This window comes from Scleropages formosus, chromosome 5 (genome assembly GCF_900964775.1).
Source record: "Scleropages formosus chromosome 5, fSclFor1.1, whole genome shotgun sequence".
Lineage (NCBI taxonomy): Eukaryota > Metazoa > Chordata > Actinopteri > Osteoglossiformes > Osteoglossidae > Scleropages > Scleropages formosus.
This window is the reverse complement of record NC_041810.1, coordinates 5,067,875-5,299,265: the sequence shown is the minus strand read 5'-3', so window position 1 is coordinate 5,299,265 and position 231,391 is coordinate 5,067,875. Positions and strand designations below refer to the sequence as shown.

The 231,391-nt window shown below is 46.5% G+C and overlaps 5 protein-coding genes and 1 long non-coding RNA gene across 21 annotated transcripts; 3 read left to right on the top strand and 3 right to left on the bottom strand.

Moving 5' to 3' along the window:
* Positions 1–966: 966 nt before the first annotated feature.
* Positions 967–6,277, bottom strand: LOC108930794 (ubiquitin carboxyl-terminal hydrolase isozyme L1-like). Of its 2 annotated transcripts, XM_018746202.1 has the most exons (9): positions 5,890–6,199; positions 5,783–5,794; positions 4,317–4,445; positions 3,243–3,396; positions 2,904–2,989; positions 2,481–2,528; positions 1,714–1,783; positions 1,392–1,450; positions 967–1,252 (listed from the first exon to the last, which is right to left on the bottom strand). In XM_018746202.1, exons 1-9 carry the CDS (start codon positions 5,920–5,922, stop codon positions 1,169–1,171), a joined length of 675 nt encoding a protein of 224 aa, XP_018601718.1. In that variant the 5' UTR covers positions 5,923–6,199; the 3' UTR covers positions 967–1,168. The 2 variants fall into 2 exon arrangements, with proteins under 2 accessions (XP_018601718.1, XP_018601720.1); XM_018746204.1 differs by lacking the exons at positions 5,783–5,794; positions 5,890–6,199 and adding an exon at positions 6,206–6,277.
* Positions 6,278–9,563: 3,286 nt separating this feature from the next.
* On the top strand, positions 9,564–117,348 carry LOC108930835 (amyloid-beta A4 precursor protein-binding family B member 2-like). 11 transcript variants are annotated; one of them, XM_029251804.1, is made up of 19 exons: positions 9,564–9,997; positions 40,352–40,478; positions 44,865–44,935; positions 45,749–46,588; positions 61,204–61,430; positions 64,061–64,204; positions 66,848–66,922; positions 68,320–68,382; positions 68,824–68,909; positions 69,283–69,343; positions 82,214–82,360; positions 86,006–86,133; positions 106,762–106,767; positions 111,506–111,620; positions 112,688–112,763; positions 113,354–113,437; positions 113,566–113,681; positions 114,456–114,638; positions 115,549–117,348. In XM_029251804.1, exons 4-19 carry the CDS (start codon positions 45,766–45,768, stop codon positions 115,717–115,719), a joined length of 2,505 nt encoding a protein of 834 aa, XP_029107637.1. In that variant the 5' UTR covers positions 9,564–9,997; positions 40,352–40,478; positions 44,865–44,935; positions 45,749–45,765; the 3' UTR covers positions 115,720–117,348. The 11 variants fall into 11 exon arrangements, with proteins under 11 accessions (XP_029107637.1, XP_029107641.1, XP_029107640.1 ...); XM_029251808.1 differs by having other exon boundaries at positions 9,564–10,001; positions 64,064–64,204; XM_029251807.1 differs by having other exon boundaries at positions 9,564–10,001; positions 113,357–113,437.
* Positions 117,349–119,713: 2,365 nt separating this feature from the next.
* LOC108930753 (putative methyltransferase NSUN7) lies at positions 119,714–166,921 on the bottom strand. 2 transcript variants are annotated; one of them, XM_018746158.2, is made up of 12 exons: positions 166,731–166,921; positions 165,316–165,676; positions 159,731–159,789; positions 153,268–153,404; positions 151,326–151,478; positions 147,335–147,518; positions 144,920–145,133; positions 141,646–141,789; positions 141,339–141,440; positions 130,764–130,881; positions 129,976–130,093; positions 119,714–120,768 (listed from the first exon to the last, which is right to left on the bottom strand). In XM_018746158.2, exons 2-12 carry the CDS (start codon positions 165,608–165,610, stop codon positions 120,133–120,135), a joined length of 2,160 nt encoding a protein of 719 aa, XP_018601674.2. In that variant the 5' UTR covers positions 165,611–165,676; positions 166,731–166,921; the 3' UTR covers positions 119,714–120,132. The 2 variants fall into 2 exon arrangements, with proteins under 2 accessions (XP_018601674.2, XP_018601675.2); XM_018746159.2 differs by lacking the exon at positions 166,731–166,921 and adding an exon at positions 166,652–166,679.
* Positions 166,922–176,042: 9,121 nt separating this feature from the next.
* Positions 176,043–183,627, top strand: LOC108930759 (uncharacterized). Its single transcript, XR_001965865.2, has 4 exons — positions 176,043–176,187; positions 176,405–176,520; positions 182,387–182,536; positions 182,678–183,627. It is a non-coding gene; the product is annotated as an uncharacterized LOC108930759 (long non-coding RNA).
* A 53-nt stretch (positions 183,628–183,680) lies between these two features.
* LOC108930846 (RNA-binding protein 47-like) lies at positions 183,681–217,962 on the top strand. Of its 4 annotated transcripts, none has more exons than XM_029252101.1 (5): positions 183,681–183,938; positions 211,196–212,379; positions 213,176–213,379; positions 214,578–214,765; positions 215,438–217,962. In XM_029252101.1, exons 1-5 carry the CDS (start codon positions 183,730–183,732, stop codon positions 215,693–215,695), a joined length of 2,043 nt encoding a protein of 680 aa, XP_029107934.1. In that variant the 5' UTR covers positions 183,681–183,729; the 3' UTR covers positions 215,696–217,962. The 4 variants fall into 4 exon arrangements, with proteins under 4 accessions (XP_029107934.1, XP_018601833.2, XP_029107935.1 ...); XM_018746317.2 differs by having other exon boundaries at positions 213,173–213,379; XM_029252103.1 differs by lacking the exon at positions 183,681–183,938 and adding an exon at positions 205,667–205,883 and having other exon boundaries at positions 213,173–213,379.
* Positions 217,963–220,988: 3,026 nt separating this feature from the next.
* Positions 220,989–225,297, bottom strand: LOC108930810 (neuronal acetylcholine receptor subunit alpha-9-II). The gene is made up of 6 exons (XM_018746225.2): positions 225,249–225,297; positions 224,712–224,857; positions 222,486–222,640; positions 221,717–222,249; positions 221,327–221,578; positions 220,989–221,245 (listed from the first exon to the last, which is right to left on the bottom strand). Exons 1-6 carry the CDS (start codon positions 225,295–225,297, stop codon positions 220,989–220,991), a joined length of 1,392 nt encoding a protein of 463 aa, XP_018601741.2.
* Between the last annotated feature and the right edge of the window lie 6,094 nt (positions 225,298–231,391).

Below are 231,391 nucleotides of genomic sequence, written 5' to 3'. Positions count from 1 at the left end.
TGAGTTTCCCGCTACGCTGTATTATTATTACATTCACTGTCTGTGCGCAGTAATGGAGGAGCGCTGTTAGTGTAGATGTGCGCACATCAAGGCTTTTAAAATAAATAGGTAGAAGGTTGTGAGAAAAAAAGTCATATGTGTATTTTCTGAAAAAGAGTCATAGATTATTATATGTCAATAATAACACCCATAGCTCCTTGGCACTCAACTCATTTATTAACATAAACTACAGAATCATGCAGTTTCTTTTTTTAATCTAGTTGACTATTTCGACGTTACAGAAGAATGCAGCTATGTATGGATTTTTACTGAACAAGTCGGGTACTTCCATTATGGTTTTTCCCGCGACCATAAGATTGCAGTCAAGTACCCCCAAGTGCTGTGGTTCTCAGCTGACCCCATAAAGTTTAGAACTGATTCTCTCCTACATTAACTTTTCAATAATTCACAACTCTGACATGCAACTTGATCTTTTACTAAAACTTCAGACAGTGGTGAATTTCACAGAACATTTGAAGAAACCTTACAAATATGTGGCAAAACAATTTGAGACATTTTTACAAAAATCTTGCTAAGAAATTCATTCTTTCATTTATTATGAAAAAAGACAAAAAAATAGCATTTTTGTGATATTCGCTGCACTTAAGCAGAACTCTGGGCAAAATGCCTCTCAGTGGTTTGATCTTGGGGGGTGCGGTGGCCCGGTGGCGCAGTGGGTTGGACCGGGTCCTGCTCTTCAGTGGGTCTGTGGTTCGAGTCCTGCTTGGGTTGCCTTGCAACGGACTGGCGTCCCGTCCTGGGTGTGTCCCCTTACGCCCTGTGTTGCCGGGTAGGCTCTGGTTCCCCGTGACCCCGTCTGGGACAAGCGGTTCTGAAAGTGTGTGTGTGTGTGTGTGTGTGTGTGTGGTTTGATCTTTATGTTCATTTTCAGGTAAATCAAGTGGATGGATTCAGCAGTTACAACTGTTGTGAATAAATATTTTTCATGAAAAAGGCAAAAAACGTTTGGCGTTTGAAAAAAACTTTAGAAAACGGAGGGATGTGTTTAGCTGGTACCTCAAGGTCTACCACAATGACAGAATTTTTTTCTAATCATCGTTATTCAAGCAGTCGTGGGTCCTACAGATCGGTTTCTTTGAAGAGTTCATCTTCCTTCACAGTGACCTGATTATGGTTTGCACAGCGCCACCACTGAAAAGCGCACCTCCTCTTTGTCACGCTCCATGAACTGACGGCAGACCTTCGATGCATCCTGAGAAGACAATCCATATATGAGTTGTGACGATCTGGTACTAAAGCCGACACAACAGCCTCCTCACACTCAGGGACATTCCCATATGTGCACAGGTAACGGGGTGATTTGAAAGATGGCATCCATTCTGATTCCATACCTTTAAGAAGTGTTCGTCATCGGTAGCGCCATGGTTCACGGGGAAGTTCATGGTTCCATCTGAAGATAGAACGTGCTTGAATATATACCTTTCAGATTAAAGTTTTGATAACTGGCATTATGTGATGCCTTAAAAGTTGTCATGTTAGGCTTTTACAGGGTTGCCTATTCAGAAGCAGCTCACAAAACCACTTAATCTGAATAAAACAATGGAAGAATGTGAAATGAAAAGTCTCCAGAGAAAGCTGCTGAATTTGCAGGTAGTGTCCCAGTAGCGGCCGAACTCAAACAATGATCCACTCATATGGGCTCGAATGCCTTACCTAGTTCCCACAGATGTCCGTCCACTTTGACGAAGGTGATGAAGTGAAAACTTACTTTACCTTCTTCCACCTTGGATGAGATTTGATTAGTTAGAAACATAAATTCCATACAGACAATACATCAAGTGCAGGTAACATGAACTCGTTAACTGCACAGATATAAAGTGACATGAAGCCTCAAGACTCCCCACTTAGTTGAGAGTATGCAGGTAAAATCAGATTCTTTAGTGTGAAAAGTATTTTTACAATTGCACATGGGGAGTTCAGTGTTTCTGCAACTTTGTTTAAAGATCCACTACTTCTGCATTATGTCCTTGCTTGATCAGAATCTTTCAGATCAACATGAGTAAACTATTTTTCACATATTTATATGTATCTCAAAAAAAATACTAGGAAGGTGATCAGGAATCGGCGATATTCTGGTAAAGTTTTATGCAGCTACTTGTGTGATGAAGGTTGGTGCATATGTTGAAGGAAACAAACAAACTGTACTTAAGAATCACACATCTGCAGCTATGTCTCTTTCTCCTAATGCGATGCACAAATTGTATTTTCTATGAGATTTACGTCACTGTGAAGAAAAGTGTCTGCTAATTGAATAAATGTAAATATATTTCATTTCACTTTTACATAAAGCCAGCATAAACAAAAAAACGTAGACTGTAATCTAACGTAGAATGAACAAGTACAGATCATCCCAGTACTACAAGACTCAACACACACAAAAAAAATTTAAACTGAATACTGCAAATGATGAAAAACAGTACCGTGCAACGTCCTTCAGCCGCAATCTCGTTATGGGCTTTATGTATTTCCTTACAAAAAAAGACATTTGGTTGCAAAAGTTTCATAGGTTTAAACAATAAAACTCAGTTCAACTGGATATGATTTGCCCTGTAAATACATTACATGCAACACTAACAATGTGAGTTTTACTCTATTTTACATGCATGACTCAGTAACTTTTCGACATCTATTTATAGACTTCTGTCGACATCTGGTGGCACAACTTAACATTGACACAAACACAATGTTTGCGCATCGTCAGGTTTGGCCCAAAGCAAATTGTACCATTTTCTTTCAACAATCTGTGTTTAATCCACCTTTAAGAACTTTGTTAATACAAATTATCGGTAACTTTGCATAAAAATACTAACAATGCTTTGATACATGTTTGGATCAGTAAATACCTCACTCTTCTCCAAATGTTTGGCTCTGTCTTCTGCAGACATACCCAGAGTGTCATCTAGGAATCGCTTCAGAACAGAACCACTCTCTTCAGGGCACATCGGAAAGGACAGAGAAGCTCCTGTTAGCAAACCATCCACCATAAAGACACACAAAAACCTCTAGCCATCCTAAGTCACATGCAAACACAGGTAAAGATCTACTGAGAGGCAAATTTGCCTTGTTTTCAAATTCCACAATATTTCCACATCAGCTCATGCTCTTCTAAAGACAGAGAGAAACATGCTTTAAGATGCTCTGGAGTGTGTGACTGAGCGGAGCTCCTGCTCCGCTCCATTTACCAAACTCCAGCTTGTCCCTGTTGTTGGCCACAGAGTGCAAGAGGCCGACGGTTCCGCACGAGTTGGCTACGGTCTGCCTGAGGAAGTAGACCCCGAGGTCCTCGTGGTGGTCTCCACTCAGGCGTCTTGTCTGCTCCTCTCTGAAAGATTTGTGCTGAGAGACATAACATTTCCCCTCGTGATTATTTACACATTGCTTATTCGTAAATCTTTTACAGTACTGTGCAAAAGTCTCAGGCACTTAGATGTTTCACAAAAATATTTGTCGTAGACGGTTATTTAATGTCTTCTGCATTAGTGTCAATGGGAAAGAGCATATTTTAGATTTCCAAGCATTCCGTTTGCAAAAAGTTACAGTATTACAGTAAAGGTTTTGTATGACGTTAAAGAAAGAAAGTAAAAGGTAATAAACCACTATCCACATGAAAAACCTGAGGTCTTTGTATGGCAAACCGATTAAGTGAAACAGAAACAGCGGTACAGAGGCAATAAAACCGGGTGAGGGACAACCATACTGAAAATGTGAGGTTTTGTCAGATGTGCCAGTTTAACTCTCAGATCCTACACCATGGCAAGAGTGAGTATAGCAACAAGACACAAGGTGGTCGTCCTCGGGACAAGCGCTTGTTGACGATGGATGGTTACTGAGCTTTGTAGGAAGTTTATTCATTAAGAGCATTATTTTTGTAATCATTCTCACTTTACAGCTTTTTTCCCCAAGTGCCTAAAACTTTTGCGCAGTACTGTATATCACAGTAAAACAGATTCATGAATCCCAGGAGCTCAGGTACATACAAAAGTAAATCCTAAAAAGCCAATGAAAATTCAGAATACTGAAATATTTCAATTACTAGTCAAGAACCGCCACACTATATTGCAACACTATATGACATTATTTATAAGAAAAAGGAACTTAGAGGAATAATAAGTGAATGATTTGGAGAGGCATCCATGCCAACCCACAAAAGCATCGTAACACTACTAATAATGCATACAGATGTATGTTACACTCATGTTTGTATGAATAAGTACACGTATATTCTTGTAGCAGCGGAGGTCGGTTGTCCAGCTCACCTGCTGGCTGAGCGGGAAGAGCAGCAGGACGGCGCAGGCCGGGCTGGGAACCTCGCAGAGCAGCTCGTCCTCCAGCCCCAGGACGTCGACGAAAGCGCAGCTTCCGCAGACTCCCAGTTTGCCTAAGGCCTGGGAGCAGAAGAAGCATCACTGGCGATATCTCTCAGAACATACTCACAGACAGGCCGGGTACAGGTGTCCTCCACTTACCACATATGTGACTTAGGACGAGCTGGACTCGCAACGGCCGTCTCGTCAACCTTATTCTACCGCTCGTACAGTCTAATGATACCAGGCCCAACTGCTGTACCATGACACTGGTTGGCCGCACTGTCGCAAGGCACCGTATTCCTAACTGCCTCAGTCAGTCAGTGTGTTTTCTTCAGAAAACACAGATTTACAGAGCTTTCCTTTCCGATTCCCTTCACTACTTTATCTACGACTCGTAGCGAGAGAAAACGTAAGTGTACTGGTGGTGCATAAAAGAAAAAGCGAAACAAAATCAGATTTGGAAATTAAATTGAAAAACTGAAAATATACAGTATTCATAAGACTGTACTGCATTTATATCCCATATCAGCGTTATTTTAACACAGTGAATAGTGTGAAGTAGTGAAATATACAACAAAGCCTTCTTATGTAAGGAGTGTAGGACAAAACCCCTCGGACAATAACCCTTTTGGACAAAACCCCCTCGGGACAAATAACTAATGAAATTTTTATTCTTCTGATTATTTGTAGTTTATGAACACTTCCCGGAGTTGTGAAATACTACATTTATTATATAATGAAACTGCAATAAGGAAGGCATTATAAGTATTGCAATGTAGCATACATTAATCCTTGCATTATAAATTTACAGCTCACTGTTTTACAACAAGAAATTATTTGGACAATTATAAAAATGCATAATTAAAAGAACATCATATCATATCTTTGAAAAATAAAAAAGCAACGTTAAAAACATCATTGAGTGTTAAGGTTTATTCAAATTTCATTTACTATCATCCGATGCCGTGTCCTATGCCATTCAGAAATCAACTAAAACAGAGAAAAATAATACTTTCTAGGATGACTTCAGTATTAAATTACTTTTATTTTTTTATTCCAATAATAATGGTATTAAACAAACAAAACAAAAAAGGGGCTTTTTGTCATTTTTTATTTAATTAAGAAGATTTGTCCTACTTTGTGTTTCAAAACAGGGGGTTTTATCTGGACCCCTATTACACAGCGTAGCGTTCACATAATATGTTCACTGTTGATACGTTTTTATGGTTTATATCCTAGTTTAAGAGAGTGCGCGAGTTACGACACACTCGTCGTAGGGGAACGTAAGTCGAGGGCAACCTGCGTTGTAATGGCGAAATGAACAGCCGTGTTGTAACATAAAAATGTCAGAAAACAAGCGGGTTCCGGGAGTCAGGACACATGAGAGAACGTAGCGGGACATCCAGGACACGTACTTTGTTCAGCATCTGCAAAGACAAACCGCACACATCGCTTTTTTATTCCGTCATGAAATTACCTCAGAATCACAAAACAAAACGAGAACGGAGATTAAAAAAGTCACCTCGGGGTTTATTTCCATTGGTTTCCACTCCATCACCTTTATTTTTTTTAATTTTATTGTCTCGTGCTTTAAGTTAGCCAGCAGCAGTATAGCAATATGAATATCGAGTCAAATTTTTGAAAAATTTATTTTCCTTCTTTCCGACTCGCCCACGCCGAGCTCGAGCGCCGCCACGCGCCGCACGTAGCGCACGCGGTCACGTTCCATTCGTGCGGAAACGGCAGGAGAGACTATAAAACTCAACGATTCATCACACAGGTTTAACACAGAGCTACTTGTATGTGTTTTTTGAGAATTAAAGTACTGTTTATCGTACCATGTTCGTCTTAGCTTTAAATGTTGCAAACCCGCGTCGTTGTATAAACTGTGACTATAGTACGACCCGGTGTCGCGCGACGTTCGCACGCAAAGTGGGCGTGGTTTCGGTGACGCGGAAAGCGCGAGCCGCCAAATTCAAAATCATTCGCAATTCTCCGCCGACGTAAAAGCTGTAAGGGCGTCCCAAATTATTACATTAATTCTGGAAAAAATCGTTTCCTCTTTCTTCATTTATTTATACATTTTTACTTGTTTTCTTTGCATACACCCTATTAAATACCATGCCCTTCCTTCCCTACACCTTCCATCTTCTGTTTTTTGCTTCTCCTTTCGCCTTTTGTTATGATCTCTATTTCTGTATAAACTATAGTATCTGCACATTTGTGTGTGGAAAATACAGTAAATACGTAGAATACATCAATTAAACCCGTTCAACTTAATTGTTTCAATAGTTACCAGCAGGAGGCGCAACAAACTCTCTAACATTTTTCAATTCGTCAGTCCAGAACCAGATTCTATGACTAACACAAAAGAAAATTACTAGTTACTGCTTGCATTTTGTTCATAGCTAAAATTTGCTTTCATTCCATCTTAATCTTAGTGCAAGCTTGATGCAACTAAATCCCATTAGTCACAGGGGTGAAGGGCCTGTATTAATTCACAGATTTTATCTGCTCTGACATTTTGCAGGTTCGAGTCCATCCTAATCTGGATTGTTTCCTAAATTAATGCTGTATTATAATAAATGAGCATGATGTTACACATTCCAGTCAAATGGGCATCTGAATATCCGGCTGAGTCCAGGATCTGTACGACCATTCATCTCACAAACTATGCAGAAAATGTAATTCAGGATTTGTCACGTATGAAGTCTTGAGGATATGGTGTTGAAAATTGTAAACTGAGGTCCATTATGTAAATCAAGAGCTACTAGTGTAAAGAGCTCAAGGATGGGAAAGATTTTTTTTGGGAGGGGGTTATACTTCCATTGTGCAGAAGAGAATGGAAGATGGTCATCCATCCATCCATCTGTGATGAATAACAGCTGGTGCAGTGCAGGGTCCCAGTGGGCCAGTCTCACACACTCATCCACGGTCATTCACACACACACACACACACACACACACACACACACACTAAGGGTAGTCTGGAGTCACCAGCTCACCTGAAACTCGTCTCTTCGGAGTGCAGGAGGAAACCCGAAACAAACACGAATACAATGACTTCCACAGAGAGTGCGACGGATGTGAACCCATGTCCGAAACACCGAACTCGTGGAAGTTGAGGAGCCAACAATCCCACTAAATTGCCCTAAAATGGAAAATATTTTACAGTCAGCTGATGCTTTTTTTCCAAAATGACTTACAGTGATATGTTACTTTCTCATTTACACAGCTGGGCAATTTTACTACAGTAATTTAGGGAAAGAACCTTACTCAAGGGTACTACAGCCAGAGGTGGGAATTAAACCAGTAACCTTTAGGTCCAAAGGATCGAACCACTACTCCACCAGCTGTCCCTGACCTTATTAAAAAAAAAAAATCATTAAATCTCAGTATTTACATTATTTATTTTGCATTTACATTTACTTACATTATTACATTTATAAATATTTTAGTATTGGCATGGGGATTTATTTATTTGTTGAATAAAGATTTTAAAGGGCGGAAATGATGAATGGAGCAATTTTACCTGTGGAGCTGGACAGTCTGTGGTCCCACACACCCACTTTAAGTGAATCCATTCTGATCCGTGTGAAGATTTTTAAAAATCTCAGCACTTACTGTTTCTGCATTTGCTTGTTTGTGTTTAACAATGTGAAATAACCCAGTTTAGTGAAACAAAGGTAAATAAATGTTATTTGCTTTTTCAGCTCCGGAAAGGGTTCGCAGAGCAGGATCCCCCGTATCTGTGCGCCCAAGGATCTCCATGCTGGGTGCTCAACAAGGACAATGAGAGCCTGACCATCGGGACCCCCACCGCCCCCCGCAGTGTCCTGCATTATGCATCTGCTCCGATCGTTACATATTCAGACAGTGTATCCTTTGCAGACACTTCGCAATCGATAAGCAATTAAACACCTGCGGGAAACCAGCGCAGCGCGGGACCGGACCGGTTCCGCCCCCGCCCTCATTGTATCACCGGGGCCGATCGCAATGCACCTTTGGGTTCAAGAGTCAGTTTATTCACAGCAATCGATTGCGCTTATAATTTCAATCGGCTCGCATTTCCAGCAATGAAATTAAGGTGAAATGAAGGTACGACCTACGGGCGCCTTCCAGGACTTGAACCCGCAGCCGCTGCTGGACTCCTGGAGTACCTGCGAAGGCACTTGTCCAAGTCCTTCCTTTTCACTTTCCCTCTTCCAGTTCCTCACTGTCATCCACCGACCTCCTTCATCTGATTTATCATATAATCATATTTATTACTTTTTAGATACAATAACGCGTAATTGGTTCAATGCCAGTAGAACCCAGAATGTAGCATGAATGTAGCAGAAGATGTACATTTAGATTATTGGGTCATTCATTATAAAACGTATAATACCGTTCAAAACATTAAATATACAACGAGTTTTGCTCTACCAAATAACTTTGTTCATTTTTTTTAAATTTTGTTCCTGCCGTTAAATTGTATGTATGTATCTATACACTGTGTATTTACATTTATTCCCTTAGCAGACGCTTTTCTCCAAAGCGATTTCCAATGGATACTATGTAGTGTTATCAACCCACACACCTATTCACCGCGGTGATTTACACTGCTAGATACACTGCTTACAATCGGTCACTCATCCATACATCAGTGAAACACACACACTCTCACTCACACACTACCGGGTGATCCTCAACAGCATGTCTTTGGACGGTGGGAGGAAACCGGAGCACCCGAAGAAAACCCACCCAGACACGGGGAGAACATGCAAACTCCGACAAACTGTGTGTATATACTGTATTTATGTATGTATGTAATATGTTACTGCGACCCTGTGCACTTCCCTTCGGGATCAATGAAGTTTTCATTTCCCAATCGCTAGTATCTTTTTTATTTAAAAACCACGTAACCACACGGAACACGCTCGGCCGGTGCCAATATTAATAACGGAGGTGTAAATATCAATCTTTCCGCGTGTTCGTGAGAAAACTCCTAAATTCTGACCGATTCCAAGGGCACGTGCACACCACGCGCTGTCAACAGCGTACGTATCTGAGAGACTGTCTTTTACTCTGTGTGTGTGTGTGTGTGTGTGTGTGTGTGTGTGTGTGTGTGTGTGTGTGTGTGTGTGGTGTGGTGGGGGGGGGTCGTGTTCTGGAGACGTGTTTCCTGTGCCCGCGGCCGCGCTCGGATCGTTCAGTTCCGGAGCGACGGAGTCCCGCAGCGCCGGATCCACGGACACCCGGCCGGAGCGATCGGGACGAACGTGACGACCGATCGCGGGGCATCGCGCCGTGTGCGATCCACGCCTGAGCGCGCGACGCCTCCGAGGGCCGCGGGCGCGCGCCCACGCGCGCGCGGGTGGCCCTGGTCCGTGCCGCAGTGAGCGCGCGCTCCGCCCGGAGAGGGGGTGTGGACGGGGGAGGGTCTTCGCACACATTGTGTGTGTGTGTGTGTGTGTGTGTGTGTGTCGCTCGTGTTGCAACACTGTATCCCTCAGTGCGTCCCTGCGCGCGATGAGCGGGCGCGACTGCGCGAAATACAGTAAAAATACAGTTAAACACGGTGAAACAGAGCGAGTCCCTGCAGATCTGTGCAGTGAGGGTCCCGAATCCCCCGATCGGATCCTGCGTCGGTAGGTAAGTCCTGTGTGTACGCGCCGGGCTCTTCGCAATAAACTAAAGTCTAAATACGTAGAGCAGAGGAAACAATGTAGTGTGTGAATGTAGCGCCTTGACTTGAGCGCACTCTGCATTTCGACCGCTATTTTATATTCCATATTATATATATTCATATTGAAACGAAGGCGTTGATGATCATGTCGGGTTTCCAAAAAAAAAAAAAGAAAAAAAGATGCCTTGTTTTGCTTCATGATCTGCTTTGCTTCCTCTAACAATTATTCTCAGTGCTGGATTTCCAAGTTATGCATAATAATTATATAACATTATAAATAAAAATACAGTATGAAGAACGAAGACACACACGGTACGTGTGCACATGACAGTCTGCAGTGGTGGGAATATGAACTGTACTGTCACTGTGCGCCCAGTTTATAATATGAGCAGTCGTCCACAGACTACCTTTCATATACAGAGATGTTAGTATTTACACTGGATTTTCTACATTTTTATATAACCCAGTGAGTAAGGAGGAATGAAATTTCCAGGTCAGACTGGTTTTATTGGTGAAGTTATTGTGTTGTCTGTTGAGGTTTATGACTGTATGATGTACAATAATTTCTAACGGTTCTTCACAGTTCCAAGTAATTCTGCTTGTCTGGGAGCTCTTCCATTTATTGTAGTGTGTGTGTGTGTGTGTGTGTGTGTGTGGGGGGGGGGGGGGGGTTTGTTGGATGTGGAAATTGCACTGTAGTCGTTTTATTTCTTTAGAAAGGCGTGTGTGTGTTTTAACGTGCAACTCAAACTTCTTCTTGGATCCACTCCATCTGCTTTTCAGAAGAAAAGTTCATGCTGCCTTGTCTTTCAAACTTGCAGGCGAATCGTGTTCGTGATAGTTTCCAGAAACTCTTCGCTTTAAACAAGTGAACGCCGAATCGACTTTAAACACCAACTGTAAAGAATAGTCCAGTTATGATGAATGATTGCAGAAATTACCAGCTACAAGAAGTGACCCTAAACCCAACGTTATTATAACCAGATTTGACTTTGCAAAATTTACTAACAAGTTATTGCCAGAAATTACTTTCAAAAAGTCTCTACGGTCCATAACGTGACCTGAACAAATAAATACAATTCATGTTCAGATGATATGTTTTAACATGTAAGCGGATGAGAAGATGCAAGTTGCCCTCAGCAGCATTTTTGGATTCCGTGTGGCTGGAAATTGTGATTCGGAGGTGAAGGTGACCTCCTCCATCCTCCGCTGGACCCAGGAGTCTTTATGTAGATGGTGAAACGCATTCTGTGAGTTGCGCTTTAGTAGTGTTTCAAAGTTCACTTTCTGGAGAGCGTCGACAATCTCTTACTGCTGCTGCGGAGTTAAACATCATCTCAAGTTTCAGGAGGTCTCCCAAGGAGACTTTAATGCTGGTGATGTCACTGGCAAAAGCAATAACATGTGGTTGTTGACGTACGGCTGTGATGTTTTCTCGCCGCCTGGTTTTGGTTACAGTGCTTGGCTGATGCGAGACTTTAGAAATCCGGGGAGTCGAAGTACGGAAGAAGACTCAATCGTGGATTGAGTGGAAGTTCTGTGGATGTTGTGGATGTGAACTCAGCATTTTGCTCCATTGGATCCACATGCCAGTGGGCACAGCGCATCGGTCATGACTGTGAGGAGTTCGCTCTGGTGGGGGGAATGAGGAGGTCGACATGATTGGTCTTGATTTTGAGTTAAGTTGTGTTATTTGCACACCTAGGTTCTTTCTCCAGTGGTCCAACAGCATCAAGGGCATCTCCTCTGGCTGGAGAGGACAATCTTCAGCTCTCAAGTCTGCATTCTTAACACCTGCGCCACCTGCTGTCTGAAATCTCGGAGCCGCGCTAAAGGCGAAACGGCCCAACGTGCAGAACGGTGGGGCCTCGAAACAGTGACGAGGCTCAAAACGTCGACCTCCAAACACACCCTGCTGTTTAAACCACCTGTTCTTCTGCTCCCCGTGGTTCTCCGCGCCTTGTAGCTTTCGGGAAAAGGGAGATGCACGCAGGGCTGGTGTGCGAGTCATTCTCACAGGGGAGTAATGCTCACTGGGTGGGACTCAGCAGGTCCATGCGGGCTCTTAGTCATGCATGGGAGTGCTGACTGGCCTCTTGGGTTTGGGGAAGGGGGGGTAGAGGTGGGAAGGTATTTATCCCAGCACAAGGAGAGGCAGCAGATCTCTCAGAGGAGAAGGAAAGTCTCATGATCTGGGCATCTTGTGGTAGGTTCTGAAGGGCTGAAGATCTTCAGCTCAGCTCCTTCAGAAGATGGGAAAGGTGGCAGGGCTGAATGAGCACATCGGTGAAGGAGCGTGTGGAAAGGAAACAAGGATATGGAGATCCATTGATGCCAGGGGTCTGAAACGGTGAAGCGTCGTTACATCTTAGTGGGCAACAGTAACGCTAACAAGCAAAGGTTCCCATCTAAAAATGTTCTAAGACGTTGACAAGGAGATTGACTGCTGTCTAAGATGATTCAGTGATGAGTGGCAGCCTGCGAGAACACGAGGGAAGCATCAACTGCTTCTATTCCTAAATCTGCAGATTCGGTCTTCTGAAAGGTGTTGTTTTTCATAAAGGGGATCAAAAGACCTTTTTCTTTCCTCCATAGCCAGTCGTCTTACTTATAGCTGTAATAATTGCATAGTTACTGCAGTAATTTAATGTGTCGCCAACCTTTTATTTGTACTGTCGCCGATCCTTTGTTCATCGAGCTGTGGCACTGTGGGAGAAAATAAACTGAATTGAAGGAAAGTGAGATCAGGGGTTGGGGGGGGCGGTGCGGTCTTCGCCGGGTCCTGTTCTCCGGTGGGTCTGGCATTCGAGTCCCGCTCGGGGCGCCTTGCGACGGACTGGCGTCCCGTCCTGGGTGTGTCACTTTGCGCCCTGTGTTGCCGGGTTGGGCTTCAGCTTGCCGTGACCCCGCTTGGGACAAGCAGCTGCAGCGAATGTGTGGCTGGTGGTGTTGTGGTTGGAACGACTGCCTTTTGCTCTGAAGGTTGCTGGTTCGATCCCCGCTTCTGTCTGTAGGGCCCTTGAGTATGGTGCTTGCTCTGCATTCACACTGGTACCTTTGGCCATATGTAGCTATGGCCCTGCAATGGACTGGCATCCCCTCCGGGCTGTGCCTTGCTCCCAACGTCTCTGGGATAGGCTCCAGCCCTCCCTGACCCTGCTCGGGACAAGCGGGAACTGAATTGAATTGCAATGGAACCTTTTGCCGCTGAAGAGCATCCATTGTTCATGCTGAGTTGGACGCAGCACCAAGACACACCATTGCAAGCCTTGCGTTAGCGAGTCTTTTTCTGTATGGGCTCTTTGAAAAATGAGAAGAAAGAGAAGATGGAAGAGAAGAAAAAAACCCTGAGTCCAGTTTGTTTGAGGATATACAGACTTCATTTGGGTGTGCGAGGCTGGGCTTTGTGAGAAGGACATGGGTTTGTGTTTGCTTCAGGGCTCCACTGTTTGCAGTAATAGGCATCTAGGCATCTGTGCATCTCGCCAAGTCTCTCATTTTCCTCGCGTGTCCCTTGCGAGTCCCCTCGGTCGCTTTCATATTCTCGTCTGCTTCGGGGTTCTGTATTCCGCCCCCTTCCCTTCCTGCTTTTGCTGATCTTGTGTTTTCTTTACCCTTCTGCGTTTTTTTTTTTTTTTTTTTTCCCTTGTTTTGTGTCTGTGATCAGTCAGGCTTCGCAAGGTCAGAAAACCGACAGCGTTTGTGTGTCAGCAGTCAAGTTTGGACGGCAAGTACCTTTGACGTGATTATGAAGCTTCCCCTGAAGATGCCGAAATCCTGGGTTCTGGGGAAGCTGGGAGGGGCAGCTGGTAGCGTAGTGGTTAGAGCTGCTGCCTTTGGACCTGAAAGTCACAGGTTTGATTCTCCCCTCTGGCTGTATTACCCTGGAGCAAGGTACTTACCCTAGAATTACACAGCTGTATAAATGGAAAAGTAGTTATAATAGGTATAACTTTAACATTATAAGTTGCTTTGGAGAAAAGTGTGAGTTATACAAATGAATGTGAGCTTGCGTTCAGGGTGCTGACTTGTCATCTTTCTCCCACTTCGAAGAAGAAAACACACTCAGAGTGACGCAATCTTTCCTCCGCTTCCGCACTCTGGTTTATCGGTTCATCTGACAGCCTTTCTGTGGATCCGTGTCCTTGTCACCCTCTGCTATCCAGATGCGTCCTTCTGAGCTCTGTGCTGTCAGCGGTGGACCCACATTCTGAAGGTCAAAATGAACTGATCTCCTGCACGGTGTCCTTTAGAAGGCGCTGCCATTGGACCAGGTGACGGGGTGTCACTAATATGACTTTAGGGTAAAACGGAACTTTCACTGGTCGGTGAACTACAAGCTGTCCCTCGGGGGACCCCGAGTTTACAGACAGCTGTTCTATATAACACCACATGCCATCCTTTACCGCGGTCTGTGCAGTGCCTGATGTAGTTTATATTGGAAATATTCCTAAATGCTTTGCTGCAGGGCAGGGCCGTCAGACTCAGCCCATGTAGAGAAGTTGTGTGTTTCACTGGTATATGGATGAATGACTATCTTGGGTGTATTGTTGGGGGAATCAGGCGTGGGGAGATAACACTACATAGAGTTCATTGGAAGTCCAAAGACATGCTGTTCAGGTTCACCCATAGTGTGTGTGAGTGACAAAGAGAGAGAGTGTGTGTTCCACTGATGTATGGATGAGTGACCCATTGTAAGTAGTGTATCTAGCAGTGGAAGTCTTTGGGTGCTCTGGTTTCCTCCCACACTCCAAAGACATGCTGTTCAGGTTCACCCAGAGTGTGTGAGTGACAGAGAGAGAGTGTGTGTGTGTGTTCCACTGATGTATGGATGAGTGACCCAGTGTAAGTAGTGTATCTAGCAGTGTAACTCACCACGGTAAATAAGGTGTGTGGGCTGATAACGCTACATAGAGTTCATTAGAAGTCACTTTGGAGAAAAGCGTCTGCTAAATAAATAAATGTAAATGTGGCAAACTGCTCCTTACTGCAGCCGGGTTACTTGCCTTTATTTGTCACACGAATCTGTTATAAGCCACTTTTGCACATTTTCAGTAGGACTTTCCATGATTTACTGCCATGTTTGCAAGTCCTTTGTTAAAATCTGATTCGGAAACACCAGAAATGGTGCCAGTGTAGCAGATGATGGGGGGGGGGGGGAAGCATACAGAGATCCGAGTGTGGACTGAGTCCGTGAACACACACCCCTGCTCTAGACTGTTGACAAAGGCTGTTCGCCGTGTCTTCGCAAAAGCAGGAAAACAACGCCGATGCCAGCTCTTCTCCACATAATTGCTGCCGCTCTCCATCCCTTCAACCTCCCTTCTTGGACAAGTGTATTCCGTTGTTCTTGTTGGCTCCTTTGGAAAACTATGTTGTAATTTGCATCGCATTCCTCTGTACGATGTGTTGTGGAATGGTGTAAAAGACACTGGTTTGAATATGTCAGACAACATAAATGTATTATGGGTGACAACCTTGTGTATCACAGTCGCTCTTTGTAAGGTCACATAAGGTCATCATCCCCTATGGAAACATATGTCACATGCTGATATTGTTTGGTGTTTTCAAGATCTTCTTTTCTGCTGCTGTTGCATTTTCCGCTGGACAACGGAGACCTTGCTTGTTGCTCCGCTCCTGCTTTCAGGTTTGACATGTTGTTTGTTAGTATGCAGTACCCCTGACGTTGGGCTGAAATGTGCTGAGGCATCAGAATGTGTTGTTTTCTAAGATTTTGTTTTGAAACCCTCCGTCAGCATTGAGTGTGAGCCTTGAACTGGACCTTGCTGCACCCCTAACTCTATTGACCAGGAGAGCCGGTCGAGACAAGGAGAGCATCTGGACTAGATGGCAACCCGATACCTGTCTTCCCATGGTGGACTATCATTGTATAAGGCAATTTTGATGGCAGCTTTCTTCTCTTTTTCCTCATTTCCAGGTTTCATTTGATTTTCTCAATTGATTTTCGTTTCTTCTGCTTGAATTACCCCATGTTATTTGGCATTGACCTGCCAATTTCTTCTGACATGTTGTTCAAACATGTAGACATTTAATTAATGTTTTAAACAACACCGATGACTTGAAAAAGGACCAATACAATTTTTTTCTTGTTAAGCATTCTTTTGAAGTCAGCATGTGGCCCACACTGCCTTCAGATTAATGACACGGCTACTGAAGCTCCGGTTCTGTGACAACGGACTGACGTGCCACATAAGAGGGATCTCGGTGACACCCTGGTTGCCAGAATTCCTTGTTATTACTGATGGGAGAAGTTTTCTGTCACCACAGTCTTGATTAGGAAGGATCACAGAAATTTGATTGTTTTGACTGGGGAGGTTCACTCCAGTACACATGGACCCACTGTAGGGGGCGGCACGGTGGCACAGCGAGTAGCATTGCTGTCTCACAGTGCCTGGGTGGTGCGAGAGGGCATGGATTAGATCCCGGCTCAGCCTGTGTGGAGTTTGCATGTTCTCTCCATGTCTGCGTGGGTTTCCTCCGGATGCTCTGGTTTCCTCCCACACTCCAAAGACATACTGTTCAGGTTCCCCTGTAGTGTGTGAGTGACAGAGAGAGAGTGTGTGTGTGTGTGTTCCTCTGATGTATGGATGAGTGACCCAGTGTAAGTAGTGTATCTAGCAGTGTAAGTCACTGCGGTGAATAAGGTGTGCGGGCTGATAGTAACACTACATAGAGTTCACTGGAAGTCGCTTTGGAGAAAAGCATCTGCTAAATAACTAAATGTCGTGTAAGAGTTTAGAGAGGTTCACAGTCATAGTCTGCCGCAGTGTGCTAGTGGTGCACACTCTTGGGGTGTAAAATGAGGGTTTCATTAAGGACTACAGCATTCCGTTGTGCTCTCCATTCATTAGCAAGCACTGGGTAGTGTACTGGTTAACACTGTTACCTTGTAATTGGAAGGTTCCTGGTTCAGTCCCCATTGAAATAAATTTCAAGGTATTTACCCTGCATTTCTCCAGTAAAAACACTTTGCAATAAAAATGCTTAAGTCACTGCAGTTTGCTTGTAGTACACAACACAATAGTGTAAATATTCCCCAAAGGCATTAGGTAAATGAAAACTAATTGCAGGCTTAGGCCTTGGCAGCATCTGTAACATTTGGGTAGGGAACTAATAGGGAGGTCTGGACTTCTTGTTTTCTGCTGCTAATACTGCCACTGAGAATTTGTATATGTTCATACTGTCACGCGGAACCGAGGACGCGGGGGTGGTTGGACCCAAGTGCGGGATCGGTTGTCAGGAACCAAGGGATCAGGCAAGTTCTCGTTGTCGGGAGAAGAGTCGGTCGATCGGCGGTCAGAGTGAGAGCGAGGACCCAAGGACGCGGTCAGGGGACGAAGTGAAGGGTCGAAAGCCAGGAAATAGAGACAAAAAGCAAGGGCCGAGGAAGAACTAGACGTGGCGCAGGAGGGACGGTTGTCTCAGCGAGATTCCGCAAGTGTACGGGAGCTGAGGAGGGTCTTTTAAAGGCGAGCGCTCAGTCAGGTGCTTGATTGGCGTCAGGTGCCGTTGATTGTGGTGCGGGCGTGGACGTGACACACGCATGGGGGCAGCTTGTACCGTGATGGGTAGAGCTGCTGCGCTTGGACCCGCAGGTTCAGTCCCCACCTCCAGCCGTAGCACCGTTGAGCACGGTACTTCCCCTTAATTGCTCCAGTAAAATTACCCAGCTGTATAAATGGGTGAGTAAGTGTAACCTTAACAGTGTAAGTTGCTTTGGAGAAAAGTGTCAGATAAATGTAAATGTTTATTATGCACTTGCCAGTGGGGCTGTCCATCTCGTCAAGGACACGTGTCTTATCACCCGTGTCATTTTTATTGTCTTGGAAGGCAAAAGGAGTGAAATGTACCTAGTCTAGTAAGCCTGTGCTCTGTTCCTGTCCATTGTTCTTGTTCTTATTCATACTGTGTCCAAGAACGCAGATTGAGATCCGTGCTCCAAACCCCTCGGTATGCTAGGATGGGTTCTCTCTAATAACTTCGCTGCAAGGACGTGCTCCCGTAGGGTTGAATGCGACACGTTTAATGTGGGTTCTGAACTGCCGGAGCCACCCTAGCAACCGGATCAGAGCGGACTGGAGACTGATTTTGAGCGGTCGGTGCCGTTGTGACGGTTAGGATGGTAAGGTGTGAAGGAAAAGCGTGTGCAGTCACCGCGGGACGGCACGACCGAGAGGACCGCACGCGGCGTGAATGTGTGAACTCGAGCGCCTTGCTTGTTTCCCGGCCAGCGGGGCGGAATAAATCGAAGGTCTGAACTGGCCAACGGTTCCAGCTCACATTGACCCAGGTGGAACTGGGAAGCCCCGGATGGCCTCTGTAATTCGGCTCGAAGCTCATCTGAAACACTTGGCCAGACTGGTAGAGGCCTGCAGGCGACGAGTTGCTTCTCCTCGCATTGTCTGCAAAAACCCGGTGCCAATGGATGTTTTGTTTTAATCCGCTCCTTCGCGCCGAGGCCGTGCCGCTACATTAATCAACCTGCTTCGTCGTCCTCGTCCCGCTTTCCCAGACCGACCTCTGTGTCACGGCACCATCGCCAGGCTGCGGTGGATTTCTGTGGAGTCGGGGCCCAGTTTCCTGCATTTTAAAGCCCGTGACATGTATGAGAAATGTCTGCGGTGTCGTTCGTATCCCCATTCCAAGATGCGGCATGTAGACGCGTTCCAGGGACCCGACCCGCTGCCGCTCCTTGCTGCCCACTTGACCGTCCCAAAAAGAGGGCAGGAAAGTGTCGCCCCGCCGCTGGGGGTGTTTCGCTGTGCTTCGTCCCGCAATATCACGCCTTCGCGTGGCTGGTGCTGCGGAAAGATGACCTCATCAGAGCGGTCTCCCCGCCGGATCATCGCGAACCACGGCTGCCTGTACGCTGGAATTTCTGGATCAACGCTCTGGTTTCCGCAGCCTGTTTCCAATTTTCTATGGTCATCCAATTCTTCGTGAACCGATTCATCTGCTGCCAGTTGGAAAGGGGGTTGAATCCCTCCTCATGCATCGGTAGCCACTGATATTTCGTTGTTATCATTTAACTGGTTGCTATGCTGAGTTTGACCAAACTCCTAACCACATCAGACTATACTCCATATGGGCAAGACCAACACACTTACACAGCTTCAGTCTTTTCGCTTCCCCTTCTACACTCACCATGTCTTACCACCACATGGGGAGTGTAGAAGTTAAGGGTTTCGCTGGCTGTTTCAAGTCAACTAAGGGTTGTAAGAGCTCTGCTGTTGACTCAAGGACACACACACTTGGTGAGCATGAACAGCTTTTCTGCTATCTTCTGGGAGTGGAGCTAGAAGTTCTTATTTTAAGGAAGGAGGCTTTTGATACTGAAAGCTACACTAGAATATATTGCAGTTGGGGGCAGAATAAAGAACCTAGGAGAGGATTCGTCTTTGCTGTTTGTTTGTCTGAAGCAAAACAAAAGCAGCCTTGTTCTCTGCATTTGGTTTTGTGACTAGTGATCTGTGCCTTGAAGGGAAATTGGTGGCCTTGCTTCAGATGGAGGGGCCATGTTGGTCTTAGCACTTTCTCTCTCTGTGATCCAGATGAGCAGCCATGCAGAGCCAAGGAGCTCTTGGCTTTCTGGGGGTGCTGGCACCCCGGAGCAGGATTGGCGCGGCACAGGCGCTCGGGAGGAGTTGCGGGAGGGCCCTGTTCAGGAGATGCGGTTGTGGGTTCGGGCCAGTGTCCAGCAAGCTGCTCTCCGGTCTTATTGTGCAGATGTGCTGGCGGAGGGCCCCTTCTGGATGGGCTCTTTCTCGCCTCACAAACCCAGCCTGCAGGGCCTGGAAGTCTCCCTTGCTTTGACAAAATAAACACTCCTTAAGAAATCTGGCACACAACTGGTCTTTTTTAACTTTCTGAGGCTCGGTAAATGTTTGGCCGCTATTGCCAGCAGCCCCTCTCTAATGAATCCCCCTCCACGACCCAGCGTCTCTCCCCTCCTCTCTTCCTGTTTATATCTCTCCCAAGTCTTGGTGTCTGTGCGAATCGTCGGATTGGAGAGGGACGACGGAGGGCTGGAGCTATGCTGTAACGCCTCCCGGGTAATTTGCAGGTCCACTGAGAGTAGCGTGCAAGCAGATAGATGCATTGGAGCCCTAAGCTGCAGCAATGGGGTACAAGTGGCAGAGTGAGTAGCGCTGATGTCTCACAGCACCTGCGTGGTGCGGGGGGGCGTGGGTTTGAATCCCACTCAATCTATGTGGAGTTTGCATGTTCTCCCTGTGTCTGTGTGTGGGTGCTCTGGTTTCCTCCCACTGTCCAAAGACATGCTGTTCAGGTTCACCGCTGGTGTGAGAGTGACAGAGAGTGTGTGTGTTCCACTGATGTATTGTTGAGTGACCCATTCTAAGTACTGTATCTAGCAGTGTAAGTCACCGCGGTGAATAAGGTGTGTGGGCACGTAACACTATATAGAGTTCAGAGAAAAGCATCTGCTAAATAAATAAATGTAAGTGTTCCTCACCTGTGAAACCAAGTCAGCTATGTGAGAGTCTGCTGAAAGGCTCTCCTCAACAGCCCCAAGTACTCAATGATAGGGTATGTAATACAGCAAAACCCAAATTTACTGCAAATTCGTATATATTGCGATGGGTCATTGGACCCTTTTTTGCTCTTTATGGAATGTGAAAACTACATTGAAAAGTTCAAAAGCTGGCAAAGTTTACAAACTCAGCAAACCGTCTTGCAGCATGAGTGGGTTAGAAATGCTCAAATGCCTGTAACAACAACCATTAATTTGCGGAATTCTTTAACTCAAAGGTAATATACTTGCCAGAAAGTAAATGTACAAGAAACGGGTCAAGTAGGGGTGATTTAGGATGTTCGCTCGACATTTGGTCAGTCTGGACGCTGATTTTCTTGAACCCCGATTCAGCACGACCCCGCTTTTTTCTCGATGACGTTTTATGAACCCTAATGATCGCGTTATAACAAGGTTTCGCTGTAATAATTTACAAATATCAATAACATTGTATACAAACATATCACCCTAAGTCACCGTCAACCAACCAACATCAACAAATGCTTGTTCCAAGCGGGTTCGCGGCGAACCGGAGCCTAACCCGGCAACGCAGGCCGCGGGGCCGGACGGAGAGGGAACGCACCCAGGACAGGATCCGGGCCATCGCGAGGCACCCCAAGCGGGACTCGAACCCCGGACTCGCCACGCAGAAGACGCCGGCCAAATCTGCCACACCCCCAAGTCACTGTTGTAATAATAATTATTATTATAATAAAGCTTAAACAATGCTATAGTTAACAGATGAACATGGTTAAAGAGCCCAAGGAGTCAGTGGTGGATATGGGAGACTCTTACGGAATACGAAATTAAGTGCAGGTACCAGGTGGTATTGAGGCTGTGCCTTGAGCAATCCATACGCTCTTTTTTTTCTCAGGGTACTTGTGAACTGAGAAGGTGTTGCAGTTCCTTCCGGGTCAGCCTCTCCCCTCTGCCTGCACTCGGCCTCTACCAGCCCAGCACAGGCGCCATCGCGGTGGGGCTCCTCAGGGTTCTGCCTCTGTTTTGTTTTTGGAAAATCTGAGCTGGGTTTTTGCCGTCGCCTCCGCCTTCTCCACCCTACCACTCTCCCACCCTCCCTCTTGGCATCCTCCCCTTGACCCGCCGTCTTTGTCGCGGTCACCGACTCCTCGGGCAGCAGCCCGCAGCAGCCATTCGCACGCTGTGAGGGATTGCCGGAGCCGGCGCCTCTCCCTTCGCTCTCTCTGTCATGCTCCCGCTGCCGGTGTCAGCATCACTCATCTGCAGCCGCTCGTGGTCCAAACCTTCATCGTCATCTGCTCTCCTGCTGAAGATGGCTTCTGTCTTTGTTGCCCTGCCCTTCACTACCTCTTCCTGGCTAAAGGCATGTTTTTGTTGAGATAACTAGAGATAATGAGAAATAGGTTGACTTTGTACCGGTGAAAATAAAACCATTAATTCTACATTTCCATGCTAATGTCCTATATTTCTTATTTTTTCTGGATTCTTCCAAAGCCGGTGGTTTTATACAAAATGCCCTGCAATTTCGATCTTTCGTGGTGCCGCAGGTTTACAGTATGCCTTGAGGCACTCCAGGGTACGGCAGCAGGACTCTTACTGAGCCTTGAACCAACCTGAAGGCTTTCGGCTTGGGTTGGGCTGTGTGAAATATCAACCAATATCAACCAGCCAACCAATTTCGATAACCGCTTGTCCCGAGTGGGGTCGCAGCAAGCCGGAGCCTATCCCGGAGACACTGGGTGCAAAGCTGAAGGGGTGGCGCACCCTGGACGGGACGCCAGTCCATCGCAGGGCCGCAACTAGGTACTGGAGCACTTGCAGGGCAAGTATTTTGCTCAAGGGCACTAGAGCCAGGGGCAGGGTTCTAACCGGCAACCTCCGGAGCCAAGGGCAGCCGCGCCGACCACGACGTCACCAGCCTCCCCGTGAAATATCAACTGAAGTATTTTTATTGCGCCTGCAGATGTTAGTCTTAAATCAATGCAGAATTTCCATTAGAAGCACATCTATGTGCTCAGTGGTCTTTGCTTCTCAAGGAAATGCCTTAATGCATGAATTAAAAGTAATCCTCGCGCAGTGGGTGAGTCGCGGCCGGACGTACCGGACGTCTTAATGTCGAGCCCCTAAAATTGGACGCAGAGTGTGGGATGTTTTATTGTCCCACTGTCCACATGTGCTTCATGTTTTCCTGCAGTTCCGCTAGCGATCGATTACCTTCCTATCAGCAGACCTGAGACTGGAAAGGCTTTTGTGTGTGACTCACATCTCCGACCGTGAAGCTCTAACATCAGAGCTCCCCCGGGGGTGGAAACCCTTGTCTGCAAATAAGTTGACACATCCAACGAATTGGCCCGGAGACGTCGGGGCATGGCTGCCGAGGGTCCCTTGTGCAGCCTGCACAAGTAGAAGCAAGACTGCCTGAGATTAATGAGTCCATTTCAGTGCATACATCCCTCCATGTATCCCAGCAAAATGAGGTCAGTTTGAACCTAGAAACCCAATAACTTTGTGTTTTTATGATCCAAGATAGCTCATAGAAGAGCTGCTGGCCTTGATAGATCTTAAATCAAGACAGAACTCTCATTAAAAGCACAAATTATGGGGCTGAGGTTATCATACTTTGGATAAATCATGAGAAAATTAGATTCTCTCATAAAGGCTGTCGTACTTGGAAAGGTTGGGAAAAAGAGGAGAGGATGACCAGCAACTAGATGTATGGATTCAAATCACAGTGGCAGTGGACATACTGCTTTCGGACCCTGAAGACATAAGTGGAGGGCAGAAGGTTCTGGAGGTAGAATTTATGCAGTCGCCAGGAGTCGACACTGATTCGAAGGCACGTGACAAAATGTTGGCCTGTATCCTTCTAGAAGTAGGGTAGCTCACCTCCAAGGAAAGTAAGATGGCTTTCCTGCTCTCTGGTGGAGCTGCAAACATGTTCTCAAAATCCATCTTCATGGTGATGGCGGTTCTGGTGCCGAGAAACGAAAGGCTTTCCTTTGAGCAGTGCAGTGATAACGGGGGTGTTTATTATAGAGCACCAATTTCTGTGTTAATCTTCTGCATGGTCAGGAGAACACGTGCCTAAGAGATACGTGTTGTTCTGTAGACAAGGAGCTGAAAATTCACCTCTTCGGTCATCTGCTTGAAAGATGCAAGTGTGTGGCGGGCGGCACGGTGGCACAGCAAGCAGCGCTCCTGTCTCACAGCGCCTGGGTGGTCCGAGAGGACGTGGGTCCGATCCCCGCTCAGTCTGTGTGCAGTTTGCGTGTTCTCCCCATATCTGTGTGGGTTTCCTCCCACAGTCCAAAGACATGCTGTTCAGGTTCACCCATAGCGTGAGAGTGACAGAGAGTGTGTGTGTTCTACTGATATATGGATGAGTGACCCAGTGTAAGTAGTCTACCTATGAGTGTAAGTCTTTGGGTGCTCTGGTTTCCTCCCACAGTCCAAAGACATGCTGTTCAGGTTCACCCATAGTGTGTGAGTGACAGAGAGATTGTGTTCCACTGATGCATGGATGAGTGACCCAGTGTAAGTAGTGTATCTAGCAGTGTAAGTCACCGCGGTGAATAAGATGTGTGGACTGATAACACTACCTAGAGCTCATTGGAAGTCACTTTGGACAAAAGCATCTGCTAAATAAATGTGTAAGCTGTTTACAAATGCTGCTTTCTTCTTAAAAACTTATTTACTTACTTACTTACTTATAGAGGGGGATGCCGTACACTTTAGAGAAACCTCAAAAGACCGATAAATGTATTTAACCCAGTAGTTGTTGGTTTGCTGTGAGGAATCCACTTAATTAAGTGCTCTGCATGTTGACTCCGTTCCTCTCTTACTCTATATTGTCTGAGCGAGACCTTCTTCCAGTCGCTACCGAGATCTGGAAGCGGGGAAAGGCTCGACTGTGCTCCCGGCGGACCGCACTCACCTCATCTGCTACTCGTCATTCATGGCTCGTCTTTGTGATGGGGGGGCTGAGGCAACTAATGGAAAACTTTAATTAACCGGTGCTGGTGCCGCAGCCATTGAGACGATAAATGATATAGAGATGAGGAACCATAACGACGAGCGGTGTCTTATCTGGCCCTGTGACAAAGACAATTATCCATCTTGGCCTGAGATGATGTCTGCGCTTTTCCTCGCCGCAGGCCATGTGATCTCAGTGGAGAAATTTGGCCCCCATGGTGTATTGCAGGGCTGGGTAATTAAGTTGTAATGGGTTTGCTGTCCCACAATCCCAGACCAGCTGAAAGTAAGCAGAGGAACAGAGATGAAGATGCTGTCGTTGCTGTACACCTCTGTTGACACCGTGAACCTCAAAGTGAGGTTGACATGGCTTGGAAAGGCTCAGGATGATATATAAGCGGGTTGATTGTTTGAGATCTGCAGCATCCACACTAAATGAACTCCACATTCCAAAAGAAACTGAAATCTAAAGAGTGTTGCAGCATCTCTGTTGAATCGTAATTGAAAGTGTGCATATATATATTTACAGATTATTTAATAACGTAAGGAGCTCTGCATAGTCTCTGACTCACTTTTTTCCCCTATTTCAGATTACTTTTATTAGGTTTTAGTTGTTTAATGTGAGATGCTGTCTCTAGGTTAACATCCTTTTCTAAAATGACACATTGATTTAGCTGACTCTTTTCTCCAAAGCAACTTACAATGTAGTATTTACCATTTACCCATTTTATACACACACACATTGTCTGAAACCACTTGTCCCATGTGGGGTTGCAGGGAACCAAAGCCCAACCTGGCAACACAGGGTGCAGGGCTGGGGACGCATCCAGAACAGGATTCCAGTCTGTTGCAAGGCACCCCAAGCAGAACTCGAACCCCAGACCCACCAGAAAGCAGGACCTGATCAAACCCCCTGCACCACCACACCCCCCTCCATGTTATACAAGCAGGTAATTTTACTGGAGTGATTTTTTTCGGGGTTAGTATCTTGCTCGAGGGTACAACAGCTGGAGATGAGATTCAAACCTACAACCTTTGGGTCCAAAGGCAGCAGTAATAACCACTTCACTACCACCTCTTACATCTATTGGACACTTTTCTCTAAAGCAACTTACAATGTTAAGGTTATGATTATTAGAAGCTTACAATTATTTACCCATTTTTACAGGTGAGTAATTTTACTGGCACAATTTAGGGTAAGTACCTTGCTCAAGAGGTGGAGATCAAACCTGTAACCTTTGGATCCAAAGGCAGTAGCGCTACCCACTTTTCTACCAACTGTCCCCTACTTGTGCTTTTACCGATGGTTGTTTATCTTCAGGAGAAGAGAGTGTTTTGCGCTGTATTTTTGCATCTGCAAATGGGTTTCCATATCACAGCGATACACATTATCATATCAATATCATTTTGTGAACAAGTATACTACTCTGAGTGATTAAACGTGTCCAGCGGTCCTACTGTGCGGTTCTGGCACGCCTGCAGATTCCTTTCACGTTTCCTCCTCGCATTTCTTTTCGAGGCTGTCCGGGAGGCAGATGATGCCATTCTGTGCACGTGTCAATGGGACGGCGCTGGCACCGCAGTCCGCAAAAATCCGCTCCAGAAATATTTGTCCCACGCACAGGCTGGAAATCCATATGCGATTTCTGGATGCCTGCGGATTTGTGGACGGAGGAGGGCATTATTGATGTGTCATTCTGAATTGGTATGAAATGCATTGTGTCTCTGTAACGGTCAATTCTTGGCCAGTCCCTGTGCCCAGCCGAGGTAGAAAAGGACGTCGTCGCTTTATTTCTTCCCGCCGTGACATGAATAGCAACAGAGACTTACTTCTGGGTGTCCGTCGGACCCAAACCCTCGAGCTCCGCGTTATTATCTCACGTGTTCTGAAATGGTAACGGCTCGTCCTCCTGGTCCCGTTCCGTGTCCTTTCTGCATCTTCTATCCCGCTTTGACTGTTTTTTCCAGAGCAAGGATGGTTAGATTGATATTCCAGACTCTGCTGAAGTGGCTTTCTGCATTTTTATGTGTACGTTCCCATCCTGCCGACTCTGGCGTTCTCGTTGAGCTGCACCGCAGGCCGCATAACCGGCGCTTAACCGTATGAGACGCGATTCGAAAGGATACAGGGTGTTCTCGTTTTAGAGGTGTTCCTCCGAGTGCAGAATGTTTGTGTTTCGCCTTATGTTCTGGGAGTGTTACGGTGACACGGCGAGTAGCGCTGGTGTCTCACAGTGCCTGGGTGGTGCGAGAGGATGTGGGTTCGATCCCTGCTCGGTCTGCGTGGAGTTTGCATGTTTTCCCCGTGTCTGTGTGGGTTTCCTTGGAATGCTCTGGTTTCCTCCCACAGTCCAAAGACATGCTGTTCTGGTTCCCCCATTGTGTGTGTGTGTGTGTGTGTGTGTGTGTGTGTGTGTGTGTGTATACCACTGATGTATGGATGAGTGACCCACTGTAAGTAGTGTATCTAGCAGTGGAAGCCTTTGGGTGCTCTGGTTTCCTCCCACAGTCCAAAGACATACTGTTCAGGTTCCCCTGTAGTGTGTGAGTGACAGAGAGAGTGTGTGTGTTCTACTGATGTATGGATGAGTGATCCAGTATAAGTAGTATATCTAGCAGTGTAAGTCACCATGGTAAGTAAAGTGTGTGGGCTGATGACACTACATAGAGGTCACTGGAAGTCACTTTGGAGAAAAGCGTCTGCTAAATAAATAAATGTAAATATCATAGTGGTTAGAGCCGCTGCCTGTGGATTTAAAGGTTGCAGGTTTGATCTCCACCTCCTACTGTAGTATCCTTGAGTAAGGTACTTATCCTGAATTGCTCCAGTAAAACTACCGAGCTGTATAAATGGGTAAATAAGTGCAAGTTGCTTTGCAGAATAGCGTCAGATAAATATGTAAATGTATTCTGGAGTGTTGCCTGCTGGAGGTCTTTGGACTGTTGGGAATCAGCCGGCATGATGGGGAAACTCCCCCAGGATCAACATCTGAGATGAGTGTGTGGGGCAGAGCGTGCGCGAGTGTGTGTATGTTGTAACTGAACAGAGCGAAATGGTAAATGACATTAGCAGATGAGGCTCTTTGCTGTGTAGAAACAATATTCGTTGTCCAACTCATTCCTGGACAACGTTCAATGTTCATTCCTGCTGTAACTGATCATTATACACTTTGTCTTTTGGCACATTGAATTTCCAGTGAACATTGAGTTTTGTGCTCCAGGTGGGACCTCTGTGCGTAGCTTAGATTGAGGAATCGTGCTTGTTAACTTGTTTCCTTCACTAGGTCCACTCTTCCTGCAGGCCGTGTTCAAGGAAATCAACATGTACATATGCACTGGACGGAGCTGCACAGATTGCAGTGAGTCATTTGAGACGGCCAAATCGATCTTTGGAGGATATTAAATATTAAATATCGAACGGCATTTACCACAGGAGCTATGCCTGTGTTATCCGACATTGTGAAAAAATGTTCTATCTTAACTGCAGATGACTGGTTATCAACTACAGACACCCCTCTACTTACGTAAATTCGATTTACGTAAAATCCAGATTTACGTAAAAAATTCCCGACATACACATTATTTATGGATAGCGCTTTTATTTTATGCAAAACATCTGAAATACAGACACCCCTCTACTTTCGTAAATTTGACTTGTGTAAATCCGGTTTTCCGTAAAAAATTCCCGGCATACGCATTATTTACAGATATCACTTTTATTTTACGCAAAACATCTGAAATACAGACACCTCTTTACTTACATAAATTCGACTTACGTAAAATCCAGATTTCCGTAAAAAATTCCCAACATGCACATTATTTATGGATAGCGCTTTTATTTTACCCAAAACATCTGAAATACAGACACCGCTCTACTTTCATAAATTTGACTTGTGTAAATCCGGTTTTCCGTAAAAAATTCCCGGCATATGCATTATTTACGGATAGCGCTTTTATTTTATGCAAAACATCTGAAATACAGACACCGCTCTACTTTCATAAATTTGACTTGTGTAAATCCAGTTTTACGTAAAAAATTCCCGGCATATGCATTATTTATGGATAGCGCTTTTATTTTACGCAAAACATCTGAAATACAGACACCTCTTTACTTACGTAGATTCGACTTATGTAAAATCCAGATTTCCGTAAAAAATTCCCAACATGCACATTATTTATGGATAGCATTTTTATTTTACCCAAAACATCTGAAATACAGACACCCTCTACTTACGTAAATTCGATTTACGTAAAATCCAGATTTACGTAAAAAATTCCCGACATACACATTATTTATGGATAGCGCTTTTATTTTATGCAAAACATCTGAAATACAGACACCCCTCTACTTTCGTAAATTTGACTTGTGTAAATCCGGTTTTCCGTAAAAAATTCCCGGCATACGCATTATTTACAGATATCACTTTTATTTTACGCAAAACATCTGAAATACAGACACCTCTTTACTTACATAAATTCGACTTACGTAAAATCCAGATTTCCGTAAAAAATTCCCAACATGCACATTATTTATGGATAGCGCTTTTATTTTACCCAAAACATCTGAAATACAGACACCGCTCTACTTTCATAAATTTGACTTGTGTAAATCCGGTTTTCCGTAAAAAATTCCCGGCATATGCATTATTTACGGATAGCGCTTTTATTTTATGCAAAACATCTGAAATACAGACACCGCTCTACTTTCATAAATTTGACTTGTGTAAATCCAGTTTTACGTAAAAAATTCCCGGCATATGCATTATTTATGGATAGCGCTTTTATTTTACGCAAAACATCTGAAATACAGACACCTCTTTACTTACGTAGATTCGACTTATGTAAAATCCAGATTTCCGTAAAAAATTCCCAACATGCACATTATTTATGGATAGCATTTTTATTTTACCCAAAACATCTGAAATACAGACACCCTCTACTTACGTAAATTCGATTTACGTAAAATCCAGATTTCCGTAAAAAATTCCCGACATACACATTATTTATGGATAGCGCTTTTATTTTATGCAAAACATCTGAAATACAGACACCCCTCTACTTTCGTAAATTTGACTTGTGTAAATCCGGTTTTCCGTAAAAAATTCCCGGCATACGCATTATTTACAGATATCACTTTTATTTTACGCAAAACATCTGAAATACAGACACCTCTTTACTTACATAAATTCGACTTACGTAAAATCCAGATTTCCGTAAAAAATTCCCAACATGCACATTATTTATGGATAGCGCTTTTATTTTACCCAAAACATCTGAAATACAGACACCGCTCTACTTTCATAAATTTGACTTGTGTAAATCCGGTTTTCCGTAAAAAATTCCCGGCATATGCATTATTTACGGATAGCGCTTTTATTTTATGCAAAACATCTGAAATACAGACACCGCTCTACTTTCATAAATTTGACTTGTGTAAATCCAGTTTTACGTAAAAAATTCCCGGCATATGCATTATTTATGGATAGCGCTTTTATTTTACGCAAAACATCTGAAATACAGACACCTCTTTACTTACGTAGATTCGACTTATGTAAAATCCAGATTTCCGTAAAAAATTCCCAACATGCACATTATTTATGGATAGCATTTTTATTTTACCCAAAACATCTGAAATACAGACATCCCTCTACTTGCGGAAATTTGACGTGCGTAAATCCGGTTTTACATAAAAAATTCCCGGCATACGCATTATTTACAGATATCACTTTTATTTTACGCAAAACATCTGAAATACAGATACCGCTCTACTTTCGTAAATTTGACTTGTGTAAATCCGGTTTTCCGTAAAAAATTCCCGGCATACGCATTATTTACAGATATCACTTTTATTTTACGCAAAACATCTGAAATACAGACACCTCTTTACTTACATAAATTCGACTTACGTAAAATCCAGATTTCCGTAAAAAATTCCCAACATGCACATTATTTATGGATAGCGCTTTTATTTTACCCAAAACATCTGAAATACAGACACCGCTCTACTTTCATAAATTTGACTTGTGTAAATCCGGTTTTCCGTAAAAAATTCCCGGCATATGCATTATTTACGGATAGCGCTTTTATTTTACGCAAAACATCTGAAATACAGACACCTCTTTACTTACGTAAATTCGACTTATGTAAAATCCAGATTTCCGTAAAAAATTCCCAACATGCACATTATTTATGGATAGCATTTTTATTTTACCCAAAACATCTGAAATACAGACATCCCTCTACTTGTGGAAATTTGACGTGCGTAAATCCGGTTTTACATAAAAAATTCCCGGCATACGCATTATTTACGGATAGCGCTTTTATTTTACGCAAAACATCTGAAATACAGACACCTCTTTACTTACGTAAATTCGACTTACGTAAAATCCAGATTTCCGTAAAAAATTCCCAACATGCACATTATTTATGGATAGCGCTTTTATTTTACCCAAAACATCTGAAATACAGATACCGCTCTACTTTCGTAAATTTGACTTGTGTAAATCCGGTTTTCCGTAAAAAATTCCCGGCATACGCATTATTTACAGATATCACTTTTATTTTACGCAAAACATCTGAAATACAGACACCTCTTTACTTACATAAATTCGACTTACGTAAAATCCAGATTTCCGTAAAAAATTCCCAACATGCACATTATTTATGGATAGCGCTTTTATTTTATGCAAAACATCTGAAATACAGACACCTCTTTACTTACATAAATTCGACTTAGGTAAAATCCAGATTTCCGTAAAAAATTCCCAACATGCACATTATTTATGGATAGCGCTTTTATTTTACCCAAAACATCTGAAATACAGACACCCCTCTACTTGCGGAAATTTGACGTGTGTAAATCCGGTTTTACATAAAAAATTCCCGGCATACGCATTATTTACAGATATCACTTTTATTTTACGCAAAACATCTGAAATACAGACATCCCCTCTTTACTTACATAAATTCGACTTACGTAAAATCCAGATTTCCGTAAAAATTTCCCAACATGCACATTATTTATGGATAGCATTTTTATTTTACCCAAAACATCTGAAATACAGACACCCCCCTACTTACGTAAATTCGATTTACATAAAATCCGGTTTTACGTAAAAAATTCCCGGCATATGCATTATTTACGGATAGCGCTTTTATTTTACGCAGAACATCTGAAATACAGACACCCCCTACTTGCGGAAATTCGACTTACGTAAAATCCAGATTTACGTAAAAAATTCCCGACATACACATTATTTATGGATAGCGCTTTTATTTTATGCAAAACATCTGAAATACAGACACCGCTCTACTTTCATAAATTTGACTTGTGTAAATCCGGTTTTAGGTGAAAAATTCCCGGCATATGCATTATTTACGGATAGCGCTTTTATTTTCCGCAAAACATCTGAAATACAGACACCCCCTACTTACGTAAATTCGACTTACGTAAAATCCAGATTTACGTAAAAAATTCCCGACATACACATTATTTACGGATAGCACTTTTATTTTACGCAAAACATCTGAAATACGGTAAGTGCAAGTCGGCATAGCCAGACAAGGCAGGAAGCTGCATCTCCCCAATTCTCGCGTGTTTTGAACCGTGAACCCATCTCCTTTCCTTAGTGTAGTGCTTTTTCCCTTATTTTCTACCCATTTCATTATTCCCAATGCCTGGTGGTAAACGTGCACTTGAAGGAAAACGAGAACCGTCTCACAAGCGTCCAGCAATCGATTGGAGATGACATTGAAAATAATAAGGAGGTATGAAGGTGGACAAAGATTACGGTCTATAGCCCGGGAACCAGGTTTAGCCGTATCGACTATAAATACGATAGCGAAGGATGCTGCACGTTTAAAGGAGCAGTGAAAGGAACAGCTAGCATGAAAACAGCAATAATAACGAAGAAACGTCAAGGTGCAGTAACCGAGATGGAAAAGTTATCAATGTTATTATGCTGAATGGTGGGGGAGGAGGGGGAATCCGTCATACGTAACTCATGTCTTACGTAAAGGGTTGAATAACGGTCTATTTGCATAAGTCGAGGGGTGTCTGTATGTGTTCCTTAGTTCATCAGTGCAGGGTTGCCAAGAAGCTGTCAAGATTTTTTTTTAATGTCACAGACAGTTGTGTGTGCTCTTTCTCTGTGTCCTCCTATGGTGTGTGATCCTCCTCTGAGTACTTCCGAGGAAGGAAGAGGTTGGTGGAGGAGGTTGTCCTCCTAATTATGGTCGATGCCACAAACCAGAGCAGAAACCACAGGCTCCTTTTAGTGGGCATCTGGCGCTGCTGCTGGTCAAGTTGCTCATTTAGTGTTTCTGCGTGTAGAAGGAGCTCCGTTTTGGTTATATAGGAGATCTATATACTGGGCATCCAGGTTCAGATCCCACCTCCTGCTGTTGTACCCTTGATCAAGGCACGACCCAGCTGTACAAATGGGTAAACCACACATATAAAGTTTAATTGCTTTGATTTGTTGAAACTGCACATCTGTAAATTGTAATAAAAAGAGCTGACCAAAGGGGGGCGTGGTGGCGCAATGGCGCAGTGGGTTGGACCGGGTCCTGCTCTCCGGTGGGTCTGGGGTTCGAATCCCGCTTGGGGTGCCTTGCGATGGACTGGCGTCCCGTCCTGGGTGTGTCCCCTCCCACTCCGGTTTTACGCCCTGTGTTGCCGGGTAGGCTCCGGTTCCCCGCGACCCCGTATGAGACTAGCGGTTCAGAAAATGTGTGTGTGTGTGTGTGTGTGTGTGAGATGACCATGTTTAGGTTTGGGGTTTATGTCTGCATCGTCCACATATATCTGTGGTGATTGCCGGTAGATTGCGCGTTAGTGGTGTTACATTGTGGTACAGCAGATAAAACCACTGAGTTGTTGCTCACAGATGGCTGGGTGGGTGAGTGGGGGGATCAGGTCCAGCTCTGGGTGTGGGAGTCTGTATACTCCTCCTTGTCTTTGCACCCCCTTCAAACATTCATGCAAGAAGATGCTTGGAAACCATGCAAGAGCTCACTAGGAGTTGGACTCTGGTACTTCCTGCTGTCTGTAACATTATTATCATATAGCAATGTTTTTATGCATTTAATGTGAAACCCGTGTGATCACACCCCAGTGATATTTTACTTCAGCCGTGCATCTTAGTGGGGGTACGGTGGTGCGGTAGGTTTGGCCGGTACCCACTGTGTGGTGGGTCTGGGCTGCGATCCGTGCCTGGGGTGCCTTGCGACAGACTGGTGTCCCGTCCTGGGTGTGTCCTTCGGCCTTGCGCCTGGTCAGGAGAAGCGGTTGTAGACATCGGTTCGTTGTTCATCTTAGTTACCTTACCTTAGGCTATGGTAGCACAGCTCACACTGGGACTTGAACTAACAACCTCCAGGCTGCCCGATCACATCAGAACAGACCTGAACTGGTGGCCTTCCATGTTGGTACCCTTAATCACTGTTTGGTAGCCTTATAAATATTCTTCGGTTTTAAGACCCGATTTCACAGTATGTGGCGGCTTAGAAGCTATGAGAAGTGAGACGTGCGCCATTGAGCCCCAGGGGTTGCTGGGAACTCTGCGGCTGCGAACCTCCGGAAAGCCAGCTATGCTGCACCGCGTGTGCCCGGCGAGGTGGTGGGGAGCAGCAGCTCGCAGCAGCTCGGCCTCAGATGTGTCAAATTGGGCAGCGGTTTGCGGAGCAGCATTTATTCACGTGCCTTCATCCTGGCTTCTCACGATGATGTTTGGTGGTTTCATTTAAAAAATGAATCTAAACCCAGAGCACATATATAAATCCCCAGAGACTAACGTGCATATTGTTCTGTTCTTGATAATTGAAACTGCAAAGCAGGAGAGAAGGAAAACACCCATGCTGTGTGTGTTCATATACGGTGCACTGCTTTGCTTTGTGCAGATAAATCAGAGCATCTTTAAAATATGCCACCCGTCAGTTAGGATGGGTTTCGGCAACGTTCCCGAAGCCGAGCCTTTCTGACCGACAGCTGACAAACGGCACATGACATTTGCGCGGACGGAGAGTCGGTGGATTGGCGTCAAGAGCTGCGGCGGGAGTGCCGGAGTTCCCGGGTGCTTCGCGGGTGGCTCGCGGGTTACCTGCCGCCACCAGCCTCCCCCGTCTCATCCTGATGATCCCTCCGCATCTCGCCCCCCCTACTCCCCGTACCCCCAGGGGGTCCAGTTAACGCGCCGTGAGTCGGGACAGAACTCGGATTTTTAAAATAGTATTTTATTCCTTATTATTATAGCGTTATTCATCTCTAATGTTAGATGAAATGGGATAGAAAGTATCAATATGAATATTGGCTTATCTGGCTTAGTGTCTGGATGACTTCTTTAAATTCTATTTTGCTTAGTTAATTATCTCAGCACAGTGTTATTATTATAATTATTGTTACTATTATTAACATCATTCACTAGAAATGGTATTATTGTTATTTTTATTGTTACTCTTACTGTTATTAATATTATTATTATTATTTTTTTGGATCACACTATTCTCTAAAGCTTCCAGTGTTAGGTTTGTTTATTACGTTGATTTTTACCGCATTAATTCAGCTAAGTACCGTTCTCAAGGCTACAACAGCAGCAGGTGGGATTTGAACCCAGTTCGTTTGCCCCTGTTATTATTACGAATTATTATTTTTCACTCGGACGATGCCGTTGTCCGTGACAACGGAGAGTGTCGGGTTGGTGCGCGATATGTTTCGCTAAGTGCTCTCGGAGACACGCTCTGACGTGATTTGTGCGATGGTCACCGGTACGTCCCGTTGAAGACCGCGAGAGGTTAGGTTTGTGGTCTCGCTGCGGTCATGTCGATATAGCCTGGAACACTCGTGTGCAGGTTGAACCCCGGGGGTCCGCGTCTCCTGTGGGCGTTAAGGCCGTGTCCCCGCTGGGACGGAATGGGGACAGAGAGGGGAAGTAAAGGGAGGGCCTGCCTGTTCTGCCTTTGCGTCTCCCCTCCCCACCTTCTCCGAGCTCCATGGGCGGGCTGTTATGACGCAAGTCCCTCAGCCGCACGCTCCCTTCTCACCCCCCAGAAATGCTTAGTTTGCCTTGGACTGCAGCAACAGCATCCTGGGAGGAAGGAGGTGAGTGGGAGCTGCCTGTCTTCTCTCTTTATGTCCCTCCTCCTGTCCCTGTCCCACTCCCCCCCCCCCATAGCCATCCCCTGCCATGCCTGTCACGCTGTGGCTGTCCGTCTCCTTCGGCTCGCTCTGTCCGCACGCAGGGCTGCACTCAGCTCCATCCTGGACTTCCACGCTCCTTCTCGCAGCAGGTCCCGTTCAGGGGGCTCATCGCGTTCGGTCCGCTTGCCGGAGCTGGTGGTCCGGTGTGTCCGGGTCCCTCGAGGGGAGGGGCCGAGGAGCCCCGTGGTCTGGAGGCCTGGTTTGGAACATCAGCTTGTTTTTTTTTTTTTTGACCTTCTTCAGATACCGGTATGAAAGAGGCAGCGAGACCAAGTTCGGGCTCCCGTTTGCCGAGTGTGGCTGCGGTCAGTTGTTCTCTGTGGTCCCTGTTACTTTCAGTGTCGTTGACTGTGTGCTCTAGTCAGTCCAGCGCTGATCTCTGCGAATGTCGTTGAAGTTCAGCCTTTTGGATCGCGCTCTGTGCGGGGAGCGGCGGTTCGTCAGCATCGAACCGTTGCTCGCCTCTGTCCTTTTGCGTGCGGTCCGAGATCCTGTGACCGCTCAGAGCGTCCTTCGCTGACCAGGGACGGGGTCTGCAGGACGTCCTGCGGTCACAGCCAGCGCATCCTCAGTAAGTGTGCGCGTCTGGCCCCGTGTGGGGTGATGGAGCACGGCAAGCCGCAACCGCCGCCCAGGCTATTCTTAGCCCTTTCTAATAAAAAGAAGCTAAAGCGACAGAGAGGAGGCAAGGGAGACCGAAGGTGTTTCAAATCACGATGAGGAAGGTTACTGTAGGCGGTTTCAGTAAATCGTCCCCTCGCAAAGGCGCCGGTGCTCCCGGTGGGACGAGCTGGGACAGGCGGGCAGCTTCGGAGCCTTGGAATTATGACTCATTGTGGGACCACTGAGCTACAGCGTGTGAGCTGGAGGACCGTTTCGGGCCCAGACAGGAGTGACGTCAGGGAATGAAGGTCAGCTGCTGGACCCGCGCACTTAGACAAGGGTTCGCGGTAATGAAGGGGGCAGGGGGACAAGGGCCAGAGACGCGGGCCTGGGTCAGCCATATCGTGAGCCAGCGGGGGCACCTCTTCTCTCCGACACCCTTCCCTTGCTCCGTCATCGGCATTCGCTGCATTGATTTTCCCTGCCATTCGCAGGAGCTTTAATTGCATCTCGCATGTGACCCTTGACCCTCCCGTTGTCATTGACCGTCTCCCTCGTGGCTTTTAAGCATGTCACGTACAGGTGGGAAGTCTGACGCGCTTCAGCGGCTTCCTGCAAGCCATCCCATCAACAGCCCTTTGGGACGCGCTGGTAGAACATGATGTTGCTCTACAGAAAGCTCTTTTGTATTATTAGATCCCGACAGCATGCAAATGAGCAGGCAGTGATTGCTCTTCGCCGAGAGAGAGGAGGACAAGGCCAGTTGACTGGCTACCATGTTATCATTTTTATTTGTTTTGTTTTAACGTTTACATGTATTCATTTAGCGGACGATTTTCTCCAAAGCGACAAACATTTTATAGAAAATACAATGTGTTCATTACATTAGCAGAAAGAGACACTTAGATGTAGACGTGTGATTCTTAAGTGCAGTTAGTTCCTTTCCACCATGTGAACCAATTTCATCACGTGAGTAGCTGCATAAAACTTTATCCGAGCATAGACCATGCCTGATCACCTTCCTAGTAAATATTTTTTTTCTGGAGATACATATAAACATTTATGTTACATTACAGGAGTAGCTGCGTAAAGGTTTATCCGGGCATCATCTTAAAGTTATGATGGACGAACATTAATACCTTACATGAACTTAAGAGATGATGAGCGAAGTGACTCTGGAAGAGGTGAGTTTTAAGACCTTTTTTAAATGTGGACAGAGATTCAGCAGTTCTGAGGGAGAGAGGGAGGTCATTCCACCAGAATCCAGAACCTTCGTCTTTTACCTTTAGTGCGTGCGTACCTTTTTTTTCATGTAGTGCTGGTTTCACATGTTCAGAATTTACTCAAGACTCTCAGCTACGTGGGTCATTTTGGATGGAGGCAGAGCGACTTTTAACACTGTTTCAACAGCCTTAAACAAATCAACGCATGTCTTTAAACAGCTCATTGCTAATGCGGAGGTGCTGTGTCAGCAGGTGGCGCAGTGTTTAGAGCAGCTATCGAAGGACCCGATTCAAATCCAGACTTTTGCTACTGTACCCTTGATCAAAGTATTTTCTCTTAATTTATAAGGATGAAATGTACCTAGCTGAATAAACTGGTAAATCACTCTAAGTAAATTGCATGTCTTTGGAGGAAGGAATCAGCTAAATGTTGGTTATTCTGAATTTTTGTTTCCCTGCATATATAATACCTCCTTAAATCCATCATTTATCCATATCTTTTCTGTGATGCCGTGACACTGTACCAGTCCTGCAGTATGTCAGTCCTCTAATGCTGTACTGCTGCTGCCGTTACAAGTAATAATATTTACTATTAAGATTAAACAACAACAGCAACCAGTGGAACTCTGTGATTTCCCGTTATGTCCATTACTGTAATAGTGTGAGGGGAGTTCTTCCTCGTCTATATTGCCGCCAACGTGGTATAACCTATAGCAGAGAAGCTTTAAATGCATGGAATTGATGTTCCCTTGGGCAGTCATAGACTGGTTCCCTCCAGTCCACACACTCATCGTGTGTCAGACATACGGGACTTGTTTTCACCAGCTGTTCTCACAGAGGACAGTGTTTCACGTCTTCGTCTCAGCTGCAGTGTCAGGGACCGCTAGTGGTCGGGGTGTTCCGCATGCGACCCTTCGGAGGGAGGCGCTCTGGATGGTCGTGCTGGGATGAGCTGATCAGGTGGTACGACTTCGCCTTTAGATGTGTCAGTGTTTTCTATGTCTCAAAGAGATTTTTAAAAAATTTGGTTTTAATTAGATTATAGATGGAATGATCTCCCTCTCTCACTCAGAGCTGCTGAATCCACCTTAACTTTAAAGAAGGCTCTCGAAACACATCTCTTTCAGACTCACTTTTTTTCACATCTCCTGTCTATTCCATAAATCTGCATTATTTCGTTTATTGATTTTGCTGATGCTTTCCTCCAAAGAGACTGACAATTATTTGTACAGCTAGGTATTTTTTTTGTTACTGGAGCAATTTAGGGTTAGTACCTTGCTTAAGGTAGGGGGTGTGGTGGCGCAGTGGGTTGGTCCTGGTCCTGTTCTTCGGTGGGTCTGGGGTTCGAATCCCGCTTGGGGTGCCTTGCGACGCACTGGTGTCCCGTCCTGGGTGTGTCCCCTCCTCCTCCGGCCTTACGCCCTGTGTTCCGGGTTAGGTTCCGGTTCCCCGTGTCCCGTATGGAGCGAGTGGTTCGGAGGGACGGACCTTGCTTAAGGGTACTACACTTGGAGGTGGGATTCAGACCTGCGACTTTTGGGTCCAAAGGCAGCAGCTCGAACCACTACGCTACCAGCTGTCCAATTTGTCACTAACACCTTTGTATTTCCTATTAAATTTATACACAGCTACTCATGTAATTTTCATGTTACCTGCTTTAAAATTTGTAGAATGCCCATTCTATATGCAGCTACCCATCCAATGTTATTGTTACTGTTGTCTTTTTTCAAAAAGCCCTATTCTTTATCAATTCTACACACAGCTACTCATACAGTATAATGCGTGCTGGTTTACATGGTGACATCTGACAAACTGACCGTACTTCAAGGATCACGTGTGTCTGTGTCTCTCTGTCTCTTAATGAAATGCATTTTTCTGTGAGCGATATGTCACTTTGGAGAAAAGCTAAATTAATAAATTGTATGAATTAATAAATTGTATGTCCAAATGAGTGAGTTGGGCAGCACAGTATCACAACTAGTAGTGTTGCTGTCTCACAGCGCCTGGGTGGTGTGGGAGGACATGGGTTTGATTCCTGCTCAGTCTGTATAGAGTATACATGTTCTGCCTGTGTCTGTGTGGGTTTCCTCCGGGTGCTCTGGTTTCCTCCCACAGTACAAAGATATGCTGTTCAGGTTCACCCCTAGTGTGTGAGTGACAGAGAGAGTGAATGTGTGTGTTCCCCTGATGTATGGATGAGTGACCCAGTGTAAGTAGTGTGTCTAGCAGTGTAAGTTACTACGGTGAATAAGGTGTGTGGGCTGATAACACTACATAGAGTTCATTAGCAGTTGCTTTGGAGAAAAGTGTCTACTAAATGTAAGTGCTGTGGAGCCTTTTCAGAGTCCTCCTTGCTGTGCCCCAGGCAGCTCTCTGTGGCTTATTAGACCGGAGCAGTGACCTGTGACCATTTTTTGGGGGGAATGGCAGTGTCTCCAGCCTGTCCTGCAAAGAGCACTTTCCATACAGCACTGGGCAGTGTTGCCCATGTCGGAGGGGGGAGGGGCTGTGTTTGTATGATGAGGTTAAATTGCAGTGAAATTTTAAAAATATGCATGCTCGGGGACACAGACGCTTGTCCAGAGTTTTATGTTTTCTTCCCGAGCACCTTAAGTGTCGGCACTGAGTTCACACCTCATGCAGTCGTAATGAAAGAGCTGAGTCACCGATGGCTCATTATTCATCCCCGGCGCTCGCCGCCTTCATTTTAATGAGTGAACCGGTGTTGCTGATTCAACGGGACTGATGGCAGGACTGACATGCGCGCATGTGTGTGTTCTTTTCTCGCAGGAAGAAGCTGTGCGCCTTGCTTTAAGGACCCCAGCGTGCGCTGACCGGTCAAACACGCAGACACACTGTTGTTCCGCAATGGGCAGGTATCTCTCTGGGGACCACCACCTCCCTTCTAGCAGCTGTAGTGGGTACAAAAGCCTATTTTTATTTATTTGTTTATTTATTTTATTTATTTATTTGTGTAATTAGGGGGGTGCGGTGGCGCAGTGGGTTGGACCACAGTCCTGCTCTCCAGTGGGTCTGGGGTTCAAGTCCCGCTTGGGGTGCCTTGCGGCGGACTGGCGTCCCGTCCTGGGTGTGTCCCCTTCCCTCTCCGGCCTTACGCCCTGTGTTGCCGGGTAGGCTCCGGTTCCCCGTGACCCCGTAAGGGACAAGCGGTTCTGAAAATGTGTGTGTGTGTGTGTATTTGTGTAATTAATTTTTTGGGTCATCATCGTATTTTTTTGAGTTGATTGATTGATTGATTGATTAATTGAAAAATAAGAAGTTAATTATTATTGCGTTTCTGCTGACGTCTTAACCCAAAGAAACCCAATATATTATCCATGTGTAGAGGTGGATCATTAAGTGAAGCATTTCTACAACAAGGCTGTGTGTGTGTGTGTGTGTGTGTGTGTGTGTGTGTGTGTGTGTGTGTGTGTGTGTGTGTGTGTGTGTGTCTTGCCCTCCCTGCCCTCCCATGCTCTTGCCTTCGGCAGGGCTGTGGGCTCAGTTTCGTTGCTCTCAGTCTCCTGTTTACATCACTGCAGGAGAACGCGTCCCTGTTCGTTGCAGGATTGTCGGCCCTCGGATGAGGCGGCTGCTTCTTTTATAGTTCATTCCGACACAGTCTGACAGCGAGAGGGAAAAAATAGCCACGAACGGGACATGAGCCACGCAGAGTCGCTCCTGCTGTCCCGTCGGCTCAGGCGAACGCCCTCCGTCGTGGTGCACTTTCGTTTGCGGAGGTCAGTAAGCGGAAATAATGTTGCCGGGGATGGAGCTGAAGGATGCTGAGCTGAGGGCTGGGCTGTGTTCGGTGAAGCCTGAGATGGCCTCTGGGCGAGCTTGTCCCGTCCGGGCGACGTGTCCACCAGCAATGTGTTCCACTTCCACGTCCGCTTCTCCGCTCCATGGTTTCATGGATGTGCTTACTAAGAAATGTTTAAAGAAGCTATAAGTGTTGGGGGTGGTTGGTAGTATAGTGGTTAGAGCTGCTGTCTTTGGCCCCCACGCTTAGAGGTTTGATCCCCACCTCCTACTGCAGTCCCCTTAAGCAAGGTACTTACCCTAAATTGCTCCAGTAAAATTACCCACATGGGTAAATAATTGTAAGTTGCTTTGGTGAAAAGCATCAGCTAAATGAATGAATGTAACCTTTAATCTACTGTCCTGTTCTTCCAGTATCTGTTCACATAATGTGAGGGTGAATTGTACTCAGCTCCGCGAAGTTGGCCTCCCTACAAACATTAGAAATGAAGAAAACCTTATGATTTGTTAGTTCTACATTTGTGCCTTTGCAGTTTTTGAGATATTAACATTTTTTTTTTTCGGACGTGACGTCACTCCAGCCCCCTTACAACGCTGCAGAATCTCGAATTCGGGTTCATTCGTTTGTGCCATTCGAACCACGGTCCTATTTCTTTTCCTTTTTCAAACACACACACACACACACGCAGAAACCGCTTGTCCCAAGCAGGGTCGCAGTGAACCGGAGCCTAACCAAGCAACATAGGGCACAGGGCTGGAGGGGGAGGGGACACACCCAGGATGGGGCACCAGTCCATCACAAGGCACCCCAAGTGGGGCTCAAACCCCAGACCCACTAGAGAGCAGCCACAGGCCAAACCTGCCGCACCACTGCACCACCATGCCCCGTCTTGTTTGAAACATACCTTAAATATTTAAAGTGGGCCTTCAATTAAAAATTACCTGCCTTATTAACTGATCAGCCAACCACTTTTTTTCATTTTTTTTGTTTGAAAATTCTGAAAAATATATAGAATTATTGTTAAAATCTATTCTAAAAGTATTGCAATACACCAGCCGGTCCGGCCACTCCAAAAGCCGGTCACCAGAGATCCAATTACGCGTGGATGAACTATATATCAAGGCCCCAACCACGACTCTAACCCATCAGCAATCGCGTAAAAACATAACATGATGGCACGGTATCAATGAAATAGTTCATCAGCTGGGGGCTCCACTGTCTTTTAGCCCCGAAGCCACACGTAACACTTCTGAACCCCTTTTTGAACAAGTTGAGAGAATTCTGAGAGAACTCGCCGGATCCCCGGGGGTGTTGTAGGGTAGGCTGGTACGGTACAAAGCGGGGTTCCTGCTTCTTCACACGCTGCCGTGATCTCGTGTGTCGTAGACACACAGGGGAACGTGAGCCGCTCTGTGCTCACCTGCAGAGGTGTCTGACTTGACAGAGCACGCAGCGGGAGTAGAAAGCGCTCTCTTTCTCCGTGTCGTCTCACAGGTACTGCATCTCCTGCACTGAGGTGTGACTGTTTAGTTGGATGAAGGGGCCTTTTGATCGTCAAATTCCCCATCCGACACCTTCGAGCACGGCGCACCGGTGGCAACGGAGCGTCTCGTGCCTTTGTTCTGGAATTTTCCGGAACGGATCATCGTTGGTGGGTTCGGAACTTGCGCCGTCAGTCTTTTTGTGATTCAGATCCACCGGGCCGTAGTTCGGTTCTCCTTACCAGGAAGGAGATGAACGTCTTTCCGAACTCTTGGCTGTAGGCCGCCTTGGTTCCCGGTCTATTGCAAAGAAGAAAATTTGGAGAGGAGCTGCGACCGGCATCACCTCTATGAGGAGTTTAGTTCCTTTTTTCTGTTAATTTAACAGTTGTGTCCGGTGCTGTGGAGTCAGAGTCGGAAGCAATTATTGGGTTACTCGAGTCGGAGTCGGTTAAAATGTACCGACTCCGACTAAATGTACCGTATATACCGGTGTATAAGTCGACCCGGCATATAAGTCGACCCCCAACAATTAGAGATGTAATATAGGTTTAGGCCTATATTTGCCAGACAAGTCGACCCCCAAAATAGCGTGCGACTTTTGGGAAGTGCTGTGGAGTCGCAATCGGATGCAACTATTGGGTCACTGGAGTCGGAGTCGAAGGCCTTGTGTACCGACTCCACAGCCCTGGTTGCATCAGAACTTGTCAGATATGGGGGAGAGGGCAAAAAACATTAGCAGTATTAGCAGTCATAATTACGTTTATTAATTTTTCTCCAAAGTCACAATATTAAAATACTTAGAACTATTTACCCGTTTATACAGCTGGGTAATTTTACTGGATCAATTTAGGGTAAGTACCTTGCTGAAGGGTACTACAGGTGTAGGTGAGATTTGAAGTAGCACCCTTTGGATCCAAAGTTGTATCCACTACATGCGTTGGCCCTTTGTCCACACTTATTGTGAGGGTTAGGGTTTGAATGTGTGGTAGGTGTCAGCTTGGCAACGGAATCCCGACTTTCCCCTAACCGTGAGATGCTACCCTGGGAGAACAGAATGAAACTCAATCTGGCAGTAGCTACGAGTATTGCGGTTCTGCTCCTTCACCAGAACTTGACTGAAGATTAATTCTGCAGTATCAAGTGGCATTCTAAATTAGGTGGCAGACTGTCATTATAAAATGCAAATCTGTTTTAGCATATCTGTGCAAAGGAAAAAAATCGAAATTCCCGTCTCAGTCTGCAATAATTCATTATTATTGTTGGACCATTTCTCGATGGAGATGGGCTTGAGCAGGGTGTTTTTTTTTCCCTTCTCTTTTCTGCCATGTGGTGAACAGTCTGACAGCGTGTTTTTGGACCGAAGGGTCTGTGCCACACCGAGGGAAAGAGCGGAGAGTTTCGGGAACAAGGCGAAGGGGAATGATGACCCTCCATCTCAGAAGAGACCTACAGCATGACACGCCAGGGTGTTCCTGCGAGACCTGGAGTAGAAAGTGCAACTTGGCGGTTTCACGTCCAAGTGAAGTGTCTGGACCAGAAGCAGATGCAACACGCCCCCTGCCGCAGAGAACCTGATTAATGTCCCATCCAGAGTCTGCCGCCTCTGATAAATCACTCGCAAATTCCCCCTGTTTTTTTTCCAGTGAAACTTTCCCCTCTTCTGACTGTGTACTTTGAGAACAGGAATCAATTTTCATCGCCTCTGGATGAGTGGAAGCCATTAGGCAAGGCAGTTAATCATGATTATGAATCTCCGTCATTGGAGTAATCACCCTTCACTTTTATTCCCTATGCAAGGCTCGGGTTGCTTAAGGGACAATTTATTGAAGCGCTTGCTTATTTAAATCGATGTCAGAGCAACTAAATAAAAAATTGGTCCGTTTTCTGACCTTATGTGTTTTTTTGCTAGTTTTTAAACTTTTTTTCTGTTTCTACCTTGTTCTGTGTGGCTCAGTTTTCAGTCTGCATTTCTTCCGCAAAGTAGGCTTCAAAAAGTGATCGGTTGAAATAAATCCAACCATTTACAGTTTGATTTTTATTTGTTCCCTTCTTGCAGATTTTAAAGTTTAGATACCTACAGCCAGCTTTGTGACCCATCGGAATCCCCTCCTGACATTCACATCTAAGGTGCGTCTGGGTGAGATGAAGCCTTTTAATACGATTCCCTCCCTTTCTGATCTGCTCCATGTCATTGGTCTCTGTTGCGTTGCTCCGCCCCTGCCCCTCATCCATTGGCTGCTGAATGTGTCACTTATCTTTTGCAGTCAAATCAAAATTGTTGTTGCGGTACAAGTTATATTGTTGATTGGATTTAAAAGGCACTTGAACTGGAAAAAACCACACATTCTTCCAGTTGCCCTACCCATGTGCTATTTCAAAATTGCACATGAAAGGCATCATTTTGCCGTCTTAATAAACCGAGAACTTCAAAAGCTTTTTTTCTGTTTTACCGTAAAACTTCTCAGCTGCTCAAATTGAACTCTTTCAAGTTTAATTTGATTAACCGAATCGCCAAATTCCGGTGTTAATTTCTTTTCTCCATCCACGTGGTTCCCTCTCTCCGTTCCCCAGGAGGCCACATGAAAGCGAAGGAAGGAGATAGAGAGCGCTTTGAAAATCCCTTCCTCACTGAGCCCCGAGCCACGGGCTGGAGAGATCATGTCTCAGCTTTCTCTCTGCTCTGCATAACCAAAAGCATTGCAGCGAGATCCAGCTCTTAGCAGACTTTCCCTGGGTCAACTAAAAGGCTTTAACTTGGATTAGAAGAATTTCCTAACCTTGATTCTGTGGGGTCTTTGAAATATTGTTATAACAGATCCATCCTAGGCGTCAGGCTGAGATTTGAGCATTCTTGTTTATGGCGTGGTGAACGAAGAAGCCGAGGAAATACCATTGACCGGTGTTTTTTTTTTTCTTTCTTAATCTTTGTCTTGTCTCCAGTTCGCTCCTCCTTGGCGATGATGTCAGTTTGCATACCGTCTCCTCACAGCAGCTCTAGTACCGTGGATGTGACCAATCGCAACCTCCCTTTGCCAACCCCGCCCACCTCCCTCAGCCTGCGCTCCTCCCACAACCAGCTACTCAACTGTGATGTCATCAAGCAGGGCGTGGCTGAGGGGCGGGGTTCGGCCACACCCCCCAAGTGTCGCAAGAAGTATGCCCTGACCAGCATCCAGAGTGCCATGGGGCTCGGCGAGGTTCCCTGTATCGACTCTGCCCCCCAATGTATGAACCCGGGGTCCGCCCCCTCTTCCGCCAATCTCAAGATGGCCAAGAACGGGGCCAACCAGCTACGCAAGGCTGCGGAGCAGCAGGACTGCAACAAGAACAGCACCGGCAGCAGCCTCAGCGCAGGAGCGGAATGCGGGGACAGGAGCAATGTCACATGCACCAAGTTGGAGGACAAGGAGAGCCAGGCCGTCCCAAGGAGGAGCAAGAGCTTCCTGGAGCACAGCTCCGAGGCTCCGGGGGACAAGGCGCGGCGCGCTAGCCAGTCCAAGGCGGACGACCCGACCCTAGTGCTGCTGGAGGGGGAAGAGGCGCGCCGCCCTCCCCCCACGCCCCCCAAGCTCCCCAGTCCGGAGTACGCGCCCTTGCTCTCGGCCGCCTCCTCGTCCTCCTCCTCCTCCAGCCCAGAGACCAAGAAGGACCGGCCCAGGACGGGGGCCAAGACGGACCGCGCCCTTAACCGCATCCAGAGCCTGGCACCTAGTGACGAGGACTCGAGCTGGACCACGTTATCCCAGGACAGCGCATCGCCAGGATCCCCAGAGGAAGCAGGTACCCAGTGAGCACCTCTCTCACCGCTGCCATGTGCTCTTTACCTGTAACACCAGCCTGCTTTACATAATACCTACAAGTGAGCTGCTCTTCTACACTTCCGCCTTCGCCTCCCTTTGTATTCAGTGTGAATATTTCGCAAGATGCACACTTATCATCTTGTAACCGGTCCATGTTCGTTCCTGAGCGCTGACTGAATATCGACAAACTGGATAACGAAATTACTTTTTTACGTTAGTTTCATGGGGAAAAATTCCCCATCCCAAGTTCACCGTAAGACATCCTGAAACGATGCCTAATGTCGTAAGCAAAAATTCCGTAACGCATTTAAAATTTCATGCGGTTTTACTTTTTTTTTCCATTTAGTTCCCAGAAGGTTATTAAAAATTATTGTCCCAGCAAAACGTCTTTGAATCGTTCATATGGCAAAGCTTTCTTTCGAGCGTGTGGCTGTAATGGCAAACATTTACCTAAAAACTTCCTCACCATTCTGCCTTTGAGGGTTTTTTTAAGTCTGAATTTGGAATACAAGTAATAACAGTGAATTCTTTTTTAATTTTTATATTTTACTTTTAGCTTTTTCTACTTTAAACTACAAATAAATAGAGAACTTGTGAAAGATTTGTGTTTTTATCCTTGCTATCAAATTGTTCTTCTTGGTGCCCCCGCTGCTGCTGATGATGGTTCGAGGACCCCCACACCCCCCATAAAGCACACATTCTAGGTTTGTAGGGTAACGTTGAGCTGTTTGCAGGGTCTGGTGCTCTTAGCCTTGATATTCCCATAAAATAAAATTTAAAAAAAAAAATCTTTGACTTTACGAAGTCAACCTGTCATGATAGTGCGTGTAGACCGGCTAGAAGAAGACGAAGGCTATATGTCACATTTAAATAAATGAATAATAAGAGAATTGAAGAACAGTGCCTCTCACAGTCTCTCTCACACAGCCGCTTGTCAGAGTTTTCAACGGCGCTCTCAGTTTATCGCACCGGCTGGACGTGGCAGACAAAACAAATGACAATCTGTATCGATTAATGATAAGCGGTATTAATAATCTCGAATGACCAGATATGTGGAAACAAAAAACTGAAATCGGGATTGCAAATGATGGGAGATGAGTGTAAATCCATGGTCTTATTTTTAGTGTATTTACCACTTATTGTGTTATTCCTGGATGGGGGTAAAAGTAATTTTTTCTGTTTAACGTGAAGGTCTGTTTCGTATTGGACACCTGTCTTTGTGGCGGTCCTTCTCTTCATCATCGCTGCCGTTTAATGCCGTGGAGCTGCTTCGCGTGACTTTCTGCAGGGGTTCTTTTCTCTTTGTCCCGATCCCTCCTTTCATCCAAATACCAAGAGCGATACTTTTGTTCGAAATTGATATGTGATAATTCAGGCAGTCAAATATTATTAACACAAACAGTTGCTGTGGTTGGTCATTCAAACTCCTCCTGCATCATTAAGGAAAGCTGTGGGCTCACTTGGGCTTGCTGGAGATGTTCAGTGCTTTCTCAATGCCCGCGGCTGCTTCTGGATTGAAAGTTGGCCGACTTTGTACGCAGATTCACGCGTCACCTGCCCCCGTTCTGAAGAAAAGAAATCTGTGTGTTCCATCAGCAATTTTTTGAGATAAAAGAGGTGGTTGGTGTTGCGGGAGGATGAGTTCGGTCAGATCAGATCAGAATCACTTCATTAGCCAAGGACAGTAGAAGCATCAGGATTTTACCGTGGTGACTGTACATGCATTCACTGTGTACACACACTACGAAATGTGTATTTCTATACAGTGAATACATGGAAAATGATCATTAAATAAATCCTCAGCTTGGCATAGAAAGTGAAAGGTGGGTAAGTGGAAGGAGTGTATTTATATATCGTCAAGGGACCTTGGTTGACGGATGGTAGTGATTGAGTCGACGGTGCCATTGACATTTTTGGGATTCTGGATCTGTAGAACCCATCTAGCATCTAGCTGGCTGAGGCTCCGCTGTGCGAGCTCCTAACTTCTCATCAGCTTGTAGACTGCATGCAAATCCATGAGTCCGATGCGGAGAATCGGGTTTCTGTGGACTCCCTGCCATGTCTGCAGCTGGATTGGGTCAGAGCCCTCATGTTGTACCAAACAAAGGCGAAAAGTGTTATGTATGGCACGGTCCAGTCTAGAAGAGAGTCGGAGCCCCACATCCTCTTCTCGGAGCTATAACCACCAGTCAGGGTGCCGAAGGTCTCAAGGATCTGCTTGAGACCTCGGAGTGGATCTTGTAATTAAACCCAGAAGCTTATGGATCGATGCTCCTGCCCGGCTGCACGGTGCTGTCAGACAAGGCTGGGAGAACGGGGGTGGCAAATTAATACTTAAGCACAGATTGCCAGATGAGATCTATGTCAGCTTCATTGTGCCGGAGAGCCGTTCGCCAGATCTGGTGGGCAAACCTCTCGTTGATTCCTCTCTGGACAGAGAGCTTCACTCTTTCTCCTTTTTTCCAGAGAAGATGCCAGCAAGAATACTGGAAACCTTTTTTTCAGAATAGGGGTGCGGGGTTAGATCTTTTCCCTTTGAGTCGTTCTGTTTCCCCACCACCGGAACCTGTTGTAAAAGCCTGAAACCTGTGGAACAAATTCACTGCTATAGCACATCACTTCATTTATTTTTTATTTGGCTGAAGGCTTTTCTACAAAGTGACTTACATCGTGAAGCTACTTGTAATGATTTACCCATTTGCAAAGCAGGGTAATTTTTCGTGGAGCACTTAAGGATAAGTACCTTGCTCAAGGGTACTGCAGCAGGAGGTGGGAATCGAACCCGGTTCCTTCAAGCGCAGCTCTAACACTACACTACCTGCTGGATCTGTTAGCATCACGCCTTAGGTGGAATCGGTTTATTACACACTTTTTTTTTTTTCCGTCTCACACACTCGCACGCAAACACCCACACGCACTCCCACACAGACACATCGATCAGTCAACGCAGTACTTGCACTGGGTTAATTGTAAATTGCATCACATGCTGTCAGCGCACGTTGTCGGGCAGAGCACCCTCCTCGGAAATCTTCTTTCGCTTTTCCTGGATGGCTGTCTCTTGTGATTTTTATCGTTTTATCTATATTGCACAATGCACTTGAGGAAACACCGAGCGGGAGCTCCGAGACTCGGCTTTCATATTTACATTCGGTGAACGGCACATCCTCAGTGACTTGGCTCGCTGCAGAGGTGTGCACGTCGGCAGAGGTAAACAGCCTCATAAACATCGTAGTGGCACATTTACGTGACCCATGGGAGCTTGTGGGATCAAACAACCCATCTCAGAGTTGATGTAACAGTGGCAGTTTTACTAACAGAATTAGCAGAATGTGCTTCGGCATCAGACCTGTACTGGCCAATGGGATCGCTTTAGTTATAAGCTGCATGAAATAAGCACAATAAGTTTTTCATGCCACTAGTTCACCTTTAAACATACTGCACCATGGTATAGTGCAGTACAGAAAGTATAAAAGTGTCAATTAGACTGAGGGTGGGGGCGCAGTGGGCTTGGCCCGGTCCTGCTCTCTGGCAGGTCTGGGGTTCGCGTCCCGCTTAGGGTGCCTTGTGACGGACTGGCGTCCCGTCCTGGGTGCGTCCCCTCCCTCTCCAGCCTTGCACCCTGTGTTGCCGGGTTAGGCTCCGGTTCGCCGCAACCCCACTTGGGACAAGCGGTTTCTGACTGTGTGTGTGTGTCTGTGTGTAGATTCAGGGCTGTGGGGTCGGTACAGAAAACCTTCAACTCCAGTAACCCGATAATTGCTTCTGACTCTGAGTCCACAGCGCTGCCCAAATGTTAGAGCTGAGCTCAAGGGCAGAAAGATTCTGGTGTTTTCGTCAGCAGTGAACAGCGGAGACGAGCTGCCCTTTGTGTGGCTGTATCTACTTAAGGGGGCAGCAGGTGGTGTAGCGGTTCGCGCTGCCACGTTGCACTCGAAGGACCAAGATTCAGGTCCCGCTCCTCCTCCAATACCACCGATCGAGGTATTTAACCCTGAATAGCTCCATTAATTGGTGCACTTAGATTCATTCATGTGATGCTTTTTTCCAAAGCCACTTACAGCCTTGTGTATCTTACAGTTATTTACCCATTTATACAGCTGGGTAATTTTACTGGAGCAATTTAGGGTAAGTACCTGCTCTAGGGTACTACAGCTGGAAGTTGAAATCAGACGTGAACCTTTAGGTCCAAAGATAGTAGCTCTATCCACTACACTACTGGCTGACCCATTAATACTATCCACCTGTATAAAGGGGTAAATAAGTAAGTAAGAAGCTTAAAAAATCATGAGCATCAGTTAAATACGCACATAATCTGAAATGGCTCGTTCTAAGCAGGTGAACCGGAGCCTAACCCGGCAACACAGGGCACAAGGCTGGAGGGGGAGGGGACACACCCAGGACAGGACGCCAGTCCACTGCAAGGCACCCCAAGCAGGATTCGAACCCCAGCCCCGCCAGAGAGTGCCACCACGCCCCCCTCAGTTAAATACATGTAATGTAAATATACATATAGCTTCTTTACCGCATTACGACACACAGTGTGCTGTTTTTTATTTTATTATTTTTATTGATTTTAAAACCAATGAAACCATTGCGTGCGAACCTTTGGAGGTTTAAATATTTATATAAGCATTTAACACTGAGAAGAATGGCCTTGAAACTAGAGGTCCAATTATATATTTTTTTCCTGTTTCTCATCAAATTTGTGTGAGTGAAATAAAATAAGTTTTTAATGAATGCAGTGAAACATGTCTGGGATTGATTTTCTTTTTTTTTAGTTTTTTTTCCCCCCTATGTGTGTTACGTAGATGGAGGTAACAGCTGTATAAACTTAAATGCAGTTGACATTTTGGAGCAAAAAGAAAGGCTGGTTTTGTATAAGTGTCCCTCAAAAATGGACAGGTTTTTCCTACCAAAAAGAGCATCAATTTTATACTGATGTATATTGATATATATCATATAAGATATCACATGAGATACTGTATATATATACTGGTATATATATATATACTGATATATATTTTTACTAGTAAATGATGTACAGATTTTTTTTTTTTCAATTATGGAATGTCATTTTAAAAAAGGCAACATATTCTCATGAAAGATTTAAATCCACAGTACAGCTCTGTATGTGTTCTATTCATTTCTGCAGATCCTGTACCAGGTAGTTGAGATCCTCTGGGTTTTAATTACTCTATTGAATTGGCGGCAACAGAGTTCTGTTTTCACCGCCTGTTCTGCTCTCCTGGTATTTGACCTCAATGTACTGACGTGGCATGTATGGAATATTAATAAACCACATTTCTGTCCAGGGATGTGGAAGCAAAGGTACAGAATAATGTAGAAAATGGTCTTGGTGTCTCTCTATGGATGCACAGCTCATTATTATACTGATGCCTTTATGTTATTAAGACTGAAGAAAAGGTTTATGATTGTTGAGAATGTAAGATATTAATATCTGTCTCTTGGCTAACCGATAATTGCGTACAAAACTGCAAGCTTGGAGATGAGAATCTGTTTGTGAAAGCAAACGCGCACATTGTCGGTACCGTGCTGCCAAAATGTAGGCTACTCTAAATTACCCCGTTCAGTCCAGACTCCAGGCTTTGACTCAGTGCAGTGATTTAGCTGCCTGCGCTTTGAATCTTAACCATGAATCACAAACAGATTGTCTTTGTGGGCTGTGGAGAATATTGAGTGCAGGAGGAAATTACCGGCAAAAGGAGAGCGTTTCTTTTCGCGGGGGTCATGTAATTCACGGAAAATCAGGACCCTGCTGCACACCTGAAACAGTCGGTGAGAACACGTGAAGGACGGAGAGGTGGACTGTAGATCAGTTTGGAATGCAAAGGGTGGCACAGCGCCTGGGTGGTGTGGGAGGACATGGGTTCGATGGTGTGGAGTTTGCATGTTCTCCCCCTGTCGGTGTGGGTTTCCTCTGGGTGCTCTGGTTTCCTCCCACATTCGAAAGACATGCTGTTCAGGTTCACCCATTGAGTGTGTGTGTTCCACTGATGTATGGATGAGTGACCCATTGTAAGTAGTGTATCTAGCAGTGTAAGTCACCACGGTGAATAAGGTGTGTGGGCTGATAACACTACATAGAGTTCATTGGAAGTCGCTTTGGAGAAAAGCGTCTGCTAAATAAATAATGTAAATGTAAGCATGGCCTGCCGACCTTAGCGATGAGCACAGGCAAGCCACTGAGCGTGCGTGGAGAAGCAATGAAAAGGCCACACTGTTTACGAGTGCAATTAAGAGACTTTTTTTTAACCACAAAAATAACGATCAAACCTACACAACACAAAAGAAGCTAATGGGTGGCTAAGCTAAGCTAAGGTGGCTAAGCTAAGCTAGCTAAATGTAGCGGTGCATGGTGTCTTTCTGTGTGTGTGTGCGTGTCAAGAATTCAGAGGATGGCGGCTATCTGTCTGACATAAATCGACACCACGTGTTTATTTATTTATTTTTGACTGACAGCCGAACACAACTGGGTCACGGCAACGTAGCGGCGGCAGCATGAAAATGTAAATTAATACATACAGATTGAAGTAAACGGAGTACAAGGGCAAAAGTTTGCAGTACTTAGCACGCGTCTGGCACTACAGCTCTCTGATAAGTTCCAGAAACTTTGAGAAAGGTGACCAGATATTCCAAAATTCATGAGAATTTCGAAGCAGGTGAATCACGGACAGGTGTTAACTTTTGCAAGGACGCTCGACGCTTGGCTCAAATACATATTTGCAGAGGGAGCTTCTGATGTGAACCTCAGAAATAAAATGCATTTTGTTACTAAGCATTTAATAATAGTTAACCTCGTTTCCGTAAATTCCTATTAGGAACATAACGTAGTCGTACCCGGTCGCATTCCCAGAATAAGGGCATCGGAGTGCCGGGAGCAGGGTTATATTTAAAACCCTGCTGAGATGTCTCCAGGAATATGGTACGAAGATGTGCAGGAGTACGGCAAACCCGGTGAACGAGCGAAAACTTTGTCCCCGGATGCTGCGAGAAGTGCGGTCTGGGGACGTCGGTGCCGCGCACGGCGCGGGGCGTGCTCTGAATTGAGGCGCAGCATATTTACCGCATTTTGGCTCCGTCTCCTCCTGGCACTCGGGAGAGCCGCCGGAACAAAGGACGGGACCTTGAGATGGAGGAGATGGAGCACTGCGGTAAAAAAATATGGTGAACGCCTTCACGGGACTGGCCCTTTGAGTAGCGGGAAGGCGAGGGGGCGCCTGGGAGTGGGAATTTACCGGAAAGGATGCGGGAAAACATGGCGGATTATGGGCCCATCCTTCTGGCCCGACATCGGCGTGACGCGAGCTTGAGAACCGGCCTCCCACGTCTCACGCCCTGTTCCCACCACAGTCCCGCACACCTCGAAAAGTTCGTAGGATGTCTTCCAACTAGTCCACACGCACGGAGCTGCGCGCTTCCGTTTTCTCATGTTTTTTTCCTTGCGCTCTGCATAAGATTTTGTTCTGCCAAGTTAATAAGCACACGGGGTGTTATAAATGTAGGACGTGGGCCAAACGTGCAGCCGTACGCACGGCGCGTCGCGCCCTCCGCTCGCCATGTGTGGGTGATTTTTTGGTCTCCGAGCTCCTGCGACCCGGCTCTTTCGACGACGCTCACTCTAAAAGCACGTTTGCGTTTCTTTTCTACCCCCACCCCCCATGTCAGAGCGGAACGGACTTCCCGCGTAGAGGCCCCTGCCAGCCGGCACAGCTATGATGGAGAGATAATGCCCAGATGATGCCTTCATCTCCTGCTCCCCGGAGACTCTGCTAATCCAGTCCTTCTGGGCTCGGAGCGTAACTGGGATACGCGGCCCGAGCGTCGTATGGCCGGATCGCGGGGTCGGACGCCCTGTGGCGGTTGTTCTGCCGACCACTTTACCCTGCAGTTTTGGCCTTAATCGCGCTGACCGAGTGTGCTCCCGGTGCTGCTTTTCAGCAAAAGTGCGGTTGTGGACTCTGATTTGGCCCTGTGAAAGCCAGGATGGACACGGGCCCCGCGCTGAGTGTCCGCTGCAGTGGACGGGAGAACGTCTAGCGAACGGCGATGCGGGAACTGCGAGGCTGTCGGGCGAGGGTGGCGTTCTGCGGTCGAGGCGCTCGCGTGCCGGTGCTCGCGGGAAGCCGCGCGCCGCGTATAGTACGTATAGGGCGTATTCAGAGGCCAGGGTGCGAGGCGAGGTTCTGAGGGTCGCAGATGGGTGCTGAAGCCGCAAGTTCCGTTTGACAGGCTGTCCGCAGAAGTTGTGTGTGTGTGTGTGTGTGTGTGTGTGTGTGTGTGTGTGTGTGTGTGTGTGTGTGTGTGTGTGTGGGGGGGGGGGTGCTCAGCAGGGTAGCGGGACAGCAGCTTGGCCCTCGCTGCCTTAATCCCTCAAAAAATTCATCGAATAGAGCATTCTCCTCCCGTCTGCCTCCTAGCTTCGCGTACAAGCAAAGAGGCCTTTTGGAGGATTATAGAGGCTGTTCCTGTGTGTGTGTGTGTGTAAATATAGTGTCAGTGTGTGCAATATGCACGTGTCCATGTGCATGTTTGTGAGCATGTGGTCATGCAAAGTGAGCGTGCACGTCTGTGAGTGTAAATACGTTGTGTGTGTGATTGTGAGTGTGTGACCATGCACCTGTCTGATTGTGCACATGCGCATATTTGTGTGAGTGCGAATAGGTACGTGCGTGCAGTATGAGTATGCTCGTCTGCGAGTGTGCGTTGGCACGTATGAGTGTACAGTTTCTGTACACGTGCGTCGTTTGCGGCGGGTGTGTGTGTGTGTGTGTGTGTGTGTGTGTGTGTGTGTGTGTGTGTTGTTAAATGTTATTCCAGCGCGACCGAATCTGTGTTTCCCCTGTGCGAGTGAGCTGCAGGGACTGCCCCTCCTCCCTCCATCCCTCTCTCTCCCTCGCTCGCCCCTCTCCCCCCCTCCCACCCTCTCGCCTGCTGACGGAGGTCACATGACTCGGCGCTGGGTGATACTGCAGGAAAGATGATCTTCAGGTTGCTACGACAACAGAATGTGCTTAGAGGAAGGACCGGTTCCAGGTGACCGGTTCCTCGCGTCGCGCGGCACTTCCCGGTGACCCGCGCAGGAAGTCTGGCCTGCCGTCATTTTTCCCTTCCAGCGTGCCGGCAGTTTCCAGGGGATCCGGAGGGGGATTGCGCGTACCTGACGGGGATATATCTTTTTTAAATTTCCCGTGCGCTCACCTCGGTGTTTTCGTCAATGCTAGTAAAACGTTACGGTCCTTGTCATGATGCTGGGAAAGGACTACATGCTGGCAATTGTCATTGTCAATTACGAGGGTAGGTACGGCGCTGCTACAGCCTCCTTGCAGAATGCATGCGTAGCAGTGAGACCGGGGGTCCGGGGGGTGGTGGTGGTGGTGGTGGTGGTGGTGGGGGTGGCATGTAGGGGTGGGGAGGGAAAGTTTTACCGTGCAGTCGCAACGGGGTACTGAGGCAGGGAGCCGACAGGTTTTCTGGATTCCTACCCGTGAGCGGTTCTTTACTGCCCCCCTCAATGAACCCTCATCCCCACTCCCCTCCCCCGACCTCATGCCTTTCCATTTCTTTGGTGGTGGGGGGGGGGGGGGGTGAAGGTTCACGCTCGGCAGAATTCGGTTACACGGTTATGAGAGTCTCTCGTCCCTGATCTGAACGGACGTGCAGCCGTTTAATCCTGATGCACCGCGCTACAAGTCCCCAGGATCCCAGGGTGCAGCTGGTGCCATGGGCTCCGTGTGCGTCCCTGTGTGTGTGTGTGTGTGTCACGGTGTAGATATCAGTGCATGGTTGTACTGTGCATTGCACACCCCACCTTAAGTGTTTGTGTCACTGCCTCTATGCCAGTCTGTGTGTTACAGTTGATCCCCTCGTGTGTGTCACTTTTGCAGTGTGAGTATTAGGGCAGCAGGGGGCGTAGTGGTTGGTGCTGCTATCTTGCAGTCAAATGACACAGGCTCACATCCCCATTCCTGCTGTAGTGCTCTTGAGCAAGGTACTTACTATGAATGGAATCAGAAAAAATTACCCCGTTGTATAAATAGGTAAAACAGAGTAAGCGGCTTAACATTGTAAGTCGCTTTGGTGGAAAGTGTCAGCTAAATAAATAAATGTAAATTGTGCTGATCCTGGTTTTTCAAATGAATATTACTTTGCTCCCGAATGGCCTACGGCGCTCGGCGGGGTCAGCCCTTGCCGGAGGGGGTGCGAGGGATGGTTGGGTTTTTGCATTTCAGCAGCGCTCGCGAAACGCTTGCGGACAGGGGGCGGCTGGCGGCGCGACCCATTTCTGCCACGGCTCACACGAATCGCGGCCTCCCAGCATCCTTTTCTGCCTGTCAGCCGTGTACGTGGATGGCCGACTGAGATCACTTAGAGGGGAATGTGTGCGCTCCTCGCTCCCTTCGCTTCCGGCTCGACTCCTTGCTCCTCCTGCGGAGATTTCAGACATCGAGGGAGTGCAGATGTCCAGCTCAGGCGAGGGTCCTGGCTCAGCAAGAAGACCCCCCCCCCACCTACCCCACCCCTACTACAGCCAGCATTGGATGTATAAAGAAGTTTTCTCCGGTGATGTGATGCATGACATACGTTGTCAGGGCAGGTTCTTGCGACTCCGTGGTGGTTCTGCTGGATCGAACATCTCTGGACCTCTGAGAGGAGCTCAAAGAAGCTTAGCGTGAGCTTCTCGGTCACAGCCCATTTGGACTCAACTCCAGCATCTCGCTGCGCTGGGACACGACGCAGGCTTTGAGAATCGCCGTGACCGTGACCTGCGATTTGATTTTTTTCTTAATCACGAAATCTGACATTCATTGTTGAACGTCGGCGTCACGGTCAGTATCCTACATATGACTGTTTCTGAATTGTTTTGTTTAAATAAAAAGCTTAATGATGCTGATACTTCAGTCAGTGTGTTCGACGTGTGTTCGGCAGTACGGTGGCGCAGCGAGTAGTACGACTGTCTCACAGTGCCTGGGTGGTGCGAGAGGACATGGGTTCGATCCCTGCCAAGTCTGTGTGGAGTTTGTAGGTTCTGTCTGTGTGGGTTTCTTCTGGGTGCTCTGGTTTCCTCCCACAGTCAAAAGACATGCTGTTCATTTTGGTCCTTCTTACAGCTTTTCAAGCCCAGTTTATCCCTGTGTGATCACGAGGGAGGTGTTCGTATCAGAACAACATGGGCCCTGTTGGTCACTCCCTACGTGCCCCTCCTCTTGTTATCCAATGTCCTGCTCCTCAGCCACCCCCCACAACCAGCAGGCAGGCACGTGGGTGTCTGATTGTTTACGGGCGGTCCTCACATCCCTCCGGTCCTTGGACACAGAACCTTCTTTCATCGTCTCCTGGCCCCCGTTGCCACATTGAGCTACATGGACACATGCATTCCACCGCCGCGTGACACCCCGTTCCGAGAGCTGCTTCACATCTTTCCTTGACAGCCTTGTATGATGTGTTTTCATAATACCTCTGCGATGAAGGACTTGGCAGATCCAGCTGATTCCTCAGCTCATACGTTTTAGGTTTCTTTCCCGGTAATAAGGTTTCCAGCTGTGTGTGGATCGCAGGAAAACCCCCAGTGGGTCTCCAGGATAAGCGATTACATTTCCATTTCCATTTCCATTTATTCGTTTACCACATTCTTTTCTACAAAGCAATGTACAACGCGCTAAACAAAAGTGCATGTCACCAGTAGATAGAGTTTTAGATTTGTACACGCGACTCTTGATGCAGTCAGTTTGTCCAATACGACCGTTTTTGCCTGCGCTCCTCATACGAGTAGCTGCCTGTTGAATTGATAGGAAACACAAAGAGGATCATGACAAACACTGTGATGCAAGTTTATGAAGTTATTAGGAGATCAGCAGAGAAGTGGGACCGAAACAGTTGAGACTTCTGGAATGTTAAATGGGATTCAGCAGCTCTGAGAGAGAGAGGGGGAGTTCATTCCATCACATCAGGGACAAATCCAAGAACCTACAGACATTCAGCTTTGGACCTCTTGTCCTCTTGTCCTTGATGCCACCAAGCAGCCAAGAGGTGGTGGAGCGCACCAATCTTGCTGGGGCATCAGGAGGGATCTGGCTGTGAAGATAATGAGGTGCAAACCCTTTGGCAGTGTTGTAGGTCACCAATGGAGAGACATGAGGAGGCAAGATACACGGGAACATTTGGCAGGTCAGGTACAAGCTCTGTGGTTTCATTCTGGATCAGCTGGAGAGGCTTGATTGAAGGAGGCTGGAAACCAAACAGGAAGGAGTTGCAGTAGTCCAGGGTTTGGAACCCAACTCTACACCTTCATCTGGACATGCTATACATGATTGGGGTTCTTCCTTTATGTAACATCCATTGGGCAAAGCTGTTGAGATATTTTTTCCCCATAAGCTGGTCCTCCAGAATGTCCTGAGGTTCCTTGCACCACTAACTGGCTGCCTTGTCTCTCCCAGAGGCTGGGGGGGGGGTTCCCTCGGTCATCCAATGACCGCAGTTTGCGATTTGCAACCGGATCACATGGAGTTACCTTGGGCTAGAAAAGCAGAGTGGGTTCCCATCGGCGTCCAACGAGCACCCTGTTCTACGATGGGGGTGTGAGCTGGGTGTGACTCACACCCTGACAAGGGCTGTTAACTCCCAAGAGAGACTTCCCCCCCCAGGAAGATCACAGCGGGGAGCCGCCTATTTCCGTCTCCTTATCTCACATTCCTCCTCCTTCCGTAATCCCCGGTTTTGCAGTCACTCTCGTACTTGGGGAGTTCTGGCGCCAGGCTCATGCACCACCTTCAGAGGCCGGGACACACTTCCATAATTGCTGCTTCTCAGACGTAATGCGCTGTAGGTGTTTCGGGTGGTGACTCACTCTTTATGGATTTGCAGGAAAGCCAGACACATTTGCATGTATAGAAGGTACTTTGTAATTCTGGACAGATCAATTAGTTTGAAGAATTATCAGCAGCTCCCCGGAGCCAAGGACATATAAACGGAAATCCAAGTGTTTCTGTGTGGTTGTGTACGTGGGCGCGGGGCTCTATGACACTGTGTGTGTGTGTTGCGTAAACGTACATAACATTGTAATCTTCTCTGTAGTGCTAAGCAGTCAAAAAGTGTCCCCACTTCCTCTGACTAATGAGCTCCACTGTATGGAAGATCTCACTTTGCTCCTGCATCGAAACTCTTGTACCTTCAGAAGCTCTTTATACTCTATATTCCTTTTATTATTCTTTTTGTCTAATTGTAAGGGGGGTGCGGTGGCGCAGTGGCGCAGTGGGTTGGACCGGGTCCTGCTCTCCTGTAGGTCCAGGGTTCGAGTCCCGCTTGGGGTGCCTTGCAATGGACTGCCGTCCCCATCCTGGGTGCATCCCCTCTCCCTACAGCCCTTCGCCCTCTGTTGCCGGGTTAGGCTCCGACCCTGTATGGGACGAGCGGTTCAGGCTACTTCTAATGTATACTTTCCATTTATTTATTTTTAGTTATGGATTTTCAAACGTAAAAAAATTCTAGTTTTTTTTTTTTTTTTTTTACTTTTAATTTATTTTAATAGCGTTTTCTTAATATTTTAAAACATTTTGTTAGTAGCAGCGCAAACATGATCCACCTTGCCAATCAAGAGCAAAGAAAAGCTCCCAACAAGAATATCAATGTGTGACTGCTTTAATTCAACTCGCTTCCCCCGTGTTTACAGCCCTTGTCTGGTGTTCTGAGTGTTGCTGATCATGATTGATTGACTGATAATCAATTAAAGTGATTAATTAGCATTCAGGCAAGAATTTCACAGTACTTTGCACACGGTACTTGTACTTATGACAATAAACCTTGAACCTTGGACCTTAATTAATTAAAGCTGAGAAATATTGCACACATTAATAGGAAGAGTGAGTCCACAATCAGTGCTGAATCCAAGTCTGGAGACGACGCATTTTTATTTTCATTAATTTTAGATTATTTTAATGTAGCTAGAACCCAAAAATATTGAAATTAAAAAGTCTTACAAATTAAACATTATGGCTTTATTCAACACTTCTAGACCTCTGCTGATCCTGATTCGTAAATGTAGTGAAGAACGTCCATATTAAAATAAGATTTTATTGACTGTCACTTAGTAGGAATTTGGATTTACAAACAAATTAAGTTATGAACAGACTTCTGGTCTTTTTTATGGTCAATTGGGTGTCTGCTGTATTTTTGTATTTCATTACAGCATTTAGGTAGTTCAGTACGCAGAATGTTCTTCTTTATAATAATAATACACACATACACACACATTTTCTGAACCGCTTGTCCCATACGGGGTCGCGGGGAACCGGAGCCTACCCGGTAACACAGGGCATAAGGCCGGAGGGGGAGGGGACACACCCAGAACGGGACGCCAGTCCGTCGCAAGGCACCCCAAGCGAGACTCAAACCCCAGACCCACCGGAGAGCAGGACCCGGTCCAACCCACTGCGCCTCCGCGTCCCCAATAATAATAATAATAATAATAATAATAATAATAATAGTAAATCATCCCTTTTAAGTATGTGAATATTTCATCCTTTTTATTGACGCCTGTTTTCACCAGTTAAAGGACTGTGTCTCTGTCCATGTGAGCAGACATCTGGAGCGAGCAGTCCTTCCAGACGGACCCAGATCTGCCCCCAGGATGGAAGAAGATCACAGATATGGCTGGTATCTACTACTGGCACATCCCCACAGGTACCACCCAGTGGGAGCGGCCCAGCACCCGGGCAGGTGCCCCGTCCTCCCCACCTGGCTGCCTGCAGGAGGCTCACAAGGCTTCGCTGAGCTCCCCCACCCCGTCGCCTATCCCCGAGAAGGAGGTGAGAGGAGCCTGCTTGCTGCTGGAATGCTGAGCTGTGCACGTCCCAGTTTACCTTGTTATTTTAACTGTGTTATGTTTGCCAAAGCAGCTGTGCTGGTTCTGCTCATTTCCCACATGGGTTAAACCATAGACCTGCTCTGTAAGGCATTGCTCATCTGGGGCTGTCAGGATACATTCACATTTATTTATTTAGCAGATGCTTTTCTCCAAAGCAACTTCCAACAAACTCTATGCAGTGTTATCAGCCCACATACCTTATTCACCGTGGTGACTTACACTGCTAGATACACTATTTACACTGGATCACTCTTCCATACATCAGTGGAACACACACACTCTCTCTGTCACTCACACACTAGGGATGAACCTGAACAGCATGTCTTTGGAGTGTGGGAGGAAACCAGAGCACCCAGAGGAAACCCACACAGACACAGGGAGAACATGCAAACTCCACACAGATTGAGCAGGGGTTGAACCCCTGTCCTCTCACACCGCCCAGGCGCTGTGAGACGGCAGCGCTACTCGCTGTGCCACCATACTACCCACATTGTTATACTGCGCTGGTATACATTGGGTCCCTGGCTTTCGAACTTTTGACTAACAACCTGTTCGCTGTTACGACATTTTTGAGAGGTGATCAGTATTTCTTTTTTTTTTAATAAAGACAGTTGGTATATGAATTAATATGACCCACCAAAGCGACATGCTCAAGCTCTGGCCGCACTTCTTTATTACGTGTTGTGCTTTCTTGTTTACGACACATCATAAACACTCAGCCAGGGGCCCCAGATCAGGGAATGCAGGAGGTCGTCCGCCATCCTAGTACCGACGAGCTGCTCAGCTGGAAAGAGAGACAGTCCGAATAACCTGGCTGCTGCCTCCCTCCCTCCCTCCCTGGGGGGCTGTCTGAGCTCCGCACATTTACATTTATTCAGTTACCAGATGCTTTTCCTCCAAAGCAAAGAAGAATGTGTGTGTGTCTGTGTTATTTTAAGCAACTTACATTGTCAAGGTATCTACAGTTATTTATCAGCTTATACAGCTGGGTACTTTTACTGGAGTAATTTCAAGGTAAGTACCTTGCTAAATGGTACTACAGCAGTAGGTGGGATTAAAAGTCGTGGGTCCAAGAGTTGCAGCTCTAACCGCAACCGTACGCACACATTTATGTTTAGTAGACTCTTTTTCCAAAGCAGCGTACAATGACTGTTAAAACCCCCTGCAGTCGTTCACTCATTTATACGATGGAGCAGTGTGTCACACACACTAAGGGCAACGTACACTTATCAGCCAGCCTAAAACACACGTCCTTGGACTGTGGGAGGAAATTTATGTGAACATGGGCAGAACATACAGAACGAGCTGGATTCGAACCCCAATCTGACACCCTCACACAGCTCCGGGAACATGACATGATGAGCGTTTCTGCGGTCAGCGCACATGCATGAGCAGCATCACACACCCTTGACTCCTTCACAGCTACGCTGCCCTGCAGCTGGTGTCCTGGTTCGGTTCCCCTTGTTGTCTTAAAATCTCTGTCCTTCACTGTGGGACTGCGGTGATGTCCCTTCCTGGGCCGCACCTTCCTCCGTGGCACTGGAATTAATTTTTAAACCATACAGAAGGTAGTATTATGGGAAAATCAGGTCGTTGTCTTTTTGTTGGATTCCTGATAATAAAACTTGGAGTTCGTTGTGTACCATTGTACTATAGTCAGGGTGTGTGGGGCTTCGCTAGGCCACGTATAGACACTGTGCTGGAAGTGGGTGGGGGGTGAAGGAGATTGACCGCTGTGCTTTTTACCATGAGGAGCTTTAACCACACATCATCAGTCATCTAACGGGTATTTCTGGGTCCTGTTCTCTGGTGGGTCTGGGGTTCGAGTCCTGCTTGGGGTGCCCTGTGATCCTGGATGTGCCCCCACCCCCTCCAGCCCTCCGCCCTCTGTTGCCGGGATAGGTTCCGGTTCACCACGATCCTGCTTGGGACAAGTGGTTTCAGTCTGTGTGTACGGGCTCCAATTTTTTTGGTTTAATTAAGACAAAATGTTTTACAATCCCGTTTGCATCATCATCACAATAGGATAACATGAGATTTTTGAATATTTCTTCCCCACCAGAGATTCTTACTCCTTTCTAGGACCCCTGTGCTATTCCAATGAATGCTTACCACCCCCCCCCCAGAGAGATGTCTGCGACGAAATTCGGGGAATTGTTATGCAAAAAATTGCTTCACGTGGCATGTTATGGATAGTAATAGTTTAGTAATATTTTCAACTTTTGTTTAGGCTTTGTGCACCCCAAGTTAAGAACCCCTGCTTTAGATGCAGAACAATCTCAGTGTCAACAGCAAAGCTGAGGTGGAAACCAGAGATTTTGACCTGAAGCCCTTTGGTTTTTGGGTGCAGCAGCTGTCCTCAGTAACACAGAGGTCCTTTCTCTCCATACTGTACCCTTCGCAAGGACAGCTGGTAGGGGAGTGGGTGGAGCTGCTGCCTTTTGACCCAAAGGTTGCGGGGTCGAGCCTCACCTTCAGCTGTAGTACCCTTCAGCAGGGTTCTTACACTTTGGAGAAAGGCATCGGCTAAACGTGTACGTGTCCTGCGTACCCCCTCCTCTTCCATCCCAGCAGGCCTCCTCTCACCCGGGTGCGTTCTTCGCGGCCCCCCCGCGCTCCGGCAGTCCCGCCTCGGACAGCTCCGTGGAGCCCGTTCCCCTCTCCTCGTCCGAAACCTCGGTGCCCTCGTGCGGCTTTGTCAACAGCTGTTACTTCGTAAGTGTGCACCGTGGCCCCGGTGCCTTCGCCGCCGCCTTACCGCCGTAGTGCTGCTCCTCGTATTAGCATCTCCGTGTCTTACGGGAAGCTGGGCACTGGTATCAGCAGGTGGTTATGTACTTCATAATTCCAGCAGGTGCATACAAATGCGGTGTTTGCTGTAGCCCTGGACTGTGAAACATCTGTCCTCCAGTAGGGTTTTTTCTCCGGCTGGGGGGTGATCAGTCCACCCGATTGCTTCTTACTGTCTTCGCCGAACCCGTTCAAACTCTCATTTCACAGCTGGAGAATGTACTGACACCAGCCTGCAGAGTCAAACAGTCCCAAATCAGTCATAATGGCACCAGCAGCACTGCATGTATGTGGTGCAGGGTTTAATAACTGTCATATTTATGTGGGTGTAAATGGTGTATGTTGCTCTTCTGTGCTGTGCAGACCTAAGAGCGAAAGCACCTGGCTCATCATCCATACACAGCTGGATGTCACATGAATGGATGCTGGAAGAACAGGACAGCCCTGTGGATTTTAACTTACTTTTATTTATTTGGCACTTTTCTCCAAAGCAAAGGAACATCCAATGTTAAGGTTACAATTATTTATTCCTTTATGCAGTTGAGTAATTTTACTGGAGCAATTTAGGGTAAGTACCTTACTCAAGGGTATTACAGCTGGAAGTGAGATTCAAACCTGGATCCTTTGGGTTCAAAGGCAGCAGCTCTAACCACTACACTACCAGCTGTCCCTCAGTAATTGTTATTTTTAAATATGTTTTCCATAATTTTCAAAAAGAGGAGAAAAAGTGGCTGGTTAAATTTGCAAAATGAATCCCAAACTGTTAAAAATCACTTAATTTAGACACTGAAAGTGATACTTAAGCGTTCATTTCTCAATACATAATATGAAAATGTTTTTTTTTTTTTTTTTTTTTGGAAATGCATATTCTGGAAGGATTTGTATTCCTTGCAGCAGCCTCCTCCCTCTAAGATCGTGACTGAATTTTCTCGATACTGGGTGAAACGCAATTTGTTAAACAAGGTTTCGGTATTTCCAGTGGCTTGTGAACAAACAGCTGTAAATGCACATCAAACTATGTATATATTGCATAAAAATTAGTTTATAATGTATCCAGACATATCTTTTGCAGTACATTTACAGTATTGTCTTTTCAGGGTGATTATCACCACCACGTTACTGTCATGTCACAATGAATTCAGGACCAGATTTTGCTGTTTGTAGCCCTGGGCACTTTCAGTCTGAAGTGTGCAGTAAGTGGGGTAAACACCAGTTACGCTGGTTGACATGATGCTCTTTACACTGATTTTATTGCTAAACCACACAAGTGACGGAGGAGCTGGAAAAGGAAACTTTCTTCAGAAATGCGTAAGAATTCTGGAGTTCCTGTAATTAAATTTTCAAGTTTTAGCAACATTAAATTTTCCTTACAATATTTTTCCCTTATTCTTCCATATTTTTTCCCCACACACACACATTTTCAGAACCGCTTGTCCCATACGGGGTCGCGGGGAACCGGAGCCTACCCGGTAACACAGGGCGTAAGGCCGGAGGGGGCACACCCAGGATGGGACGTCAGTCCGTCGCAAGGTACCCCAAGCAGGACTCAAACCCCAGAACCACCGGAGAACAGGACTGCGGTCTAACCCACTGCACCACTGCACCCCCTTGTCACACACACGATAAATTGAAATATCCAGATGTTTGCATAACTGGAAACACCCCCCCATTGCAGTCATGAAAGGTTGAACTGTACCGTGCTTGTTCCATAAAGAGGGCCCCAAAAAATTCAGCTCGCTTGAAGCTTCTTGGAGATGTTGGTCCCTGAACCAATGTGGTGGAGCTCTGGAGAACTTGATGTTCAAAGGGAGAGCAGTTAACTGACACCATAGTGGAAACAAAGTGCTCCCTGGAAGATGGGTAGGAGCGCTACGTTTTGGGTCTTTTTGACCATTAGTTCTCACCGAAGAGATTTCCAGATGTCGCGAGATGATTGGTCCGTTGGGACGTTTGCTCAGAACAAGGCCGAGCTGCGGGTATCTGCTGTGCAGCTCATTTTTAAGCTTTCAAATTCAGCTGGAAACGTTGCTTTTCTTACTGGTCCGTCTTTTTTTTTCCGCTTTATTAATACCTAACTGAATGTCCTCGAACCCGGGAAATCGCGTACTCTGCCTGGGCGTTCTCGGGATTGATTAACCTTGAGGAGACGGTGCTCTGCGAGAAGGTGGGCGCCCTGTTTCAGAGCCACGCGTGAAACAGGAGATCCACTGGCTGTGCAGCGAAGATGTTCCTCAGCATTTCGAGGGTTTGCTTCTGGGTTCTGGAGACACAGAGGTGCGCGGTGAAGAGTGACAAGCATGTAGTAAACCAGTCGCAGCACTGCTGCTAGTTAATCCAGGGGCACCACAGCAGAGCTCCATGTCAAGGTGCGGTAGCTCCCATGCGGAGATGACATGTGGGCCAGGCTTTTCCCAGCTACTCTGACCCGTGCCAAGCCACGCCAATCTATGTTGAGTTGTTTCCAAGCCCTTCCAAGCCATTTCAAGCTGATCCAAGCTGTGCCCAGCACTCCTGTGCCATGTTGACCTGTTGGTTGCCCATCACACTAAGCTCTTCGCATCTCTGTAGCCCCGATCGACATCATCACACATCACCGTGGAGCAGGATCGTCACCCGGATGTCCCTCTGGAGCACGAAGAAAAGGTAGGTGTCTCTGCTGGCTCCGCCTCCCCCCTCAAGTGTCTTCCTATTCCTTATTTCCATTCTCCACCCAGATTTTACCATGCGGCCTTGGCAAATACAAGGGTAGAAGGGTGAACTTCTCCAACTGGCAGCCCATCTTCTACCCCCTACCCTTAGTTTCCCTTCTCTGTCAAGTACTTTATCTTGAGGATTACATAGAGACACTCTTCGACTTGCACAAATAGACTGTTCCGCAACCCTTTACGTAAGTCGAAATGTACGTATGTCGGATTCCCCCTCCGTTACAGAGCCAAGGCCTCTCATTTCCTACACATTTGTTGCAAACACGTGTATAAATTACACAATATAATTCTCTAGTAAATGTCAGACATATTAAATACTGTAATAAGACATGGGCCTAGTGAATTAAATAATTGTTTACATTTCTATAAAGCATAAATTTAATTAAAACAATAGAACACTGCATACAGTATGCGTGCGGTATTGTACTGTGTGCTTACCTTATTATCTAGTAGTATGCTGGCACACAAGAGGGTGCTGTTGTTGCGTAATTTTTTAATTTTTCCATCTCAGTTATTGCACCTTGACGTTTCTTCGTTATTGTTGTTTTCATGCTAGCTGTTCCTTTCACTGCTCCCTTATACGTGCAGCATCCTTCACTATCGTATTTATAGTCGATACGGCTAAACCTGCTTCCCGGGCTATAGACCGTAATCTTTGTCCACCTTCATACCTTCTTCTTATTTTCAGTTTCATCTTCAAATCGATTGCTGGACGCTTGCGAGATGGTTCTCGTTTTCCTTCAAGTGCACGTTTACCACCAGGCATTGTGACTACTGAAAAGGGTAAAAAATATGGGAAAAAAGCACTACACTGAGGAGAGGAGATGTGTTCACGGCTCAAAACACGTGGGAACTGGGAAGCTTGTCTGTTTACGCCGACTTGCACTTACCGTATTTCAGATGTTTTGCGTAAAATAAAAGTGCTTTCCATAAATAATGTGTATGTCGGGAATTTTTTACGGAAATCTGGATTTTACGCACGTCAAATTTCCGAAAGTAGAGGGGTGTCTGTATTTCAAATGTTTTGCTTAAAATAAAAGCGTTATCCGTAAAGTGTATGCCGGGAATTTTTTACGTAAACCTGGATTTTACGTAAGTCGAATGTACGTAAGTAGAGGGGTATCTGTACTCCCTTTATTTTGGTGCCCCCCCCCAACCAAATAAAGTTCAGGGTACTACCAAGGATGAACAACTTCGCCTTCCCGCCGACCGCCCATTCCCCGCACCCCCCGCCGCTGTTCATGACTGTCGAGGAGGAGACGTGCTAACAGCCTTGTCTTTGTCTTTCTTCCCTCTCTTTCCCCCAACATGCGTGTGCATAAACGGTGCGTGTAGAAACAGCCGTGGACTGAGTTTGCGGTGCTCAGTGGGGGAAAGATTGATAGTGAGATTTGGAAGGCAAGTATATATACCAGTGTCTATATATACTCACACCGGCCAATCCGCAGCCAGAGCACGAGCATGCTCAGTGACCACCCCTGGCGCCACGCTCACCTCTGTCCCCATCCGCTCGTCATTTTAAACTCTTTTTTTTTCCCCATCCAGGCTTTTTCATTCGTGTTCTTAACCCCATATGTTCTAGGTTTTACCGTACTGGTTAGTATTAATTATTTTTACTTCCCTTTTGCTGGGCATGCCTTCACCTTCCCACACCTTGCTATATGTCCTTCGTACACACGTACACGTGATGGGCTCTCTGGCCTAAGCATGTGGGTTTAGGGATGTCATCGCGGTGCTGAGATGTTGGATCCGAACCGATCAGTTTTGCATTACGATGTGGGGTGATCTAGAGCTCCGGTCACGGAGGGGGCGCTGAACCGATCACCCTCATCTCCGCAGGACCTGCAGGCAGCCACAGTGAACCCTGACCCCAGTCTGAAGGAGTTTGAAGGAGCTACTTTGCGATACGCCTCACTGAAGCTACGGTGAGCCCCCTGCACACACGACTTAAAATTTTGTCTACTTACGATTAGTTATTCATTTACACAGCTGGGTAATTTTACTGGAGGAATTTCTGGTAAGTATCTTTCTCAAGGGGATTACAGCTGGAGGTGGGAATCAAACCTGCAACCTTTGGGTCTAGAAGCAGCAGGCCAAACTACTGTGCTGCCAGCTGTGATTTGTTGCGGCTCTGCTGTGTTTCTCTCACGGATGCGTTCTGTTTGAAACCCGTTACTCAGAGCTGCCACCTCCTTTAGCCTGTCACCTCACCCAGCACATGGCCCCCTCATGGGCCCCCCTCCCCCACAGGGATCGTCCTGGTTTTGGTTCTAATCCGAGCTTGTTTTCCCTGTGCAGACACCCTCCTCAGGCTGACGAAGAGGACACACGCAGCATCGACAGTGATCCGGAAGCCAAGGTAAGATGAAATATTTAATCCTTGTCCCCGCGTACCAACCCGCGTCACTTTTTTCCTCAATCGTTCACCAAGAAATAAATTTAAGAATAAACTTTAAAAATAAAAAGTTAATTAATTTTGAATCAGTTTTCTTTTAAGTTAGTTAAATTTAGTTTCAGCTCCTTAAATTTAAAAGGACTTAAAGGACTTAAATTTTCTGCCTGATATTTTTTTGTCCTCCCATCTGGGTTTATTTACTGTTTTGCTTCCCGTGACTGAGGAAGCTGTGATTTGATTGTGTAAGTGGAGTAACTGGGGGGAAAACCTGCCTGCTGGTGTTTAGACTGCAAACACCAGGTTCCTGCAGCACCTTTAATACACTGCCGTTTGAAAGTATGTGAACCCTCTGTGATTGGTCATTATTTTCGTATGAAATATTAAAATAAATTGATAAAATCGAAATGTTAAAATAGACTTACAAATGAATAAATAATGATGATTTACACACCTGAATGTACTTCCCTGCTTTTTTTAACCAGTTCAACTTATTTTTACACCTGCACTACTTCTGTGTTGGGGGATGCAGTGGTACAGTGGGTTTGGCTGTGTTTGGCTGTGTTCTGGTCTCCAGTAGGTCTGGGGTTCAAGTCCTGCTTGGGGTACCTTGTGAGGGACTGGCATCCTGTCCTGGGTGTGTCCCTTCCCCCTCCAACCCTTTGTCCTGGGTTAGACTCTGGCTTGCTGCAATCCCACCTGGGACAAGTGGTTTCAGTCAACATGTGATTCTACTTACCTGCCTTTTTTAACCAGTTCAACTTGTTTTTACACCTGCACTACTTCTGTGTCGGGGGATGCAGTGATACAGCGGGTTTGGCTGTGTTCTGGTCTCCAGTAGGTCTGGGGTTCAAGTCCTGCTTGGGGTACCTTGTGAGGGACTGGCATCCTGTCCTGGGTGTGTCCCTTCCCCCTCCAACCCTTTGTCCTGTGTTGCTGGGTTAGACTCTGGCTTGCTGTAATCCCACCTGGGACAAGTGGTTTCAGTCAACATGTGATTCTACTTACCTGCCTTTTTTAACCAGTTCAACTTGTTTTTACACCTGCACTACTTCTATGTTGGGGGTTGCAGTGACATGGCAGGTTTGGTTGGGTCCTTCACTCCAGCAGGCCTGGGGTTCAAGTCCTGCTTGGCGTGCCTTGTGATGGACTGGTGTCCCATCCTGGCTGTGCCCCCTCCCCCTCCAGCCCTACACCCTCCGTTGTGGGGTTAGGCTCCAATTCACCGCAGTCCCACTCGGGACAAGCGGTTTCAGCCAGTGTGTGTACTTCTATGTTTCCCCTACACACATGATTTCCTCTCAAACCACATATGGAATTGATCATTACACACCTAGAAAGATTCGCATTTAGCTGAGGGTTTTCTCCAAAGTGACTGACAATTTTAAGGTTAAAATTTAATTCCTATCTAAAATATTAAAATGAACATTTTTGTAAATTCAAATTGAACTTGCAAATGAATAAATAATGTTTTTACCTTTAGTTATTATTATTATTGGAATAATTATTGCCTTTAGATCAAAGGGTCTTAGGTTCGATCCCCACCTCCAACTGTAGTGCCCTTGAGCAAGGTACTTACCCTAAATTGTTCCAGTACAATTACCCAGCTGTATAAATGAGTAAATCAATGTAAACTTGTAACTGTAACAACTTTAACCTTAATTTTGTAAGTCGCATTGGAGAAAAGTGTGAAATAAATGTGAATGTTCTGACATCGCTTGTCTGTCGTTATCAAGACTCGCTGAAGTATTTTGGCATTTCGAGGAAGCGCTTAACAGCTTGTGTGTTTTTTTCCTCCTTCGTCCTCCCTGTTTACATTTTTGTTAATTACCGCCAGATGGAGGTTTGATGTGGGAGCTCGGAAGAGGATGCATCAAAACAGGAGCAAATTAATTGCTTCTTTTCGCTTTTCACGTGGGTGCCTCCGGTTTTTAATTACGGTTAACAGGTTGCACATGGAGTTTGACTTTCCAATCACCTGCACGGGGGATGGAGTTATTTGAAGGAGCTCCTTGATCTCTGGTAGGCCTCCGGGTCGGTCCTTCGATTGAGACCCTCAGACATGGAGGCCTGTAGAACCTGCCCCTATATACTGATCTGTTACAGTAGCGGTGTGCGTTACACTGTCTGGTGCAGCAGGTGGCGTAATAGTTAAAGTGCTGCCTTTCAGCTGAAAGATCTCAGTTTAAACCCAACCTCATGTTGCAGTGCGCTTCATCATGGTACTTGACCCTGAATTGACTGTGGGAGGTGGGGCAGCTGGTTGCATAGTGGTTGGAGCCCCCTCCTTTCGATCCAAAGGTTGTGGGTTCAAATCCTGCCTCTTGCTTTAATACCCTTAAGCAAGGTACTTTAAGATCTCCCAGCTCCTTAAATGGGTAATAGTTGCAGGTGGCTTAACACTAAGTTGCTTTGGTGGAAAATTGCCCCCTCGATGAGTGAAGTTTACCCAGCCGTAGGGTAAAATAACTGTAAGGAGCTCGGTGTACAAACCCAGTGTTCTATGTTGCTTTGGAGCTGTTCATAAATAATAAAAAGGACTGTGATCTGGATATTCAGTTTATGCTGAGTCTTTAGATGAGGGCCCACGCAAAAACATGGAACTGTTGCACTTTAAACAGCTGCATTTCTCCCGTTGCTTTAATTCGCTGCTGCTCAAATAGCAGCGTATTTCCGTTATATATACGAGGCAGGATGTTACATTCTTCTTTGCAGAGATCATGTAAACAGCACTTTGTAGCACTCCAAGTAGTTAGGAGCCCTGGGTGCCAGTGGAGGGAACGGCCATGCTGCAATACTGCCCCCTGTAGGCTGTCTGCTGCAGGTGCCCCTGAGTTTCCATTCGGCAGCTGAACAACCAGTTGTCCCACATCACATTGCATGTTACATTTACTGTACATGAAATACAATATGTTCCTTACATTAGCAGAAAGAGAGATATAGATGCAGATGTGTGATTCTTAAGTACAGTTAATCCACAATTCCTAATAGAATATTATAGAATAGAATATACTTTATTGTCCCATTTCTGGGAAATTTGTCTTGGACAACCGTGACACGGCCAGTGCGCAACATTGGACTCACATAAAACAATACACACCATAACATACAATAAAATAAGAAATAAAGCAACAATCAAAATATATTAAAACCCTACTGTATACCAATCTCAATCTAATAACATTCCTAGTAATCATTTTTTTGGTGATACATAGAAAAATTTACGTTACATTGCAGGAGTAGCTGTGTAAAGGTTTATCCGGGCATCATCTTAAAAGTTATGATGGACGAACATTAATACCTTACATGAACTTAAGAGATGATGGGCGAAGTGATTCTGGAAGAGGTCAGTTTTAAGACCCTTTTTAAATGTGGGCAGAGATTCAGCAGTTCTGAGTGGGAGGGGGAGGTTCTTCCACCACAACGGAGCCAGAACCGAGAACCTCCGTGCTTTTGATTTTGGACCTTTAATGTGTGGGACCACCAAGCAGGCAGATGTGGAAGAGCGTAGCACTCTGATTGGGGTGTAGCGGATGATGAAGTCTTCTAGATACCTGGGAGCAGTTCTATTTATGCATTTGTAGGCAATAACCAGGGTCTAAAATTTGATCCATACACCTATAGGAAGCCAGTGCAGAGAAGCAAGTAGAGGAGATACATGAGAACACTTTAACAGGTCAAACACCACTCTGCTAGCAGTGTTCCGTATCAGCTGAACATTTATTCATTTAGTTGATGCTTTTTTCCAAAGCCACTTATAACATTACGGTTATAGTTGTTACAAGCTTACAATCCATTTACCCATTTATACAGCTGGGTAATTTTAGTGGAGCAATTTAGGGTAAGTACCTTACTCAAAGGTACTATAGCCAGAGGTGGGGCTCCGACCTGCAACCTTCGGGTCTAAAGGCATCAGCTCAAACCACTGCGGTTCCATATAAAATTCCACCGCTAGACCCTGAAAGACCCCCCAGGCTCTGCTCGCTCTGGACCTCTTTAGGGGGTTTTGTTCTTTGATTTGTTTGCTTGTGTCTATCTGCAGATCGCCGGTGTAAAGACCGTGCTCCCGTTTAGAGGGACTGAATCTGCTGTAGGTCGAAACCGTCCGCTGTCTTACATCTCTGTTTCTCCGCGACTGCAGTAATTGCATTTTTCAGCGTAGCGCTGGCTGCTCCGGTGTCATTATGCCATTAAGGCAGACCGTAGTCATTATTTAAGTTCGCAGTCATTCATTGTCACAGCAGGACACAATCACTGCGCCATTTACTGAAGGTTGCAGTCATTAAGATGTGTGACTGTGCCCGTCTGTGGCTATTTTTTTATCCTAATTATGGAAATTGGTATCAGTGCATCTGTATTCAGGGTCCTGTCCGTGTAAATGACTGTAGACCACAGTGTATTTACATTTATTCGTTTAGCTGATGTTTTTTTTTTTTCTCCTAAATGACTTACAATAAAACGGTTATTACAAGCTTACTGTTTTTTCCCGTTTTATATATATTTGGGTAATTTTTACTGGAACAATTAAGGGCGAGTACCTTGCTCAACGGCACTACGTCCGGAGGTGGCGATCGAACCTGCGACCTTTGGATCCAGAGTGTGTCGAAAACCTGCTATCGTGGTAGGTTGTGAGGTCTAATCCTGGGTCGGACCGTAGCAGTCTCTATGTGAGACCCACCACTATAGTGTATGTTTACCAGCATACAGTGTACAACAGAAGTGAGTAATATCGCTTAAATGTGAAATGAGTCAAAATTACATCACCTTACAGTAATTGCAGTACTTCAAAGTTGAACAGGAGGGTATTTGCTCTTATGTAAAAGTGAAAAGTAACAGTTTAGATTTGCTATATTAAAAATACAGACCCCACAGTAGGAACTCAATGCAACAAAAGTCAGTGCACCTTTCATTAGTGAGATTCAGATCTTTTATTTTTTCAATACTTCATATGTCTACCTTTATTTTTGATGACAGGCTCAGTCCTCCTCTCCTGTGAACGGCAGAACTTTCTCAGTTTTCGACCCGTGGGTCGTGTCTATCCGCATGTCTGCGTGATGGCTCCAGTGCCGTTATTGAGAGGTGATGCAATTTTGAACCATTTGACATTTAAGTGGCTTTGCACACAGGTTTACTCACTTCTGTTGTATACTGTACATCACTAATATGCCTTTGCTGATGAAAATCGGAGTTCATGCGTGTGTTGCTATAGCCGTCTGCAGTCATTTAATGTGTAAGTGCAGCATTCTGCACGTCGTGGGTATTTACATTTACATATTCATTTATCAGATGCTTTTCTCCAAAGCGACGAACATCTCGTAGAAAATACAATGTGTTCATTAGCAGAAAGAGGCACTTTTAATGCAGTCGTGTAATTCTTAAGTGCAGTTAGTTTTGTTTCTTTCCACCATATTGTGGCGCACAGCGCCGTGGGTTTGGATGGGGCGAGGAAGGACGCGGAGGCAGCGTTCATAACGAACGGTTTATTTGAACACCAACACAAAGGGAATAATGCTCTCCGTCCGAGGACCCCTTTTCCTCCAAGACCTGCACTTACAGCCAGCCTGCCTTAGCGCCCCTAAACTCTCCTTAACACAGTGGCAGCCAGTCAACCCACCATTTCCCCCCGACGTAACCCCAGCGGTTACGGACATTATTTACAGATTTCCCATAATGCAACTATCTACATTTAAACAGTAACGCGGGTCGTTACAATATGAACCGATGTTCATCACACGAGTAGCGGCATGAAACTCGGAATATCGACGATTCCCGATCACCTTCCTTGTAATTTTTTTTTTTTTGAGATACACAAACATTACATAGTATTGGATCACAGTATAGTGTGGCGTATCATTTATTTAGCTGATACATTTTTACGGCGTGACTTAGCGTCATGTTTGCATACTTGTTGTTTACACTGTTTTACTCATTTTTCGCAGCCTGCTGGTTTGTACCGGAGCAAATCAGGGTAAAGTACCTTGCCCAAGGGCGCTACACTGGGAATGATCATTTGAAACTGGGACTTTCGGGTTCCAAGGCTCTGCTGTTATTGGATATGTAAATGTGGCAGCGCGCAGTCGCTGACTGCGGTGCAGGAGCGTCACGCCGTCGACGCCTGTGACCGGCGGCTGCGGTGGAATTCATAAGCAGCCCGGCAGTTCGCACCGGTGCTCGTCCAGCAGGCCATAACTCACCCGGCGTGATTGATGTGCGCTGGCTGGCGGCCTCGCGCATGCAGATTACAGCGGGAGACACATTTCTGCGGAGACTCGTGAACGATAAAGGCGGTTGCCGCTGCAGCTCGACGCCTGGGGCACAGCAGCTGGGGTGGACTGGAAGCAGCTGCGTGGGACTGACCGCGGTCGAGGTGCCATCCCGTTAATGCGGAAGGCCGAACGGCAGAGCATTTGCTCGGAGAAAAATTGCCTCTATTTTTTCTTTTTTTTTTAATTGGCTCATTCTAACCGTTATTCGCTTAGCAGAGGCTTTCCTCCAGACGGACTTGCTGATGTGATGGTACAGATGAGCGAGTACATTAAATTGAAATGATGTTTCATTCTCACAAACACATGTAGTAAGAACAGATAATAAGTTCAGCTCCACTCCACATTGCACCGAAAAGGAGCTCTATTACAGTTTATTCTAGGGTCCATATCCTGTATTGGCATTTCATCCATTCTAACATCAACTGGGTTCCCGGCTTATGAATTCAGAGAGGTCCGGATGATTATTTGTCACTCAGTTTATCGTAAGGCCAACAACTGTGTCATATTCAGTAAAAATGTAGTAATGCAGATATCCCTCGATCTATTCAGTCTAGGGTCTTTAAAGACTATGGTCTTTAAAGATATTGTATGGACAGGGACTGCGGATTGCGTAGTGGTTACAGATTTGGTCTGCTCCTCTGGCTCTAGTAACCCTGAGTAAAGTATTTACCCTAAAAAAATTTCTCCAGTAATGATACCCAGCTGTATAAAGAGGTAAATAATTGTAGCGATATTAACATTGCAAGTCACTTTGGAGAAAAGCATCAGCTAAATGTAATGTACACCCTTGCTCCAAGACTTTTACTTATTAATTCCATTCTCATCAAATGCTTGTCTCACGTAGACTCAGTCCAGAGTTCTAAACATGGGTGTGAGGCAGGGAACGCGAGGGTCGGGACAGAAGTGGATTGCGGGATTTGTATTTTTAAAACCTTTTATTAACTCGAAACAACATTTGCAGCATTCGTCAGCACCTGGCCGCTCTCAGTTTGCGTTGTCGTCTATGCAGTCAATAACAGTGTAATAAGAGACATACAATACCTCTGTTTTTACTCACTGGGTAGGTTCTGTAAAAGTCTCAGATGTAGCTATAATAAATAGAAATTCCACTGCTGGATTGTCATTTTATTTAACTTCGATCTTCATTAAAATGAAAACTTATTTCAAATCCCTGTAAATAAAACATGTTCTCTCCACAAATTCCTGGAATCAAGAATAAATGAGAATCCAGGATAAATAAACAACAACATTTTTGTATCATGGAAAATGCGTAACTGGAACGTGTCCAACGTGAGGACCCAATGTAGGTTCTTTTGTACGCTTTGAGCATTTTCCAGAACACTTTTGGGCAGATGGGAAAATGAGCAAACAGTTTTTTATTATTATTTTTTTTTTTACAATGGTATTTAAGTTAGACAAATATAAAGTTATGCTACAGCTGAGATTTGGCCTTGCCAATACTTTGATAAATTGAGCTATGAAACTTTCCATGTATGCAGTCAGGTTTGGGTTCGCCGCCCTGTGCGCTAGTGTAGGCCGACGGTCTCGGAACATCTCCAGGGTCAGTTTAGTTTTCCGAAGAAGACAAATGATGCTGCAGCGTCCCATTCCGAATCCCATTTATCCGACACTGTGCCCAAAAGGAGCATCTCATGGTGGCTAATGAGTAAAAGGGGGGGATTCAATCACAACAGAACTGGGCTGTGGGGAAGGGGTTGAATTGGGGGGGGGGGGGGGGGCAGGGAGTGTGGTTTTGCACCATAATCACCAGGATTGCCTAAATGGCAGCCTTCAGACATGCGGACGCATCAGGGCACCCTTCGTGACGTGTCTTACCGTATCTCTGACTGTGCTCGCCCTCTGTGCCGGAGCGCGCCCTTATTTCCGGATCTTTCCGCTCCATCCCGGACCCGGTGATGAACGCAGCCGACGTTCCTGCCCGCGAGGACCCTCTGAACAGAAGCGGCGATAACGGGGGAGAGGGACGGAAGGGAGAGCGGCGGGACGAACGAGAGGACGAAGCGTGATCCGGGGCCGTTGCGAGGAAAGCCGCGAGCGTGAACATCGGCCGTGGAATCGGCGGGAACATTCTGTCCGGAGACCTTTCCTTTCTCCAAAACTGGAACATCCAGGCACTTCGCTAGGAGGGCGCGCTGGAGGCGTGTGTGTTTGGTGTTCGTGCACGCGGTTCCTTCTGAGACCTTGGTGGAGCAGACACTTGACCAGCCTCGCCCGTGGAGGTGAACCCAGTCCCTGCCGGGAGTGCGGCGGCTGGACCGGCACTAGGTTGTGACTATAATTGGGTTATTGATCACCGAGCGCCCCTAGAGTGGGCTTTCTGTCGTCGGAAGTGACCTGGGGTCAAAGGTTAACCGCTAAACGGGAGACGTGCTGTTCTCCATCGCTCAGTTCCTCTGTCCTTTGGGGGGTTCCGTTCCCAAAGCCGGGAGGGGCGTAGGGTCCGCTGATCTAATCCCCCCTGCGAGTCCTCGTTGCCCTCCTGTCAGGCTCCATTCCCCTCCGCGCTTGAAGGGCACAGGCCTTTTTACCACGTTGTTCAGAGTTAAGTGCCGGCATTCCTCTTCCAAAGTGGGCTTATATAAGTCAATAAAAAATAGATGTGTTTTCACGCACAGACAGAGGACCTGACCGGAGGGATCTATTTTTGGAGGCCAAACTGGGCCGTTAAGGTAGCGGATAACAAAAATAAGGATGAAGAAATATGGAGTTATGACGCATTACGTAGGGCTTAGCGGCTTCCTTTAGCTCACCGGACTCCGACGTCAAATTTGAGGAGTCAATCTGAGCTCGGTGGGGTATTTTTCAACACGGCCGAAGCATCCTTCACGGTCATGTAAACGTTTGAGTTCTGCGGCGTTTTGACCTTGGGGTTCGGGTGATGGCGTCATCGAGAGTGTTGGGCTGCGCGGAGCGCGTGGACATTCCCCGTGACGGTGCACTTTGGGCGGGGGGCGTGCAGACATCCCTTTGTCAACTACTGTGTGTCACCGTAGTATTTCATTTTGGGAGTTCGGGCCATATCGCCATGCATGCCATCCTTTTAGCCAACACTTTTGTACAAAGCGAATTATATTGTGAGGCTGTTCACAGTTTTTTCCCCATTTATACAGCAGGGTAATTTTTACTGCCGCAATTTGTAGGACCTGGTTAAGCAATGGTTCTAACCACTGCGCCACCTGCTGTCCCCCATGTTTTGTAAAGACGTGGAAGAAAAACGTGTTTACGGTTTTGAAAACAGTCCCCAGAAATTTGTAATATAAGTTATTATACTATGGAATATTCTGTAATGTATGCAGTATTCCACATGGGAACATTTACATACTGTATGTCTCCCAATAGCATTACAGCGGTCCCCCCCCCCCCCTTATTCGTGGGTTTGCTTTCCACGGCTTCATTTACCGCGGTCCAAAAATATTAAATGGAAAATTCCAGAAATAAACAATTGATAAGTGTTCAGTTGCACGCCTTTCTGAGTAGCGTGAGGAAATCTCGAACCATCCCTTTGTCCAGCGTATCCACGCTGTATACGCTACCCTCCCGTTAGTCACTGTTATTACAGTATATTGTTGTAATTGTTCTATTTTATTATTAGTTATTGGTGTTAATCTCTTATTGTGCCTAATTTATAAACTAAACTTTATCACAGGTATGTATGTATGTATAGGAAAAAACATGTATATAGTACATATAGGGTTCGGTACTGTCCGCGGTTTCAGGCTCCGCTGGGGGTCTTGGGACATATCCCCCCGCGGATAAGGGGGACGACCGTAATACGCCACGCAGACGGAAGCACATTTGCACCTACGTTCGAGCAGCTTGGGTGCCGTCATGTGGCGGCACTACCTGCTGCGCCACTGTGCCACCCTAGTAGGGAGGTGATTAGCGTTATAAGGGGCTGAATGTTTTGGATGGGCTTTGACTCGAGATTCATTTTTTTTGCGCCGTTAAATATGCACTCCAAGTCGGGCTGAGCGACGCACTTGGCCTAAATTTCAGCACGATGAGGCTGCCGGTGTCACAAACTGTATGGTAAACAGTTTTAAAAAAAAAAAAAAAAAAGAAAAGCGCAGTGACTTGGGGATACCCGCTCGCTCGGCTCCGGCGACGTGAGCCGTTTACAGTTTAAGCAATTTTTCGGCGGAGGAGTTGGAGTAGGCGGGAGCTCTGGGCCGCACCTCGGTCATTCGCCCCCCCCACCCGACAGAAGGGGGCCACCGAAGGCCTGGGAGCTCAGGGACGCTCAGTGTATTGAATCAGGCTGCGAAGGCGAGTCGCACCTGTGCCTCTAACGCCACCTGGGCCCCCGGCAGTGGAGCCACCGCAATGGGGGGTGCGGCTACCCGACTGTTGTTTGTGTGCCCACAGTAAACGCGAGCCTTTAGTGTTTCTTTTTTACTCAACGTGAGTTGATGCAGACCGGCTTCATTTTGTCATCGTGATCGTTTATCGACATTTATTTACGTTTATTTTTTGTAGCAGACGCTTTTTCTCCAAAATGACGCACAATGATTATGAACTGGTTTTTACCCGACGTCTTTGTTCAGTGTCACATAGTGTAAAATACACGGCAGTAAACTTACTGGTATCATTCACCCATCTGCTCAGTAGAGACAAGTAGGGCCCCCAGATAACTACTTGCATATTACTTAGAGTTAGTGTCTTTGCACCCAAAGGTTGTAGGTTCAAATCCCACCTCTGGCTGTAGTACCTTTGAGCAAGGTACTTACCCTAAAATTGCTCTAGTAAAATTACCCAGCTGTGCAAATGGATAAATACCTTAATGCTGTAAGTAACTGTGGAGAGAAGAGTCAGGTAAACATAGTTTGTGCTCCTTCTCCTGTGTGCAGTGTGGGTTCTGTCTGCCACTTGATGGCAGGGTTTGCTCACAGCAAACCCATCCTCTCCATTCCTTCTGCTCCCACACTGGGTTTTTGGCCCCAGTTTGGCAGCACAGCGAGCTTCCCTTTCACATCCCTGGAGGGGACACTTAAAGTAATTATGTTTTTCCAAATGGCTCCGTCGCCAAGACGACGGCCTAAACTTGGACATTTCCGTACCATTAATGAGAAGCTGCGAGCAACATGCGACGTGCCGGAGATGCATAAGGTCCCAGAAATGGGGTTCCGTGCACTTTGGAAATGTCTGCACCGCACACACCTGTGGGAGTCCCCACCCCCATTTGCGTATAGCTCCACTGAGTGCCATTGATAATATTTTTGATCCCCCAGTCTGATGGGATGTTGGGATGACCAGACAGACGGTCCAGTCCATTTCAATATTATTTTTTACTATATTCCTTAAAAAAAAAAAGAAAAATCCACAGACACAAATAGTTAAAAATCATTTTATTTCACCGTTTTAACTGATTTGTTTGCCTGAAAATGTAAGCATTCCACACACACAGTCTGAAACCGCTTGTCCCATACAGGGTTGTGGCAAGTCGGAGCCTAACCCGGCAACACAGGGCCTAAGGGGACACACCCAGGACGGGACGCCAGTCCATCACAAGGCACCCCAAGCGGGGCTCGAACCCCAGGCCCAATGGAGAGCAGGACCCGGTCAAACTCGCTGCGTCACCGCACCCCCTTTAGGCATCACACATATTGCATTATTGAAATATTACATTGTTTCATTATTATTAGAAATGCATATCTGGTGAAGAAGTGCCATAAATGCTCAGCCAACTTCCATGGCATCATGATCATTAGTAATTTTTCTCCTGTGTGGTAGGTTAAGCAGCAAAATCACTGTAAAAATGACTTAATTTTGATATTTAAAGGAATTCCAAGCTACTGTTAAATAAAATATTTTGTTTACTTTTATTCATTTAGCTGATGCTTTTTTCCAGAGAAACTTACCATGTTAAACTATTTACAGTTATTTACCTATTTATACAGTTGGCTTGGGGTTATTGGAGCAATTGAGGGTAAGTCCCTTGTTCAAGGGTACTACAACCAGAGGTGGGGATCTCACACACACACACACACACACACACATTACGATGATGTGAGTAATTTAAAAAAAGTCTGTGACACACTGCAATGACAGTGGCTACTAGTCTGACCCTGTAGGTCTCACCTGAAGAAGGTTTGCAAGCTGCTCCTTAGGCTTGGAGTCACACATCACGCTGCCAGATGCCGGAAAACTCCTGTGGCGAAAACGTGGAGCCCAAGGAACTGATTTAATCCAGCAGAGATCATTCATTTTCACTGCACTCTGATTTTTATCGCATTGTGCTCATAAACACGAGTTTGGCACCTGGATCCTCTGATGGAGGCGGACGGCTTTGTTCTCCGTAAATCTCCAGGGCTGTCGTGTGTGTGTGTGTGTGTGTGTGTGTGTGTGTGTGTGTGTGTGTGTGTGTGTGTGTGTCCTCTGATGGCTGGTGCCACTCTGTTCTCTAATACACAAGGTGACGGTGATGTAATACCGACGTGGTAAAGGTTACATGCCCACGCCGGCTGATAGTTACTGGTGCAAATTCCCAGAAATACCCTACTGTTGTACCCTAGAGGAGGGAATTTAACTTCAACTTCTGTTTCCTTAACAGTGCTTCGCCGTGCGCTCCCTGGGCTGGGTGGAGATGGCCGAGGAGGACCTGGCGCCGGGGAAGAGCAGCGTGGCTGTCAACAACTGCATCCGCCAGCTGTCCTACTGCAAGAACGACATCCGGGACACTGTGGGAATCTGGGGAGAGGTGAGGACCTGGGGACCTGTAGGAGCACCTTCTTCTTCTGCTCTTCCGCCTGGTCTTTACGTCCCAACATTCATACCGTGTGTCTCTGACCTATACACACCGGTCAGCGTGTGTCTTCGAACATCACCCGCGTCAGTCGGGGAAGTCTCTCCTCTCCTGAAGCAGTACGGGTGCTTTCGACACGCAGCACCGGTGTAAAATTTGAGCAACAGCTCGGTGGAAATTGCTGACGTCCGCTGAACAAGTTCGATTTGGAAATGAGCCGACGTGTCGTCCCGGCACTTCCGCGGCAACACAGTAAGATGCTTTGCTTTTACTGTTCTGACCAGTTCAGGTACTGACCAGATTGCCCAGGCTGTACAAACACACACACACAGAGTTATGTATGTATATGTATAAACTGTATATTTCATATATATAGTATATGTTTAGGGGGGGACGTGGTGGCGCAGTGGGTTTGGCCAGGTCCTGCTCTCTGGAGGGTCTGGGGTTTGAGTGCCGCTTGGGGTGCCTTGCGATGGACTGGCATCCCGTACTGGGTGTCTCCCCTCCCCCTCCAGCCTTGCGCCCTGTGCTGCCGGGTTAAGCTCCGGTTTGCCGCGACCCTGATTGGGACAAGCTGTTTCTGACAGTGTGTGTGTGTGAGACAGTGAGAGAGTATATGTTAATGTCATGTTGCACTCGGGGATCCAGCTGACAAACTCAACTGTGTGTGTGAGCTCAGTGGGACAGGCGAGGGTTGATTGATTGTGCTACGTTGTTCTGAGGAGTAGACAACAGCCAGAGTCGAGGTCGCAGAGCAGAGAATCAAGGAAGCGGGAAACCAAAACCGAGGGAGTATAGGAGAAGGGAGCAATATGGGAAACTGGGAAAGAGGCTGTCAGGTGATTGCTACGAGTTGCGTCTTCTCGAAAGGAGGTTCCGCACCCAGGAGCATCCAAGCTGCCCTTTTGTCCCCTTCCTCCTCGAATGGTCGCAGGAACGGTTGTTAGGCACGCGGTCATGGGCATGACAGTTAACATTTCTCACATACAGATCTCTATTTAGATAAAAACAACATGCACAGAAACACCCACACACTGTTTGGCTGTTTATAATATTCATGTGTTGGAAGCAGGAAAAATGGGGAAGCGTAAGGATCTGAGCGACTTTGACGAGGGCCAGATTGTGATGACCAGGCGACTGGGTCAGAGCGTCTCCGAAACGGCAGGTCTTGCGGGGTGTTCCCGGTATGCGGTGGTTACTACCTACCAAAAGAGGTCCAAGGAAGGACAACAGGTGAACCGGCAACAGGGTCCTGGGTGCCCAAGACTGTAGACGGTCAAGGAGGTGGTGGGGAGCAGTTTTACTCCCCCTCCTGTGGAACTGCTCCTCTGTTGCTATGACCCCACAGCTTTGTCCTCCACCGCTGCCTCTTGCATCCTGGGAAAATTAGCAGAGAGGGTGGGGTGGGTGCGAGAGCACAGGTTCGAACCTGGGGAGGGAACGGGGCCGTAAATAACGGCAGCCACGCACCCGCCCCCGCTTCTTCTAACACGCCGGCTCCCCTGCGTAAATCTGAAGGAGAGGCGCTGTGGTGCGGTAGCAGTAAATCAGAGTGAGAGAGAGTAAGAGCGACCGAGAGGGGTGAGCGAGAGAGAGTGAGAGGTCGTGTGAGGACAAGGGAGGTAGAGAAGTATCGAGGTCTGGCTCCATACGGCTCACATTTGCATTGGATTTTAATAATCTAATAATAACGATTCAGCCACTTAAAATTAAACATCTGAAAGAGGCTCAAGCTGATAAAAAATTTTTGCTGAGTCTTTGTCATTCTTTCCTTTCACAAGCACCAAAACCAAACAGAAAGTGATTTACCCTTTCATAGAGCTGGCTAATTTTTACTCTATCAATTCAGGGTAAGTACCTTGTCAAGGCTACTAGAGCAGGTGAGATTCACACCCAGGTGCACGGAGTGCAAGGCCACAGCTCTACAGGATAAACAGGATATCCGTGTCACGACCCTTCTCATTATTAATACCGTCGTGTACAGCAACTTACAGCATTGGGTTTGTATACTGAGCTCCTTATTTATCCGTTTACACAGCTGGGTAATTTTTGCTGTATTAAATTAAGGTGGTAAGTACTTTGATCAAAGGTACTACAGCAGGTGGGATTCAAACCTGGGTGGCTGGAGTGCAAGGCCGTCCTAATAAAGACCAACCGACGGATGCGTAGAGGAAATTCACGCTGACATAAGACCCTGAGAAGTTATTCTTATTATTATTATTACACCTCATCACCTGTTTTTACACCATTTTACCTTTCTGGTCAATGGGTAATGTCATCAGTGGTTATAGCTGTTCACTTTAGAACTGGAGGACTTGCCCCCCCCCCCGTGCAAGGTGCTTCCCTTGAATTGAAATAGTAAAAGTTAACCCTGCTGTGCAGTATAAATGGGTAAAGCAGTGTCAGTAGCTCGGTACCCAAACCCCACATTCTAAGTCGTTTTGGGGGAAAGTAGCAGCTGTTAGTACTAATACTCACTTCCTGAATTTTAGATCTTTACAAAACTTACTAAAATTTAATGCATATTTATTTGAAAATTTATTAGGAGTCCGTTTATAAGGAGGTGTCCGTTTAAATATGATGCGATATCAATTAATATTTTTCTTTCAGTGTTGTGTCCTAGAGAGGTCGCCACCCTGCCGACAGTTTTTTTCTTCCACTTAAATTGTCAAGCTATTGAAATAAAACCTTGCTGCAAAACTGCCCTTTCCTGCTATAGAGTCTCTTAGTGAGCTCTTTTACGTGCATGCTCTGGAAATTTGGAACGGACTCGGTTGGGTTCCCGTCCCAAGAGCGGTACGCTGGGTTTTCCGAGCAGGGTGTGAAAGACTTGAGTCTATGGGTAGAGCTCCATGACACCTGACCCACCCGTCCATCATATTCATGTAGCTGATGCTTTTCCGCAAGGCGACTGAAAGTGTTAAGATGCTGAAAACTATTTTCCCCCTTTAGACAGCTGGGTAATTTTACTGGGGCAATTTAGGGTAAGTATTTTGCTCAAGGGTACTAAAGCTGGAGGTGGGATTCAAACCTGGAACCCTTTGGATCCAAAGGCAGCAGTTCTAACCTCTACCCTACTAGCTGTCTCATGCTTTTCCCAGCTGTGTGATATGCCTCAATGGATGGTGGGGGGGGGCGGGGGGTATGGACGTATGTAAAGACAGGAGCCCCTTGGGGTATCCAGGCTGGCCGTCATGAAGATCCTTTAGGAGGAGTTATGGTTTGTTAACAAATCCTTGTGAGTAATTTGGCCATTTTAAGACCCCAGAAATAGAGACTTCTACTACCCCCACCCCAACCCCCCCACCCGAAAGCCCGGATTATGCTAAAACTCTCCCTCTTAAGTGCCACTTTCAGCATTTGAATATTTATGAGTTTATGTGCGGCTCTAGAGGATGCAGTTTGATGGTTTTCAGTAAACTTGCTTCTCCATTAATAAAGAACTCGCCAGTGAAGGGGGGTGATTTGCAGTGACTTCATTTCATGCAGTCAAAGTGGAGGGTAATTTGATGGGCTGTTCCCTTTGAGCCCGCAGCTTGCTGGCCTGCTCGGACGGGGGCCGAGGAGGATTTCACATGCATGTCTGTGTTCCTCTCGCAGGGCAAGGACATGTACCTGATCCTGGAGAACAACATGCTGAACCTGGTGGACCCCCGAAACCGCAGCGTCCTCCACTCCCAGCCCATCGCCAGCATCCGCGTGTGGGGCGTGGGCCGCGACAACGGCAGGTTTGTCGGGTGGGGGGTGGGGGCCTCTTGAGGAGGGCACGTGACCAAGGGATCACAACCGAACCTGTGCGAAAAACGTGCTCGTTGCTCTTTTCCCTCCAACTGCTCACATGAACCCCGTTGTTCCATTTTGACGTCTCCGCAATTTAATTTCAAGCCTCTTCTTTTCCTAAACCCCCGACGCCACGGAGGCTTCCTAAGAAAACCCTTTAAAAGGTTTTTGCAGTCGAACCCCAGGCGCCGCACGATGTGCCCCGCTGAACCCTCGCATTGCGCTGGTATCTGGAGAGGGCTGGAAGCCTGTTTGTCTTTCCTCTAAATCCCACTCGCGCGTCCAGCATCGATCCGGCATTTAACAAATTGCCTCCTGCTGTTCCTGTAGTGTTAGAGAGGGCTCTGCTAATAAGGGCACCGTGGGGCCCTGTTTTACAGCGCTGCGGGGCCCCTGGGTAGTGGCGGGGGTGGGGGGGTAACAGCATGCATACAAGGAAAGACGGCTGTTCCGCATGAATCTGCCTACTCATCCGGGTTTGATCGAAAAGGAAAGAGCAAAGTTAGTTGCTAGTTTTAGAATAAACTTTTCTCGCTATAATATTTATACTTCATCTGCGCGTTACATGTGATGGGTACCTTTGCGCTGTAAGACGTTCTGATGCATCGTATTTATCCTGACCTGGGTAAAGGCGTCACTCAAATAAATAATACGCTGGCTCCTCATCTGACAAACATAACTAGGAGCGGAATTCTGTTCGTAACTCAGTTTGTTTATAACTCCAAAGTCACTTTTTACCACTAAGTCGCAGTCAATTAAAGGTTAATGATATAGGTGTCCCTTGATTTATGTTCTGGAAAAACTTCAGATATAGGTATAATAAAAAATACTTCACACCTTTTATGTGAATGTTTTTATTGTCTTCAGGAGCAGTAAAACTGGAACGAAACTGACTGAAAATAGAAATGTTTTCTCCAAGCACTCCTTCTCAGTGCCAGTTGTTGACTGACTTATCCCATAAATCTGCAGCATTCGCCTTCTCACTATCGAACACTCAGACATAATTATGAGACGCAGGCAAGTTTGTGTCTGATAATTTGTTACTCAACTGTTCATAAAACGAGGAGTCGGTGCGATGATGTCTACGCCTCGATAAAGGGTGTCGCTGAAATGACAGTGTTGCCACGCTTATTGTTCTGTTTTTTTAAGTTGATGGTGTATAGCTTGGGTGTTCTACATGACTTTTTGCTGATGTTACATGGTCGCCAGCCTCATATGATCCCAAGTGCTCACCTGTTCCATGGGTCTGTCCCCATTGGGTTGCCATTTGATGTTGTTCAGGGGCGGTGGGAAGGGCAGGTGGCTTAATGCGATGGCAGCGAAGCTGGTTTTATAAGCCTCTGTTTGGACCTTTATGGCCCGTTCTTGGCTTTATTCTTTCTTATCACCTTGTTACAGCTGCTTTTTCTGGTAGGTGTGTTTGCATCAGACAGTTGACGTGGGTATCAGAGCAGGGTTTGGGTTTGGTTGAGCCGCGCTAGTGCTCGACATTCATTCGTGGTGTGTGCGTTTGCATCATTAAGAGAAGAAACTTTCGCTGTTTGGTTCATCGCGAGCAGCAGGTGCCATAACGGTTAGAGTCGTCGCCATGCAGTCGGAGGCTCCAAGATTCAAACCCACCTCCTGCTGGGGTACTCTTGATCAAGTTTCTTACTTTGAGTGGATACTGTAAAAGTTACTCAGCTATATAAATGGGTAAATCACTGTAAGCAGCTTAAAACTGCAAGTTTCTTTGAAGAAAAGCTTGAGCTAAATGAATTAGTATTAAGCCTGCTGTATAAAAAGGGTATGCAGTCATGCACTGCTTAACGACGTTTCGCTTAATGACTGACCGCATATATGACGGCGGTCCTATAAGATTATAATGGAGCTGAAAAATTCTTATCGACTAGCGAAATCGTAGCCGTCGTAAAGTCGTAGCACAACGTATTACTCAAGTGTTCATGGTGGTGGTGCTGGTGTGAACAAACCTACTGCGCTGCCAGTCATATAAAAGTGTAGCACATACAATTATGTACAAAACATAACACTTGATAATAAACATCTATGTTACTGTCTGAAACCACTTGACCCGACCGGGGTCACGGCAAAATGGAGGCTAACCCGACAACACGGGGCACAACCAGGATGAGACGCCAGTCCACCACAAGGCACCCCCAGCAGGACTCGAACCGTAGACCCGCCAGAGAGCGTGACCCGGCCAAGCCCGTTGCGCCACCATGCTCCTCACCTATGTTACTCGTTTATGTATTTACTGTACTGTACTTTTGATCCTTAGTTTACAGTGTATTCTTTCTACTTATGAAAAAAGTTTACTGTAAAACAGTATGCTGTGTTACACCAGCAGCAGCATTATAAATCTCTTGTTTACTGTGTCTCTTGACTGCATCAAGGCTATACCATCTAGGTGTGTATAAGTACACTCTATGATCGAGGCTATACCATCTAGGTTTGTATAAATACACTCCATGATCGAGACTATACTGTCTAGGTTTGTATAAGTACAATCTATGATTGAGGCTATACCATGTAGGTTTGTATAAGTATACTCTATGATCAAGGCTATACTATGTCGGTTTGTATAAATACACTCTATGATCGAGGCTATACCATCTAGGTGTGTATAAGTACACTCATTGATCGAGGCTACACCATCTGGGTTTGTATAAGTACACTCTATGATCGAAGCTACACCATCTGGGTTTGTATAAGTACACTCTATGATCGAGGCTATACCATCTAGGTTTGTATAAGTACACTCAGTGATCGAGGCTACGCCATCTGGGTTTGTACAAGTACACTCTATGATCGAGGCTATACCATCTAGGTTTGTGTAAGTACACTCAGTGATCAAGGCTATACCATCTAGGTGTGTATAAGTACACTCTATGATGTTCGCACAACTACGAAACCTCCCAACAATGCATTTCTCAGAATCTGTTCCCATCGTCTATATCTTTATAAGATCTTGTAGCTAATTTTTGGTGTATGGAACCCTGCTGTTAAAACCCTGTGGGTTCTCATCTCTCCAATAAAGGAATGCAGGAGCATGATATAAATATAGTGTAGATGTAAATACTGAACATGGCTACTGTCTCCCCTGTTGTCTGCTGCTGTGCCCAAAGAGGACCTGGCAGGTAATTATTTAAATCAGCATTATTTTACCGTGAAGAGTTTTGACCGGTGTGACAGGGAATTCTTAGGCTGTAAAACCTGCTCTGTTCAGTGCAAGAACACATGTAAGTAGGTTCATGAGTTTGCTATTATATTATAGTCTATACTGGGTCCTTCTTACAAACATCACACACACACACACACACACACAGAGTAGCTGAAGCCACTTGTCCTAAGTGGGGGTCACTGCGAACCAGAGCCTAACCCGACAACACAGGGCATAGGGCTGGAGGGGAAGGGGACACACCCAGGATGGGATACCAGTCCATCACAAGGCACCCCAAGCAGGACGCGAACCCCAGACCCGCCAGAGAGCAAGACTCAGCCAAACCCGCTGCGCCACCGCACCCCCCCTTTACAAACATTTGAGTTCCAAATTTTTGATGAGTTAGGTATTATGTTTTAGTTTATAAGTGGTCCTTGTCTTACAAAAATTTGAGTTCCAAATTTTCAAGTATTTGAACATGTTACTGTTTATTAGACCTGTAGCTTCTTCACTGACATATTTTCAAAATTAATTTTGTTTTGCAGTGCGAACGTTACCTGTGTTTCCGTGTCCAACTGTTAGTTAGCAGTGAAGAGCAGTCAAACAATAGGAACGTGGTGCTGGACTCACTTCCACTGTTAATTTCACTTTTACTTGTAATTTACAGTAATTTGAGCATAATAAAATTGTCTTACATGGATTTTAACTATATCCAAGACTTTTACAGAACCCGTTAAGGAAATAAATCGAGTTTTATAAATACATGAAATAAATCTGTCTCAGTTTTCTGATTGTGTAGATAATGAAACAAACTGAAAGTGGCTTCTGATGCTGACAAACGTCGCACGTAATCATGGGATGAATCGGTCAGCATTGGAAAGGAGGCTGGGGAGATGACGTCCTCCATCATTTTCAATCATTTTAAAGTGGACAATATTGTTTCATGTTGAGAAAAGTCCTTCAACGGACTGGTCTCCTGTCAAAAGTACAGACTGAGTAAATAAAGTTTTAGAGCAAATTTTTTATTCATTGTAGCTTTGTCTGAGGTTTTTTAGCGAATGAAGCCCATGAATAAATCAAGGGATGTCTATTTCGTTACGTTTTTAATGATTTTCACCCAGATCTACCAAGGAACTGAGTTACGAATAGACTTCCGGCTCCAGTTTGTGATCGTAAGTTGAGGCCCAGCGTATATCGTAATGTCATGCTAAATTTACCGAAATCATTTGTGACAATAAAACGTTTGATTTAACTATACTGAAGAGCTCCTCACAGCTGTGAAGGAAAAAGTAGATTTACGTCATATTTTGTTCTTTTAACTTGACCTGCAAGCGGGTCGCTTTTTCGCCGCTGCTCCGATCCTGTCAGAGGCAACTTTTTTCACGCAGGCTCACCGTAGACTGCCGAACCGCCTCTTTGCCGCCGGGGATCGAGAGGTGAAATGAAGCGAAAGAGCATCACGTTGTGGTTGGAAGGGGAGGCTCTGGAGGGGTGCAGATATTTCGAGTATCCCGTTTTAAGACTGTCTGTTTACAGCCGTCATTCTTTGCATTTTTAGAATCAGAATCCGATTTATTCGACCAAGGATGCGCACACACATTGGTGGAATTCTGCTTTGGTTCCCAGTGGCTCATATTGTAAAGCAGACAAAATAAAACCATACATAGACACATATAAACATACATACTGTACATACTTACAGGGATTCATTCTGGGGGGGATGGAATAAATAATGAGAGATCAAATTTGAAAGGCCATTAACCAATGAGCTGCTCTTAGATGGGCACATGAAGAGCTCGGGGGTGGGGGACATAGTCGCTAGGGTCGCAGGGCTGTGGACTCGCCAGACAGTCTGATTGATGCACACAATATTCCCGGGGTCGGGACCTGCCTTTGTCCTTTGCGTGTCTCTCTGCTTGTTCTCATGTAGCTCCTGTGTTAATGGGAAAAGCTTGTAAAGCGCTCCTGGTCCAACTAGCGACGCACTGACTGCAAACTCCTTCTCCTGTTTGTCCCTTTGCTGCGTGCTTTTTTTTTAAGACACTAATTTATGCCGACATTGACGGGTGCGTACAGGCCGAGCATTAAGATGAAGCCCTCATCCAGACAATAAGGGGACACAATAATGATTTGTGACTTCAATTTTCGTTTCTTTCTGGAGGAGGGCACGATGAATGATTGATGATGTAAAACTATGCGCCGATGAAAGTTTAATCTTGTAGTGTGGCGGCGTGCGGTCAGCGGGCAGGGCAGGGGGAGGGGTTTGCCTCCTAACACACAGGCGCACACACACGTGCATGCGTACCAGTGTGTTTGACTTCTGCCACCTTGAAGGTAGATTTTTACTCTGAATGCGGTAAAAAGAGCTGCTCTTTCACATGATCCGAAATACAAGTGTACCCTGGTGCAGTGTTGTGAGTCTTAGTTTCAGCTCATCTGCTCAACTGAGGGCTGATCATCCCCATGGTGCCTGGATCCGCTGCAGTACAGTATTATTTTTAAAATGTGTTTTCTAGGATAGAGGGGGGTGTGATGGTGCAGCGGGCTCGGATGGGTCCTGCTCACTGGCGGCTCTGGGGTTCGAATCCCACTTGGGGTGCCTTGAAACAGCCTGGCGTCTCATCCTGGGTGTGTCCCCCCCACCTCCAACCCCATGCACTGTGTTGCCGGCTTAGGCTCCGGCTTGCCGCGACCTCGCTCGGGACTGGTGGCTTCAGCCAGCGTGTGCGTGTGCGTGCGTGTGCGTGTGTGTGTGTGTGTGTGTGGTTTTTCCAGAATATTAAAAATGCAGAATGGTATGTGGTGAACTGGCAATATGAAGCCCAAATTTTTATGGTCATTTAAAGTTTTTTTTTTTAACTTGATGATTTTCAAACACAGCTCTCAATAAATTTCTTTTTTTTTTTTTTTTTTTTTGGAAATGCAGAATTGGGAATTGGAAGGACCCTCACTTGGGACAGGCGGTTAAAGGTAGTGAGAGAACAGACAGGAATTGTATTCTTTGCACCAACCCCCTCGCTCTCATTGAGCTCATTGATAATTTTTCCACGTACTGATAGGATAGTGGAGTGTTTTTAAAAAAAAAAATCCCATATTTCAAGTCATTTGTAAGTCCACGACTCTGAAGTACACAAAAAACTTTTAAAATTTGTTTTAAATAAACTATTTATGTACTAGCTTACTAGTGTAATTGCAAATAATGTGATACACTGGAATATATATGATGCACTGGAATGACGAGTCAAGGACCGGACCCCGACGCAGTCTGGTCATGTAACAATGAACTCTCAGCCTGACACTAGAGGGCGCAGTTCAGGTCTTGGGTTCGACTACAGGACAGTTTTGCATTCGTCGGTGGATAATAAAGCTTTAGCACTTTTAAGCAGCAGTGTTTTTGCTGGCCTTCCCCTGGCGACAGTGGCTGAAGGTGAAGGTATGTGTTTCACCCGTCCTGCTGCTGCAGCCGCACAGCTCTGCCGAGAACCACCGTACCTTCATGGTGACGGCACAGCTAAAATATTCATAGCAAGTGTGCATCCCCACACACAGACACCCACGACCCTCCGTGGGCGCACACACACACACACACACTCAAAAAGCAGTCCAGAGGCTTGAGAGGCAGCCTTAATATAAGTGATTTTATTCCTGAAGATGACATCCTTATCTGGGACGCTGCGTTAATCGTAGATCCAGAGGATGCCGGAGCTCTGCGGTGCATCGTGTGTGTGTGCGATCAGTGGGGATGAAGGTCACCTCAGAAGGGCATGTGGGAGAGCGAGGCCAGCGGCAGGCAGAATCTTTCCCTTCCCTTGTGACACAGGATTACGCTGCTGTCCCATCGGAACCCGTCCCGGGTTCCCAAACCAAAGCCAAGAATGGGCTGGAGAGTTTTGAAGGTTGGTTTTCCAAGGCTGTCATCGCAAAGGACGCCAACCCCTACACACACACACACGCACGCACACACAGCACCCAAAACCTCCCTCTGGTCATCTTTATGGAAGGACATCATTACAGCGCACTTGGTGTGTAGCAGTGGACTGTCTCACCATGTTATACCTCAGTGCCGTCACGGAGGTGTCAGGGCAGGCGAAGGGGTAACTAAATTAGTGCCGATTTGCTGCGCTCATCACTTTGCGCCTTCGTCTCCTCTTGTGTTTTGCCCTCGAAAAACCCTTCGTTGCTTTCTCTAATTGTGGTTTCTGTCGCGGGAACGAAGCCGAGCGCAAGCGCCTCCCCGCGCCGCTGACCTCCTTTGAAAAAGGCGCTGCGGAAACTGCGGCCGATGGCCCCGCGATGGAGGCGGGGATCGGACGGGTGGGATTTCCTGGGCGATACAGAAGGGATTGTCTTAGGAGGGCCTTCGCCCGGGCTGGTTAATCTCGAGAAATGAAGACATATCGAGGACATCACGGTCCGAGGGAGACCAGGGGTGACGCACCTGCTTAGAAAGGCTCGCGTTGCCTTGGGGTCCGAACGCGGCCTCGGGTCCCTGTGCTCACGTGTGTCGAGGGAAGGAGAAGGGTTGAAGGTGAAAGGTCGCAGTCTTGACCCTTGTCATTTTAGGCTGATGGCATTTTGATTGGCGGTTCAGGCTCCAGAGGGAGGGTTAGGGTTAGCGTTGTACGTTGGTCCTCGTGTTCCAGCTGTGCTTCCGGGGTGGCGGCGCAGGTCTGACGTGCTGCTGGTGAAGCTTTACAGCCTTTGGCCTTTGATTCACCCCATCTTTCAGGTACCTCAAACTGATCGTATCAGCTGCATCAATACAAGCAGGAGCGCCGCTGGTGGCGCAGTGGTTAAAAGCTCTGCCTTGCGCTTGAAGATCCTAGGTTCGAATCCAACCTCCTGTTTTTGTTGTGCTTTCGTCAAGGTACGTTCCATAGATTGATACCCTAAAAATCACCCAGCTGTAAAAATGGGTATATCGGCGTGGCAGGTTTGGCCAGGTCCTGCTCTCTGGTGGGTCTGGGGTACGAGTCCCGCTTGGGGTGCCCTGTGATGGACTGGTGTCCCGTCCTGGGTGTGTCCCTTCCTCCTCCAGCGTGGTGCCTTGCGTTGCCAGGTTAGGCTCCGGCTTGCCGCAACCCCGCTTTGGACAATGTGCGACAATGCGTAAGCAGCTGAACGCCGAGTTGCTTCGGTAAAGAGTGTCAGCCGAGTGGATCAATAACTCACCTGTTTCTGCTCTGATTGGTGTTATGATAATAAGATATTATAATAGAGATGGGGGCAAATGCGAGAGGGGCAGCAGGGGTGTTCCAAGGCTCCATCTCTGGGGGGCTTTACCACAGATCACTTAACTTACAGCTCTGCGTTGGGAGTACGATCCTGTGCCAAAATGTGTGTGACACACAGTCCGATTCTCCATCTTGCTCGGTTTGTGTAACAGGAGTGTGTACTGGGTGTCTGGAAGCGCAGCTAGATAATACCTCCTCTCTCTTTATCCTTCACTGTATTGGCTGCTTTTTCCTTTAGTTCTCTCTCTCTCTCTCTCTCTCTCTCTCTCTCTCTCTCTCTCGCTCTGCCTCTCAGTGTCTCCCACGCTCTCTCTCTCCCACTCGCTGCGGTGTGCAATACCAGGGACGCAAGGAATAGAAGAGGGGCTTCACTGGAGGGAGACTTCAAGAGCACCACCAGGAAAAGAGAGGAGAGAAGAGGAGGGGCAGTGGTAGAGGAGGAGGAGGAGGAGGAGGAGTGAAGGGGGGTTGAGAAAGAGGCAGACGGAAGAGGGACGGGAGCGCGGCGAGACGTGGTGTGAGGAAGACAGGCGTGAAGGGTCCTCCGGCGGAGCGGCTAACTATCCGGCGATCGGCAGGCGCGACACTAGCATAGCAAATGACTCTGTGTGTTCCGTGCGGTGAGTACGCTCCAGCACTCCCTGTCTGCGTGTGTGCGTGTGTGTGTGTGTGTGTGTGTGTGTGTGTGTGTGTGTGTGTGTGTGTGTGTGTGCGTGCGTGCGCGCGCGTTTGTGTGTCTCGCTGTTCGCTTACATGCCTGTGCACCAAAACAGGAGGGAACTCCTATCAAACCCCCAACACACACACACACACACACGCACAGACAGATACCAACCAATGTCCATTGGGAAACATGTTTCCTTTGTCCCAGTGGGCTGGATGTGTGTGTGTGTGTGTGTGTGTGTGGAGGGCCAGGTTCCCACTTGGGGCGGTTGAGTTGAGGGTTTCCCTTGGAGTTTGGAGTGTGTCGTCCCGTCGGGACCCGAGTGACCCTCCCTTATCCAGAGCGACCCCGGTCCTCCTGAGTCCAGGGATCCGCCCATCCACGCCTTCGCGTGACGTCCGCACCCGTCGATGGCCTTGGAGTCGCCGTGCCGATTTCCAGGCGACCTCAGATGCGATGCCTTGCCGTTCTTTCTCGCTATCCGTGCGCGCTTCTCAATTTAACTCTGCGGCATTTTTCCTCGACGTGCCTTGCCCCTTGCGTTGCTCGGCCTTTCGCGCCGCCCCATTTCCGTTCCGGAGGCTCCGAAGGGCCCCGGTAGCTTTTAAACGTATTGCGAGGAGGCGCCCGAAATGATTCTCCCAATATCATGCGGCAGCACATACGTGTAGAACGCGTTTGTTAGCACAGAGCTGCTCGGGCAGCTTCTCCCCTCAGCCGTGCGTAATCCGGGTTCTCCGGTGGCCAGTGTGTTGCTGTATATTGTAATGACCGCCTCTGGTTCCTGCAGCTGCGGTGATTTGCTGCCTTGGCATTTGCCTGTCCCTGGTAGACCTGCGCCCGTCACCCCCAGGAGTCCCCCTTTATATCCGTCTTCATTCACACCATTACAACCTTGACATTTTGGGCCAGCAGCCTGGGAAAGCACGGATGGACGGGCATGCCTGGACGTGTCAGCTGCCCGCATTGTTAACCTTTATTATTTAACGGGCTCCATGTTTCCTCTTGTTTCCACTTCCTGCTTCCTTCCAAAGCCCATATTCTCTCGGGTACCAGAGGTCCTTTCTGCATCGAACGTGCTTTGAGTCTTCGGCGTGTCTACTTCACCTTTTCTCATCATTATCTGGTTTGCTTCTTGACCTTCTCTCTCGGTTTACATTTATTGGATTACCTGACGTTTTCCTCGAAAGCGACTTAAAATGTTAAGCTACTTACAATGATTCACCCATTCATCGAGGTGGGTCATTTTTCTGGAGCAATTCAGGGTAAGTCCCTTGCTCAACGGTACAACAGCCAGAGGTGGGGGATCAGCCTTGCTCCACCATTAACTACCATTAACTTCATCTGCTCCACCATTAACTAGTCTACTCTTGACCTTCTCCACCATTTAACTGGTCAACACCTCTACCTTCTCTCTTCCATTAGCTGGTCTGCTTTTACTCCTTGACCTTCTCTCCTTCGTGACCCGGTCTACTCCCTTGCCTTCTCTCTTTCTTTGGGTTTTTCTTCCTCACTATTTTTTTATTCTCTATCATTCCATTCCTTAAGTTTTCCGTGTCCTCTACCTTCTTTAACTCCTCTCACCTCATATGGCTTCTCTCCTGCTGAGCTTCTTGTCTCCCTCTGCCTCTTCTCACTTCCTTCGGCCTATTTCACTTCAAGCTTTCCTCCACCTCAGTTAACGTTTTCCCATTGCTTCTCTTCTGCTCAGTTTCACTCCACACTTTCTCTCCTCCTTCAGCCTTTTCTCAGCTCCTATAGCTATTCTCCTGCAGTTTTTTTTCATCTCCTGCATTTCTTTCCTTCTTCATCCTTATCTGGCCTCCTCGAGCTTCTCCCCCGCTGAGTTATTCTCCTCCTCGGTTCCCACCTCCCGTTCTTTAGCACGGTTCCCCCAGTTTTGGGGGAAGGGCTGTCCGCTGCTACCGCAGTGTCCATGGGACCCTCGCTCTCTGCATCCATCATTTGGTCTCCATGCTGATGGCATAAATCTGCCCCCCCACCCCCCACCCCCACCCCCTCTGGCAAACTGCCCCACTCCCATTGGCCGGTCACTTATCTGCCTTTAATTAACATGCGGGTGATTTAGTGCACGTTGGCGACATGTCGCGTGCTGCAGAAAAAAGCGACGGAGCTCTGAGCTGTCTGGGTCTGATGACCCCCCATGCGGAGAGCCCCACCCCATATGCATGTCTCTGTGACATTAACCCCTTCGGTTTCACAGACGAGCAGCTGTTTTCCTACAAGAGCATCACGCCCTTTGGATTTTGGCATGATGTGCCCTAGGTTTTGGCTAATCCCGCTTCCTGCTGGCATGAATGCTGAGATCATCGTTGTTGACTAGTGGGTAATTAAAGCTGTCCAGTATTTTTTCTTTCTCTGTAGGACACAGCTACCCCCATCCCTTACCCTCCTCCCACACCCCATCAAAATTCCTTTCATGTCCATTCCAGACACACCGTGAAACATAAGGCAAAGCACAAGAGTAGCAAAACAGAAGTGCGTCACGAGATCGTAGAGAGCAGGTACGGCCACACGTGATTTACCTGTAAAAACACCTATTGCCAGCCCTCGTAACCATGGACATCACTTAACCGTGTGTGCTTGTGGAGCTCTAGGGTTTTGCGATGGAGACGATCTGGGTTCATTGCTTTGAAGCAGCTCTTCTGAAGCCGGCTCCCTCGCAGTCGAGAGCTCCCTGCAACAGGTCAGCTTCTTCATCAAAGCTTCAGTCAGATGTTCCCTGGGTACTCCAGAGAAACAGTAAATCTTGACTCTCTTGTGTTTTTATCCTACTTCTCTTGGCTGTGATGGCTGGAGCGGGAACTAGGGTCCTCGCTAAAAGCAAATATGGACGACTTCCCTTGAAGAGATAGGTTTAAGTGGCGTGTAGCAGTGTGGTAAACAGGCTGGAGTACTGTAATTTCCTACTGGATGATGATAATGGAGAGGAGTAGGAGGTATGGCCTCACCGTACTGGTTAGGGGCAAGGGGATGTGAAAGGATGTGAGTGGTGGTGATGTGCAGGTGTATGGGGGGGGGCAGATAGGTGGAGATCACTGGAGAAGTGAACGTCAGCCCAGGTCTTTTGTTTCGATGGACCGGGACGGCGTGAGGAGCGTAGGTGTCCACGCAGAACCGAGAGGACATAGACATTAAATACACTGCAGTGAATACAGCTCAGAGTGTCTGGGTGTATCATTCTGGACACACACATAAAGACTAAGAGCCATTTACCATAGAGATTAATCAGATGATCTTTGGCCACCGGAAAGGAAGTGTGTGGCCCCTTCCTTGAAAAGTTTGAGCCCCCAACTTAGTCATCACTCAGTAAACAGGGGCACAAAGTCACTCTTGCAAGGCTGGTTTCATGGATGCACATCAGTCCTGGTCTGGAGGTGAATGACACTGTCACTCGAGCTTCACTGTTGAAAATACATGTAATCTAGAAATTTCTTTAATCTGTGTAAGCAAGATAGTCACAAATACGGGACCAGAAACGCCGACGAAGGTAAGACGCTTAGTTTTCGTTATTGATCAACGATCAGTATGACACTTTGATCAGTGATCAATTTAACACTTGGTATCTAACTCTGTAAGTGTAAACTTTTTGCGGCGTGACTCATGACTAACTTACTCCAGCAAAGAGTAAACGGTTTTAGGACAAAAGGTGCAAACTGCAGTTGTGTCATTCCTCTTGCGGGATGTGGCAGTATATATACAAACATTAAACACCTTGTCCTGTTGCATTTGGCAATTCTGAAAATTGTACCTAATAATTATTGTTGAAAATAACCATTAATTATATCGTTACTGCGTAACTTCTCGTTAAACATCATAATTTTAGAGTAAGTCCCAATTTAAATGTCATTTTCAATATTCCACATTTACAAACCACTTTTATTGTGCGTAGCAGATGACACTTTGTGAGCGTGCAGAAGTGTGTATTTTTATGTGTGTGTATTGCAGGGCGTGCGCATGCATTTTGTAATTGTGCGCGAGTGTGTGTGGTAGTATGGAGAGCACGGGTCCCCAGACTGCGTGACAGCTGTGTCCTTTCTGAACCAAACGTGACACTCCGCACTGCGGTGCTAATGAGCGGAGACGGGGTGTCTTCTCCGGCTCGGCCCACTTAATTGAGCCGTCGGGGTGACGGATAAATCATCGCGCATTAGCTGCGAGACCGGCGTAGCGTGTTTGGGCGTCAGCTGCGTTCCACCGGTTGGATGTCGCCGAGCGTAATCGTGAGACGGGGACCCTCGGCCGATCCCGCCCGTCTGCCGTCTCCGCGCCTGCAGCGCTGCTGATGTGACGTGTCAGCGTGCTGTTCATCACCGTCCATCCACCATGCGCACCGCGTCCGTCTCCGTACATTTCGACCGGTCTTCCGCGATGACGCTGGTTTCATTTCAGCTCCCATATCCCGCACCCCCTAAAGCTCAATTTAGTTTAGTTTCATCGAACACTCTTCTCACCAGACTGACACAGAGTGCTCAACGACGTTCCAGTGAAAGATCCAGAATTTCTCTCGTAACAGATAAAGCAGTATATTAAGGCGGTGGAGGAGAGGAAAACAAAATAACTCCCAATGTACAAAGAAAGGGTGGAAACTAAACCCCTTGTGGTCCAAGTACCAGTGGTGGCCCACCCCTCCTGGGCATTCTACTGTGGTGACAGGAAACCTGTGTGAAAATGTCTCATAGAAAAACCTCATTATGTCATTCAAGGCATACCTATAGCGTATGGAGTGGCACGGTGGCACAGCACTTGGATGATGTGAGAGGATGTGGATTTGATCTCCGCTCGCTCTGTGTGGAGTTTGCATGTTCTCCCCTTGTCTGTGTGAGTCTCCTGCAGGTTCTCTGGTTTCCTCCCACACTCCAAAGACATGCTCTTCAGGTTCACCCATAGTGAGAGTGACAGAGAGAATGTATGTGTTCTCCTGATGTATGGATGAGTGACCCAGTGTAAGTAGTGTATCTAGCAGTGTAAGTCACCACGGTGAATAAGGTGTGCGGGCTGATAACACTACATAGAGTTCATTGGAAGTTACTTTGGAGGAAAATGTCTGATAAATAAATAAATGCACATGTATGGAAGCTAAAATTCATTGTCCAGGTGTGAGACTGCTGGTCTCGTCGGTTGTGTTATGCAGTCGTTGGCTTCTGGCAGCAAAGTACATCGAGCTCGCTGACTGGTGAACATCAGCCGAATCTTTGCCTTAAGCCCTATGGTTTCCGTAAGACACCAAACTCTTTTAACAAAGGCTTCTGAGATGCTGTTTGCACCCTTTTCATTGCCCGTGTCAGTCTGCAGCAGTGTACATTACACACTCCCGATCTTAGAGAACGCCGAAACAGAGCAGTGATCGAACGCGTCTCTGCTAATTGTGGCCCTTATTTGCAAGCTCGCTGGAGGCCCTTTCGCTGATAATGCATCAGTAATGATTCTCAGCGATGTCAACGTTCCCGTTTACAGCCGGCAGCTGAGAAAGGCACACCTAAATGGGTATCATTGCTCTAAACAATTTTGCCATAATGATGGCAATTAAACAGCAGGCTGACATTAGACTAACCGATCTGGCCTGTAATTACAGAGAGAATCCTGCATTGTTCACATGGACGGCGCTCCGCCTCCCTGGGTGGACCTGCCATGGGGGGGGGGGCGCTGTGGTCCGTTGCCACCAAGAACAAGTGTCCGGGGACGAGCGGTGTTCCTCGATGTGCCGTAACGCTGAGTTCTGCCCGCAGCATCGGAGAATGTGCCTGTGGCTGCCTGCTTCTGGAACCTTCCTTCCGTTCAGATCAGCCTGGGAATTTCTTATCCTCTTCCTCTTTCAATGTTTTCCCTCTCTGATGTCAACAGAAAAAAAGCCAAAAGCTGCAGGAAAGGGACCGAAAGCTGGATGACACCCCTGCAGCAAATTCACAGCTGCCAGACAAACATTTCGCAGTCAGATGCATTCATGCTAAATGTCCCACTTGACGCGTTTCCGATATCCTGACCCTTCGGGACCAGCGGAAAATGAGGTTGTGTCCTTCGGTGTGCGATAGGGGACCCTAACCAGGTTTGTCGTCCCCCCTCCCGCATTTGAATTTCAAGACCGACCTGTTAGGGTGTCATCAGCAGTGGGCCACAGAAGATGCTGTGCTGGGTTATGGGTTCAAGTGCCGCTCGCCTGCCTTTTTTGGTCTACAGATGCAGGACTGTGTCTTAGAGGACAGCAAACAGGGGGCCTCACACTGTCAGCTACAGTTGGGGAAACCCTGAAGGCCTGGAATTCCTCATGCATTCACCATTACATTTATGCAGATTAACTGAAATCTGATTCCAGCCTTTCACTTTAAACAAGTTCTCAAAGTCCCCCAGGTGGAGAATCTTAAGGGCAGATGATGTGATGAAATTGTGTGGGCGGAGCTAATCACTGTAGGTGGAAGTGATGAGCGTGGGCGGAGCTATAGACACGGGTCACATAAAGTCAGCTGATGTGCTGTAATTGTGTAGGTGGGGCTAATTATTGTGGGTGGAGCTTAAGAGGCACGTCTGATGAAGGTGGGTGGAGCTGAAATTCTGTATGTTTCCGCAACTCTTGCCGTCGAAAAACTCTGCCGTGCCAAAAATGATTCCACGCAACACAGAGAGATGCGCCACTGTGTTTCGCTGCTCAAAAGCCATGTGTACTGTATCTATGTAACCTGAGGGTTGATGGTTCAAATCCCACTTTCAACTACCACTCTGCTACCCTCAAGCAAGGCACATACACACACACACAGTCTGAAACTGCTTGTCTCAAGCAGGGTCGCGGCGAGCCAGAGCCTAACCCGGCAACCCTGGGCACAAGGCCGGGGGTGGGGGACACACCCCAGACGGGACGCCACTCCATCGGAAGGCACCCCAAGCAGGACTTGAACCCGAGACCCACCGGAGAGCAGGCCCCGGCCAAACCCGCTGCACCACCACAACAAGGCATATTTTCTGAATTATATATGGAGCAGCAGGAATTTTAGTGCTTAGAGCTGCCACTTTTCACTCGAAGGACCTGGGTTCAAATCCTACCTCCCATTGTAGTACCGCTGAGCACGGTGCTCCATAAATGGATACATAACTGCAACTTTACTAACATTGTAAGTCAGTTTATAGAAAATCATCAGCTAAATAAATACATTTAAATAGCATTTCTTATAAATGGACAATTCAGAGCGTTCACCCCCTCGGTCTTTTATTTTTGGACTTTGTAGCGTAGTAGTGTAGGAGGTACCGAGCACTAGAGAAATGCGCAGGAGACTTTTTACTTTTATTTGTGTGTCAGATGTGATGTGAACCCCAAGCATCACTGTGTTTTTCTTGTTAGTCATCATTGTCTACTCTCCCTCTTGTGTCAAACTCATAGTAAAACGGGAGACAAAGGGGCGTTGTTTGTGTCTCGTCCTCCACACCCGTGATTGATGAGCTGACGGGCCCTCAGCTGGCACCGAGAGCGGGGAGTGCAGTGGAATTTCAATCAGAGAGGCTGAAAAGGGAAAGCGGAGAGACTGAGGCCCTCGAAAGGGATGATCTGGGACTGGAGTGTGCGACTGCAGACCGAAAGGACCAGAGTCCGGCAGGGGTTTGAGAACATATTAGAGAATGGATTTAAATCAGTGCCTTAGTGACACCGGAAATACCAGGTAAGGTGACGCTATCCAGTTTACTACAGTGTGTCCGTACCTCGCTGAAACCCAGGTGACATTTTTGAGAATTTTCAAAAAATAATTGGAAGAAATTGGCAAAAAAAAAAAAAAAAAAACTTATTTTGTGATGTACTCGCATAAAACTTTTACTAATACCATAAAATTTGGTAAAGATGTGCTGTAATCACTGCACCTTCTTCCAACATGGCATCACGACTATTAATAATTTTTCCCTCAAGTGGTGGGTTAGTCAGCGAAACTGTTAAAAAAAAAAAAGTCACTTAAATATTTAAAGTGATTTTCAAGCATACATATAAATACATTATTTATTTATTTATACTAATGCAGAATTGCACATTGGCACTCTTCCCCCCCCACATGCACCAAATAGACCAGATTTATAAAGATCACATATGTGATGCACGGAGTAACTGGTCCGTTCCATGACCAGAGCCAACCCACCCACCCATGTGCCCATGTAAGGATGAACTGAACTTTAATAAAGCAATTTAGAGCTGAGACCGAGAAACCCGGTGCAAACCGGAGCCCTCAAGGACATATTATGTGTCCGTGCTCTAGAGGCTGTGTGGGTGTTTATGGGCAGAGACCCTAATCCGTTTACAACCCTGAATGCATAATATCCTGTATGTTGAGAGCTGAGCGTGCTGGCCGTTTGCCTGCTAAGCAGAAGTTTGGTCCACTGTGCTGTTAAGGGGTGATGCTGCCCACTTTGAACAAATGGACTTAATTAGGGGTCCTCGTCTAACAGGTGTTTCTCAGCCCCCAGCTGAGCACCTTAGGTGATGAGGGCTGGATGGCGGCACCGGCAGCGCGCTCCTGGCTCAGCGCCAGGCCTCCTCACCGAAACACCCCCTCCGCCGGCTGGTCTGGGGGTGGGCGTCGAGCCTAACTCTGCCCTGCAGCCGTATGCTTTGGAGCCGCAGCCGGAGGGCGTCTCTATCCAGGGCACTGCAGCACCTCCGGGGTCTCCAGCGTCGCTACGGCCAACGGCTTCCCGACAGCCCTCTCTCCGAGGCAGTGAATTAAAAATGTTCTTTTAATGTTGTTTTTTTTTTAAAAATTGATACTATTACTTTTATTTTAAATTATTGCAATATTGGTTCGACTTACCTCGATGAGGTCATACATTTAAACATTTAAACACACATTTAAATTTCGTCTTCAGTGCCTATACCTCAGTAGGGCTTCATAGTATCATGTTGGTGCTCGAAGGTGTGATTGTTTGCAAATTTACTGTCGGTTGGAAAATCGCCATGCCTTCTGAACGACTTCGCTTGCGTGTGTTGCCGTGTAGGAGCCGCCAGCAAAGAGCCCGGTGTCCGTTAGTAAACAGCAGCTCCTCCTAAAAGGTGCACCTGTCACACACCCGTCCTTGGCTCCTAGAGCCCATTAAGCGTTTTTGTGATGCACAAATATTCACAGTTCTCATCCAACCCTTCAGCTTCCTACTGCACTGATTCAGTACTCAGCTACAGTATAATAAGCGATTATTATATATAATATAAAGTACAACGTATAATAGAATGTATATTATATATACAGTATAATAAGCAAAATGCTGATAATACTGATAATAGAAGGTCATTTTAATTTTTATTTACTTTGAGCTACATGGAAATTTGTTTAAAGTGACTGAAAGTTAAAAAAAAAAAAAACGTTCTTTCCGCAAACTGCGCTCGAATACCAGTTTTTGACTTATTCATCCCATTAACACGAGGAGGACCATCCAGGAGCTCTAAGCGCTGTGGAAGTGAGTTGAATTAGACCAGCTCGCATTTTTCTTTTGTTAAGCCAAGTTTTCCTGACACCGATTGGCTGGGCGCAAAAGACAACCAAATGAAGAAAACACAATTAAAATAAACAGGAAAATGTTTGCATTTACAAAAAAATTCTTAATTTTGACCATTTGATTGAGCAAGCCTGTAATTTACCTTGTGGCTCCAAGGATATATCGATAACAGGAAATCGATAATTGCTTTCATTATGGACAGCAAACATCAAAAACGATTCCAATTTCTAAATTATGTACAATATTATATGACCGTAAAGGTTATTTGGCATTTGTGTGGCAGAATGCAAATTTGGTTTGTTTTCTGTGTCTAAACATCAGGGAAGCATATTTTTTGCCTTTTCTCCCCCCCTTCATTCTTGCTGCAGCCCTGGTCCTCCGGGCTCCGTAAATGATGCCTGGCTGAGAAGTCGAGGCTCGCAGATAGTCGTTCCAGGTGTCGATAATTTGAAGTCTTTTCCACACATTGCTGGAGGGGTAATAGAGCTGAAGTGGGTCGCGCTTCGATCATCTCCGTGGTTAGCATGCATTACGCAAAGGGCTGTCCCTGATTTCTGATGGATTGCCCCCCGTGCTCATACCGCGGTATTTGGTGGGCGAATCGGAGGCGCCGCAATTAAAACGGCCTGTTTTTCTCCCGGCTCTGCATCGCCTCTCTTTCTGCTGCCGTGTGTCTCCACGCGCCCGATGCGAACGCTCTTGTCTGTTTGCGACAGCCGCAGTTGAGTTGATGGCAGCGCTTTCTACTACAGTGAGGGACTGGAACTTTCCAGGGGGATCGAGGGTCTTTGAACAAGGACTGTAGCTCTCTGACTACTTGGCCTCATTATTCCTTCCCTTGGCTTTTTCCGGAAGCGATAGGAACCGAGGAGTACTTGTTGTTTTAGTCTTACTATCTAGCTAACTATGTTTTAAGCTGAGAAATATTCAGTGCCAATGATCTTCGCCAAACGATCGCCGCAACGCGTTTAACGTAAGATCTTCGAAGGGTTCCTCCGGATCCGGTCTAGTCCAGGCCGACGAAGCCGTCGATGAAAGCTGGAGACCTCATTCTGGAAAAAATGTCCACAAATAAATTTGAAGAAAACACACACACACACACACACACACACATTTTCAGAACCGCTCATCCCATACGGGGTCACAGGGAACCAGAGCCTACCCGGCAACACAGGGCGTAAGACCGGAGGGGGAGGGGACACACCCAGGACGGGACGCCAGTCCGTCGCAAGGCACCCCAAGCGAGACTCAAACCCCAGACCCACCAGACAGCAGGACCGTGGTCCAACCCACTGCGCCACCGCACCCCCTACTTGAAGGAAACATTTCACTGGAAATGAAGTTCTCTTAGAATTACGTCATAGATAGAAACAGCTTAGTACAGATGCTCCTCGATTTACGATGGCTCGTCTTACGATTTTTTCGACTTTACGATGGTGAGCTGGCGATAGACGTTCAATAGAAACTGTATTTCGAATTTTGTTTTTATTTCGCGAGCGATACTCTCTCGTGATGCTGAGCAGCGACAGCGATCCGCATCTCCCAGCCCGTGAGGCAGAGGTGTGCATTAGGTGCATTAAATGCATTTTCGACTTAACGATATTTTCGACTTTCGCGGAACGTAACCCCATCTTAAGTCGCGGAGCACCTGTACTATATTTCTGTTTTATTTTACCGACTTTTATTTAGAGAGTGTGTTATTTTCGAAGCAAGCCTGCCCTTGACAGACATACCTGAAGTCCACCCACAGACCCCCAAGGGCTCCATGAACCCCAAGTTAAGAAACCCTCATCTAGAGGTAGAACCAAAAGTTTGTGACTTCATCACAGCGTCAACAGGAAAGCGGAGGTGGTGACCAGAGATGTCAGTCCTGGTGGAAGTGTTGGGCTGAGCAGTCATCCCTTGTTAGCGTGGGGGTCCTCTGTTACAGAGTCCTCGCTTTTGCCCCTCGCCGGGATTTTCGGTGCTTTCTGCTTTGGTTGACCTTTCAACTAACTCTTCCCTCTTCTCTTTCCCTCCCCTGCTGCCCTGGACTCAGAGAGAGGTAAAGTGCTTTTCTTCTTTCTTCATCTCCTCATTTCTTCATCTGTCGGTGCTGTTCGCTGATGATTGTCAGCACCCCCGTTGGTGGAACCGTCACACCCGAGCCCCTCCTGGCCTTTCCGAGGTCTCGCCTCGCTCTCCGTGGACGCGGGGGGAGGGGGGGCAGGTGACACCCAGCAGCAGCCGATGCCTTGTTAACCTTGACGGTGGCCATCCATCTCCAGGAAAGGAGAGTGTGCGCTGGAAGTAATTAGCCATGGTGTGCCCAGGTGCTGCAGGTGACCGCTGTCACACACAGAGAGACCGGACCCCAGCGCTATTGTTGTGGTTCGTTTAGGAGAGATGGGCCTCTCGCTGTTTCCGAGGGCCGTAGCCGACCTCCCGAGACCTGCTGGATCCCGCCCGTTATTCCATCCTTTCCCAAGAAGCCTTGCAAAAAAAGAAAAGCGTCTTTCCATCCAGTTCATTTTTCTGACTTTTCAAAAGATTTTCTTCATGACATGTCAGGTTGCTTGTTCAAAGCACTCAGATGGCAAATTTAATAATGTAGTTTAAGTTCAACTAGACTTCTCTCAGGATAAGAAGTACCCATCGTGCCGCTCTTTGCAACAAAGTGTAATTAGTCCCTGGGGCTGGGAGGCGCCCCCTGTCGGTCGCTGCCGTCGGCTATCGCTCGTATTTATGTGTGCGACGTGGGCAGCCGGGCAGGCCGCTCCCCGCCGTCAGCCGGCGATCGAAAGGAGCATCTTCGCATTGGGAGCACGAGGGGCGGCTGGCGGTGCGGTGGTTCGAGCTGCCGCGTTGTGCTCGAAGGACCCAGGTATAAATCCCTGCTCCTGCTCTAGTGGCCTTGATCACGGTACTTAACCTGAATTTCTCCAGTAGAAATGACCCAGGTGTATAAATGGGTAAATCATCGTGAGTCATTTTGGAGAAAATTGTCAGCTAAAGAAATTAATATGAATGAGTACAAAATTGCTCCAGGGCCTCCCATGCCTGCCGTCACACCTGGGGTTAAATGCAAATTCATTCCGAGCATTTCTGCCCTTTTTTTCTGCCTCATTGATGCACTTTGGCTGCTTTGGATTCACTTGGTCAAAACAAACTGCATTTGCATCGCGACCGGGCGGTTAAAACTTCCCGGGGCGCGTTTGCGTTTCGCGTGGTGTTTTTCCGACACGTCCTCCGAGGCATCGCTTTAGACTGCATTCCAGACCGCCTTTATGTGAAAGCGGGCTCGTTCCATGAAAAAGTAGGTCACATTTATTTTCAAATATTCAAATGTGCATTTGCTTTGATTCAAACATACGCTACATTAAATGGGATTGTAAGTCTTTGTTTGAACTTTTTGTACGAAGCGCTCGGAGAGGAATGCGCTCATGGACGAAGACCAAATTGAGCTCAGCTCACCAGAAAATTGAATTACTGGTGTAGCTCTAATGTTAAGTAATTGATTGTACGGAACACAAGTGTTGTTTTCTTTTTTTTTTTTTTTTGGGTGTCAAGCAGATGGTGAATGATATTTGCCGTCCCGGACCGTGGTTTATGTGTCCTGCTGCCGTTTGATAGCTTTCATTTTCAGCCTGTTCATAAAAGAGGAAGTAGGATGAAGTAGTTTGGGCTTCATGGTCCCAATCCTGCAGACGCTCGTGTGTCATAAATGAGCTTCGAGGTCACTCCCAGACGGCAGGTCCGCACCTGCCCGACATCTTAGCCATTACTTGTCCTTCTATGGCCTCAACAGAGCTATGGCAGAATTTAAAGCTCATCCGTAGTGCACTGCATTTACATTTACATTTATATGTATTCATTTATCAAACGCTTTTCTCCAAAGCGATGAACTTCTCATAGAAAATTCAATGTGTTCATCACATTAGCAGGAAGAGACACTTAGATGCAGACGTGTGATTCTTAAGTGCAGTTAGTTTGTTTCTTTCCAGCATATGAACCAACGTTCATCACACCAGTAGCTGCATGAAACTTTATCCGAATATCGACGATTCCTGATCACCTTCCTAGTTTTTTTTTTTTTTTGGAGATACATATAAAGATTTCCGTTACATTACAGGAGGAGCTGTGTAAAGGTTTATCCTACATGATCCTAAAGTTATAGTGCATCAACATTTACACCTTACATGAGCTTAAGAGATGATGGGAGAAATGAGTCTGGAAGAGGTGAGTTTTAAGACCCTTTTTAAATGTGGACAGAGATTCAGCAGTTCTGAGTGGCAGCACCTCTGCTGAAGGTAAAATGTGAGTCTTTTGTAGAGAAATGGCCTGGTTTTACATAAAAAGCAGTGTATAAAAGAATTTGCCCCTGTCCAGTTTTCTGTTTCTGATCATATCTATTTGTCAGTTCTTACCGTATAGAAAATGGAGCCTGAAAGAGGAAAAGTTACACCTGTGTGGTTTTTAACAACAAATCGCTCCCCGTAGTTGTTGACCAGGGTCTCACATCACTGTGAAGTAGTTTTGTCCCATTGCTCCACGTGGAACTGCTTCAGCTCAGCATCATTTACAGGTTCTTTGAGAGCGAACAGCACTTTTCGGGTCTTCAAGCAGGACTTTGAGGCTATTCCGTAACTTTTTTCAGCCGTTCTGGTGCTAAGTTGTGTACATATGCTCATCCTTCATCATTCAGTCTCCCAGAGTCCTTGATTATTAGTCAATTATTATATAATATTATATTATATAATATAATATTATATTATATAATTATTATACGCACCGTTATATGATTCAGATTTTCGTTAAACTTTTTCTCATATACATACTTTGTCATTTATCATCATGCTTGTATCATTTATTCATTATGAAACTTTTCATTAATGAACTCCTTTTTTCATTTATAAATTTTCATCTATAAACATTTTCAATAAACTGAGACTACGTTTGAAAATTATAATTAATTATTCATTTGCGAGCTGCAGTGCATCGTGGGAACTGCACACCCACGCTGTCAGTTACTCTATTTCAATGTGTTACGCAACGTTTTTCTTGTACAATTAAGTGTTATATAGGTTCATTCTGGCATGAACTTGGGATGTGATTAGAATGGATTGGAAATTTTCTCCAGAAGAACTGGATAAAGTCATCGTCTGGTCTTTTTTTTTTTGTGTGTGCAGTTATTTTTCAGGAACGAATTAGGACCAAATAACCAGGGATAAGAGTTTTTATATGTGATAATACCTTAGGTCTGCGCTTCGACCTGCAAGCCACAGAAATTCCTTTCACTGTACGGGGCAACTGCCACGTTGACCCCAAATGGAAAATATCGATCAGTGTGCGTGGCGCCAATTAACCAACGGAGGCAAGTAGCTAACTGACTCATAGAGAGACGGAGTCATGGAGTAGCTTTTATCTGTCTGTTTTTCACTCGGGTCACCGTGGTCTGATGGTGACCTTGATGCGGTATGTTCTTCACTTCACTTCATTTTCTACCTTGAGATTCATAGCCTTTTTTTCACGTTTTTGTCTTTTCTTTCCATTGCTTACATTTGTTTTCAGTGGGACTCTCGCAAGACCGTACTTTTTTTTTTTTTTTTGTGGGTTATGGAATTATAACCACTTAGACCTTCAGTTTTCAAAGGCAAAGCAGACTGACCCAAAAATCCAGAAGGTCTCATCTAGTGCCCCAGTGGTGACATTTCCACCATATGGGAGTCACCAGCTTGCCAGCGAACATCACCCTTCCCCAAACACACACCACCTCTGTCGTTGTTGCTGGTCAAAGCCAGAGCATTTTATGCCTCACGCACCTACAGAGCAGGGCGTATCGATGATGTTGCTGTAATTTCCCTAGAGGTACGAGTTGTCTCCGTGCTGAATAATGTCCGGGAGTTATTTTGCTGCGGAGCGATGAAGAACATCACGGCTTGGCGACATCCTTTTCCCCTCCCTTCCCCTTCAGTGCTGCTTATGAAAGGAATCTCTACTTTGACTGGTCCAAGACCAACATTTCATCCACTTCACTCTTTTCTCTATCATATTTTTGTATCCAGAATCTTATTTCCATACCGACCTCCTGATTTCCCCATCATGCTCAAGGAATAGCTTAGGAAGCACACATTTACTCTTGTTTTTTTGTAGGCCTGTTGAGCTGATGGAAGAAGAAAGAAACCCACTGGGCAGTTATTAGCTACCAAGAGTTATTGCTTTTCTGTGCATGTCTACAGAATATTAAAATAGAATACACGCTATCAATCACCGGTATGAGGCACGTGAGGTGGTCCGGGTCTCTTTGCCTCGTGTGTGACACACTGGGCAGGTTCAATTAGCCATCATACGTATCTGTTGATGCTGGCTTCACAAAAGGACGATGTTAATGGCAGTCTGTGGCGGGGTAAATAGGGTAAACCGTCAGTCTCAGCACGTTTGCCCTGCAGACTCCCTTTGCTCATTTATGTCCCGCTGGCAGCCAGATTTGTTGATACACCTGCACCCATGTGAGCCTTCAGCAAGGACGCCGGGGGCACGAAAGCCCCTGTGAGCACACGAGAGGGTGCCCTTCTCTTCGCAGCGGATGCACGTAATGAGCTGCCTTATTTACACCCCTGCGAGGGTGGATTGGCGAGGACTCTCCCATCTGTCAGGATGAGCATGCTGTAAAACGCCCATAACAAAACGTAGTCGTCAATGTCCACATTTATATGTCGGTTGAGCTACTGGGGTCATTGCCTGCTAAGAGGCTGAGAATTGCTTTCCGTGTACCCGAGTTTACGTGCCTTTTCCCGTTTTAGGGACTTTGCCTACGTAGCCAGAGACAAAGACACACGGATACTAAAATGTCATGTGTTCCGATGTGACACCCCAGCAAAAGCCATCGCCACCAGTCTCCACGAAATCTGCTCCAAGGTGAGTGTCTTTATTTTTCACGCTCCCTGTGTCCCGTGGCATCTGGTGAAAAACGGTACCGCTCTCCGGCAACACCTCATCTGAATCAGCTCTGCCTGCTTCTGTTTGGTCTCTTCTGGGTGTCGGTCCCCCGGAATGCTCTTTTGCCACGCCCACAACAGGGAAGAGCACAAGGCTTCCCCTCGGCCTTCACGGTTTACTGACACTCGAACCCGATCTAGTGGAGCAAACCTGCTTTTCTGGGGGAAGACATGGCAAGCAGACAATGGCCGACGGCAACGGCACCTGCAAAGCAGCCATCAGAAAGCTCGCCTGATGAAAGCGCGGGCTGCATGTTGACTTGGGAGTGGCTCTCCTCATCTCTCCGATCTCCTGCAGAGGACGGAACATCCTTAATGATAATGAGGAGGAAAGAGCCTGGTGCTTAAGAGATACCGCCCTCATCCTTCCATAGCGGTAAACACCATGGATCTGCCCCTACATCTTGGCCTCCCTTCCCACCATTTCACTGCAAGGCACTAGGGCTATTTACTTTTACGAAAATGGAACTTCACAGTAACAGCTAAGGCTGAGCAACAGCTCCTGATGTACCAGTATAGTGTGTGTTAGAAGCTTCCAGAAGCAGCGGGGCAGAGTGAACCTGGGTCGCAGAGGCGAATTTTGTAGGGTTGTGGTTTGTGAGAGCAGAATTCGGCACACCCGACACGAGCAGTTCTGAAGACATGAGCGAAGCACCTGTTATGGAGTTGTGTTTTTTAGTTACTTTCCATGGTTATTGGTTGGGTTTGGATTTGAAGTCATTGTTGATGTTAGGTGTACAGAGGGTTGAGGTATCTAATGATCTATCTATTCAAAGGATTTTGTCATTCATGGTGCGGCCGACCAAGGATCTCCTCAAAATCGGGGTCTTTTGACCCAAGATAGCAATTGAGTAAGATCAGAAGGTCTTTCTTAAAGAAATGTTCCTTCCAGTTACAGAAACCTGAGAGTGTCACCCAGGACATCCTTGTCCGATCTCCACCTCCCAGACGTGTCCTCACATTCTGCCTCTTCCTTTTGTCCTGCAGATTATGGCCGAACGCAAAAATGCCAAAGCTGTAGCAAGCGGCTCCATGCAAGCGAGCTCTGATGTTCCTCTGCAAGGTATGACCTTCTCATTAGAGTGTTTCTGTGTGGAAAAGGTTGAGTTTGTTCAGTTTTCCCTTCCAGATAATTCCTCCATTCCCTATAGTCCAATTAAACGTGTTTGGTAAATGATAAAACCGAGAAAAATGCCTTATAGAGCATTTGAACTCTGAATCACTTAATGTCATACCAGACCTGTTAGGGCTCTTGAAAGGGAGACACGTTCACTGGGAGATCAGACGCTCTTTTTGAAGGTAGACATGAAGGTCGTGCCCTCCAATCTGCCCGTCCTCTTCCTGAGCTTTTCACACTCCCGTTAATTTGGTCTTTCAGCTCTCTTGCTCATACTGAGTGTGTGTGTGTGTGTGTGTGTGTGTGTTCTCTGTATTCAGTGTGTAAAGTCTTTCGCACATCTCAAGCCAGCGATAGGACATCTATAACCGAATCACTTTTTGTGTTTTCCGACACAATGTTTGTAAAGTGGATTTACATTTAAACCAGTTTGAATTCCACCGATCTAGATAAAACACAATGTCCCGAAATATGTATTTTTATATTTTGCCTATTTGTGTGCAAATGTGCACCCGAGTGATGTGTGTGTTCCTCAGCAGAGTTCCCCACACCAAAGACGGAGCTGGTCCAGAGGTTCCAGGTGCTTTACCTGGGCACGATGCCTGTGGCCCGGCCCATCGGTGAGTGATGAGTGCAAAGGCACGGCAGATAAGCGCTCCTTCTTCTCCTCTGCGTATAGAGCATATCCTGGAAGAGATTCTCCAACAGCACAATGGACACGCCAGTCTAAAGCCTTGCTTCCTTACAGGGATGGACATCCTAAATGGTGCCATTGACAGTCTCGTGTCCTCCTCGGGGAAGGAGGACTGGACGCCAGTCATTCTGAACGTGGCTGATGCCACCGTCACCATCCTCAAAGAGAAGGTAAGTTGTGAAGGGGATGTGGTTCATGATCAGCCTTTCGGAGCTGCTCTTGTGTGCAAAGAAGAGGTGTGATGTAGTGGTTATAGCTATAGCCTTACAATCCAAGTACCTGGGTTCAAATCCTTGCTTCTGCCGCAGCGCCCACGATCAGAGTAAGGTTAAAAATTGCACATCGGTATAAATTGATAAATAGCTGTGACACTGTGAGTCATTTGTGAGAAGAGCTTCAGTTAAATGAATGAATAATAAGAAAATAAATAAACAGATCTGCTCTCCAGAGAAGACCTTGAACCCTCTGTCAAGTCAGTGAGTAATTATTAAGGGCCGTTTTCATTCCATTCCATCATCAGTAACCACTTGTGCAGGTCAGGGTTGTGGTGGTCCAGAGCCTATCCTGGAAGCAGAGTGTGTGAGGCAGGGTACTTTCTTGATGGAACATCAGTCTATTACAGGGCAGCCATACACACTCGTTCGCTCACACATTAAGTCATAAATTAACCAAAATCACAAGTCTTCGGACTGTGGGTGAAAACCAGAGCACCTGGAGGAAACCCACACAGACATGGGAATGAAAAAATCCAAATACACAGATTGAGCCGGATTCAAACCCACAAGCTTGGAGCTGCTTGGCACCAGCACTACCTGCTTTGCCTCTGTGCCACTCTTCTTTGATTTGTCAAAAGTAGGACCTGAAAGCTGTGATTTGCTCAAAGTCTCTGAGTATGAAGCACATGATGAAGAGGTGAGATTGTCTGATTGAAGCTTTGGCTGCAGCAGGAGGATGAGGAGGTGCTGGTGGAGTGTCGGGTGCGCTTCCTGTCCTTCATGGGGGTGGGCCGTGACGTACATAACTTTGCCTTCATCATGGACACGGGGAACCAGCACTTCGAATGCCACGTGTTCTGGTGCGAGCCCAATGCTGGCAGCGTGTCGGAGGCCGTGCAGGCAGCCTGCATGGTAAGTCCCTCACGCCTCTCCACGACCACCCCTCCGCAGTCGCCTGATCGGTTCCAGCTCCTCCGGGCCATTTTCATCATAGCCTACCCCCGAGTGTATCTGAGTATCTGTGTCTCCGTTCGGGTCCAGGGCGGTGTCTGTGATGGGCTATGGAGTATCGATCCACGTGCGTCTGCTTTGCTCCCCAAGGGTGCGGCAGCCAGTGCGGAGCCCTGTATCAAGCCGATTCACTACCCACTGGGTTTTACATCTTTACCCCTACCACACACACACACAAAAGGGGTATTATGAGAAATTGATTTTTAGCAATTATTATGACTGTAAGATGTCTTTAATAGCCAATTTAATGTGCACATAGAAGGCAACATACAACAGAACAAGTGATAATTTGGTGAAGACTGAAAAATATACATTTTTTATGTATTATTTTAATATATTATTATTGTAATATAAAAATTGTATGTGTATATTGCAATGTCAGGGGGGCGCAGTGGCACAGCGGGCTTGGCTGTGTCCCACTCTCTGGTGGGTCTGGGGTTCGAGTCCCGCTCGGGGTGCCTTGCGATGGGCTGGCATCCTGTCCTGGGTGTGCCCCCGCGCTCTGCACCCTGCACTGCCAACGTAGGCTGTGACCCTGCTCGGGGACAGGCAGCTTCACACTGTGTGTTCCAATGTCAGTGAGGGTTTTACTTTATTTACTGTGATTGACTTCATCAGCTATGTGGTCCATGCCTCTTGTGCCAAAGCCCATCTGCTGGAACCTCTCTGGTCACCTAGGGAACCGCTGCAGTGGCCTGACCTGTAATGTCCAGTAGCGACGGATAATACCGACCCACCTTCTGCACCCTGCATTCATCTGGCTGCTCACCGAAGACGTTTTCTTATCTCATCTCCCTTTCCTCATCCACAGCTGCGGTACCAGAAGTGTTTAGTGGCGCGGCCCCCCTCCCAGAAGGCGTGTTCGTCCTCCCCGCCCTCGGACTCTGTGACCCGCCGGGTGACCACCAGCGTGAAGAAGGGGGTTCTGTCCCTCATTGACACTTTAAAACAGAAGAGGCCGGTGCCTGAACTTCCTCAATAAGGATGCAAAGAGGAAAAAAAAATATATATAGCAAAATGAAAGTCATAGGGATACTGGTAACGATGTACATACAAAGCGTGCGTTACACTGCAGTCCAGCTGGGAAAAATAAAACCTCAAAAAAGAAAACAAGAAGGAATCTAAAGGTGACGGGAGCAGCAATAGCGAGGAGGCGTGGTGGCACAGTGCGGCGTGCTGCCCGACCTTCGTTTCCAGTGTCCCACCTCCACCGCTTTCTCCTGGCCTATGGGCCGCCTCTAGCATGTGTGGCCACGCCCAGCCTCTTGTGGCCACGCCCACTCATCGTAACGTGTCGAACCAAGGAAGTGCATGAAATGGTGTTGTACGTGGCTCTCATTTAAATGGATCTCATTGTAATGACGTTGCTGCTTCGCCACAAGAAGGAGTAAGAGGCTCATCCTCTTATTTCGTTTTTTTGTGCGTCGTTTTATTATAAGTGTACAGCACAACTAACGCAACCTTCTCTTGATCCACATTGGTGTTTTTCGAATCGTACGGCGTTCCGGCGCAGAGCACTTGCGTTTTACGTTTTTCACGTTGGCTATGGTCGCCACCGAATGGACTGAACAAAAGCCATACCAGCAGGCGACTCCCCGGCTCGTCGGAAACCATTTATCTTTATTTTGTCACTCGTCACCCCCCAAACCACCGCGTGTCCCTTCTTATGAAAACCAGTTTGCGGGTGCTGGTTGTGGCGGTGGTGGGAGGCGGTTGTCCTGGGCTTTGCCGCATCGTGGTTGACGGGTCTGGGCGCCATTCTGGCCTCAAAGCACAAGACTTGTCCTTCGTCAGAGAGGCCATGAGTAGGAGGACTGAAGGACACAGAGATGCTCCCTTTGGGAAGGATGGTGCCCCGCAGTTCTCCACATCACCGAGGGATGAACCCATTTACTGAGCATCAGCGGACTAACTATGAGGGATGGGAGCTTGATGAATGAACGAATGAATGATTGTGATTGTATTTTTATTTTGGATTCTTTTTCATGCCATTGCAGCGGTCCGTGAACTTCGCGTTGACCGAGCATCTGATTAAAACCAGCGTCAGTCGTCACAGTGAATAACGAAGTGTCGCGAACCTGAAGTCCGACTGGTGCCTCTCGGTTTCGGTCCTTTCTGACCATCGCTGCACCTACATTCTCCGCCGTGTCCTTGCACTCCTGTTCTTACTATTCAACCAGCAGCGTTTTTCTTTTTTTCCTATGAGGATCTGAAAGATGTGATATTGTTGTACTGTCATTTGTATATATATATATATATATATCCGTATATGTTTTGCATACATGTTCACTTTATAAAGCCATTTTTATTTTTTCTTCTCCTCCTTAAAAGCCTTGAAAGATCAGTTTTGAACACTTTATTCTTGCCAAAGTGTAAACTATTAATATATGTGTTGTAGGTAAACACGAAAAGCTGACAGAAGCGATCACCCGTACCGTTTCATTTTACTGTGGGTAGGCCGGTTAGTTGTGGTAAAACTAGATGTTAACTAATTGTGATCTATGCATTCTTTCTATCCGCCACTTCTCAAAGGCATTGTTCGCAATGTACGTCCCGGGACTATTTAGACGTATAGATTTTTGAACTTATTTATTGGCTTTTGCATTAATTTTTTTTTAAATTATCTCAGATTTTACTACTCCCTCAGTCATATCCATACAGTTCCCAGCACTGTTGAATTACTTTGTTTTAAATGAGAATATCCATCTTTGAATGAGGCTCACACACGTAATTGATTTTCAGGAATGTTTACGCCGGTCCCTGTAAGAACTCTCGCAGGAACGTTTTCTGGTAGCTACTATATTTACTACCGATAACTGAACTAGGAATATGGGGAGAAAAAAAAAATTTCAGTTACAATTTCATACAGGAAAATGTTGCTTTGATGTTCAGGCTTGCTGTGGAAACCAGAATGAATCCAGCATGCCGTGAATTTTGGTCATTTTTGAAGGCTCATCATGTGATTTTCCTCATCTGCCTCGTTTTGAATCCTCCGAAAGTTTGGCTGTAAAGTTAGTGTTTTTCAGTGTTATTTTTAAGTCTCTCAGCATTTAAAGCAGAAATCTTCTTAAAGTAGGATTTATGGAATACGGTGCGAATTATTGATGAGATAAATGAAAAGCTAAACCAGCAGTGGAATTTAAAAAGCCACGTTAACTCTTGACATGTTTAGAGTAGCTCCACTAACGCCTCCACGTGCTCAGATCACACCTTCTCTGTATAGAGTCCTATGGAAGATGCTACATGCAGTTTGCCGACATCTAAAAACAAACTATATACGTACGCAGTCTTACAAAATAGAAATGATCGGTACTTCTGCTCTTCACTAATTTTACACCTTGTAAATGTAACCTCTTGTGAGAATAAAGTGCATATTCAAACATGTCGCTGTCGTTGGCTCCGTTCTCTGGCAGGACGTCGTTTCGTCAAGAACGTTCGACCATCGAACACGCCGACGTCGAGCCTGCGAAGTTTTTGAATGTACCTTTTGCATAATTTTTGAGAAAATTCGGGACAGCGTAATTTATATGCGCAGAGATCTCGCATATTGTTTTTGTGAGCAGAACGTAAGTTTTGTTTTGTTATGACAAATTTTTATTGCTGAATGACACTGGAATACAAAGCTGAAGTACACTCACATATTGTATCAGCAAACACATGTATTTACTCAATCCGCTGGTACCTTTCTCCAAAGGAGCTTACAGTTGTTTACCCTTTCATACAGCTGGGTAATTTAGGGTAAGTACCTTACTCAAGAGCACTATAGGCAGAGGTGGGGATCGAACCTGCAACCAATCCAAATGCAGTAGTTCTAACTATTATGCTACAAACTGTCCCAAATGCATGGATCATGAGGAATCAGAAACCCTTCCGATGCAGCGTTTGTGGGCATTCTGTAAACCGCTGCTGAAAGAAAGAAAATAGACCTCAACCGAAGGGTATAACTGGAGTGTTTCAGCTGATCTCATTCACACTTGGTGGAATCACATCCAACGACCAGCTAGCGCTCTTCCATTTTCAATCCTCTATTAGATTATTATGGGGGGGGCGCGGTGGCGCAGCGGGTTGGACCGGGTCCTGCTCTCCAGTGGGTCGGGGGTTCGAGTCCCGCTTAAGGTGCCTTGTGACGGACTGGCGTCCCGTCCTGGGTGTGTCCCCCTCCCCCTCTGGCCTTACGCCCTGTGTTGCCAGGTAGGCTCCAGTTCCCTGCGACCCCGTATGGGACATGCGGTTTGGAACATGTGTGTGTGTGTGTATTATTATTATTATTATTATTATGTAAATATTAGGAAGATCATTATTCCCACCTCTTGACTGTGTGCTGAGCTGTGCTGTAAACCATAAACAATAAACCCCCAGTCAAATACATTTCCAATGGACTATTCAACTTGGGACACAGACAAGGGTAAGTCAAAAAGTGTCTACAATAATTTGCATTTAACTGAATGCTGCGGATACCTTTTTGACCGACACTTATATGTGTAATGACTTCACAATACAGAAAAGTGCAAAGGATCTCTCGCAAACTGAATGCAAATTTGACGACAGCTGGACAGAAAATAGAAAGAGGGAGGGCTACATTGAGACAGCCTTTAGTCATCTGCCACGGCAAGTATGAGAGTCCCTGTGTTCCATTGCACGCTGTATGCATTCATACAATCACACTTGCTGAGCATCAGTTTCAGCAACCAGCTCAAATCCCATACTACTACTACTATTATTATTATTATTATTATTATTATTATTTATTCTGCTGACGCCTTTGTCCCAGGTGGTTAATACAAATACAACTTTTATCTTTACATCTGCTAAAACCTGGGAAACCTACACATTTTTTTTATTACTGTTACATTTGCATTTATTTCAGTAGCTGATACTTTTTCCACAGCAATTTACAGCATTAGACAACTTACAGCGATTTACCCATTTATGCAGCTGTTTTCTTTTACTGGAGTAATTTAGGTTAAGGGCCTTGTGCGAGGGTACGACATCAGGAGGTGGGATTTGAACCTGGGTCCTTTGAGTGAAAGGTGTTCAGCTATAAAATCTCAACTACCTGCAGCCCCTGAATTAAGTGACCTGACTCATCAACCCCATTATTCAACCGAATTAGCAATTCTACTGTTGTTATGAATGAGCACATAATCTGTGATAGTTTTTCATTATAAAAGAAGGGGAATTAATAAAATAGCAGAGTGGTCCACTTTATAAAAGAGACTACAGAAAATAAACAAACACAAGAGACGCTGATTCTGGGATCCAGCTAGACAAGTGCGAGACCTGCGTCGGATGCATGTGTTCTACACCCCTTACGGAAGACTGGAAAGGGAACGCAGACGAGGGTCCCGTAACCCGGTTCGACTGTCTGCGCGCACGTCTAGGGCGGCCCGGGCGGTCAGAGCCAGGGTCGAGGGTGCTGCACCGCTGCCCTGTAAAGGCTGCAGCTGGACAGGGGGGAGGGGCAGGCAGCTGGCTGGGAGTTGGGCTTCCACCGGAACTGGATATTTGGAGGAACGCGATGAAGAGGGGGGTTCTTGGTTGTAGCGCTGACGGAGGTGAAGCTGGGGAACATGACTGGGGGCAGGACGACCACCATGGGCTTCAGCACCTCCTGTCGACCTTTGGGTGGGGGTGGTGCCGGGGGCTTGGCAGTGACAATGAGCCTAGAGGATGCGGGCCGCTGTTTAGTGACTGTTGCGGTGGCACCGATCACCTTGCCGGTGGCGGAGGGCAAAGTTTTAGCAGGAGGTCTACAGGTGGTCTTGCTTTTGCTTTTGCTCGGTACCACTTGTGGGCGCTGCCCCTCGGCAGAGGCCTGCAAGACCTTGGAGGGTGCTGAGCTCTTGTCCTTGGCTGGTCCAGCCTGGGGTTGGTTGCTGGAGGACCCGGGGGTGGTGGTCTGGCGGTGGAGACCCTTTCTGAGGACCTTGCGTTTCTTCTTCTTAGCAGGCTGAGTTTGCACTAAGCCATCCAGCAGGCCCTTAGCAGCAGCCTTCTCCAGGATCCCCTCAGCCATCTCTTTCTTTTCTGGCTGTAGAGAGAAAGAAGAATTCAAACTGAGCTCCACATCCCAGCCCACGATAACCCATCCGAGAAAAAAGCTAAGAACAAACACCTTCAGCATATGCAAGGAGTGAGGTGGGAACAGCGGGTAGCGCTGGTGCCACACAGCTCCTGGACTGTGGGTTTGGGATGTGGGGACAACTGCGCTTCAATGGACTGGAAGAGTACAGTTCACAACGTACCCTGCCTTACATCCTACACTTCCATGATAGGCTCCAGACCATTGTGACCCTGCATTACAGTTATAAATGATGGATGGATGGATGGATGGATGGATGAATGGAAGGATGGATAAGCACTTGTTAAAAACCATCAACTTTCAGTTACATTTTTTTATTGACAATCTTTTACTGGCATTATTAAATCTGAAAGAAGCGTAATCCTCTTACTGCTTTTGCTGTAAGAGTTGCACTCTTTTTCTGCAAAATCATATTTTTCAGTTGTGCTTAAGTGGGTAACAAGTCATTCCTCGTAAGAACAGCTAATAAAAAGCAGCTCTCATCGAAGAGCAAAATCCACGACTGTCCTACGGCGGCAGTTCAAATAAACCTGCCGTCGTTTCTCCTCCGTTCGCGACATCTGGCCGCGGCGTCGATTCCGTCTAATGAGGAAATGCGTAGAAATAACGATACATCGAGGAAAATATGGCAATGTAAGTCAGGGGCGTCGTGCCAGGTGGTGTACCAGGTTCACGCAGTCAAAACTCAAACTTGCCTGAATAATTCAGAACAGCCCCGGCAGATAATGCGTGGGGAGGGCTTGCGGGGCGCTACCCAGCCGAAGGTGATGCATCCAGACAGGGTGGTGAATAATTCACTGGTCTGGGCTGAGAGACGCCCCATTACGGGGAAAGGGGGTCAGCTGAGCCGGGGCAGATAGGAGCCGAAAAGCAGAGGAAGGGGTTGGAGCGCGTTCAGCCCAACGGTAAGGCATTGCGGCAAAGGACACGCATTGGCCCCCCCCACCTCTTACCTGCTCCCTCGTACCCTTTGCCACGATGGATCATTATAACCCAAAGCATCAGAAGTGTGTTGGTGAGGCTGCCTGGTCATAAGGAGCTCCATTCCCGTACTCTGCTTCTGCAAGCCTCTCGTTGAGTAGGGGGGGACGTCAGGAAGCGTGGAAAAAAAGATGGGTACGGCGAGAGGGTGGCCGCACTTTTTACACGTGAAAGCACTTCCTTTCATAATTGCGTGTATTTACATTCGAAAGAACCATCAGGAGGGATTTTCGGGTCAGGGTCATTCAGATGCAGTTCTGCAGGGCTGAGTCCAGCAGGTTTTGCGGCTCTCCTTATGCCTCTAAGAGCTCAGAAAGGGATTAAAGTGGGTTTAGTCGTGACAGTAAGTTGAATCGGGGGGGGGGGGCAAAAAAAATCTTGGACTCAGCCCTCCTGGACCATATTTGAATAGCCCTGCTTCGATTTGTCCTTTTACTGCTCACTACTTAAAAGTCAAGCCATGGTGCTCCTCCACGCCTTCACCTTGCGCACAGTGCCACGACCGGGGAAGGTGGGATTCTGAAAGACGCGCTGTGTTTTTGTGCGCTTCGAACCCAGGAGAGACAGCTAGCAGAGGGTGGGGGGGGACAGGAGCCCATCCTCTGGGGGCCCCGTCAATGTCGCGGGCACAGGACCAGCTGTTCAGAATAACACGTGCTGTCCACAGTACCCCCTTTTGTGGAACGCCTTCTCATCCGCACACTCCTCTTCTCATTTGGTCCCGTGTGGAGGGTGTCACAAGTGCGGGGACCCTGCCGCTAACCCAATTATATTTATTCATTTAGCTGTCACTTTTCTTCAAAGCAACTGCCAATGTAAAGGTACTCAAGATTTTAATTGGGACAGCTGGACAGCCTTTGGACCCAACCACACACACGCACGCACACACGCAGTCTAAAACCACCTGTCCCAAGTGCGGTTCTGGCAAACCGGAGCCTAACCCAGCAACACAGGGTGTAGAGCTGGAGGGGGAGGGGACACACCCTAGGATGGGACACCAGTCCATTGCAAGGCACCCCAAGCAGGACTCGAACCCCTCGAAGATTGCTTCAGCAAAGTAAAAAAAAATACCCAGCTGTATAAATGGGTAAACAATTCTAAGTAGCTTGAGACTGTAAGTTGCTTTGGAGAAAAGTGGCAGCTAAATGTATAATTATTTACCCATTTATACAGCTGTGCAAATTTAATGGAGCAGTTTTTGGGACAAATACTTGGCGCAAGGATACTGCAACAGTAGGTTAGATCCAAACCAGCAACCATCTGATCCAAAGGCCACGGCGTCAACCACTACACTATTAGCTGTCCATCCTTCCCCTAACCCTAACCCTATCCCTATCCTTATCCCTATCTCTATCCCTCATCCTAACCCTAACTCTACATCTAACCCTAACCCTAACCCTACCTGTAACCCTAACCCTAACCCTTTGCCTAACCCTATCCGTATCCCTAACCCTAACCCTACCTCTAACCCTAACCCTAACCTAACCCTTCCCCTAACCCTATCCCTAACCCTACCTCTAACCCTAACCCTAACCCTATCCCTAACCCTAACCCTTCCCCTAACCCTATCCCTATCCCTATCCCTATCCCTATCCCTAACTCTACCTCTAACCCTAACCCACCCAACCCTATCCCTTTCCCGTTGCGGAAAGCCTCTGCCGCCACATCAGGCTGTGTGTTTATAGACCACCATTTTCCTCACACAAGACCCTGTAAATATATTACTGGACCCATTAAAGTCCCAGATTTGGAGCAATCATTTTAGTCGCGTTTTGTTGGTTAACGGCATTTTCTTGGAGTGCATCAATAATTCTTTTGGGAAAATTGACTCAAAATGAATTGCTTAGAGAAGAAAGAACACAAATAAGACAAAATAACTGTGAACTGCATTTATTTGTGTTAGATGGATTATCTTTTCCACACCGAGTGACCTTGGGAACATCAGTAAACCGTTCACAGTGCTCATAATAAATATGACATGGGCGGGAGGGGGGGGGGAAATAGATGTGGCAATGAATTCAAATTTTTGTAGGCTATAGTGATCAAAAGATAATTTTTATGGAGGAATGTAACAATTTAACTGCTTCCAAATGTAAACACTTGGGATGGATCTTGTATTCATCAATATCTTACATGAGCACCTCATAAAAAGGGGCAATATTGAGAAGAAGGGGATATTGCACTATATGAGCACATGTTACCCTCTTACATAGTCAGCAGATGCTTTTTTCGCCAAAGCAACTTCCAATGAACTCTATGTAGTGTTATCAGCCCACACACCTTATTCACCATGGTGACTTACACTGCTAGATACACTATTTACACTGGGTGACTCATCCATACATCAGTGGAACACACACACTCTCTCTCTCTCTCTCTCTCTCTGTCACTCACACACTATGGGTGAATCTGAACAGCATGTCTTCGGAGTGTGGGCGGAAACCAGAGCACCCAGAGCAAACCCACACAGACATGGGGAGAACATGCAAACGCCACACAGACTGAGTGGGGGTTGAACCCACATCCTCCCACACCGCCCAGGCACTGTGAGGCATCAGCGCTACCCGCTGTACCACCTTGCCACCTGTAGGGGAAGCTCCGGAAACTTCAGCCACGAATACTTATGGAGAACTCTAGGAAGGGCTCATCTGAGGAGGAACACATGTCCCGACACAATGTGTCATAAAAAGATGGGTAGTAAATTACATCCCACACTGAATGAAACCCTTGTCATTCGGAGGGTGGTCTAACAGAATAAAACCGAGTGGCGTGTCCTCAGGGTGATGAGCGAAAAAAATGACATCCTGCATTAACTTATCTTTGCTCTTCACAATGAAAACGCATCCCAGCAAGTTGACACGGCATGTTCATCAGCTAAATTACACCAAGTGAACTGACAGACTTACTACGTTAGGTGTGTATATTAAGCTGCTTACCATGATTCATCTATTTATATAGCTGGGTAATTAATAAAGCATCACTGCAGGGTAAATAGCTTGATCAAGGGTACTACAGCTGGAGGTGGGATTCAAACCCTGGCCTTTTACTTGTAGGGCGATGGCTTTAACCACAGCGCCACTAGCCGTAAAATGCAGCAATGGAAACATGCCTGAAGGTAAAGTCAGCGATGATTAGAGCTGGAAGGAGATGTATGATGACTGAGGATGTGAGATGTCACCGGTTCCCCGGGACACGTGTCCAAACCGACATCGGCGTCACACCCCAGAAGGAAGGCTCGTACCTTATGGATGCCGGCAAAACGCGTGCAGCTCCTGGGCCTGCAGGCCACAAGAATATCCAAGAATACCTACTGACCGTGGCAGTAACTACAGTCTCGGGACGGTAATTACTCCATTCTGCATTTTTAACTCGCACGTAAACTGGTGGGTTTTGGTTCCAAGCCCCGCCTTGCATGAGAGTTAAAAAACCTCATGGTTGCAGTGTCCACACACTGGATGGGAAATCAGTCCATCACAGGGCAATCACGTACACACACACACGCAGAGAAACACACGCACACGAAGAGAGATTTAGAGCCGCCGGTGCTCTGGTGCCCCCATTCCGATCCAGCTGCCAGACCCTCACAGACGCACGTTTATGCAAACCTAATTTTTAATTCGCCCACATCGTCTGCTTCATTAATCCCTCACTGCATTAAAGATGGATGTTGCAAATGCCAGTCAGCCCACAATGAAATCTTCCACACTTCCTTCTCATAAGGAGAGGGCGATTGCACACACAACCATCACAGACTCTCCCTCTCACCCCCACCAGTGCCGTCTTCCTGAGCTTTCTGATGGAGATGTGTCTTCCTTGTTTCGTCTTATTTTTCGACGTCGGTCTTCGTGGCGTTATAGCCAAAGCCACCCTGTCCTGTTTTCGAACCTCCGGTCTTTCAGTGGCTGATGTCCTTTTACTTCCTCTTCCGTACCTCCGCATGGTCTTTTCTAGAAGAACTCAATGAGGCAAAGTTTAATCTCTATAGTGCGGCATGGCAGTACAGCAAGTGCCTCGCAGGCCTTGAGCTGCGGGTGTGGATGTGGGTTCGAATCTTGCTCAATCTGTGTGGAATGCACATGTTTTCCTCCTCTGCTCTGGTTTCCTCCCGCAGTCCAAAGAAGGCATGTTTCAGGTCATCTGGTGACTTTAAATTGCACGTAGAAGAATGCATGTGACTGCCATGTGTTGGGTTGGAGCTCTCTTCTTAGTGTACCCTGCCTCACCCCCTATGCTTCCAGACTACTGTGATCCTGCTCTGGCCAAGCAGTTATTGATAATGGATGGATGGATGGATGAATGGACATATATATTTATTTGATCATTGCTACATCAAATTCAGAAACATCTAAGAGTGTTGCACTCATTTATTTTGAAGACACTTTTCTTCAAAGCGACTTCCAATGAACTCTATGTAGTGTTATGAGCCCACACACCTTATTCACCGTGGTGACTTACACTGCTAGAGACACTACTTACACTGGGTCATTCATCCACACATCAGTGGAACACACTCCCTCTGTCAGTCACACACTATGGGTGAACCTGAACAGCATGTCTTTGGACTGTGGGAGGAAACCAGAGCACCCAGTGGAAACCCACACAGACTCCACATAGACTGAGCAGAGATCGAACCCACGTCCTCTCGCACCACTCAGGCGCTGTGAAACAGGAGCACTATTGCCGTGCCACATGCCTCCCTTAAGGTATTAACCTCAAACCCCATGAGAGGGAGACAGGACTTACATGCCCTCTCTTACTGAATGATGGACTGCGATCACCTCCATCTCTTATCATGGAACTGGTTTGCGGGACTGACGGTACACTAGTAATGGAAATAAAAATCACAACTGCAGCGGTACCCCCACACCCACACACTTTCTGAACCGCTTGTCCCATACGGGGTCACGGGGAACCAGAGCCTACCCGGCAACACAGGGCGCAAGGCCAGAGGGGGAGGGGACACACCCAGGACGGGATGCCAGTCCGCCACAAGGCACCCCAAGCGGGACTCGAACCCCAGACCCACTAGAAAGCAGGACCCGGTCCAACCCACCGCGCCACCGCGCCACCGCACCCCCCGTGCAAGGGTACCCACTGATCCATATTTCATACCGTCCAAAAGCTTCGGCATGCTTACAGCTCTTCGGTCAAGGGACATAGCTGAGCGAGGAATATCTCTAATACGATACTGCAATATATGGCACGCATTGCATCAAATGTTGTAGTGAAAACCCAATTTCTTGCTTATTTTAATTGAGAAAATCACAACAATATTTATGTGGCTTTGTCTGAACTGGTACTCAAGCCAAACACGCAGCTGGTATTGTAGTAGTTAGAGTTACTGTCTTTGTGTCCAAAGGTTGCGGGTTTGCTCCTCACCTCCAGCTGTAGTGCCCTTGAGCAAGGTGCTCACCCTAAATTACTCTAGTAAAATTACCCAGCTGTATAAATGGGTAAATAATTGTAACTTTAACATTATAAGTCGCTTTGGAGAAAAACATCAGATGAATCTGCTCTCGGGTCACTGAAACCTTCCCTGGGTGCATCATTCTTATGCACCAGGTTTCCTTACTTTCACCACGCTGATCAGTGCTCTTTTTACCATGAAACAGACAACAGAACAGAGCGGAAACCACCGCTCCACATTACACTAATAAATGTCTCCTTTTCATCACTGAAACTGTTACGCTGCTGTTCGAAACACATTTTCGACTGCTTTCTTCTGCTATTTATTGCTTTTAAGTTCTGCTCATCTTTCTCAAGATGCATCTCCCAAAGGCCCCGTTAACATTTCATTCGAACACATTACAGATACAAATTTCATATTATTTCTCTTGCAGTGTAAATAGTCAATGAAAACGTTGTCTGCCTAATAACATAACAGCATAATTTGACTTTCCGCTGAGCTCTAACAGTTGACATCAGAACGTGTGCATGATGAACGATGTCGTTATTGCCGGTTGCTTTAAGAGGCATCCGCGATGTCACTAAATGTAGAATCTCGTAGCGCAACACTTGGCTACTGGAATACACACACACACACACACACACACACACACACACACATTTTCCGAACCGCTTGTCCCATACAGGGTCGCGGGGAACCGGAGCCTAACCCGGCAACTCAGGGCGTAGGGGACACACCCAGGACGGGACACCAGTCCATCACAAGGCACCCCAGGTGGGACTCAAAGCCCAGACCCACCAAAGAGCAGGACCCGGTCCAACCCACCGCACCCCCACGCTACTGGAATACACACACACACACACATTTTCAGAACCGCTTGTCCCATACGGGGTCACGGGGAACCGGAGCCTACCCGGCAACACAGGGCGTAAGGCCGGAGGGGGAAGGGGACACACCCAGGACGGGACGCCAGTCCGTCACAAGGCACCCCAAGTGGGACTCGAACCCCAGACCCACCAGAGAGCAGGACTGCGGTCCAACCCACTGCGCCACTGCACCCCTTCGCTACTGGAATATTGTTTCGCAATTGAAGGAGCGTGAAAACGGTCATTCCGAAATCAATTTCTGGGTGGACGAAAGGAGCGAGAGCAGCGGCTCGAAGGAAGATTGGGATCAACGTGCATTTCCGTGGCTCAGCGTTCGCGAAAGGAGCAAGGCCGTCGGAGCGGAGTCTGCGAGCCCTCGGGAGACGTCCTCGGTGGGCTTTCCGAAGACCCTTTTATACTGGATCATCCGACAAAACAAACAAGTCTAGCGCAGATGTAAAAAAATTCAAACTCAGCCTTTCGCAGAGAATGTAGTTTTCGTTCTCTCTGGAGAAGCTTGATGAACCCTTTGACCCCGTTCCCTCCAACACGCTGCAGCTGCTATAAGAGCCCGATCCATCATCTCGGGCCGCAGTGAGGGCCGGGCGCCGTGCGCACTTTCTTTGTGAGCTTTACACTCAGTGAAGCTTCACACTCGGTACATTTTAATTACCTAAGACCTGCTGCCTCAGACTGGTTCCTTATGCGGTCGCAAAGCATAATTCTGCTAATAGAGTAAAAATGCAAAGATGTACATTTCCTAAATGGCAGCACGGTGCAGCAGCAGCGTGTAGCGAGGGTGTGGACGGTGTGATCGGGTGTGGGTTCGACCCCTGTTTAAAATGTGTGGACTTTGCTTGTTCTTGTCTTGGTTTCCTCTGGATGCTCTGGTTTCCTCCCACACTCCAAGGACATGGGATTAAGGTGAAACGGCGGCTCTAAATTGCCTGTAGTTTGCGTGCATTGTCGAATGAGTGTGTGCTCAGTTCAGGGTGTAAGCGACCGAGGGTGTGGATAGTGCGATCGGGTCTGGGTTCGACCCTCATTTAATCGGTGTGGAAAAACGCAGGTTCGCCCAGCGTTCGCGTGGTGCTCTGGTTTCCTCCCACCACCCAAAAATGATGTATTTAAGTGCATCTGTGAGTCTGCATTGCTTATACTGTGTGTGTTTGTGTGTGAATGAGCGTGTGCTGCGTGTGTACCCTTCCTCGTTTCCATCGTTTCCAGGATGAACTGTGGACCACCGTGACCCGGCACTAGACAAGGGGTCATTGACACTGAGTCCAGTTCAAAAATCCTGCCTCCACTGCATTGTACAGCACTTGATCACCAACTATCTGCTGTAGCAGTGACACGGCACACCTGGACAACAGCTGTATGAGACGAGCTGGACAGAAGAGCGAAACAAAGCAAACCAGTGCCCTACATCTCTGAGAAGTGCTACCGAAGAGCTGAGAGCTCATGCCGCCTCCATTCTTGGTCTTGCTTGTTAACCGAATCCTTTGCGAACAAAGATGAGTTTTCAGCAAGTTGTTCTCGCACTTTTGAGTGGTTCTGACAAGCAGCGTAACACTTCTTTTACGGTGCGTACAAAGAGAAGCTGCATCCTGCTTACCAAGACGTGTCAACGGATGACTATCGAAGGGAGAAGTCAGACTGGGGAAAAGAAGAAACATCACGATGGAAGAGCGACAGGGTGCAGAAGCACAAGCTCTGTAGCGAACTACGAAAAGTTCTTCAGTGGACACACGCAGAACAAAGCGGGGCGTTCGAGGAGAACCAGGACCGGATGGAAGGCCTCCAGATCAGAAAGACATCAAGAGCCTGATACCCAAACCCACATCCTCATCCCCATCTCAGTAGTGAGGTGGCACCACAGGTCCAGCGATGTCTGTTACTCACTTCTCTGATGAGCACAGCCAAGAAGCAGCCATTGCTCTCCTTCGATGGCTCCAACTTGAAAAACTTCTCCTCCGCATCTCTCTCACCTGCGAAGGTGCCCAGATCAGGTGGGCTTAGTCTGTAGGAGAAACACGCACACAGAGGAATTGGTTTTTGTGAAGAAGTGGTGGAATGATCTCCCTCTCTCACTCAGAACTGCTGAATCCCTCTCGGCATTCGACAAGGGTTTCTTTCAGATTACAGCTACCCGTGCAATGTTGCTGTTAATATTATGGAATTAATATATCGTACCGTAGCGGTTCTACACACAGCTACCCATGTAACGCGTGCTGGTTTTAACAGTGACGTCAGACGAACTGGCTGCGCTTCGAAAACCGCGCGTCTGCACCTACATCCTTCCATCTGCTGCTGTAATGCACTTTTGCCTCCTCTGAGCTGTACATCACTTTGGAGAAAAGTGTCTCCTAAATGAATAAATGGAAATATAAGTACTTTCGGGTTCTATCAACTCAGGCTTTTGTGTGCCGCTAATATCAGGTGGCTGGAGAAGAAGCCAAGCCACCCAGCAGACTGCTACCGCATTACTTTTTATCTACACGTTTGTGTATTAATGGGGCTGGACATGTTTCAGGAGCAGTTTAAGTTAAATTCCCTGCTCTGGGATACAACGGCAGGGTCTCCCCTGGGAGCAGCGCCTTCGGGGTACGAGTCAGTACTTGAATACCGCGTTCCCTGCTGCCTGTCCTTATTGTAAGTGTGGTGCAGCAGCGCTACCTGAGGGGTGTTACCTGAAAGGGCGCAGCTTGGAGTTCTCCATCTTTCTGCCGAGTACCCTCCTCACCACGTCCTCGTTCTCCTCGGGGTACGAGGAGCTGGTGCAGTATACCACCGCCTGCACTTTGGCGACTGCGCGAAAAAGCAGATGAATACACAGTTTTGAATGTTTGGGCTCACACTGCTCTTATTTCATAGTACAGTGTTTCACTTACCATTTATCACTGCGGTAACTGCTTGTCCAGAATCTCTCCTGGAGGCATAGGGTGTGAGGTAAGGTACATTCTGGATGGGATATCAGTCCATCACAGGGCAATCACATACACACATTTATTCACTGAGTTGATGCTTTTCTCCAAAGCACCTTACAATGTTAGTCTACCTACAATTATTTACACATTTATACAGCTGGGTCATTTTTTGGATAAGTACCCTGCTCAAAGGTACTACAGCCAGAGGTGGGGATCAAACCTGCAACCTTTGGAGCTAAACACAGTATACATTATATATATATACAGTATATACACACACAGGATGAAGCCTAGCTCAACAACACAGGGCGCAGGGCTAGAGGGGGAAGGGAAAACACCCAGGGCGGGATGCCAGTCCATCGCAAGGCGCCGTAAGTGGGACTCAAACCCCAGACCCACCAGAGAGTAGGACCTGGCCAAACCCACTGTGCCACCGCACCCCCAGTATCTATATACACATATAAAACATATATATGGATATATTTTTTTTGTGAAACATCTAACTGCCTAAAACTTTCGTACAGTACATATAGGCACACACACACACTGTCCGAAGCTGGTTGCCCCAAGCGGGGGTCATGGCAAGCCGGAGCAGGGCGTAAGGCTGGAGGAGGAGGGGACACACCCAGGACGGGATGGCAGCTGTCACAAGGCACCCCAAGCGGGACTCAAACCCCAGGCCCTCCGGAGAGCAGACCTTGGCCAAACCCACTGCACCACCGCAACCCATTCATATACACACACACACACATATATATATATATATATATATATATACATATATATATATATATATATATATATATATATATATATCCATTTTGTAGGTAAAAATGGGAATGAACGGAGAGCAAAAAGAAAAGAAATAGAAATAGAAAAGAATAATTAAATCTTCAGAAGACAGACTATCACCGCACCAGTGAAATGGTTTCCAGCTCAAGAAAGTTTCTTTGTTATTAAAGCGTGTTTGCATCAGAAGAGAAGCCCTTTGTTCGCTGCGCTGCTGTTTAAGGTTTCCTTTTGCGGCGCACTTTACGCACGGCTCCCAAAGATTCGCCGGATTATGCACAGAGGGGGGGGGGGGAAAAAATCACGTTTCCTTTTATTTTCAAATGCTAAACATTTATAAATATTTAATTGGCTTAATGTTGATAAGAATAATAGTGTTTTCTGTTTACGGTCATAGAATAAATAAGAGAGAAATGAAGAAGAAAACTACATTTCTGCGTGCCACAATAAAGATAAATAATTCTGCTGGCAAAGATAAAGCAAAAGAAATTGTAGCAGAACCATCCTTTGTATTTTGGATTTAATATATTTGGCTCAACGTTGCAAATTGCCCTTTAATTGTTTATGAAAATGTGTTTCTATTGGAGGCATGCGAAATTACAACAGCAATTATTTTTAAAAGATGTATTTTAAAAAGGGGCTGTTAATCTTACTGTTGAAAGGGCAACACATCACCCCAGCGTCTATGTAACAAGGCCGGTACAGAAAAGAAATCTGACATTTACAAACCATCCTCAAACATCGAGATGTTTCTCAGGATGAAAATTAGTCAAGACTGAACTTTTTAATCGGCTGGAAAAACAGTGATTTCCTTCGAGATCAATAACTCAACTGTCTCTTATTATTATTTCTTTTCTCGCAAAGAAATGTTTTCGCAAAGCCCAAAAAATGTACAAGAAAATAACAATGAAATTTCATCGTTTTATTTGGCTTAGCATTATGCGAGTAGTTCTCGGAAAGCCAATAATACCTGGAATAAATTGCAGATTAATAGTACTCGAGATCTGTTGGTACTGAATCAGAATTGATCTGTTGGTCAAATTAATATTCCCACCACCACCTTCCTTCGCTCCACTCCTTTGTCTTGCATTTAAATGTGTTTGCATATTTATTCAATAACTCTCTTATTTATCTACCAATCTCTTTGGTCACTTCACCTATTAATGTCTATGTGTGTTTGTTGTTGTGTGTTTATGTCGTACATTTCATGCTTCTGCAACCAGATTGAATTTCTTTCTGGGATTCATGAAGTTTCATTCATTCATTCATTCATTCATTCATTCATTATGCAACAAGACTGAAAAAATGCTTTTCCTTAAAATCGAATACACACACACACACACACACATTTTCAGAACCGCTTGTCCCTTACGGGGTCACGGGGAACCGGAGCCTACCCGGCAACACAGGGCGTAAGGCCGGAGGGGGAAGGGGACACACCCAGGACGGGACGCCAGTCCACCGCAAGGCACCCCAAGCGGGACTTGAACCCCAGACCCACTGGAGAGCAGGACTGCGGTCCAACCCACTGCGCCACCGCACCCCCTAAAATCGAATATATATAACAAAATCATTCAAGAGACATACAGACGCTCCTCGACTTACGACGGTTCGACTCACGATTTCTCGACTTTACGATGGTGAGGTGGCGATAGACATTCAGCAGAAACCGTACTTCAAATTTAGAATTTTGATTTTTTTCCCGACATGCGGAGCGACACTCTCTCGCGATGCTGGTCAGCGGCAGCGATCCACATATCTCAGTCTGTCACGCAGTCGCTATACAGATACCCCCCCCGTCTCTTCGGTGTGTTTTGTGCATCAATCATGTCTACGAAACGCCCATCCGTGTCTCCTGCTGCTGGTGAGAAGAAGAAAAGGAAGGCAACTACACTTGAGGAGAAACTCAAGGTAACTGCCCAGCATGAAGGCGACAAGCCCTAATGGCCATCACGCGCGAACTCGGACTTCCGCAATCGACGATCTCGACCATCTTAAAGAATAAGAAGCGATGATGTTCGGTAGGTTAGGTGTATTAAACGTATTTTCGAATTACGATATTTTCGACTCATGATGGGTTTCGCGGAACGTAACCCCGTCGTAAGTCGGGGACCGCCCGTACACAGGTATCTGTAACAATCACACTTTGTTCTGCGAAAATACACAAGGTAAAAAGTGAAGAAATACTCACCATCTAGTCATCCAAGAGGAACTGGATTTCTACGTCACCGGCGCATTACAAGGTAACGACCCCTAACGCGGTACACTCGACAGCGGACGCATGCTGCGCGTGGTCAGCTCCGACACGCGCTCTCCTTCAGCCTCCGTTACAGTGCCGATAATGAGATTTTCCCTTCGTGCTCTGACTCCTCCGTCACCCTGAAGCTCAAGCCTCAGCTTGTTTCCGAAAGATGTCCGATCACGATTTGCCAGCCGCTTATCGGGAGGGACTTCTTACATTTGGACAGCGGGGTAATGACGCGCAGAGATTTTGGTGACACAAGTAACAGCCATTCAACGGGACCCTTTTCAGCACAACGTTTGAGGGTTCACCTCGAGCCCAAAGATGAGCCAGACGGTAACGTCCATCGAGGCTCCGCAGGCTCCGCAGGCCCCGCCGCTCTCTGTGTTCCTCCCGCTGAAGCTTCCAACTCCATTCGAACCCTAAAGATCACTTTACACACACGGACTGTCCACATGCTTTATCGTCTTCCCCTTCTACCTTTCGGAGAGCCGCAGGATTTCACCGTACCTGAGCTCTTAAGCGCTCGACTAAAGTAATGACTTCCCTAAGTGAAAGGAATTAGGTGTCTCGTACTTTTACTTGTACTTTTGCCGAGATGTACGTCGCTTTGGACAAAAGCGTCTGCTAAATGAATAAATGTAAATGTAAACGTCTTGCTCAGCTCTCAGATTCTTAATTGTAAAAAAAAATTAGTACTTGGGTTGTACGAGAGGACATGGGTTCGATCCCCGCTCAGTCTGTGTGGAGTTTGCATGTTCTCCCTGTGTCTGTGTGGGTTTCCTTCAGGTGCTCTGGTTTCCTCCCACAGTCCAAAGACATGTTGTTCAGGTTCCTTCGCAGTGTGTGAGTGATAGAGAGATAGTGTGTGTGTGTTCCACTGATGTATGGATGAGTGACCCAGTGTAAGTAGTGTATCTAGCAGTGAAAGTCTTTGGGTGCTCTGGTTTCCTCCTACACTCCAAAGACATGCTGTTCAGGTTCAACCACAGCATGTGAGTGACAGAGAGAGTGTGTTGTATGGATGAGTGACCCATTGTAAGTAGTGTATCTAGCAGTGTAAGTCACCATGGTGAATAAGGTGTTTATTTCAATATTTTACACAAGAATGACCATCCCTTGACATACTTCCAAGCAGCACTGTGTTTACTTTTAAGTATTAAAGTACAATATAAATAAAATTCATCGTTTTTCAATTTTGTCATCCCCATACAGTGAAAAGCCAGGCTTAAATTTTCAAAACTTAAGTTCAACATTGTTTTTGATGGAGGATCTGAACCTGGATCCGCCGGCTGCGGGGAAGCAGCTCAAACCACTGCGCCACCTACTGCCCGATCTTTTACAGGACATTTCCTCTTTCATTCATATCACAGGAAAGGGATGATGGGGGGAACTGAGGAATCAGCAGTATCTTTCTAAGTTCTACACAGCTGTGATCAATATGTGCCTTACTTCAAGATAAAGGTCATCAAAGCAGTTGCAGGACCAATATTTCAGCACAATAGGTGTGTGGAGTTCCCTGCGAATTACTGGTCCAAGTGATGAAAGTCAAACGCTGCAAATATGAAGACGGATCATCAGACTGTTTTGTTTGCTCGTCTACGGCTTCCACGAGATTTTGGCGAATGTGACAAAGGAAACATTTGCATTTTTAATCAATGCTGAGGATTTCGACATGAGCGAAGGAGGGAAGGACGACTTATTAAAGAAGCACCGCTGCCCGAGTGAATCTAATTAAATGGGTGAAAATGTGTCTGAATTTAATCAGCCAGTTTGTCGAGATCTAATGATGGGATTCGGGAGGGCTTGGAAAGGGCAAAACGGAGGGGGAGACAATGAGGGGTCGTTTATTCCAGCGGCAAGCCTCTGTTGCGCATGCAGAAAAGGACTTGGTGTCATTTATATTTATTTATGTAGCACTTTTTTCCAAAGCAGCTTCCAATGAACTCTATGCAGTGTTATCAGCCCACACACCTTGTTCACCGCGGTGACTTACACTGCTAGATACACTGCTTACACTGGGTCACTCATCCATACATCAGCGGAACACACACACTCTCTCTGTCACTCACACACTGTGCGTGAACCTGAACAGCAGGTCTTTGGACTGTGGGAGGAAACCAGAGCACCTGGGAGAACATGCAAACTCCACACAGACAAAGCAGGGATCAAACCTAAGGCCTTTCGCACCACCCAGGCGCTGTGAGACAGGAGCGCTATTGCTGTACCGCTGTACCACTGTACCGCACTGCTGTGCTGAGTCCTCAGTCACATTTGCACAAAATAATCACCCGGAAAATAATTCATACGTGATTGAATAGCAGGAAGCCGTACTAACTCATTAGAGTGGCCCCAACTCTAGAATTTAGCACAATGAGCAGTTGTTCAGAGAGAAGCGAGTGATCAGGGCCAATTCAGCAGCTGCGCGGGGAAGGGATGCCGGAGAAAAGGTCGCGGCTCCGCGGGTGAGCACCGCGGCAACAGGTAGTCCGTCAGCGGCATCCTGCATGACGACGAGCGCTGCAAACGAACGCTCCTCCTGCGCTCCGTGATTCATGGCTCCCTGGCAGCGAGTCTGGGGTTCGAGCATTTCGCTTTGTTTGCAACTCCCTGCTCCCAGTCCCTGCTGAGGAGCCATAAATGTAGCTAATAAATTCAGTAACGTGATTTACCGGTACAAATAAGACGTAGTTAAAAAAAAAAAAAAAATGTGCCCTTTCTCAAAATCACTGTTATTCTCTTACTTCTTTTGCATCTGGACACAATCCATACTCGGGGCCTGCAGAGACGAAGCCGAACCTGGGAAATTCGCCGGCAATTGTCGAAATTATCGATCTTTATTATTAACGATTAATTATTCCCTTGGATTTAGCTGCACGTTGATGTATTTGGCAAGCCCTTTCCTCCAAAGCGAGGTAGAGTTCACAGTGAACCAAAGTGCGTCAACAGAGGGGCTCGTTTTTTTCCCACATCACCTTTATTATAGCGCACGTGTTCCATAGCCGCCTGCAGAACTGACATGTGAACAGGAGAACAGGTGGAGATGGACTGACGCGGGTTTCTCGAGTTCAGGAGGGAAATGGGCGCCAAACGGAACGGTTTCGAGACCCTTCCTGAATGCCGCAAGGGAATCGACCTTCATCCGAAGTGCCTTGCAACGTTTGCGCGCTCAGGGGTAGTATGATGTGAATCTGAAGGCAGGTCCTCGGATTGCACGGCGACGCCTCCAAACTGCGCGTCGCCTGCTGAGCCGAGTTCCTCAAGCGGCTCTTTAGAACATCCGAGATGTTGCCCCGTACGCTTGCGCCGACCCGCGAGACCAAGCGTAACCCTCATTCTGTCCGTCGGGCGCCCTGCCCCGGTTTGGACGACCGACAGCCGTTGGGGATGGAGTTCGCCGGCCGGCTCCGCGAACTCAGGTGCGCGCGCGGCTGTGTCTAACAGCAGCTCCGGGACCGAGTCAGCGGTGCAATGAGATCTGATGGTAATTTCCATTAAAAACCATTAGTGTCTCTTTGCATTATTCATGGCAGCAGTTAGAAGACTCATCCTCCCCATTGATTATAAGGCAGATGAAATGCGCTTCCCATGTCTGGGAACATTTGCTTTATGTATTTTTAATACCAATTACTGTTGTAGGTCTGCGTACGGTTTTTTTCTATATTTTTGCTTACGTATGAATATTTACACTCCAAAAACATTTCTTCACATACCTCCAAGAAACTGATAAACCATGAATTTTATTCAGACTGCACTTTAATAATTAAAGGTAAATATATAATTAAGAAATGTTACATTTTTGTAAGGGTAATAATGATTATCTCCAGTCTTCTGTTTCACTTACTTCACCCGATACAAAAAAACTTGAGAGCGAAATGTAGGTTTTACAGCTTGTAAATGAGGGGGGCGGCATGTGGTCCAGTGCCAAGAGCACACATCTTACGCTGGAAGGACCCAGGTTCGACTCCCACCCTCCGCTGTAGTACCACTGAGTGAGGTACTGATCTTGAACTGATACAGTAAAAATCACCGTGTTTTATAAATGGGTACAACACTGGAAGCAGCGTAATGCTCTAAGTCACTCTGGAGAAAAGTGTGAGCTAAATAAGTGAATAAACATAAGATCATCATTAATTTGAAACATTTCAGATTATTCTCTGTTTCACTGGCCTTTGCTGGCCTTTCACATAGCGTTTGGGGTCCCTTTAATGGGTGACACTTTCCCATTTCCCCATCATAAATCCCACTGCATCTCCAAAATCCAATTTTTGAATCAGCCTCCAGCAGTGAGTCCTGCTTGATCAAGCTACTTATCCTACACTAGCAGAGTAAAAATTACCCAGCTGTACACACAGGTAAGTTGCTTTGGAGAACAGTGTCACCTAAATGAGTAACTTTAAAGTAAGTACACTGTGAATCTTACCCAAGTCATGTGGGATGGCATGGTGGCACAGCAAGAGGACGTGGATTCGATCCCAGGTCAGTCTGTGTGGAGTTTGCATGCTCTTCCCATGTCTGTGTGGGTTTCCTCTGTGTGCTCTGGTTTCCTCCCACACTCCAAAGACATGCTGTTCATGTTCGCCCGTAGTGTATGAGTGACAGAGAGTGTGTGTGTTCTACTGATGCATGGATGAGTGATCCATTGTAAGTAGTGTATCTAGCAGTGTAAGTCTTGCAGTGCTCTGGTTTCCTCCCACATTCCAAAGACATGCTGTTCAGGTTCACCTATGGTTTGTGAGTGACACAGAGAGAGCGTGTGTATGTGTTCCACTGATGCATGGATGAGTGACCCAGTAGTGTATCTAGCAGTGTAAGTTACCACGGTGAACAAGGTGTGTGGGCTGATAACACTACATAGAGTTCGTTGGAAGTCGCTTTCGAGAAAAGTGTCTGGTAAATAAATCAATGTAAATGTGTGCTGATGCCAACACTGACACTGCACACCTCTCTGCTTCGGATGATCATGGCAGCTTCATAAAAAGATGGTGTAAATGTAGAAGGGTGAGAAGAGTCGGCAGCTCCTGCTCTGGGCGTCCCACTCCTTCACAGACACCTCGCATCTCAGTGTGGTGAGAGTGGGGGTTGCACCCTGGCCAATTACCCCCCCACTGCCGGCAGCAGGCTGCAGCGTCTCTCCGCCAACCGCCTGCCCCGTTTCAGGAATCCAGCTTTACGGCCTCCCCGTCGCGCCTGCTGGCTTGGCAACAGACAGCTCTGCGGCTAGAAAAATGACTCCCTAAAGACACGAGGTGGGGGCAGACTTCAAATATACACCCTGTCGACTCCAGGGATGGGGGGTGGGGAGAGGTGCTCAAGTTCGCACGCAGTAACAAGAAAAGCATTGAGTCGAATTCAGGCTCAGAGCCTCTGTCCAAGCTACGATAATTGAAAGGGGGGTGAAAATCTGGAAACTTGCGTGGATAATTGATCATTTCATAATATCCTAATAGAGGATAGTGAGAACCTGATGGCTGATCAATAAAGCAAGTATCACAGAGGATAAACCACAGGTCTGGAGTTTGATCTTTAATTCTGCTCTAAAATGAATCTCCTGCATAATCCAGGAAGGTGTATCTCTGTGAAAGGTGCACAAATCTGTGCGCTCGCACGCCCGTCCAGCAGGCACATGGAAAAGCGGCTAATTGGCGAACCGTCTGTGCCGTGGCACCTTCCGCCAAATTTAAATCAGTCCAAATGAAAGGAAGCTCATGACAGCTGTTGAAGTGCTCCGTCATCCACAGGGCTCCTCACCTCGGGGACTTGGCCGACCGTGTCCCGAGTGAACCGGGGTGCGGCCTAGTGACCCGGGACTTGCGTAACACTCACGCTCGAGAAGGACGGGGGTCCACAGGCCACGAAAAGGTGGTGTTTAATACAGAAATCCAGGGCATGGCACTCACTCCTTGCTTCATACAGTGCTACAATTATAAATGTTTACATTAATTTATTTATCAGACACTTTTCTCCAAAGCGACTTTCAATGAACCATATGTAGTGTTATCAGGCCACATACCCTATTCACCGTGGTGACTTACACTGCTGAATACACTAATTAAACTGGGTCACTCATCCATACATCAGTGGAACACACTCTGTCACTCACACACTACGCGTCAACCTGAACAGCCATGTCTTTGGAGTGTGGGAGGAAACCAGAGCACCCAGAGGAAACCCACACGCAGACATGGAAAGAACATGCAAACTCCACACAGACTGAGCGGGGATCAAACCCATGTCCTCTCGCACCACCCAGGTGCTGTGAGATAGCAGCGCTACTCACTGTGCCCCCCCCACCTACTCACTTCTTCTGAAGGTAGGTGGAATTATTAAATAACTCTGGACGGTAAGTGAAGTATGAAGGGGGATTTTCTTTTCCGAAAACTAAAAAATAAGCCCATGTTACAAGCAAAGAGATTTCCTAACGAAACTGCAGCGCAACCCAGTTAAAAAGGAAAATCCTGATGGTGGGCCCTTCTTGGATAAGCTGTCGTTTGAAATATTTAACATTTCAAGAGTATTCCGCTGAGGGAAATTTTCCGAGTTCTACAAAATGTCGCTTTTTGGGAAGGACACCAAGCATTTAGCCAAAATTTTTTTTAACAAAAACATGACTGGATTGCTGTTCATTCAGCGGCAGCGGAGGCTCTCAGGCAGAGCTTTAAGGAGCCCCGCTTGAAACATTGCAGAAACACAGCTAATTCCTGAAAATCCACCTCTCTAGTTCCAATAGCAGGGGACACACTGGGTTTTGTCCGGTCCCGCTCTCTGGTGGGTCTGGGGTTCAAGTCCTGCTTGGGGTGCCTTGCAATGGACTGGCGTCCTGTCCTGGGTGTGGCCCTCCCCATCCAGCCTTGCACCCTGTGATGCCGGGTTAGGCTCCGGTTTGCCGCGACCCCACTTGGGACAAGCGGTTTCGGACAGTGTGTGTTTCCAACAACTGTCCAGGTGCGATCACACTTTTCACTGCTACAGCAGATAGCTGGTGATCAAGTGCTGTACATACAGTGGAGGCAGGATTTTTGAACTGGACTCAGTGTTAATGACCCCTTGTCTAGTGCCGGGTCACGGTGGTCCAAAGTTTATCCTGGAAACGATGGACACGAGGAGCGGTACACACGCAGCACACGCTCATTCACACACAGTATAAGCAATGCAGACTCACAGATGCACTGAAACACATCCTCTTTGGATGGTGGGAGGAAACCAGAGTACCACGCAAACACTGTGCATACCTGCGTTTTTCCACACCGATTAAATGGGGATCGAACCCAGACCCGATCACGTTATTCACACCCTTGGTCACTTACACTTCTGAGCATGCGTGAGGTCCTGCGTTTGCCCGGCTGCCAGGAGGTCCAGGCGTTCCGGAGAGATGGTTCCCTGGGACAGGTCCTGCAACAGCTCTGTGTCTGAAACCCATTTATGAGAGCACTCATGATCGCAACTCTGCAGGAATATTCACTGCAGGAGTCATTCCACGTGACAGCGACACACCTCACAGCACCTCTAGCTTTACTGCGATTTCTTTAGTGTGATAGTCACAGTATGATGGTTAAAATATAGAATGGATGATGGGGTTTGGGGTTTATGTGCTGGTCTGGTGTTGTTTTCTACCTCCGTTTTCATGAAGGATGAACTCCACGGGGTTGCTGATTGCAGACATGGAGCACTGCGGCATCAGCAGGATGACTCTGGTGTTCTGCAGCCTAGGGTCCGAGGGGCTCAGGTCGGAGAAGCTCTCTGGGATCAGCTGCACATCTGGAGCAAGGTGTTGTGGCGTAACAGAGGACACCCAACACCACACGTTACTTCGCCGCACAGAATGCGTCTACCCCATTCTTATGCATATCACAGAAATTAAGGTTCCTAGTAGCACTGTCCAGTGCAGATGAACCTCAAGGGTTTGACCATGAACGCGTTCACTTTAGAACTTCAGCCCTAGTTCATCTCATATACCATAACCAACTTTTGGGACATCAAAGGCGAAAGATCATTGCCTTGCGGTACTTCCATGCCCCCTGCCTTCCTATGTTTTAGATTAACTGAGATTTTATGGCTTTACTCAAACCCAGAGAACCAACCCTTCAAAGCTCAGGTAAGATGTTGGGTCTCATGGGTGACTTTCCCTCTTCACAGACACCTGGAATTGCTGCAATCACACCTTCCCTCTCCAGCCGGGATGAGAACTCTCAACGTGGATCCTAACTGTTCCATTCAAATTCGTGAAACTCGACGATACTAGGGGGTCTTTGTCGCGGCGGGGGAATCAAAGTCATCAAATCTGCAGTCTTTGCACTGATTAGGGTTGCAAAAAAAGGGTCAGAGAAGCGTAACCCATTATATCATGCTTGTACTCTTCCAATAAAGCAGATTCTGTAAATTTGTCTATGATGAAAGGGTTCATCAGACGAATATATTAGCATATATCATTAATTTCTCATATCTTCCACCTACTGTGCTGTCTTCTGAAAGAACAATCTCTGTCTGATTCAGTCATGTGAGCAAAGGATGAAATGAAACGAGATCTTGATTAATATGAACAAAGAGCTCAAATTTTTGGCTGCTGAAATATTTCTTCTGAAGCCCACTTCCTTTCTTTTTACCCTTCGATAACATAGTGTTATCATGGTGTTATCACAGTTATCATGGATATTTGGCCAATATGTCCCAACAGAACTCCGGTGCAGATATGAGAGCATGAAGCAGCTCCTGCAGAAGCTCTGGTACTCTGATACCCTTAACCCTTCAACATTCATTTGTCAAGGCAAAGGACTTCTGAGTAATTAATAATTTACAAGAGTATCAGTGTGGTAAGTAAGAGAAAGAGCATCTCCCACAACTCCTCTCCTGAATCAGCACATTTTCAGACCTTATTCTAAATCCAGGTATTAAAGCGGTTAATTAAACTCTGTAATGACCTACAATGATCTTTGCTGAATTTGCATCCCAGCAGCAAGTTCTATTCCAATTTCCAATTTTTCACTTTAAAGTTTCTAGTGATGAAACAGACAGCTGGTAGCGTAGGGGTTAGTGTTGCTGCCTTTGACTCTAAAGGTCATGGGTTTGATCTCTACTGGCTGTAGTACCCTTGAGCAAAGTACTTACCCTAAATTGCGCTGCTGAAAAAAATACCCAGCTGCACAAATGGGTAAAGAATTGTAAAGCATTTTAACACCGTAAGTTGCTTCAGATAAAACCATCAACCAAAAATATATATATACAGTATATACACTCACCGGCCACTTTATTAGGTAGACCTTGCTAGTACTGGGTTGGAACCCGTTTTTCCTTCAGAACTGCCTTAATTCTTCATGGCATAGATTCAACAAGGTGCTGGAAACATTCCTCAGAGATTTTGGTCCATATTGACACGGTAGCATCACGCAGTTGCTGCAGATTTGTCGGCTGCACATCCATGATGCAAATCTCCCGTTCCACCGCATCCTGAAGGTGCTCTATTGGATTGAGATCTGGTGACTGGAGGCCATTTGAGTATAGTGAACTCATTGTCATGTTCAAGAAACCAGTCTGAGATGATTTGAGCTTTGTGACATGGCGCATTATCCTGCTGGAAGGTGGGTCCGCTGTGGTCATAAACGGATGGACATGGTCAGCAACAATACTCAGGTAGGCTGTGGCGTTTAAACGATGCTCAGTTGGTACTAAGGGGCCCAAAGTGTGCCAAGAAAATATCCCCCACACCATTACACCACCACCACCAGCCTGAACCGTTGATACAAGACAGGATGGATCCATACTTTCATGTTGTTTACGCCAAATTGTGACCTTACCAAATAAATGTCGCAGCAGAAATCGAGACTCCTCAGACCAGGCAACGTTTTTCCAATATTTTATTGTCCAGTTTTGGTGAACCCGTGGGAATCGTAGTCTCAGTTTCCTGTTCTTAGCTGACAGGAGTGGCACCTGGTGTGGTCTTCTGCTGCTGTAGCCCATCTGCTCCAAGGTTCAACATGTTGTGCATTCAGAGATGCTCTTCTGCATACCTCAGTTGTAACGAGTGGTTTTTTGAGTTACTGTTGCCTTTTTATCAGCTTGAACCAGTCTGGCCATTCTCCTCTGACCTCTGGCATCAACAAGGCATTTTTGCCCACAGAACTGCCGCTCACTGGATATATTCTCTTTTTCTGACCATTCTCTGTAAACCCTAGAGATGGTTGTGTGTGAAAATCCCAGTAAATCAGCAGTTTCTGAAATACTCGGACCAGCCCGTTTGGCACCAACAACCATGCCACATTCAAAGTCACTTAAATCACCTTTCTTCCCGATTCTGATGCTCAGTTTGAACTTCAGCAGATCGTCTTGATCATGTCTACATGCCTAAATGCATCGAGATGCTGCCATGTGATTGGCTGACTAGATATTTCCATTAACGAGCAGTTGAACAGGTGTACCTAATAAAGTGGCCGGTGAGTGTACATGTGTAAAATTCCAGTTGTATTGTATATGTTCTCAAGAACACCAGACATTTCTGATAATAACTGAATCATCGCAGCTTCTTCAAAATTCATTCAGAATTTGATATTAGAATAACAAAATAATAAGGCACTTATTATTGTCACTCAATTGTCACTGTATACAATACAACGAAATTCCGTATGGCAACCGAGCAGAAAGAACACTTGATACAAACAACTAAACAAGTAAATAAATAAATGAATAAGAATTGGAACGGAATAAATAAGAATTAGATTGAAAAGCTTTAGAGTCCTCAGTCCTTAGCAGCCTTGGCGGGGGGGGGGGGTTCTGGAGGGAGTAATGGAGGCGGCCAGTTTCTTTGACACTTGACATTTGAATCCTGAAGGTTTACCTTAAAACACAGTATTATGTTGTTTTCCCCATGTGAGAACAAAGAAGCATGTCCACCTACTGCTGCACTCCATGTGGGAGAGTGTCTCCTGGACCTCCTCCCTCTGGATAGGGGACAGATAGCCGGCGCAGTAGAACACCTTTCCAAATAAGGGGGTGGCGAGCACAGCCAGGTGGGCCACGGTGAAGGCGGAGGTAGGACCGGCCACCAGCACGTCGCTGCCCTCCTCCAGCGTGCCGAGAACAGCGCTGGACACCAGGGAGCAGCACTTATCCTGAATGGACAGAAGACATTACGAAGTGAGGCTCCGCGAAAGACCCCCCATGTCCCACATTTACATTTATTCATTTAGCAGATGCTTTTCTCCAAAGCGACATACATCTCAGAGAAATACGAGAAAGAGAGACATAGTTCCAGACATGTGATTCTTAAGTAAGTTCATTATCAACGACTTCTTCGCGAGGCCTTCACTCCTGTCGCAAATGTGCCACTAATATGTAGGGACAAATATTGGGGACATGTGGCAGTGGTTAGAGCTGCTGCCTTTGGATCCCAAAGGTTGCTGGTTCAATCCCCACTGCTGGCTGTAGAACCCTTGAGCAAGGCACTTACTCTAAATTGCTCCAGTAAAATTACCCAGCTGTATAAATGGGTAAATAATTGAAACCTTAACACTATAAGGTGCTTTGGAGAAAATCCTCTGCTGAATGTAAATATGGTGCAAAGGCTCCCAGTCATCTCTAGATTGTTATGCCTTCATAATAAGGACTTTTCTCTTTCCTACTGTGCAGCTGAAATGCCCATCCAACATGTTTCGGCAAAGAAAAGGAAAGGAAAACGCTGATTACCGCTAGACTAAACATTTGGATTTGGAGCGCTGCCTTGAGGTGTCGCCTGAATCCCGCCAAATTCCACGTCGTACGGAGCAGGCTACGAAGAACCGGAGCGGAGCTTATGTAAATGGTGCTGAAATCTTTTGGAGGCGCGTGGAGGACTGCAGCCTCCCGCCCACGGGCTCTCCCGTTCAAGGCTCTCCGTTGCAAGGCTATCCCCAGCAAATTTCCTCCCCAAAACAATTCATTTCTGTTCCAAATGTTTCAGTTACGTAACACCCTTTCAGACTTCAGAATCCAGGGATTTCATCGGCCGCCCAACGGCAACACTTCTCCCAGGGAGGCCGCCTTGAAGCACCGTAGAGGTACCAGCTACACTACGTCTGGCAACGGCGGCGAACCTGGTGATGCGGCGCTACAGTGCGAAACATGGCTTTTCTGTTTAAGAGCCTGTATTGAACCCGAGGAGCCTCCACCGAGAACTTTCTTTATACGCCTGGAGACACCAAGGATGGCAGAAGCCCTGCTGTAATCATTCTGGGTGCTGTAGCGCTATGTAGGTCAGGGACTTTAAGAGCTTCTCTTCGCCAGACAGGATTCATAAAAAAATTAGCATTTGAACAAATGTCTGCCGCCCTATTGAAGTTTGCTGAAGTAAGTGCTAAAGACGGAACCAACGTAGGCCCATGAGAAATATGGGATTTTTTGCTATGTAACGGAAAAAGGACTCAACTAACTTCAGTATTAATAGCTCCATCCACCCATCAACCCATCCGTAACCACTTGTCCTAATGCAGGGTCCTGGTGGTCTGGAGCTGATCCCAACGCAAAGGGCATGAGGATGGATATACCCTGGATGTGTAACCAGTGTATCTCAGGGCCACATAAATAGATTAATAATTAAGTATTAAAACGAAGTACAGCGGTCCCTCCTTATCCACGGGTTCACTTTCCATGGCTTCAGTTACCCGCGGTCAACTGCGGTCTAAAAATATTAAATTGAAAATTCCAGGAATAAACAATTGATAAGTTTTAAGTTGCGTGCCGTTCTGAGTAGCGTGACAACATCTCGAACCGTCCCGCCCGGGACGTGAACCATCCCTTTGCCCAGCGTATCCACGCTGTATACACTACCCTCCCATTAGTCACTGTTGTTACAGTATATTGTTATAATTGTTCTATTTTATTATTTGTTATTGTTGTTAATCTCTTATTATGCCTAATTGATCAATTAAAGTTTGTCATAGGTATGTATGTATAGAAAAAAACATATATATAGCATATATTAGGTTTGGTACTATCCGTGGAGCACAGAGGGTTTGGCCAGGTCCCGCTCTCTGGAAGGCCTGGGGTTCGAGTCCTGCTCGGGGTGCCTTGCGATGGACTGACGTCCCATCCTGGGCGTGTCCTCTCCCCTTCCAGGTTTGCACCCCCTGTTGCAGGGTTAGGCTCTGGTTTGCTCCAACCCTGCTTGGGATGAGCGGTTTCAGACAGTGTGTGTGTGTAATATCTGCGGTTTCAGGCCTCTGCCGGGGGTCTTGGAACATATCTCCCGCAGAAAAGGCGGGGCTGCTGTATTAAAGTTGCCTTTTGATTTGATTCCGGTACAAAGGAAAACCCACCGAAACCCACTAACGCTCACTTGGACAACAAGCTTGTGCTCGCTCAAGAGATCTGTCTCATAGAGGCTGGTCCGCAGTTTGGGAGAAAAGACCAACACGTCCCGGCAGTGAGGGTCCAGGCAGAACGCTGGTGTCTCCAGCTGGCTGAGCGACTCGGCTTGTGAAATCCCAGCCCTCTTCAGGACATCGCACACGTCTTCAAGGCTGGGAAGAAAGATGGAAGTCATTCACAGTAACACCTACAGATTAATTTCCACTCTCTCTAAACTCAATCAACGGCGGCACGGAAGCACAGAGAGTAGCGCTGCTGTTTCACAGCACCTGTGCGGTGCAAGAGGTTATGGGTTCGATCCCCATTCAGTCTGCGTGGAGTTTGCATGTTCTCCCCGTGTCTGCGTGGGTTTCCTTCAGGTGCTCTGGTTTCCTCCCACAGTCCAAAGAAATGCTGTTCAGGTTCACCCATAGTGTGAGAGTGACAGAGAAAGTGTGTGTGTGTTCCACTGATGTATGGATGAGTGACCCAGTGTAAGTAGTGTATCTAGCAGTGTAAGTCACCGCGGTGAATAAGGTGCGTGGGCTGATAACACTACGTAGAGTTTGTCGGAAGTTGTTTTGGAGAAAAGCATCTGCTATGTAAATCTCCAGCAGAACTGAAGAAGCACTGAACGAAAACGATTAAAAAATAATAAATGGCTACATGAACGTACTAAAAAGGCTATTAAGATTCATTTTGGATCGACAGCATGGTTTTTTATGAAATGTTTCCTCTACAGAAATTGCTTCTTTTCTTTTTTTTTTTTCCCCAAAACTATAGTACAATGCTAAAGGATATCTGAACGTCTGCAATAACAAGTTGCAACAACGCCTTTCAAAGGGAACAGACTCATGCATATCAATGGCTCCTTCACGGTGCATGACAGAGAAACTCTCAAGGGCACTTTCCATAGTGTAGAGGAGCAGTTACTGCAGACTCATTTGAAGCTGCCAATAAGTAAAGAGACACTCATTCTGCACTGACGCCAGAACACGGACCCTACGTCTTCTGGCAGCCCAGGCCGAAAACACTCCATCGAACCTGATGGATATTTCAAAAACACGATGAATATACAATTTCTGGGGTAAGTAGTTGGTGTAAAAATGAGATGCTTTGGGGTGCATCTGTGCTGCCTGCGGGAATCCCGTAAAAACGAAGGTACGGCTCGGCGAATCGTGTTGTCTTCATGCGGGGGGGGGGGGGGGGGGGGGGCTGTTGCTAAGGTGAAAGCTGCATGAGATGTAACATAATGTCAGAAGGGCGTATGAACCAGCCATCATTCCTGGCAGGAGAGGTGGAACAGGCAACACAAGTCCTTCTCTTTCATTCTAAATTATTACATATTCTAAATATTCCATCAATATCATACCGCTCCTGTCCCTTAACAGACCCGCACACGTTCGCAGCATTTTGTAAGTGGAGCCAATCGCTTTTTAGTTTCGAGCAATTCTCTGCTACAAAAATCCCCGATGAGCACAGAACAGATGTGAAAACGCGAGCTGCCAAAACTGAAGCCCACATCACAGAGCCGTTCGCGCTCACCTGCTGGAAAAAAGTACACGTCTTAAATTATATTCGACTGGGGAACTTGTTTTCTCCACTGCTTGAAAACAGGTGAATATTATAAATAACAAAATAAAAACCAGAACATCACGCGCCGATCAATCGTGCAACATGGATACCTCATCTATTTAAGATACCTCACCTTTTTTTTTAAGAAAAAGCTGAATAATAAAATTACTAAAAATGTAAAAAGAATGTATTATTAAAAATAATAAAAAAAGAAGTAAAAAATAAGACATTTAAAAAATGCATTATTACATTAGAAGACATAAGAATGCCACCTTATGAATGTATTGCAGCATTAAAATTGAAGAAAAAAAAACAATGGCTAAAAAAAGGAAGCTTGACTGGAACCCGTATTTATGCTGAATATCCAAATCTCGCGGTGCAGAAAGTGTGAGAAACGTGTCTCAGATTTGTTCTTCATATATTAATTGTTAAGATATACGGCTAAATTCAAGCTCCGCCAAAGGCAGACTACCACGGATCTTTTTCCCTTCTATCCCTTTCCCCCTTCTTTTCCAAAGTTTATATAACATATTTTATCTAAATGCCATAACTTTCGCTGTCCTGCATTCTGAACTATAACAGTCAACATCGATGTTAAGAATTCTTATAGAAATGGGAGAATTCAGTGATGAAAACAAGATAATTTAGGCTTTGGACTTATAATTTATATTTGGAACACAGTGATGTGAGAAGATCATGGAGAAAAATGGTCACCCTCCAACCTGAACGAAATTATTAGATTAGATGTCAGGTAGTGGGGACGGGAGGGATATAAGCAACAGCAGTCAAAGGAGTTCTACACGAACACCGGGGGACGTTACGCCTGTGACAAGAACGAAGGATTTATTTCATGGCTCTGCTCAAAGAAACTGAAATCTGAAGCCAGCAGCAGGACACCATCATGTCAGTGCTGTGGAAGCACTACTAATATGTTCAACCATGTATCATCTCACCTTGGATCGCCTCCTAGGTACTGTTCTGCCCGCAGATTTGTTTAGTTCATTTAAAACAAAAGAAAAGAAATGTTCGACGTGATTAATTCTTTTAAGGCCTTGATGCACAACTGACATTGTTTGAACTGCTTGTCCCATACAGGGTCGCGGGGAACCGGAACCTAACCTGGCAATGCAGGGCGTAGGGCTGGAGGGGGAGGGGACGCACCCAGGACGGGACGCCAGTCCATCGCAAGGCACCCCAAGTGGGAATCGAACCCCAGAACCACCAGAGGGCAGGACCCGGTCCAACCGACTGCGCCACCACGCCCCCCTTGATGCGCGACTGCAGAACCTTTATTTCAATACATCGATACGCAATTTGTTCACGTGTGGTATTTCCATGACGCACTACTGTCTGGATAGGCGTAGTGGAAGTGTCTGAGTTCTCTGTGTGTTTCTCCTATGCCCGTGGAAGCAATAACTTTTCACTCGCATTTTCACCTGTCATTCGGAGACGATAAAGGAGCAAGGCGCTCATATCCTGGCTAGTGAGAATCGAGTTTGGCTTGCTGTTAAACTGCGTTAACGCACTGGCTGTGCATAACATGCAGGTAGAACGGTACAGGTACAAATAAGAGAACGATATTAGGCCTAAATATTAAAATGACATTCATTCCCTTTGCTGACGCTTTTGTCCAAAACAACTTACAGTGTCAAGCTACTTTCCATTTGTACATCTGGGTAGTTTTACTGGAGCAATTTAGGGTAAGTACCTTGCTCAAGGGTACTACAGCTGGAGGTGGGATTCAAACCTCAAACTTTGTGTCCAAAGGCAATTGCACTGAACACTGAGTTACCAGGTGCCTCCTAAAATTATATCTAAATGCAATTATATGGGGGGGGGTGTGGTGGCGCAGCGGGTTGGACCGGGTCCTGCTCTCCGGTGCGTCTGGGGTTCGAGTCCCGCTTGGGGTGCCTTGTGATGGACTGGCGTCCCGTCCTGGGTGCATCCCCTCCCCTGCCAGCCCTACACCCTGTGCTGCCGGGCTAGGCTCCGGTTCCCCGTGACCCCGTATAGGACAAGCGGTTCAGAAAGTGTGTGTACAATTATAGAAAAATATATTTTCTTGCGGTGGCACAGTGGGTTGGACCACAGTCCTGCTCCCCGGTGGGTCTGGGGTTCGAGTCCCGCTTGGGGTGCCTTGCCACGGACTGGCATCCCGTCCTGGGTGTGTCCCCTCCCCCTCCGGCCTTACGCCATGTGTTACCGGGTAGGCTCCGGTTCCCCGCGACCCCGTATGGGACAAGCGGTTCTGAAAATGTGTGTGTGTGTGTGTGTGTGTTTAGAGAACAAATCAAGAAAATGATGAACTCAGAACCTGCCCCACGTGCAGAGGAAATCGAAGACACGACTTAAACCTGTTCCACGACGCACTAGAGGGTGAAAGATGACGGGACCCATGAGCTCACCTTGTTTTCAACGTGTTGACCCAGGCATATAGGGGCAGGGACGTGGCCCTCTCCTGCTTGGTCCTCACCACCTCGGGCAGGATCCAGTCGATGTTGACCAGGTCCAGTTTGACGCGACATCGAGCCAGAGAGGCGGCCAGCTTGGTCTTGAACCTTCAAGAGAGATGAGGGTGCGGCAGAAGCGGAGGTCAGGGTCAGTAAGATGAACCGAACGGGCGTGTGAACGTCTCACGGTTGGAATAATATGATGAGCGCCCATCTAACGGGCTCATCAGCAAATTGATACGCAGGAGAATTAAACCCCACGCGCATGTTTAACTGCACAGATCCCGTATATATTTGAGCAAACAAAATAGGATCTGATGGAACCGCCATGTGGGTGTTTCGCTGTCTGTTGCCGGTGATAATATCTCATGCAGAGGGAAAGGAGAGAGTGAAAAAACAGATAGGAGGGAAACAAACAAAACGAAATTCCTCTAGAGCCGAGTCGATATCGGTCGGTCTATCCGAACCCGCGCTGCATGAATCCACGCTGTTTGTCTCCACAACACGCGAAACTCAGTCTACCTGAGCTTAACCTATACAAAGAGGTGCCTCAGTCCTCATTACACTCATCCCTCGTATTATAAATGGGTCTCATACAGCAAAATCCGCTGCTCATCTACTTAAACTGGCTTATAAACAAACCACATGCATTGTTTTATCGGACAACTGACTGACACCAGCATTTTGCCCTTTACTTAGTCGGTTTACTTCCACAGTGGGCATTTTATTCTGTACTGCAACATTATTGCTTGTGTCACATATTTCGCATTTCTTCATTTAGCTGACGCTTTTCTCCAAAGCGACTTAGAACGATAAGGTTACAATAGTTTACCCCTATATACAGCAGGGTAATTCTACTGGAGGAATTTAGGCTAAGTACCTTACTCAAGGGTACTATAGCTGGAAGTGGGATTTGAAACGGCAACCTCTGGGTCTAAAGGAACTGCTCCCAGATATCGACAAGACTTGATTATCTGCTACAGCCTAACCAGACTGTTACGCTCTTCCACACCTGCCTGCCTGGTGGTCCCACGAACGAGAGGTAAAGCACGGAGATTCCTGGTTTTGGCTCCGTTGTGGTAGAATGACCGCCCCCTCTCACTCAGAACTGCTGAATCTCTGTCCACATTTAAAAAGGGTCTTAAAACTCCCCTCTTCCAGACTCACTTCGCCCATCATCTAAGTTCGTGTAAAGAGTAAATGTTCATGCACAATAACCGTAAGATGATGCCCAGATCAATCCTTTACACAACTATTCCTGCAATGTAACATAAATGTTTATATGTATCTCCAAAAAAAAAAAAATTACTAGGAAGGTGATCAGGAATCATCAATATTCTGAGAAAGTTTTATGCAGCTACTCGCGTGATGAACATTGGCTCACTTGGTGGAAAGAAACTAACTGCACTTAAGAATCACACGTCTGCATGTAAGTGTCTCTTTTTGCTAATGAACACATTGCATTTTCTATGAGATGTTCGTCGCTTTGGAGAAAAGCGTCTGACAAATGAATACATGTAAACGTAAATGTAAGAGCAGCAGTTCTAACTGCTACACAACCAGCAGTCATCTGTTTTGAGACACAAATGCACCTGGTGTCAATCTCGGTATTTTTTGACTCAATTGAGGATATTAATCTCTGATCTCCCCTGGAAGCAATGACTGCTAGTCTTCACTAATTCTAAAGTCTCGCAGCCAAATGAAGCTTCGGACTCTACAAAAGCAGATACCTTAGTTCAGACCAATGCAGACTTCCTAAATAAAGACAAAAAAAGATCCCGAAGAGCTGATGCAGACTAAATAAATCCATATACCCTCTTTCCAGACTATGTGAACCCAGGTTACACTGCAGAGCCCACACCCAAGGTCTGCGTATTCAGCACGTTCCTTTTCCAACCTGAGCAGACAGCTCTCCGCCTTCCTGACATCCTCAAGCTTCTCCTCGAGCTCGCAGCCGAGTCCGCTCCGCGGCAGGAACTTCCTTTCCTGGAAGTCGTAAAGCATGACCACGGCCAGGCTCATGAGGTCATCTGGCTGAGGGGGGAACACGCACACAAATTACCGTCACCGTCTCCACGAAAACCAACAAGGCCACATGCGTGCAACACAGGGCAATAAAGGATTTACATAAGAATGTAATATCAATACATACAATACAATACATGCTTGTTTTCATATATACACACATATCCTGAGCAGCAAAATAACCTATAAAATAGATACACTTTCTGAACCGCTTGTCCCATTTGGGGTTGCGGCGAACTGGAGCCCAACCCGGCAACACGGGGCATAAGGCCGGAGGGGGAGGGGACACACCCAGGACGGGACACCAGCCCGTCGCAAGGCACCCTAAGCGGGACTCGAACCCCAGACCCACCGGAGAGCAGGACCCGGTCCAACCCACTGCGCCACCGCACCCCCCTACCTATAAAATAAACAAGCAAATTTTTCTGTGCACGAAATGCAGACAGAAGCAATACATCACCAATGAAGAGCCATTTTTCATAGATGGAGGGTTTGGAAATACAGATGCTCCATTACTTATGCAGGTTCGACTTTTCGAAGTCACAATGGTACAACAGCGATACGCGTAGAATCTCTACTTCGAATTTTGATCTGTTCCCAGGCTTCCGATATGCAGTACGATACTCTATCCTCATGTTGGGCGAGAGCAGCGAGCTGCAGCATCCACTCCGTTCTGGCTTTATGCTCCGCGAAACCCATCGTAAGTCGAAAATGTATTTAATACACACCTCCGCATGAGGGACTGGGAGATGCGGATCGCTGCCACTGCCCAGCATCACAGGGGAGCACACACACACACACACACACACACACACATCGAACTGCTTGTCTCATTCAGGATCACAGGGAGCCAGAGCCTAACCTGGCAACACAGAGTATAAGGCTGGAGGGGACACACCCAGGAAACGACACCAGTCTGTCACAAAGCACCCCAAGCAGGACTCAAACCCCAGACCCAATAGAGAGCAGGACCCGATCCAACCCACTGCGCCACCGCATCTACGGGGGAATGTCACTCCGCATATGACTTGCCTGGGGAAAAAAAAAAAATCGAAATTCAAAATACGTTTTCTACTGAATGTCTACCGCCAGCTCACCACAGTAAAGTCGAATAAATCGTAAGTCGAACCGTCGTAAATCGGGGACCACCTGTAATTGCTCAGCTGTAGGCTGCGGTAAGCGTTCTAAGCGCGTTTAAGGCAGGCCGGGCTCTGAAGTTCAGTAGGTGCGGTGCCGTATTCTTTTCCGACTTACGATTTTTCCACTTGCGATGGGTTTATCGGAACGTAACCCAATCGTTAGCCTAAAATCATTTGTGCCGTGCGGTACATTTCAAGTCAAGTTCTCGGACTTGTGCTGGCATTAGCCAAGAAGGGTAACGTTCCATAATGGGCGCCAAATGCTCTGTGCTCATTACTGGAACACCTTGTACCGTCTTCTCTGGGATATGTGCAGCTTGATTAAACTCAGGAGGAAGCTGCTAATTGTGAGACACGGTCAGCTGTTCTTCCTCGTGGCTTAAGGACACATATTAGATGGTTGGCAGATGGTTTGATGGCGACAGATTGCTCTCACGCCGTGACTGAGGTAATGGAACGGAACCTCAGCGTGAGGAATGAATATTTTCCATTGTTTACCTGCTCCTGAAAGACAACGGAGCCAGGTACGAGCTCGGCGTGGACCTCTCCGGGTTTGTCCTGACATTCGCTTTGCGCCGGAGCACGACGATGGGAGCTCAGCTGTTTCACAGCCACGCGGGAGTCCGGCAAGTCTGCAGGCTCATTGCTATTCGTGAGCCGTCACAGATCGCCGCGCTCGGTAAATAGGGCTTAGTTAAGGCTTCGTTAGCATTAATTAATTCTTAACTGCTGTAGTTCACAGGTACTTTGTGTTGGATGGGCTCAAAGGTCAAACCACTGGGCTGAAGAGTGGGACTCGAGTGAAGCAAAAGCCACATCTTATATTTATTTAGCAGACACTTTTCTCCAAAGCGACTTCCAACGAACTCCGTGTAGTGTTACGAGCCCACACACCTTATTCACCGCGGTGACTTACACTGCTAGATACATTACTTACACTGGGTCACTCATCCGTACATCAGTGGAACACACACACTCTATCTGTTACTCACACACTATGGGGGAACCTGAACAGCAGGTCTTTGGGCTGTGGGAGGAAACCAGAGCACCCAGAGGAAACCCATGCAGACACAGGGAGAATATGCAAACCCCACATGGACCGAGTGAGGTTCAAAACCATATCGTCTCACACCACTCAGGCGCTGTGAGACAGCAGCACTACAGGCTGTGCCGAGGTGCTGCGCGATGAAAGAAAAGAGCCCGAAGCATCCAACCCTTGGCCCATCTTGGTCGTTTTCCGAAAGTCACACAGTCGGTTCCCTCAAGAGTCCGGAGTCTTGGAACAGAAAGACTTAAAAGCTTCTAAGCCGCTCCGCGCTGCAGTCATTTACTGAATCGACCGTCCTCTTGAAGCCTCGGAAAAGTTCCCGGGGCTTACGTTCGGCATTTCTCTCCCCGCAGTCGGGTGGCGCCCGTTCGACAGCACGGAAGGAGGGGATTTGCAGACGACGTCGTATTCACCGCTCCTCTCCATGCAGTGAGTCGGTGCCTTTCGACCGCAGTCAAAAGCAAAGTCAACACAGAAACAGGGGATTTGCAGGAGGTTGCTGCTCTTAGTAGCTCAGCAACAGCATCCCTGTGTGGAACACCACACCGATACCCCCGAGTCAGAGAGCTCAGTCGCTCTTACGTAGATCCGGACCGAACCAGATGGTTGTTTCTCGAGAGCAGCTCCCTCTGATTTTGAGAGCAGGAAAATCGATTTCATTTCTTTTAGGATGGCGTGCGCTACATGAGCGCCGACTCCAGCGCTGCACATTTCCAGCAGTCCTGAAGAACTAAGCATAGAAGAGATTTTTAAATTTTAGGAGTTTAAATAATACTGAATGAAAAATCCTCAGTAAGCAAGGCGTGATTTGAAAGGATTACCAGACGAAAGCCGCCACCATTACATCATCATCAATCTCCTTCATGGGGGACATTTATCTACGCCCTCCCTATGGGGTCCGTGACATAATGCTCATTAAGCACTTTTCCGCTGAGCAAAATGCCTTTAAACACATCTCTTTTTTTCATCATTTGATGTTTTTTTTCCTTACCGAAATGACGCTTCGGACAAGTGAAAAATGGGGTATATCAATGCATATTAGAGTGCGATCTATAATTCTCTCAGGTGGAAATGGCAAGAAAGCAGGAGAGGCATGTGCCAATAAGCAATGACAATTGAGGACCACAGAGGAAGCTGAAAGTCACCCCCTCCCCCCCCCCCCCCCAATAATCCGTGCTGCCCATTGTGTGTGTGATTATGTGTGTTTTGCGGCTGTCGGTTACTGGCACCGACCTTATCGACAAATCCTAGTCGTCGTGTTTCACAGGTGCAGAGACAGGCCGTGCGACCGGTAATAACGTCACCGTCAGCTTATTAGGAACGAAATGCTTGAATGGTGTCTCAACAATAAGAAAAAATAATAACTGGGACCAAATAACCGCACTGGAAATTTTTAAGACTGCGCTCTACACAGTGAGCCATTCAGCCGCTTGCGCACAATCACTGCCATTCATTCCTATTCCTCCGACCCAACACTACCCACGTTAATTTACACTTCCTCCGATGTACCGCATATATTTATTTCCGTTCCATTGGTTTTCGGTGTCATGCGTGTTAAATTTATATATTTTCTTCTTTCCGTCTGGGGATTTAAATCGCAGCCAACGCCTGCGCTCCAAACACTGCAAGCAGACTTCTGTTCTGCATGACAGACCTTTTTATCTCAAGGTTGAACTTTATGGGTACAGGCGCAGTAAAATGAGTGGAGCAAATTCTAAAGAACGGCTCATTGTGTCCGACTTCATTCCGCAGCTCTTGGGATGCAGACTAACGACCTGCTGCATGTGAACCGGAGACCCATTCGTTACCTGAAAAAGGGATGTATTTCACGCAGGCGCCGGTGTACGCAGGTGCTGCATGAAGGGACAGGTGATAATTGCAGAGCTGAGACTTCTTAAAACTGTCACTGGCCAACGTAAAACTGCTTCCGTCTGTCTGTTCCTTGTCAGGAGAACTGTATTTCCAGCTGCTTTTTTTCATTTCAGGGTTTTTTGGCACTGGAGACTTTTAGTTTGTACTGATCTGTCTTTATTCATTTACATTTATTTATTTATTCAGCAGGTGCTTTTCTTCAATGAACTCTATGTAGTGTTATGAGCCCGCACACCTTATTCACCGTGGTGACTTACACTGCTAGATACACTACTTACACTGGGTCACTCATCCATACATCAGTGGAACATACACACTCTCTCTGTGTCACTCACAAACTATGGGGGAACCTGAACCGCATGTCTTTGGAGTGTGGGAGGAAACCAGAGCACCGGAAGACTTACACTGCTAGACACACTACTTACAATGGGTCACTCATCCATGCATCAGTGAAACACACACTCTCTCTGTCACTCACACACTATGGGGGAACCTGAACAGCATGTCTTTGGACTGTGGGAGGAAACCAGAGCACCCAGAGGAAACCCACGCAGACACGAGGAGAACATGCAAACACCACACAGACTGTGTAGGGATCAAGCCCACGTCCTCTCGCACCACCCAAGCTCTGTGAGACGGCAGCGCTACTTGCTATAGCGCCCCAAATAGTAACACATTTGTATTACATTTATTCAGTTAGCTGACACTTTTTTTTTTTTTAAAGAGACTTAGAATGTCAAGGTACTCATGATTATTTACTCATTTGGATAATAATACTGGAGCAACTTACGGTAACTATCTTGCTCAAGGACACTACAGCAGGAGGGGAGATTCAAACCTGCAACCCCTGGATCCAAAAGAAACAGTTCTATCCACTGCACCACCAGCTGTATTCAGCAGAGCGACCATTTTTTCCCTAGAGTCTCATTAAAATGCTGCACCATGAGGGGTCCCTCACACAGGAGCAATAACACTTATTCCCACCTGCAACCGGCTCGACAGTGACACGTGTCCCGACACAGCTGAGAAAGCGGGCTGCCCCCTCGCTCAGCACCGATGCTGCTGGTACTGATGCCGAGGTTCCTTCGGCAGCCCACCGAGGAACAAGCAGCCCGGCCCTAAATCAAATTTCCTGCCTTTGCTAAGATTCCTGTCCGATCTGATGGCGACCGCCGATCCGGAATGGAAAATATGCGATGCGAAACTTGCCAGCGTTGATGCGCCTTCCCCCACTGCTCGCTGTATCTACTGCATCTTGTTTCATTTTGACTAATGTGAGCGCTACAGCACGCGCATGGCGTTAAGCTCCCTTGACTGACAGCCCTCGCTGGGTGCCAGCTAATGAGAAATTATGGAAACGCTACCAACTGGCTGCTTCGCTTGCCTGGATCGGGTTCAGCTGGAATCGCTGTCCGCTGCCGACGTGTGATCTGCTCTTCTGCCCAGGGTCCCCCCTAAAGCAGTTGCTCGCGCCTTCAGAGAAGAGACAAATCACCACCCACCTCCTGCCCGTAAGCCCCGAGCCCCGATGTACACCCCTAGCGCCGTACAACGGTCAAAACCATAAACCACGGCAGCTGGCTGCGAGATGCTCTTGATACATCTCAAGGCAGGGGAGATTTAGTCGTGCCGTAAATACTGAACCTCACTTAGGGCATATGCAAAGTATTTCGCAACATCGGTGCAACCAGTGCACCGAGTACTCGGTGGACCATCCGCATCCGCCGTGTATGTATGCGTACGTACATAACCCACGTACATGTTTCCTATGTGGTTACGTATGCCGTCACTGTAGCCCCTAAGCAAGGTACTTACCATAAATTACTCCTGTAAAATTACCCTGCTGTATAAATAGGCAAATGGCTGTAGGTAACTTACTGTAAGTGACTGTGGAGAAAGTGTGAGCAAAATGAATGAGTGTAAATATAAAAGTATGATACGAATATAAATATGAAAGGATGATATAAATGTAAATTTAAAATTGGGACAGCAGGTACCATAGTGGTGAGAACTTACTCCAAACTTTGTGATTTGTGTTTGACTTTAAGGTCTGACGAAAGTGGCGGGAGCCCGTAAATGTTACGGGTCACTCGACATCCCATAAATACGAACAGCAACGATTGCCCTGGGTTTTGCTCGACCGAGAAGAGCCGGGTGAGACAGCGAGGCTAAATCTTGCCCCGGAAAACAGCAGCCTCGGGTGACTCTTGTGGGAGGGATGGAGGAGGATGATGGCGAGAACGCCGATGGTGTGAGAATCACTGCTCTGCACTCACCAGTGGATGAGACGGGTAGAAACAGCTGTCAACCAACATATCTTCCAGAAGATCTTGGTCTATGGAAAGATAAAGTACAAAGCCAGAGAGAATTAGGTATTAAAAGCATGTAATAATAATAATAATAATAAGTTATGCTCAGTTTATTTTTGTGTAATTTTTTCTAGTCTTCAATAGTTTGGCAAATGGGATGTCGCGACTGTTTTTTTCGAGGGGATGACATAACTTCATATGTGATTTTGAGGAAGGGCTCAGATTTTCGACTTCAGTTAAAGTCTGTGTGTCTGCCTAAGGATTTCGGGGAATTACGTGCTATTTTACGGTACGTATGATCCACGCGCCGTGGCTGCCGAGATAGGAAATTGTACAGAATTGGACACAGCGGAGCATTTCAGATTTAAAGATATTGAAAACGGGTCCCTCTTGTGTTCTCACAAAGGAGGCATCTGCCTCAAAGAGCAGCAGGGCCTTTAAAACTGAAATAATGTTTCCGTATTTTTCTCTCCCTTGTGGTTTTCCACATTAGCTCCGAAAACCTGACAGGTGAGCCTCCTCTTCTTGTTCGGATTAAAGCGCACCTGTTTCTTAAACCTCACAGTATTTGCCAGGGGACCTTTTATATTTAAAATTAAAGAAAAAAAAAAAAAGATTCTGCCTACATGCAGATGTTCGAGGCTAAATCTGTTTTTTCGCCTCTTTTCAAGTGCGACATATGTTCATCTAAACCTTTGGCAAAAGCACAAACGATACAAGGGCTTTGGGTCAAAGAATTACACCGAAAAGTATAAAACATGCACACACATACATATTCGGAAAGATATTTTATTTGCATAGGATATTTTAATGCATCTGATGCAGGCTGCTTTCGGAGCTAAATTATCACAAATTGTTGCTTCTAAACGGAACCAGAACAGCAGCTTCTCTCATTTCATCAGTCTAACTGTCATTTATGCTATAATAATTTTTTAACTCATAATCTGATTATGCAACAACCCTGTTGCATATTGCATAAGAAAAGTGCCTTTAATTGGTCACCTAGGCTTTGGAATTGCCTATTTCATTAAACATAGAAGGTTCTTTCATATTTAGAGCTCTAGTGTACTTCTCCAGTGGCTGGGGGATGGGGGGCCGGGGGGGGGGGGGGGGGGGGGGGGTCTGAGCGTGTGAGCTTGTGTGTGTGCATGCATATGATTTAAGGTGAGCAACCAGGCCCGTGACTGCAGAGAGCTGATTAGGGTCTAATCGGGTCCGACAGGCCGGCGCTCTCCCGCTGCCCGCCAGGAAAAGGCGACGTTCCGATAGAGTCGTCTCAGCCTGACTTCTCACGCCGCGCCCGTATTGTCCGGTCATCTCATCATGACTACACCTCGCAGTTTGCGAAAGCTCCAGACGAAACACACATCGCACAAAGCCGGCACTTGGGTCCAAGAAATACGGGCTCACGGGCCCCCGGTGTGAGAAAACAACTTTGGCTTTAGCCAGGAATTACATGGCAACCTAATGGGGGTAACCACGGCAACGGGGACCGGCATCAATCAGCCGTTTGCCCGTTCCAGCCTGCCGCGGTGTGCTAGGTCATTCACACTGTATATATTTTTAAAACTTCTCCTATCAGCGGGGGGCCCGCTTGAAGGCAGAGCAAGCACAGAAGGGAAGGAGTGCACAAAAAGAGCAGCAGGTGCCTTTCAGAGAGCAGATAAGGCCCTGGAAATATAAGCGGGATCCAGGACCAGAAGAGAGCACAAATGTCTGAGATTGATTGGCTCTGTCAAATTTACTCTTGACATTTCTCACGACGTCTGGTGGGGAACAGGCGCGCGTAAACCGGAAAGTAATTTCATCAATAAATCTTTCCTATGCACAGTAAACGCGAGGGCTGGGAGTCGGGGCCCGTGGGACGGTAGGTATTAAAGCGAGAGTTCTCCGTTGAATTATCCAGCCAAGTGTCTTTGAATTTGAGCAATAATCCTTTCTGACTGCTGTCAAGATAATATAATGACTGGTGAACACTGTAAACCACAGTGGGTTAAGACTTATTAAGTATTGCCTTACAGTCGGAGGCGATCGCAGGCACAGATTGTGTTCACTTTCATCCGCTCCACCGATCTTTCTACAAATTCAAAATTAATAACGCGCATTTTTTTTGTAGGCTCAGCTGAAAATGATGGTTTCGCTAAACAAATTGAAAATAATCAGTCCAGTGCAATGTCTGAAATCTGTGTTTTATGTGTATACCGCAAAAACTTTTCAAAAAGGAAAATTAGAGGAATGATGCAAAGAAAGAACAATATCTAAGCAGCACTTTGCATCCAAAAAAAAAAAGACAAGAAAAAGATAAATGGATCCAGAACGCACAAGGTGAGATATCTATTAGAATCCCTTCCATGAAATTTAATTTGCATGGGGTAATTTCTCAGACCTTGGGACATGCGCTGAAACCAAACTAGTCATTTGGCGCAATTGAAATTACACACGAAGCATGGGAATTATTTGATATATCTGTATTTGTAGCCAACGGCTGACACCTGACACTTCCGTGAGAGCGCGAAAGCCTGAGATTCATCAGCATCTTTGTATCTTTCAATGAAGTATTATTTTCATGCGAAAAAGAATTATTCATATCTTGGGGCTGCTTCGCTGGATGGGCAGATGCAGAAATACCACCGGGTCACACAGAGCTTCTCAGTCAAATATGGTTACATTTTATGAGTATAGAAATGAGGTGAGCAAACGTATTTATCTGATCCATTTTAAGCATGGATGAGAGGGTACCGATATGGTGGTACAGCAAGTAGCACTCCTGTCTCATGGCACCTGGATGACGTGGGAGGATGTTTGTCCGATCCCCACTCAGTCTGTGTGGGGTGTGCATGTTCTCTCTGTGGGTTTCCTATGGGTGCTCTGGTTTCCTCCCACACTCCAAAGACATGCTGTTCAGGTTCCCCCATAGTGTGTGAGTGAGAGAGTGTGTGTGTTCCACTGATGTATGGATGAGTGACCCAGTGTAAGCAGTGTATCTAGCAGTGTAAGTCACCACGGTGAATAAGGTGTGTGGCCTAATAACACTTTTCACCTGTTTAAAATTACTGTTAATTTTGATGTGGCTCAATAAAATGTTAAAACAAATTCTCACAGTGTTAAAACTCTTCGAACTAAATGCAACACTCATAAAGAACCAGAACAAAAGAAAGTGTGTCCCTGCTATTAGGCTTTTGTTGATTGTGCGGGAAATAAAACGACCTGAAAATGGTCAGAGGCTGATACACACACACACACTTTCAGGACTGCTTGTCCCATACGGGGTCACGGAGCCTACCCGGTAACACAGGGCGTAAGGCCAGAGGGGGAGGGGACACACCCAGGACGGGACGTCAGTCCGTCGCAAGGCACCCCAAGCGGGACTTGAACCCCAGACCCACGGGAGAGCAGGACTGCGGTCCAACCCACTGCGCCACCACACCCCTCAGAGGCTGATAAACGTTGCACAAATCTTTTCAAGCTAAGAAATGATAATATAATTAAAAGTTCTGCGACAGACTGCTGTCCCATCCACAATCTTCCTTGCCTCTCACCTTATGTTTCCAGGACAGGCTCTGGAGCAGTGACCTTGCATAGGAAGAGCCACTAATGAAAAGGAATAAATAAATAAAAAGCCCAGTAGCAAATTATTAATTCATTATTATTCATTATTATTCATTTATCTGGGGTTTCTACAGAACCTAAGTCCTGAATAAATTGAGGGACATCTGTATTATTAAGCTTTTAGTGATTGCCGTGTAGTGGTTGGATTTGGGAACAAATCTAGTTGCGGACTTCCAGCCCTGACTATGCTCAGAAGTTGAGGAGGGAACCCCTTAAGCCCGTTCTGCAAGGAAAGAGTCTACTAGGGTACTTCCATCCATCCATCCATCCATCCATCCATCCATCCATCCATCCTCTTGACCGCTTAGTCCTTCTAGGGTTGCGGTGGCAATAGGGAGAGTAGAGCAGCCCAGACGTCCCTGCCCCTCGCAACTTCCTCCAGCACGACCCGGGGATCCCCAGCCGCTCGCAGGCCAACTGGGAGATATGATCTCTCCAGCGGGTCCTCAGCCGACCTCGGGGTCTCGTCCCGGTCGGCCGTGCCCGGTATACCTCCAAAGGGAGGCGCCCAAGGGGCATCCTTACCAGATGCCCGAACCGCCCCGACTGGCTCCTCTCGATGCGGAGGAGCAGCGGCTCGACCCCAAGATCCTCCCGGATGTCCGAACTCCTCACCCCGTCACGGAGAGCGAGTCCCACCGCCCCGCGGAGAAAACTCATTTCGGCCGCTTGTATCCGCGATCTTATTCTTTCGGTCGTTACCCAGAGTTCATGACCATAGGTGAGGGTAGACCGGTAAATAGAGAGCTTTGCCTTTGCATTCGTTTTTTTTTTCCCCAAAATAATTGTTTGAGATTCTCAAAGGCAGGATAGTGTGAAGCAGAGTGGCTTCACAGACACGTCTTCCCCGTTTCCCCAGACGCTTTGGTCACCGAGCATTTCTTTATCTCCGCCTCGGTTCGATTTCGCACGACGGCCATTGTTTCCATTGCCCGCAGGGGGCCTGTGCTTTTTACTCAAACGTATCGATCCCACGCTGAGCGATGGCCGCTCCGAAGGTGACGTCACCTGCGGCGTCCCTGCGCCGTTTAATACGTTTCCTTTAAAAAAGCCGTTGCGAGGGAGCTCGTCGATAACGCAGACACCGAACGGCTTTATCTTGTCAAGGAATGTCCAGGCAGCCCTTCTGACATGGAAGGAGAAGATCTCGCAGAGCTTCTTTAGAAATGTACGCGCCGCTCTCAAAGAGCGATTGACATTTATTGAAATAAACTGCGGCTACACCTAACAACACCCCGCTCCCGTGGTGTTTGCACTTAGATGAGTGTGCGTAGCGGTTAAGGACATACGGTGTATATATGTGGAAATCGGCTCAAGGGGAACCAGGCTGTCTCACCCTGGAGCAAAATACCTAATTTGAAGAGTCTGGGAGAAATATCCAAGCTGCGCACACGGGGAAAGGTTGAAATCGTATGTAATGCACTGCGCAGCGCAGCGAACGAAAAGGGATAATAAGTATCATCAGCTCCTTGACAGATTGCCAGATCAATGCCCCGCAGCAAAATACTACCTTGACACTTTTGTGCTCTATCAAAATGCGGTACAATCGATAAAGTGAATAGGTATTGATCCTCGCCACAATAGATGAAAATGAAATGCTGCCCTTTGCAAGTAATTTTTTTTTTGTTCTGAAAAATTCACATTTTCTAATGTATTTTTTTTCCCCAAACTACTTTTGTGCAATTTCCACTAATAATAATAATAATAAAAATAATAATTGGAATTGTATTTTAGCAATCTCACAAAAACACTTTGCTCGGAAAAAATACGCGGCTAAACGTTCCGCGGCATATTTGCAGAGCCGATAAGCTCAAAGCGAAACTTCCGCTGACGAGCAAAGAACCGCGCCGTAACGTCGCTTCCTTAAATTTTAAAAATGCTCCCTTCGGCGCTAAGATGCAAAGGCGTGGCGAGAAGAGCGCATCCGTCTCCCTGCGACTCACATTTCAGGGCGTTGAAGGCCAGCTCGTAGGCCTGCCGCTGCGCGCCCTCGTCCCTGGCGTGCGGAACGCACCGCTCTACCTTCTTCCCGTAAGAGATCGCCGCCTTTTGAGAGGTGGCTTTCTCGGGGCACATCTTCTTGAAGACGGCGGCTGCGAGGAGGTATACGCGGTCGGGGAAGCCCTGCGGGGGCTCCGGAGCCCCCCAGATGGGCTCCTTCGCTGGGACCCCCGCGCCGTCCAGGCGGCTCGGCCCTCTGAAGCCGGAGGTGTGGGGAGCCACACGGTGCATCACCATCGCGAGCTCGGAGAGGAACGGGCGGCACCGCCGGCAAGCATGTCTGCGAACGACAGGTCCTCCTCCCTGGGAACAAGAGGACATGAACAGGGGGCTGAGGTGGCGAACGACCAGCCCTCGTGTGGGCGGAACGTACGTCGCTGTCACCGCAGCCGTTTCCATGACGCGGCCAGCGGAGAGGGCCAAGCCCGCGAGCAATTATAATTTACCGCACCATTAAAACTACCTCATTTAAGAGGAGTCTCTGGAAGACGTTCCCACGACTTCCCGTAGAAAGGAAAGAGCGTGCGACGTCCTTAAAGTCAGTCGCCGCTTCCCTTCGCCGATCTCCCGCAAAGCCCCAGACTGCATTTTCAAAAGGGCACGGTTTGCGTTTATGAAGCACGTGCAGTACGTGCAGACATCGCAGACGGGGAATATTTCGCAGCCGTGTGCACAAAAAGCCGCTGTGGGCATGTTGCTTCTGATAACCGTACATGTTTGGGAGAACGGGTAGAAGGCTAAAAATAAAACGTAACCTCGAACGGCAGTTTTCCGTACGCTTTCGTCCTTATTTTCTACAGGTGCAGGAAACTGCGCAACGATAATTAATTAAAACTCGAGACGAGCCGCAAGAAGCAGGATCCGAGGCCTATTAATGGGGCGTAAATCAAAGTAAGCAGGAGGAAATATGACCCTCCGGGTGTGTTGGGGTAGATGCTCTTTGCCACTGTCACACGCAGCTGGCAATTACAGGTGTATTCCATAAAAAAGCAATAAATTATTGAATAAATAAAAGGCGTGCAGTCGTGGGAGGCTTTTTTTTTTTTTAAACATTTCAGCCTGTGGAATTTGAGCTCGTGATACCAATAACGGACTAAAAGCTATTCTTATGTTAAATTATAAGAGTGAAGCAAATTATATTAACGCCTTCTCCGTGCCTCTATCTTCTCAGGTGTAACCGAGAACAGCTCCGCAGCCTTGGAGCAGAAAGCAAAGCACGTGTGCCAGACGAACAGGAATGATTCATGCGATTATGATTCATGATATTATTTTCTGCACCTTTGGCTGAGCTGAGATGGGGCCCTTAGTTTTCCCGACCTGATCAAACTGATCTCCACCAAAATCACGGAAGTCCTACCAAGAGGTCGAAGCACCACCAGCCTTCAGTCCTTTCCTTGACACAGCTGAAGCCTCGCGAAAGTGAACATGATTAAAGTGAAAGACAAAGGGAAAGTGAAAGGAAAGTCTTCGCGCCCCATTTCCTTTCGACAAAAGTGATGGAAACATGAGTGAAACTCCAGTGATTCTCGAACGGCTCGGGCGCCCGTTTCGCAGCGTCTCGCGGAGATGTTAGAGTGCCGTTGCCGTGGTAACGATATGCTAATGACTTCCGCCTTCTCCCGAAGCTTCGAGCCGTGATTTGCGAAGGACCCTGGCGTGAATTGGACCGCGCTCCTTTCGCTCCCATGACAACAGCACGACAACTAACTTCCGCGTTCTTACCGCGTTCTTACCGCGTTTTGCACGCGGATGTGGGAAAAGTTGCGATTTGCAATTATTTACCCGTTCGTACAGTTCGTACATTTTTATTGTTATTTATTTACCGTTTTTATTTACTGCTGCCTCACAGACCTGGGTGGTGCGAAAGGACTGTGGAGTTTGCATGTTCTCTGCATGGGCTTCCTCCAGGTGCTCGGGTTTCCTCCCACAGTCAAAGACATGCTGTTCAGGTGTTTAGCAGTGTTGGCTGAATAAATAAATGTAATGTGTCAGTTGAGGAGAAGAACCTTGATCAAGAAAATTGCAGCAGAAGGTGGGATTCAAACCCATCTCCTTAGAGTGAAAGAAGGCATCTCTAACCATTGTGCCACCAGCTGAACTTTGGGCGTTTTATCTCATCATCGTGAAGTCAAGTCAACATTTACATTTATTTATTTAGCAGATGCTTTTCTCCAAAGCAGCTTCCAATTAACTCCATGTAGTGTCATCAGCCCACACACCTCATTCACCACGGTGACTTACACTGCTAGATACTCTACTTACACTGGGTCACTCATCTATACAATCAGTGGAACACACTCTCTCTGTCACTCACACATTATAGGCGAACCTCAGCAGCATGTCTTTGGATTGTGGGAGGAAACCAGAGCATGCAGAGGAGACCCACACAGACATGGGGAGTACATGCAAACTCCACACAGACTGAGCCGGGATCGAACCCACGCCCTCCATGCACTGTGAGACATTTGACCTTCAAAGATCGCTGATATGAATGTGAAATCTTAGGTATGCCATGCTGGTCCGCTCTGCTAAGAACTGTAAGAGGGAGCCCAAAGTTCTATCAGATTCAAACCAACACCCAACACGCAGCCCTGGAGCAGCTGAAACACAGCACTAATGCTAACCGTAACGCACTTAGACACTTCAGGTCCAGGGAACGACCAGGTGCACATCAATTGCAGGAGGACTTGCAACCTTTTTTACTTCTTCAACCCGCAATGACACAAAATCTACCCAACAAGTTGAACAACCGGAGGGCTGGCAACACGACCCTAGTGTTCAAAACACGGTGCTCAAATCTAAGCGAGCCGCAGTCACCAGGTGGCATCCGCAGGACCACCGGACCACACTTTCCTCTCCTCTTTGTCCAAAACCCAATCTGTGCTTGTATTAAGTCCACTGGACAGTTGGCTGCACCTGGGGCTTGTTATGCCAGCGCTGCTCCCAGCCTCAGCTGTCGGTCTTACAGGTTGGATGTCACTTGGCTTTAACATGTCATAGTAAAAAAAAAGACTCCTGTCCATCATAGGTACTGACCCTCACCCTGAACTCACCACCGGAGGAGTACAATCAACATCACACTGGTCCAATTGTAGTCTTGCAAGGACCACTACCCGAGATGATCTCAGACCAAGGCTATGCGGCCCTATCACGAGTCCTCTTGCTTTTGTGGTGGCGCTGAACTCGTATTGTCTTATTAAGCCACACACACACACACACACACACACATTCTGTCTGAAGCCTCTTGTCTCAAGTGGGGTCGCGATGAGCCAGAGCTGACCCCAGCAATGGAGGGTGCGGCGCCGGAGGAGGAGGGGACACACCCAGGATGGGGCGCCAGTCCATCGCAAGGTACCCCAAGCAGGACTCAAACCCTTGACCCACCAGAGAGCAGGACCCAGCCAAACCCGCTGCACCATTGTGTCCCCACAACCCCTCGGTATCACTGTGTTATATTTATTTATCCCAGTGTCTCCTGCCACTACTTTGCTGGATGTCTGCTGCAGACGCCTGGTCCAGCTTCACTGGGGATTGAGAACAGTTTTCATCTCTCTCCCTGATATTTTTTTTTCCACGAGCAAAACACAAAACAAGTCGATCGTCTTTGTTTGTGTTAAAAAAAAAAAAAAAAAACAAAAAAATCCTGCCAGTTGCCCAGAGATTTAGTGTAAAAGCCGTGTCACAACAGGAGAAGAGGCGCAGGGCCTGTCCTATGCAAATGAGAGAATGAGTTTGAAGCACATCTCAGCCCCAGCGCTGCACGCACTCCCGGGCCTCCCTGTGAAGATTGAGAAAGACGTCTGGCGAATGAAGGAGCGCCGGGTTTGACCCGCAATAATAAACTGACAGCTTCTCCCCGGCCGACTCGGGGAGAGTTCTTATTCAGCGAAGCAAAGCAAATAATTGGCATGATAATCACTGCCGAACCCAAAGAGGACGTTAGATAATTCCCGGCATCACCCGCCGCCACTATATTATGGAAATGACAAGGGAGGGAAGGTGACAAATCACTTTCGGAGCTGCGTGGACCGCATGAGCCGAAAAATGAGAGGAGGGGAAGGGCATCGGGCGAGTAAGTGCAGGTGACAAAGGCTGACGATCCGCGGCCAGGCGGAGCGTGTGTGACAATCAGAAGGAGGCCCCCCTGCCCGCTGGGCTGATTGCTGGGAGAATAGCAAGTGCCACACTCTTTGCGCGAATGACATGTGGACAAAGGACTGGCGAAATATCAGCGGTTCCCGATGCCTTTGTCTGCTTTGCGCATTTCAGTTTACAGTTTGCAGCAGATATCGTGTTCTGCCAGTGGGCGAAGGGCTCCGAAGAGCCGGATTTATACCGTGAAGTTACCAAAGAATGGCATACAGGTGCTTTGGTGGTCTGTCAGTTCTTGGGCTGTGGGTTCGAATCTGGATCAGTCTATTTTGGGATTCCATGTTCTCCCTCCGGGGGGTGCGGTGGCGCGGTGGCGCAGTGAGTGGGCCCGGGTCCTGCTCTCTAGTGGGTCTGGGGTTCGAGTCCTGCTTGGGGTGCCTTGCGGCGGACTGGCGTCCTGTCCTGGGTGTGTCCCCTCCCCCTCCGGCCTTATGCCCTGTGTTGCCGCGTTAGGCTTCGGTTCACCGCGACCCCGTATGGAACAAGCAGTTCAGAAAGTGTGTGTGTGTGTGTGTGTGTGTGTGTGTGTGTGAGTGATTCACGCTTGATTGTTCCCAAATAGGCTCCGGACAACCCTGACCCTTCTACCGGATGAGTGATTACTGAAAATGAAAAAATTAATACATAGTTTATATCAGCTTCTAAATGGAATAAAAGCCCTTTGCTTAATAAATGGGCTTTTAATCCAGAGATTTAAGTTTATATCTCTGATATACAGCATAACTTATTTATGATAAAAAGGACAGCTCCCCCTCCAGCCTTACGCCCCGTGTTGCCAGGTTAGGCTCCGGCTCCCCGCGACCCCATATGGGACAAGTGGTTCAGACAATGTGTGTATGTGTGTGAACTGGATCTGGAGAACATAAAAAGTTTCTCCATCAGATGTTTGTATGAACAAATCTATGATTTATTATATCATGTCCTGCTGGCTCGGGGGCCTTAATTTGTCCCTTCCTTTTTCAAATCTTGCGGCACACTGGAATATGCAGAAGGAAAAAAAATATTCTAACCGCTGTAACCCTAATCCGACACAATACCTCACTCTCATTATATTTGTTCCACAGACAAAAAAAATAAAAAAGCAATTTCTACCGTTTGAACTCGGAGCAAATATATCATAACCGTTCAATAGCGCTCACTTTCCCACGGAAACAACTTGCTGCAGATGTCGGTTCTGTCTTGGGCAAATATCCAAATTCCATATTCCAGATATTCCAGTGAAGTGTGTAATTGCATTGAGGGAATACACACACAGAAGTTATTTGGTGCTGAAATCGGCTTAAGGCAGCGAGCTAATATATACACCGATAAATATAATTTTATGGTGGCCACTGGCTATTACCCCGAAATCAAAAATGTATTCTGCGCATTAAAGTTTTGCAGAAGTCTTAAAATGTTGCGCCTGAGGTGTACAACTGTACAAGTGACTGTGGCGTTGAGGGGATCTCGGCCACGTCAGGTGTTTGCACTTCGCTTGCAGCCCATTAAAAAAGACATCGTAAAAATCAAACGCCAAAGTGCGCGGAGCTGTTTGTTTCCCAAGTTGATCTGCATAATAAAATTCACGGCAATACTGGGACAGAGCAGTTTATTTTTATTTCTTTCACTATGGAATGACAGAATGGCATAATGCTTGGATAAATTGCTTTAAGAAGCACTATGAAGCCATCATATAAAAAATACTCGTAAAAGAACAATGATACCATATACAGTGTACTCAAGAGTGATGGAGCGATTCCCTCTGACCAATTTTTAATATCACCTCGAACGCTTTTGCATTACAAATTTCATCTGCGGCGGAAGACAGCGATTCTGCAGAGAACAACGGTGCGAAAACATGGAGGTAAAGTAAAAGATCGAGTTACCGAAGTTACCATGTTCCGTACCCTTGTTTACTGTGTGGATCCCGATTTTAACAGAGAATCTATCCTGGAATTAACTCATTGGGTCCATGGTGCTGCGCCAATAGGATAAGGACGGATTCTGGAGAGTTCAGCGTGACAGTCATCCATGACACTGAAATACCAAGCAACGTCAACAACCGCTTGTCCCAAGTGGGGTCATGGTGAGCCAGAGCCTATCCTGGAAACACAGGGTGCAAGGGGAAGGGATACACCCTGGACAGGACACCAGTCCATCACAAGGCACCCCGGGCAGAGCTTGAACCCGGGACGCGCCCCATAACAGGTACCAGCCGAACCTGCTGCGCCACCACACTCACCGAAGAAATGCCACCTGTGTCTAAATAAACGTAAAAACCATGCAAACATCCTTCGGTGGAAGGAGTTATAGAACACAGCTGTGCGAGTCTAAATTGCATGTTGAGCCAGGTGCGTGTTGCCTTTAAACCTGACGCTCACTCACTTTCAGCAGCATCTCATCCACACGCACAATGAATGAACCTGAACAGCATGTCTTTGGAGTGTGGGAGGAAACCAGAGCACCTAGAGGAAACCCACACAGACAGAGGGAGAACATGAAAACTCCACACAGACCGAGCAGGGATCGAACCCATGGTCTCTCACAGCACCCAGGTGCTGTGAGACAGCAGCGCTACTCACTGTGCCGCACACACATCCACGAGGCATTTTAAGGGACAGCTTATAGCGTAATGGTTAGAGCTGCCCCCTTTGCACCTGAAAGCGGCAGGTTTAAATCTTACCCCTTGGGCAGAGTACCTACCATAAAATCATAAGCAGGTCAACATTACAAGTAGCTTTAGAGAAAAGCATCAGCTAAATGAATAAATCTAAACTCCGTTATTCACTTTCAGGTCCTTGGCAGGAAACCAGAGCACCCAGAGAACACCCACGCAGACAACATGCAAACCCCCCACAGACTGAGCCAGACTCAAGCCAGAAGCCTGAACACCCTTTACGCTGTGAAACAGCAAGGCAACCTGCTGCACCACCGTGCCACCCTAACTTCAGCATCTGAGTGAGACAATTTGATGGCGTCCCTCTTACTGCTGTAAGCGAATTTAATGAATTTCCGAGATCAGGAAACATTATTTCGGAATAAGCTTGCCGTAGCACGCGGCCTTCTTCATTATCATCTCATAGCGCTGCTGAAAGCGATGCTCTCGAAAACATTGAGCCAATATCGTGTTTACCGCTGCTACGACTTTCGATATCATTGATCGGCGAGATCAAATGACACAGGGCTCCTCCGTAGCTCTTTCTCTCTGAATTACTGTTTCTTCATTGGCGGCCAGTACATCAACCCCCATCCCCCACCGCCTTTCCTTTAATTCCACGCTGCATGATTTGTCACTGATCTCCAGTAATAAAACAGTCTTGTTTCCCTCAGGAGGTTTATCTTCTCCTGTTAGTTTGACATATTCATGTAGTTTCTTGTCAAGTGCACAGTATAATATTCCCTAACAGTTCAGGATATTAACGTGTAAAAAGGAGGCCCTCTACTGGAGAAATATGTATTTTGGGTCTTGACTCACAGTCTGTCCTATTACTGTACGTACAGTACGTGTCTCCAAAGTGTACAGTGAACCCGCTCATTCGGCACTTTTCTTAAATTTATATTTACATTTACATGTATTCATTATCAGACGCTTTTCTCCAAAGCGACGAACATCTCATAGAAAATACAATGTGTTCGTTACATTAGCAGAAAGAGACACTTAGATGCAGACGTGTGATTCTTGGGTGCAGTTAGTTTGTTTCTTTCCGCCATATGAACCAATGTTCATCGCACGAGTAGCTCCATAACACTTCATCCGAATAGCAACAATTCCTGATCACCTCCCTAATATTTTTTTTTTTCTGATATGCTGTGTATAAATAATTCTGTTCCAAAACAGGAATAGCTGTGCAAAGGTTTATCCGGACATGATCTTAAAATTATACGGCATGAACTTTTACACCTCACATGAACTTAAGAGATGATGGGCAAAGTGCATCTGGAAGAGGTGAGTTATAAGACCCTTTTTAAACGTGGGCAGAGACTCAGCAGTTCTGAGTGGGGGAGGAGGCCGTTCCACCACAACGGAGTCAGAACCGAGAACCTCCGTGCTTTTGATTTTGGACCTTTAATGTGGGGGACCACCAAACGGGCAGATGCGGAAGAGCGAAGCAGTCTGGTTGGGGTGTAGCGGATGATGAAGTCTTCTAGATAACTCGGAGCAGTTGTATTGACACATTTGTAGGCCATATCCAGGGTCTTAAATTTGATCCGGGCAGCTATAGGAAACCAGTGCAGAGAAACAAGTAGAGGAGATACATGAGAACACTTTAACAGGTCAAACACCACTCGAGTAGCAGCGTTCTTTACGTAAAGTGACTTAGAGCACCAGGTAAAGTGCATTATTCCACATATAAAAAGAGTGACGAGGAGTAGTTGCATGGCTGCTAAAGCAACCTTTTAAAACGTAAAAAAAATCACAGCTCAAAAAGTCCACCTGTGTCACACACATGACTAGACACACAAAATCTTTGGTTTTACTTAAATATTCTAAGAACATAATTTTTTGCACACTTCTGTGGAATAAGCAGGGAAATAAAAGAAAAAAAAAAGAGCAAACTCTTAAAAGATATTCCGCCCACACGTAGACCTCAGAGGACTTTTGTAAAATTTTATTAAAGATGGAAAAAATTTGTGGGAGGATTTTGAGTTGCTGATTGATTTCCCAAAGTAAAACAAAATAACGCAAATGTTCTAGATGAGTCAAAATGTGCCAAAACAAGCAGCCTGCACCGAAGTTGGTTTCAAATCATGTTTTCATTTTGGGCTCTTGTGTGGGAAAGGGAGTAAACGTGTTCAAGGTCACCTGGTAGTATCACGGTTACAGCCATTGCCTTCGGATCTGAAGATCACAGGTTCCAATCCCATCTCAGGCTGTGGTACCCTTGAGTGTGATATTTACCCTAAAGTTACTTATCACTGTAAATGGGAGAGTCATTATAAGTAACTTAACATTGTTTTCTTACAAGACCTGGTCATGTAGTGGTTAGGGCTGCTGCCTTTAGACATGAAGGTGACAGGTTTGAGTCTCACCTTCAGCTGTAGTAACCTTGAGATAGGTACTAACCCTAAATTGCTCCGGTAAAGTTACCCGGCTGTATAAATGGGTAAATAACTGTAACTAAATTATCGCTGTAAGTCTCTTTTGGAGAAAAGCATCAGCTGAATGGATGAATATGTTCCCTGATCTACGGTGGCACAGCGAGTAGTGCTGCTGTCTCACAGCGCCTGGGTGGTGCAAGATGATGTGGGTTCGATCTCCACTCAGTCTGTGTGGAGTTTCCATGTCATCTCTGTGTCTGGGTGCTCTGGTTTCCTACCACAGTCCAAAGACATGCTATAGAGGTTCCCCCATAGTGTGTGAGTGACAGAGAGAGTGTGTGTGTTCCACTGATGTGTGGATGAGTGACCCATTGTAAGTAGTGTATCTAGCAGTGGAAGTCTTTGGGTGCTCTGGTTTCCTCCCACAGTCAAAAATCATGCTGTTCAGGTTCCCCCATAGTGTGTGAGTGACACAGAGAGTGTGTGTGTTCCACTGTTGTATGGATGAGTGACTCAGTGTAAGTAGTGTATCTAGCAGTGTAAGTCACCACAGTGAATCAAGTGTGTGGGCTGATAACACTAGATAGAGTTCATTGGAAGTTGCTTTGGAGGAAAATGTCTACTAAGTAAATGAATGTAATCTGAATGCAGGGAGATGGTGACTCCTGAGCACCACACCAAGAAGGAATCAGCTGCTGCAGAACCGCTGTGGCTCGAGGGACAAAGTCTAATCCCACATGCCTTATTCGTAGTTTATTTTGCAGGTGCCGCACATAGCGACTGCCCACCGAAACATGCGTCGAGTTCAATCCGTGAAGGAATGAGACTCTCGAGGGGAGAATTCCTGGTTAATTAACTTCTCAGAGAAAAAGCTATTCACCAAGGCATCATACTGAGTCATGTATTTATAAAAATGATCAACAACACGTCAGTAAAACAGGTATCAAGCAGCATCGGTTTCCATGGAGATTAAAAAAGTGCACTGATTCCTGGGTGGGGGTTGCGCTCATTCTCTCGAGAAGAATTCTTCACCTAAATTGCTCATATAAACAACCCAGCTGCATAAATTTATGGAAATTTGAGTAAAAACATTCATTCAGCATTAAAACAAGGGTAGCATGGCAGACACCAAAGAAACAATATAACCGGTTTATTTGCAAATTAAAACACAGGTTGTTTATGATCTGTCTAAGCAGCTTGACATTATTCTTAGTTGTATATTAAAATGAGGCCTGCTTTGTGGTATTTATGGTTTTAGTGCCGCCATAAGGATTCATACATTTGGGGAATGAGATGACAGCACATGCTGACAGTGGAACATAAATCATCCTGGAGGGAGTTGAGCGCACGCTTTCGGAACCTGTTAACAAAGGCAAACACGTCCGGGGGGAGGGAAGGAGGACGGCTGTAATCTCCAGCTGCAATTCCTCCCACGCATCACATGCGCCGTCGTGGATAACATAACGTGGGGGGGTATGGAAGTTGGGGGCAGTGACAAAGTGGCAGTGGCTATGGCATCTAGCCCATAAGAAGAGGGACCCACGCAGGCGGGTGTCCATCCGAGGTCCGGAGCCACGGCTCGGATCGACGCGGACGCTCCCCGACGGGCTTCCTCGCGTGTCTGTGGTTGTCGCAGGCCAGAGGTAAATGATACCGCATTTCAAATGTTATTGTGGACCAACTGGTCTTGCTCGTCGATTCCAAATTCAGCGGAAGTTTTGTGGCTCCGTTAAAGTTGCAGCCCTGCCGTCCGCATGGGTTTCACGGGCGAAGTCGTCGCCATCGACAGCCAAAGAGAGCCTTTTGTTGAATCTTAGTTGTACGAAATAAATGCCTTTTACTGTACATCTTTATGGTCAGAGCATCTAAGGGAAAGACGTGCGGCGGACGGTCCAAAGAGAGGGACGCTGGAGCACGTGTCCAGTATCTGTGCTAGAGCGCCGAGCGAGGGCCGCTCTCGTTCGCACCGTGACCAGGTGAGCAAGAGCAAGGAAAGGGTAGAATGGACGCTGAGTGCTAATTCAGAGCTTCTGGTGGCTCTAAGTTCTCCTTAGTGTGCGACAGTGTGCGGGAATGAGTGCGTATGAGTTTGCCATGTGATGCACAAGCTTCCCATGCAGGGTGTCCCTGTCCCACATCCTACGCTTCTGAGATAGGTTCTGGACCAGCAGGACCGTGAACTGAGCAAGCGGTTATGATGATGGATGGATGGACGAACGCTTCTTCTCCTGCTCAACTTCCACTAGAGCGTTTGTGATATTGCAGAGGCCACCAGGTGTCAGTCAACACCCTAGATGAAAAGGCAAATTTGTGGTATCGTTACCAGTGCTGCAGACAAGAGTATCAGGCTCTCTAGGAAAATAAAATAAATAGAATGCTGTAGAATGGAAATGATCCGCCAGAGGCGATTCCGATGTGAATATGGGATGTGAAAATGCGCAAGTAAGCAGTCGACTTGATCGCTGATCTCTGACGTTGTTCCGGTTCTGATTTTCTTAACTGGGTCTTGACCCCAATATCTTCAGTGCCCCTCTGTGTATTCTGATGTCCCTGATATCCCAGTGTCCCTGTTTTCCACAGTGTTCCAGTGTCCCTAAGTCACCAGGGTCCCCGGATTCCCAGTGCACCAGTGTCCCTAGTATGTGAGAGTCTCATTTTCCTCAGTGTCCTCATTATCTCAGTACTCACAGTTTGTGCCCAGTGCCCGGGTGTCCTTAATGTCTCCAACATCTTAATCCTTTTAATGACCCAATAACCCCAATGTCCTTATAGTCTGTGCAGTTGTGTTTCTTGTGTCCCAGTGTCCCCAGGGTCCTCTTGTCCCTGGCATTAAGGCAGCCCTCGCTGTGCAATAATGGCCCAGTGTTCGAGAAGGCTGTCCAAAGCGCTTGCCTGTTTTTGTAAGCTGATCTGGTATTTCTGCAATAAAGCCTTAATCTTAGCAGGAAGCTGCTGAATAAAGCGCCCAGTTGTTCCATATTAAGTGGAAGGGTCCTGGGGGGACTAACACCCACATCCCTCTTGCACCCCAGCTCTGGCACTGGCCCACCTCGGCCTACCTGGGCTCACCGGACCCAACGTTTCAGATGAAGACGTCCAGAGAAACGTCATCTCGGCGTTGGGTGGACGTGTGAAAAGAGGTGCCCTACGCAGACAGGCCTTGTTCGAGTATTTCTGAAAATTTTAATTTAGTGGATTTTATATAATTAATCATGAAGAGTCATGCATGTTAATTAATTTCTCTAAAGTGACTCAGAATGTTAAAATGTTTCTTAGTTATCTACCCCTTTATAGAGTTGAGTAATTCTAGGATAATCACTTTGTTCAAGGCTACTAGGGTTGGAGGTGTGATTCAAACCTTCAACTCTTGGGTCCAAAGGCACCAGCTCTAAGTACTACACTACCAGGTACTCCTTTTAAGCCCTTTATGATTGAAAAACACCCTAGTCTGATGTTCTTTTATGCAGCATGGATATTTTGTTTTCTGAAGCAGGGATGGAGGAGCAGGTTCATGCGCACATTTGACCGCTCGCCCCAATAGGCCGCTGCCTTTCGCCCGCTGTCCTCAAAGACACATTTGTGGGCATCGCGACAGACGATATCATCGTGCCCTGTGTTGGGTGCCCTTCGAGGATACTGTAACTTTTGTCCTCTTGACGTTTTATGTCCAAGTGTCACCCTGACTGTTAACAAAGCTGCTTTGTTGGATCGAAGGCCAGGCACCCTTATTGTCTTTAAATTTTCCTTGCATCATTTCTAGCTCTTTGCTCTCTTTGTCAAGAAATGTAACTCATATCCAGATCTGGAGAAGTCTGTGATTTAGATGAGAACTCGAAATCCTGTTTGTCACTCATCGAGAAACAATTTTGGCGTGATTTTGAGGCCAGCCGACTGTCGTGGGCATCTTTTTTGTGTAATGTTGGCGCTGAAAGGACAGATCCGAGACAAGGTCATAAAAGACACATATCAAAAGGCTCAGGTCCATCTATCGCGAGTTATGTTTTGTCCGTGCACATTCTTTAATCTTTTTTCCATGCTGTTGCAAGAAACATGAAGACGGACTACAGATTGAGGGTGTGAGCATCATTCGGTCTTTTTCGTGGAACGATATCTCAAATTTGGATAACGGTGAGTTTCTCTACCCAGGACCAATATATATTATGCGATATATAGTTTTCCTCTTTGGTCCAAGTTTCAAGCTCATGTGACTAATTAGCAGGAGGAGGAGGAGGAGGCCCGGGGTACGACTGAGACATCGGACACCAGGGTACAGCAGAAGCCTGTTTTTCTTAAGCTACCATTAATTGAAATCCTTGTCATGCTTCAAAATCAAAGCTCTTGCTTGTAATCACAAGGGATGGGTTTGAACCTCACTCCTGCTGTAGTACTGGTCTGTCTTGGTACAGTCACTCATTTAGCTGACACTTTTCTCCAGAAGTACTCACCATGTTAAGGTACCTAGAATTATTTACCCATTTGTACAATAAGGCAACTTTTTTTTTCCCTTTTAAGGAGAGCAATGCAGGATAAGTACCTCCTTCAAGGGTACTATAGTCAGAGATGGGATTCAAACCTATGACCTGTGAGACTAAGGGCAACAGCTGTAACAACTACACTATCAGCTGTCCCCATAGCAACCTGTAAGTCAAACCGATCCAGTAAAAACTACCCACCTGTATAATGAGTAAATCATTTTAATTAGATGACAGCGTAAATCACCATTAAAAATGTCAGCTTATTAATAATAACGATTTTGAATGTGTTATTTCAGTTGTGATATTATATTCACCTGAATCAAGGGTTGTAATCATTGTCAGCTGCTTACGCCACAAACCTAATTGTATAATGTGCCATGGATGAAGGCATCAGGTAAATGGTGATTAATCATATATTACAGCAAGATGTGCATTGAATCAAATGGGACAGAAAACACAGTACAGTGAGCACAAGTACTGAGTGCGCTAATAGCAGGGGTGTAGGATCTACACCAATCAAGCAGGAGCAGTCGCTCTGTGCCACCAGCATGATCCTGTACTCGGGGGGTGACGGGCTGGGGATGGACTGGGGCAGCATGCTGGGGTTGAACCCGACCTTGGGCAGTCCTGTGTGGAGTTTGCATGGTCTCCCCGTGTTGGTGTGGGTTTCCTCCCACCGCTCCAAAGACATGCTGTTCAGGTTCACCCATAGCGTGTGAGTGAGAGAGAGTGTGTGTTCCGCTGATGTATGGATGAGTGACCCAGTGTAAGTAGTGTATCTAGCAGTGTAAGTCACCACGGTGAATAAGGTGTGTGGGCTGATGACACTACATGGAGTTCATTGGAAGTTGCTTTGCGGAAAAGCATCTGCTAAGCGAATAAATGCAAATGTAAATGTGATTTTTGCATTCCAAGGGTGTTGGGAAGGTTAGCATTTGGAAAGCAGGATCTAAAGTAGAAAAACAGAAGGACAGAAAGAGTAATACCATGTGAGATCAATTTGCATTTACGTTTACGCATATTCATCTAGGTGCGGTGGCACAGTGGGTTGGACTGGGTCCTGCTTGCTGGTGGGTTTAGGGTTCAAGTCCCGCTTGGGATGCCTTGCGATGGACTGGCGTCCTGTCCTGGGTGTGTGACCCTGTATGGGACACGTGCTTTGGACAGTGTGTGTTTGTGTGTATTCATTCAGCAGACACTTCTCTCCAAAGCGACATACATCTCATAGGAAAATACAATGTGTTCACTACATTAGGAGAAAGAGACATAGTTGGAGATGTGATTCTTGAGTAAACCTAGTTTGTTTCTTTCCACTTTATGCACCGATGTTCATTGCTCGATTAGGTGCATAAAATGCAGGATAGATTAATCCTGATCACCTTCTTACTTTTTTTTAATATAAAAAGGTACGCAAACATTTACATACAATACAGGAGTAGCTGTGTAACGGCTTATCTGGGGATGCTCATAAAGTTACGGTGCATGAACATTTACACCATAGAAGAGCTTAAGAGGTGATGGGCAAAGTGAGTCTGGAAGAGATGAGTTTTAAGACCCTTTGTAAATTTGGACAGAGATTCAGCAGTTCTGAGTGAGAGGGGGGAGGTCGTTCCACCACAACGGAGCCAGAACCAAGAGCCTCTTTGCTTTACCTTTCGTGTGTGGGACCACCAAGCGAGCAGAAGTAGCCGAGCGAAGGGGTCTGGTTGGGGTGTAGCGGTTGATCAAGACCTGTAGATATCTGGGAGCAGTTCTATTGATGCATTTGTAGACAATAACCAGGGTCTTGAATTTGATTCGGGCAGCTATAGGAAGCCAGTGCAGAGAAACGAGTCAAGGAGATACATGGGAACTCTTCGGCAAGTTAAAACACGACTGGTGCAGCAGCGTTGCGTATCAGCTGTAGAGGTTTGATGGCAGTAGCAGGAAGGCCACACAGGAGAGAGTCGCAGCATCCAGACGGCAAGTCACCATGGCCTGGACAAGTAGCTGGACAGAGTCAGTTGTGATGTAATTTACATTTATATTTATCAATTTGTCCCTCTTTCACCATATTTTAAGGTTTTTCACAGGTGCGGAGATGAATACTTCACGGGGCTGTTGGGCCGACACTTGGCTTCTCCTTAAAAGAACGTTTCTTCTTGTCAACGACACCTTGTGATTCAGTCCTGTCCCGTTACATCTTTTCTGTTCTGCGGCCCAGTTTCATTTTACACCCACTTCCTCCCGAGCGGTATTTCATGCCCCTTTTTCAAGTGTTTCCTTCAGTTCGCTTGTACGCCGAGCGCAAGGAAACGCAACCATTGTTTCGAGCCTCTCCCCGCACTTTCTCCTCCTCTGTTTTTGTTTCCTTCTCTCCCCTTTCCACGTGGAAAGGCGTCCAGGCAGAGCGGCTCGTAATGGAGTGTAATGATTGGATTTTGATGGTAATAACAGCCACGCATAACACCAAATCGCCTAAATGAGGGGTTTTAGCTCAGAGTCACGTGACGTCTTGTACCACAGCCAAGATTAGCGGACTTCTGAACAGACACGTGAGCAATGAAAGTCTATCCCCGATTTCGTAAAGATTGTTACTTTCATGAAACTGTGTATAAAACATACATTTTTCTTTCTATGACACAGCGACAATTTTTTACATATAAGGTATTGTGCGTAAATGTTTATATGTATCTCAAAAAAAATTTCTTACTAGGAAAGTGATCAGGAATAGCGGATATTCTGAGTTTCATGCAGCTACTCGTGTGATGAACATTGGTTCATATGGTGGAAAGAAAGTAACTGTACTTATGAATCACACGTCTGCATCTAAGTGTCTCTTTCTGCTAATGTGATGAACACATTGTATTTTCGATGAGATGTTTGCTGCTTGGGGGGTGTGGTGGCGCAGTGGGTGAGACCACAGTCCTGCTCTCTGGTGGGTCTGGGGTTTGAGTCCCGCTTGGGGTGCCTTGTGATGGACTGGCATCCCGTCCTGGGGGGGTCCCTTGCGCCCTGTGTTGCCAGGATAGGCTCTGGTTCCCTGTGACCCTGTATGGGACAAGCGGTTCTGGAAATGTGTGTGTGTGTGTGTGTGTTTGTTGCTTTGGAGGAAAGTGTTTGATGAATACGTGTACATGGAAATGTATTATGACTTTATATGTAATTTATAGGTTGTCTTTTATAGAGAGCTTAACAGCAACTGAGATTTATACTGAAAAATCTGTTTGGAATGATAAGGTCAGTTTAACAGTCGTGTGTGTGTGTGTGTGTGTGTGTGTGTGTGAGACATGTGCTTCTTTAAAATATAGCTTTATTTCTGCAACTTCTCGTTTTCATCTCCGCTTCTGCAGGAAGTTGCCTGTTGACACAGTTTTTCCGTTAACAGAAAACGTCCAGTAACCAGATCCCAGCGGAGCGGTCGGGGTCATTGTCATGTTGACAGTGAAGCGGGAAGAAGAGCAGCCAGACGCTGTCAGTCAAGACACCTCCTGTGCACCCTCCCACCACCACCCCCACCCACAGCGTGACGTTACAGGTGACTTGAATGTGGATCCTCTATCCACCCTGCACTTCAGGTTGACTTCTTAAAGTTTGGGTCGTAAAAAACTGTGTACAAGATGGATGATTCAATCACAGTGGTAACAGACACCTCCCCCTCTCCCCTTTGAACACTAAGGACACAAGTGGAGGACGGAACATTCCGGAAGCGCTCTATGTGGTCGACATCAACTCAACAGCACTTAAGAGCAGCAACCACTGTCTCCGCCTCATGTCTGCACGAGTTGAATTTTTCGTGTGCCGTGGAGGGTTAAATTACATAAACTTCGATATTTAAATGATCATGATATTTGCAAATAATCATATCAGTTGTAACGAACTCTGCTTTTGGAAGCAGCTCCTTTATTTTTTTCTGTTATCGTGTTACATTTAGTCCACCACACCCCCCCCCCCCCGGCATTGCTTATTTTCGCTGAAGCTCACGTGAGCGAAATGAAAGAAAATTCCAGGAAACATTGGTGCAAAGATATGTGTCAGCCCTCCCGAAACAAGCTGCGAGTGAGGCCTGGCCGTGGGCCAAGCGGAGCGCAACTCTCGGGGGGGTGGCGTTTCATCGGAGAGCGGCCGGGCGGAGGCGCGGGGGAGGCCCGATCTAGTTTGGCCAGTTTCGGGGACGGGCGGGCGGAGAAAAGGAGCCCCACCGCTGCGAGTCGCGGCGCCCAGTGAGGAAGGGCAAGACAGCGGTGTGGGGCATTTCCTTCAGCTGCGCCTCGCTTCTTCTGCAACCTGCCCCCCACCCCCGGCTCATTGTTTCCATCCGTACTTCTCGTACCGCGCTCTCATCTCGCCCGCTTGCGTCTCCAGCCTAGAGAGAATCGCCTGTGGCGTTCCGGCCGAAGGCCGGCTGAACTCTCGGATCCGCGTAGAGCGATCCAGAACACGTAACTTTTCAGTGACTATCAGAGGACATTAGTGTGTGTCGGTGTTATCGAGGACCTTTTTACCCTGCTCAGCGTGGTGGAATGTGCAGCTTATGTCAGTGAGAGTCAGGTATTTTCTCTTGGGCCGGACTAATTGTTCTCTCTCTCTCCTTAAGAAGTTACGGGCCCCTGCCCCCCCTCCCGCCCCCCTCCGTGCCCCAGCCCACCGCATCCCACCCCCCGCCCAGCCCCCTGGCCCCGGCACCGCGTCTACCAGGACGGGACGACGCAGCAACCCAGGGAAGCGCCTATGACCGAGCTGGAAAGTCGGGAAGAAGAGAGGAGGCTCAGCACTCGACGGCCAAAGGCGCTCCGGGGAAGGAGGGAGGGAGGGAGGGCGCCGGCTGCTCCGGGACCGAGAGCGCAGACGAGATGCCCTCGACCTCCTACGCAGGAGTACCGCTCCTTCAGCTTCTCTGAATGGTGCTGCAGGTGGAGGACCGCATCTGAACCCGCCAGGTAAGACAGTCTCACCTGTCCCCTTTCCCGCCGACTCCTCCGCTTCGGCCGAACAAACGACGGGCGCTAAATAAGATTCTTCTTGCCTCCGATCTGGGATCATAGCTCGTTCTCTGGTTCAGTTCCTCGCCAGTCATCTAACTGTGTTGAGAAAACTACATTTAAAGGTCATTGTGTCACAACCATGCAGTGATGCAGCTGGTTGTGCAATAAAGAAATAATAGAGAAGAGTTACAACGTCTAATTTCAGTGGGGGAACACGTTGCTGTAATAGACCTCCTTTCGCCAGTTAAGCTTTTTTTTTAGTGTTTTCAGCCTTGTGTTTTCAGTCAGGTTTAGTGCTGTAAGACAGCAGGGTCTGAATGTGCAGATGTTGATCAGACAGAAACTGGGAGAGCAGAGTCATGGTAAAAAAAGTGCTGTGTGGTCTCATGCCTCGCATACACCTGTGTCACCTTAGGCAGAGTCGATAGAGTCTATTTGCACGTCCTTTTTTACGTCCACTTTGACCGGATTTTGGGCACCATGTAGTAGATGGGGGAAGGGAGTATCTGTCATCCTGGACAGTCTCTCCATAGTTACAGTAAACACCAGGTCAAATTTAGGGGCAGATGTGAGGGTCAGGCAGAGAGAGGGTGTTGAGCGATATGGTGTTTTGCCTCTTCTCAAAATATTTAAATATCCAACAACGGTGCCAAAAGTGCCAGGTCAGAACAAACCACCCGGCCAGCGTGTGTGGACACTGTCATTATTACCATGTTTATTCACAAGGAGGAAAAGAAGAAAGACCAGATCTCTTGTTCTGCACTAGTCTGGATGAATTGCTAGTCTTGCAGCGCCGGTGTCCTCTGTTTTACACATCCTGGCTTTGCTGCGGCATAGTTTTGTATTTTTCAATATTTCATCGGTTTTACTCCAGTTATATTTTGAACAAATATGTGAATATATGATACATATAAATCAATAATGTATTAACATTTAACACGTACATACGGTCCCTACTTACGATGGGGTTCCTTTCCGACAAACCAATGAAGAGTCGAAAATATCGTAAGTCGAAAATGCATTTCATACACGTAACCTATTGAGCATCATAGCCTAGCGGACGTGCGATGGTCATTACGGGTTCGCCGCCTTCATGCTGGGCAATTATCTTGAGTTTCTCCTCAACAGTAATTGCCTTCCTCTTCTTCTTCTCACCGGTAGCAGGAGACACCGATGGGTGTTTCGTAGAAATGATTGATGCGCAAAACACAACGTAGATACGGGGGGTATCCGAAAAATCGCTGGCAACACAGAACACTGTAGAGTATCGGTTGTTTACACTAGCGACCGTGTGGCAGACTGGGAGATTCGTTTCGCTGCCGCTGCCTAACATCACGAAAGAGTATCGTACCATATATTGCTTGCCCGGGTAAAAAACAAAATTCAAAGTACGGTTTCTACTGAATGCGTATTGCTATCACGCCATCGTAAAGTCGAAAAATCCTGAGTCGGACCGGGAGCTTGTTAGACAAGTAAGCAAGTGTCTTTTTTAAGTAATAAAGGAATCACATTTTCCTGTTATAGGATGAGTTTTCCGTTGCTGTTTTTCCGTCGTGAACAGGAAAGCGTGTTTGGGAACCGTAGCTAAGGTACCCGTGTGCTAAGTGGGAAATTATGAAGCTTAGCTGATCTTTGAATCGGTGCCGCCTGAGGCCGGTGGTTCCGCAGAGGTGTCGTTGGCCACCGGAGAGGACATATCCAGTTCCAGCGGCTATTCGGGACGCCTCGGATTGAGTGTCTCAGCACGGCCGGGGAGACTCTTTGTTGCCTGTGCGTTCCAGTCGTTGGAAAGTGCTGCCGTTTGTTGAAAATTGTGGTGCATCGCTAATGGCGACTATTCTGAAAGCCGGAGGCTGCGAACATCTCGGTCGATGGAGTCACAATATTTCGAGTAGAATAAACATTATTCTCAAAGTGTTTTCTTTTGCCTAAAGGATACTCGAGGAGCAAAGAAGGGTGACACTTCGAAAAGTGACTAAACACCGCGGTTTTTGAGCTGTGGCTTCCTTTCAGCGTTGCATACTCGATATTACTGATGAAAAAATAGCAGTAATGTCCTTGATTTTACGTTGGAAATGTAAATGAACAGCAGCCGGCGTGGTGAGGGCGTCGGTACGGAACTCGAAGGGCGGTCACAGAGGAGACGCCACTTGGCGCAATGTTGGCGAAGAGTTTCTGGAGTCGTGAGTACACAAGCATTGCTGTGGAAGTGGGAGGATTTCCACAGATCGGGAGTAATCGGGGGGGCGCTTCCAAGAATCCCTCCACGAAACGGTGATCACTGGTGTTTACCGAGCTCCTAGGGAACGGAGATTAGAGCTTATCTGACGGAGATGAGACTGAATTTGGGCTTGATGGTTCCTGGTAGTCCTGTCCCACCCAGGGTCAAGTGCAATTCGAAAGGCCTTGTGCTGGTTTGGTTGATCCAGTGCGGTTTTGGTCATCTTTGGGCAGGTCCTGGCCTTCTGTTCCCTTCTCCCATCATGTGATATTCATACATTTGCGGGGCAATAGGGGGGTATAACAGGGTACCTTAAGCAACTCACTAGAAATCAGACACAAAAGCACGTAAGGGTCACACGTATCAGACTTCACACAGTAAGAGAAGAAGTAGAGTAGATACTGTATCACTGTTGACATTTCACACTTGAATAAATACGATGATGTGGGCAGGCCAGAGCCGGTCCTACGTCAGCACTTCGGCTCCAAGAGGGCTGATGACACAGGTGCTGACGGTAAAGAACATATATAATTCAGAAGAGCATGAGAGGTGGCTGTCTGAAGTAGAGTCCGCTGAGGTGTGACCTTGAGTCCAGCCAATCCAGCCAAGGTCACGCCCAAACGTGACCGGTTCGTCGCTATGTGTCCACACTCACATGTCGTGTCCTTTACGAACAGCTAGTGAAATGGGATTAGGAGCAAAAGTGCCGGCGTCAATCAGAGAGCAGGTGCTACTTGTGGCGTCGAGCTGCAGAAGAGCTGAAGTTGTGATGTACTGGACTGCGTTCTTCACGGAAGAGCTGTGTTATTCCGTAGCTAAGCGCTACGCGGATAAGCGGGGGGAGCGGCGACTGACACAAGCTGCCCGGCCTCTCCTGTTTAGCATCGACCACGTCTTGTTGTTGAGGCAACACCGCGGGGCGTAGGCCTGCGCCGGTACGCTTATTACCGTTTCCAGGTAGACGGGAGGTTCTCTGAGCACGCGCACAAGCCCGAGGATCAGCGGCGTCTCCAGGCAGCTGAATCAGAGCTGCAATTATAATAAATGGGGGGTTAAGAAAGGAGAGCAAGGGCAAGAAAAAGCTGTCGTGTGAAACGAGCTAACACTAACCTGGTGTCAGCAGCATGAGCTCATCCCACACCGCACTGCTTAGTACCTGTGTGCTCCTCAAGGTTAACATCATCATTACAGTGTGGCACGCAGCACCATGGGCTTAGATGGGGCGAAGAAGGATGCAGAGACAGCGCTCATTTAGAGTGGTTTATTAAAACACCGGCACCAAGAAAATAATGCTCTTGGTCCAAGGACCCGTACCCGTACCCGTACCCGTACCCGTACCCAGCCTCCTTAACACCTCTACATTCTCTCCCAACACACCTGTAGGCACAGTCACCCCATCTTTTTCCCCCTAAGTGCCCCCAATGGTTGCACTCCCATATTTAACATTGTTTCCCACAATGCGAAGGGGGTGCGGTGGCGCAGTGGGTTGGACCACAGTCCTGCTCTCCGGTGAGTCTGGGGTTCGAGTCCTGCTTGGGGTGCCTTGCGACGGACTGGCGTCCCGTCCTGGGTGTGTCCCCTCCCCCTCCAGCCTTACGCCCTGAGTTGCCGGGTTAGGCTCCGGTTCCCCGTGACCCCGTAATGGACAAGCGGTTCTGAAAATGTGTGTGTGTGTGTGTGTGTGTGTGTGTGTTTCCCACAATGCAACTATTTACAGTTAGGCGTTTCCCTCCTAAAACAGTAACGTGAGGTCGTTACAATAGTCTAGCATATGCCATGTGTACTGCGTTTTTTACACCCCAGTGTATAAAACATCGGCTAAATGAATGAAGGTAAAGATAAATTGCAGTGCGTTAAGATCACACTTTGCTGACAGTTTTTTTGGTATATTGACACATGCAAGGAATTTTAATTAATGGATACTCATTGACATATATTTAACATAAGAGAACAATATTAAGGTAGTACAGTAAGAATAAAGCAGAAAAAGTTTGTACAATAGTGCAATTATTTTAACATGACAATATCGAAGAAACAGAATAGGAACAAAGTTTAAAGAAAACAACACAGACATACAAATAACGCTGTTATTTTAATTTGGCGGAACAATATTACAGTAATAGAGTAAGAAAAATGCATTAAAGTTTCAAGAAAATGCTGTACATATACAGATTATGCATATAAGCATATGAAGGCAGAGAAGCATAGGAGTATAAACATAAAGGCAGCAGTAGGACTAAATATAAATAACTGATGACACTGCAATAAATAAACTACTTTAGGGTGTATCCTGTGTTACTGTGACATTTACAGCAATGCCGCAGTTTGACATATTTGAGGAAAAAATAGAAACACAATATAATAATAATAATAATAATAATAATAATAATAATAATAATGAAAGGCATCTAAGGTTATGGAGAACGCACATGTTGTGTGACGTTTCTAAAAATGCTCACTCCTAACTCATAAAAGGGAAGCGCTGCGGGTTAACCGGAGGCATGGCGGAATGTGAGGAAGTGGACCGTGCGACTGGACGGTCGCGAGAAGGGAACCGCGTCACGAAGCGGCGACCGGGAACGGAGAGCGGGTGGCGCGCAAGCACACTTGAAGCCACGTCATAAACCGTCCCGTCGGTCTGCTGCGAAGATTGAGCGTCGGCCACCTGTAGCTGCTGCTCATCCCCGGGGGCCTCACGACCGCGATATCCTCTAATTGTGCTTTCCATGTAAAAAAAAAAAGAAAAAAAAAAAAACAAAAAGGCTGGATGCCCCCCTCCCCAAACGTGCGCTGCGATAAACCTCTTCTGACAAAGGGGTCTTTTATTTTTTTAAATCTAATTAAGAGAGACTTATTAGGCAAAGACCCACTGAGACCAAAGGCTCATTTGGCGGGACGTCCCGTCGAGCGTGCCGGCACCACGCAGCACAGCGCATACCCCCCCGCCGCCCCCACCTGGCCAATTGCTGGCAGATCTGCTCGCATGCTGCCGTGATCACACGGAGAGCCCGCGTGGCACAGAACCGCCTGCGTACATACATGTCCAGCACACCTCTGCTCTCCCTCCCTTCGCTGACTTACACTGTTTTTACACTCCATTGCTCTCGTCCCTCATTGAGTTCTCTCTCTCTCTCTCTCTCTCTTTTTCCCTGTTCTGTTTTTTCTTTTATTGCTCACATCTTTTTTTATGTCATTTCCAGGGGTTTCTAATTGCTTTTGTTACGTAGCCGGCTCTGTGGGCACAGCTGGAGGTGTCGGGGTGGCGTGAGCTTGGAGGTCTCAGTGCAAGAGCAAACGACGCCATAAAGGCGGGATACCGGACACGGGTACGAGGGAGGTTTTCAGTGAGTCCGGCTCAGGGAACTCGAGACAGCTGCTTTCCCGGAGCTCTAACCGCCGTCAGCCCAGGACGGGGGCATCTTTGACTACATTGACTACATACCTGCACACAATGGGGTTCTTGTGTGGAGCAGGACTGGGTTTCAAGGTGACAACGGCAGCAGAGCTGAGGGTGGGACTCGACACGTAGGGTCCCTCGGGCCTATAAACCCGTCCGCCTGAAGGCACGCTAACGTGAGCTCGGAATGACACTGGCAGGGTGAAAACATTTCACACACACTTAATAATAATAATACGAATAATAATAATAATAATAATAATAATAATAATGATGATGATGAACAGAAAGAGTACAATTTACTTTATGAACAAATCAGACAGGTCCCTTTGCTACTCTGGACAACACGTTTTTTTGGTCCACGCGTTTTTCCTATTATGTGCCAGGTCAAAATTATTGGAAAAGAAAAAAATTATCCTTTGATGACCTCAAATTCCCTGCTACTTCCCGATTGTGTAATTGCAGCCTGAAATTCAGTCAAGACTTTGGGTGCATTCTGAAAAACAAAGCTGAAAAAAAAGATCTTTTGGCTCACATAAGTGTATTGCTGATTTTTAATCTTAATTCAATTAAACAAGATTTGCAAAATTAGTATGAACTATTTGTTCGTTCAGATGTGTTTTCATCCTCATGTTCTGTGGGAGAAAAGCAAACATGCCCACAGCATGGCATTTACGGTACGACTTATTGTAGCGTGAAGTGCTGGACTTGGTTATTTGTTATTCTTTGTGTTTCTCAATTTGTGCAATTTCCTCATATTAATAATGTTAATTAAATAATTAATATCAGATTAATAATGTTTTGACTTATAAGGGAATCGGAAGCGCCCTTTCAGCGTAACAGCATAAACTTTCTCCTATGTACGGTGGTCCCCCCCTTATCCGCGGTTTCAGTTACCGCGCTCAACTGCAGTTCGAAAACATTAAATGGAAAATTCCAGAAATACACACACACACACACACATTTTCAGAACCGCTTGTCCCATACGGGGTCACAGGGAACCGGAGCCTACCCGGTGACACAGGACGTAAGGCCGGAGGGGGAGGGGACACACCCAGGACGGGACGCCAGTCTATCACAAGGCACCCCAAGCGGGACTTGAACCCCAGACCTACCGGAAAGCAGGACTGTGGCCCAACCCACTGCGCCACTGCGCCACTGCACCCCCTCCAGAAATACAATTCGTAAGTTTTAAATTGCGTGCCGTTGTGAACAGCGTGATGAAATCAGTACAATAAGATATATACAATATTTATAAAGAGAGACAAAGAGAAAGAGCGACTATATTCACATAACTTTTATTACAGTATATTGTTATAATTGTTCTATTTTAGTATTAGTGGTTGTTGTTAATCTCTTATTGTACCTAAATTATAAATTAAACATTATCATAGGTATGTATACACAGGAATGGGAGGCGTGCTGGTGCAGTGGGTTTGGCCCGGGCCTGCTCTGTGGTAGGTTTGCAGTTTGAGTCCTGCTTGGGGTGCCTTGCAAAGGATTGGCGTCCTGTCCTGGGTGCCGCCATCACCCCAACCATGTGCCCTGTGCTGCTGGGTTGGGCTCTGGTTCGCTGTGACCCCTGCTTGGGATGAGTGGCTTTAGGCACTTGTGTGTGTGTGTGTGTGTGTGTGTGTGTGTGTGTGTGTGTGTGTGTGTGAGAGAGAGAGAGAGAAAACATTGTACATTTATATATATATATAGGGTTCAGTACCATCTGCGGTTTCAGGACTCTGCTGGGGGTCTTGGAACATATCCCCCGTGGAAAAGAAGGAACTACTGTATATGCATACAAATGGTTATTGTACATGTCTTTTTGATGCATGGAATCGTGAGCAAAATGCATGCTGATGCAAACATTTTGACGAAGAACAAGGCCTCTAATAACTTCCACGGTTGGAACCGTGGAACACACATATTTTTTGGCATTTCCTCCCTGCAGATTCAGAGGTATTCTTTTAATATAGGGACATACATACAGCATCGGGACAGCTGGTAGCGTAGTGGTTAGAACTGCTGTCTTTAGACCCAAAAGTTGCAGGTCTGATCTCCAATTCCGGTTATAATACCCTTGAGCATGGTACTTACCCTAAATTGCTCTAGTAAAACTACCCAGCTGCCTGCATGGGCAAATAACTGTAACCTTAATATTGTAAGTTGCTTTGGAGAAGAGCATCAGCTAAATGAAAAAATGTAAATGTAGGTAAAAAAGCATGGTCTAGGTATCCTCCAAGGTACTCACTATGGGTGAAGGCTACCTATGATGCAAGGTTTTTTTTCCTCTTTTTATGCCTATTTTTACTCCCTTTTCCTCCTTTTGACCTTGAACCTGCGGCGACTGCCGGCACCGCGGCAGGGGGTCATGTGACGGCATGACCGAGGACTCAAAGCAAGGCCTCTGCGTCAGCTGATCGGGAGCAGAAAAGTCCGGAACAAAGCAGAATTCGTGGCCCCAGAAGTGACACGTAGCTGTCACGCTTTTTCTTTACCGCTCAGAGAGACGCACCTCGACACTCGACAGGATGTGCGCGGAGGATCGCTAAGGCCATTTGGAGAAGGAGACCCCCCCAGAACTCTCCGGAATCCAGGTGGTTCCCAGTGTTTGTGAAAGCGTTAAGCAACGGACTTTTAATCTCTTCATCCCTGTCACACTCCACTGCTGTACATAATACATTGAGGAATGCCGCCACATACTGACGACTCCAGAACCGCAAACAACAGGGGTTTCAAAACCGCCACTGGGTTTTACACGCGCTTATGGGAAGTCAGCACATATTTCATTCATTATTTGTGTAAAGCTTGCACTTCCCCCCCTTTTATTCTTTTTTTTTTTCGTTTACACTTGAGGCGATCTTAAAATCCCGGTTTAGGAGGAACAGTGGCACTTTGTTAACCGTGAGCTGCGACTCCAGGGCCGCACTTGCAGTGTTTATGTGAGAGAAAGGCACCTCATTAGGCTGCAGCGTTGGCCCTGAGTGGATTTCACTTACGGAGGTGGTTTGCTGGGCGACAAAGTCGCTTATAACCGGAAGGTTGCTGGTTCAAGTCCCACTCTCTGTTACTCACTGCCTTGGAGGGATGTACTTTCCCTGAACCGCTGCAGTAAAATGCTCATGAAGTAATTAATATTAAGTGTAACAAAATGCTTGTGAATTAATTAAATATTATAAGACTGGATAAATGCAATAACATAATAACTCATGTATGATTGCATGGGGACAGCTGGTAGCGTAGTGGTTAGAGTCATTGCTTTTGGATCCAAAGGCTTTTGGATCCTAGCTGTATTACCCTTGAACAAGGTACTTACCCTAAATCGCTCCAGTAAAATTACCCAGCTGTATAAATGGGTAAATAATTGTAACCTTAACACTGTAAGTTACTTTGGAGAAGAGCATCAACTAAATGAATAAATGTAGTTTTATCTTGACTGAAGCACCAGGTGGCATAGTGGTGACAGCTGATGCTGTACAAATCTGAATTTACCTGGTTAAAAACTGGTATAAAAGTGTTCTTCGTCCCGGTTTCTGCTTCTACTGATGTCTTCTGATTTCTTCAGGTGCTCCTGGAAGGTGTTTTCGCAGAGGAGTAATGAACACGTTACATTGGTTTAGGGCTTTTTGGGTACAAGGGAGGTGGATTAATTCCACTTAGAATTCAGAGAGCTTTGAAACTCCTGTTTGATACAAGAATCTGTTTCAGGCCTCCAGTCTGGGGGCTCATGACACGTGACCCTTTAAAACATGGTCTGCCGTCACACTGCGATTACTTGTTGTACAGGTTATACATTCCTTTAGCGTTTCCGTGAGAACCCGGCGAAGAATAACCTGCTCCACTACAGTGCGGCCGGTGAAGTTTCACACATTGCTCCGATTTCTGAGGATTACGTTCTCATGCTCCAAGGAGAAAGAGTCTGCTAAAACGTGTACCCATGTTTGGCAATCCCTCGCCTCTCAACGGGATTTGTCCACTAAGCTTCATTGGGAAGCGTACAAAGCAAGCAGCGTTGCAAAGTGTTGTTCGTTACAACCGTCTAAGGGTATAATTACTTTCACACACCTCCAGTCCCAGCAGATGTTCGCCGGGTAGAGGGTTATCAGTTCCTTCGCCGGCGACGGCCGTTAGACTAACAGTACATTGCGAGATTTCAACAAAAACTGGATGTTCCGGCTTCCCCCAGCTTTTTGACCGACACATCATGCAGATCTGTAACGTGAGCCGCGAAGGCAATGACTGCTCTACAAACACTGTGATTTGTGCGACACCCACGCAATGTATATTATCTGTACACAACAAACGGCGACGATTTCAGGCCAGCGATTTGGCACAAACAAGGACGGATCGCTGAAAGGCTGAAGTGCTTAAGTTTTTATTCAGCAGGCACTAAAAGCACTTTGCCCCTGCTGTATGGCATTATATTGTAGGGGGTTTATGGTGCTTAGCTCACCTATTTTTATGGCCATCCCACTGATCCGCATGAGAGGCCGCAGCCTTGAAGACGATGGGCCCAACTGATGTTGGCTCCCCTCCTTCTGCAGTCAGCTCACATAGTAGAAACTTGTGGATTTTTTTGCTTACGACACGGTGAGATGGTGGCACGCTAGGGATGTGCTGTCATGTGGGCTGGTGTGAGAGCAATGAAGCCGTGGGTACCAGTCAGGATGCCACTCCCATGAGGCTGCTGGAGAGTAGCATGTCTCCAAAAAGGCGGTGATTCATCTCAGTAGAGGAGCCTTTCGGCAGCAGCATTAGAGGTAACACCTGCAATTTTGGTCCAAGGGGGCAAAGCCACAATACAGAAAAAAAAAATGTGGTGCTGTGCTGTTTGTATGGAACGGGGATTCATAGGCAAGGCAGTTTTGATCCACACCTTCGGTCGAATTCGGATTTTGCAACGCTGTCCAACGCTCCAGGGCCATAATGGACGGACCAGGCTGCAGTGTGTTTCATTTGGCAGGTTGAACGGAGTCCCGGTGGCGACACTGAATCACATGCATATCACATGATTGAACCCTGTTTAAAGAAGGCCCCTCCTCCAGGGCACTGTCACACACTGAGGTCAGGCTCAGAGGCAATGAGAGAGCAGGATGAGGAACTTTCTCAGGGCCAGATTTTTGTGTGTGTCAGTGTGAGTGTGTGTCGGTGTGCATGTTTATGCCTTGGTCAGGGTATCAGTTATCGGAGCGTGTGTGTCTGACGGTGTGTGAGTACACACGTACTTTTTTATGCTTTGGTCAGGGGATCGGGTGTCACTGATTCTCAGTGTATGTGCGCGCACATATTTCTGTCTTGGTTGGGTGATCAAGTTTTTGTCTAACAGACAACAACGGGAGAAATGGTCAAAGATGAATTTGTGCCATATTTCATTCACAAAGCAGCCCTTTTTGCCCAAGCCTGAAACCACACTGAGCAGCACTTGTGTAGAAACGCAAATAATTACACTGAAAAATGTCCTTACTGGTGCTCACAGGGTCAGTTCAGATGATACACCTGGCCCAAATACTGGACCACAGTAACACACAGATTATCCAGTGAGAATGGGCTGGTTCCCATATAAAATTATTGAGCAACAATTAGACTCACAATGATCAACTGCAAATAACCCAAAGATAATACATCAGTAATGGTAATAATATGATCGTGCTATCTTAAAGATAATACTTTCAAGTAATTGCAGCAGACATTGTTCACAGCTGCTGCCTTTGGACCCAAAGGTTGCAGGTTCGAATCTCACCTCTGGCTGTAGCGCCTTTGAGTGCGGTACTTACTCTCAGTCGCTCCAGTAAAATTACCCAGCTGTGTAAATGGGTAAATAGTTGTAAACAGATGAATATTGTAAGTTGCTTTAGAGGAAAGTGTCAACTAAATGAATAAATGCATGTGTTTCAGAAGTGATAAAGAGATATGGAGTGTATGACAACAGTAAGCTGTAAAATCCTGTTTCCCCGGTGGAACTTTGAACTGCAGTGCAGAAAAACACTTCCTCTGCCTTTGACTCATTGGATAACAATAAAAAAAACAGCTGAGATTTCTATTTAAACCTGCAAAAAGGTGACAAGATATGGGGAGGGACTGAAACACACACACACACACACAGAAACACACTCACTCAGTAACTTACACTCTCACATACCAAAAACTTCCTGTGAAATAACCTTGGCAGTAAAACAAAGTATAATTTTTTTTGTCATTTGAATGATGTAAGCAAAATGGCCATAACTCAACCCTGTCATGTGCACTCCAGTACTTAACCAGGCCCTGCTATTAACAAATGCCTGACCTCTGACCTCTTCACTTCCAGAGGTCTGCAGGAAGCCTTACTCAGCACACAACCTTGGCTGATGAGAAACTGGGCTCAGGTCTTGCCAGGCAATGTACTGTCAAAATTTAAGTTGGGATTTAATGCATCACTCAACCACAGTCACATCCCTAACTCATGCGTTAGACAGCTGGTTGAAGACACATTATACAAAATCTATGAATAGAAACCTCTTCAAGAAAACTTACTGCTAGTGACATCGAAACTTTTGAGAGAAAACTTGGAAATAGATGGACAGACTTCCTGATCGAAGGATGGAAGTGTATTTGGAATCACGGAGAGGTGGCTGCAACGACTTACTGTACATTTATTAATTTAGCTGATGCTTTTTCCCAAAGCAATTTACAATTATTCAACCCTTTACAGAGCTGGATATTTTTACTGCAGTACTTTAAAATCAGAACCTTGCTCAAGGGTACCAGAGCCAGAGACAGGAATCAAACCTACAGTCTTCAGGTCCAAAGGCAGTACATATAACCACTACACTATGCAATAGGCATATTTTAAAATGACGTCCATCTCAAATACCTTAAAATGATGTATGGATGAGTGACCCAGTGTAAGTAGTGTCTCTAGCATTGTAAGTCACCGCGGTGAATAAGGTGTGTGGGCTGATAACACTACATAGAGTTCGTTGGAAGTTGCCTTGGAGAAAAGCATCTGCTAAATAAATAAGTGTAAAATGTAAATAAATGCAAATGTTCAGCTCTAGGCCTTGTGGTCTTCAGGTGATATACAAAATGGTTTAATTTGTGCTGCAACTGGAAATTTCTACTGTCCTATACTTTATTAGGTTTTTTTTTAAATTCAGATTGACACAAAGACAAGCACAAGTTTATGCAGCAAAATTGTGCAAAGTGACTTATTTCCACATTAATTTTTCTGCTTCTGATTTGAAGTATTACACCAAATCTGAAATCAGAGAGGACACTGTAGAGTTTAAGGTTGCTAGAGTGCAAGGTGACTTCTTCATAGGATGTGAGATAAGACACGATAGGACACATCGTAGACACATCATGGATGGACACTGTTGGCACTAGTGTTCAAATGACTTGATCTTTAAAAGCAGGTGCCTTTTTGTGCCCCAGGTATGTCTGCCATTTGACAATATGTTCTGATCATCTCTTTAGCAAGCTCACATAGGAAACATGACCTGAGCTCTTTTCCACATTGAGATATCAATAAAAGCATCAGTGGACATGACCGGATTATTGTAGATGGATTTACGGAATGTAGAAATCCAGTATCGTGCACATTGGGTTGTCGCAAGCACCAGTGGAAAAAATGGAGAGGAAAACGAACAGAAACTTTCCTATCTTATCTTTAAAATAAGAATGTACGTTCCACACACGAAGACATGTGCTAAAAGTTGAAGGTACACTGTTGCACATAAACACTCATTGTAGTGTTATAATCTCTAATGGTGTGTTGTTGCCAATGAACAACTTCACTAACTGCCCACTTTGCTCTTCGCTGCATGCCTCACTCATCCAACTCAAACCTTGGACTTTTAATCTCCTGGTTCCTATCAGAGGTAGAGGGAGAGGCCAAAGGAAAGAGGGGGGTTATTTCTAAGAAGCAGCTCCACCTCCAGGAGCAACATGTAGACCTTTAGCACCTCTGCTATTCGTGGTTTGCTGGATCAGGCATTTCGAAGACCTCAAGCTGAGAGAAAAGACACCATCTTCCTAGGTTAACGCCATCTGTGATCTCACTGCAATCTGTTCACAAGCTGCGAAAGGAGCAGGTAGGACAACTGGCTTGTTGTCTTGGTTTGGGTGCTTCGTGTTTCAAGAAGAGAGATGTCGCAACGGCCAGATAGCTACATGTTGTCTGACCCAATGGCACTATCACGTGCGATTTGCTCTTTGACTAGCGATCTTGTACTTCCAGTAATTCAGTGAGGAAATCCTCCCCCTAACTCCTTTTCTCCTGCATGTGTCAAGGAAGTAAGAGAAAGACGAAACGCTGAGGCGAAGGAGATCGTGTATGACGGATGCCAAAGAGTACAGAATGCAAACTTATTTCAGGTTGAGCCGGAAACGTGTCCAACGGAGAGCTGGAAGTAGTGCGCTGATATCAGTCGGCCAGAACATCCAAAACATCAGCTTGCAAGAGGGAATGAAGCCTTTTTAGGTGCGAATCAGTGTTTTTCACATCATCGTCAACAGTTGGATAGAGACCTTGCATTCTTCTACTAAGTTGTCATTTCTTGTGTTGTGGCTTATTCATACATTTGCATTGAGTTCATTAAGTTTGGACTGGGAATGTCATCCCTCTTTGGGCACGCACAACACACTGTACTAATATAGGAGTATTGTGAGTTTGACCTTTTGACCTTCTCTAAGTGGATAGGTAACATCCTTAGCATGGTCGCAGTGGTTCCAGATGGACTTACATGGATAAATTAACTAAGATATTGCCTTGATTGCTTTTTGAAACAGCTTGGCTGTGGTATTAGCCCAAGAAAACCTGGTTACTGAAAGTGTAAGAGTGTTTTTTCTGGGGCGTGACACAACCGTTTGCTTATCCACGTGAGACTTGAGCTGTCATCCATTCCATTATTCCATTAGGCCTTTATCCCAGCTGACCTCTCACGATGAGAGCCCCCATTAGCCTTGCCAAAACCAGTCGAAGTAACAACCTGAATTTGCAACAAAGACGGCCTCTGAGGTCGTACAGAAGAATACAAAGTACAGCTGCTGGCAAATGACAGAATCCTAGAGAATCAGACATTGCTTTTACCATGGCTTTCAGAGAACAAACATTTTACCTGCGGGACTATAAGTCTCACGCATGGTGGCATAACTAGGTCCGTGGCAAAGTTTATGCTTTTTATTTCTGTGACTGTTTGCCATGAATTTTAATTTTTTTGCCTCCATGTGGTAAGGACAACTGTTCCTTGTCTTTGCATCCAACATTTCTCCACCTCTAATGTTTGCATTAAGGGTGGGCCCTAGACTGTATTTCGTTGTTTGTGAAACATTAACTAGCATGAGAGATGATTTTAAAAATAGGCCTTGTCTCCCTTGATGGGGTAAATGACAGAAACTATAATACACGGACAGCTGGCGACAAGGAGCAGTGTCGCCACCAACCACCGAAACCACGCAGGTGTCCTTACCACATGGAGGCAAAAAATTAAAATTCATGGCAAACAGTCACAGAAATAAAAAGCATAAAGTCTCACGTGGATAAACAACTCTCAGAAAAAAACACTCTGTTTCCTTTGGACCCAAAGGTCGCGGGTTTGATCTCCATCTCCGACTGCAGTACCCTTGAGCAAGGTACTTACCCTAAATTGCTCCAGTAAAAATTACCCAGCGGTATAAATGGGTAAATAACTGTAGGTAAACTAACATTGTAAGTTGCTCGGGAGAAAAGTGTCAGCGACATGAAAAAACATAATATAATACGCTACATGATCCACACCTTTGTGCTCTGCACTTGTATACTGCTGTAAATGCCGGTCCTCACAGTACTAGGAGAGTTATTCTAGCGTCTGTACTTTTGCTTCCACTTGTTAAACGGTCCACAGCTATAAATGGTTCATTCGCAGCCACGTCACACCCCGTTTTTCAGTTGCATTAAGAAATGCTTGCGGCGAAGTGAAATTTGTAGCACCTCTCCCTAAAGGAAATGTCTTTAAAAAAAAAAAAAAACGCACACAGGAAAATATGCGATGTGCTTTCTGAATCGCACGAGCCGAACAAAGGCTGCTAAAGATAGCGTGGTTTTACTTTTCCTTCTGACTGCTGCTAAAGAGAAAGAGCAGCTTCAGACATCCAGGGGAAGAGAGAAAGGGTCTTTGTAGAGCTGCCAGAACGCGTGCGCTCGTTTCATTGTTTTATTTCCCTTAGTGAAGATGTCAACCGTCCGACTTTCCGCATCCCTGCGCCGCAGGGCGGACGTGGCGCTTGATGGAGTGTGTGAGTATCTTGTGGGGCAATGGGCCTTAACTTATACGCCCTAACAAGCGCCAGTTTAATGATCGGTTTTGGAGTGTGTCTGACATTTGGAGGTCCCTTGGAGTGGGCCCTGCACTTTGTTCCAATGAAATATAAGGGGGGACAATGTAGGGAAAATTATCTGCAAAGAAATACTTTCTATTTTTCTGTTTCCGTATGAGGATATGCTTTGCGGGGGGCACCGTGGCGTGGCGTGGCGTGGCGTGGCGTGGAGTGGCGGGTTTGGCCTGTGTCCGTTGTGTCGTGGGTCTGGGATTCGAGCCCCGCTTGGGGTGCCTTGCGACGGACTGGCGTCCCGTCCTGGGTGTGTCCCCTCCCCCTCCAGCCTTACGCCCTGTGTTGCCGGGTAGGCTCCGGTTTGCCGCGATTCCGCTCGGGACAAGTGGTTTCGGACAGTGTGTGTGTGTGTGTGTTTGTGATATGCTTCGCTCAAGGGTAGTAAACTCTTGAAACGCCAATGTCATACTGATTCCCAGCAGCACCAGTCAATGTCATTTCATCAGTCCTGGTCCTAAGAGTCCTACGTCACATTAGCTAAGTTGAATAGCAAGACTTTTTAAATGTCCACACGCTCTAATTATATAAGCACATTAGGTTACTGCAAAGGTGCTATTGCATTTTGTAACTTTTGTGAGACACAGCAAAGTATAATAGCAGTGCTGGTGGGTGAAGAATTACATTTACATTTATAGCTATTCATTATCAGTCACTTTTCTCCAAAGCAACCAACATCTAATAGAAAATACTATTTGTTTATGAGCAGAAAGAGACATCTACATGCAGACGTGTGATTCTTAAGTGCAGTTAGTTTGTTTCTTTCCACCATACGAACCAACGTTCATCACACGAGTAGCTGCATGAAACTTTATCAGAATATCCACAATTCCTAATCACCTTCCTAGTAATTTTTTTTTGGAGATACATATAAACATATGTGTTACATTTGTTACATTAGGGTGACGAAGCATCAGCCTATAGTCCTCTGCTATTGTTACGAGGGGGAGGACTAGGCAAGAGCGTCTCCGGAAAGTGCCGATTCACTCCCAGGCTCCTCTGCCCGTCGTCGTCTGAACGCTGGGTCGGCCCTGAGAGCAGCGGGTGTGTGTGTTTTTTTTTTTGTTTTTTTGTTTTTTGCTGCGTGTCACTCAAGCTGTCTCAGCATTTGCGCACAGCGGGTGCTGACCTTTAACCCGCACAGAAGAGCGACTCATCAGAAGCGGACACTCAAAGATTTATGGAACTGCAATGCATCTGGCTTTTGATCTGGTATAAAATTAACTTCTCAAATTAAATTACCCACTTTGTCACTTGCAGTTTTTCTTCTGCCCAGTGGAGCTGCCAGACAAGGCCTTGTTATGCACCTTATAAATGATCCATTAGGACCAGATTCAATGTGAGAAGTAAATATAGAAAATGATAAAACCTTTAGCTCTTACAAGTCTTTTTTTCTGTATGTGTCGGTCAGTCATTTGTTATTTGTTTCGGCTGTAATTTATTTTATCTGAATCCCCGAAAGCACTTTGACTTGGCCATCGGGATACAGCGCTATATAAGAATACATTTTATTTTCTTGTATTTTTGTGAAAAGACTGAAATGCACAGTGACAAGCAGTTACAGGTGTGCACATGCAGATACAACTAAAAAATGAACAGATTTACCATAAATCTGTAATAAAAATATTACAATCATAAATGTTGGTGGGATAAGGGATATACTGTTGAAGGATGATTGAAGAGCTGGCAAACGGACGTGTATCTAGCAAATAAATTCATTTAAATGAATGAATTTAAATAAATTGTTTACTCAGAATCGACTGGATCATTTCCCCAGTAGAAAAAGTTTTGTTACGTGATATTTAATGATCGCTTTATGAACACTGGATAAATTCAGCTGTGTGCCTGTACTGTATGTAAAAACATTATCTCCCATCATCTCAGTAGGTATCAGGATAATTAGATACCTTAGAAAGTCTCAACTTTTGCCATCAACTTCCTTGCTTCTTTCACTTGTGCTGTGACTATAAGTGACCATCAAGTGCAGGAAACACAACGTACAAATAATATAACAGCAATGACTTTAAGGCTATGAAGTCAGATGTTGCTTTACGGGGGTTTATATGAAGTTGTAAGAGGTTTAAACCTGATTTTATGAGGACTGCGTGTGAAATGGGGTGTGAAATTCTGGACCTGGGAGGGAGGGAGGATAATGGGGGGGGGGGGGGGGGGGTCATCATCATTGCCTTCGTCTTGTCAGATGATTTGCAATTCAGACTCTGTGTTATCATAACCTGTGCTGAATGCTGTTCAGGCTCCTACGTAAACTCCGTCTTCGCTGAGTTTCCTTCACTTTGTGGGTGACATGCACACACATCGCTTTGGAGACAAGCGTCAGCTAAATAAAGTCATATGATGTGACATACATTTACGTTTACATGTATTCATTTATCAGACGCTTTTCTCCAAGGCAACGTGCATCTCATAGAAAGTACAATGTGTTCATTAGCAGGAAGAGACACTTAGATGCAGACGTGTGATTCTTAAGTGCAGTTAGTTTGTTTCTTCACACAAGTAGCTGAATAAAACTTTATCAGAATATTGACGATTCCTGATCACCTTCCTAGTAATTTTTTCTTTTTTTTTTTGAGATACATACAAACATTTACGTTACGTTACAAGAGTAGCTGTGTAAAGGTTTATCCAGACATGATCATAAAGTTATGGAGCATGAAAATTTACACCTTACCTGAACTTAAGAGATAATGGGAGAAGTGAGTCTGGAAGAGGTGAGTTTTAAGACTCTTATTAAATGTGGACAGAGATTCAGCAGTTCCGAGTGACAGGGGGAGGTCGTTCCACCACAATGGAGCCGGAACCGAGAACCTCCGTGCTTTTGATTTTGTTTGTACTTTTAATGTGTGGGACCACCAAGCGGGCAGATGTGGAAGAGCGAAGCAGTCTGGTTGGGATGTAGCGAATGATGAAGTCTTGTAGATACCTGGGAGCAGTTCTACTGATACATTTGTAGGCCGTAACCAGGGTCTCAACATACAAGGCAGCAGGATGCATAGGTACATGCTATCAAAATCACCTTCCATTTGAAGGCTCCAGGTTCAAATCACAGCTGTAACTGCAGTGCCCTTCACAAAGGTCCGAACTCTGAAGTACACCAGTAAAAATTACCCAGCTGTATAAATGGGCAAGTAACCTCATTGTATAAACCTAACATTTTATGTTGCTTTGGAGAAAAGCATCATCGTAGTGAGAGAACAACATACACTGCTTGGTGGCTTCTTCACACAGCGGCAGAACTGTTTTGGTTGGCGAGTTCAGGACACCAGCATTTAAATTAAAAATAAGGAAAATCACCCATATCAAATAACGTGTGTTTTTTAATGTGCGCATGAGTCAGTAAAATTGATAGTAAATCTAAATTGCGAAATGGACTTAGAGCGGGGGGTGTGGTGGCGCAGTGGGTTGGACCGGGTCCTGCTCTCCGGTGAGTCTGGGGTTCAAGTCCCGCTTGGGGTGCCTTGCGACGGACTGGCGTCCCGTCCTGGGTGTGTCCCTTCCCCCTCTAGCCTTACGCCCTGTGTTGCCAGGTTAGGCTCTGGTTTCCCGTGACCCCCGAATAGGACAAACGGTTCCGAAAATGTGTGTGTGTGTGAAATGGACTTAGATATAATTTCTATATAAAATTTAGGCAACATCACACATCTGTTTGCTGAAGGGAACTACATTTTATTAACATCTGCAACACACAAATATGAACTTATACCAGGAGGTCTTTCAGGTTGTGGTCCCTGGGGAAGTTTTCCTATTTTGCCTTTTACAGAGGCTCTAAACTTGAACGTTTCCATTGAAATACGAAGCTGTGAAAATGTGAAAGGCTCCGTACAGCACTTTCTGTAAGTGATGCAGCGGTTAGAGCTGCTGTTGCTAGACTGAGGCACCAGGTTTGAATCCCACCTCCTGCTGTAGTGCCCTTGACCAAAGTACTTACTTTTAATTGCTCAAATGAAACTTACCCAATTGTATAAATAGGTAAATAGTTGAAAGTTCTGATTGAACCATTAAATTGGACAAATGCCCCAGTGCGTTCTGAATAAGAGAATAAAAACCTTGAGCGCACGGTTCAGGTCAAAGCCGTCAGCCTCAAGTGTTTGCCTTTGAGCCGTGGTGTTGAGGTGCAGCAGTGGGGCTCCAAAGATCCCACTGAACTGAACACACACTCGCTTTCCCAGGGCAGCTAGCGCCGCGTCCCCTCCTCGGGCGAGGAAAGCCGTCTTACACGCGTCTCGGCCTCCCTGCCGCGTCATAAATCCCTCCAGCCACCTCGGCCCATAATGCTCCTCGGGGGGCGTGTTGTTTGCTTTAGCTTAGGAGCTGCAGGGAACATATTTGCTGTTGTTAAGTACACAGCGCTCTGTTCTCCTTATGTGTTCCGGTCCCCTCCGGCCCGTCCACACGGCCCCCAGGTTCCACAACCTGAGCCGTGCTGAGCTGGAGGATACGGGAACCGAGACGCTCCTTGACGGCTCGACTGGCCCGTGTTGCCTGTTGACCTGCTCTTGTTCCAGCCCCCAAAGTACACGTCCCCTCCTTCCTTCACACGTGCGCCATTGTGGAGCCCCAATCCAGTTCGCTACTCATAACTAGAGTAAATCCACCTCTCTGCAGCTGTTCTTGCAGGGCTTTTGAAAGGAACTGAAAAAGCAAAGATGACCGGCACTAAAGGAGTAAGAGAACATTACATATCTAGCAGACACTTTTCTCCAAAGCGACTTCCAACGAACTCTATGTAGTGTTATCAGCCCACACACCTTATTCACCGCGGTGACTTACACTGCTAGATACATGACTTGCACTGGGTCACTCATCCATACATCAGTGCAACACACACACTCTCTCTGTCACTCACACACTATGGATGAACCTGAACAGCATGCCTTTGTCTTTGGAGTGTGGGAGGAAACCAGAGCACCCACCAGAACACTTACACTGCTAGATACACTACTTACAATGGGTCACTCATTCATACATCAGTGGAACACATACACACACACACACACACACACACACACACACACACACACACACACTCTCTCTCTCTCTCTCTCTCTCTGTCTCTGTCACTTAAACACTCTGGATGAACCTGAACAGCATGCCTTTGGACTGTGGTAGGAAACCAGAGCACCAGAACACTTACACTGCTAGATACACTACTTACACTGGGTCACTCATCCATACATAAGTGGAACACACACACTCTCTCTGTCACTCACACACTATGGGTGAACCTGAACAGCATGTCTTTGGAGTGTGAGAGGAAACCAGAGCACCCGGAGGAAACCCACACAGACACAGGGAGAACATGCAAACTCCACATAGACTAAAAAGGGATCAAACCCACATCCTCTCGCACCCCCCAGGTGCTGTGAGACAGCAGCGCTACTTGCTGTGCCACAGTGCCTCCTAACCCAACAGAGAACACAATACAACCTTAAATTAAATGCTCAACAGAAATGAAGGCACCGTTCGGCTTTGCCCCTTACCTTGCTTCATGTGAGTAATACTATATCAGAGGTGCCCCCTTTTGCTTTCCTATAATAGGCATTCTTAATATTCATTTGATACCCTTGGACAAGTCAAGATGCAAGCAGTTGATGGTTTATTCAGTAACTGGGCGAGCACCTTGCCAGCCACCCCTTCCCTCCTCCCTTTTTCTCCTGCTACCTTATCCCTCACTTTCTGTGCGTGAGTGCGTGAGTGTGTGTGTGTGTGTGTGTGTGTGTGAGCTCCGCCCCTTCCCCTGCCCATGCCGTTGGGAAGCACAGGGAGCCGTCCAGGTGTATGTACCTGCCTCCACGTCGCTGGCTCCCGCTGCGCCTCCGCCCGTCGAAGTGAGCCTCAGCGGCCGGCGCCCGTGCGGGCAGGCGGTCTCCCGGATCGTAGGAACAGGCCCGGCTCCTGTCGGCGTCGGGCACGGCTTGTGACGCAGGTGTGACAACGCTCACCTTTAACATTGTACGCGCTGTTTCTGTCGCCAGGCAGGATCTATCCGGAGCTTCGTTATGGCTCATGCAATGCAGCGTTCAGCGAAAAATGTGGTTTTTTTCATATTGATTAGAGAAATTTATTTTGCAGCAAGTGTTTAAACTCTTAATGTTTAGGTATTATATTCACGAGGAGTAAGTACAGTATGATCAGTGTTTAATGCGGTAAAGGTGCAGTCATGGTTCAGTGTCACATGGCACATTCTGTGAACTTGAAGTGCCCTTTGACCAGTAGACCGTGTGCCGTTGACCCGAAAGCGCACTTTAACCGCACTTGTGTACGGGCCTGACTTTTCCCTCGTTTGTTCTCCATATGTTCTCATTAGGTGGGATGTACTGAGGAAGGAATTTTTTTGGCTTATTTTCACGACGCGATCAAGAGAAAAACAAACCGGAGTGTGAATGCGTTTCGGGCTGCGTGTAAATTCCTGTTGAGGACATGTACATTTTGTGAAAACTCGGTACTTTCAAGCGAGTAGATTGTATCGCACACTTTTATATTTCAGCGAAATAGCAAAAAACATAAAGCGATCCTGTTGGAGGAGCAGCGGCTCCCATTCCTGCTCTAGTGTCCTGAAATGACGTAGTAAGGATGCCCTGCCCTGGGTAAATCATTGTCAAGATGGGCAAGGGCATCTGATAAATAAAGGTTATTAATGTAATATTTTTATTGCTGTACTGGGGCAAATCAGGATCATTTGAGGAACGTACGTGCCGATATGTTTTAATGAGCACAGAAAATCATTCTGAAATATGTACGCAGCCCAGAGGAAAAACAGTCCAATGTCAGGGAAAGGAGATCATAGGGGCTTTACACGTTGGTCAATGTCACCCTGTCACGAGTCAAGACTCGGTGACTGAGTCATAGAGTTTGTTCCACGTTACAGAGAGCCTGAGATTTCCTTTATCAACGCCACGTTTTCATTTCCGATGCAGTCTTGACTGGAAAGTTTTTTTTTTTTTTTCCTTTTGCCCACAAGTCATAGCAGCTTAATTGGAGAACATGAGAAGACTTTTTAAAATTTGTAGAGGATGATAAAGTGGCCTTTATTCCCTGTGTGGTTGGGTTAGAGCACATTTTGATAAGGACCAGCGAGCTGAAGGTCACCAACAGCTCCTATACTTGGCCGTAATGTGGCTGTGGAATAATCATCAGGCTAAGGCAATTTTTTTTTTTTTTCAATTTTGTAAGTATGACCGCTCCAAAAGGTCTTGGATATTATAACTGGTATTTCATTATCTTAGTTGTGGATCAGCAAATCATAGTCCAGGTGAAGAAGTAAAAGTATGATTTAATTTCAGATTTTGTCGGGCTAAACTCTGAAGATCTATATTTTTCTTCTGCGACCTTGTGTACAGACCCTTCTAGATCTCCTTGTAACACCTTAACATCACCCTGCCCATAAAGGGAGCTGATGGTCAGTAGCAATGTGCAAAGAAAGGTCTCCGTGTCCATGTACACCCTTGAGATCATCATTGTGACCCCGAGAGCTGGTCCACACTAGGGTGTCTTACTCTTACTTTACCTGGCCAAGAACCTTACCTTGGTTCCTGCCTGCAGGCCATGAATTCCTGAGAGCAGTGATTCACACCCCATTAGTCATCCACTGGCCACTGCCGCCTTGCTTCTCCTCATGCTGATGTGAAGGTCAACGTCTGCTTAAGGGGAATGGAGAGACCACGAGCTGGTTTTCAGCAGCAGTCTGTGGTTGCAGTAGCCACCCCCCCAAGGTTCGGTAAACCCGCGTTCCCCCAGAGAGAGGCTCCTCCCACTCGCTTTTGAAGAAAGCAAGAAGAGTTCTCTCTATTGATAATTTATTCTTATTTTTTGGGTTGGGAGGGTTGAGGTTGGAAAGAGATCAGTCTCCACGGCGCTGAGTTTCATTTCCAGGAATGACAGTGCGGATGAGGTCAGAGGTGATGCAGCAGGGTAAAGAGGCTGGGACTCGTTCTTAAATCTGTACTTGGTCCGGTACTCACACACAAGGGCTGTTATCTGAGCTCTCAGAGGAACAACGGGCTTCCGGTCTTCTACGCCACACCATCAGCCGTTCTCAAAGTCAAAAACCTGGAATTGGTTTCTGTTTTCATCTCCCGCTGAAGTAATAATGTAATTAAATAAATAGGGTCATCAACAATAGAGAAAAACAGAGATTCAGGGAAATGTACTTGTATGAACTATTTAAGATAAGGACATCAGAAAAAGGTCATTGTGTCGTCATTGACTGAATTTTTGTGTTTCGGGTCTTTACGTATATTTCTCCCTAGCAAATTTCAGTGTTAAGGTACTTACAATTATTTAGCGATTTCTGCAGAAGGGTAAATTTTACTGTATCATTTCAGGGTAAATTTCCTGATCAGGGGTACTATAGCAGAAAATGGGATTTGGGGCCAGAGTTCTTCAGATGCAGCACTACAGCTGTAACCAATACACATGAATGGTACAAGGTCAATAGTCTTCATAATTACTGCATGTACTTCTTCTGTGTCATTAAACTGGCACTGATTCCTGACAATAACATAAACATAGCTCTTCCGGAATGTTCTGTCCTCCTGTTGTGTGTTGAGGGTGGAAAGGTGTGTGTATTGTCACTGTGATTGCACATCTAATCTGGTGGTTTCTGGTGGTCCTTTCCTGGTTCCCAAACATTGTAGCTATTATATACTTACTAATTATTGTGTACTGACTGGAATCCTGATCATTGTCACATGTAAGATACCTGTTGGTGCTTTTCTTGCATCATGCCATATGTTAGCAGCCCAGTTACATTTATTTATTTATCAGACACTTTTCTCCAACACAACTTCCGGTGAACTCTATATAGTGTTATCAGCCCACTCACCTTATTCACCGCGGTGACTTACACTGCTAGATACACTACTTACACTCATCCATACATCAGTGGAACACACACTCTCTCTCTCTCTCTCTGTCATTCACACACTATGGGGGAACCTGAACAACACATCTTTGGACTGTGGGAGGAAACCAGAGCACCTGCAGGAGACCCACACAGACACAGGGAGAACATGCAAACTCCACATGGACTGAGTGAGAATCGAACCCTTGCCCTCTCACACCACCCAGGCACTGTGAGACAGCAACATTACTCACTGCACCACCATGTGTTAGTTACCCCTAGACACTCGAAGGAATGAGCACATATAAAATAGAAGAAGTTCATGAAATACGGTTTATTGCAACTTAATAACCTTTACACCTTCAGGCTGTTTCTCCAGTCAGCAGCAGGTTCTTAATCCTTGCTGCAGTTCAGTGGAAAGTCGCCACTGTCGCTTAGCTCTGCTCCGTGTCATGAAATTCAACTAATAAGGCACATGAAGACAGTGTAAGTGCTGGTTACCACAGCAGTGTTACCTGGGGATGAAAAGGATCAAAGCCTACAGGGGTAACATTATCATGACAGGCAGTGGTAATAGCACTAGCATGTGACACTATAAGACGTGCTAAGATTTTATTCCTAGTATTTTCTGGGCTGCTCCATAACCAGGTATTTTCTTTGTGTTTCTGCTCTGGCTTTGCAAGGCTGGTGGATGTTCCCGTAAGTGCTTCAATAGTTATTCAGAAGCCCCTGTCCCCAGCTTGTGAGCAGGGATTACCGGCATGGGTGGGAAAGGTATCAAGTCACACTCAAGCCATGTGTTGGCATGGTGCTGTTGCCAGGTAACACAGCATCCTTACCATACTGTGCCCTTGGCTTTGTTATAGCCCACCTGTGTGTCTCACCTAGTAACACTGACACACTGCACTGTCTATTTCTTCACATCTGAAGTGTCTGTATCCAATTAAACTCTGATTTCCATACATTTACTCCACTGTTTGGCCTCTGCATTAATGCAAAGACTGTACTTTGACCTGTATTGCCATATTTTCTGTGTTATTTACATTTATTTATTTAACATACACTTTTCTCCAAAGCAACTTCCAATGGATACTACATAGTGTTATGAGCCCACACGCCTTATTCACCGTGGTGACTTACACTGCTAGATACACTACTTACACTGGGTCACTCATCCATACATCAGTGGAACACACTGTCACACACACTATGGGTGAACCAGAACAGCATGTCTTTGGACTGTGAGAGGAAACCAGAGCACCCATGTGAAACAGGAAGAACATGCAAACTGCACACAGACTGATCGGGCATCAAACCCATGTCCTCTCGTACCACCCGCATGCTATAAGGCAGCAGCACTACTTGCTGTGCCACCGTACTGCCTGTTACTGACCATTGAGCCATTTATCTGTATTTTGCTAGCATACGTTCCACTGAACTTTGTAACCATTCAGTCTTTATACCACAATTCAAGGACTTAAACAGGAATCATATCCTCCCGTCTGTGTGCAAGACACCTGACAGCTCACTGGAAAGGGTGTCTCAGTGGTCATATGTTTCCAGAAACCTCTCTCATAAATCCCTGCTTATCCTCTATGTGCATAGGGCAGGTCCATCTCACCGTGATTTTTTTATGACCCTATTTGCCTACACTAACAAGGGTCAAGGTTGAATGGAACACAGAGCAAAACAGAATAAAATAAACCTCTGAAAAGCAGAAATTGAGATAGAACTGTGAGAGAGGATAAAATATTCATTTTATGACATGCTCCCCTTTGTTTGATAAGGGTAAAACTTCACATGGAAAAGGAAGGCTTTGGTATCAGATTGATTCTGAGTTTTCATCATGTCTTTCCAGGCATAAAAGGTTAAAACATCGGTGAACATTTAAAGCACCAAGATAAAGACTAGATATTGTTTTATTAATAACTGTATAATGACACACAGTGTTTCCTGTGCTTTGGCTCTGGTTTCTGGAACTCTTCTGAAGCTTGAAAATAAAATTCCGTCCAAAATAAAGGACGGAGCCTCGGAGGACCTATATTTCCAGTCAAAAGTTTGAGCACAATATTTGTATATTACAAACTGGACCGAAGAGTCAAAGCAAAGCAACCCATAGGTGTCCTACATCTGTGCGAATTTCTGCCGGAGAGCTGGGAAAACATGCCGGCTCACTTCCGACTCAAACGTATTGACTGTGTGAAGAAAGTTAAGAAAAAACTAATTTCAGGCGAGTGTACTTCAACTTTTGACTGGTAAAGATATCAGACAAGTCCAACATGACTTTATTCTTTCCATGATTTTTTTTTTCCCTCTGTCTTACAGTGTGGTTCAATGTTGATGGATCTATAACAACCCTCTAACCCTTCCATCCTGTGTGGGTTTGATCTCTGCAGGCCCCAGAACAAAACGAATGCTTTCGGCATAATGACAGCTGAGGACACCGCAACAGCCACCGCCATGAGTAACTCGAATACCTCCAACTCCAAGGCCACCAGCTACGCTCACCACAACTCGGCCTCTGTCCCCGAGGGTGTGGCCGGAGCCCCCAACGAGGGTGCCTTGGTTGCCCTGATGGAGCGCACAGGGTACAGCATGGTCCAGGAGAATGGCCAGAGGAAATATGGCCCCCCACCCGGGTGGGAGGGGCCATCACCGCCTAGAGGCTGTGAGATCTTCGTGGGAAAGATCCCACGGGATGTGTATGAGGACGAGCTGGTGCCAGTGTTTGAGTCGGTGGGCCGGATCTACGAGATGCGCCTCATGATGGACTTTGACGGGAAGAACCGAGGCTATGCTTTCGTCACATATACACAGAAGCATGAAGCCAAGCGAGCTGTGCGTGAGCTCAATAACTATGAAGTGCGGCCGGGCCGCCTTCTGGGTGTATGCAGCAGTGTGGACAACTGCCGCCTCTTCATCGGAGGCATCCCAAAGGCCAAGAAACGTGAGGAAATCTTGGAGGAGGTCGCCAAGGTCACAGAAGGTGTGTTGGATGTCATCGTTTATGCCAGCGCTGCAGACAAAATGAAGAATCGCGGCTTCGCCTTCGTGGAGTACGAGAGCCACAGGGCAGCCGCCATGGCTCGTCGCAAACTGATGCCCGGTCGCATCCAGCTGTGGGGCCATCAGATTGCCGTGGACTGGGCTGAGCCGGAGATCGATGTTGACGAAGACATCATGGAGACGGTGAAGATCCTGTACGTGCGTAACCTCATGATCGAAACAACAGAGGAGACTCTGCGTAAGATCTTCAGCCAGTTCAACCCAGGCTGTGTGGAGCGCGTCAAGAAGATCCGCGACTACGCCTTTGTGCACTTTGCAGGCCGCGAGGATGCCGTCTTCGCCATGGACAGCCTCAACGGCACTGAGATCGATGGCTCCTATATAGAGGTGACCTTGGCCAAGCCCGTGGACAAGGAGCAGTACACCCGCTACCAGAAGGCTGCCAAGGGTGCAACATCCACTCCGGAAAGTACCCAGACCAGTTTTGTTTACCAGTGTGACCCATACACGCTAACGTACTATGGATATCCCTACAATGCGCTGATAGGACCAAACAGGGACTACTTTGTTAAAGGTTAGCCTTCATTTCTTTTGCTCTTGTGCATTGTGATGATGGCTTGTGTTCTAACTTTTCTATAGAAACTGCCGTAACCTGTTCGTACTTTTGATAACATGCCATGTTTTTCTTTATTTTGTTCACCAGAAAGGCTTTCTTTCTGCATGTGATGAACTCAAAAGCCAAGTTTTTGCAATCAAAGTCTTCCCTGCGATCTCATACTATTGATTTTTAATGTTCTGTGGGGTCAGTGGGAAAACGCTCTAAGAGAAAGGTTTTATCAGTCTTTTGCATGAGGAGGAAAATGTGGTTTAAAGACGCTTGCCTTAAACATCGATGACTGTTACGTTCTCATCTAACATTTCACTGATACCGATTAATCATCCAGTTTTCTTATCTCCCGAGTCTGCATGTGACATTTTGTTTTGCTTTCGCCGATTACGGCAAATCTCAATAATTTCCCTCCCTCTTAAATTCGCTGAAGTCCTGGATGAAATGTTCTAGTCTAAGTGGTTTACGTCCTCCTCTGCAAGCAACTGAAATAAAGGGAAAAAGAAAGCAAAGACAAATAAGGCCCCATATTTGCACTTGTGACCTGTACTGGTAATTTTTACTTGAAATACTGCAACGCGGTCAGGTTCACGACTCTTCGTTTTGGGAAAAATTAGGATTTGAGCTCACGCTATATGGCCTCCGGCTCCAGGAGCAGTCTACCAGTGTAGAACTTTGATTTGTTGACGGACCTTGAGAAACATATGTTTTTTATAGACATCCAATACTGAACATGATCCAATCTCATTGTTGTCTCAAGCAGGTACCATAAGAGGCCGAGGCCGTGCGATACCTGGGAGTAGGGCCCCGGGGTCACGGGGCTCCTACCTAGGGGGTTATTCAGCGGGGCGTGGCATCTACAGCAGGTACCATGAAGGGAAGGCCAAGCAGCAGGAGAAGCCTTATGAGCTGGTGCCCAGCCTGGATCTGGCTGCAGTGAACCCAGTGGGCCTCAAGCCTGGCACAAGTCAGTGTGAGACCGGTCCTTCTTCTGCTTCCTCGCACAAACTCTGCAGTGCTGTTGTGGGGACCATCCTTCACTCTGCAACCTTCCTCGTGTCTCAGCTCTGCTGCCTTTTTCTTTCACTTGCCATCTCCCCCTGTGAGTGTTTCTATCTTTATCTGGAAAAAATGTTGATTGCTGTCCATCTGGGCTGTCATCATAAAGCGGGACCCTATGATTTGTGACAGATTCTCCTTTGCAAAATCTTGGTTCACTTTCCCATGACCATAATTCAGACCCTTGACGGAACAGTATTAGGTGGCATCTGGCACCTGAGAGCCAAACTGATCCAACTAAAAGGGTTCTCTGTCTCAGCCACTGATTGAAAGAGTTCCGTGATTGTTTTCTATTGCCTCATGCCGTCAGAGGGGGTGCTTCCGATGACCGGCCCAACTCGATCCTTTGACCTTTAAAGAGCATTTTGTTTATCACTTGTAAGAGGACTAGCGCAGGACTAACGGCTTTTTTTTTCCACGAACAATGACCTAACACAAGGCTAACTGCACACTCGGCTGAAATGTGCTAATCTTGTAGTCGGTTTCCCCTCTTAAGCTGAATCACACCGAATAAATCTGTCACCTGCTGACGCCCATTGTGTTCCCCTCTCTGAAACCTTGTGCCACCGTCTCTGATAATTACTGCAGGCTTTCTCAGACGTTCAGGGGAAGGAACCTACGTGTGATAAATCATCTCGGAGGCAGAACAACGGAGCGCAGCTGACTGATTGTACGCATTGTTACGGTTTAGGTCTAAGTCGATATTACGAGCTCACAGTACGCGGCGGTCAGTGTGCAGTGTATTTTAACATGCAGCTCCATTTTAATGCATTCAGCAATCCGAAGGTTTTAAAGCACATTGTTTGCACGGTCGGACATTGAGACTCGCTGCCAGCATACACCTGGGAAAAGGAAGCGTGTGATATAGTGCCCGGAAAGGCTGATCTTAGCAAGTAGCAGATAAATGTGTGTTTGAGTGTGTGTTCCTGTTCCTTGCAGGTTTTCGTTCACAAATGTTGCACGTGCAGCTCGGCAGCTACCGGCAGTTAATGTCGACCTCTCTCTAGGACCACATGGTCATTGCACCCCCTAGCGGAGTCCTGGGGAGGTGGCTGCCTACCACCTACTGAACTGGAATTGCACTGATTGAAGGTATCTGTCCGTAGTGGCCCTTCCCGCCCTCGGCGCCCAGTACCCTGTGTTCTCCGCTGGCCATGCGGCCAAGATGATGGATGACAGTAAGGTGCATGCAGTGGAACACCTCATCACCCCCTTGGCCATCCAACACGACCCATCGGGACCCCACGCTGCTACCACCGTAATTCCTGCCGTCTCCACCCCGCCACCCTTTCAGGTACTCCTCACCGTCCCAGCCCTTGTCCTTCTTCTTCCACTGAGTACCTGCAAGTACTTGCACATTACATTAACGTTTTTTGTTTTTATTTAGATGCTGCTCTTCACCAAAGCAGCTTACAATGTTAAACTACTTAAAAAAAAGAAAAAAAATTACCCTTTTAAATAGCTGAGTAATTTTCAGTGAAACATTTCAGGGTAAGTACCTTGCTCAGGGGCGGTATAGCAGGAGGTGAGATCCAGACCCGGGTTTTTCAGGGCCGAGGGCAGTTTCTCTAACAACTACGTCATCTATTGCCCCATTACAGTGTGAATCTTATATAATTTCATGATATCCCATTAAGGGGGGCGGGTTGGTGCAGTGGGTTTGACCGGGTCCTGCTCTCTGGCAGGTTTGGGGTTCAAGTCCCGCTGGGGGTGTCTTGTGATGGATTGGCATCCTGTCCTGAGTGTGTTCCCTCCCCCTCCAGCCTTATGCCCTGTGTTGCTGCGTTACGCTCCGGTTCGCCACAACCCCGCTCGGGACAAACGGTTTCAGTGTGTGTGTGTGTGTGTGAGATATTGCATTTTTTTTCAAACATAATCTACATTTACATTAGCAGGATAAGACCACAGAAAAGGGAAATTCCTATTTAATATTCCAGAAAGTACTACACTGGGTTTCTCTTTCCAGGGTCGCCCCATCACCCCCGTGTACGCCATGGCCCATACTGTTCAGCGCATTCCTGCTACCGCCGGCCTCTATGGAGCCACCTACGGAGCGGGCTACGTACCCATCACTGCACCTGCTTCCGCTGCCACCCTTGCTGCCCTACAGAAGAACGTGGCGGTGGCTGCCGCCACCTACGGAGGCTACGGAGCGTATGTGCCCCAGGCCTTCCCGGCCGCCACCTTCCAGGTGCCTCTCCAGGATGTCTACCAGACCTACTGAAGGATCCCCTCCCTCACAGTCCAAACAGGAAATACACTGAAGGAACATTTAAGTATTTATAAAGAGCCACTTAATTTTTCCACTGTTTTCTCACTTGCTGGCTGGGCAACTGGACACGAGACTGCTCTTCAAGAGAATTCCATACGTGTGATAACTTCATAAAACTAAGAAGAAATGGAGAAGAAAAGAAGAAGCAAGACAAAAAGAGTATATTTTAAAAAAGTATATTTTAAGGAATATTTTTAGGGGTTAATATCTACTGAGAGAATTTTTACTGACACTGTTTCTTTATTTTATACCCTGTAGAGACTCATTACAACCGTCCACATGCTGTACTTCTACAGCTTTCAAAGAGGCTGTTTTTCATTTGTTTTTATTTCAACTTTTTTGTTTTGTTATTAATTTTATTCATATCTAGTTGTGTCCTCGTAAAATGTTGCGTTCCCAAGGTTTTCCAATAAGTTATGCACTATGCGTAGTTTGGCCCTGCTTTCATTTGTCCACATTTACATTTATTATTCATTTAGCAGATGCTATTCTCGAAAGTGGCATAAAATGATTATTAACTAGTATTTAGCTAACTTCTTTATCCACGGTGACTTTGATCACTGCACCAGACTCCCTAGGATCATTGACCCGCTTATACTGCAAAGCAGTGCAACACACACACTACAGTAGTTAGAGTCGCAGATTTACCTAAAACATGTGTCTTTGGCCTATGGGAGGAAAGTGGAGCAAAAAAACAAACGTCATGGTAAGAACATGCAAATTCTGCTCAAGGTGTGCCAGATTCAAACCCAAAGCCCAGATTAAAGTGAATAAAAAATGCTAGAAACACATAAAATGTGTTGCAATGTGCAGCTCTATTGGTGTCATATAGTCTATTATTATTTAACTATTTAAAACTGAACCATTTGTGGGCTTACCAGCTGAGCCGCCATGCAAACATAATTGGGGTAAGAAAAAAAAAAACTGAGCCAAGGTCAGAAGAAGCAGTTTTATTTTAAAACTTATCGCGGACATGATCATGACACTGATGTCACATTACTCCTTAATTTGTACTGTCAGCAATGATTGTGCACTCAGTGCTGCTCAAAGAAAACCTCATTGCAGAGGATGCTGTATTTTTATGACATGAATGCTTGTCATGTTTATTCCTTTGGTGTTGGATATGTCAGCAATGTTCATTTCACATTTCCTAGTGTTTTGCTCTCCGCGCGTTTATAAGCTCTTGCCATGTCTTCTTTGAACTCATTGTGCTTTTCTTCGGTGTTAAGAGAGGGGTGCATGCAGTGACGAAAAAACAGACAGTTATGCAAAAGAAGAGTTTGAGATGCTTATCACTGCTTACCGTGTGAGCGCGGCTGGCGCGCCGGCGCACCACGGTATTTCACTGTGTTACATGGGGCGTCACATTGGCACAGTGCACACAGTTCCTCTATGGCCTGTTTAAAGGCTCATTAATGAGAAGCTCCTGCATAACCCTCTTTATCGCAGAAGTTAGGGTGTATTTAATATATGCAGTGCTCGGGTTTTATACGAAAACTTAAAAAAACGGAGTTAAGAAAAGGTATAATATATTTAATAGGAAAATGTGTCCTTTACTTGTGTCTTTTTTAAAGTTTAACCTTGATGAGAGTTTGTTTTGCCAAAGCCTTCAGTACTAAGATACTTAGTTTCTGCAAAATACAAAGAAATGGAATCTCATTATTTAAGTCGGACATGAAATGATACTGACGTCATGCGTGAAACAGATACCGGGTGGTTAAGGACACAGGCGGGGAGCCCGAAGGAGATTGGTTTGCCTAGCTGAAAGGGGCTCTGCTATTTTACCCTCAAGCAGGGTAATTTACTGAATTTCTCCAGTTAAATGTTCAGCTGTATTAATGGGTAAAATCTAAGATTGCTTTGGATTCAAGAGTCTACTAAGCAACAAAATAAAATTATTACAATTCTGTTGCAAGCATTCAAAAGCCACCTGGCCTCCATTGGCCTCCACTGGCCTCCGTTGGCCTCCGTTGGCCTTCCCAGTAATTCCGCATCAGAAGTATAATTTTAACTTGAAATGTAATGCACCAAGCTACTTAAACGAACAAGATGTGCATATTTCATGAAATATTATTTTGCAATTTATGTTTAGTGTGCCTTTTTTTTGCCAAACTTAGTAGGCCTTTCACCCAGTTTTATTCTCGAGATGTGTTAGTAAGCTCATGTAAAAGGTCTGTGTTTATAGCTTTAAGTAGTTAATAAAGCAATTTGGAAAAAAAGCATTTCTCTTCTTTTTTCTTTTACTTGCAACATACCAGAAAGCATCACACAGATGCTGCACCTGACACAACCACAGCCTTGTGGACTGCTTATGGTTTTAACTGTCAGCGGGTGGAGTTTTGCAACAGCTGCTATTAAAAAAGAACAACAGCAGCAACAACAATAATAACAGTAATTATAATACTTTAACATTAACTAAATACAGTGTGATACAGAGAGCCTGTTAACAGACAATTAAAAGAGTTGATTTTGCTCCAGACAAATTCATGATCTAGCTTTTCCACATCTTGTCTCGATAAACAGTGTCTTTGTTCACCTACTGTACGTTTTTCAGCCGGGTGACGCAAAACCAAGATAAAGCAGAAACATAAAACCCAAAAGATAGATCGCTATTGAAGAAAATGTCCAAGTTTCCACAGCAATTAAAGCAGTTAAAATTTAGTCCTTAAAAATGAAGAATTGGGACTACGGGTGGTCCCCGATTTACGATGGGGTTACGTTCCGCAAAACCCATCGTAAGTCGAAAATATCGCAAGTCGAAAATGCATTTAATACACCTAACACGCACCTCTGTGTGACAGACTGGGAGGTGCGGATCGCTGCCGTTGCCCAGCATGATGAGAGAGTATCACTCCGCGTATCGGTTGCCCAGGAAAAAAAAATCTAAATTCAAAATTCAAAGTACGGTTTCTACTTCGAAAAGTCAAAAAAAAAAAAAATCGTAAGTCGAATCATCATAAATCGGGGACCATCTGTATTAGAAAGCAGCTGGTGGTGCACTGGTTAGAGCTGCTGACTTTGGTTCCAAAGGTTTCTGGCTTGAATCTCCCCTACAGCTTAGTACTCTTCAGAAAAGTACTTATCCTGAATTACTTTACTATAATCACCCAGAAGCGTAAATGGATTAACAATTATAGGTATCTTAACATTATAAATTACTTTGAAGAAAGGTGTCAGCTAAAAAAATGTAGTTTACAGGTTAAACATTGCCATCTGCACATACCTGAATTTTTTTTCAGGATTTATGGATATAATTATTGCTCATCCACTGTTGTAATCAGTGAAACATAAGAATGAAGCTACTGTTATATTTTTGGATATTCCGAATGGTAGCATCTAGAGCAAGAACAGCAACGGACCAAAGACCGAACCTTGGAGAACACTTTTTCTGACCTTAAACAAAAAACTAAGGGACACCGACACAAATTGCCTATGATTTGATAAATACAAAGAGAAACACTTGAATTCCTGATAATCCAACCAGATATTAAAGACCACTAAGAAAATATTGTGATCAAGAGTATGAAACACTGCACTTAAGTCGAACAACATAATAAATTAGATATTCCCAGCATCAGATTGAATTAAAATAGCATCAACAACACGGATAAATGCTGTTTCTAAACGACCTGGGTAAATTCCAGACTGAAATCTTTCAACACTATCATGTTGGTTGAGGTAATACAGAATTTTGGAAACTGCTAATTTTTTTTTAAATTTTTTTATAAAAAACATTCCTGACCTCTGTGGTAAATACAGTGAAATTACTTAAGCAGTACACATAGTGCAGAGCAGTATCAGAGGCAGCAAAGCTAGATCCTGACCTCTCTTCACTCAGACCCTGAAGTAGATGGTACAAGTGACACTAACTTATTGGGCAAAAAGATCATAATCATTGATGAGAGGAACAATACTGAATTGCCTTTCTGATTTTTTTATTAAACTGCTTGCTTTTAAAAAAGATGCGAGGACTATTTGTGTTCTCATCTGTTAATTTACCATAATATTCAGATATGACTGCAAAAAGTGTTTCGTTGTATTTTCAACACTTTCACCACATGCTACTATTATGACAAACACGCATTTCGGTCGATCTCCACTAATGTTCTATTTTCCGACATTCTAACTTAAGAATGCGTGTAGAATTATGATATAAAAAGATTTACTGTATGATTGTGAGAATGTGCTGGATCTTTCACAGCTTGGGTAAATCCTGCAGAATTTACCGGAGACATAAAACCTTTACCAACAGTATTGGACTCCTCAACTAGGTGACTATTAAAGTCAGCCATCAACGCTGCTTTGTCACAGGCGATGGTTAAATATTAATTGAGAATGTTCCAGCATGCCAGTACACTTTGTTTGCTTCTTCAGAATGATTTAAAAAACACTGGCAACCCAAAGAGTAGGATCAAAACTCATTTTTGTCAAGGACCAGATTTAATTGCGTGCAAAATATGCCAATAAGCCTGGCATATAAGGTCACATAGGCAAGTATGTATTTAGTGCGTATTTAGTACTTACGGTGCAAAGCAAAAGTATGGTGTTTAGCAGTATTATGGTATATTTCTCATATGTCTTTTATTAAGCACCCTAGGCCGTCCCATAAAAATGCATTATTGATGAACATTTGCGGCTCATACAGATTGTCTTACATCTTCTGCACCACTTCGAAAGGCAAAGCAGATCATTAACAATTTAACGTCTACTTTGAATAGAAAATATTCAGCGCTTCGAACCTCTGGCAATGCCACGGTCGTCTGCAGCGAGCATCGGGTTTCCGGCAGGAGGAGAACCAGATACCCATCGCTGCATATGGTTCACCCTGTGAACTTTCAGCAGCCATAGGAAAATCGGGGATCGGTTTCCCTGCATACAGACAGCTGGGCCTGAATGCAGTGCAACCTGTCGGGTGTGTGTGTGTGTGTGTGTGTGTGTGTGTGTGTGTGTGTGTGTGTGTGTGTGTGTCTGTTAACGTACCGTAAGAGAGATATTATGTGGGTGAAAATGCATTTCCATAGCATGACTTCCGTTGGTCCCTTGTTTTAAAAATGCCAACTGCTAGTGCTGATGTGAGATGTTAAGGTTTTTTGTTCGCAGGGAGACGAAGTCATTATTTTCAGCCTGAGAAAGAGAAGCAGTTATGGAATAATGGAAAATTGAGTTTGGATGCACGGCCTTCGTGAATTGCGTTTGCGATGTTTCACGGGGACACGTGTTATGGAACATGAAGACAAAGGAAAAGTTATGGGGCTTTGCCTATAATCAGGATGCTCATGAGGAAGACCATGATAAAGAAGATCCACATGAAGAATCGGTCCATGACTTTCGCCACCTTTTTCCACTCGGCCCCCTTGGCGCAGGTGGCCCTCTGCTCCCGGAAGCAGTTGGCGATGTATTCAACGTTCCTCATGAGTTCGTCATTGTGACCGCACGTATATACATGGGTGCCACCCTTCAAAGGGCAGCAGAGCTCCTCCTTCAAGCTGCCGTTGAGGTTGGCTGGCAGATCGAACTCCTCGTATGTCCTGCAGGGCTGCGGGATCGAGTGGGCCCTTCGGTCGCCGTTGCTGTGGTGCGAGCAGTGGTTTTTCTCATCTTTGTGTCTTTGCAGCTTGCCGTTGGCGTGCGGCTCCTCTCGCTTAGCCTGAGGTGTGGTGCAGTTCTCGCCCACCTCGTACACGAAGAAGATCTTGGACATGTAGTCAATGACGACCACTTTGGCCCAGTGAGGAACAGGCCTTGCTTCGGCTCCACAGAAATGGATGTTCATGATAAAAATGGTCAAGGCTGTGGAAGCCGTGATCATAGTCATTGTCGCGATGTAATACTTCCCTGTGTGAGAAGAAAATACCATGTAAGTGCTTAAGGCAGCTGAACCACCAACTAATACAAGAAGAAAGTGCATGCGGAGAATGCATTACATTACCAAGCAGGAGAATGAATGGCGGTGGAAATCCTGGAGAACCTTACCAATAAGGGGCACGCTCTCGGAAGGGGGCATGCTCTCAGCCACCATGAGCTGGAAGACAGTGAGGGCGAGCAGCACGGTGACCCCCAGCGAGACCTTCTCCCCAGAATCGGCAGGCAGGTAGAAACCCAGTGGTGCCAGGAAGGAGATCATAACACAGGGGAGGAGAAGGTTGAAGATGTAGAAGGAGGAGCGTCGCTTGAGGAGGACGGTGTAAGTGATGTCTGGGTAAGGGTCCGAGCAGCAGCCGTACATGATGACGTTCTTGACCGCCGGCATGCCGAGGCACTCCCACTCTACGTTTTCCACAAAGTCAGACAGGTCCCCGCTGTCCATGCCCATGGTAATGTCTACCTGGTTGCCATTGTAGGTCCAGGAGCCAAAGGTCAGGTTGCATTGCTGGCTGTCAAAGGGGAAGTAGGACACATCTACCACACAGGAGCTCTTGGTGATGGCCGGTGAGTCCCACGTGATCTCTCCATTGTAGCGAAGGACCACGTTGGTGTCCACCGGTCCAGAGAAATCATCATCAGCCCTGAGCCAGAACAGAATTATGGAAACGATTGACGGGCTAAAACGATCGTAAAGAGGCAAAACGTTGGGTCGGCAAAGAAAATGAAAATTGAAGATGCTCTATTTAGTGTTCGTGCACTGCCTACCTATACCTTCTCATGCCTGGTGTCCAGTGAAGGGAATGCTGCTTAAACGCTGCGGCCAGTGGATTGCAACACGTGTGCTATGGCTGCGTTTGCGTAGAACGTACAGGCGTACTTGTTATATAGGACGATGTCGGGCCTCCACACCAGACTGCTGGGAATACGGATGACCTCCAGGCCATCGTAGGCCTCCTTATCCCACTTCAGGTAGGTGTCGTGCCACGTCTGCCTTATCCACAGGTACGCGATCAGCACCTGATTCCGCTCGTCCTGCACGCACGCACGCACGAACACACACACACACATACACACACACACACACACACACACACACACACAGTGCCAGCTGCAATTACAGCACTGAAAATGTTGCATTCCCTTTAACAACGGCAATGCAGTGTAGAAAATATCTCAAAGACATTGTTTCAAAAACACAGGGAGCCTGAAATATTTAAACTTGCTTTCTGGACACCGTATTAAAAAGAAAAAAAAAAAAAAAGGCCCAGTGGCAAAAAGAGTCGAATACCTTTACTCTTTTAATTGGACATTTGAGGCCCCAGTAGGGATCACTCATTCACATAAATTGCAGGACTGATGGGGTAACTCATCCAGACCGCCAGCCCGGCTGAAATCAAGACAAAGCTGTCAATATCAGGTAAAGGCGACACAATGGCGCGTGTCAGTGACACCGTTTCCTCAGCGAGGAGGAACTGCTCTGAGGAAGATCTGATGCTGCGGGGGTCAATTTGTCTCTCTTTAGCGCCGGTTACAGCGCAACGTTCAGCCTCCAATAAATGTGCTCAAAACAACTACGATCAGGGATAAAGAGGGAACATTTTGTGAAGTAAAGCTGCAAATTCCATCTGTAATCCTCAGGTCTTACAGGTAAAATGTGTCCACTGAACAAACACTTGCTTATAATATTCATCAGGTCAGGACTGCACTCTAACATCATCAGAATAGAAAAAAGACCTGTCTGGTACCACAAAGACATAGTTCATTCAGCACCTTGGCCTGACAAAACTCCAGCTGTCACAAGACCATTGTGCCATATTTATTATTATTATTATTATTATTATTATTATAATACACACACAACATCTGCAATCACTTGTCTCAAGTGGGGTCACGGCGAACTGGAGCCTAACCCGGCAACACAGGGTGCAAGGCTGGAGGGGGGGGACACACCCAGGATGGGACACCAGTCCGTCGGAAGGTACCCGAGCAGGACTCAAACCCCAGACGCACCAGAGAGCAGGCCCTGACCAAACCCGCTGCTCCACAGCACCCCGCTATTATTATTCTTATTATTATTATTATTATTATGATGGGGGCACGGCGGTGCAGCGGGTTTGGCCGACCAAAAGGTGACAGGGCTGATCCCGACCTCTGGCTCTAGTATCCATGAGCAAGGTGCTTATCCTAAAGTTGCTCCAGTAAAAATTACCCAGCTGTATAAACAGGTCAATAATTTAAGTTGCTGAGGAGAAAACATACAATTTGTTGCCTGCAGGAGTTTAAATTTATGTTCGGGTTTGTGACTGGACAACATCTATTCCGCTCTTAATGGCAAACAGAAATGCTACTTGAAATGCAGTACAGTACATCATATTAAGATATGAATTTAACTCGTGGCCCCCGAGTATCGAAAACTATCCTAGAGCCTTACTGGAAAGGAAATCAGTTGCGCCAGGAAATCTTCAGTTATGGCTTTAATGCTGAGTAGCAAATTAATCAAAAGTGGATTAAAACCAGTTTAAAGGGTTGGGTACTGCTGCTTAAGTAGTTCAGGTTAAAGACCTTGCTCTAGGGTACTCCAGCAGAGCCCTTCGGAAGACTCAAATCGGCAACATTCAGCTTTTTGCTTTATGTCCTTGCTGCCTTGTTCTGCCAGCTGTATTGATCCAGACTACAGTGCCCTTAGGTTCTCCCACCATGTTGCTCAGTGGTTCCCAGTTGAATTTATTTATTTATCAGATACTTTTTCTCCAAAGCGACTTCCAATTAACTCCATGTAGTGTCATCAGCCCACACACCTTATTCACCGCAGTGACTTACACTGCTAGATACACTGCTTACACTGGGTCACTCACCCATACATCAGTGGAACACACACACACACTCTCTCTCTGTCACTCACACGCTATGGGTGAACCTGAACAGCACGTCTTTGGAGTGTGGGAGGAAACCAGAGCACCCAGAGGAACCCCACACAGACACAGGGAGAACATACAAACTCCACACAGACTGAGTGGGGATCAAACCCCCGTCCCCTCGCACCACCCAGGCAGTGTGAGGCTTCAGCGCTACTCGTTGTGCCACAGGTTCAAGCCACACTCACCATGTCTTTGATCTGGGAGAGGGTGATCTGCAGGGTGACGTTCAGGGCCCTGTCTGTGTCCTCCACCGGCCGCAGGGCGCTCGAGTAATTCTCCATCAGGTCATTGAGCAGCTTCTGGGCAAACCTCCCCTGAGCAGAGCGGGCCCCTGTGGGGAAACGTATGGTGCGGAGACGCTCAAACAGCTGCCTCCCGCTCGTTGTGCCGTTCAACATGCGGCGCTCTGTCACATGAATATGCATGAACGCTCCGATGGCTCACAAGCGACGCATCTACGACGGTTCCTTACACATGCAAAGCTGAGAGTCATTAGCTAGTGCCCTTAATGTATGAATGTAGATTAATGTAGATTAATGTGGCTGATTAGATCTGATGATTATATTTGCTGTCTAAACGCACAATGAAAAGCTCTTAAGGAGGTGCTGGGATAGATAAACACACGTACTGTAACCCTGTTCACTATACATATCACGTTCATACAGCGGTTCCCCCGAGAAGGAAGGAGGAATGCCGAGAAAGGAGCTCGGTAATCATCTTACCTTTCGGTAGTAATAGGATGAGACCTACGATACGTAGAATTCTTTGCATTTTGCAGCAGAAATCAGTGGAGCTAGAAGAAAGTTGGAGCCGGCTTAGACTGGCGGGAGCCGATGTGCTCGCCGTGGGCCACGGAACGGGAGCCGGGGCTATCGCGTGGCAAGCGCCACCCACGAAACGAGATGCCCGGAGGAAGGGCCATTCACCTGTCGATCAAAGCGCTGCACGGGCGGTGGGCTCACGGGGTTTCTGGCAACCAGGTAGGTCAACACAAGGCAAACGAGGCAAACTGGGGTGTTTGAAACTTCAAATATAGCAGGTAAACATGAGAATAGAAGTGCTCCTCAATCCATGGGCAAATTCCATTAACTGTGTGACCACACAATTTATACACTGTACAACTTACCTTAATAAAAATAGTGTAAATTCAGGCTTTTACACTTTAAAGGGGTTTTAACCTTTGTTTCGGGAGGAAGGATTTAGAACAGTGAGGGGGCACGGTGGTGCAGCGGGTTTGACCAGGTCCTGCTGTCTGATGGGTCTGGGGTTCGAGTCCCGCTTGGGGTGCCTTGCGACGGACTGGCGTCCCGTCCTGGGTGCGTCCCCTTCCCCCTCCGGCCTTATGTCGCGTGTTGCCGGGTTAGGCTCTGGCTCTCTGCGGTTCACACAATGTGTGTGTGTCCAGAGGGGAGTTCATGAGTCAACTCTGCAGTGACTGAAGTCCCCCAAACAATTGAAAGTAAAAAAAAAAAAAGTAACTGCTCATGCAAAAACATATTTTATGTGCTTAGTGCTTTAGCAAGATATTATACTGAGCCTTTCTATAGCCAGTATCAGTATGGTACACACAAGGGCAGAAATGCCTCGCAACCCTTTTTGCTTGGATTTTCAGGGATGCTATTTAACTTCACTACTTACGAAGCATGCACGTTTGTAGGTTTTATATGACATTTGTTGCATGTCGATTTCGTTTAAATACAAATGCACTGCATTTCGAAGGTACGCTCCTATCGGTATATTGAAAGCGTAGCACAGTTTTGCCGAAGTTGATGACTCAGCATCCGTTGGAGTAATCTTTCTTCAGCATTTGTGGTGAGAATATTAATTTTCTCAGCGCAGTTATGCAAACAGAACTGGGGGGGCTACTAGGGATGTTCGCGATGTGGCCGGGGTGATGGGTGTCGCATCGGCTGAAGGAGGCCCTACGGAGGTGTCGGGAAACATGAGCTCCGCTGGTGCCACCCCCCCCCCCCCCTTCAAACACACCATCCTCTCACTACCTTTCATGGTGGTATTGTGGTCGGTCTCACTTTCCGTTCCCTTGTACACACACACACACACACACACACACACACACACACACACACACACACAAAGGAAGCCGACGATGAAGGGTAGGTTGGAAACAGCACTGGTATGTAGGAGGTGAAGATGATAGGTAGAGGAGCACTTGGATGAGCAACAGTGTTTCAATATGAAAACGTTTACCTGGAACGGCGAGCTGAGTGCGCGGTGTGTCCACCCATCTTCTCAGCCGATCGAAGGAGCGAAAAGGCTGAAGCAGGACATGGAGGTGGGCTGCAGGTGCACAGTGGTGTTTTGGGTTCATTCCAAGCGTGGAGAACCAAAGCCAGACAAACAGCTGCAGCGCTGTCCTTTGTTCTTAATGGGATGTTTGTTGCTGTAAAGTAATGGCATGATTTTCACTCCTAAGTATGTATGTTTGTATATATATATATATATATATATATACAGTACTGTGCAAAAGTCCAAGGCACTTAGATGTTTCACAAAAATATGAGTTTTAGATGGTTATTTAGTGTCTTCTGCATTAGTGTCAATGGGAAAGAGCATATTTTAGATTTCCAAGCATTCCTTTCGAAAAAAAGTTACAGTATTACAGTAAAGGTTTTGTATGTCGTTAAAGAAAATACACACACACAGGCTGAAACCGCTTGTCCCGAGCAGGGTCGCGACAAACCGGAGCCTAACCCGGCAACACAGAGAGGGGACACACCCAGGACGGGGCAGCAGTCCATCGCAAGGCACCCCGAGCAGGACTCAAACCCCAGACCCACCAGCAAGCGGGACCCAGCCAAATCGGCTGCGCTAAGTGGTTGTTGACGATGGATGTTCCAAAGCTTATTTTAATAAATTAATTATTTTAATTTATTATTTAAGAGCATTATTTTTGGAACCATTCTCATCCTACAGCTTTTTTCCCCAGGTGCCTAAAACTTTTGCACAGTACTGTATGTATATACACACACACACACATACACTTTCTGAACCGCTTGTCCCTTACGGGGTCACGGGGAACCCAGAGCCTACCCGGCAACACAGGGCGTAAGGCCGGAGGGGGAGGGGACACACCCAGGACGGGACGCCAGTCCGTCGCAAGGCACCCCAAGCGGGACTCGAACCCTAGACCCACCGGACAGCAGGACCGTGGTCCAACCCACTGCGCCACCGCATCCCCTAACTGTGTGTATGTATATATATATATATAGAGGAAAAGTTTGGGGTTTGAGTCCTGCTCGGGGTGCCTTGCGATGGACTGCTGCCCCGTCCTGGGTGTGTCCCCTCTCTGTGTTGCCGGGTTAGGCTCCGGAAAAGTTTGGAGTCAAACTATAGAGTTGCTTTCCTAACTGATGTTCATAGGATGACCAGTGCGTTTTCGTGATTTACTTTCCGAATAAATGCAAAACAAACTGTACTTCCGAAAGTATAGAAGGGTAAAGAGAGTGCAGCACCTTCTAATGGGGTCTGCTGCAACGATTTAAAATTCACAACCTTTTTCCTCACAGTTTCTTACACAAAAACAGAGCAGCTGGTAGCATAATGGATAGAGCTGCTGCCTTTGGACCCAGTGGTTGCAGGTTTGAATCCCAGCTGTGGTATCCTTGAGTAAACCACATACTGTCAATTGCTGCAGTTAAAAAAAAAAAAAAAAAAAAAAAAAAAACACATCCAGCTATTTAAAGAGGTAAATAACTATAAGCTGCTTTGGAGAAAAGGAGGAGAAATGCATCAGCTATGAGTAAATGTAATGGCTTCACCACAACCAACCCATGTGCATGATGGGAGCAGCAGATGGTGTAGTGTTCAGGGATGTTGCCTTGCAAAGACCTGGGTTTGAATCTCCATGCCTGCTGCAGTACCCTTGATCGAGGTACTTGTCCTGAATTCATACAGTAAGAGTACCCTGCTGTATAAATGGCAAAATGTGAGTGACAGGGAGAGTATGGTGCTCTGGTTTCCTCCCACAGTCCAAAGACATGCTGTTCAGGTTCCCCCATAGTGTGTGAGTGACAGAGAGAGTGTGTGTGTTCCAGTAATGTATGGATGAGTGACCCAGTGCAAGCAGTGTATCTAGCAGTGTAAGTCACTGTGGTGAACAAGGTGTGTGGGCTGATAACACTGCATAGAGTCATAGAGTTCATTAGAAGTTGCTTTGGAGAAAAGTGTCTGCTAAATAAATAAATGTAAAGGTAAATCATTGCACAGTTACATATCTAACAAGGTAAATTGCCCAGGACAACTGAACTGGATGGTAAAAATGCTGTTTTTTTTTTTAAAAAAAAAAAAACCAAGATATCATAGCTCCTTCTCTGGCTTCACTTGCCACTCATGTGCCCACTAGACACACTCACACACACACACACACACACACCCTGAACCTGCTTCCAGGTGTCTTTGCACCACCCGTGGTTTGGGTGGGCGTAACTCAGCCACAGCTGTTTCCTGTGCGCGGAGGTGCGGAGCAGTGCACCTGGACGTGCGGCACGGGCTCCTCCACATTTCTTCTTCGCTCTGATACAGCCAGAGATCCAGCATCTCGTTTCACGTGACTCCTCCTGCTCTGGGGAGAACCTGCCCAGGTTGCATCTGAGTCGGGGTCTCACAGCTCAGTCCCACGCGGGTTTGCACGTGCCCCACGTCTAGGGAACTCAAACAGTCACCTACTAGATGTTGCCTCCAGCTATTCTGAGTTAACTACCGGCAGGGAGCGTGAACTATTACGAGTCGCCCTGAGCGATGTCGGCCCCTCGGGTGTCGCGAACTCAAAGAAAACTGCATGTGAAACGGTGGGTTTGAAGACGCAGAGACAACGCGCCCGAGAGCTTTTAGAGAGCCGTGTAGACGGCGGCCCTGGGATGTGGTTTTTTTTTTTTTTTTTTTTTCAAAAAGCCTGCTCTGAAGAAGCAGAGATACAAGGGCTTCATAAACCACACATGAATGGCATCTGCGCTGCCTTCTTCCTGGTACTCGAGCTCCTGCATTCGTACTCTTCGTCAGCAAAGGTGTGTGACAAGAGCTAGTGCACACGCGTCCGTTTCTCAGCGTCTGCGTCGTATTTCTTTCACGGATCTTTGCACGTGCGTAAAATGTGTCTCCGTGACAATGTGGCAGCATCGTATGCAATGCAGAAATATTACGTTCATTTTTTGCGACCGCTCCCTACCAAGGTGAATGAGTATTAATACTTAATACTTAGAGCCATCACCTTGCAATCAAAGGACATGAGTGAAATTGCCATCCCTGGTTTAGTAGCCTTAGGTAAGGTGTTTACCCTAAATTACTGCAGGACAAATGACCCAGTTGTGTAAGTGGGTAAACAGTGTGTACAGTGAGTAGAACTGCTGTCTCACAGCGGCTGGAGAGAAGACATGGGTTCATGGAGCGAGAGGACATGGGTTCAATCCCCGCCCAGTCTGTGTGGAGTTTGCATGTTCGCCCCGTGACTCTGTAGGGTTCCTCCGGGTGCTCTGGTTTCCTCCCACACTCCAAGGACATGCTGTTCAGGTACACCCATAGTGTGTGAGTGATGGACAGAGAGAGAGTGTGTGTGTTCTACTGATGTATGGATGAGTGACCCAGTGTAAGTAGTGTATCTAGCAGCGTAAGTCACCGTGGTAAATTAGGTGTGTGGGCTGATAACACTAAATAGAGTTCATTGGAAGTCACTTTGGAGAAAAGCAGCTACTAAATGAATAATTTAAACTGTAAAACAACTGTCAGAAACTTATCCAACTTAAACAAATCCAAGTTAAGATGGAGAAAGGGAACAGACTAAAAGAATAAAATGTAAATGCATGTCTTTTATCCTCTGGGAGGATTTTGCTCTTGTCACCCATGAGCTCCACTTGCCATCTTCATTCCACATACAGTTTAACGCACAGTTCCTGGAACCAGGGTTCTGTCCCACTTCCAGCTGCACTCGCTGCGGTCGCAGTGCCCTGTAAACTCACACTTCACTGCGCTCTAGGAGACGTCACGTTGCTGAAATAGAGAGCAATCCATCTGAACCGACACCGCGGTAACGTTCGAACCAGTGCCGGTGAGAACGTCCTCACATTATCGTCAATATTATCAAACATGTGCATTGTAGAGAAAAATACCAGAACATCAGGTATCCCTCTGGGATGTGATATTACATTTGCTGGGAAAGGCAACACTAGTTTACCTTGTTCCAAAAAAATTGTCTATAGTGGCTCCTATGAACCCATAATGACATGAAATTCTAACATAACTTGCAGAAATCCAGTGAGGGGGGAAAAAAAAGCTTAGCACAAATCAGATGGATAATAATTTTATTGCTTTAAAAACTTGTTAAAAAGATAAAAATGCCACATCAGAGAGAAAATGAAGTACAGAATAAGAGCGGGAAAGTAAAATCCAGGGTACCAACATTTCTAACAAAAACTGAGGTTATTTACTATGAAATAATAGATCACATGGATATTTATGTAAGAATATGTAACAATTTAAGGTACTGGTGTATTTTTAATGCACATTGAGGTAATCGTACAATGAACCGTACGCTCTGTTACGTTGTTTTGTAAACATTTTGCATTATGAATAATTTGCAAAAAACAGTGCAATTTTTCATTTCTAATGTGCCCTTTTAATATGTTGAAGATCAGTAAATAAAGCAAAAGTGAGAATATTTATTCCCTTTTTTCTTTTTCTCAAACTGACAGTTTTTCTGCCTTTTTTGTAATCAAAGTTACATATGCAGCTTTGGCAGAAATACATAAAAATTGCATACAAATCGAACAGAAACGATCCCTTCCCGTATTGTAGAATAAAACGCTCAAAAGGCAGTCGTGGCTCTTTGACGTTCGGGAAAAGGACAAACCGC

Excerpts from the sequence above, each read along its gene's own strand:
- LOC108930794 (XM_018746202.1), bottom strand. The coding sequence starts at position 5,922 with ATGGAGTGGAAACCAATGGAAATAAACCCCGAG. Across the intron at positions 2,990-3,242 it reads CAGGGACAAGCTGGAGTTTG|AGAGTGGTTCTGTTCTGAAG; the intron begins GTAAATGGAGCG and ends TGTGCCCTGAAG. Across the intron at positions 1,784-2,480 it reads CGGCTGAAGGACGTTGCACG|GTGGAAGAAGGTAAAGTAAG; the intron begins GTACTGTTTTTC and ends ATCTCATCCAAG.
- LOC108930835 (XM_029251804.1), top strand. The coding sequence starts at position 45,766 with ATGATGTCAGTTTGCATACCGTCTCCTCACAGCAGCTCTAGTACCGTG. Across the intron at positions 69,344-82,213 it reads ACAGTGATCCGGAAGCCAAG|TGCTTCGCCGTGCGCTCCCT; the intron begins GTAAGATGAAAT and ends TTTCCTTAACAG. Across the intron at positions 82,361-86,005 it reads CTGTGGGAATCTGGGGAGAG|GGCAAGGACATGTACCTGAT; the intron begins GTGAGGACCTGG and ends TTCCTCTCGCAG.
- LOC108930753 (XM_018746158.2), bottom strand. The coding sequence starts at position 165,610 with ATGGTGATGCACCGTGTGGCTCCCCACACCTCCGGCTTCAGAGGGCCG. Across the intron at positions 147,519-151,325 it reads GTCAACACGTTGAAAACAAG|CCTTGAAGACGTGTGCGATG; the intron begins GTGAGCTCATGG and ends CTTTCTTCCCAG. Across the intron at positions 141,441-141,645 it reads CATCCTTCATGAAAACGGAG|ACACAGAGCTGTTGCAGGAC; the intron begins GTAGAAAACAAC and ends AATGGGTTTCAG.
- LOC108930846 (XM_018746317.2), top strand. The coding sequence starts at position 183,730 with ATGACCGAGCTGGAAAGTCGGGAAGAAGAGAGGAGGCTCAGCACTCGA. Across the intron at positions 213,380-214,577 it reads GGGCCTCAAGCCTGGCACAA|TGGCCCTTCCCGCCCTCGGC; the intron begins GTCAGTGTGAGA and ends ATCTGTCCGTAG. Across the intron at positions 214,766-215,437 it reads CCACCCCGCCACCCTTTCAG|GGTCGCCCCATCACCCCCGT; the intron begins GTACTCCTCACC and ends TTCTCTTTCCAG.
- LOC108930810 (XM_018746225.2), bottom strand. The coding sequence starts at position 225,297 with ATGCAAAGAATTCTACGTATCGTAGGTCTCATCCTATTACTACCGAAA. Across the intron at positions 221,579-221,716 it reads CGAGAGCGTGCCCCTTATTG|GGAAGTATTACATCGCGACA; the intron begins GTAAGGTTCTCC and ends CTTCTCACACAG. Across the intron at positions 221,246-221,326 it reads CAAAGATGAGAAAAACCACT|CCAACCTCAACGGCAGCTTG; the intron begins GCTCGCACCACA and ends TCGATCTGCCAG.